This window comes from Muntiacus reevesi, chromosome 1, assembly GCF_963930625.1.
Source record: "Muntiacus reevesi chromosome 1, mMunRee1.1, whole genome shotgun sequence".
NCBI classification, from domain to species: Eukaryota; Metazoa; Chordata; class Mammalia; order Artiodactyla; family Cervidae; genus Muntiacus; species Muntiacus reevesi.
The window spans coordinates 199,621,770-199,877,224 of record NC_089249.1 but is presented as its reverse complement, the minus strand read 5'-3'; the positions used below and the strand labels follow the sequence as shown (position 1 = coordinate 199,877,224).

The window sequence follows — 255,455 nt, the reverse complement described above, 5'->3', positions numbered from 1 at the left end:
TTATACCTCAATTTAAAAAAAATGTTCAGTGAAAGAAGCAACACAAAAGGCCACACAAATGTATGATTTCACTCATATAAAATGTCCAGGGATTTCCCTGAAGGTCCAGTGGTTGAGACTCTACGCTTCCAGTGCAGGGGGAATGGGTTTGATCCCCTGTGATTTCGGGGGTGGGAGGGGGAGTAGGGAGGGGGAGGTGGCGTCCCATTCATTATAGGATGGCAGACAGCATCGCTGGGCTCCCCTCCCCCTCCCCGCCACCTTGATGCCAGGAGCACCAGCACCTATTCCAGTCAAGACAACCCAAAGTGTCCCCAGACTTTGCCACCTATCACCAAGGGGGCAATGTCACCCTCAGTTGAGAACCACTTCCCCTAATTCTGGAACTTGCCAGTTGTTATTTCTGCCTTGAAAATCCCTCTCCCCAGACATCTAACCTCAGAGGACTTGATGCAAACAACCTTCTCAGGGACCCCAGCAAATGACACATGAAAACTTGCTTTCTTTTCCAGCTCTGGTGGGGGGCTCTGCCCTTGGTGCTCACCCGTCTTGACTCTTGATGTTGTTGTTTAGTCACTAAGTCCTATTGGACTTTTTGTGATCCCATTGGCTTAGGTCACCAGGCTCCTCTGTCCATGAGATTGCTCAGGCAAGATGTAGGAACCGGTGTCTCCTGCGTTATCAGGTGGGATCTTTACCACTGAGCCACCAGGGAAGCCCCTCATAAGAGAAACATCAAATACAGAGGTAAAGACTGCCTGCAATGCAGGAGATCCAGGTTCCATCCCTGAGTGGGGAAGATCCCCTGGAGAAGGAAATGGCAACCCACTCCAGTATTCTTGCCTGGAGAATTCCATGGACAGAGGAACCTGGCGGCCTACAGTCCAAGGGGTCGCAAATAGTCTGACACAACTGAGCGACTAACACTTATCACCAATAAGTGATACAACATAACGAGGGGTGGGAGGGAAGAAAAACGATTAAGGTTTGGGTTTGGGTAGTAGGGGGTCACCTTCCTCCCTCCCACCCCTGGACATAGCTGCAACCCCCTCCCCATCAGAGGTCCCACTGACCACCGCCCCGGTCTCCTGCCATGCAAGGCCCGGGAGCCTACCCTCGGCCCACCAGGCTGGCCCCTCATGGCATATGGATGTCCCATCCGCCTCCAGGTCTTGGCCTGCGCTGTTCCCTCCTCCAGGAATTCTGTTCCCTGCGCTCATCCCCCACCCCGGGCTGCGCGGGCCTGGACTTCAGTCTGGAGTTTGGCCCCTACTCTCCACCCCAACTGTGCCCCGAGCGCCCTCCCCGCCCTCAGCCCATCAAGGAGCCCGGGATTGGGGGGCCGGGGGGGAGGGTCTGGACTCCAAGTCCCAGAAAGCCCTGCGCTTCCCGTGGGTGGGGCCGGGGCCTCCCCTCCGCGTGCTGTGTTTGGGAGGCGCTGGCAATTTTCAAATTTTGGCGCTGAGCAAGCCGGGCGGCGACTGCTGGAGCCAGACCCCTCACCCCAAACTCCACCCCGGCCCGCCGAGCCCTAGGTCTGGCCACCCGGAGAAGATGGCCTGTCCACTCCACGGGCTCACCAGGCGCGACACGTGGCTGGGGTTGGTGGTGGTAGTGGTGGGATTCTCGGCCCATTTCCAAGACGGGAAACTGAGGCACGGGGCGATCCGGAGACCTGTCCTGGGACCCCCCTCCCCCGCCAGCAGGGGCGGGGAGGGGAGGGCGTTCGAATCCAGGACCCTCTGACCCCAGGGCTTGTGAGTTTAATGGACAGTTGCTCCCTGCTTTGGGTGTGGAGGGTGCGGCCGGTGGGCGAGAAATCCCCGAGCCTGGAAGGACCGGCCAGTCTCTGCCCGCCGTCCCCATTGCGCATCCCCCGTCCCTTCCGCGGCGCCTTGCTGGAGTTTGGCGCCAAATTTTTCAAAATCTCAGCCCAACGACTCCCGCTGGCTCCCAGCCTGGATCACAAGTCTGGGTGCTGAATTCTGGCGCCTGGACTTGCAGGACCGCGGAATCTGGAATCTGGAGGGGTGGGGCGGGCTCAATGCCGAACCTGGAGCTAGGGGGTGGGGGTGGAGGACAGGGATTCCGGATGGGAGGAGAGGGGACCACTCTCATTGAAGGGCCTGAATTTGTGGGACCCTGGTTCTCGTGTCTATTGGGGAGCTGGGGTTCTAGACCCTGGATCTGGAAGCCCTGTTCCAGAGCCCAGAAGAGAAGTTTGGTCAGATTCCTGAGCCTGGAGGCTAAACCTGGAATCTAGGATCAGAAGTCAGGAACCTAGAGCTGGAACCCTGAAATCCCAACTGAAATCTGGGGGGCTGGAACTGGACATCTCCCAGTGCCAGGTACTGGGGTGGCACCAGTGACCAGAACAAAGGTCCGTCCCTGCTCTTGGGAAGCCGGCAGGAGTGGCATGTTAGAATATCATAAGTACGTGGGCCTCCCTGGTGGCTCAGTGGCGAGGAATCTGCCTGCCGATACAGGAGACAGGTTGGATTCCTGGTCCGGGAAGAGCCCACATGCTGCAGAACCACAACTACTGAGCCTGCACTCTAGAGCCCAGACTCCGCAACAAAGAGAACCCACTACAATGAGAAGACCAAGCACATTGCACCTGGAGAGTAGCCCCCGTTCGCAACTGGAGAAAACCCACGTGCAACAAAGACCCAGCACAGCCAAAAATTAATTAACTAACTTTAAAAAGGAAATAATAAGTAGGACTTTCCAGGCGGTACTAGTGGTAAAAAAACTTGCCTGCCAATGCAGGAGATGTAAGAGATTTGGATTCAATCCCTGGGTTGGGAAGATCTCATGGAGAAGGACAGGGCAACCCACTCCAGTATTCTCACCTGGAGAATCCCATGGACAGAGGACCCTGGCGGGCTACAGCCCATGGGGTCGCAAGGAGTTGGACACGACTGAAGTGACTGAGCACATATGCACACATAAACACCTTGTGGCCGGAGTGGGGGGAGGCAGGGGCAGGGGGAGGGGGGGCCTTTGATCATGGAAGCTGGGTGCCATTTAGCTGGGTGGTCTGGCTCCAGGGTTCATGATGCTGCAGTGAAGGTGTCCCCTGGAGCAGGGTCCACTCCCAAGCACATTGATACTGATGTTAAGAGGATATGCATCCTTGCTGGCTGTTGTCCCAGAACTTAGTTCCTTATCATATAGGAGAGGACTTGATTTGAGTTTCGAAACCCTCACTGTTTGTTGTTATAGGGAAACAAAAACTGAAAACGGCTCAAATATCCTTCAGTAAGAACACACCCATGGGAACTATGTTCAGTATCCTGTGCTACCATAATGAACCTGAAAAAGAATTTATATATATATACATATATATATATGTATGTATGTATGTATAACTGAATCACTTTGCTGTGCATTTGAAATGAGCACATTGTCAATTGTACTTCAGTTTGAAAAAAAATGATGTGTGTGAGGGGATTCCCTGGTGGTCCAGTAGGTTAGGACTTGACACTTTCACTAAGTGCCTAAGTGGCCTGGGTTCAATCCCTGGTCAGGGAACTAAGGTCCCACAAGCCATGCAGCCTGCCCCCTCCAAAAAATAATAATAAATTTAAAAGATTTAAAAACATGATACACTGATACCTTTGTGTAGACTCGCAGTGAAATACTCTACAGCAGTAAAAGTGAATGCCCAGAATGACCCCCCAAACAAAAGAGCACGTAAGAAAAAGTGCAGAAGACTATCTACAATATGCTACCATTTTTATAGCTATCTCAGGGTGCTATAAATATTAGAGAATTGAAAGGAAAAGTGGGGACGTGGTTAACCCAGAAGTCAACACAGTGGTTGTGTTCTGTAAGCCCCGTAGTTGTGAATGTTTCTATGCTTTAGGCTGCTTGCCTAAGACATAGATGCTCTTTGTCTGTTTGATATGTTTTGTGTTTCAAAAATGAAATAAACAACCTCCCTCAGACTGCTGTGCAGAACAACATGATTCCAACACAAACAGAATATCCTACCACAAAAAAAGAGATGATAGTTATGTGACCTGAGGTGTTAACCTTTGGTAGTAATCATACGATAACAAGCAAATGTATCAAATCAACACCTGAAACTTACACAGTGTTATATGTCTATTAGATCTCAGTTTAAAAAAGGAATATCCTCAAGGGAAAAAAAAGAAAGAAAAGAAATAGTACACCGATAGAATGCCATCTATTGGTGGCTTCCTTGGTGGCTCAGATGGTAAGAATCTGCCTGCAATGCAGGAGACCTGGGTTTGGTCGCTGGGTCGGGAAGATTTCCCTGGAGAAGGAAATGGCAACCTATTCCAATATTCTTGCCTGGAAATCCCATGGACAGGATACAGTCCATGGGGTCACAAAGAGTCCAACATGACTAAATGGCTAACACATTAATTTAAATATTTTAGTCAGTACTTTAAAGAGTGAAGTAAAGGAGAGAGATTAATTTTTAATATGTTTTGCTTAACCTGATGTACCCCAAATATTTTAACCAACATTATAATCAACATACACAATTTAAAAAATTTTATCAAAGTATTAAAAAGCTTATTGAAGTATATAGTTAATTTACAATGTTGTGTTAATTTCTACCACATAGCAAAATGACTCAGTTATAAATATATATTGGCTTCCCTTGTGGCTCAGCTGGTAAAGAATCCGCCTGCAATGTGGTAGACCTGGGTTCGATCCCTGGATTGGGAAGATCCCCTGGAGAAGGGAAAGGCTACCCACTCCAGTATTCTGGCCTGGAGAATTCCATGGACTGTATAGTCCATGGGGTTGCAAAGAGTTGGACACGACTTTATATATATTTATATATATATATTCTTTTTCATATTCTTTTCCATTAACACAAATGATTGATGAGATATTTTACATTCTTGTTTTTCCACATTAAGACTTTGAAATCCACTGTTTTTCATACTTTCAGCCTATCGAAACTTGGATGCTCAATTTGCAACAGTTGAAGGAAACAATAAAATTGCTTTTAATGGAAAAGTATTTTACACCACTTCTTTGTTTTCTAGTTTTTGGCTGCACTGCATGTGGGATCTTAGTTCCCCGGCCAGGGATTGAACCCTTGCCCCCTGTAGTAGAAACACAATGTCTTAACCTCTGGACCACCAGGGAAGTCACTCCACCATTTCTATTTGTAGGTTTGTTTGGTTTTTTTTTAAGTAATTATTAATTTATTTGGCTGCATAGGTCTTATTATGGTATGCAGGATCTAGTTCCCTGACCAGGGATCGAACCCAGGTTCCCTACAGTGGGAGCGAAGAGTTTCAGCCCTTGGACCACCAGAGAAGTCCCTGTTTGTGGGTTTTAATTCATTAAAATGAAATTCAATTGAAATTCAGTTCCTCAGTAACTCCAGCTAAGTATCAAGGGCGTGGTAGCCTCAGGTGGCTGCTTACTACCTGGCCAGCACAGGTGGAGAGGATGCTGGATAGTCCCCAGGTGAGGGACTGTAGTGACCTGGGCTGGGGTCAGTGCTGCACTTAGAGCCTGCCTGTCCCCCTTCGGGACCTCTCTCCACACCTTTTCCAGCCCTCACTCTGGTACCCAGGACTCGGGAATTCCTTGTCTCCAGTGCAGGGTACATCCTCCTAAGGCAGGGAGTGTCCCCAGTCTGCACACCCACAGGACCCAGAGGTGGCAGAGGGCAGCTGTTTGGGGGGAGAGTTATGGATCTGTGAGCTGAGGTGCCCTTTGTGTGCAGGTGAGGACCTTCATGATCCAGGGCAAACCCTCAAATCAGAGGCAGCAGGCCACCAGCGTGGGGCCAGCCCTGCCCACACTGCCACATTCCTGTGCAGAATCACCAGGAGTCTGGGAATCCTAAATGTGAACCAGACACGCCAGGAGGCTTTGCAGGTTTCGATTCCAATCTATTGCTGTGTAACAAACTACCCCCAGACTTTATAATGTCTCATGATTTTGTGGGTTGGGAATGCAGGTGAGGCTCAGCAGAGTGGTTCTTCTATCCCATGTGTTGTTGGTGTCCAGCTTGCAGCTGGGCTGGGGGATCTGAGCTCCTTCTCTGGTCAACCTGCAGTGTCGCCAGCCTCTTTTTCTTCTATGATGCCTCAGGGTTTCCCTAGGGCCCACTGGTACAGCACAGACTTCCTATGAGACATCTCAGGAATCTCAGACATCTCCTCTGAGAGCAAGAGAGTAGCTGCTCCTGAAGTTAAGGATCGTGGTTAGCAATGTTGCCTCCCTCACGACCCTGAGGTCAAGGCCATTGTAGACCAGCCCAGGTAAAGGGGAGGGAAATGGGTCTTCCAAGAAATCCTAGAATTGCAGCCATGTTGTTTTATTCTAATAGCGTTATTGAGATGTAATTCACACGTCATATGACTCACCCTTTAAAGTATGTGATTCAGTGGTTTTAGTATATTCACAGATGTGTGCAGCCATGGCCACGATCATTTCTAGAACATTTTCTTACCCTAAAAAGAAACTCTGGGGGAACTCCCCTGATGGTCCAGTGGTTAGGACTCTGCGCTTCCACTGCAGGGGGCACAGGTTCAATCTCTGGTCAAGGAACTAAGATCACACAACCTGAGTGGTAAGGTTAAAAAAAAAAAAAGTAATATTATAATGTAATTTTTTAAAAACTGAAACATATGTGAAAAAATCTCCACCCATGATGAACTTACAGCTGGTATCTGAAATCAGGATTGTCTTATGGGAACCATGTTCACCTAAAAAACAATGGGCTGAACTCCATGCATCTATACAAATGTAAATCATGTAAATGTAAATCATCCATATAAATCATGGAAAAAGGACGATTGTACTGTATCATTTTGCATCAACTAAACAAATTCAATTCAGTCTCTGGATGACCTAGAAGACATCTTACCTGTCCTTTCATTAGTTAACGAGTTCCTTGCAAACTCTGACAAATATTAGTTGGATATTCAAGTGAGAATCATGCTTTTACCTTTTTTAAAAAATGCATCTCTGTTTTGGGTTGGGGGGAAGGACCGGTAGGGGCAAAGGCACAATCAAGAGAACAGCGGGAAGGGTGAGCAGAAGAGGGGCATGGTGAGACTGTGGGTTTGGAGGAAGCCCTCTGGGTGCCCCAGGGAGAACTTGTTTGGGGGGGGAGGGGCACGAGGATCTGGGGACAGGGGGTTGGCTTCGAGTGGCTTTCAAGGTAATTGCCATAGGGAAGGTGTACAGTGCTCGTTCCACAGGCCAAGCCCAGTCTAGGTCATGGGTTTTTATCATCCTTTTCACAACTTGATTTCCCCAGGAAAAAGGGGAGTTCCAGAGAGGTTAGGTCACCAACCCGAGAACACACAGCTTGTGAGGGGTGGGATGGGATTTGAACTAGGCGAACTTGACAGAGCAGAGTGGCCCCTACCAAGCACCTCGCCCGGATGTCACAGACACAGACATTCTGACTTCCTCCTGCTCACTGCCATCCTCCCCAGCACCCCCAGACGTGACCAGGCCTCCTCACCTTTGCCCTTGATGTCTCTGCCACCTGGTGTGGTCCTGTTCACCTCCTCCCAGTCCATCCTGTCTTCCCAGTGTCTCCAAGTTCAGATGATGACTCACCTCCACCCGGAAGCTGCTCCTTGGGGACCAGAATCAGGTCTTGTTCCTTTTCGAGGGAAAAAAAAAAAAAATGATGTCAGAGGCCAGTCCCTCCCCTGCTTCAAGCTTGACAATGGTTTCCTTTGCTATATTGACCCCAAGTCAAATTCAGACCCTCCCAATATTTATTTATTTGACGGTGCTGGGTCTTAGTTACCTTAGTTACTTAGTTACCCTGATTGAGACCTTCTTTTAGCTGTGGCATGTGGGATCTCATTCCCTGACCAGGGATCGAACCTGGGCGATTTGCATTGGGAACTTGGATTCTTAGCCACTGGACCACCATAGAAGTTCCTAGCTTATTTTCCTCACATCACTCAGATTTCAGCTCAAATGTTACCTCCTCAGAGAAGCCCACCCTGACCTCGCCACCCAAAGCAGTTGCGTAATCACCACTCGCAGCGATGAATCAGCACCCAGTAGGCCTTCAATCAATGCCTAAATCCCCCATTTCAAGGGCAGTCACCATGCACAGAGCCCTCTCCTAAGTGTGGACCAGAATAAATACATTCCATGCTCAGAAGGATCCTAGGTAATACATTGTTTCCATTTCACAGAGGGGGAAACTGAGGCACAGGTGGCGGGGGGTGGTCAGGGGGAGATTCAAAGCCAGGCAGTCTCCTTGGTCACCCCCACTGCCCCTGCCCCATGCTCCTCACCCCAGCCCCTCACACCCCTCCAGGCTTACTGGGCTTGAGTTACCATAACAGAAACACCACGGGCTGGAGGGGCCTAAGTCACAGACATGACTCTTCCATGTCCTGGAGGTCTGGTGTGGCTGGTTCCTGCTGAGGACCTGGTTCCTGGTCTCACTGTGTCCCCACCTGGCAGACAGCGCTCTGGGCTCTCTCTTCCTCTCCTTATAAGGACACTAATCCTAGGGGCCCCACCCTCAGGGCCTCATCTCATCCTACCCCCCAAAGGCCCCCCTCCAAACATCCTTTAATATTTTAAAAAATTAAAAGAAATACAAAAAAAAAAAAAGAAAAAAGAAACCCCACACCATGCTGGCTACATTATCAAAACTGTAAATCAAGACAGGATCAGGGGGCTTCCCTGATGGTCTAGTGGTTAAGAATCCACTTGCCAATGCAGGGAACCTGGGTTCAGATCACTGGTCAGGAAACTAAGGTCCCACAGGTCGTGTGGTGCAGCGAAGAAAAGGGAAAATAGTTTGTCTAATTCTGGACTAATGGTGATGGTTGCATAAGCTTGTGATTCTACAGAAACCCACTGAACTAGACACTCTAGATGGGCGGGTTTTATGGTATGTGATTTCCATCTTGATAAAAAATGAGAGAGAGAAAAAGAGGTTATCTTGATGACCAAGTTTTTGGTGCCTCTTTAAATTTTGCACCCCCCCCCCCAATTTTCCTTCCTTCCTCATCCTGGTCCACCAGGGCAATCCAAGTCCTTCTGAATCAGCCTCATCAGTGTCTCCCCAGGGGGCCAGGCCCTGGCCAGGCTGTGTTCTCCGCTGGGCAGACCACTTCCTATCTCCACCAGGAAATACCTTCTCATCCTTCAAAACTCACTTTGCTTGTCTGGTCCCAGTCTGACCTCCATGACCCGCATCCCCCTAGCCCATTCCCTCTGGACCACACATCCTGTCCTAACCCCTGCCTCTGGAAATAGCTGGAGTATCTAGGAATTGTTGTTCAGTCACTCAGTCGTGTCCGACTCTTTGCGACCCCATGGACTGAAGCACTCCAGGCTTCACCCTATCCTTCAGTTTGAGTTTGCTCAAACTCATGTCCATTGAGTCAGTGATGCCATCCAGCCAACTCATCCTCTGTTGTCCCCTTCTCCTCCTGTCTTCAATCTTTCCCAGCATCAGGGTCTTTTCCAACAAGTCAGTTCTTCAAAGCAGGTGACCAAAGTATTGGAGCTTCGGCTTCAGCATCATTCCTTCCAATGAATATTCAGGGTTGATTTCCTTTAGGATTGACTGGTTTGATCTCCTTGCCTCCAAGGGACTCTCAGGAGTCTTCTCCAACACCACAGTTCAAAAGCATCTTGGAATAACCTCAGACAGCTCTGAGCTCTGTGCCTCTGGATAAACAGCACGGTCTTCCTGGGTCTCTATTCCACCCCCTGCAAATGTGCACCCACCACACAGGGCTGCTTCCTGGGCATTGAAGGAGAAAGTGCTTATGAAAGGCTTAGCATGCAATAAGTCCCCAAGAAAAGTTTGCTCTTATGCATATCCATGTGGTTTTTTTTTGTTTGTTTTCTTTGGCCACTGCATGTGGGATCTTAGTTCCCTGACCAGGGATCAAACCCATGCCCCAGCAGTGGAAGCACAGAGTCCTAACTACTGGACCACCAGGTCTTATGTGTACCTTGAACGCAATGTAAAATTAAATTTTAAAGCACTTACATTTATCAGTTCTAGAGACAAGGGAATCTCATTTGCAAGGTGAGTGTGGATATGCTCAGTTTCCTGACTGGGGAAGTCCCCAACTCAGGTTTTCCAGGGGGAGGGTATGGGTTTCCCCCCTGGAAGACAGGGTCACCTCTTCTAGAGCAGACAGGGACATTCTCATGGCTGCACCTACCTTAGGAGCAAAATTTAAGAGGGTGCCCGAAGCTCAGTCATCAAGATAAATGTTTCATTTATTTATTTTTCCTCTTTTGGCCATGCTCCATGGCATGTGGGATCTTCATTCCCTGGCCAGGGATCAAACTCATGCCCTCTGCATTGGAAACACAGAGTCTTAACCACTGGACTGCCAGGGATGCCCCAAGATAAATACTTTAATGTAACATTTTCAAAAATAAAAATCAATGCAAAAAATATCATGATGAAGAAAATATCAAAATTGGAAATAAAGTCAGGATTTAACCTTGCAAGTGAACAACTCACCTCCCTGCCCTCTACCCCCCACCCTGTCAGATCATGCCTGTTTTAAAACCTTGATTTTTGCTCATCATGGATGGGGATTTGGGGGCATAGATTTTGGTTAAGAATATTATATTAAGATATTGTTTACCTTTTTTTTTTTCTTTTGGCCTCACCATGTGGCTTGCAGGATCTTAGTTCCCAGACCAGGGATCAAACCTGCCTCTTCCCGGCAGTGGACGCACAGAGTCCTAACCATTGGACTGCCACGCAAGTCTCTATAATATTATATGGATGACTGAGTTTTGTGGCATTCCTTTAAAATTTGTGCCTGAGGTGAGTACCTCGATTCCCTTACTCTATACCCTGCCCTTGGTCCCAATAAAACTTTGTTGACAAAAAATGGGGTGCACAATAGCCAAATGGTAGAAACAACCCATGTGCCCATCAACAGATGAACTAAATGCGGTCCATCTATACAGTCTAATATTATTCAGCCTCAAAAAGAAGGCAATTGTGACACACACATGAATGAACAATTGTGGATGAGTCTTGAGGATATTACGTTCAGTTAAATAAGCCAGACTCAAAGGACAAATGCAGTATGACTCGATTTATACGAGGTCCCTAAAGGATCAAATTCATAGAGACAAAAAGTCAATGGTGGGTGTCAGGAGATGGGGTAGTTCGTGTTCTATTCCCGAGTTTACTCTGGGTATGTTAGAAAAGATTTGGGTCTAGATCACGGTGATTGTTACCCAGCGTTGTGCATGTATTTCATGCCACCGACTGGTATACTTACAAATATCGAAATGATACATATCGTGCATATTTTACCATTTAAAAAAACCCCACAGTAGCCTAGGAAGTAGTTTGATTAAAAAATTAAATCTATAAAGTTATTAATAGATGTTGCATATATATGTGTGTGTGTGTGTATGAAGTATTGCATTTGTCACCCGTTCCGGGTTTTTCACCTCTACACTCCGCCCCCGCGGGTTGGTCCCTTCCGGAACTGCGGGCGCAGGGACCTCGTGTGGCCACCAGGTGGCGCCACCGCACCTCGCAGCGCCCGGGACATTTCGCGCCACCAAGGTGGGCGCGGCGGAGGCGGTGCGATGCGTCAGCGGGACCGCGGGCGGGGGAGCTGAGGGAATCTAGCCGTGAGGCCGAGGCCAGACCCCAGGCTGGCGGGGGTGGGGGTGCAGCTGAGTCATACGGGAGCCCCCGATCGACCGTGGGAGCCAACCCCACGCGGGCCCGCCTGCCTGGCTCGTGAATTGCTTTCCCAGGGAGATGGCGTGGCTGGCGGCTGTCCGAGCGCGCGGCCGCGCCTGGCGCACACGTGTAACTCCAGCACGAACTAACTGGGGCCTTGGATTAGGGAGGCCTCACCAAACCTCAGTTTACCCTTTTGCATCCTGCAGATAAGCATAGCCCATGCTTCCCGGGTTCTTGGGGATTCAATGAACCGTGATACGGAGAGCCTGGGACCCAGTGCGCGCTCCATACATTCAGCGCCCACTCCGGAGGGGATAAAAGCGGCCACCATCACAACAAGCGCGCCGAGGTGGCAGCGCGCAAAGGTGGCAGCGCGTGGCGCACAGATGAACCGGCTCCCCTCGCCCTCTCTCGGGCCTGGATTTCCCCCTACAGAGGCGCGGTGAGGAGGGGCAGTCAAACCTTGCAATGCGAGGCGCCTGCAGGGGGCGTGGAGCCTGCGAGGCCGAGCCACCTGCGCTCCCACGCGCGCCCCACCCTGAAACTCGCGGGGTTGGAGAGGGGGCACCGGGTCTCGGCCCCGGGCTCAGCAGCCCCTGGTTCTGGGGAAGTCGAGGCGACCTCCCAGATTACCAGGCGATTTTTGTCATCAAGTGCCGCTTGTGTACTCCACTTATTAGTTAATGCTTCCTGCAACCCAGTGAGGCCGCGGTGTGCAATGTCATAGGACAGGTGGGGACTCTGAGGCCGCCTTCGCAGCCTGCAGTTTTGGGGATCTAGAGGCGACCTCCTGCGACCACCACCGCGTGCTAAGCGCTTACGGTGCATCCCTCACTTTATTTAGGACTCTCTGCAATCTAATGAGGCCAACTTTGCATTCCCATTAGACAGATAAGGGCAGAAACGCCCAGAAAGTAGTCACCCAGGGGCTGGGGTCCCTGCAACCTGGGGCGACCCCCACCACCACCACCACCTAGAAAGGATCGGGCTGCAGACTGGGCTCCCTCTCCGGGTAAAACTCCTGCAGAACCTGGAAAGACTCGGGCCGGGGACTCTCCGGGGACCGGGAGGGGATTCCAGCCCCCCCCTCCCCGAAAGTCTGGGCCGCCTCGCGCGCTGGAAATCCCGCGCGCGCCCCGAAACGCGGCGCGGCTGCCGGGAAATCAGGAGAAAACTTCTGCTTTTTTTTTTCTTTTCTGGCACTCAAGCTCCCCCCCCCCGCTCCACCCCCCCGGCGCCCTCCTCCTGGCTCTCTCCCCCACGTGGGGCACCCCCTCGCGGCGCCCCGCCCCCTCCCCGCCGCTGGCCAACCGCAGCGCGAATTTCTCTCGCCTTTGTGTTTTGCCCAATCAGAGGGGCGAACGGGTCACTGGGGCCACGCCCCACCAACTTCTTTGTCTATAAAATACGGCGCCTGTCGCCGCAAACTCAGATCGCTGACGCCGAGGACTCGGATCTTTTGCAGTTGCTACTTGGATTATTCTTGCTGAGACACTTGCAATTTTTTTCCGCCTTTTTTGGAGTGGGTTTCGCTGCTTTCCGAAGGTCTTGACGAACGCTTGGTCTCCGTGGGAAGGCTTTGGCTCTGCAGCCTTGGATATTGCATTTTCTTCCTTGAACCTGTCGTGAGGCTGTTTTCCACTGTGGATTATAACTGCAACATGACACTGGAAGAGCTCGTGGCGTGCGACAACGCGGCGCAGAAGTAAGTAGCGGCGCCCCCGCCGCCTGAGGTCGGCCGGGCAGGGCCGGGCGGGGACGGGGCGCCCCGTGCCTGGCCTGGTGCTGACCTCCGCTCTCCTTGGCCCCAGGATGCAGACGGTGAGCGCCGCGGTGGAGGAGTTGCTGGTGGCCGCGCAGCGCCAGGACCGCCTCACCGTGGGGGTGTACGAGTCGGCCAAGCTGATGAATGTGTGAGTCAGACTCTGTCTCCCGGCTGGGCGCGGGTGGGGACCCCCTCCGCTCTGCAATCTCCCTGCTGCACCCCTCTCTTGCATGGGTCTGGGACACCCCCAAGTGTCCCCATTGTGGGTTGGGGACCTTTCTGCTTGTTTTCTTTTTTTGAGGCGTGGAGGCTGCAGTATGCTGGGGCTACATCACTTGCAAACAGTCGCCTGTTTGTGTCCCTGACCTACCCCCCACCCCCGCCGGCCTTTGAACCGAGCATCTTCTCCCCCACCCCACCATCTGCTTGCAGACGCCATCCCCTGCACACCTGCAGTTGCTCTCTGCTTTTGCAAACTCCCCGCCGCAAGGGAAGGGGGGCCCTTCCGAGTCCCCAGCTGATCCACCCATCCCCCTCTGTCCCCTCAGGGATCCCGATAGCGTGGTCCTGTGCCTCCTGGCCATCGACGAAGAGGAGGAGGACGATATCGCCCTGCAGATCCACTTCACGCTCATTCAGTCCTTCTGCTGCGACAACGACATCGACATCGTGCGGGTGTCGGGGATGCAGCGCCTGGCACAGCTGCTGGGCGAGCCGGCCGAGACCCAGGGCACCACCGAGGCCCGGGACCTGCACTGTCTCCTGGTCACGGTGAGCAAACTGGGCCCCCGCCCCGCCCCACCCCCACCCGGCACCTGGGCCTGTGTTTGTCAACAAAGTGGAGCTGGCCGGTGTGCACCAGCTCAGCGCTCAGCCACGCTTGGCATGTCCCGTGGGCAACCCGCTGGCCTCCAGGCCTCGTCACCCAGGGTGTTATTTTGAGCCAGCCTGTTTTCCCCATGGGAGCCCTGGGAGCGGGAAACTCCCCACCCACTCCTGAGGGCTCCTGCTGAACCCCCTCTTCTCGCCCTCCCACAGAACCCTCACACAGACACCTGGAAAAGCCACGGCCTGGTGGAGGTGGCCAGTTACTGCGAAGAAAGTAGAGGGAACAACCAGTGGGTCCCCTACATCTCCCTCCAGGAGCGCTGAGACCCCGCCGGGCATCGGAAACTGTTGCTGCCGAAAACACAAAACCACATAAATATTTGACCCCCCTCCCTCCCAGAACAAACCCCCCCAACAACCCAACCCATGAGACCATCGGGGGCAGGATCGCTGGAGACTGAAGACAGGAGAGGGAGCGCGCGGCAGCCCCAGGGCGGGGAGCCTGGAGCTGGGGGGCCAGCGGCGGCCACTGTGTGAGGAGAAGACAGGACCCGGGCCAGCAGGAGAGGGGACCCGGGAGCTCAGGCCTGGTGACAGAGCAGATGCAGGAGCCGGGGAGCTGCTTGCAGCCCCCACCGAGGAGGGCCTGGGCTCCACACTTCGGGGGTGGGGTGGGACTGACTGCAGCCCCCACCCTTCTTGAGATCAGAGCTGACATCTGCAAAAAACGGGCCTTGGTTGGCCGAGGGTCGGCAGCCCGGCCAGGACAATACTTTGGAACTTGGGAGCAGGGGTTCATGTTGCTCTGTACCCATGAACTCCCAGCTTGCAAACTCAATATATTGACAATCTATTTTGTTACTTGCACTTGTTACTTGAACCACTGAAAGACAGAGGGGAAGATTACAGATACATATATTTTTACTTCTACTATGATGGCCTTGTAATAAATTTTTAAAGCTTCTGGGTTCTTGTGTATTTGCAGTCCAGCCTCTGTGAGGGACCAGCTCCCCCCACCCCCGCCCCGCACTCCAGCAGTGTGCCCCTACACCCCCTCCTGCAGGCTCACCAGGAAGTGTTACTTAAGTCCGAGTTAGCCGCTCCAGGCTCCTTGCAAAAACAGTGCCTCTTCTCTCTGCAGCCGGCGCCACCCAAGTCCAACAAATCTTTGCCTCTTTTTTTTCTTCTCCCCTCCTCCTGCCCCGTAGCAATTAAAAGACCGGTTTATTACGAAACCTGGCCGCCGTGCGGCTGCTGTTACTGGCGGTGCTGGAGCCAACCCCAGGTTCTGGGCACATGAAGACGCACCCCTGGGGGGCTGGCTGCAGCCCCTGCCTGTTCAGCTGCCACCGCAGCCCAGCTCCAGAGAGGTCAAGGGGCCACCTGTGACCACACAACGAGGTGGGGTTGGAGCTCAGAGCTGCCTCTGGGCTCAGGCCTAGCAAGGAGAACTTTGGGGATCTCCCAGAGGGCACCCCCCACTCAAGCCTGCTCCTTCCTAGGATGGACCTTTCACGCCACTGAAGAAAAAATTTTTTTTGCATTCCTCAAACTAAAAACAACAAGCAGAAAAATACCCCAGGAAGTCGTGCTCCCGGTCCAGCTGGGCTTGGCACCCGGCTACGTTTTGCCTCTAAATCGAAACTGTGAGGCCTGGCCGGCCACCTCCTTGTTCTCCCCGAGTCTCAAGCGGGTGACCCCCTGCGGCGGGCGGGGAGGGGGGCGGTTAGGAGCGCAGCCTGGCTCAAACTCCAGCTTCAGTCTGTCCGCCCGGAGCCTGCGGAGTGGGCTCGAGACACCTGTGCAACACGCCCTCTCCTCAGCCCGGCACCTCGGGCCTGGGAACCAGGTGGGGGGGGGGGGGGCGGCGACCCGACCCGGGGACCAGCCCAGGCCGCGACCTTTCCACGGAGCCCCACGTGGGCGCGTGAGGAAAACCCCGACGGCCCCGGGGGAGTCACGGGGCTGGGGAGAGCCCCGCCGGGGGAGGATGGGGGCGTGAAAGAGCAAGGGGGAAGTCCCGGAGGGGAGTGGGTGGGAGCGGGGCGGGGATCCCTCCTGGAGGGGAGATCTGGGGGGTGGAGGAGTCGCAGAAGCAGCCCTGAGAGAGTAAGGACCCTCACCCAGCACAGGGGAGGGGGCGGAATCCCAGTAGGAGGTGGGGGAGGAGGTGCTTAGAGGAGATACCCGGCTCGCCAGGAGGGAGAGCAAGAGGGGTGTGGTGGGTAGCCCACGGGAGAGGAGGGGGGTCCAGAGGGTCTAAGGGGGGGTTGAAAAGAATCCCAGTAGGGGGTTGGGGGAGGGGAGGTTCTATAAGTGGAGAGACCGGAGCCCTGGGGGGTGGAGATGGGAGTTTGAAGAGAAAGGGGTGTGGGGCGAGGGGGAGCCCTGAGCGGGAGGGGGAGAAGGGCCGAGGAATCCCTGCAGTGGGTGGGCATGCGAAGTGAGAGAGAAGATTTGAGCGGGTGGAGGAAGAGCCAACAGTCCGAGGGGAGAAGGGAGGGGGTTCCTAGTGGAGTTGGGAGGTGAGGGGACGGAAGGCCCGCGTGATGGAGGTAGCCTGTGAGGGGGTGGGGGGATGGGGAGAAGGAGCCCTGAGATAGGGCCCAGAGAGGGGAGAGGGAGCAGAGGCCGAGGCCTCAGTGTGGGGCGCGGGGCGCGGCGCGATGCGGAAGGACTAAGGTGTGTGTGGGGGTGTCATTGTCCCAGAGCTGAGCTGGAGATCCCCCAGTCGGGTCAGCTTGTGGGAAAGCTCCCGCTGGCTCCGCCCGTGGGTGTGGACCGCCCTGTCGCCATCCTGACCTTGGCCACATATAAGGGTCGTATGACCTCTGACCCTCTCCTCCCTAAGTCTCCTGTGCAGTTGGGGCACGATCCCAGGCCCCTGGGCTCCAAGGAGACGCAGGGCATGGGTGGGACCTCAGCTGTGTGACCCTGCGCTGGTACCTTAACTTCTCTGTGCCTTTAAAGTTTCCCTTTCTGAAAAGCCTCCTCATAAATTGCTGAGGTTAAGCGAAATATATATTCCTCAGATTAGCTTCCCTGACACAGAATGTATTAAGAGGATTACCCATTATTACGACGAGGGCTGTTATCAGCAATGTTATTATGTCCCCTGCATTTCCAGAATCATCTCCTTTAATCCTCGCACTGCCATCCCGTGAATTAGCAGAGCCGAGACTAGGGTGAGGCGACCGGCACACATTTTCCGTGCAAAATTTAAGGCAGCAAGCGCCCAAAAGCTCAGTCGGCAAGATGAAGAATATTTTCAAGCAATGTATTTTAACTCGGATGCAAACATAAAAGACACACACACACACACACACACACACACACACACACACACACACACACAGAGGAAATCCCCTGGGGACCAAAACCTGTAAATCATGAGAGGATTAGCTGATTTGTCCCTCTGCTTCTCCGCGGGCAGTGTTCCTGACCCGGTTTGATTTAAACTTCGGATATTTGGCTCTTTGCAGGCGAAGAACCGAAGGCTCGTAGGGGGCGTGGCTTTTCACATGCGCGTGACTTATTGGGGGCGTGGTTTCCTAGGAGAGGCGAACCGAGGCTTTGAACTCTGCTGCCACTGCGCGAACATGGGAACGTTCAAGGTCATGGCTCTTACGTTCTCACACTAGTTCTCCCATTATTGTTATTACTACTATCGCTGCTGCTGTCGTTAAAAAAAGCATTGAGTCTTCCTGACGGAACCCGGAACCCAACGGCTGTTCCGAGGAGTTAACAGCAGCTCGTTGATTCAGTCTTCTCTGCATGCAAACACCCTTAAACTTGACCACTGTCCACTGAGGACGATGCTGTTGTTCCATCTGCCAGAAGAGAAGCCTGAGGCCCAGCATGCAGGAGCCCGGGCTTGGCCAGGAGTCTTAAAAACCCAGGGTTACAGGGATCAGGCGTGTGGCACCCCTATATACTCCTGCCCCCACCAGATTTCAGGGTGGAGGGGCCACAGGTCACCAAGGCTTGGCCACTGCTGCAGGTACCCCCTCGCCGAGGCTGCCACTGCTGAGGGCTGGGTACCAGGAGCCGTAGGGTACAGGCCAGCACTCTTTCCCAGCTGGGCACATGCCTGACTGGGGTGCACAGTCCTCTCTGGGTACCTACACTCGCACGCACATTAGCTGTCACCCCCATCCTCCTCTAGACCTGACAATCACAAATCCATTCTTTTATCTCTGTGGATTTCCTTGTCCTGGACGTTTCGTGGAACTGGAATCACACGTTCTATGGCCTTCTGTGTCTTACTTTTCTCACCTACATGGTATCTGGGGGCTCATCCGTTTTGCAGGGTGTGTCTCTGCCAAAGTTTGAACTTGTATTGCCCGCCCTGTGTCCCTGGGACCCCAGCAGCACTAGCACCTCCCTGAAGCCCAGAATCTGTGGAGGCGTCCCACCCCACCCCTGGCATGCATCATTGCACACCCACCCTGGGTCCAGTGGCTGCTTGCACACCTGGCCCTCTAACCTCTGCCCAGAACCCTTTGTCCTTCCCTTTTCGCAAGCTAACACCCACACACCCTCACCTCACCTGTCTCCTCCTCAGGGAAGCCCTCCAGGCAGGCAGGACCCTTGAAAGCCTGTCTCCTGGTTCCATCTGCTTCCCCTACCTCACCGCTGTCTTGGAGGGTTTGGAATGACACTTCATCCTGCCACCCCCTATGCCTTAACTGTCTCCTGGGTTAGGCTGCAGATTCAGTTGGGCTGGGTGTGTGTGTTAGTCACTTAGTCATGTCCGACACTGTGATCCCACGGACTGTAGACTGCCAGGCTCCTCTGTCCATGAAATTCTCCAGGCAAGAATACTGGAGTAGGTTGCCATTTCCTCCTCCAAGGGATCTTCCCCACCCAGGGATGAAACCTGGGTCTCCTGCATTGTGGGCAGATTCTTTACCGTCTGTGTTATTCTCACCTCTCTCCTCCCTCCACCCCGACTAGGCCCCTCATGGCCAAGCCCCTCGTGGGACCCTCAGTGCTCCTGGCGTGAAGATTCCAGGCCAGATCAGGACTCATGAATAACCAGAGATTGACCCATTGGTCATCTGGGTGACCTGGGACAGAGTGTTTTGTCCCTAAAGAACACACATACTGACCTGCCAAGGGCTGGGGCCCGGCCAGACACAGAGACACCACCTTGTCAGGGAAGCTGGAACGCTGTGGAGGCCACGCCCTTGGGAAAATTGCTTCTCCTCTTTGGGCTCAGTTTCCTTATCTGTACAATGGGCACATGAATAGGAGTGCCCAGCGTTGTGAGCATTAAATGAGTGAAAATATGCAAGGCATTTAGAGCAGCCCGGAGAGACTTCCAGGAGAGCTGGTTGGCATGTGACTATATATCTGATTCTTTCTACCTGAGCTGGGCCTCTGCCTCTCAGTGTCCCTGTGAGTTGAGAACCCTCTCTGAAACTTCGTTGGATCTGTGTCACTACATGGGGTCCCTGAAGTTCACTTGTGCACGTGGCCAGGCCTTGCTGTCTTGCAGTCCCAAAAATGTGTTCAAATGTTGCTCCCAGGGTCGAGCTCTGTCCCCTGGCCTCTGCAAACCCCCACCAAGTCTTTCCTAGGTCCTCCCCTTGGCCCATGGTCCCTGGCTGGCGTGTTCCGCCTCCAACCTCACAGTGCTTCACATGCTCTTTTTTCTCTCTCCTGACCCCAGGACCCAGGCAGAGGGCGTGGCCTCCTTATTAGATAATCTGGGTGGCAGTAGTTCCCTGGGCACAGGGAGTGGGGAGTGCTGGAGGAGCCTGGCCTTGTCTGCTGGAAAAGGAAGGTCTGGGAATGATGCCCCCTCCCCCACAGTTGCACACCAAGGAGCCTGGGAGACCTGCGGGCTGCAGGCCCCAGACCCACCCTCCAGTGTAGAGAGGGGGCTCCAGGCAGACAAGTTCCCCATCACCCACAGCCTTGCAGATGGGTACCCAGGGACCCACGGTGATCGCCTGCTGAGACCCAGAGTGACATACAGTCTGAGTGATACCCCCACCCCTAGGATGCCCGGGGATTAGCACGTGCATGCAAACACATACACACATAGAGCAACTCCATCTGAAGAGGGCGGGGGTCAGTCTGCAGTCCCTCCCTATTCTTTCCTGCTTCCTTGTTCTTCCTCGTTCCCACCCATCCCCTGCTCCCGGGTGCCAGGTTCCCAAGCTCCGCGGCTGCTCTGGGATGGAGTGGGGTGAGGGGCGTCGCGGAGGAGCCTATGACTTTCTTGCACACGTGTGCGCGCCTGCCCTAGGCGTGAGCGCGCAATTGCCTGCGTGCAGGCGCCGCATGGCGTTTGTATCAACGCGTACACAGCAGGCGCACCATAAGTGCCTTTGGGTCCGCTGCCAGGGCAGAGGATGGGCAGAGTTCAGGCCCAAGGGGGAAGGGCAATCGCAGAGCTCGGGATTCGAATCTCGTTTTGGCGGTTAACCAGCTACCGGTGTGCGCAAGCTCGACTCAGTTTCCCCCTCCGCAAAAGGGAAAGTCTAACCACCCTCCCACGTGGCGAGGCGAAGCTGATAATACACCAGAGCGCTGGGCCCGGAGAACGCTTATTACCCCTTCCCTCCACCCCGCCCTCCCGCCAGACACTGGGCGGGGGGCGCTGACCCAGGCCCCAGACGCCCCTCCCTTCCCAGCAGGCAGGAGTCCCGGCTTCCTCGATCCTTAAATTGGATAATTGGAGACAGAGGCGGGTGTGTGTGAGACAGAAATCCCCGAGTGGGCGAAATGAAGAAACCTGTCCCCCGAGTTTCCCCACGTCCCGACCCTCACCCGCGCCCCGCGGGTGCGTCCTGGGCGCGCAGCCTCAGCGCCCGCCACCGACCCCCTCCTGTGCCCCGCGGTGCCAGCCTCCCTGTGGTGCCCGCCAGGCGCGGTGTCTGCGGCTGCCCCGGCGTAGAGGGGAGGGGGGTGTCCAGGCCGGCGGCGGCCCCAGCGGCGTCTCCCCCCTCAGGCCCTGGCGGCAGGCCGCCGGGCCGAGGGCGGGGCGTCTGCACAGACCCTCCTTTTGTGAGCGGCGCCTTCCCCGGGCGGCCTGGCGCGCAGGGCCCGGGCACCGCGCCAGCCCCGGAATAGCCTCCCTGCCCCGCCGGCCGCCCCACGCCCCGCCGGAGCCGCCTGACCTGCCGGGCCAGGCGCGGGGGTGGGGAGCCGGCCGCGGAGGCGCGGGGCTGCGCGCGTGAGGCCTGCGGTGTGGAGCTCCTCTTGGCTGCGGACGCCCACGGGGATCAGCCCCGGTCCGATCTGCGTGCAGGGCCTTCTGTGGGCAGCCCCCTCTCCTCCCTGCAAATGCTACTGTGGGCGGCCCTCTTTCCGAGCGCAAGGCTTACTGCGCGCGGGCACCCACCTGCCTGCAAACACCTGCGAGAGGCCCGCCCTCCCTGCGCGCGTCGCCCACGGTGTGCAGACACTGACGTTAAACAGCACTGTACGTGGCACCTGAGTGCGTGCCTGCACCCACTGTGCACAGGCATGACAGGCTCACCAATGCCTATCAGCAGGCACTGAGACGACTGTGCCCTCCAACACCCGCGCCTGTGCAGGCCCCAGGAGCAGATGGAAACCCTCCGGTGGCGTATCTTCACAGGCAAGCACCACGTGAGGGCCCCAAGGCTGCAAACTCTTCCCCAGGTCAAACGTTCTCTGTACAGACCTCCGACCCCAGGCAGATTTGGGGCGGGGGCACCCCCTGAGAGCTGGGACCCTCTGCAAGGGGCCCCCGTGCGTGCTTCAGTTTCCCCTCCTGAGTCTCTGCTGGTTCTGGCTGTGAGGGGCTCTGAAGGAGGGAGAGGAAGCCGGCTGCACACTCCCAGCTCCACCTGTGGGTCTGGGCAGTGGACACAGGCCGGCAAGGCTGGGGGCAGGGCCTCTCCCCATCAGCTTCCTGGAAGCCCAGGGGGCAGGTGCAAAGGCAGGCAGGCTCCGCAGGCAGCTCGCCAGCGGGTGGCTTCCCTGAAACTGGGCACAGCAGCTGGGAGAGGTTTCCGGGCCCGCCCGGCCCCACCTGGCCCCGGGCACTCTCGGCAGATGGGTGGGGCCAGCGGGCAGTGCCAAGGAGAAGCCTGGCTTGGCCTGCACATGCCTGCACGGGAGCCACTGGGGACGCTCAGGTACGCGTGCGCGCATACACAAACACACCCCTGCTGGGCCTGTATGTGTGAACCCTGCAGTCCATGGCCAACATGCGTGCTGTGCACACACACAGGCTTGCATTCACTTGTGGGTTGTATGCTAACCACACGACACAGGCGATGGCCCCCGAGGCTGTGTTCGGCCTTAGCTCCTGTGTGTCTTCAGCAGCACAGCTTCAGTTGTGTGGCTCTGGCTAAGTATTTGTGGAGTGAACCATAATAAGTGGAAACATCATTATGCAATGATGTACCAAGTGTTCATCAAGTGCTGGGCACTTGTACCTCCGGGAACAACAGAAAGATCCCTGGACTGACAGTCTAGACATGTATGCAGGGTGTGAACAAGCTCACACCTGTGCACACTTGGGGGTACTGTGCACATGGATCAGGAAAGACCTGAGGCCACCTTAATTCATTCACCTGCAGAAACCAGAGTCAGGTATGCACCCACTGGCCTTGCGGAGAAATACTTTCCTGGGCACACAATTTCCCCTCTTCTCCGCCTGAAATCTGCCTGTGTTCTCCATCCACCAGCCTGCTCCGGATCTGCCCTCCCTAGGCCCCTGGGAGTCCACATCTGGGTTTGGAAGGGTTCTTCTGGGCATGATGAACCCTGCCCCTGACCTTATGAACATCTATTACCAGGTGGCACTGCGGCCTGGATTTCCACCCTTTGAAATTCTTCTCAGTCTTAGGTTATGTCTGCAGAAGCCTCCAGAAAAACACACTGTCAGAGTTGGCAGGGTCAGAGCTGTGCAGAGTTGGAGGGGCTTGGAGAGGTGGCTCCTGGATGCCCCCAGAAACCGTCCTTCCATTTTTCAGCTTGGCAAACTGAGGCCCAGAGGGGAAGGGGAACTGTGAGAAGCGGATGCCGCCGGGCCCCGCTTGCCCCTCTTTCAGCCCAAACAGTAGGTTCCCACGGCCAGCAGCTAGGGTGGGGACAGGAAGGTGGGGACCACGCTGGGGAGGCAGGGAGGAAGCCTGGGGGGAGATGACCTGTCTGCGTCCTGGAGACAGAGAGTGAGGCTAGCAGCCCAGAAACGCCCACCTCGGCAGACAGACACACACGGTGACAGAGACCCAATCTGGGACACACAGACATGCGTCCCCTTCCTGTCTTGGTTCAGAGGCTTCCTCCCGAGCCTCCAGATGGGGCTCCTGGGGTTCCTGCCCTGCCAGGGTGTGTGTGTGTGTGTGTGTGTGTGTGTGTAAGTGACATGCATGTGTATGTTTTTGCGTGTGTGAGTGTACATGTGGTTTTTTGTGTGTAATTGTGTGTGTGGGCACTTGTGTAGCTGTGTGTGCATGTTTTTGTGGGCATCCATGTGTGCATTTGTATGAACACATGTGTGCTTCTGTGTGTATTTACAAGTGTGCACGCACGTGTTTGTGTGGATGTGTTTTGTGCGTGTTTCTATGCCCATGTATATTTTGGGGGGGCCACATCTTGCGGCTTAGGAAACCTTTGTTCCCCAACACCAGAGATCGAACCCGTGCCCCCTGCAGTGCTCAGCATCCTAACCACTGGACCACCAGGGAAGTCCCTAGCATATGTATTTTTGTACGTATGTCCACACACGTGCGTTCATGCTCATGTGTTTGTGTGTTGTGTATGTGCTCACAGATGTGTGTGTGTGTTGGAGAGGGACGCTCCAGTGCTCCAGGTGTCTTCAAGACCCAAGTTTCATATTTGGGGACCTAGGGTTTGAGGCTACTTGCACAGGCACAGACACAGGCACAGACACAAGCAGCAGCAACAAGGGCACTGATAGTAACAGCTGGCGTCTACTGTTGATTTACCAAGTAATGGACACTTTTCTAAACACCTTTCTTTCAGGTCTTCCTTGGTGGTCCAGTGGTTAGGACTCTGACTTCCAATGCAGGATGCTACAAGGGCCGAAACACATAAAACAGAAACAATATTGTAACAAGTTCAATAAAGACTTTTAAAATGGTCCATTTCAAAAAAATACCTTTAAAAAAATCTAACTTTTTTTTTGAAGGCAAGTGTATAGAAGTCTAATTTGTAAACAGTAAGTTTATACTTTTTAGATGTGTGATTTGGTGAGTGTGGACAAAGGATACAGTTGTATAACCCTTACATAATCAAGGCTGAGACTTCCTTTCCTGAGCTTTGGTTGTCCAACCCCTCCCCTACAACCAGCCCCTGCCACCACCCATCTCTCCTGTCCCTGGGCTTCAGCCTTTTTCAGGAAGTCACATACACAGGATGACACAGTATCCAGCCTTCTGAGTCTGGCCCTTGAACTTAGCACAGGGCAGCTGAGATCCATCACGTTGCTGCCTGTGTAAGCAGTTTGTCCCCTTAAAAAAAAAAGATTACATTCAGATGCCATGAAATTCACCCCTTTGAAGGGTATAATTCAGTGGCTTTTAGTGGATTCAAACTTGTGCAACCATCATCTCTAATTCCAAAATATTTTTATCACACTCAAGAACCAGCCGGGTCCCACAAGCAGGCACTCCCCAAGCCTCCCTGCCACCCCTGACAACCAGGAACCCACTCTTTGTGTCTGTGGATCAGCCTGTTCTGGACATTTCCTATCAATAGGATCGCATCCTGTGTGGCCTTCTGTGTCTGCTTCTCTTACCGAGGGTCAATATTTCAAAGTCAGTTTGTTTTATTGCTGGCTAGTATTTTATGTATGGCCTGACCTGTTTACCTGTTCACTTGGGACAGATAACTGCGGTTGTTTACAGTTTCTGGTGATAAAGAATAAAGCTGCTAGTGGGGTCTGGGTGTGGACCCAAGTAATCATTTCTCTTGAGTATACCCAGGAGTGGAGTCACTGGGCCCCCTCCCGTGGGTAAACACCTCACATTTATTAATTTATTCTGCATAATATAGGAGGTGAGAACTATTATTGATCCATCTCATACATAAGGGGAGTGAACGCTTCCACAGATCTCTCACACATGCACTCGCGCGCACACACACAGACACACCCCTGCAGGCTGGGATCTTGCCTCCAACACCCACTGGAGACCCGCCAGGTCCCACGCACATGTCCAGGGCTCCCCATGGCGCATACTGCACGCAGTGCGGTTGTCACGCCCTACACCCCCAGAACAGACGCCGGTGGGGCCTGCAGACCCAGACGTGCTGCAGACACACTGCGATTTGTTCATCTTTCCAGCCAACCCGTCTAGTCCTGACAGTAATTAGCTCCCAGACTGGCGCGGAGACGGTGAACAGGCTCAGAGTCATCGCGGCGGCCCCACGCCCACAGGCCACCGGCACTCAGCAGAGTGTGTGCGTCCAGGCTGGGCCCCTACCTCCCCACCCAGGGAACACAGGCCCTGGTGGGTATGAGGTGGATTATATTATGTATGAGATGGATCCCAGGCAAGGGATTCCCACCCACTCCCTAGAGCTAGCCGGGTTCCCGCATGCAGGCCTACGGTGCCTTCCACACGAGATCATGCCCGTGAACTTGTGCACGCCCGCACCCCTCAAGAGCGTGTCCCTGCGGGCGCCCGGGGCACTCCGCGCTTCGGGAGCGTGCACGCGCACTCCCCGGACCCGCGTTGGCAGTGGGTGGGGGTGGTGGAATGGGAGGGGCCCAGCAGGATCACGCCGCGCCCCGCCCCGCCGCCCGGGCCGGAAGACCTGCGGCGGCAGCGGGCGCTGGCGTCACGGGTTTCCATTGGGGCCTCCGCGCGGGGGCCGGGATTCCCTGGCGCAGAAACGCCTGTGACGGCGGCGCCGGCCTGCGTCGGCCGCGCGGGGAGGCTGGACCCGGCTGGGATGACATCAGCCCCAGCGTTTGTGGAGCCGGCCTGGGCGGGGAGGGGGAACCGGAGAAATGAAAGTGACACGTGCGCCGCGCCTGGTACCTGCCCGGCCGCGGGCTGAGCGCTGGGCTCCGACCGGCCCTGAGCGCGACCAAGGTCCCCACTTCACAGATGCGGAAACTGAGGCGCGGGCCCTCATCTGTGAGACTTGCCTGCCTGAGGGTAGGCCGTGGCTCAGTCCGGAGTGAGGGGCCGGGGCTGGAAGACCCCTTTGCCCAGCGCCTTCTGGGGTCCGGACCCCTCAACTGCTTGTCTCCCTCTCTTTTCCGCAGCAAGCGGGCTCAGAGAGGCCTGGGTTATCCTGGCGCCACCCAACAAGTCTGGCAGTCAAGCCAGATCTGTCCACGCTGTTGGTCTCTCCCCAGTCCTGGCCCCTGCGGTGGCCAGAGGCGGTGCCCGCGTCTGAGCCCGGGCGCCCCGGCTGGCCGGCGGGGTGTGCCCACCGGCTGGCTGCCTCTGTGTTGAGGACAGTACCAATGGACTCTAAAAATAGCCTGGGAGGAGGCGAGGGCTATTTTTAGCCTACGTGGCTCGGGCCCTCCCAGTTCCCGGGTCAGCAGTCTTCGGGTCAGCAGTCCTCGGGCCAGGGCAGTGAGGAGGGGGAGGGGACTCCAGTTTCCAGGGTCCCTACGGCTCCTGGGCATTCCGACCCCGCTAAGTCCCTGGATCGCCCACCAGGGAAGCCCCTTCTGCGTACAACCAGTCCTATCTGTACCCGCTGGGAAGAAACTGGACCTGCAGCGGGGGGCGGCGGGGAGGGGCTGCCCGAGGCCACCTTTCTCGAAGTCCCACCCCCTTCTCGAGCAGCCCTGGCCTTTTGTAAGGCGAGGAGGCTGCTTTCTATTTTGGGAAGGTGTTGGAATAAATTCCCTGGCTAAAAATAGCCGGTTTGGGGATTCCTCCACCCAGGCTAGCCGCCCCACCTCTCCTCCTCCTCTTCCTCCTGCTGGCTGACCTAAGGCTCGCCTGGATTTTAAAGGGCAGACGGGGACACACAGCCCGCAGGAGTGTGTGTGTGTGTGTGTGTGTGTGTGTAGGGGGTCCTCCCTTGGGGCAAACCTGGATTGGAGAGGACCCTCCTTCCACCCCACCCCACCCCCGTTTCCTGGTTGTGGGGGAGGGGCCTCTCTAGGGCGTTCCCACGTTCCAGGTGAGCCAGACGTTCCGGGCTCTCGGAATCTCTGACATCCCACATCTGAATTCCATCTCCAGGACAGGGTGGGGTTCCCCACACTCACCTTTCACCTCCTCTCAGGGTTGTGACTCGTCTGCTTTGCTGAGAATAGGTCTTGATCTCCACACTCTGGCAGGGGGACTTTCATGTCCCCAGAGGAATATCTGCTTGGGGAGTGTCCACCGAGGTACAGAGGACCCAGGGCAGGAGTGGGACCCATCTAAGGCTTCTTCCCTGATGGTTTTACTCTCTCCAGCTTAACCGCTGGGCAACCTTGGAGTACTGACTCCATCTCTCTGTGCCTCAGTTGCCTCCTTCAGGAAAACAGGGTAATAAACACAATAGAGTTATTGTAAAAATGTGAGTGAAGAGATGAAAGAACGTAGAACAGTCCTGGCAGGTGATGGAACGGGTGGTCTCAGAAAGGATGCGGTGATGGGATGGCTGGAGCCAACAGGAACATTTTGGCTTTTGGCTGGCTCACAGTCTTTGAGGGTCTCAGGAGTGACCCTGTGCTACAGATCAGGAAACTGAGGCCCTGGGATCATTTCACAGGCCAAGGGTCTCATGACTGGTGACACATGGGAGGCCAGCACGGTGTCCTGACGCTTTGGGTTCTGACCTAGGTCTTATTCCAAAGCTGCCTTTTGCATTCCTTCCTCCGTTCTTTCTCTCAGCAAATCCTTTCTGGGCATTGTAGGAGTTTCCTATTGCTACTGTAATGTCAATACAAACAACACAGATTTATTCTCTTAAAGTACTGGAGGTCAGGAGTTGGAAGTCCCTCTTACTGGACTAAAGTCAAGGTTTCCGCAAGGCCAGCCACGTGTCTTCTGGAGGCTCTCAGGCAGAATCCATTTTCTTGCCTTTTCCAGCTTCTAGAGAGTGTCCCATCCCTCCATTCATGGCCCTGGATCACATGCTCTTTCTATTTCTTTGGGCATCATATCACCTTCTCTGAGTTGCCTGCCTCTCTCTCACTTTCTCTCATAGGGCCTCGTGATGACTTGGGCTCCTCCAGGGAACCCAGGATCATTCCCATCTCAGATAATCTTTAATCCCATCAGCAAAATCTGGAAAATAGTCTGGCAATAGAATGGGACATCTTTGCAGAGAGGGGGCTTATTCAGCCTATTACAGTTACCTGTCTTTGGCCAGACCCTGCTGGGTGCTGGACAATGAGACACAAAAGCTGGCAGGTGCTTGCGCTTGTGGATCACCAGGATCCATGGCAACATCCATCAGGTGGTCACAATGATGAACACATGATTATAAATAGGCTTGCCAGATAAAATACAAGACACCTGGTTAAATTTGGCATTATGGATAAACAACATTTTTTTTCATATGCTACTAGTATATTTAATATAGTACTTGGAACATACAGGTAAAATAATTTTTAAAAAAGTATATATGTAATTCTCATTTAATATCTGAGTCATAAAAACATAACTGTATAGTCCTCTCATGGGTGATTAAACCACAAGTTATAACTTGGCAGGGAAGGGTCTTAAGGGTAACAAATAATCCAATACGTGTGTTAGAATAACAGTGACCTGGGTGTGGAGAAAGAGACTAGGTACACACGCAAGTTTCGCACCCAGGAGCTCACTTACTGGTTTTCCAGAGGTTTCTTACAGCACTGCCCAGCCTCGGGGTGGGCGGGCCCTGTGCTGAAGCTCCGCCCCTTGAGCCTGTACAGGCGCGTCCTCTCTGAGAGACTTGGCCAATCAGAAGGCGAGTCTTAACAAGGGTCTGAGGGTGCGCGTGCCCCCTCCCTAACTCTAGTGCCTTCTGCGCAGCCTCGAAGGGGTGGAGCCTGGAGGTAGGCGGGGTTTCGCTCTGGCTTCCAGCGAAATTGGCTCTGGCAGGCACCGCGGGGACAATTTTGGAGGGGAGCAAGGGCTGGTCGAGCTTGGGGCGATGGACGTCCGCAACGGCCCCTCCCAGGCCTCAGGCCAGAGGGCTCGGCCCTTCAGGCCCAGGAAACAAAGCACCCCTTCTGAGAAGAGGCCGGGTCCTCTTATGCGGCTGCCCATCTTCGGAGAAATGGGCAGGAAATGGAGAGGAAGTGGCGGCGGGCCAAGGGGGCCTAGGTGCTGGGATGGAAGGAGGAGCTGCCTAAACTCACCCTCCCTGACCTTCGCCCTCGATCACAGCGGCCATGACAGCGGGCGATGTCCTGTGTTTATTTTTTACTTTTCCTGTAGTGCTGGGTGATACTTGCAGGTCTCTTGCGTCTGTCTGAAAGAGGGGAGTCTGGCAGGGAAGATAAGGCCCAGGAACAGAGAAGTGCCCCCGGGACTTAAAAGAGACAGTGATCACTTAGTTGATACCGACCTGGGTCCTGGGACTCTTTGGTCAATAGAAATTGATAAGAGGCCAGAGGAGGAATTCAGGCAAGGCTTTATTGAGACTTGTGTGGCAGCCCCAGGCAGGGAGAATAAGTAACAGTTCCTTTGTAGGATCCCTGAGGGGTGAACTGGTCCCTCAGATGGGGTGAAGGTAGGGGTGGATGCAGGAGGTGTGACTTAGGTGGCCTGCACACTCCCTTGGTGGTGCTGTGTGTGGGGATCCTGCCCCCTTTTCTCTAGCACCTCAGAAGTGGCAGTTGGGTTTTGGCCTTTTTGTACCTTTTTGTTCCTAATTTGCCCAGCTGCACATGTGTGCAGTTAATTTTTAGTCCGTTGTAGTTTCTCTGTCTTCTGTTGCTATAAGAGACAGGTTTCCAGGATCAAATCACAGATCCCTGACTATCTTGTTTGACCCACAAGCCAGTGGGATTTCAAGGGCATTACAGCATCTTAAACTGTCAGCCAGATGTTCTACAAGTTGGATGCTTACTATGTACTTTACACCTATTAAATATTTTCATAACAACCTCCATGCTACTAATTATCCTTGTTTTTCAGGCAGGGAAATGGAGACTCAGAGAATTGAGCTGCAGAAGTCCCGCAGCTAACCTGGTGGTGGAACCTGTCCCGCTTGTTTGTTTTTCATCTCAGGGCACTGCCTCTGGTTGGGCTGCTCTCCGAGGCCATGCAGACCCATTGCCCCGCTGTGCCCTTGTCCCCACCCTCCCGAACAGTCACAACTGTTACAGGAAGATACTGGGTTCCAGGCTCTTGGGCCCTCCAGATCTGAGGTTCCTTCTGAAATCAGAGAACCTCCAGGAGCCCACAGAGGGAATGTCTCAAAGTGTGCTGGCCAGGAATGAGACCAGACATGAAGGGCACTTCCTCTCTGCTCCAAAGGTGGCCAGGATGAGGCTGGCAGAGGATCAAGGGAAACAGGAGTGTTGGGTGAAGGGGGGCTTCCACTGCTTCCTCCCAGTGGAAGAATGATTCTGGGAGAGCAGTTGCTTGACCCAAGGCTCAAGCTTTGTCTTTATTTAATCCCTAAGCCTTGCACCAGATGGGGGGGACTGCAATTCTGACCCCAGACAGTGTGCCCAGACTATCCTGTGAAACTTTGAGCCCCTGGTCTGAGAATTCCTCTTCTCTGGGGCAGCTGCACGTGACTTTGAGCTTCCTTTGAGCACAGGGACCTGACTGTTTGCCAGACTCATCTAGATTCTCCTGATAACATGGGGAGTGGGTTGGGGACTGTGAATGCAGAGTTTTTCCCTAATGTTCTGTCGAGTGGAAACTCCCCCTTCTGCTTATAGCTGACCTCCTACTTAGGACTGGAGGCTCTTGAAGAGGGTGTGTCACACGCACTTGTGCTCAACCTGTGGTTATACGTTTTCTCTGTAATAGGAGGTGAGTTAACAGGCATCACTGAGACTGGCTATGGAAACCGAATGTATAAGAAAGATGGGACCCTAAACACCTTCTGGTTGGCCCAGCCTCCACACCACCACTTCGCTTAGGTGTGAGACGCAGACTGTGTTCTGACCACAGGGAAGATGCCTTTGTCCACCGTGGGTTTGGAATTCTTCCCAGAGTGATTAGTGAGAAAGAGTCCTACGTTCCTAGAGCTGGCTCTCCAGTGAGGCCTTGCATCATTCTTTCCACTGTAAACTGTGCGACTGGCTTCTCCTGATCAGCCACACGTGTACCGCAGAAAGGGCTGGGCCTGACGTGGCCACCCAGAGGCATCACCCTCGTCCTGGAGGTTTTGCTGCCGCCTCCAAAGGCCCGGTCAAGTGGGATGCTGGTCCCTCATCTCTTGGGCGCTCTCGGGGGAGACTGCATCCTGAGCCACCTCATTGGCTGCCTGGGCTCTAGCACAGACCACTCAGCAGGGCTGGGAACCGGCGAGGGGCCGGGCTTCGGAGGCGGGACCACCCCAGGGGGAGGGGCTTGAGGCTGGCCGCGAGTCAAAGGCGGAAGTGCAGATAAACAGGATTCGAGTCATCGCTTAGATAAGCACTTTTGCTTCTGCACCACAACCTCCTGGAAAGCTTGCTTACCCTTTCCTGAGCACAAAAACAAACTTTCTAATCATAAGTAACATGCGTGCGACGTGAAGTCTGGTTGGTAGGACTTGTTATCTTTCTCTCTTTGATGTCATCCAGTTTCCGAAAGTCTCTCTTAAGTAGAGGCTACTGGTTCATGTGTAGAAGAATGTTGGATATGAAAACTCAAGAGGGATGGGGCTGTGGGGCAGGTGGGCATGGAGATGTGCTGCCCGCAGCCCCTCAAGGAGGGAGGGACGAGTTACCCTGGCTTCTGGAATGTTATCAGCGGACGCCCTTCAGCTGTCAGCTCCTTTAGGAGATGCAGAGAGCTGCCCGGCCCCAGGTCCCTATCTCCTGGATGGAGCTAGAGAGGCCTGCCTTTGGGTTCAACAGGGGAGTTTCTGCAAGACTGTCCCAGCTCCAGGGCTCCTCTGGGGTAGCCTGAAGCCCCCTCCTTTCTCCTCCACATGTAGTGACCCCAGAAGTCCTTTCTGATAAGCACTGTGAATGCAAGGCAGACTGTTCCCATGAGAACCCACCCTGCCCCTGTAACACAGGGACAACTGTGCATGTGTGTGTGTGTGTGTGTGAACTTGACATTATGGAAATGGTGAGAACAGACACAGAAAACAGACCTGTGGTTGCCAAGGGGGAGGCGGTGGAGGGAGGGAGAGATGGGAGTTTGGGGTTGGCAGAGGCAAACTATTATATGTAGGATGGATAAGCAGCAAGGTCTTACTGGATAGTGCAGAGAACTATATTGAATAGCCTGTGATAAACCGTAATGGAAAAGAATATTAAAAAAGAACATACATGCGTGTGTGTCTGTGTGTGTGTATAGGTGGAGCTAGTGATGAAGAATCCACCTGCCAATGCAGGAGACAGAAGATCCCCTAGAGAAGGGCATGGCAACCCACTCGAGTAGTCTTGACCTGGAGAACCCCATGAACAGAGGAGTCTGGTGGGCTACAGTCCATGGGGTCACACAGAGTCAGACACAACTGAAGCAACTTAGCATGCACATAACTGAATCACTTTGCTGCATGGCAGAATTAACACATTGTAAGTCAGCTACAACAGAAGTTTTTAAAAGCTTGTACAGCTCAGGGAACCTTACTTAGGTCACCCGAATGGGAGGGAAATCCAAAAATGGGGATATGTATTTGTATAGCTGATTCACTTTGCCGTATAGTAGAAACTAACACAGCATTGCAAAGCAACTATACTCCAACACAAATCAATTTTAAAAATAATTTAAAATTAATTAAAAATAATTTTAAAAATGATTTAAAAATTAATTAGAAATAATTTAAAAATTAATTTTAAAAAATTTACTTATTTTCTTACTTGACACAAAAAAAGAAATGTTGAAAGAATAATAGCACTTGTCTTCCAGAACTATCACAGGATCTTGACAGTCCCTAAGGTTCTTTTTAATATATCGAGCTACTGTTATCAGTGTAAGTTTCGTCTCGGTTGTGGCTTGTTCCTCTTATCATCGTGAAGAAACCCTGAAGGTCTCACTTGATGTTTTTGGTCTTGCGCTCAGCTCTGAAAAACCAAGCGCCCGTGGTTAGAGTGACTTGCCCAAGCTCCCCAGGAGGCCAAGCAGGTTCCACTTGCTGAGGTTTTTCAATGTATTGAAAGGACAAAGAGGAAGAAATGTAAAAACAGGATGAAGAAATTGTATAAGAGAAAAATGTAGAGAAAATGGAATACACGATTCAAGAAGTGATGAGAGGATTTATAGATACAGCAGACAGAAATTCATTGAGCTATGGTCGGGTGACTGGCTGCAGATTTAAAATTGAGTGATAGATCTGATCTTTAAATATTTATTTATTTGGCTGCACCGGGTCTTAGTTGTAGAACATGGGATCTTTTAGCTGCAGCTTGTGAACTCTTAGTTGCGGCATTTGGGATCTAGTTCCCTGACCAGGGATGGAGCCCGGGCCCCCTGAACTGGGAGCTCAGAGCCTTAACCATTGGACCAGCAGGGAAGTCCCAGATCTGGTCTTTCAGTCCTGTCAGTTGATGCCTCTCATGTCCAGTTTCTTTTGGCTAGAGCATCAGGGTCTCAAGAGGCTCTCAGGCTAGTTACAGAGGTGGATATAGGGTCTGGCACCTTAATTCTGTGCTCTCGCCTCCATGTTCATGTCCCATTCTGCACTGCTCAGCGTTTTGTGTTGATAAATCAAAAGAACAAATAAGTATGATGTGTTTGAATGAACCTTGTGTTACGGTTTTGGCCATGGAGACTGCCATGACGATGTGATGGTTCTATCCCTGAACATCCGAGTTAAAGATGAGCCCTGGTGGTCCAGAGGTTAAGACTCTGAACTTTGGGGCTTCCCTGGTTAAGCATCCAACTTGCGGTGTAAGGGACACCAGTTCGATCCTTGGTCTGGGAAGATCCTACATGCCGAAGAACAGCTAAGCCCGTGTGGTACAACTGCTGAGCCTGTGCTCCAGAGCCCACGAGCTGAAACTAGTGAGCCCACATGCTGCGACTACTGAAGCCGGCACGTCTAGAGCCTGTGCTCTGCAATAAGAGTAGCCACTGCAGTGAGAAGCCCACACACTGCAACGATGAGCAGCCCCCACTTGCCACAACTAGGGAAAGCCCACATGCAGCAACAGAGACCCACCACAGTAAAAAAAAAAAAGAAAATCTTAAGCAAAGGCTCTGCACTTCCACTGCAGGGGACACTGGTTCCATCCCTGGTCAGGGAACTAAGGTCCTGCATGTCGTGCAGCCAAAAAATAAGTAAAGTAAATTTAGGTAAGCATCTTTAGGGGAAAAAACAAGATTTAACTCTTTGTGATGTGCTGTGAGGTGGGACCAAGAGCCCCCCCTCTTCTTCTGGGAGTCTGGGTGATGGAGAGCAGGAAGGGGTGAGATTAAGATTTTCCCAGGCTCCAAGTTCTCAGAGGAGCATGGTGCTTTCCCACGACCCTCAAACCTTGGGACCCACGGCTCACACGTGCCAGAATCTCAGATAGCTTCCCTCTGAATTCTCTAACTGGCTTCCCTGGTGGCTCAGTGGTAAGCAATCCACCTGCCAATGCAGGAGGTACAGGTTCGATTCCTGAGTTGGGAAGATCCCCTGGAGAAGGGACTGTCTACCCACTCCAGTGAAATTCCATGGACAGAGGAGCCTGGTGGGTTACAGCCCATGGGGTCACAAAAGAGTCGGACACGATTTAGTGACTAAACCGCACAGTACATTCTCTAACCAGAAACTGAAGGTGACTTGTCTGCCTCTTGGTGTGGGGGGAGTTGGGGTGGCAGGGCAGCCATCACCACTGTCACCACTGTGGAAGCCGAGCCCACACACCCCTCCCGGTCCCCACGAGCAGTAGCCAGGGAGCCAAGGAAGGGCTGGAGGCGGGAGGAAAGGAGCAGTGAGCCTTTTTATTGTGGATTAATACACTCGGTAGTAACAATTCCACACGATATTAAAACACTGCAGGAAAGTGGGTGTGGCACACCTGGAATTTTTTTTTTAAATCAGAAATAAAAACCACTGGACATCCACGTACAGATGGGGTAGAACCTGCTAGAACCACAGATTGCTTCTGAGAACTTGGTGACCAGTCTTTACAACATATGGCAATGGTCTCCGGGGACAGGGATGGGGGCGGGTGGGGGGGGAGTGGGCAGGGTATCGAAGTATGGCTTCTTTTCAGGGGACCCAGCCGCAGGCTCTTGAAGGACAAGCGACCTGTGGTGGCCTCCCCATGGCCCCGAAACTGCCCCTGATGACCCAGGCTCGGGGCAGAGGTCTAATGACTGTTTCCTGCCAGCCTGGAGGCTGGAGCTGCATGAGCTGCCTGGAGGCCCAGTGAGTGCCAGACAGGGTGACCAGGACATCAGAGGGAGAAAAAGCACCTTCTGCATTCCCATGGGGTGGAGGTCACAACTGAGTCACTTCGTTCTGGGCCTGGGGGTCGCCTTTGGGGAGGATGGGACAGGGGCACGGAATGGGGGCTGGGCCAGGCCCAGGGAAGCACTGCAGGCCGCAGAGGGGAAATTCAGCCATTGCCCAGCACTGCCTTTTGTGGGTGCATGTGTCCCTAATTCCCTTGGGATGTGGCTGAGAGGCACTGGCCTTATGGGGCACTTACAGTCTTCAAGACACCCTGAAAACTGTGTTTTCCTGCCGACAGGCATGCCAGAAAAGCACAAGCAGAACAGTGTCCTGTGTACCCAGATGCTCCAGGCCTACCCTAGGGACTGTGATGTTGAAGAGGAAAAATAAAAAAGGAAAAAAGCGTTTTTTCCTCTGCTGGAAGGAAGCCCACAGCAGGGTTCCTACTGCCTTGCCACCTCCCTAGGCTCTGAGGCTGTGGGTGGGTACCTGGGAGGCAGCTGGGTGGGTGTGGCCATGGGGCGGGGGCACAGTGGTCCCCATGCTCTCTGGGTCTCAGTTTACCCAGACCACTGAATCCCTGGGGTCTCAACTACGGGGCAGGGTGGGAACTCTAGCCCAGATCTGATTTTGCCTCAGGGTTTGAGGGGGTGGGTGGCCATCAGCTGGCTGAGCCTGGAGCCAGCAATGGGGCTGCTGAACTCAGGTTTCCCCCCACCCCTCTGCCAGGGGTCCTGAGCTTTGCTTTCTGCTGGCTTCTCCAGGGTCACTCGGCGGGGACACATGGTGGTGCTGGGCTTGGCACAACTGGCAGGGCAGGGGCCGGCTTCTCCCAATGAGGTCAGGACCACTTGTCCTCTTTGGGGCCCGGCGGTGGGAGCCTGGGTCAGTGGGGGCTCGGGAAGAAGGCTGGGCGTGTGCAGACCGAGCTCTGGCTCAAGGGATTAAGGCTTCTGTCCCAGAGCGAAGGGTGACGGGTCAGCAGATGGCTTGTGGGCTGCCCTTGCTGCCCCTCTGCCCCTCAGGCTGAGCCCCACTGTGCCCTGGCTGCCCCCACCCCCACCCCTGGGGTGTGCCCAGGGTTTCTGGAATAGGCTTTGTTCCATCCTGCTGTTCTGCCAAGAGTGGGCAGGTGGGGCCTCCCCACCCAGGGCTACAGTGTAGGGGTCAGGGGCTCGGAGGCTTTTCCCAGTCCAATTGCAGGTGCGGGGAAGCCAGGCTCCCTGAGGCCCCAGGTGCTCCCGGACCAGCCGGAGAGAGCTGGGTGCTGGGGGAGGGGAGCGCGGCCCTGGGTCTGCACTCATGGGGTGCTGGGCATCCCACTAGCCTGTGCAGCCAGGCGAGGTCTGAGCCCAGGGGCAACAGAGGAGCAGAGGCTCTGGGTCCTGCCAGCCCACGTGCCTTGGGCTGGCTGCCCAGGACCCTCGCGCTCAGCCTGGGAGCCTGACACCCCTGGCCGTAGGAGCGGGCAGCCTCTGGAGCTCAGGCTGTGGGGTCCTGGTGACTGCAGGTGGCCCTGGCAGGTGAGGAGGGCAGGTGTGCATTCGGCCAGTCCTCCAGCCTCCTGCTCCTTGAACTGTCCATATCACAGCATAGGAAACAGCCATTGTAAAAAGCCCCCGCCCCGTCCATCACTGGCCATGCCAGGACACCTTACAAACACTCCGGGTGGTCGGGTGTGAGGGGGAGTGGAGCGCGGCGAGCGCCTCTCCATGTCTGGGCAGAGGCTCCCATCTCCGTGGCTTCTGCAGCGACTTTCAGTCAATCTCACACCATTTCAAACCCAGAAGCACCAGGCGCCCCGGGCAGGTCTCCCCAGGTGGCATTTCTGTTGGAAAAATGGCCATGGAGATGCAGAAAGCAGAACAAAACAAAACATGGAGAAGCTAAACAGGGCTGTGGCCTCTTAGCTGCCCACACCAAAGTCTCCTGCTTAAAACTAAAGAAAACACAGCTGGACATCTCAGTGGCCCGGGCCACAAGCTGAAAGTCCCTTTCTGGGGTGAGCGGGAGCCACAGCGTGGCTGGAGAGTGACGCTGGTCAGAGGAAAGCCACGCAGCGGGGTGGCCCTGGGGGACAGTGTTTGACGGGCAGAGCTGCCCTCCGGGCCCCTACAATCCACATATGCATTGTTACATGACCCAGCTTCGCCTCAGATTCAGCCGATGACGCCTGATCTTAGTGGTATGGAATTACAAGGTTTTAAATGAAAAGGAGAAAAATTTCCGCAAAAGGGTGCATAATGTCCCTCCCCCCAACTCCCACCCAATGTTACTCCACTAAACAGCCTCCCACCTCCCCAGAAAAGCAGCGCATCATCCACTTGGCAGAAGTCTTCCCAAATGGCCAAGGGTGTGAGACTTGCCACCTGCCTGGGCCGCCCACGCCAGCGGCGGATTCACCCACCTCCTTCCCTTCCCCCCTCCAGCCCAGTTCCGCCCCAACCATGATTCAAATGGCAGTTCAGTTTTCAGAAATTGTCACCACATCGTTGGGGCATGTCAGCTATTCCCCGTCGGAAGTGGTGGTGAAGCCCGACCCCTGACGGGGCTGTGATACTGGGTCTGGTAATCCATTTGAACCCAGACACTAAATTTTACTCCATCTGGGCAGTGGTGACTGTTTGAATTTCTTTCAGAATTAAGAGTTTTCCTTGATTTGACGCCCTGGCCGGGGGAAGGGGAGCGGGGTGGAGGAGTTGAGCGAGCGAGACAACCAAGCTATAGGATAATACAAGGCTTCTTGTCCTTAAAGGGGTTCTCGGAGGCGGGGACTCCCACCAGCAGGGGGTCGTTCCGGGCGTGCTGCTCGCAGTAGCTCATGAGTTCGGAGGAGGCTTTGGAGACCTGGGTGTGGGCACAGGAGGAGAGAGGCAAGATGAGAAAGGGCCGAGGCTCCGTGTCCCCAGAAGCCAAAAGACGGAGACAACCCTAGTGCCTGTCACCTGAAGACACACACCGTGTCCCACACACAGGGGAGCACCACTCAGCCACAGAAAGGAGAGAAGCCCCGACACTTGGTACCACGTGGACGGACCCTGAGGACACGATGCTCAGTGAGAGAAGCAGACACAGAAGGACACACAGGGTGTGACTCCACTGATGGGAAACGTGCAGAACAGGCCGATCCACAGACACAGAGAGTGGGTTCCTGGTTGTCAGGGGCTGGGGTGCTAGTGGGGACAGTGACTGTTAATGGAGAGGGGGGCTTCTTTTTGGGGGTGATGGAATGCTCTGGAATTAGGTGGCGCTGATGGTTACACAGCACTGTCAACACACAAAATATCATTAGTGGTCAATTTTATGTGTGTTCTACTGGAACTTTAAGATTAAAGAAGCAGCCGCAGGACTGAGCCCCCTCCAGCAGAGCTTGTGTGGAGTCTGAAGGGAAGGTCAGGGAAGGGTTGGGTCTAAGTCTCCATGTCCGTCCAAGAAAGGACCTGATGGGGGAGAGCCTGGCTGGCAGGTGGACCAGCATGGGGGACAGGCCCTTCAGTGGTTGATTCCTATGCTGTCTGACCAATGGGGTTGCTGTGATCATGGTGAGGAAGCTGACACTTAGGACCCTCTGCATCAGGGTCCCCAGAAGAAGAGGGAGAAGAGGAAGGGACTGCCTAACCGGCGCTGGGGAAGCTGACCTGGGCAGAGCAGTGTCTGGTGTCCAGTGCAGGGAGGGCAGGGGTGGGGGCAGGCTGCACTGTCCAGGCTGCCCGCTCCAGCCCCGTATTGAGTCTTGGGTGCGGCACATCTCTGCGGCCCCAGCCCTTGACTCTTTGGCCGTCCCCTCCCCACCTGGAGAAGCGGCGGGCAGGGGTTCTCTGGAAAGTCTGCAGAGGAGCCTCTGCGTGGGCCCCCGGCACGGATTCTGTTGCTCCGCCTGGATCCCTGGAGACAGGATGCCATGTGCCTTCAGCCTCGGCTCCCTGCCTCTCCCTCAGGCTGGCCCTGCGGTCCCTGGTCGCCGTCTTGGGACCACAAAACCTCAGGAGCGACTGGGAGGGAGATGGGTCATGCTCGACTCTGCTCCTCCCCACGTTCAAAGGCTGCCGGGGAGCCCTCCCAACATCAAACGGGTGGGTGAGTCAGCGATCTCTGCCAGGGCTGGGACTGGCGGAGGAAACCACTTCAACCAGGCTGCTCTGTCTTCAGCCTTGAGGAATGCTTTGAGTGCTCCGAGTCCTGGAACATTCAGACGCCTTGTGGGGGGGGGCTCCCAACCCCACCCGGGGGTTGCAGCGACCTCCTTCCACCTGGCTGGGCTGGAGGTGCAAGGCTCTCAAAGATCCTCCCCCTCCCACCACAGGGCCACGGGGCGAGTGTTTGCACTGAGCAATGACAGAAGATGACGGTGCTGGGGGAGGCAAACCCTGAACAAACACGTGGGTGATGGCTGATTTCATGTGTTCACTTGGTGAGGCCATGGGTACCTGGCTGTCTGGTCAAAGGCCAACCTAGATGTCTCTTATTGCTGTTGTTTGGTCGCTCAGTCGTGTCCAACTCTTTGAGACCCCATGGACTGTAGCCCATCAGGCTCCTCTGTCCATAGGATTTCCCAGGCAAGAATACTGGAGGGGCTGGGATGCCATTTCCTTCTCCAGGGGATCTTCCCAACCCAGGAATCGAACTGGGGTCTCCTGCATTGCAGGTGGATTCTTTACCAGCTGAGCTACCAGGGATGAGATTAACGTTTAAATTTAGATGAGATTAACATTTAAATTGATGGACTTTGAATAAAGCAGATGACATGCCCTAATGTGGGTAGGCCACATCTGATCAGTTGAAGACATTCAGAAAAAAGACTGCTTGATGGCCTTGGGACTCGAGCTCTTGGGAAGAGCAGCAGCTCTTCTCTGGGTCTCCAGCCCATCGTCCAGCCCTGCAGACTTCAGAACTGCCAGTTCCATGATTGCGTGACCCAGTGCTTTAAACTGCCTCTCATGCTCCCTCTCTCTCTGTAATGTATCGTCGTATATCTCTGACTAATGCAGTGGGCAGTTGGAGCCTGGCTAATGAGGGAGCGTAAACCACCAGTGTCTTCCAGACAGAGACTCCCTGGCCCTCGCCTGGCCACCTGCAAGCTGGGGTCTGTGGCAGGAGTCAGCTGCTTGGAGGCGGCTCGGTATCCTTGTCAAAGTGGACACAGGTTTGGTGAGAAGATGATTTTGAAAAGTGGCACACACCTTTCTTGTGTAAGAGGCCATGATTGGCCCATTGGTCCTTAATCTTTGAAAGCCCTGGATGTCATCCTGATGTCCACTTGTAGACTTAAGATGCAGCTATATAAATACATGTGTCCCTCCACACACGGGAGCATCACTCAGCCATGAAAAGGAGAGAAGTCCTGACACTCACTACCACGTGGACAGACCCTGAGAACACAATGTTCAGTGAGAGAAGCAGACACAGAAGAACACATGGGGTGTGATTCCACTGATGGGAAACGTGTAGAGCAGGCAGACCCATGGACACAGAGAGTGGGTTCCTGGTTGTCAGCCTTGTCTGGGCTGGGGAGGGGATGGGGGTGACTGCTAATGGGGACAAGGTTTCTTTTGGGGGTGATGGAATGTTCTGCAATTAGTCATGATGGTTGCACAACATTTTCAGTTCACCAAATGCCATTGAATTGTGCACTTTAAAAATGGTTAACTTTATACAAATAATTAAAAGCCTGCCAAGCTGACTGCCCAATTATGCAGTATCTTGTTTTGCATGTTCCTGGTCCCTGATGGGTTAAGCATTTGTGAGGAGGAACTGATTGTCCTTTTTCTTAGCATAAAAATCAAACATGCTTATTTCCAAAAATGCAATTCATGCAGAAATGGCAAAAGTAAACATCGAAAGGCCCCGTGTCCTCCCTTGCCCAGGGCTGGGTCTCTGACTTCTCTTTGCATCTATCACAAGGAAGTGGCACAGAGCTCTGAGAATGAGGGGCCAGAAGAGAAAGCACCTGCCTCACGCTCACCCTCTTGGAGGGACCCCATCCGGCCTTCTCTGGGGCCATCCAGGGATGGACCCCAAGGGCTGAAGTGGGCTCACAACAGACCTTGAGGCCTGCCTCTGGTCTCACCGTGTTTATGAAGCACACTGGCACATCTACCCTCACAACAACCCACAACCTAGCTTAATAGGAGGTGTGTCTTTCTGCTGAGACAATGGAGGCTCAGAGAGGCAAGTCGAGTGGCCCAAGGTCACACAGCAAGAGGCACAGCCAAGTGCAAAACCCTCTGTCCTGTTAGCCTCCGCGCCCACCCTTTGCTGTGGGTGTTTCCAGCGGCCCTCCCCTACTCACCTTAATGCGCTCGATCCCAGCTTCAATGCGGAGCTGCTCCACCAGCTTCCGAGCCTGGGCTATGTTGTTAGTGGCTGACATTGTCTGCCATCAGCTCTGGGCCCCCGTCGTCCAGAGAGCTGGGTGGGGAACAGATGGACATGAGCTGACTCGTAAAGTTCGGGAATGCAGGTAGGGGATGGCGAGGAGGGGTGTGTCCCCGTTCCCCAGGCTGGGCCCCAGGCTGGGGCCCCTAGCCTGGCCACCCTGCAGTCATGATGCCTCTGTCCCCTGGGTCATGGTGGGTGCATGCATGTCCTTCAGCCATGTCGTGTCTGACTCTTTGCAACCCCATAGGCTGTAGCCCGCCAGGCTCCTCTGTCCCTGGGGATTCTCCAGGCAAGAATACTGGAGTGGGTTGCCATGCTCTCCTCCGGGTGACCTTCCCAACCCAGGGATTGAACCCAGCCCTGGTGAGAGGTCTGGCCAAGAGCACCTTTTCCCAGTCCCCTCCATGGTTGGTCGGGAGTGAGTGCTCCCAGGACGTGACCACCCAAGGGCCCCAGGAGAGCTCACAGCCCCACTCCTGGCTGACTCAGAATGGGGGGGCTTTCTCTGATTCCTGCACCTGCTCCTCCCCCAACATGGCTGGCACTGAGGCCGGTCATTCTCTCTAGGGGGCTGTCCTAGGCCTTGTGGGGTGTAGATCAGCCCTCTGGATGCCAAGAGCACCTCCAGTGTGACAACCAGTAATGTCCCCAGACATGGCCCAATGTCTGCTGGAGGCAGAGTTGCCCAGGGCTCGACCCCTGGCCCTGGATGCAGGCAGATTACATGAGCAGCCTATACCCATGGGTCCTGGGTACCCTATTCTTCCTCTGGAGGGCCTGGGCCAGTTTCCTGCCTTCATTTGGTCATTTGTCCAGTGAATTGAAATATAATTAAATATAAAATGTCTTGGGACTTCCCTGGTGGTCCAGTGGTTAGGACTCCTAGCTCCCAATGCAGGGGGCCTGGGTTAGGTCCCTGGTCAGGGAACTAGATCCCACATGCCACAGCTGAGAGTCCTCATGCTGCAACTAAATAAAAAAGATCCTGCATGCCACAGCAAGATCGAAGATCCCCTGTGCTGCAGCTAAAACCTAGTGTAGCCAAATAAATATTTTTCAAAAAACCCATTTTCACTTGACTTACATCCATGTTCAATTAGTTATGAGAGTGCTCTTTAGATGGGACCATATGGTATGGAGGGCTTCCCTGGTGGCTCAGACGGTAAAGAATCCACCAGCAATGTGGGAGCCCTGGGTTCGATCCCTGGGTTGGGAACATCTCCTGGAGGAGGGCACAGCAACCTACTTCAGTATTCTTGCCTGGAGAATCCCCATGGACAGAGGAGCCTGCCAGGCTACAGTCCATGGGGTTGCAAAGAGTCAGACACAACTGAGCAACTAAGCAAACATATATAGTCATGCAAAGTTTTTTTCTTTTCCTTAAGGTGGTTAAAAATCCTACCAATTTCATCCAATCCACGTTTAGTGAGCCCTAGGATAGAGGTTCTCAATTGAGATCATCCTGCCCCCTGGGGATACTGGGTGATGTCTGGAGACATCTGTGGTTGTCAGAACCTGGGATGTTGCTCAGCCCTGACAGTGCCCAGGGCGGCCCCCCACAGTGGATGACCCAGCCCCAAATTTTGACAGCTCCAAGGCTGTGAAATGGAATCTGATCCCAACTCACACTAGACAGTAGGATAAACCCTCGATGATCAGATGGTGTGAACCAGGGTGACTCCAGCGTCTGTGAGTCACCACCCCTCTTCCCACTCAGACATGTATTTATTTATTTGGCTCCTCTGTACCCTCATAGGATATTAGTTCCTGGGCCACAGCTTGAATCTGGGCCCACGGCAGTGAAAGTGTGGAGTCCTAGCCACTGGACTCTGCCTGGGAATCCCCAAGGTGTGTATTTAGGTGTGAGCAGCATCTGAGGACCTCAGGGGTCACATGGTCAAGAAACCCAGTGTCCTGTGGGGTCCATTGGATCCCTAACCCGGGGCTCTCACCCAGGGAGATCCTGTCCCCAGGAACACTGGGTGAGGTCTGGGGATGTCTGTGGTTGTCATGACAGGGGAGGGGCTTCTGGCATTGAGATCATAGCAGAGAATGACCTAACCCCAGTGAGCGCATTGTCTGGGTTGAGGAAGCTCCCAGTGGGTCTGCATGGTATTAGTTCGATATGGAGTATGCAAAGCCCAGGTTCAGGAGCCCAAATTCATGGGTCCCAGGGAGCCGCCTGGCCAGGCTGGCATTGAGCCAGGTCATTCAGCGGCAGTATGTGCTTCTGTCATGATACACGGCGCCTCTGTTTTCCAGTCAGTAGACAGGGGCAGTTGCCGAAAAGGAAAGGCAGATTCCAGGTTTTCAAAAAATTTCCCACTGGGCAATAAAAAGGAATAGACCAGGGACTTCCCTTCTGGGCCCCTGGTGGGCCAGGGGCTAAGACTGCAGTCCCAATGCAGGGGGCCTGTGTTCGATCCCTGGTCAGGGAACTAGAGTCCACATGCCTCAACTAAAGATCCCCTGTGCTGCAATGAAGACTGGAGACTCAGCGTGTCACAATTAAGACCTGGCACAGCCAAATAAATATTAAAAACAACAACAACAAAAGGAATGCACTGTGGAAGTGTACGTCCTGGATGGCCCTCCAAGAAATCGCTCAAAGTGAAAAGGGCAGCCCCCAGAGTCACATGCTGTGTGGTTCTGCATACAGAACATCTCTGAGATGTCAAGGTAGTAGAGATAAGGAGGGATTCCTGGTTTCCGGGGGGCGGCGGCCTGGGGAGGGGTCTGGGTAGACAGGTGCACACCAGGGGTCCTCACTCAAGAGCCAAGTATCCTGACTGTGTGTGTGTGGGGGGGGGGGGGGGGCGTGTCACAGGTCTGCCAGGGTGGGGGGATGAACTGGCAAAGATCTTAGTACATGCACACAAGTCAAACCGCAAGAATCTGTGTCAACAGGTGATACAGGGCCTTTCTGTCAGTGATCTGATATAACTGTGTGTGAATCTACAGTGATCTCAATCCAAGTTTCCATTAAAAAAAAAAAAATCCCTTCTGTGCTGCTGCTTGCCCGCCTGCCTCTCTGCCAGACATCCCGGCCCCTCTCTGGGCCAGAAAAGGCTTGAATGTGTCTGCTCCGGGCGCGCGGGGCCCACGTGTGGGCTCCCGGAGTGCTCTGATTCAGCACAGTGCTTCAAAGCGGCCACAAAACATCCAGCTCAGGGAAAACCACCCTTGGTTCAACTTAAAAATACCGAAATTACTCAGTGCTAAATATAGACGCTGACAGAGAACAAACGGGGTGGCCCCATGGCGTGTTTTCCTTGGAAGGCTGGGGAGTCCTGCTCAGCACCCACACTTGGAATGTCCACCAGGACCCTGGGAGCCCCGAACACCCTGTGGGGCCACCCCAACCATGGCCTCCCTCGTGGGCACTAAGCCCCTCAGCGCTGCTGGCTTCCTCTCCTGGACATGACACCCTTGAGATGCCCTCCGGGCTAGGTTATAACCCCGGACACCTGGGGATGGCCCCAGGGGGCTTCCTTGGGCTTTGTGTGCTGTGTGCAGGTATGTGTGCACACATGTGTGCGCGAGTGCATCTGTGTCTGTGCATGCATGCCTATGTGTCTATGAGTTTGTGTGTGCATGCATGTGCATCAGCGTGTATCCATGTGTGGGCATGAGTGGCTGAGACCAGACACGGCCATGGCACGGCTACATACACAGCAGACTGAAGCCTGGTCCTGGCAGAGGCAGGCCCAGCCCAGCCTCACCGCATGTCCCTGGGGTTAGGTCAACTCCCTCGGGCAGGCACAGGCGCTGAGTCAGCCCAGGAACATTCCTCACCACACATGACGCCCCAGGCACCTGACCTGGCCAGGCCTGCCTGGGCCCAGCGGAGTCTTGGAAGTCCCTGGACGCCAGGCAGGGCCTCGGGAAGCTGCGGGGGGAGAAGGTGGGAGCGGGCCCTCCAGGAGGGAGTGAGGAGGCGGTTGGAGCTGCAAGCCGTAGTCAGGTTCCCGCCTGGGGAGAGGCCAGTTCAGGCCTGGCGAGGCCAGGGGCATGACTTGGGGGTGAGGTTTGCCTAAAAATAGAAGCTTAACAGACGCCACTGGGCCCTGGCTGGCCTCCCAGTAAAGGGCCGGGAAGTCACTGGGGTCAGGCGGGCTCCCACAGAAGCGTTGAGGGCGTGTGGCAGAGAGGCAAAGGCTGTGCGGGCCGGAGCGCCCAGGATGCTTTGTGAGCTGGGCTGATGACAGACAGAGGACCCACCCTGAGCACTGCAGACCCCAACCTGGGTGCAGGCCCCAGTGCACATGAGGATCAGCCATAACCGGGGGAGGACAATGATTCTCCACAGTGGGCTGCAGGATGGCTGGATGGGGGGACACCTAGCTTGAACAGGGTCACCTCAGGCCCTGCTCACACTAAGGCCAGATCACTCTCTGTGGGGATCTGTCCTGGGAGCTGTGGGGTGTGGAGCAGCCTCCCTGGCCCCTACACCCTTGATGCCAGGAGCCCCCCATCCCCCTGAGTTGTGATGAACCACAGATGTCCCCAGACACCACCCAATGTCCTCTGGGAGCAGGATTTAAAGCTTTAGTGGAACTCTCTTATCAGAAGACTCTCTGCAGCTAAAAGAGATTCTTTTAGGAAAATACAGTTTTTTGGGAACTGAGATGGTTCAGCTTGAAGTGAAGTGGTACTGAGCAGAACAGAAGTTTGTTTCCAAACAGGTTTTAAATTTCTTAGCATCTGGGAATTTCCTGGCATTCCAGTACTTGGGACTCCATGCTTCACTGTGGAGTGGGTGGGTTCAATCCTTCATCGGGGAACTAAGATCCCACAAGTGGTTTGGCCTGGCAACAACAGCAAAATATGAAACAAAATTTCTTAGTATCCAACAACCTGGCTGGGAGAAGTCACACAGGGTCAGTGGCTCCCTTGAACTCAACCAACAACACCTCTGAAGCGGGAGCGAGTGCAGCCTTCCCGGTGAGGGTGGGGGCAGGGTGGGAGGCAGAGGTCTTGCAGAAAGAGCAGACCTGAATTCTGCCCCAGATTCCCAAGCTGTGCGGCTCTAAGGCACAGTTAGCTCTGCTCAGTGCTCAGAGCGACCCCCCCTCTCAAGCACAGGGCCTGGCCAACCTCCAGGTCCCCAAGTTCCTATGCTGGGGGTCAGGGACCCTTGAGGTCGGCAGCCATGGCAGGCCGGCCCTACAAACACAGCTGCCGGGGAGACGGGATGAGAGACAAAGTGACCTAGACCTCCTGTGCCCAACCAACGTGGACCGGCAGGTTTGCTGGAAGCTGTTGAGAAATCTTGCTCCTTGCGCAGTTTGCTGGCAGCTTGGTGGCCACTCCCCTCACCTACCCAGGGGCCAGGCAGGGCAGGTTGTCACAAAGGATGGGGGGGAGAGAGGGGCAGAGTTTGAAGTGAATCAAGTTAAAACTAGGAGTGGATGGAATCAGTAGCAGAGTCAGAGATGGAGGGATGTAGATGGCCTATTTCCTCCGCCAGCCTGAATGCCTGCAGGGCCCTCCCCTTGAGCTCAGAAGCAGAGGTGAGACTGAGTGAGACTTCCAGCTGGGCTCGGAGTCCATGACACCGGTCACATCCAGCCACTTTCCTGCCATCTTTGGACATGGTTACTGGCCTTTTACTGGTAGGTGATCCTCGGTTGTGAAACTCTCCTGCTAAGTCCACAGAGCCTCTGGTCTCAGTCCAGGGGTTGAGGCTGTCTCCCCATTCCTAAAGATAAAGTCTGGAAATGGGAGACCCTGGACTCACAGCCTGGCTCTGCCCTGGTCTGGGGCTGGGCTTCCTCAACTGGAGAAGAGGGCGGATGTTCTAAGAGCTGAGAATAGGACTTCCCAGGCGGTCTAGTGGTTAACACTGCACCTTTCAACGCAGGGGATGTAAGTTCGATCCCTGGTCGGGGAACTAAGATCTCACATGCCCTGCGGCAACTAAGCCCATGAGCCACAACTACTGAAGTCTGTACTCCCTAGAGCCTGTGCTCTGCTACTCCAGAGTAGCCCCTGCTTGCCACAACTAGAGAAAGCCTACGTGCAGCCACAAAGACCCAGTGGAGCCAGAAATAAATAAAATAAAAAGTAAAAGTCAAGGGCTTCCCTAGTGAAGAATCGCCTTGTAATGCAAGAGACACTGGTTCCATCCCTCATCTGGGGAGATCCCACATGCTTTGGGGCAACCGAGCCCATGCACCACAGCTACTGAAGCCCCTGCATCCTAGAGCCCATGCTCCGCAACAAGAGAAGCCATTTCAGTGAGAAGCCTGTGCATCGCAACAAAGAGTAGACCCCACTTACTGTAACAGAGACCCACCAAGCCAAATAAATAAATAAATCTTAAAAAAATAATAAAAGCTGAGACTGGATCCCCATTGGTCATTCTGTGGCTCTAAGATCACAATGATCTATGTCCCTGGCCTCCTCCATAACCATCTGGACCTTGGATAAACCTTTCTCTCTGCAGATTCCACTCACACAATGGTGCCCAGCCCGTGTGGACACCCTTCTGATGAGGGCTGTGGGCAGAGCTGCACAGGGTAGAGATGCTCAAAGGCACTGAAGGACAATTGAGAAAGTGAAGGATTTCCATTCCGAATCTGGGGAGGGGGATGGAAGCCCAGGAGTCTGGCTTTGGGGCTGCCTTTTCCTGGGGTGGAGGGTTTGCCAAGAGGCTGAAGGGGTCTCACAAGGCGAGGAGCACAGAGGTTGAGATCCAAGCCTTCCTGAGGGGAGACAGATTGGGGAACCCCCACCTCCTTGATATGATCTGGGATGAGTGCTTCCTTCTAAGGAAAGGGTCCACAGGCAGCAGACAGGCCCTCACGGCAACTGCAGCTGAGTTCTGAGTAACCTCAGTCCCCAACACCAGATTGATGTGACCCTAAATGCTGAGCAGAAGTAAATGGAAGTCTGTCCTTTCTGGGAGAAAATAGCATCACCTTAGGCTCCATGTTATTTCTACAAATGAGTCATCAGGCACAGTATCTAGCACACAATCAGGAAAGACCAGGCAGGACTTCCCTGGTAGCCCAGTGGTTAAGACTACACACTCCCAGTGCAGAGGGCGGGTTTGATCCCTGGTCAGGGAACTAGATCCCACATGACGCAACTATAATAAGAGTGTGTGTGCTGCAGTGAAGACTGAAGATCCCATGTGCCACAACTAAGACCAAATAAATAAATAAATATTTTTTTAAAAAGAAGAAATCACCAGGCACACAAGAAGACAGGACCATATAAACAAAAATCGGCAGAAATAACAGGCTATACCAACAGGACCCAGGGGTTCCATACACTAAAACTGACAGAGTTTAAAATAACTATATTAACAGTGCTAAATAAGTGAGGCTGGTATTTTAGCAGCAAATTGGAAACTAAAGAAAAAGACTGAATGGGTGTATAGAAACTGACGATATATGAAATGAACACAACAGAAGAAGCAATATCATTAAAGACAACTAAGGAGAAAATTAGTGAACCAGACGATAGCAAATATCCAGATCGAAGCATGGACCACATGAAATGAGGTAAGAGACACAGGATGCAGTAAGGTATGCATGTGTGCTAAATCACTTCAGTCGTGTCTGACTCTTTGAGACCCCATGGGCATGAGACATGGATTGAACCTGTGTCTCTTATGTCTCTTGCATTGGCAGGTAGGTTTTTTTTTTTACCACTAGTGCTCCCTGGAAGCTCTGGTAAGGTCTGACACATGTCAGAGCTCCAGAAGTGGGAGAGAGAGAGAATGGAACAGAAGCAATCTTTGAAGAGATACTGACTGATAAGTTCCCCAAACTGACAAAAAACAAAAACAAAAAACTCTTAAGCCACAGATTCAAGAAGCTCTAGAACCTCAGGCAGGAGAAACATTTTAGAAATGGACAGAGAAATGGCCAATGGGCATATGAAATAGTGCTCAATGATTAGTCATCAGGGCAAGAATAACTGAAAACCGTCATGGAGTCTGCTTCGAAGCTGCTAGAGTGGCAAAAATCTAAAAGACCGACAACACCAAGTCCTAGGGAGGATGAAGAAACAGGAAGTTTCACACGTTACTGGCAGAACCGTGCAACAGCTCTGGAAAGCGAGTTAGCAGATTCTTATAAGGTTAATCCACCTGTCAATGCAGGAGCCTCAGGAGACACAGGTTCAATCCCTGGGTTGAGAAGATCCCCTGAAGGAGGAAATGCCAATCTACTCCAGTATTCTTGCCTGGGAAATCCCATGGAAAGAGGAGCCTGGTGGGCTATAGTCCATGGGGTCACAAAGAGTCAGACATGACTGAGCACAGCAAAGACAGATTTTATAAGGTTAAACACATACTTAACTTATGACCCAGCAATTCCACTCCTAGAGATTTACCTGAGATAAATAAAAACATATTTCCACAAAAGGACTTGTAAAAGATGTTCATATGTCTGTATTCGTAAAAGCAAAAGTTGGAAGTAACCCAAATGCTTGTCAACAGGAGAATGGGTAAACAGACTGCGGTAATTCATACCACAGATACTCACACAATGGAAAGAACCTACTGGCAAATGAAGCTGAGTGTGTGACTCTCAAAATACTTGGTCAGGTGAAAGAAGACAGACATTAGAAATATTCTCTATCTTGACTGAGGTATTAGTGTACACAGGTGTACAGATTTGTCAAAATTCATCAAACTACCTATGTAAGATCTGTTCATTTTACTGAAGAGGAATTATACCTCAATAAAATCAGTTAGGGACTTCCTGGTGTTCTGGTGGCTAAGACTCCATGCTGTCAATGCAGGGGACCCAGGTTCAATACCTGCTAAGGGAACTAGGATCCCATAGGCAGCAACTAAGACCCAGGGCAACCAAATAAATAAATATTTTAAAAATTAAATAAAATCAGTTAATTACAAAACAAATGAACAAACAGAAGGTGCTAGAGGAAAAAGGACTAACAATTTTATGAATCCAGTGAAAATTCTAGACCTAGTGAAAACAAACTTTAAGAATTAGGGTAAAACAAAGACATTTTCGGACTTCACAGGTTCAGTGGTAAAGAATCTGCCTGCCAATGCAGAAGACACAGGAGATGCAGGTTCAATCCCTGGATTGAGAAGATCCCCTGGAGTAGGAAATGGCAACCCACTCGGGTATTCTTGCCTGGAAAATCCCATGGACAGAGGAGCCTAGTGGGCTACAGTCCATGGGTCCCAAAGAGTCGGACAAGACTGAGCTCACAGGCAACGATGCCAAAAGACATTTTCAGACAAATAGACTGTCACCAGCAGACCTTCCTTATTAGAAATAAAACAAAAAGATATTAGAGATAAATGACCCCAGGTGGAAGGCGAGAGGTGTAAGAGGATGCGATAAACAAAACCAAACCAAAGTATTGAAGAAGGGGAAGAACTTGATAAAATAATTTCAAAATCTTCATGGGAAAATAAACAGGAAGTGAAAACCCTAAAAGCCCTTGGACCACACGAGAATCACAAGAGCCATCAACTCGATATTTACCTCCACCCAGTCCAAAAAAAAACATCATCTGAAAAAACATGTATACTTCTCTGTCTCCTGCAACTGGCCCAAGGCCAGAGTGATGGGGACCAGGCCAGCTGTGCCTGCTGACTTCTCCTCAGTCCAGCCCTCAGCAGCCCCAGGAAGAAACAAGACATTTCCCATCAATGGAATCACACTCTGTGCATCCTTCTGTGTCTGCTTCTTTCACTGAGCATTGTGTTCCCAGGGTCTGTCCACGTGGTAGAGAGTGTCAGGGCTTCTCTCTTTTTTGTGAGTAATATTTCCTTGTGTGCATGGAATAACATTTTTAAGCACACACTTTCAAAGAAAAAGAAAAGCCCTCCTCACTGTTGTTGAAGTGCTCAGCTGCTCAGTCATGTCTGACTCCTTGGGACCCTATGGACTGTAGCCCGCCAGGCTCCTCTGTCCATGAGATGTTCCAGGCAAGAATACTGGAGTGGGTTGCCATTTCCTTCTGCATGGGACCTTCCCAACCCAGGGATTGAACCCGTGTTTCTTGTGTCTCCTGGATTGGCAGCTGGATTCTTCACCACTGAGCCACCAGGGAAACCCCTATACTATACTTGATCTCAGCCAAAAGGCCAAGAAATGGTAGCCATATATTTTCCTAACTAGGAAGCAAGTGGAAGATGGTAAAAATCAATGGTTTGTTTGACTTGGACTCAGGAATACAGGCTGTGTGTTTTGGGTTGTGGACAAGCGCACTGGAGTGCTGAACACTGTGTTTGCTGGGCAGGTGACAGAGTGCAAGGGGTGGACCTCATGTCAGGCTTCATGAAGGTATTACTGTGCCCACTTTTTACAGATGAGGAGAGAGACGGAGCCTCGAAGACGTGAGTATGTTAATAACTTTCCCAAGACCACACATCGGGTGGAGGTTGGGCCAGGGTTTGCATCTAATCCCCAAACCAGAGCTCCCTGTCAGGGGCAGGTCCCAGCATAAATCTCCATGCCCCCTGAACCCAGAGGCAAGCTTCGGAGGCCGCGGGACACAGTCTCTGCATCTTCCATGGCCCAGTGCATTTGGCAAAGGGTTTAGACATACAGTGATCCTGGATCTGAGGGATTGGATCCACACATGAAGGGAGGCATCAGGACCCTCACGCGGCTTCTGTCTTTGGGGAAGGACTGTGCAGAATGCTGGGGATGCTGACGACAACTGTGTGGCCATCAGGGTCAGAGAAAACCCCAAGTGAGATGGAACGGCAGAGAGCCACAGCATGGCGCCTCCTGTCTGTAAGTGACCCTGGGGCTCCTGGAATCTGGGACGCTTTTCCCAAGACCTTGAGCAGACTGTCATGTCAGCTTCCAAAGGGGCCGCACGTGTGTGCCGGGGAGACCTTTGCATCATCACCTTGCACCCCCACCAGGTGTCTCAAGATCACGTCTCTGTCCCCTGGTTCCTGGTGATGCGGGCTTGGCGTTTCCTGGCGGTCGAGTCAGCTTCCTTCTGCCTCGGAGAGTCAGATGGAGTAATGGGTGCAGACGCAGGAGCTCTAAGATGCTATTTGCCTGCTGGGTCTTGCCAAGATGCTCAGCACGACTGTTGTGTGCCTATCCCTCATGGGGTGGGGGTGGGGGGGACGTGTGGCAAATAGGTACCTGAGACCTCAACAGGGATGGGCGGGCTGAGCCTCGGCGACCTCGTGAATAAAACCAAGAAGGAGACAGCCAGCTGGGGCGGCCCAGGCCCTGCGGGGACCCTGAGCAGCCAGGCTGATGGGAAAGAGGACTGGGCACACACCCAGGCACCGAGGGAAGCCCTGACCCGCCGGGCATGTTTCTGGTGGGCAGAAGCAGAGGCTGGCGAGAGCAGACGTGCTCCCCAGCTCAGCCTGTGATGCCATCTCCACCCTCGGCGGTGTTTTCCGGCTGCAGAGGAAGCAGTGACAGGGAGACACAAAAATGCAGGAGATCCCTCTGAATTCCGCGCATAGCTCTCATAGCTGGGAAGAGCTCCACTCCCAGCCTGCTCGCGATAAACCGAAACCCCAGCCGCTGGGGTTGCTCTCTTACCAGAAGAGAAAGAACGGGACGCCAGGGGACGCTTCTGAAAGTCAGCCGGCTGAGCTGCGTAAAAGGAAAAGAATGTGAAAAATTCTTTTCGCTGGCGGGGCAGAGGCGAGGAGCAAGGCCTCAGAAGAGTGGCGGTTCCTGGTCCTGGTGGTCCAAGAGGAAGGGTGGCTGGGGGGCCACTGGGGACCCCTCCCTGAGTGCAGGGTCTGCCTGTAGTGGGTGGACACTCAGGCACAACCCCAGTTGTTCAGTTGCTCAGTCGTGTCCGATTCTTTTCGACCTTGTGGACTGCAGCACACCAGGCTTCCCTGTGCTTCACTGTCTCCTAGAGTTTGCTCAGACTCATGTCTATTGAGTCAGTGATGCCATCTAACCATCTCATCCTCTGTCGCCCCCTTCTCCTCCAGCTCTCAATCTTTTCCAGCATCAGGGTCTTTTCCAATGAGTCGGCCTGGCTCTGAATTCTGTGCACTGAACGTGGACCTGCAGCCTGGGGGCCTCAGTGTGAGACGAGCTGCTCCCTGGAAAACCTCGGCCGCAGCTTCCATAAGCGCAAGATGCCAGGCCAGAGAGAAGGTGGGCTGGGACCCCCTGACTCTCAGACAGAGTGCCCCCGCAAAAGGCTGCCTACTGTCCCGAGGAGGACAGACAAGTCAGCTGACATTGGTGCTGTCCTGGGAGCTGTTGGGGGGTGGAGCAGTATTCCTGCCCCCCACCTTGATGCCAGGAGCCCCCAGTTGTGACAACCACAGTCATCTCCAGACATGGCCCAATGTCCCCAGGGGAGGACCACCCCTCATTTGAGACTTGGGTTAGAATCCCTCAGTAGGGCCCTCACAACAATGTTTCTGCCCTGGATTTTACTATTAAAGACAATAAGGGCGGGACTTGCCTGGTGGTCCAGTGTTTAAGGATCTGCCTTCCAATGCAGGGGACATGGCCTTTGATCCTTGTTCAGGGAACTAAGATCCCACATACTGTGGGGCAACTAAACCCATGGGCCACAACTAAGCCCATGTGCTGCAACTAGAGAGTTCACAAGCTGCAGTTAAGACCCGACACACCCAAATAAATAAATAAATGTTTAAAAGAATGTATGGGGACTGTCACTTTAAAAAAAAAAGAGATAAAGGGCATCATAGGAAATGTAAGGAGGGTTTTTTTTGTGTGTGTGGCAGGGCTTCCCAGGTGGCATGGTGGTAAAGAATCCGCCTGCCAATGCAGGACACACAAGAGACTCAGGTTTGATCCCTGGGATGGGACAATTCCCTGGAGGAAGAAATGGCAACCCACTCCAGTATTCTTGCCTGGGAAATCCCATGGACAGAGGAGACTGGGGGGTTATAGTCTACGGAGTTGCAGAGTCGGGCACAACTGAACACACACACACACGTTGGTTTCAGGGCCCATCTAGAGTCAGAGCTAATGTACCTGATCTCACTTGTGGCCTGGAGTGACCCCCTGGACCCTACTTCCTTGGGGGGGCTGACTGATGATGAGAAGGCATCTGTCATACCCAACCTTCACCAGCAACCTAGCCAGGGGTCCTCGGGGCTGTGCATACCTCTTCAATGACCCCCAGTGACCTGGAGAATCCCCTTTCCTGGGGTGCGGGCAGGATCCGAGGAGAGGACGGGGGTTCGGCTCTAGGTGGGGTGGTGTCGTGTGGCATAGATGTGGGAGGGAGAGAACCTTGGTGGGCCTGCTCTTATCAGGGGAGAGAGTGTGACGGGGACTCCACACAAGGGAGACCCTCTGTCACTGGTTTTTAAGCTGGAGACAGATGTGTGGCAAGACACAGGGGCAGCTCCAAGGGAAGGGGAACCCCCTGCTACAGCTGCATGGAACCGAGTTCTAGAACAATCCGAATCAGCCCCAGGTGAGGCATTCAGCCGGGAGAGACCCTGAGCAGAGGGGGCAGCCACACCACGACCTGACAGCCGACCTTCAGGGCCTCGAGCTGGAAGCCACGAGGTCGGTGTTGGCTCGTTATGTGGCATGGACAGCTGATACACTGGCCGGGCGAGGCCCAAGTGGGATCTCCTGACCATTGGCCTGGCCTCTTTCTAGCACTCTCTGTTCCAGATGCTGGACAATTCCAGCTGGCAGCCACTCCTCCTGCTGAGCAGGCACAGGACACGAGTTCTCTTTTGTAATGGCCCTGAGATGCTGGCGAAGCATTAAAGCCAGAGGAGTTGCTGGCAGTCTCTCTATCAGCAGCCAGCCTGTTCCCTGGGACATGAGTGCCACATGCATTTCATCTCCGAAGGCACAGGAAGTTGATCTCAGTGAATCCGAGCCCAGACAAAGCTGGCTGCCTCCAGGTGGTTCTGAGAGCCCCCTCCCCACCTCCTCATCCAGGCGGACGAGGCCATGTTGGGTGAGTCAGAGCCCAGGAAGGTGGCCTTGTAGAGGGAGGGGAGTTGCAGGCAGCAGGAGCCTGTGTCCCAGGCCTCATCCCTGGCCTGCAGGGAGGGAAGGGGAGGCAGGAGGGAGCAGTCCGCGTCTTCAGAGAGAACAGAAACAGCCTTCATTCTGCTTTAACACTTCCAGAACTGGTAGCTTTACAGCTCACCGAGCTTCTGAATTTCATCCCCGCTCCCCGCCTGCCGTGAAACAGGAAGGAAACAAAACAACCTCCCCCCCCCCCAAACACAAACCTCCAGCCAGACTCGACAGGAGGACAAACAAGGCCTGGGTGAGAAAGCAGGCTCCCCCATCCCGGGGGTAACCGCCCCCCCAGAACACGATGTTCAGAAGAGGAGGCGGGCTGCTGTGTGGAAAGAGGGAAAAAAATCCCAAAGCCAAACAGAACGAGATGAGGTATGAGAGAACAGTATCTGGGCTTCTTTTAAGAACAAGCTGCCCTCCTGCAGGGCGTGGGGGCTGGCTGGCCACTACTGTGCCCACAGGCGAGCTGACTACCCTGTGCTCCTTACGCACCCACTGTGTGCATGAGGCCTCGGCTCTGCTCGCCTTTGCGGGGGCCCCTGCACCACAATCCACAGCATGAAGCCCCTAAGTAGGGTGTTTCCACAGGGATGATGTCTGGGGCATCTGCTCTTGTCACGACTGGGGGGCTCCAGGCATCAAGGGGCTGGGGCCAGGGAGGCTGCTCCAAACCCCACAGTGCTGGGGATGGGCCCTCATAGAGGATGGTCTGGCCCTCTCTCCTTCACTCTGCCTGGGGGTGGGGAGAGACCTGCTCTAGACTCCACAGAAATGGCACATGCTGGACCTTAGGGTGATAAGGTCAGAGGGAGGGGAGGGTGCCTTGCAGTGTCCCCAGCAGCTGGACGTGGGGGCCTCCTAGCTCGCTCCCAGTCCCAAGCAGGGTCACATGCAGAGGGCCAAGGGCACCACACCGGCACTTGGACTTTGGTACGAGGGGGACCAAACCTCTTTGACTCCCCAGCATCCTCAGCCTCCCCCCACTTATCCCCCCACCCCACCCCTTCACCCACCTCTTGCCCATCCCCACCCCTCCCCCACTTCTCCCCCATCCCCATCTCCAGCCAGGGTAGCTCTGGGCTCCCCACTCCCGGCCTCGCATCTGGGCCTGAGCTTCCCCAGGATCGAGGTCACCCTGGCCTGGCCTGGGGCAGGCCAGCCATGTGACGGCCTCTGTGACCTTGAGCATGGTGACCTTTGGTGGGCCGCAGGGGCCATGAAAGACCAGCTGGGTCTCCGCCAGGCAGATGCTTCCCCACAGGAGGCCTGCACCCCTTGGAGACCAGGGTCTTGTGACTCCCTGTCAGCTGGTCCTTTCATGCACGGGCTAAATCGGGTCCCTTGGCAGCTATTTTTAGAAAGGGCTAGAAAAAAAAGGGAATGAATGAGGTGCCCACAGGCGAGGGAAAAACAGAGCTGCAGGGCGAGTTGCCGGAGCCCGGAGGCGGGCGGACAATGCGCCGCGGTGACAGGGGGCTGACAGTGCGGCTGGTGCGGGAGCAGAAGAAAGGGCCTTTTCTGTCCGCCCGGAGGATGACTGCAGTCATGTGAGTGTGTGCAAGCGGGTAACCCGGCTGGCCCAGCGTGCTGAGCGCCTGTGGCTAATGTCAGCCCTGTTCTTGGCTTCCTGGCACCCAGGAAATGCCGTCACCCTGGCCCTGGGAGGCTGCGGCTCGGATCCAAAGGGCAGGAGGCTGGGAGAGGGCAGGGCAGTGTTCCCACCTGAGCCTGGACAACCTCCTACACATCCTGCAAAGCCCCTTGAAGTGTCATCGCCCTCTGAGAAGCCCCTGGTCTAACATCTATGCACAAGGCTGCACTGGAACCCTTCCCTGGGGTAGCCACAGCTTTGTGGATGCTCCTTGGCATTGCATTTCCCATGGCTGCTGTCACAAATCACCACAAATTTGCTGGCTTAAAACCACACACAGTGATTATCTCGTGGTTCTGAAGGTCAGGAGTTTGACTTGGGCCTCACGGAGCTAAATCTAGGCATGGGCAGGGCTGGTTCCTCTGGAGGCTCCAGGGGAGCACTGGCTCCCCGCTTTTCCAGCTTCTGGAGGCACCTCATCCCTGGCTCGCAGTCCCTCCGTCCACCCTCAGAGCCAGCAGCGCAGCATCTCCCGTCTCTGCCTCTGATCTTCCCCCTCTCTCTTGTGATGACATTGGGCCTCCTGGGAGAATCCAGGATTGTCCCCATCTCAGGGGCCTTAAATAATCCCTCCTGCAAAGTCGCCTCTGCCCAATGAGGTGATGTGTCCACAGGTCCTGGGACCAGGACAGGGGCATCTTTGGGGGCTGTGGCTGGGAAGCTGGGCACCAGAGTGACGTCTGGACAAAAGGGACGGGTGGCTGCAGGGCAGGGCGTTCACCACGGGGGCTCCGTCCTGGAACTCACTCTGTCCTCAGGGCCAATCTCTCTGCTAGGACAGGCGTCCTCAGGATCAGGCCGCCAGAGCAGTGCACCTGGCCACACCTGACATCTGCAGCGGGCGCCACGCGAGGGCAGGTGCCCAGGAGGGCAGAGTGCAGATGGCCTTTCCTGGGCAGAGGCACTGCTGTGGATGGACCTGGAGCTTGGGTGCTGGGCTCTAGCTCTTTGCTCTGGGCCCTGGGTCGCTGGTCAACACCTGTGGGACCAAAGGCGAAACAGTCCAGCATCAGAATGACTAATGGTGACTAAGCACCTGTTACTCCACCTCTGATGTGGTTACAAAGTCCTGGAGCCAGACACACCAAGAGAGACTCTCCCTAAGGGTTAGCTGTAGTCAGGGGCATTTTTCTTTCTTTTTAAAAATTTTTTGTCTGCGCTGGGTCTTTGTCGCTATGTGGGCTTTCTCTAGTTGCGGTGAATGGGGGCTACTCTCTAGTTGCAGCGTGCAGGCATCTCATTGAGGTGGCTTCTCTTGTTGCGGAGCACGGGCTTTAGAGCATGTGGGTGTCAGTAGCTGTGACGCTAGGCCTCGGCAGCGGTGCATGGGCCCAGCTGGCCCTTGGCAGGTGGAATCTTCCTGGACCAGGGATCAAACTTGTGTCCCCTGCACTGGCAGTCAGACTCCCAACCACTGGACCACCAGGGAAGTCCAGGGACATTTTTTATATTAAAAAGGCAGGGGGGAAACAGTGCAATTAGGTGTGCAATTTTAGAGGCACGCCTGTGTGGGGAGCCAGACCCTAGAATAGGGGCTGCAGGCCATGTCTGGGAGGTCTGTGGTCTTCCCTCTGGGGGCTCCTGGCATCGAGGGGATTGGGGCCAGGGAGGCTGCTTCACACTCCACTGCACCCAGGACGGCCCCTCGGAGAACGGCTGGTCTGTGTCAATAATGCCCAGTTGGGGTCTGGGGGAGACCCCTATACGAGTGGTCGAGGGGTGTGTCAGCTCAGGAGCCCCTTTCCTGTGAAATGAACACATGATTCTGGTCCATCGAGGAGCCCGGGTGGGCTGACATGGCTCCCGGGCACCTGCTCCAGGCAACACCACACGTCCTCTGTGTCCAGCTCCAAGGGGCCCCAGGTGCCTAGCAGACACGGGGTCTGAGGTCAAAGCTCAGGCTGCCCTGCAGTAAGGCACAGCATCAGGATGTCTGGACGGAACCTCTGCTTGGGTGTTGACTCCTGTGTGTCTCATCTGGAAGCCTGACCTTCAAACACAGGACAGGGTGGCGGGGGATGAAGGGTGGCAGAAGGGCAGAGAAGCAGCAGTCTCAATCCAGACTGCAAGTCTCGGCCTTGACCAGGGTATAGTCTGGCTGTGTCCTCATCTAGGGGCACTGTGGAACCTTCCAGAGAGGGCTACCCCCGCGGCTACCCCTGCTGACCATCTGCGGAGTGCTGAGCCCCAGTGACTGGGTGGGGTTGCAGGAGCCGGGTGACCACAGGTGGGGTGGGAAGCAGGGGTGCGGAGACCAGCGCTGGGTCTGCAGAAACCCCCAGCGAGAGTGAGCTAATCTCAGCTTCCCAGTGGCCTCTGCTCCAAGACGAGGTTTTTGTGACCCGTGAGGAATTTCTAACAATGAGATTGAGTGTCTGGATCTGTTCACACTGACATCCTCTTTCTCAGGCGTCCAAATTCCATTACGCCTTTTCTCGTTAATGTAGAAACTTGGCCAAGCGCCGGGCTGCCTGGGAAGCGCCCAGGTCTCCCGTGGCCCTCGCTGGAAAGGGGAACTGTGCTACAGGCTGGGCGCCCGGTTCTAGGAGTCTCTGCAGGCTTAGGAGAGGCAGTGGGGGGCCCACTGGACTGGGAGTAGAAAGGGTGCATGGAATGCTTGGGCTTGACCTTGTGGGACCCTCAGGGACTGGTGCGGGGGTGCTGGTGGCTGCTCAGACTTCTGCCCCTGCCCCTAGGGACATTCCTCGGTGGCCTGCTGAAGCAGGTGGCTGTGTTTAAGAAGCGCACTAGGCTGGGAGCAGTGGGGGTGAACTTTAGAAGCTGCTGGCAGCCCCTAGCGGACAGGCAGAAGGCACCCAGGACACAGCCCTGCAGCCACAGCAAATTCTGCCAACACCCCTAGGGACCCTGGAGCAGACTCTCCCCCAGCCGAGCCTCTGTGTGAGAATGCAGCCTGGCTGACACCTGGATGGTGGCCTGCTCTGACCCCAGGTAGAGGACCCAGTGAGGCTGTACCTAGAGCCCTGACTCAAGTGAGATGAGTGGGTAGAACTTGGGGGTATTTGTTATGCAGCATCACTGACTAACACATCAGAGGACCTGCAGAGAGGACCCAGGCCAAAGGAGACAGAACAGGATATGGCTTAAGGTCATCTGTTGAGGTTTTCCCTCAACATTTTCCCTCATTTTCCCCTACATTATCATGTCAGTTGGACCTGCCACTCCTGAATTCATATATGACTGTAAAAATAATATAAATAGAAAATATAACACTGGGAATTCCCTGGTGGTCCAGTGGTTGGGACTTGGTGCTTCCAATGCAGGGGGCATGAGTTATATACCTGGTCGGGGAACTAAGATCCTGCAAGCTGCATGGCTTGTCCCTCACTCCCCCAAAATAAAGTACCATTAAAAAAAAAAGAAACTATAAAACGAGTGTCAAAGAAATAAGGACTCCCTCCTGGTCCCAAGGTCTTTGACTAAAATGACCACTCTAGGAAAGTCCAGCTGTGTGTCCTGCTTTGAAAAGCCAGCCCCCAGGCTCCCCTGACAGCTGGGGAGTGACAGAGTGATGGTGGGGAGGGGAGAGCCCGGCACGGCCGGGAAAAGATGATCGAGGTTTGCGCTGCTCCTTGGCAGGCGGGAATCTTAGTTCCCAGACCAGGGATTGAACCCGTGCCCCCTGCACTGAGAGCAGAGTCTCAGCCACTGGACCACCAGGGAAGTCCTCTTCTTGCACTTTTTAAAACAAATCACCTGGAACCCCACCCCTAGCCCTCCAGCATCTCCTCCCTCCAGCACTCACTGCACGTGCCCAGCAGGTCTCGCTTGCACCCGGGTGGGTCCCACAAAGGGCACTGTGGGGACGGCGACCCCACCCCACCATTCACTTGCTGGGGCAGAGGCTGGCGGGACTAGGATTCTGTCCCTGTGTTTCAGCACTCACACCTCCCCAGCGTCTGTCCCCACTACCCCAGCCACGAGATGCTGGGAACACGGGGAAGAAAACCAACCTCTGTGATTCAACTGCTCTGACAGCCCTGCAGCACACACACTGCAGTGCTTCCTCCTCTTTTCCCTTTCGGCAGCTTTGCTGAGACAGAGAGTCAGAAAACAAACAGTTCACCACTGAAAGTGTTCACTCATTCAATAGTTTTTTGATATATTATGTTACTAGATTTAAAAAATTATAAAAATATATCTATATGATATAACATTTGTCATTTTAAGCATAACCTTCACTGGCATTTACTGCATTGATATTATTGTGCCGCTATCACCACTATCTAATTCCAGAACATTCCACCATCTCTCCCAAAAAAAGTCCTGTCCCCATCAGCAGTCACCCCCATCCCCACCCCTGGCCCCTGACAACCAGGAACCCACTCTCTGTGTCTGTGGATCTGCCTGTTCCGGACGTTTCCCATCAGTGGAGTCACACCCTGTGTGTCCTTCTGTGTCTGCTTCTTTCACTGATCATCGTATTGTTAGGGTCCGTCCTCGTGGTAGCGAGTGTCAGTGTATCTCTCTTTCGTGTGGCTAAGCCATGCTCCCATCTGTGAAGGGATACGGTGTGTGTGTCCATTATTAACTCCTGGACAGTGGGGCTGGGTCCACCATTGGCTGAGGGGAATTTTGCTGCAGTGGACATTTCTGAACAAGCATCTGTTTGAGTATGTGGCTTTTCAGAACTGGCCTCCTCAGCTCACCTCACTGAACTCCCACTGCTGGCCCTGCCCTGATGCTCAGAGAAAGTGGTGATGGCCCCACAGGAATCAGGGGGGTCCCACCCAAGTGGGCAATGGGCCTGGAAGACTGTGTGATGGTTCATTTTATGTGTCAGTTTGGCTGGGCCATAGACGTGGGTTTGATCCCTGGGTTGGGATGGTCCCCTGGAGAAGGAAATGGCAACCTACTCCAGTATTCTTGCCTGAAGAATCTCAAGGACAGACGAGACTGCAGGCTACAGTCCTTGGGGTCTCAAAAAGTAGGACACAACTGAAGTGACTTAGCACACACTCATGCATGGGCTGCCCAGATATTTTTGGAGACTTTTTAAAAACCATTTTCATTGCATTACCCAACCAAGAAAAATCTGATAATTCTAGTCTTTGTGCAGCAGGAACCTGGTCAAATGTCATCTTGCTGTTTTTTAGAGAAAAGTTGGCATAGCCCTAATTCTCCCAAACCCGACACTTAGAAGAACTGTGCTCACTTTGTCTTTGAATTAAAGAATTCAATACAGGGGTTCCCTGGTGGTGCAGTGGTTAAGAATCTGCCTGCTAAGGGAAACTAAGCTGGTGGGCCACAATTACTGGAGTCCATGTGCCTAGAGTCAGTGCTCTGCAACAACAGAAGCCACTGCAATGAGAATCTCACGTAGCGCAACTAGAGAGTAGTCCCCGTTCACCACAACTAGAGAAAGCCCACACGATGCAGCAAGGAAATCCTAGCACAGACAGATAAAAAAGAATTCAATACAATCCAACCAAGCAGAACTCCATCTCCTCAGAATGCATTACCAATTCAAACCTGTTGGGTGGGTGGGTGGGAGGGACCCTGGGCTGGTGGTCAATAGACCTGGTGCCAAGTTGTGACTTTGTCATTAAAAAACTAAAAGAAAAAAGGGGAAGGACTTTCCTGGTGGTCCAGTGGCTAAGACTCCCCAGCTCCCAATGCAGAGGGGCTGGGTTTGATCCCTGGTCAGGGAACTAGATCCCACATGCTGCAACTATGACCCAGTGCAGTCAAATAAATATGTATTAAAAAAGAGAGAGAGAGCGCGATTTTTTATGGCTAATTTTAAGTCAGTATGGCTGGGCCATGGGATGTCCAGGTATATATGTGGTCAGACATTCTTCTGGATGCTTCTGTGAGGGTGTTTCTGGGTGAGACTGCCACCTAAACTGGTCGAAAGTAAAAGTGTTAGTTGCTCAGTCGTGTCCGACTCGTTGCAACAACTATAGCCCACCAGGCTCCTCTGTCCATGGGATTCTTCAGGCAAGAATACTGAAGTGGGTTGCCATTTCCTCCTCCAGGGGATCTTCTCAACCCAGTGATTGAACACACCTCTCCTGCATTGACAAGTGGATTCTTTACCATCTGAGCCACCAGGGGAGCTCTTAAACTGGTGGATGCTGAATCAAATGGATTACTCCCTAGGATGTGGGAGGTGGCAGGGGAGCTTTTCTACTGACAGGAAGGCCTGAACAGAACAAATACCGAGCCTCCCCTGAGCAGGAGGGAACCCTACAGGGATGGCCTTTGGCATTGGCTCTCTTGGGTCTCCACCCTGCGGCCTCCAAAATCAATTCCTGAAAATAATTCTGTATTCACACACTGTTGGTTCTGTTTCTTGGAGAACCCTGAGTAATATGGGCCGCCAAGTGCCTTGTGGGTGGAGAGGAAGGAGCTTGAACCCTGGCCTCGTAGTTTACCAGCCCTGGGTCTCACTGAGTCTCTCTGATGCCTCAGTTTCCCTACCTAGAAATGGGGACAAGGAAACCTGCTTCCCCAGGCTCCTAACAGAATGAAATGGGACCAAGCAGCCAGGCCTGGACCAGAGGAGGCACTTGATAAACACTGGCCGGATTGTGAGCGGGGTCTGCAGTAGGAGGGGAGGAGGTGGGTAGGGGCTGTCAGCAGAGGCTGGCCAGGTGCCTGCGAGCAGGGCCAGGGCCTGGATGGAGCCGGCTGACGTCACAGCTGTAGCTTGGTGTCCTGCCGGCTGACAGGTGCGGCAGGGCAGGCACCTAATCCCCCAGCACGAGGCCACGTGGCTGCAGCCCCCGCTGTCCTGACACCTGAGCCTGGCAGCCACGGCTCTGCTGTGATTCCAGACACGTGTGTGTCCTGGGGGACCAGGTACACCTGAGGTCTGGCCTCCCTGTCAGGAAAAGGGGCCACAGACCCGTGCTCTGCTGATGGACAATGTGAAAAGATCAAGACGAGGGGGCTGGTGACCACTGGGAAGCACCCTCGTTTCAGAGAACTGTCTTCATCATCACAGTTCCCATCGGCCAGACTGTGCTGACGACAGCAGGGTGCCTGCCTTGGGCACGGAATCTGAGGGACAGAGGAAACTCAGTCATCTCGATCAGTATCTTCATGTGATAATTTTTAAGAAGTCAAAATGAATGCAAAATATCCACAAGGAATCAAATGTCAAGATTTTCTTTAGAACTTCCCTGGTGGCCCAGTGGTAAAGAATCCACCTGGCAATGCAGGGGACACAGGTTTGATTCCCAGTCTGGGGAGATCCCACAGGCCGTGGAGCAGCTAAGCCTGTACTACTGAGCCCATGATCTGGAACCCAAGAGCCACAACTACTGAAGCCTGTGCACCTAAGAGCCCATGCTCCACAACAAGAGAAGCCGTGGCAATGAGAAGTCTGCACATCGCACGAAGAGTGCAACTATAGAGAAAGGCCCCATGCAGCAATGAAGACCCAGCGTGACCAAAAATAAACAAATAAATAGATAAATAAATCTTAAAAATTAAAAAAAATTCATTCATTAGAGATAGGATCTGATAGGGCTGGAGTTAGCTTGCAACAATTCCCTCTTTAATTGAAATTTTAATCTCAGGACTTCCCTGGTGGTCCAGAGGTTAGGGTCCCTGCATTTCCAGTGGTCAGGGAACTAAGATCCCACATGCTGCATGGCTTGGCAAAAAAAAAAAAAAAAGGGCTCAGAGAGGAAGCAGAGAAGCCGGGTCCTGAGTGAAGCCCCTCCACCTCAATCCAGCCCTCCCACTGCGTCTTCAGCAAGACCTGCAAAAGGTCCCAAGAGAACCCCGTTTGAGCCACACCACCATCAAAATCCTTCACCAAGAGAGGTGCTGCGATGCCCTTTCCTTCCTAAGCAGCCACGGAACCTGTGGAAATTAACTCACACGCTCTTAGACAACCAACGGGGCCATGGAGAAACCACGGGGGCAGGCGGAAAACGCTCAGTGTGAAAATGAGACCTGCTGAAACCTGTGGGATGAGGGTGTGGGAGGAAAAGTGCCAGATGCAGACGGCACGTCAGGGAAGTTCCCAGATCCATGACCCGATTGGACACCTGGAGGAACAGGGACCAGAAGGGCCAGCGAAACCCCAGGCCCGCAGGGGGAAGGAAGTGACACAGCCTGAGATAAACGACATAGCCGAGAGAAACGAGAAGGGAGCCAGAGAAACCGAAACTGGTGCTTTGACTAGGGGGGCCACCCTGACAGGCGTTCAGCCAGACTGATGAGGAGAAAGTCGGCGGAAGATGCCAGGGACCAGAGGGTGGTGTGCCTGCCGGACTCCTGGACCTGGGAAGGGCTATAGGAGGGGAGGGTTGTAGGAGGATGCTGCGGATGGAGGGAGAGAGGTAAGCTGTAGATTAGGTAATCTACACAAAAGGGACCGAGTTCCTGGAAAGACCCATGTTTCCAGCCTGCTGGTTGGAGGCCCTTCGACACCCGGTTTCCTATTGACAGCTGCCCTCCCTTCATCTCGACACGAGCACGCCTGGGAAGTCATAGCATGTTATTTCCGCTGCAGGGAGATGAAAGGGACCTGCCCAGACACGGCAGAGGCGGACCTGGGATTTGAACTCAGGTTTCCTGGCGGGCAGCCCAGGGCTCTGCTCCCGGTGACACAATCCCCAGTGTGTCATGTGCGCACCAAATACTCCCACTTGTTTGTTCCTTTTTTTTGAAAAACAAGGGATTCCAAGCCTGTGAAGTAAGAGAAAACGCGACATACCTTTTTCAGTTTTTCCAAGAAGCAGCACTGCTTTATCCTGTTTAGAAAGACAGAGAGAGGAAAAAAAAAATCCTGGTTAAATATTTTTAACATAATTATCTCCAACTCTTCTCAGAGAAATACTTGGCTGTCACTGAAAATGTGGCATTTGATGCGGAAACAGGCCGTGTCCTCCAGAGAAAGGGGGGTTATTTCTAGAGAATCCACTTCATTCTCTCTTTTTTAAAAATATTCTTATTTATTTGGCTGTGCCAGGTCTTAGTTGTTGCATGTGGTATCTAGTTCCCTGACCAGTGATTGAACCCAGGTTCCCTGCACTGGGAGCGTGGTGTCCTACCCACTGGACCACCAGGGAAGTCCCCTCCACTTTATTCTTTATAACCAATCCATGCAGGACACACAATGGTGTTTCTCTGGGGGTGGGGGAGGGGCGTCGAGTTTTCTTCTGGATATTGTACTATTCCATTTTGGGACACAGGGACCCCAAGCCTTGATATGGAACCCAGCCTTGACACGTGTCAGGCTTGGGGTTTTTCCATGTCTGGTTTTCAGCTTTGATGGGAGCCACGTGCCAGGGTGAAAAAAAAGGGAGAGGTGGAAAATGCGATCTGGGGGCAAAGCAATTAACCTCGGGGTGGAAGAGGTGACAGGTATATGGGGGCAGGAAGCCGAGGGATCTGAAGCTGGCCGCCCCAGGCCGAGAGGTCACCCTGAAAGAAAGGAAGTCTCTGTGAGTGGACCCCGGGGGTGGGGTGGGTGCCGGTGCTTTAGAGCCATCATTCTCCAGGGGCCGGGACCCCCTGCTCCGACTGGAACCCTGGACGGAGCCAAGCCTCTGTCTGATGACTGGTGTGCATGGCACGAGGGGCTCCAGGGCAGCCACACCCAGCTGTCAGGGTGACCCAGAGGCTGAATGCCAGCCTCCACCCTGCTCCCCACGCTGCACCCGCTGCCCTGAGAACAGACCACCCAGGGAGGCACCCACCAAAGCCAGGGGGAGAGGCAAGCAGTCACCTGTCCCCTCCACACACAGCTGGTACCAACCTCCCATGGAGGAGGAGGAGGTTGTGGGCTATGGAGACCCGTCCCCTTCGGCCACACAGGTACCTCAGCTTGGGCTCCCCGGGGACTCCTGCAGCTGCCAGATCACTGACTACACATCACAAGCCAGCAGCTAGGGACCTCTCTGGTGGTCCAGTGGCTAAGGCTCTGCACTCCCAATGCAGGGGGCCCGGGTTTGATCCCTGGTAGGGAAACTAGATCTCACATGCTGCAAACTAAGAGTTCACCAGCTGCAATGAAGACTGACGATCCTGTGAGCTGTAACTAAGACCTGGTGCAGTCGAATAAATAAATTTAAAAAAAGAAGAGGAAAGAAACAGAAAAGCCAGCAGCTAGCCCACTCTTGAGTTCTAGGGAGGCTCGCCCTGGGGAAGCCAACAGAAGCCCCTGCCCCCTGCTCAGCATAGGCCAGGCATCCCGAGCTGCAGGCTGGCCTCGGGCGAGGCTGTTTCCCCCTGGCTCCGAAGGTCCCCTGTGGTTTCCAAGAGCCGGCCCCTCTTTTCTGCAAACATTAGCTCTTTCCACAAACTAACGGTGTTTTTTTCCACCTACACAAAGAGACGCGCCGCTGCTGCCATTCCTGGGCCAGGGTGAGTCTTTCTCAGTGGCCCAGGCCCAGGAGGCTGGCATAAGAGGCCACCGGGGAGACCCAGCTGGGTCCCAGCCTCAGGAAGGAGGGGGCTGGAGCAGCTTTCTATAAAGCAGGGGTTCCGCCCTTGGCGCTGCTGATATTGGAGTCTATCCCTGGCGTTGTGGGCCGTGGAGCAACATCCCTGGCCCCCACCCACTCAACACCAGAAGCCAACCACAGTCATCCCCGGACATGGCCCCGTGTCCTTTGGGTGCAGAATCACCCCCAGCTGAGACCTCTGCCTTGAGGAAGTGCTGGGTGAGACACAGACATAGAGGGAGACACCTGGCAGGAAGAATGCTTGCCTGGATCCAGGGAGGTGGGGGGAGGTGTCCCCAACTCCTGCTAAAGGTCAACACTGGGCTCTCCTGTGGCCTGTGGGGTGGGGAGACACACCACTGCTGGGCCGAGTATGTTGAGGCACTGGGGTTCCAGGGTGCAGAGGTGGCCCCTTACCACCAACCCATGCTCCCCTCGAGGGCTGGGACCCTGACAGCCTGCGCTGGGAACAGGGCAAGGTCTTGATACCTGCACTCTGTGCTTGGGAATCCACCTACGGGCTAGAAGGTATCTGTAACCCCCATATTGATACTCGGGGGTGGGGTGTGCAGTCATTCGAGGACAGAGGCAGAGCAGTGAAACAATTTGAGTCAACAAGAAGCATTTTCCCATCTGAGGTGGAACCAGGCGGTAACCAGGGTCCTTTTCCACCATTCAGGGCCACGTTTTTGGCTTGTGGGGGTTTTTGGGGTGATTTTGTATCTAATGGCCCCAAGCATAAAGCTGAAGAGCTGGCTAGGATCCAAGTGCAGCAGGGCAGTGAGGTGTTCACGGAGACAATAAGTGTATCAAACGAGCTTCGTTCAGGCAAGGGTCACAGCCCCCGCAGTGACTTAATCAAAGAACTGGTATCAGATCGGGTGTCTCTAAACAGAAGCGCACGTCACACGAGGCTGAGTGGGGATTGGTTGTGACAACAAGGCAACAGAGGCTCTTGGGAGCCTGGCCCCGAGTGTCCCCAGGAGCGGCGTGCAGGGTTCACTAATCAGTGTTTGTGGCAACTGTTTGGCCCAGAACTGCTGCCAATGATGATAATCTACTGTTTCCATGTTTTCTCTTCTTTATGACCATAGAGGGAACACAATTTCATGTTCCCAAATCTAGAGATTAGGTAAAGTCACAAAGATCATCCATAATCCTATCACCTTGATTTTTTAAAAAACATATACACATATCTATCCATTTTTACAAATTCAGGTCCTTTATACTATTTGATTACCTGTCTTTAAAGCTTTTCTTAATTTGCTTAATATCACATTGTGAGGGAACCATTACAGTTAGTGCCCCCCCCCCCCATCTCTTCAGACTTTTAAAGATGCAAATGTTAGGCTTCCCTGACAGTCGGTGGGTGAGAATCTGCCCGCCAGTGCAGGAGACACGGGTTCAATCCCTGGTCCGGGAAGGTCCTACATGCTGAGAAGCAACTAAGCCTGTGCACCACAACTACGGAAGCCTTCATGCACGAGAGCCCGTGCACCACAAGAGAAGCCCCTGCAATGAGAAACCCTCTCACCCTAACTAGGGAGTAGCCACTGCTTGCCACAACTAGAGGAAAGCCCAAGTGCAGCAACAAAGACCCAGCTCAGCCAGAAATAAATAAGTAAAAAACAAACAAACAAAAAAGATTCAAACTTGTGTTCATACGTCCAATCATATAAGCTAATTCACCTGTCTGGCATTATCTGTAAAAGTTGCACACTAGGCTAACTTTGTTGGACTTAACAAAAAAATGGGACTTATGAATGTGCTTTTGGAAGGGAACTCATTCATGCGTGGGGACTTATTATATTTTCCCATGCCATCACAAATTCTTCTAACACTTGATTTGGGGATGATTTTAGATGGAAAGAAAAGTGACAAAAACAGCTCAGAGAATTTGCACCTGCCCTCAGCCAGTTCTTCCTAAGATTGCCATCTCGCCAAAATGAAGAAATGAACACAGGCGCCTTACTCTAAATTCAACTCCAGGCTTTATCTGGATTTCGCTGTTCCCCTCTGCCCTCCAAACAATGTCTGTTCTGTTTCAGGGTCCCATCTATAAAACTAATGCTATGTTTAGAAACAGGATCTTTTTAGATGTACCATAATTTATACGATTAGTAGTAGTCCCTTGAACAGCAAGGACATCAAATCTATCAATCCTAAAAGGAAATCAACCCTGAATATTCACTGGGATGAATTCACTGATGCTGAAGCTGAAACTCTGATACTTGGCCACCTGACTCAAAGAACCGACTCATTGGAAAAGATCCTGATGCTGCGAAAGGTTGAGGGCAGGAAAGAAGGGGGCAACAGAGGATGAGATGGTTGGATGGCATCACTGACTCAATGAACATGAGTTTGAGCAAACTCAGGGAGATAGTGGAGGACAAGGAAGCCTGGTGTGCTGCAGTCCATGAGAGTTGAACACAACTTAATGACTGAACAAGTATGATGTATACATATTGTTGCCCATTATTGGATGTTAAGGTTGCTTATTGTTCTTTTCTAAAATATTAATTAATTAATTTTATTTGGCTATGCCAGGCCTTAATTGTGAAACTTGGGATCATCTATCTTCATTGTTGTATATGGGATCTTTAGTCGTGGCATTCAAACTCTTAGTTCTGGCATGTAGGATATAGTTCCCTGGCCAGGGATCAAACCCGGGCCCCCTGCATTGGGAGCACAGGGTCTTAGCCACTGGACCACCAGGGAAGTCCCATGGATATTTAGGTTGTTTCTGATTCTTTCCTTTACTTAAATCATTATACCACAAAAATCAAATGCACATGAAACAAATATCCAAGAATACAAAATTCTGTGTACACCTCTCTTTCCCTCCCCCTTGAGGATGAATTCTTAAGAGTTAACTTCGAGTTTAAGGGCTTCCCTCATAGTGCAGTTGGTAAAGAATCCTCCTGCAACGCAGGAGACCCTGCTTTGATGCCTGGGTGGGGAAGATTCCCTGGAGAAGGGATAGGCTACCCACTCCAGTATTCTTGGGCTTCCTTGTGGCTCAACTGGTAAAGAATCTGCCTGCAATGTGAGAGATCTGGGTTCAATCCCTGGGTTGGGACGATCCCCTGGAGAAAGGAAAGGCTACCCACTCCAGTATTCTGGCCTGGGGAATTCGCAGAGTTGGACATGACTGAGCGACTTTCACTGAGTTTAAAGGTATAGAGGACTTGATCAACTCCCGCTTGGCCTTCAAAAAGATGGCAAAACGGTGCCAACAGGGCCACCAGGCTGCTCACTCACCCGCTGCCTCAGCAGGCCTGGGCACCAAGCTATTTTCTCGGATTCAGACACCTGTTATTTTCCCAAACTTTTTTTTTTTTTTTGGCTGTGAGACATGTGTAAGATGTTAGTTCCCCAATCAGGGATTGAACCCTGGCCCTCAGCAATGAAAGCTCGGAGTCCTAACCACTGGACCACCAGGGAAGTCCCGCTACACTCTTTTATTAACATAGGACATGCCAACAGGAGAGTGTACAGATGGCTCATGTATAGACCATGTATTTAAAAAACGTATGCACCTGGATCACCATCACCTGCATCAAGACAGAACATTTCTGGGACCCCCAAAGGCATCCCAGGGCCTCCTCCCCAAGGGAATCACTATTCTGATGGAATTACTTTTTATTCTTCTTATCATCATCCTGACTTTTACTTCTGAAGGTGGGAAAGAGGGTACAGATTCTGACCACAGGATGAGCCCATTTAGGTGAGAGGAACCTAGAAGGTTTTAGAAGACAGAGAGCCAGCATCTGCTCACAGAGGAAGAGGAGTCAGTCTTTCTGGCCCAACTGAGGTGCAGGGAGGGGATTTTGAGCAAGTTCTGGCCCTGGCTCTGGGCACTTGTCTGGACATCAGTTCTCTGCTTCTCTGAACCCTAAAGCCCCATCTGTAACACGATGACCCACGACATTACTCTCAGGGTCAAGGTGAGGATGAAACAAGACAAACACGGTGCCCATTGAGGCGGGAAGTACGGATCTAATGATAAAATTAACACAGTGGATGTGACACACAACACACAGGCACGCCTCATTTTATTTCACTTCATGAATATCGAGTTTTTGTTTTGTTTTTTACAAATTGCATGTCTGTGGCAACATGTTCCCGCAAGGAATAGAGTGTGTTGCTTTGCACTGAGTCCAAGGAAGTGGGTGTGGCGACAGAATCTCCTCCTGGTAAGGAAGCTGTGGAAACTGCTGCAATGACAACAAAGGACAGAAGGCAGGACACAAACTTAGTAGATAAGGAGTTTGAGAGGATCAACTCCAACTGTGAAGAAAGTTCTCCTGTGGGTAAAATGCCATCAAAGGGCATTGGACATGACGGAGAAACCATTCATAAGAGGAAGAGGCCATCAATTCTGCAGACTTCATTGTTGTCTTATTTTAAGAAACTGCCATGCCCCCCCGCCCCCGCCGCCGCCACAACATGGAGGCAGGACCCTCCACCAGCAAAAATATTACAACTGACTGAAGGCTCAAGAGGATGGCTAGAGGCTTTTTTTTTTTTTTAAGCAACAAAGTATTTTTTATCTAAACCCGAATAGTGAGAAGTAGGAGCTGTGGCTCTGGGATCAAGGGCAGAGTGGCCTGGGTCAGTGGGAAGGCCTTGGGTCCTAGGCTGGCGTGGGTACAGCTGGGGAGGCCCGGCTTCTGGATCCCTACTGATATGATCCTCGCTTCCTGGATGGTGGAGCCTCGATGGGGGAGGGGCTGGGCTGGGGTCATAGGGTGTTGGGATGGGACGGTCATGCTCATTGAGTGTTTACTCTGGGTCAGAAACTAAATTTCCCTTCTTTCTCCTGAGAAAGGTGCTGTGGCTGCTTTGCAGACCCAACCTACAGGGTCCCTGATGTTTCGGGAGACACAGGCTGCTCCCTGGCTCAGTTGTGAGACAGGGAGGAAAATTCCAGAAAGCTTGGCTCCTTGACTGTGCATTTTCATTAGCATGGCCTTACTAGTCGGATACGACTGAGGCGACTTAGCAGCAGCATCCCCTGTATATGCAGGAGTGGAGGGAGATGGTCACACACGTGTGTGTGTGTGTGTGTGTGTGTGTGTGTGTGCAGTTGGAGGAGTGGGTCACTAGCGCAGGGGGTCTTCCCCACGTGTGTGTGTGTGTGTGTGTGTGTGCAGTTGGAGGAGTGGGTCACTAGCGCAGGGGGTCTTCCCCAGGGCAGCTCTGCCCCCTATGGGACATCTGTGGTCATCAGGACTGGAGGGCTCCTGGAGTCGAGTGGGTGGGGGCCAGGGATGCTGCTCCACACCCTACAGTCCCCAGGACGGCTCCCACAGAGGATGACTGGCTGAGATCAGCATGCCCAGGTACAGGAGATGGATGGGGGGGTGGTGGACCCAGTTCCAGTCTCCACACAACCTCCTCCTGGCCTGGGATTCTGGGCTCCACTTCTGGGACCCTTTGCCTAAAGCTCTCATACTGGCTGTTCTCAGCTTAGCTGCTCAGCCTCCAAGGGCCTCTCCTGCTGCTGCTAAGTCACTTCAGTCGTGTCCGACTCTGTGTGACCCCATAGATAGCAGCCCACCAGGCTCCCCCATCCCTGGGATTCTCCAGGCAAGAACACTGGAGTGGGTTGCCACTTCCTTCTCCAATGCATGAAAGTGAAAAGTGAAAAGTGAAAGCGAAGTTGGCCAGTCATGTCCGACCCTTAGCGACCCCATGGACTGCAGCCTACCAGGCTCCTCCATCCATGGGATTTTCCAGGCAAGAGTATTGGAGTGGGTTGCCATTGCCTTCTCCGAAGGGCCTCTCCTAGAGGCTTAAAAAATAGATCACCTGCTTTTTTTTTTTTTAAGTCTCAGAGATGCCCAAGAGCACAGCGTCTAGCGGAGGAAGCTGCCCTGGCAGAGAAAGAAACCGGAAGTGCTTCTCACAGATTTTCACCAGCTCTTCTGGGGAGAGAGGAGGGTAATCCCCTTCCTCGGGCACTTCTCTTAGAAGTTGCTCTGCATTCTACTTCTTAGAATGAAACTAGGCTCCAGGGTGAGCACTCATGCCCTCCACCCGCTCGGGGCTTTGCAGCAAAACTCCAGCGATTCAGAAGGTTCACAGTAGACTCTGACTCCCCGGAGCTGCTGCGCCCTCAGCCTGTCTTCTGCCCAACAGGGGGCCAACTCCTTACGGCTGCAGGGACACACCTATAGCTGGTGCTGAAAATAACAAATAAACTATATATATATATATTTTTTTTTCTTTTCTTTTCAGTTGAAAGCTATCCTTACCTCAGTATTTATGACAGGGTCTCTTCCTGTCATGGGAGAGTTGGCTCTGCTGACATGGGAGTTGGCTCATCCTCTGTTGGGGGTGCTGTCCTGGGCACTGTGAGGGGATTTGCAGCATCCCTGGCCCCTCCCCCTTGATGCCAGGAGCAGCTCCCTCTGGAGTCATGACAACCCTAGATGTCCCCTGACATGGGCCAGTGTCCCCTGGGGGGCAGAGTTGCCTCCAACTCTGTTCCACTGAGAATACCTTGTTGTTGTTTAGTCGCTAAATCACGTCTGACTCTTTTCGACCACCAGGCTCCTCTGTCCGTGGGGTTTTCCAGGCAAGAATACTGGAGTGGGCTGCCATGTCCTTCTCCAGGGGATCTTCCCCACCCAGGGATCAAACCCGAGTCTCATGTGTCTCCTGCATTGGCAGGCAGATTTTAGACCCCTGAGCCATCTGGGTGGATAAATTGGAGCTGTTTGAATGGGAGAAAGGGCCTGTTGGTTCCTAGCCTCCAGGACTAAATCCCCAAGAACTGCAGACAATCTGGGGTGAGGAACCAGTTATCAGGGGTTCCCAAAGTTTGGAATCCCCCGGGGTGATGCCCCACTCACCTGGGGGAACTGAGGCAGCTGGCTGGGGTGTGGCCCATTGGAGGGGCCCCAAGCAACTTCCATGGGCAGCCAGGGTGGGACTCCCGAGTGAGACTGGCTCGAATCCACAGGAAAAGAGAGGCCCAGGCGATCCACGGGCTCTGTGCTCCCGGATGGGAGGGTGGGGTAGTGCATCCACGTGTTTAATGATGGTAGGAAACAGGAATGAGAGATCCCGTTCCCGCCCTTGGGGAACTTTCTGTTTGGTGGGAGGATAGGAGAAGGGAGGGATTCTCAAGATGCAGAAATAGATGCTCATAGCATATCATATAAGTGCTACCTACTAACACACATTTTTCTATAAAAGGCCAAATAGGAAATATTTCAGAGTGTCTGTGGCAAAAACTCAACTCAGCAGCTGCCACAGACAACATGTTGTGGACGTGCTGTGTGCCAATAAAATTTTATTTCCAACAATAGGCAGAGGGCCAGATTCCATTCCCTTGGCTGCAGTTTGCAGAACCCTGAGCTGGAGAGATGAACAGCCTTTGAGATAAAAGAATGACAGAAAGTTCCTCCAAAGGTTAAAATAGAATCACCCTCTGACCCTGCCATTCCACTTCCAGGCATGTACCCAGGAGATATGCAAACACATGTCTACACAGAAAAGTGTGCACAGTGTCCAGAGCTACATCATCCATAATAGCCAAAAGTGGTCAGGACTCAAATGTGCATCAACAGATGATGGATAAACAACTATGGTCTCTCCACACATGGGAGCATCACTCAGTCATGAAATGGGGTGAAGCCCTGACATTTGCTACCACATGGATGGACCCTGAGAACACGATGCTCATTGAGAGAAGCAGACACAGAAGGACACACAGGGTGTGATTCCACTGATGGGAAACATCCAGAACAGGCAGATCCACAGACACAGGGAGTAGGTTCCTGGTTGTCAGGGGCTGGAGGAGAGAGAACAGGGTCTAGGGTTATTTTTGGGGTGATGAAGATATTTTGGAATTAGGTAGTGGTCACAGTTGTACAACCTTGCGAAGGTACCAGAAACACTGAATTACACACTTTAAATGTGTAAATTTTACGGTGTGTGCATCGTGTCCGGCTTCAGTTGTGTCTGATTGTGCTCCTATGGACTGTAGCTCACAGGCTCCTCTGTTCATGGGATTCTCCAGGCAAGAATACTGAAGTGACTTGCCACTTCCTCCTCCAGGGAATCTTCTCGACCTAGGGATCGAACCTGCGTCTGTTGTGTCTCCTGCATTGGCAGGTGAATTCTTTACCACTGGGCCACCTGGGAAGCCCAAATTTTATGGTATGTGAATTAGATCTCATTTTCTAAAAAAGGAGTTAAGTATGAGAAGCTTCCTGCAGTGTACAGTGTCCAGGCCCAGAGCTTGAGGGTGGGCAACCCCAGGACTGGGGGTTCCATGGGAGGCCCTGACTGGATGGGCCCCAGAGTTCAAGCCAGGATGTGGGTGATCAGAGCAGAGAGGACAGGGGGCCAATGACTGGAGCCACACAAATGTGGCCCAAAATGGACATGCCTGCCATGTAGGGAGTTTGGGCCTCTTCCTAGGGGTGGAGGGAAGTTTCCATGCTGGTAGTGATGGGTTCAGGGTGGGAGGATATGAAGCAGGGCCTCATCATGACTTTTGAGGTCTCTCTCCAGAAAAAAAAACTAAACACACTTTATGATCACATTGGTGTAAAGATGAATGCATCCAGGCTGGGTTACCATATTCATGGTTATCGTCTGAAGTTACGTTAAAGCATTTTCGTGGGCTTCCTAGATAAGCAGATCTGGAGCCCAGGTAGGAACAGCCTGGATGAGAACCATGAAGGGGGCCTGGATGGAGGCCATGGTGGGGAAGGAGAGGAACTTAAGTGGTTGAGAAGGTTGGGGAGGGATCAACAAGGATCTGAGGTTCTGGAAGGCCCTCCTCACCCAAATGGAAGTGTAGGTTGTAGGTGAGAGAAGGAGGTGGTCCTGAGACTGGGGAGATGGGGGTATCTACCCTGAAAACCAAGGCCACCCCCAGACACATCCTTTTTTCTGAGAAGTCACTGCAGCCAGAGGAGCAGAGCCCAGCCTTTGAGCAGGGCGAATTCTGGGCTGGGGGTGGGGGCAGGGGGACCCATGGAGACACCGGCTTTCAGTGAAGAAGAGTTTGGAGCCAGCCTCTGAGGAATGTGCTTGGTTTGGGAGTGGGAGTCTTCCTGTGATCCTCTGTGGCCTTCCACCATCCCCCTGCCCAGGCCCATCACCCGTAGCGTCTCTTCCGTAACACTTACTGACTGAGCTGGAGGACTCCTCTCCAGATTCAGGGAAGACACTCGGGGGAACCCCACACCCTGGTGTGGGGAACATAGTGTCTCTCCCACATCAGATGTTGCAGCCCTAACCCCAGACCTCAGAATGCACCCTGATTTGGAGGCAGGGCCATTGCAGGAGTAACACGTGGGTTCGATTCCTGGTTCAAGAAGATCCCTGGCGGAGTGCACAACAACCCATTCCAGTATTCTTGCCTGAAGAATCCCCATTGGCAGAGGAGCCTGGCAGGCTACAGTCCATGGGATGGCACAGAGTTGGACACAACTGAAGCGACTCAGCACGCACACATGCAGGAGTAATTAGTGAAGGTGGGGTCACACTAGAGCAAGGAGGGGACTCCTAATTCAACATAACTGGTATCCTTATAAAACAGGAACGATTAGACACAAACATGCACATGAGGAGGAGGCCACGTGAAGACAGAGGCAGAGATAGGGCGAGGTGTACACAGATGCCTCAAGAAACCCTGGGACAGACCCTCTCTCATGGCCTCAGATGGAGCCAGCCCTGCCGACACCCTGGTCTTGGACTTCCGGTCCCTGGAGCCGCCAGAGGACACGTTTCTGTTGTGTGTAACTCTGTTACAACAGCCCTAGGGAACTCACACACACCGCTGGGTGCTGGCTTAGTCTGATGCCGTGGGGAGGGGCTGGTGACAAGAAACCACAATCAGGGTCCGCTGTGGACATGCGTCAGTGCCTGCCAAGCTGGAGTCTGAGCTTCCTTTTCAGGAAAGCCTGATTTTTGTTCAAAATTTAATTTAAAAAATTAACTCTGGGAGGCTAATGACTATAGCGAAGGTTCAGAGCTGGGAGTGACAGAGAGAGGTGGGTGTCAGGGAGGAAGGGGGACTTCCTGCGGGGTTGGGTGGGGCCAGAGGGGCAGAGGCACTGGGAGAGCGTTTATTTTTTTTTTTAACTGTCCTAGGTGGCACAACTGGAGGAGGAGCTGGCAGCCCACTCCAGTGCTCTCGCCTGGAGAATCCCAGGGACAGAGGAGCCTGGCGGGCTGCCGTCTATGGGGTCACACAGTCGGACACGACTGAAGCGACTTAGCAGCAGCAGCATCAGGGGGCACAACTGGTAAAGAATCTGCCTGCCAATGCACGAGACGCAAGAGACGTGGGTTTGATCCCTTGGTTGGCAACCCACTCCAGCATTCTTGCCTGGGAAATCCCTTGGACAGAGGTGCCTGGTGGGCTACAGTCCATGGGGGTCACAGAGTCGGACACAACTGAGCGCAGGCACACACACGCAGATATACTTCACAAACAATTCACCCTCTTGACCATTTTTAAGCTCAGCGGTACTAAGCACATTCACATTGTGGAATAACCATCCCCACCATCATCTCCAGAACTTTCTCATCTTCCCAAACAGAAACTCTGTCCCCCTGAAACACTGACTCCCCAGCCCCTCCCCCTGCCCCTGCCCCCATATCTTCTTGTCTCTGTGGATCTGACTCCTCCAGGGACTTGCTGTGAGTGGAATCAGACAGTGTCTGTCCTTCTGTGCCTGCTTCTCTCACTGAGCATCATGTCCTCAAGGTCCATCCATGTTGTAACAAGTGTCAGAATCTCCTTCCTTTATGAGACTGAGTAATATTCCACAGTGTGTATACATCACATTTAGTTTATCCACCATCCACTGATGGACACTTGGGGTATTTCCACCTTTCAGCTATTGTGAATATGCTGCTGTGTACACGGGTGTACAAGTGTTTCTTCCAGCCCCTGGTTTCAATTCTGAATCCAGCAGTAATTCTAAGCCAAGTTCTTTAAGGAACCACCAGACTGTTCTCCACGGTGGCTGCCCCAGGCGCATTCCCATCGACAATGGCAAGAGGGTTTCAGTGTCTTCACACGAAAACCTGTTCTAAGTTACATTCTTATCTGAGCCTCAGTGTCTTCAGTCACGTCCTTGATGACTGCAATCATGAAACTAAAAGACACTTGCTTCTTGGAAGAAAAGCTATGACAAACCTAGATAGCATATTAAAAAGCAAAGACATCACTTTGCCGACAAAAGATCTGTATATCAAAGCTATGGTTTTTCCAGCAGTCATGTATGGATGTGAGAGTTGGACCATAAATAAGGCTGAGTGCCGAAGAACTGATGCTTTCGAATTGTGTTGGAGAAGACTCTTGAGAGTCCCTTGAACTGTAAGGAGATCAAACCAGTCAATACTAAAGGAAATAAATCAGTACTGAATATTCATTGGAAGGACTGATGCTGAAGCTGAAGCTTCAATACTTTCTTTGGCCACCTGATGTGAAGAACTGACTCATTGGAAAAGATTCTGATGCTGGGAAAGATTGAAGGCAGGAGGAGAAGAAGCGACAGAGGATAAGACGGTTGTATGCCATCATTTACTTAGTGGACGTGAGTTTGAGCAAGCTCCAGGAGATGGTGAAGGACAGGGAAGCCTGTCATGCTGCAGTTCATGGGGTCGGAAAGAGTAGGACACGACTGAACACACTCACATACCTATTTAGTGGGTTCGTGACTCCTCCCACAGGCTTGCGGGGTGGCCCCATGAAAGACGATGCTTGGATGTTAGGCTTTGCTTTGCTTTGGCGGGGACAACATTTGTCCCCGGGCTGCTGGGGAATGAGGGGAGAAATGCTGGTTGGGTTGTCTTGTGTGTGCATGTGTGAGTGTGTGTGTGTGTGAGTGTGTGTGTATGTGAGAGTGTGTGTGTGTGTGTGTGTGAGAGTGTGTGTGTGAGAGAGTGTGTGTGCCTTCCCTGGGGACCCATCTGGAAAGCTGCTGGGAGATGAACAGCCCAGGAGAAGGGATGCCACCCTCACGCACGCACACACGCACGCGCGCACACGCAGACACACGGATACACGGTGCAGGCATGCGTGTTCCTAGAGCAGGGGTCACAGGGCTGCTGGCCTCCGAGACTGAGTTTCCCAACCCACATGACGTGCAGACATACAGCTGGGAGGGCCGGGGAGACCGGCAAGAAAAACAAACACGCTGGGGTCGCTTCCAGCAGCTAGCTCCGTCCGGGCCTGCACGTGGGGCGCTGGGACTCGGCACGGGGTGGGGTCCAGCCCTTCCTGCAGGGCCAGCATGGCTCCTGGACACGTGCAGAGGCCCCTGGAGGACGGGGTCAGTGGCACAGGAGGGGCAGGGCCTGGAAGCAGCCTCAGGCTGAGACTCTGTCGTCTGGGGAATGGGGAGCCAGGGCACTCCCTTTGTCCTGGGCTCACTGGCTCTGCACACGGTCACCCGGGCCACCGGCATGTGTGCAAAGCCTGGCATCTCTGTTTTCTCTGCAGGGCACAGCCTGGGCACCAGGGCAGTGGGTTCATTTTCTATGCTGAGTGACGAATCTCCACCGTCTAGTGTCTCAGGGCTGGGGGCTCAGGAGTCAAGGCACAGCTAAGCCAGGGCTCAGCCCCAGGGCCCCCACGACTGCAATCCAGGTGGGGCTGGGGCTGTCGGCTCATCAGCGCCTCGACTGGGGAAGGGTCCGCCTCTGAGTTCCCTCAGGCTTTCGCTACAGGTGCCTCCTCAGGGCTCAGGTCTGGGGTCCCTGCTTTCAGCTCTCAGATCCCATAGGCTGCCCCCAGGTCCTGGCTATGTGGGCCCCTTCACGCACCCTCTCATCACGTGGCAACTGACCTCATCGAAGCTGGCAAGAGGGGGTGTCGAGGGGCCTGCTGTAGGGAGACTAGAGGAGGTAACCCATACACGGGCCTGACAGCCTGTCACCTCTGGAACCCCTTCTTGGGGAGAAGCAGGTGGTGGTCTCACTCAGGCTCAGGGAGAGGGGACTACACAGGGCAGGGAGCGGAAGGGCAGGTGGGCATCTCGATACAAAGTCAGCACATGCCCGAGACCACCTTCCCAGGCCCGAGAGCTGAGAACAAACTCGGAGAAGGCTCACAGTTCTCAAGGCAGCTGAACTGGGACTCCGAGGGGAGGAACCCAAAGTGGGGAGGGGCCTCCAGCAGTGGATCTGCTGTTACATGTATTGTAGACACATATAACGTGTATGTAACACACATATACATATACACGTGTACATATACCCCATGTATATAGTATGCTGTATGCGTGTGTTATATACTTATATGCATGTATTAAACAGTTATGGGCTTCCCAGGTGGTGCTAGCGGTAAAGAACCTGCCTGCCAATGCAGGAGACATGAGACGAGGGATCGATTACTGGGTTGGGAAGATCCCCTGGAGGAGGGTATGGTCAACCCACTCCAGTATTCTTGCCTGGAGAATCCCATGAACAGAGAAACCTGGTGGGTTACAGTCTATGGGGTCACAAAGAGTTGGACACGACTGAAGCGACCTTGCACACACGCATTACACATTTATGGGCTTCCCAGGTGACCTAGTGGTAAAGAACATGCCAGGTAATACAGGAGATGAAAGAGGCGCGGGTTTGATTTCTGGGTTGGGAAGATCCCCTGGAGGAGGAAATGGCAACCCACTCCAGTATTCTTGCCTGGAGAATCCCGTGGACAGAGGAGCCTGGCGGGCTACCATCCATGGAGTTGCATAGAGTCGGATACGACTGAGAACACAAGCACATTACACATTTATGCAAACATATTATACATACTACATATTTATACTCATGAGCAAATCTAAAAACAAAGTAGGGCTTTCCCACATAAAGCAAATGGAATTCGAGTGCAGCGTCACATCACAGAGGGTGGTGGTTTTGAGGTGAGGTTCTGAAACTCCCTGAGGGTCGACTGGCGGCAAAGTTGGGAGAAGCTGGTGCCAGAATCAGAGCTCCGAGAGGGCCCCATAGCATCACCCCCTACTTGATTTTAAAAAAAATATCTATTCATTTATTTATTTGGCTGCACCGGCTCTTAGTTGTGGCGTGGGATCTAGTTCCCAGACTAGAGATTAAAGCTGGGCCCTCTGCACTGGGAGCACAGAGTCTTAGCCCCCAACTTGATTTTATAAAGCTATTTGTGTTTTTCTATGTGATTGAACGTCACCTCAGTTCTTTGTGGAATGAGGCAGAATGTAAATAACTCCACAGAAACAGCGCTCAGAGCACAGGTGACAGACTCGACTCTTGCAGGCGAGAGCTTTGGTGAGGACCGCTCGGTCCAATGTAGAGGACCCTTGGTTCTAGTATTCCAGGATCTGGGGACCTGGACACAGAAGCCCCTGTGTGCTGCGCCTACAGACCCCTGGGTGCTGCTGAGCCAGGCAAGTCCTTCTCTGTAGGGTGGTGGCGGTCCTGGGTTAGGGTGCTGGGATTGTTGCAGCATCCCTGCTCCTCCCCCTGGAAATCACACAGCCCCAGTGTCCACAGTGGGAAGGGGTGCATTGGGGTGGGGGGCCTGGAACCTGTGTGTCCTGCCTCCTGGGTTGGGGCTGTGGACCCAGACTGATCCCCTGCATGGAAAACCACCAGCCCTGGCTGGGTGCCAGTGCCGCTTGTCTGCGAAGGGTCAGGAAATGGCTGGGAGGGACGGTGGACTGGACAAACATCCCGAGAATGCAAGCCGCTCCTCTCCCCTGGTCCTTGCCTGCCCGCCCTCCCTGCCTGCTCTGGAGGGACCTTCACTCTGGGGTCCTGCTCCTGCCTGGACAGGGCCAGACACAGAGGCCTGGGAGATGGCTGCTTGGACACACCTGACACGTGTCAAGTTAACCACAGCAAAGGGGGCCACCCTCCTGGGTCTCAGGCCCCCATCCCGCAGAGGGACGATGAGTTTGACACTCATACCCTTGGCTGGTGACTCACAGGGGGCCCAGGGAGGGCCCTGACCCTCACCCTGGCTGTGGGGCTAGTTTTGGGAGCCGGGCATCCAGGGAGAACAGAGAACAGGCAAGTCACAGGCTGGACGTGGGGCAGGAGCCAGATAGCAGGCTCGGGGCTGGGATGCGAGTACACGATCGGTTCCTCTGGGGGCAGAGGTGGGCAGTGCTTCTCCAGGCCAAGGGACGCCAGACTGCCAGCACCCCCAGAAGCAGGGGAGCACAGAAGGTACTCCACCTCAGCAGGAGCTGCCCTGCCCACACCCTGACCTCAGACACTCAGCCTCCAGCCCTGCAGGGGATAAGTCCCTGGGTTCCTGGTGCTGTTCTGGGCCACCCCAGACAGCTCAGCAGGTACCATTTTCAGAGCTGGTGAGGACCATGCAGCAGGAGAGAATGAGATTCCAATGCTATAAATGGAGAATCTCAAACAGAGAAGCAGGACTTCCCTGGCAGTCCAGTGGTTACAACTCAGTCTTCCAATGCATGGGGCAAAGGTTTGATCCCTGGCCGGGGAGCTAAGATCCCACATGACTTGGGGTCAAAAAGCCGAAACAAAACAAGAAAACACAAGCAATACTGTAACAAGTTCAATAAAGACTTAAAAAATAGTCTGCATCAAAAAAAAAAAAAAAAAAAAAAAAAAAAAACTTAAAAAATAAAATAAAACAGAAAAGTTCCTAACATTTTTATCACCTTGGAGCTGGGAGAAGTTCTCTTGGATTCCCCCACCTGACTCCCAGTCCACCCACCAGTCTGCTGGTGGCCTTTATTCTGCCTTTCTTTCAAGCTCAGTTTGGCTACTGCCTCCTCCAGGAAGCCTTCCTGGCTTGGCTTTGCCCTGGTCATACCGCCTGAGTGCCCCTGCCTCTCCAGCCACTCTGCTAGGCGACATCAGGACTTTAAGCCATCTCTGGACCCCTGATATCCTGAGCAGACATTCAATGAGTATTTGACAAACTAAGAAGTGAGAAGTGGGAGGGATGTGTGTGGGGAGATGGGTGACACATGCCACAGATGATGTCACCCCCTCCCCCCATCCCACCTTCAGCTTCGTCCCTCAGCCCGTGACCTCTGCCCCTGTCTGCACAGGAGGCTCTCATTGGCCCAGATGCCCCTCCCCAGTTCTTGAGGGTCCATTTCTCATACCATCTTCAGCCCCAAATCAGGCCATGAGGAAGATTCAACCTGTAACCTGTAGACCAGTCTCCACAGTCCCCCGCGTCAGAAGTGTTATCTTGAACAATCCCAGCCTCACAAGTCGTGAATCTATGGTGCGGCCTCTACCTGCTCCCAACAGGGTTTGTCTTAAGGACAGAGAATCCCCCCATAATGAGACTAGAGACAAAACAACCAAAAAAAAGGACAATCTAGGTGACAGAAAGGTAGGGAGGGGGCGGCCTGGATGCCAGGTGCCAATCTTCTCACTTGCAAATTGCTCAGGAGGGCTCCCTGGAGAGGTCAGCTGAGTTCCCAGACCGCAGGAGGGTGAGAACTGGCCTCTGCGCCTCCCTGGAGATCCTTGAGACACACCCCGCATCCCCGCGTGCCTGGTGAGGTCCCCTCACTGACTCCTCATTCACCAGATGTTAGCTCAGAGGGATGAAGCTCTGCTCATGGCCAGCACAGCTCTGCGGGGTGAAATCCTGAGGGTTTTCACATGCTCATGTGTTGCTGTTCAACACGTGCTAGGGCAACAGTGGATGTTTAGGGGGTTGGAAGGTGTGGGAACAGTTTGTGGAGGGCCCGGCATGCGGCTAGTACCCTGCTGGGCGCCTGATGTTGTTCCCATAACTCTCCTTAACGTGGGACATGGCATCTTCCTAGGAGACTCCCCCACCCGCTCTGGTTGGAGTTAGGACTGTGGTCTACGGAATTACCAGTTCCCCACAACAAAACGAAATGGCAAAATGGGAAATACTTCGTCACAGGTACGAGGGACGAAACCATGAAGTCCTTCATATATAAAGATTTTCAATTAATCAGTAAGAGATGAACCGACCAACTTAATGAATGTTGGATCCCAGATAGGATGGAAAAAGGAAAAAGTTCAATAGTGGAAAAACCAGTGAAATTTGAACTGGTTCTAAGCTTTAGTCAGTAGCACTGCAGCAAGACTGGTTTCTCAGCTTTGATCAATGTTCTATGGTTAAGGAAGAGATGGAGCCCAGGGAAGCTGGGTAAGGGTGTAAGCGTACTCTCTGTACTGTTGTTTCTGCACCTCTTCTCTAAGTTGCCAACTATCTCGAGAAGAGATTAAGATGGCGCAGTAGAAGGACATATGCTCATCTTCTCCTGCCAGAGCACCAAAATCACAACTAGCTGTTGAACAACAGGAAGATACTGGAACTCACCAAAAAAAGATATCCCACATCCAAGGACAAAGGAGAAATTACAGTGAAATGGTAGGCAGTGTAGTGAAGTCGCTCAGTTGTGTCTGACTCTTTGCAACCCCATGGACTATAGTCTACCAGGCTCCTCTGTCCATGGAATTTTCCAGACAAGAGTACTGGAGTGGGTTGCTATTTCCTTCTCTGGGATATCTTCCCAACCCAGGGATCTAACCCGGGTCTCCTGCATTGCAGGCAGATGCTTTACCATCTGAGCCACCAGGGGTAGGAGGGGAACAATTTTGATAAAATCAAACTCTATACTCACTGGGTGGGCGACTCACAAAATGGAGAACAATAATACCAAAGAAGTTTTTCCGCTGTTGTGAAGGTTGTAGGCCTCACACTAGGCTTCCCAGCCTGGGGATCCAGCCAGGGGGCTGGGAATCCCCAGGGAATCTGACTTTGAAGGCCAGAGGGATTTGATTACAGAGCTTCCAAAGGACTGGGGCAAACAGACACTCTTCGAGGGCACAAGCAAACGATCTCAAAATCTTAAAAATGAACTGTTAACAACGAACATAGGGACCTCCCTGATGGTCTAGTGGCTAAGACTCCATGCTCCCAGTGCAGAGGGCTCGGGTTCGATCCCCAGTCAGGGAACTAGATCCCACATGCTGCAACTAAGACCTGGCACAACCACATAAATACAATTATTTTAAAAATAGATGATATACAGATAGATGACAAACAGATGACAGAGAGACACAGAGATGATAGATAAGGCCTGGTGTTCTGCCAGCCCCCCGCTGGGCGCTGTCCTGTCACATCTGTAGGTCCTCCAGAGCCACTCACCACTCCGGCCTGGCCTCTCTGCACCCTCCCACATGCTGCCTTCCTTCTGGGCCCAGAGCCAGACTCCACAAATTCAGGTGTGCTCCTGGCTGTCTCCCCCTGGCACTTTGGACATTCAGGGGCGGGTCCTTTTCTGGGGGATGTCCTGGGCTGTAGGGTGTTGAGCATCCATTCCCCCCACTGGATGCCAGGAGCCCCACCCCCCACCCTGGTGTTGTGATGAGCACAGGCATCCCAGCCACCACCTCAGGATCACCGGGTAAGGCCCACACAGAGCTGGGGGCTTAACCATGGCTGACTCACAGACCCAGGAGGAGACTGGGACTGGACCCTTTCTGGGCTTCCATCTGGACCAAACCCTTTCCTGATGGGCTTGGGTCTCTCTTGCCCCCTGGACCTCACCTGTAACCCCGTGCTCCTTCCTCTACCTGGGGAGGGCTCTGGTGCTGACATGCTGCCCCGGTCCTCAGCAGACAGACGGATGGTCACTCCTCGCTGGGATTTCTGTGATAAGAACTCCAGCTGCCTTGGAGCTGCAGCTGAAGTCTGGGAGTGTCAGGGGACCAAGAGGAGCTATCGCTTGGGACTGGGAATGCCAGGGGCCTGGGTTCTGGGTTGTTATGATGACAGGGAGCTGGGCCTCGGGAATGGGATGTGCAGCCGCCACCCACTGACCACTGACTGACTGGGGGCTGCAGGTGAGAATCTGCCCTGGAGGGAGGGCAGCACAGTGGGGCTGCTGAGTCACTCTGGGGCTCGTGGCATCTCACAAAGGTTATTAACTCCAGGCAGCGTCATGACGATCACTGTGGTGTAAAAGGACCAAGAGGCCGTCTCAGCTTCCAGGGGCTTGCAGGAGAAGCATCTGACTGCTGCTCATGAAACAGGACTCAGAGATGCCAGGAAGGCTCCATGCGGTCTCCTGGGCGTAGGGGAGTTAATCTTAGCCAGGGTGTCCCAGCCAGGCCCTGCTGACCAGAGGGTCCTTCTCTGTGGGGGGCCATCCTGGGTTCTGTGGGGTTTAGCTCAGCCTCCCTGGCCCCACCCCCTCAATGCCAGAAGTTCCCCCAGTGTGATGACCACAGATGTCCCAGACACTGCCCAGTGTCCTGGTGTACAGAGTCGCCTGGGGCGAGCCTCCTGCGAGGTGACAGCCAGCCTCCCCTCCCCTTGCCCTGCCTCCCCTACCACACGCACTGTGAATTCAGTCAGCATCTGGATCAAACACATCAGGGTTGGAGGGAGGGGGAGGGGCCTGATGCTGGGCTCTGGGCTCAGAAGGAAACAAGGTCAGAAAGACACGATGACTCAGAAAAAGTGCAGGGAGGGGGAGGCGGGGTGTGCTCTGCCAACAGGCTCCGCTGGCTCCTCTCTGGGGAGCTGGGTGCTGCCTTCTCCTTCCCGGAAAACTCAGAAGTGCAGATCAACTCCAGATAAAGAGACAAGGACGGTCCCTCGCTGCAGGATTTCGTGGAAGGGGAGCTTGGTTAGATCAGCATCTCCTCCTTCTTGATGCCCCTCCCCCACACACACTGTTCTCAGCGTTAAGCCTCGGGGTGGCACCCCACTTGGTCAGCAGACACTTATCAATGACCCCCCCCAACTCTCCTCTGCAATTTTGATCTGTTTCTTGAGTAAACGTTCAGGAAGGAAGAACCACGGAGGCCAGGCCCCCCATCTTCACTTCCTGGCTCAGGGCAGGCAGCGGGGTCCCCCACCTGGCAGAGAAAGGGGTGGGGATCCCAGAGCACTGAGCTGGCGGAATGCTTCCTAGGACCAGGGGGCAGGGCAGGGGTGCTGGATAGAGGGAGGCAGTGGGGGAGGGATGGGCAAGATCCAGATGGTGAGACACACTGGGGATGCTAAGATGCTTATTTCTTGTGGTTGAAGGAGATGTCTGCAAGCAGGAGAAGGTGGGGTGACAAAAAATGAGGAGGGGTGGGTTTGGAACTGGGATCTCAGTGTGAACGCACAGCTCCTCTAGCAGATAGGCAGGCAGATAGATAGACAGATGGTAGATGACAGGTAGATGACAGACAGATAGATGGTTTTTCCAGCAGTCGCGTATGTATGTGAGAGCTGGACCATAAAGAAGGCGGAGTGCCAAAGAACTGATGCTTTTGAACTGTAGTACTGGAGAAGATTCTTGAGAGTCCCTTGGACTGCAAGGAGATCAAACCAGTAAATCCTAAAGGAAATCAACCCTGAATAGTCATTGGAAGTTCTGACGCTGAAGGTAAAGCTCCAATACTTTGGCCACCTGGTGTGAAGAGCCGATTTATTGGAAAGGACCCTGATCTTGGGAAAGACTGAGTGGAGGAGGAGAAGGGGGTGACAGAGAATGAGATGGTCCAATGGCATCACTGACTCAATGGACACAAATCTGAGCAAACTCCAGGAGACTGTGAAGAACAGGGTGTGCTGCAGTCCATGGGGGTCACAAAGAGTTGGACAGGACAGGTGATAAAGATAGACGGATAGAAGACAGATATTAATAGAAAAGCATACATACACAGATTCTTAGACAGACGACTGATAGATAGGTAGGTCCACAGGTAGGTAGACACAATCAGCCACCTAGAAGCCACGACACCGCAAAGGCACACGACGAGGCTGGTCCATCCCCCCCACACAGGTTGATGGTCTCTGTGAGACTCTTCCACTTGACACAACAGGCCTCTAAGAAGATCTCTGTGCCCGTGGAGCAGCAGACCTCTGTCTTTCTCTGCTTCCAGTTATAGGTTCCTGACCACATGCCAGAAGGTCTCACTGCTTGTTCACCAACACCCAGCAAAAGGGGAGACTCAGGTGATTCTTGACAAGTTACTCATGCCCACATTCAACTGAGAGGGGAATGGCAGGGGAAAGCCCAGCCTGGACCCCATCCAGCCCACTGCTTGCTTTTATAAATAAAGTTTTATTGGAACATACCCGTCTACATTCCTTTACAAGAAGTTTCTGTAGGCTACATGGCAGAATTGCATAGTGGCGACAGAGGCCTCCTCATCTCCAAAACCAGAATCAGTTGCTACCTGGCCTTTTATGGGAAAATTCTGTGGACCTCAGGGTGGCTGGCAGCTCTCAAGGGTGCTGAGAGCATGACTGTTCCTCTTATGCTGGAGGCTTCCGGCACTTCTCCATGTTCACAAGGGGACTACCGAGCCGGTGCTGCCACGCTGAGCTCAGAGAGAGGACATGCCAGAGGCCCCGCCCTGCACTGTCCTGGGTGGAAGCCACACACATAGTCCCTTTCTAGGCCCAGGGCCACCCATGGAGGCTGCCCATTCTGTATGGGTTTAGCTACACTCTTCCACTCAGCTCCTCACTGTCTTTTCTGTTTTTAATTTCTGCTTTAAAAAACGGAATTTCAAAAAACTTCTATAATCATTACAGATTCACAGGAAGTTGCAAAAACCATGCACAGGAAATCCTGTGGACCCTTCTCCCCACCTCCCCCAGTAGCAGCAGATTACATAATTATAGTTAGTATCATGATTAGCGTGTTCATCCTCTTGGATTGCAGGAATAGTAGCACAGACTGGGGCTTAAAGCACAGTCATTTCTCTGGTTTCACAGGCTGGAGCCTGAGAGTAGGGTGCCAGTGAGGCTGGTTCCTGGTGAGGGCCCGTGTCCTGGCCTACAGATGGCCACCTTCCGGCTGGGAACTCGCACAGCAGAGAGCTCTGGTCTTTCTTCCTCTACTTGTTGTTCAGTCTCCAAGACATGTCTGACTCTTTGTGACCCCAGGGACACCAGGCTTCCCTGTCCTTCACCATCTCCCAGAGTTTGCTCAAACTCCTATCCACTGAGTCAGTGATGCTCTCTAATCATCTCATCCTCTGCCACCCCTTCTCCTCCAGCCCTCAATCTTTCCCAGCATCAGGGTCTTTTCCAAGGAGTCAGCTCTTCACATCAGGTGGCCAAAGTATTGGAGCTTCAGCTTCAGCATCAGTCCTTCCAATGAATATTCAGGGTTGATTTCCTTTATGATTGGTTGGTTTGATCTCCTTGCAGTCCAAGGGACTCTCAAGAGTCTTCTCCAACACCACAGTTCAAAATATCAATTCTTCAGCATTCAGCCTTCTTTATGGTCCAACTCGCACATCCCTATGTGATTACTAGAAAAAACCACTGCTTTGATTATATGGGCTATGGCGGCAAAGTGATACCTCTGCTTTTTAGCACACTGTCTAGGTTTGTCATAGCTTTCCTTCCAAGGAGCAAACATCTTCTAATTTCATGACTGCAGTCACCATCTGCAGTAATTTCTTCCACAAAATATTAGCAAGCCGAATGCATGAAACATGTGTAAATGATTCTACATGTTGGGGAATGCAAGGTCGGTTTAACATCTGACAGTCAGGCCACACACTACAGGTCAACGGAATAAAGGGTGAAACCCAAGAGATCATCTCAGCAGGATGCAGAGGATGACGGGACAGGTGTCTGCACTTCTCTGTCATAAAAACACTCCCCAGATCAGGACCAGGACTGAGAGGGGACTTGCTCAGCCTGACCAGGGAACCTGTGCAGACCCTGAAGCCACCAGGGTGCTCACAGTTCAAGACTGCACACTTTTCTCCAAGACCAGGGGCAAAGGGAGGATTCCTACTCTCATCACTTCTATTTGACGTCTACTAGGAGTTCCCACCACGGTAGATGGGTGGGAAAATGAAATAAAAACCATCCAGATGGGAGAGGAAGAAGGGAAAGCGTGTTTGCGTGCAGATGAGATGATCAGGTACAAACTGCAGAGCAGCGGACAGCGCACAGCCGGCCTCTGAGAGAAACCCAGCTGCCCTCGGAGCCACGAGTCTCTCCCGAGCTCGGTGGGGGCAGGGCCTGGGCTGGTGGGGGCGATGGGGTCCTGCAGAACTGTGACTGGGCTTGACAGCCTCTTCGACTCCCTCGGGACGACCAGAAGGGCATCAGATGAAAAAGTCCCACCGAGATCAGCCCACAACAGGCTCTCTGCAGATGGACAGGTAGTAAATAGATCACAGAAAACACGTCATGAGGTTTTCGGGTTTTGTTTTGAAAGTCAACAGCTGCCCAGAGCCCGGCAGGGTGGGTCAAAGGGCCAATTCCTTGGCTGGGAATGGGGTGGGGACAGAGGGCAGCTGGAGCCAGATGCTGGCCCTGTGGGAACATTGTCCTGTCGGGACTGTATTTCTTCTCCGTAATCCTCTGACTTTTGCTCACAGCTGTGTGCTGACGTATCTGACCTTGGCTGCTCCGTAGGAACCCCAAACTCCGGGGAACCAGATCGTCTGGTTGAGTGTTCTAAGTCCTGCATCTTGGGAACACCTCAGCCCTGGCCAATCAGGGTGGATGGTCACCCCACCATCTCCCCCAATGGATCCCCTTTCCGTCCAGGCTCCCAGCACCAGACTGGGGGCACCATCATTCTCCTTGGGTCTTAGGTGGGACCCTGACATGCCAGTGTTGTCCCCCTGTCAGGCCTCCTCTCATGCAGCTTCTCCTACCTGTCTCAGCCTTCCTGTATCATCCCTGTCTCTGCTGCCTGAATCCTGTCCTCTCTTCCCGTGTCCAGACCATGGGAGCAGGAAGGGGAATAAAACATTGATCTGGCCCCCCGGGCCCTGAGCACAGACAGTTGTATGATGTTTATGATCATTTAGCACAGGGAGCTATAGGCAATATCCTGTACCATAAGGAAAAATAATATGAAAAGGAAAGCACGTGTATATATATTGATATATATGTATAACTGAATCACTTTGTGGTAGAGTGAAAATTAACACAACATTGTAAAGCAACTTCTACTTCAATAAAAACCAATCTTAAAAATTAAAATTTAAAAAGTAACAGCACTCACAATGCAGCATGGATGAACAACAAAATCAGGGGAGTTTGAGAAGCCAAACACAAAGGACCACATGGCATGTGATTTCATTTACGTGAAGCATCCAGAATACGCAAATCCACAAAGAGTGGGTTACTGAGTCCCAGGGCCTGGGGGGTGGGTGTGAATGACTGCTAATGAGGACGGGGTCTCCTTTAGACCCTGGGGGGTGATGAGGATATGCTGGAAGTAGATGGTGGCAATGGTTGTAAATTTTGTAAATATACTAAAAACTGTTGAATTGTACATTTAAAATGGTAAAGTTTATAGTATGGAAAAAAATTTTTTAATGTCTGTTTTATTTTTTTTCAAGAAAATTTTTTTTTTTGGCTGCTCCATGTGGCTTGTGGGATCTTAGCTCCCAGATCAGGGATTGTACCTGGGTCCCCTATAGTGGAAGCTCAGAGACCCAAACACTGGACCACCAGGGAAATCCTATAGTATATAAATCTAAACTACATAATGTTGTTAGAAAATAAATGATAAGGAACTACATTATCAAGAAGTCAGGCCCTTTATCCAAATGAATTTTCTGGACGTGTTGATCTTTTAAAGTATCATTAAAAAAAAAAAAGATTAGAGGTGCTATGGGGGAATCAGAACAGGTAAGGGAAACAGGAGGGCAGTTTTCAACTCTATTGAGCACAGAATCATTTTCACATATTTTATAGATGAGAAAACCAAGGCTTAGAAATGACAGAATTATATGAACTGTATGTGAACTGTATGTCAATAAAGCTGTCATTCTTCATCATTCCATCCACCTATTCATCCATCTATCCACACACACTTGAAATGGCATTTCTACCTGAAATGGTAGAATTGCAACTCAGGACTTGCAAATCACGTTCCAATACTATTCTTACCCTTTAAAAATATCAATATCTATTTTATTTTTCAAAGTTGAACATGATTCTTATTGGTAGGTTGTTCCCTGGAAGACTGGTACACTTGGTAACCTAGCAACGCAACATCTCTCAGAGGACAAGGCAGAAAATTCTCCCGCAGCATGCTCCGCTCAGAAACAAGAGCCCAGTGCTCAGAAGGCTATGGGAATCAATGATGTGGAGGGCAAAAATAATCAGTCCTCCTCACCATCTCTTACAAGATTTGTAAAGAATACTCCTAGGTGCTCACATGATTTGCCAAAACTCTGCTCCAACTCCACTCTGCTCTGCTCTTCCTGCTCTCATAAGATGCTAGTGATGCAAGCAGGATCTAACCTCAGTGTTCCACAAAACCCATGAGCTGCCCCTCACCCATGGCTCCCAAGGATGGATCAGGGTTGCAGAGCGTCAGGGTAAATTTTGCTTTGCTGAAGCTAGGCTGAAAAGCAGTGGTGGTATTTAAGAGGAAAAACATGCTTCTTTATGCTTTCTTGGTATATCCTAGATTTTTCAATATACTGTCATTTTAAAAAAAGTTAATTGATTTTTTTTAAGGGGGAGATTATAAGGGACCAAGCATGTGACCTGGAGTTCCTCTCTCTCCCAACTCCCTGACAGGGCTATTCAGCTACAGAACCAATGTAGAGGAAAAGTTTTCCCCAGGGCTAATGACTAAAAACTCTCTTTTATACCTGGGAGCTTCAGGACAAGTGAGAGTCATAAATAAAGTCAACAAAAAGCACATAACAAACTGGAAAAATTACTCACAGTATATGTAATGGACAAAGTGTTAGTGACCATCATATGTAAAGAGCACCTACAAATAAATAAGATGAAAATCTCAGGAAAAATAAAATACTTAATGAAGAGATACAAATAACTGAGAGAGAGGAAGAAAGAAAGAAAAAGAAGGAAGAAAAAGGTGATCAATATCTTTAATGACCAAATAAATGAAGATTAATACATCAAATTAATCATTTGATGATTGAGACATCATTTTTCACACCACTGACTGGCAAAACTTTTACATTTAATTATTAGCCATCACGGCAAGGCTGTGGGGGCAATGGTGCTGTTGAAGGATGTTTAAATTGATAGAAGCTTTGTAGAAGGTTATTTTTCAATGACTAACTCGGTTTTAAATGTGTCTGGTGAGGTGGGGGGGGGCACATGGGAAACCTCTGCACCTTCCCCTATGAACCAACAAGTGTCTTAGAAATAAAATCTATTGAAATAAAATAGGGCATACTTATAGTAATTGACAAAAAGTGATAGGCAAACTATACTGTTAAATTTTTGTTAAAGGCAGAAAAGTAGAGTTGTTGTATTTTTGTTTTGCTTTGAGAAAGATCACCCTCTGTCATGGGACATGTTTCTAGCAACAGCGCAGACTTCATTGCTTGTGTCTCCCCTCCTGTAAAGCCCAAGCAATACTCAGTGAAAGAAAACTAACACCCTGGGCTCACAGAAAGGAAGAAAACTAGCAGAAACTCAAGATGTGAGAGGCCTGGGCACCTAGGTGGTGGGAGGTGGTGTCCCCACTGCTAGGCGAGAGCCCAGGAGCTGGGCTCAGCCACCTTTGTGTTGCTACTGTGTTTATCATCTCTTTCTCTTTCTAATTTGTAGCCTTAGCTTTTCAGATAAATTGTGAAGAGAGTATAGAGTCTTCATATACTCGACACCCAGTTTCCCTTACTGTTAATTTATGGCATCAGCATGGTAGATTTGTCTTAATGCATGAACCAATACTGATACATTATCATTAAAAATAATCCATACTTATTCAGGTTTCCTTAGCATTTCCCCAACGTTCTTTTTCAGTCACAGGATCCCACCCAGGACCAGATGCTAGACTTAGGTGCTGCAATGGTTAATTTGTATATATATATATATATATATATATATTTAAAAGGCCAGGACCCCCATGGGGCCGTATCCTCAGGAGAAGAGATTAGACAGAAAGTCCACCTGGGTGTGCAGAGATGCAGTAAGACACTGCCTCCATCTGAGTCTTTGGGCTTCCCTGAGGATTGGATGCCAGAGTCCTATTCTCACCCACAGGTGACTTAGAAACTGGAACTAAGAAATCCACCTATAATGTGGTCCCAAACATCTGAGGAACCTATCAGAACCCAACCACTGCAGAGGGACATACTCTTAAACCCAGGACACCCAGGATTCTCCCAGCCAAAGCTTGGGACCACAAATGTGCAACACACTTGGCATCTTCATACACCCCCGCCTCTGTGGGTACCCGAGCACAGGGAAGTCTAGAAAGAAGGGTCAGAGGTGAAACGGGAACAGTGATGGATGGCATTTAGTCAATACATTATTCTCATCTGGCCTTCCACTTAACTTTTCCCATAAATTATCCAATTTCACACTCACAGCATCTCTTTGATGGTTATTATTCCATCGAACAAACAAGGAAGCTGAAACACAGCAAAACAAAGAAACTTGCTCAAGACTCATAATTAAAATTTGTGGGCAAAATCTAGACTGGACACTCAGCCCGCCCTCTGTCCCCCGTCAGTAACCGTCAGTTCCTATCCATCCCACGCTCTCAACCGGGGTTAATTCCGGGTAGCGGGGCTTGCCATTAGAGATTTCCACTTTCTCATGCCTGCGTTGTTTATAAAGACATTTTCTGAATACTGTCAGGATGATTCACTTTTTCAACTACTGCTCTTTGTCATAGGTGTCTTTTATTTGGCATTTCATTCAGCTTTCTGAATGCCTATGACAGTATTAAATTACTAATACCATCATTGTTGTTTAGTCGCTGAGTCGTGTCTGAGTCTTTTAAGACCCTATGGACTGTAGCCCGCCAGGCTCCTCTGTCTACGGGATTTCCCAGGCAAGTACACTGGAGTGTGTTGCCATTTCCTTCTCCAGGGGAACTTCCTGACTCAGGGATTTGTGACCACTGAGCCACCCCTGAAGCCCTATAAATACATTCTTGATGGTGGGAGGGTGGTGGAACTCGATTCCTGGGGAGGCGAGAAAAATCTTACTCTTTTTATGCATGAAGCGCAGGTGAGCAGGCAGCACATAAGCAGTTACACAGTGTACCCGTGCTATTAGCATTTTACAGATCTTCCATGAGGAGAGTTTTCTCTCATCAGCTCTTTGATTACCAGAACTTCAATTTTTCCCAATAATGATCAACCTCCAAAGGAGAGCAAATAAGATTTTGTGTTTTTGTTTTTTTTTTTTAAAACTGAACTATAATTAATTTACAATGTTGTGTTAGTTTCAGGAATACAGCAAAGTGATTCAGCTATATATGTGTGAGTGTGTTCATATATATATATATATATATTCTTTTACAGATTCTTTTCCATCATAGGTTATTACAAGATATTGAATATAGTTCCCTGTGCTCTATAGTAAACTCTTGTTGTTTACGTATTTTATATTTATTGCTGTGTGTCTCTTAATCCCATACTCCTAATTTATCCCTCCTCTCACTTTCCCTTTGGTAATCATAAGTTTGTTCTCTATGTCTGTGAGTCTTTTTCTGTTTTATAAATAAATTTATTTGTATCATATTTTAGATTCCACATATTACTGACATCATCTGATATTTGTCTTTCTCTGGCTTAATTCACTTACTATGAGAAGCTCTAGGTCCATCCATGTTACTGCAAATGGCATTATTTCATCCCCTTTATGGCTGAGTACATTCACTGTGTGTATATACTGGTCTTCTTTATCCACTCATCTATCAATGGACACTGCTTCCATGTCTTGGCTATTGTGAACAGTGCTGCTATGAACAGTGGGGTGCCATGTATTTTTGAATTAGTGTTTTATCTGGAAACATATCCAGGAGTGGGATTGCTGGCTCATGTGGTAGCTCTATCTTTGCTTTCTTAAGAAACCTTCATACTGTTCTCCGTAGTGGCTGCACCAATTTTCATTCCTGCCAACAGTGTAGGAGGGCTGGACAATTAAGGTTTTAAAAAAAGTATCATGTGGGGTGGGAGGAAGGTTCCAGAGGGAGGGGCCATACATATACCTATGGCTGACTCATACTGATACATGGCAGAAACCAGCACAATACCCTAAAGCAATTACCCTCCAATTAAAAATAAATAATTTAAAAAAATCTATTTTGCTATACTCATGGCAAAAAAAAAAAATGCACCACATGAACTCATGGCATTTCGATATACAGTGTGTTCTCAACCACTACTCGCATTATTCTTTTTGATGAGCAGTTAGGACAAGCAAGTCTAACAAGGCTCTGGGGGTGGGGAGTGACAGTGAAAAACAGAAAAGAAAACAGAAGGTTGAGAGGACACTGATTTATAGGGAGCCAGTATCACTTCTGTATTAACTTACGTTCATGTGAAGGAAAAAAAAGATAGAAGCTGAGCTAAAAGGTCATCTCACTACAAGCTGGAAGATGTCTCGTTTCTAAGAAGCTTCTCCAAAAATGGGAAGTTGAGTTTCCAAGGAACATTTCCACTGAGTTTTGGTGAGGAAGGGGGATCACGGGGAGGGGAAGGGAGGGGAGGGGAGGCGGGGCGCGGGGCTGGAAAAACCAAACGCGGCTGGCTCCCGTGAGCATAAACACCACATGGCGCTCTGCTGGCTGGCCGGCTGGCCCGCTGGCCCGGGCTGACCCGCTGCAGTGCTGCGCTTGTCCTTGTTGACTCCGGGAACGTCAGTCTTCTCGGGAATCTACGCTGGGATCTGAGGCTTCAGTTTCACCAAAATAAATCCTGCGCTGGCCCAGCCCTTCCTCGCTTCATCCAAATAAACCAGGCCGGTTTTCTGAGAGCATTTCAAGGGGAGATGGGCGCAGCCCTGCCGGCCTCCGGAATGCAGGATGCGGGAGCTGGCAGACAGGCCCTCAGCCCTCAGCAGCCCTGCATGCCCCGGGAGTACCAAAGTTCCAAAATTTGGGGAAGTCTGGGCATTTCTCTAAGGCTGTGGAGTAGGTTGTCCAGCAGGGTTTAGTCTGGGACATCAAAGTTCAGAAGCAACATAGAAGCACTTGAAGGAAGGGAGGTGGTGGTCTCCCCACTCCCACCGCCCCCCTCTGCCCCCACCTCCCTGGGATCCTTGCCTCTTGTATTTTCTAAGGCAGGCTTCTTCATTTGTTAACAGACCTTGTGGGATAGAAACAGTGTTCTCAAGTGGACACTCAGAGCGAGTCATCCTCTGAGGGGCATTCTGGGCGCTGGAAGGTGTGGACCAACCTTGATGGCCCCCCCACCTTGATGCCAGTAGCCCACCCTGGTCATGACAACCATAGACATCCCGGACATCGCCCAGGGTCCCCTGGGGGCCAGTCCACCCAGGTGAGAGCCCTGGTCTAGAAGAACTCATACTTGCACAAGTAACTGGCCTCTGTGGATTCAGCTTAAGGAACACCCACGGTGAAACTGCTGAAGGGCTGGTCTGGGAACTCCTCCTCCCCAGCGATCCAGCCCTGGTAGGTCAGTCAATCCCTCCTGCATCTCCTGGGGCTATGCGGTCAGTGCCCCAGTGGGTGCGTGCCACTTGGAGCCATGGATGGGTGGAGGCACAAAGGTACAGGGGAGAAAAAAGGCACGGCAATGTGGGGAAGTCTGGCTGACACCCGTGGAAGCCAAAAATGACCCCCTGTTACTAAGTCCATGTCCTCCTCGATACAGTTCCAGCTGCAGCCTTCAAATGACTTGGGAAAATGTCAGCCAGGAGTTTAGAAAAACGACTGACAAAGGAACTGAACTGTGGCCTCCAAGACCGTGATAAGGTTGGAAATAGCATTCCCTCCTTGGAACTCCAGGCCTCCGAAGGTCTAGTCCGGCCTTTTCGTGGCCTTCAGGTTGGGCTGACCGCTTAATGAAAGTCCCTAATGCATTTACAACAGGATGCAATCTAGAGGTTTCCCTGGTGGTCCAGTGGTTAAGACTCTGTGATCCCACTGTAGAGGTCACAGGTTTGATCCCTGGTCAGAGAACCAAATTCCCACACACCATGATGTGCCATGCAGAGTGGCCAAAATAAAATCAATCAATAAATAAATCTTAAAAAAAATAAGATGCAATTTGCAAAAATTCAGATTACTACAACTGGGAGAACCTTGTGTTTAGGGGTGGGGGTGTTAAGGTGTGTCTCAATATTTGAGTGTTCAGCATCATGAATTCAATTCAGTGACTGTGAGCGGGACTGAAAACACAACATGAGGGAAGTTTTGTAAACGGAGCAGAGAGGAAGTCCACCCATCATTCTGTGAAGGCACTCGCAGTGGACACGCCCAGAGCGAGATGGTAATGCCCAATTAAGCTGCCCCCATTCAGTCCCTGTTCCAGACACTCTCAGGGTGAAAAGCTTTGCACTGTGTGATGACCACTTCTATTCTTACTATTTTTAACAGCACAGCCCCTGAATGCAAGCCATCTGCTTCTGGATGTAGATGAGGTTACAGCTGACTGTTCTGACAGTGGAGGGAAATCAAACGGGCCAAATCAAACTCACTGAGTGACAGGTCCCCTGGGACATTTTGCCTTATCTCCATTATCTTTTAAAAGATAACAAGTAGAGGAACACTTCTGGCAGCTGAGAACACCGACTCTAGAAGAGTTGGTTCTCCAGTCCAATCACTGCTGTCCAGTGGCTGTGGGAGATGGGGAAACGGAATTGGAATGAATCTCCTGGCGTCTTGCCTATAAAATGAAGCCAGTAGCAGCATTTGCCTTAAAAGGCAAATGAAGGAAATATCTCCTGGAACTGTTACTCCAGGGATCCTTGCACTTTCTGGTTGTGGGACCCATTTACAGTCTTAAAAATGATTGAGGCAGGACTTCCCTGGTGGCCCAATGGCTAAGACTCCACGTTTCCAACGCAGGGGGCCTTGCTTCAACCCCTTGTCAGCGTACTAGATCTCACATGCTGCAACTAAGACCCAGGTGCAGCCAAATAAATAATAAATAAATATAAAAAATGATTAGGGTCGCATGTGTGATAAAATTACAAGACTCTCAAGCATGACTGAGTGTGTGTAAAACCACTGAAGTCTGAATGAGTTTTGCGGGCTGTACCCATGTCGGTTTCCCAGATTTGATATTGTACTTCAGTTATTCAGCATGTTAATGCTGAAGGAGGGGACTTGCCTGGTGTTTCAGTGGTTAGTGCTCTGAGCTTCCACTGCTGGGGGCACCGATTCGACCCCTGGTTGGAAAAGTAAAGATCCCGCAGGCTGAGTGACATGGCCAGAAAAAAAGAAAAAAAAGGTTGGAGGAGGAAGGAGTCCACAGAACCTCCTGCCCACTTCTTTGCAACTCCCTATAAATCTGTATTTAAAAATCAAAAGTATGGACTTCCCTAGTGGTCCAGGGGCTAAGCTCCATGCTTCCAATGCAGAGGGCCCAGGTTCCATCCCTGGTCAGGAACCTAGATCCCACATGTTGCAACTAAGACTTGGGACAGCTAAATCAATATTTAAAAATAAATAAATAAATAAAATTTTTAAAGTGCATACAGGTGAAACCTTCTTAGACCCAACACCAAAAGTAAACACAAGGAAAATAATAGATAAATGGGGGGACTTCACCAAAGTTAAAAGTACTTGTGTTTCAAAGGACACCGCAAGAAAGTAAATAGACAACCCAGAGAATGGGACAACATATTTGCAAGTCCTATCTCTGGATGAGGAACTTGCCTAGAAAAACCACACACATGTACATTGTCATGATGATAAAAAGGTATTGGGGAGGGCGGCATGAGTGGGGGCACAGGGGGTATTTGGGAACCCTGTATTTCCTCTCAATTTTGCTGTGAACCTAAAAATGCTCTAAAACATGTCTATTTAAAAAATATATGTATTGAGGACCCCAGACAGCTCGTGTTTTAAAAAAAGCTACCTCTAAAATTTTAGCAGGACATTTTAAAAAATGACAAGTCTTTCAAAAACAGAAATGTGTTTTTTAGGGAGAAGAGTGGTATTTGCTGCATTTTGCAAATTTCTTCCGTGTGTGGCTTAACAGATGACAGCTGGATTCTCATGCCAGCTCCTGTGTTCAATCTGCTGTGACATCAGAGTCACGTAACCACTGGAAAACGGCACACACATGTGAGAAAACACGAGTAACACAGGCCAGGGGTGCTGAGCCCTGGGACACTACCAGCAAGAACCAGCTGTAGGATCTCGGCTCCAGGTCACCGCTGGGAAAACGAGCTCGGAATTGGCACCAGACCTGCCCGAGTCCACGACGTGCAGCTCAAGCCTTTGGTAGACCTGGGACCCTGTGTCTCCAAAGACCTTGGCTGTGGGTAGGCAACCCCAGACCAACCATGCCTCAGTTCAGTCCGGCCGACCACTGACACCTGGTGTTTCCAAGGGGACACGATGGAGGTACCTGCGTGCTAAGTTGCTTCAGTCACGTCTGACTCTTTGGGACCCCATGGACTGTAGCCCGCTAGGCTCCGCTGACCATGCGATTCTTCTCCAAGCAAGAATACTGCAGTGGGTTGCCATGGCTTCCTCCAGGGGATCATCCTGAGGTTTTGTAGGTTCAGGCACCCCTATACAGGATACGCCTTTGTCGCCCCAGCCCTGCCCCAGTGTCCCCCCTGCTGGGCAGCAGGGAAAGAGGCACCTGCAGAAAAGGGAGTGAGGTCACCTGCCCCAGCCAAATGCCATTGAGGAAAAGAAAACACAGTGGGAATCCCAAAAGATCCTTCACACTCCCAGAAACTGTGAGGAGCATCTTGGGAGGCGTCCCCAGGAAGGAAGCCGCCGGGCCCAGACATGACTCTGATGGAGGCTGAACCACCCACCAGCTCCGGCTTCACTCTGCTCCCTCTGGGCCATGGGGAGAAACAGTTGGCAGGAAAGAACAGTCTGTGCGAGGGGCCTGGGTCACCCCAACCCTGAATCCTCAGGCAGATGGACACAGATCACACGGGTGGCTGCCGGGACATCTTGGGCTGGGGCCCTGGAGCCGCTAAGCGCAAACCACGAACAGCCACCTCCGATGGTATTCTGGGAATCTAAATGAGTCCCAGATGCCAGAATGCAAGCAGAAGCTGGTCTTGACTCGGGCAGCTGGCCACCCCTTTCCTCTTTTCCACTTTTCCTTAGGCCAGAATTGCCTTTTATAGCCAGATTGATATTCAACAACCCAAATAAGTTAGAAGGTGAGAGGGGCAACAGCTGAAGGGTAGGCGCCGGGAGGACAGGCCAGATCAAGGCTGGAACCTGGACCCTGGGTTCTGGGACAGGTGCTGGGCACAGAAGCACTGAGAGGTCGGAGGTCAGGGGTTGGTGAAGGTGAAAGGGCAGGGCGGGCATCCTGCTACCAAGAGCAGGCCCGCTGTGTTCTTTCCACCCCACCAGGCTGCAGAGGGAACCGTGGGGGCTCCCGGGAGAAGTCCGAGGAATCCAGCCATCCTGGACCAGGAAACGCACTTGCCGGACCATGTTCTCAGAGCCTGGATCCGAGACGGACCAAATCACACATGGGCTCATGCTGGTGGGGTGGCGGCTAAAAATAAGGAAACTATCTGGAGAATACAGCACTGCTTTTGGGAGGATAACGTACATTTGTTTTTACTCACTGTTCACAGATCTTTTGTTTGGTTGTTTTTTTTGCAGGGCATTATTAGAGTTGGGAGGAATTTCAGAGTTTGCCTCACCTAGATTCATTTCATGGCTTCCCAGGTGGCACTATTGGTTAAGAACCCACCAATGCAGGAGATGTAAGAGATCAGGGTTGGATCCCTGGATCGGGAAGATCCCCTGGAGAAGGAAATGGCAACCCACTTCAGTATTCTTGCCTGGAGAATCCCATGGACAGAGGAGCCTGGTGGGCCCAAGTCCATACGGTGGCCCAGAGTCAGACACAACAGAACGACTTAGCACACACACAGATTCATTTCACAGGTGGGGACCTGAACTTGAGAGGGAGAGATGTTTCTTTTTCTCTTTTTTTTTTTTTTTTTTTTGGTGGTGGGGGGTGGAGAGCGTGGAGCACAGCTTGCAGGATCTTAGTTCCCCAACCAGGGACTGAACCCACACTATCGGCAGTGAGAGTGCAGAGTCCTAACCACTGGACCACCAGGAACCACTGAGATCCCGGGAGGGATATTTCTTTTTTGAGGAAATGAATGCTTTCTATTCTGAGCCTCTGAACCACGGCGAGACCTCTTCCGCCACCCTCCACTTCTCACCTCAAGGGGCTGCGTCTCGCTCCCACCATGTTAAGGAATGGAGTATGATCTGTTGTTTAGTCACTCAAAGTATTGGAGCTTCAGCCTCCTTATACTTAGGACTGCTTTAAGGGCCGCCAGGATAATCGCTCCATCTCAGAAGGCTTAATTGAATCACACCTGCAAAATCTTTGCCTGCTCAGGTAGCAGACTCAAGGATTCCTGGGATTTATTTATTTTTAAAAAATATTTATTGAATATTTTTGGCTATATATTATCTCCAACGTAATGGAGATCAGATGGCATCTGAGAAATACGCCAATGTGATTTGGCTGTGTTGGGTCTGAGCTGCGGCACATAAGCTCTTCCCTTGTGGCGAATGGATTGTCTGGTTGCAGTGCACAGGCTTAGTTGCCCCGTGGCATGTGGGGCCTTAGTTCCCCGACCAGCGATCGAACGCGCATCTCCTGCACTGTGAGCCATGTTCTTAACCACTGGGCCACTGGGGAAGCCCAGATTCCTGGGACTCAGTACCTGATATACTTGGGGGGCCATTCTTCAGCCCAGCCCAAAGTCTGTTTTCAGGGCAAACGTGTGTGCTGACAGGAATGCCACGTGCCCAGAGCCAGGTGGGCTCCACAGGCACGAAGGCAGCTGATGATGGTCGCACGACACTCTGCATGTGCTGAATGCCAATGGATTGTCCACTTCAAAAAGATCAAAATGGGGGCCTTTCCTGGTGGCGAAGTGATTCCAGGCTCCCAAAGGCAGCCTCTTCAGGCTCCCCTGGTCAGGGAATTAGATTCCACATGCTGCATCTAAGACTGGTGCAGCCAGGTAAATAAATACATTTAAAAAAAAAACAAACAGATTAAAATGGTAGAACTTTTTTTTTTTTTTTTTTCAAATGAGAGGGGACTTCCCTCAGGGTCCAGCAGTTAAGACTCAGCACTTCCACTGCAGGTGGCATGGGTTCGATCCCTGGCAGGGAACTAAGATCCTACATGCCCCGTGGTGCAGCCAGAGAAAAAAAGAAAAGAAAAATGAAGATGGTAAATAAAATATGTCCCAGCTCAGCTTCCCATCCGGGGCTCAGCTTGGCACAGGGGACCCACTCCAGGAGCACCCCATTCACCTCCCTTAAGCTATAGGCTTAACTGCAACTGCAGTGGGAGACTGTGGGGTGTCAGGATTAACCTGTGGTCACCACTAAAAACAAGTTAGAGGTTTTCTAGGGAGCAGCCTGAGACAGTCTAGCCTGCAGCTGCAGCAGATGGTAGCAAGCAGGTTCCTCCCTGGCTGGCCGCCAGGCAGCATGCTCACACATGGCACGTGGGACACGGCAGAGGAAGGGCTGGGAAGGTCGTGGGGGGCTCAGATGCATCACCGGCAGCCCCTCGAGGGGCTCCTGAGATCAGATGGCATTTGGAAAAAAGGTGACACTGAGCCTCCTGGCTGCCTGGCCACCATGCAACAAAACCACCTCAGTTTCGACACCTAAAAGTCAGAACAGTTTGCAGGTGGTGAGTAGGTGGAAAGGAGGAGGTGAGGGGGAGGGAGGAGGAGAAAAACTGAAAGGCGAGAGCAAGATCTGATTCAGCAAAGGTTCTCTGCCCACAGAGGATCTGCCCCGTGACAAATAGAAACCCAACACCAGGCAAGGGCAAACTTGCAAGCTGAGATGACAAACGGGACCTGAGAGGCTTTCTGTGCATGTGTGCGTGCATGTGTGTGCACACACAGTCACATACACGGCAGGGGTGGGGGGAGCGTGGATATTCCTACGGGGGTGGCCTGTCTATCCAGCACCGAGGGAGCTGAGGGTGCAGGGCATCAGCTCCCGAGTGACGCAGGTTTGCGATGGGACGCGAGGAGCTGGCTCACGCGGCCCCAGTGTCGGCACACCTGTGCGGTCCTAGACTCAGCCCAGAGTCACGAGGCGAGGATCCTGGTGGAGCTTCCCTTCCACCGGACGTCCGGGTCAAGGCACTCAGGGCCTCCTCCTCTCCTGTGAGGAGCTCAGAGGGAGGGTCCCCAAGTACCCCCTGGGGTGTACAGAAGCGGGGGCCACGGCAGCGCGGGGGTCTCCCAGGTCTGCAGTCTGCTGGCACTCTCTGGGCCAGCACCATGGCCTCCGTCAGATGCCTGCAAGCCCGTGAGAGCAGTCCAGACCCGTGTGCCTCTTCTAAAGCCACACCTCCTTCTGCAAACTTTTTCGAAGATTTGAGGTGAGGCTGTATAAAATCAGATTTTGCCTTCGAAAGTGAACATTCCAGGGGCTTCCCTGGTGGCTCCGTGGTAAAGAATCTGCCTGCCAATGTAGGAGACACAGGTTCAATCCCTGGTCTGGGAGGATCCACCTTTTCACTGCTGTGAACACGATGTACATGTGTATGCTTGAGTATCTCTTTGAACCCCTTGCATACACACCTAGGAGTGGACTCTCTTGGTCACCTGACTCCTTTATCACTTTTCCTTCCCTGAGATGCTTCAGACCAGGCCTCCTCACCCTGCAGCCTGCAGCTGGCTTTTGGGAAGGTAACTCCTCACAGTGGCAGGTGCACTTCTATCTGATAGGCATCTGCATGACCTGGGGTGATGGCTGTGAGGATCTTAGGAAGGGCATCCCCCCAAAAGAACCCAGTGATCAAGATAAATAATATCTTAGTTAGGGACTTTGGGAAGGTCATGTACATACTGCCATATTTTAAATAAATAACCACAAAGACCTACTGTATAGCACATGAACTCTGCTCAGCATTATGTGGCAGCCTCGATGGGAGGGGAATTTGGGGGAGAAGGGATACAAGTATATATTTGGCTGAGTCTCCTTGCTGTTCACCTGAAACTATCACAACAATGTTAACTGGCTATCCTCCAATACAAAAAAACGTTTAACATTTGAAAAAAAAGATAAATAATATCTTCATATGCTGTTGTAAAAAATTGAAATGGGACTTGCCTGGTGGTGCAGTGGTTACGAATCCACCTGCCAATGCAGGAGACACGGGTTTGATCCTTGGTCTGGAAAGATCCCACACACCCTGGAGCAACTAAGCCTGAGCACCACAACTACTTAAGCACGCACCCTGGAGCCTGTGCTCTGCAACAAGAGAGGCCACTGCAATAAGAAGTCTGCCACCACAACTAGAGAAGGCCTGTGCAGCAATCAAGACCCAGCACAACCAATAGTAATTAATTTAATATATATATAAATGTAAACATTTTTAAAGGCTAATGCCAGGAGAAATATCAATAACCTCAAATATGCAGATGACACCACCCTGATGGCAGAAAGTGAAGAGGAACTAAAAAGCCTCTTGATGAAGGGGAAAGAGGAGAGTGAAAAAGCTGGCTTAAAACTCAACATTCAAAAAACTGAGATCATGGCATCAAGTCCCAAGACTTTATGGCAAATAGATGGGAAAACAATGGAAACAGTGACAAAGTTTATTTTCTTTGGTTCCAAAATCACTGCAGACAGTGACTGTTGCCATGAAATTAAAATATGCTTGCTACTTAGAGGAAAAGCTATGACAAACCTAGACAGCGTACTAAAAAGCAGAGACATCACTTTGCTGAAAAAAGTCCATCTAGTCACAGCTATGGTTTTTCCAGTAGTCATGTATGGATGCAAGAGTTGGACCATAAAGAAAGCTAAGCACCCAAGAATGTGAATGTGAATCTTTGAAGCATCAGCTTTGGAACTGTGGTGTTGGAGAAGAAGACTCTTGAGAGTTCCTTGGACTGCAAGGAGATCAAACCAGTCAATCCTAAAGGAAATCAACCCTGAATATTCACTGGAAGGACTGATGTGAAGCTAAAGCTCCAATACTTTGGCCACCTAATACGAAGAGATGACTCATTGGAAAAGACCCTGATGCTAGGAAAGATTAAGGGCAGGAGGAGAAGGGGGCAACAGAGGATGAGATGGTCAGATAGCATCACTGACTCAATGAATGTGAGTTTGAGCAAACTCCGGGAGATAGTGAAGGACAGGGAAGCCTGGCATGCTGTAGTCCATGGGGTCAAAGTCAGACATGACTGAGCAACTGAACAAAACAAAGCTCCTGTTGCTGGTGCACTGCGCTGGTGAGGCTCTTTTGAAAATCGTCCTGGCATGTGTGTATTGAAGGAGGAGGCCGCTGGCATCACCTCAAGTCAGCACAAGTTCCCTCGGGGAACTTTCCACCACTCACCAGCTTACAGGGCTTCAAGGAAGCTCATCAGCACTTTCTTAGACAATTATCTGTTCTGTAGGTGGCACCAGTAGGCGCCTCCCTCAGCCCTGCCTGGCTCCGAATGGGTGCTCCATTGATGTGGCCAGGCCAGGCCCACGTCCCAGGATCCAGAATCCCAGGAAGCAAGGTAGGAGATGTCCCCGGGGCACTGGTTCCCAGTCCAGGACCCACAGGCTGGAGTTCAGGACTCTGAGAGGATAAACTTGTGTTATTTCAGGCGCTCGGCTCATGGTACATTTATCACAATGACTACGCTGGAAAACCAATGCGCTGGTTCATACGCTGGAATGGCTTTCAGAGCCCAGAGCCACAGACTGTCTGTCCACCCTAGAACATTCTGGGGTGGACCCCGGCAACTCCTGGTCTCCACCCTCAAGATCCCCAGAGAAGACAATGACCCTTCAAAGGTCTCAGCCACAAGGGGGCGGGCTCGAGTAGCCTCGGGAGAGGTTAAGACTGGCTGTAAGCTCTGCAAGACCCCGCCGTGTTTCAGGAGGGGACAGCAGCGAGGCTGGTGGGGGAACGCTTCTTCCCGGTTGGTTTGGCCTCAGGGCACAGGGCAGAGGAGCCTGACGGGCTACAGTCCCTAGGGTCGCAAAGAGTCGGACACGATTGAAGAGACAGCACACATGCACGCACGCACGAGGGTGCGCACGTCTGTCTTCTGAGCACCGAGTTTGGGACTCTCGGTTCTCAAAAGGTAGCAAACGGAAGAAACTCAAACAGACACGGGGCAGGCGCTGGGCCCGAGCTTGCGGGCTGGGCTGAGGGCCAGTTGGGAGCAAGGCCACAGCTGTCCTCAGAAACCGCCACCTTCCAGCTCAGCTGGTTGCGCTGGCCCTGGTGGCGGTCTGAAACTGCTGTCGGGCCAGTTCCCTTCCCCTCGTGCCTTCCAAGAAGTGGGGTGTGTCAGGGGGAGCTGGGTGCCCGGCTGGGGCTGCCCCCGCCCAGACCATCAAGAAGCCGCTCAGCCCGGTGATCTGGCCCCTGGCGAGACAGCCTGGAAATGCACCGTGGGAGACGATGACCGAGCCTGAGGAGCGCAAAGGTCTCCGCAGACTGACTTCAGGGGAGAGGCATCCGGCCGGCGGGCGTCTAGACTGTGGTGTTTCTGGGATGCTAGGGTGGGGGTGGATGGGGTGCAGAAACGCCAGCCAGCGGGAAGGGCTGTGCTGCCACCTGGTGGCCGCAACTGCACATGGCAGGTGGATCCCAGGTGATGCGGCATCAGCTGAGAACAAGGGGTGGTGATGGGGGGTGTCCCAGCCGGCGAGGAGCCTGAGAATGAAGAGGGAGGGTGTGAAAAACTTGCATGGATTTAGGGTAGGTGAGACCCCCCTGGGATAGGAGATCCCACGGACCGCCCCCTCTCCCAGGAGATTATGTTCCATGACCATGTGACCTCGGAGGTCCTGGGAGGCTGCACACCTTTCAATACACACCTGAGGGGGGAGGGGGGGGGAACTCACACACGCTGGGGGCCACCCTGGTTTACACCGTCTGACCATCAAATGTTTATTCTGGAGTCTAATCTGAGCTGTGGATCAAATTTAACATCTTTCCAAGTAATGAACTCAGGGTCTCTTCCTGGGCATTGCTGACCTTGGGGCCCGGTCATTCTCTGTGGGGGACTGTCCCCTGAACTGTGGAGGTGCCCATGGCTGGGAGAGAGGAGCAGGGGGCCAATTTGCCTTGTGGGCCCCTGCCATCAACGAGTAACCTGGGAAGCCATAATTTATAACTGCAGGCGTGTGGAGATGAATGCAGGCTGGGTTGTTACTATACAGTCATGAAGACTTTATTCACTTTTTAGAATGGAAGTCCAACAAGGTGCCCTGAGGGCGGCCCTCAAGAAGTGGGCACTTGATGTCCCCTCGCATCCTGATGGAATCACATCCTGTCCCCGTAGCCTGCCAGGCTCTTCTGTCCACGGGGGTTCTCCAAGCAAGAATACTGGAGTGGGGTGCCATTTCCTCCTCCAGAGGATCTTCCCAACCCAGGGATCAAACTCACATCTGCGTTGCAGACTGAGCCACCAGGAAGTCCTTCGGGGGAGCAGGTGGTGAGGTCCAAAGCTGACAGGTCTTGTGGACCCCCGAGAGGACAGCATTAGCCCTCAGGAGATTGGGGCAGGGGCATGCGGTGGCGGTGGGGGTGTGGGTGCTGAGCCGGGAGGTCATGTGATCTGACCGGGCTTCTGAGGCTGCCTGAGCTGGCACTGAGCTGGGGCTCCTTCTCTCTGAGTGACAAAGCCCTGACTCAGCCTGGCTGTGGGACCTACAGCTCCGTCTCACCTTGGAGGGGATTCGCAGGCACTGTCCGGGCCAGGCCCTGACTCCCTGTCCTTCTCACCAGGGTCCCTACACATTGTAGCTTGCTGAAAACAGGCGGCCGCCACCCTCCCAGCTCCCTCCCAGTAGCGGGCATGAGATTCCTGGAAGCTGCAGGCCAGTGACCACAGAGCAGTCCACTGACATCACCATGCAAGGCCGCGGCCATCAAGAACGTGGGCTGCCATGAAAAGGCTCTGAGGAATGGGGACAAGGCGTGAGGATGATAATGCACCTCCCTGAACCCCACGACCCCCAGAGGACAGTGCCTTGTTGTGCAGGGGGTGCAAGAGCTCCGGAGAGGGCGAGTTTCCTGCATACCCGTGATCGCCCCATCACAAGAGGGGGCTGTCCCAGCATCCTGGCATCATTCCATGGACCCAAGACCAGAATCTTAAACTGTCAGGACTGGAAGGAGCCAGAAGACAGCACTGGGGTGGGTCATCCTCTAGGGAGCTGTCCTGGACACTGTGGGGTGTGGGGCAGCATCCTCCACCCCACCCCTCAATGCCCAGAGCCCCCCAGTGATGACAACCACAGAGGAAACCCTGACAACACCCAGTGTCCTCTGGGGCAGGATGAACCCCAATGAGACCGCCCGTCTTGGTTCAAGAACAGAAATTACTCTGGAAGCAGCTGCTCAGCCCCTTGCCCAGGGCCCTGGATATGAGGAGCAGAGTGAGGAGCCGTAGAGGCACAGGGTCCTGGGCTGCTGTGTATCTGACAGGAGAAGACAGATGTGGAGACTCCTCGTTGCCCAATCCCTGGAAAGCACAGCTCCCAGCCTTTCTACTTGGCCAAGAAACCCGGCCATGGCCGGGCTGCATTCCTGGCACTGTGGCCACAGCAGCTCCGATTAACCCCGGCCTGTTCCCGGCAGGTGCTGAGAAAGTGACCCAGCTGCCCCAGGAGGCGGGACTCCGCAGTGCTGCCTCCCCCTCCAAGGTCCTGGACTGGGGCTGGCTCTCACCTGGGGGGGCAGTCTAGGAACATCTGTGGTTGTCAGGACCGGGGGTGTCCCTGGCATCCAGTGCATGGGGATCAGGGAGCTGCTCTGCTCCCCGCAGTGCCCTGGACGCCCCGCCCCTTGCCACCAAGGAGGATGACTCGGCCCCAGTATCCACAGCCCCGAGGGGGAGACCCTGGGTTAATTATTTGGCAAAAAATTGAGTCTGACCCCTGCTCCTGCTGGACCCAGAATAAGCTCCTGTCAGTCAGACGGTACAAACCGGGGTGACCCCAGGATCTGGAACTGGCCTCTTGTTGCTCCCATTTATAAAGTGTGTCCCATCTACACATCAGGAACACACTGGGGGGAAGTGGCAGGGGGAGAAGCCACAGCCCTCATGACCAGGAAGGACAGGGCTTGGAGGACATAGACTCGGGGCTCTGGCCAGGCTAAGGAAGAGCCTGGGCCCCCATGCTCCCCCTGGGTCTGCAGCCACGGCCCTGGAGGCCTCCCTGCAGAACCATCTTTCCCAGCCCCTTCCTGGTCAACCCGGCCCAGCGCATGGCCTCGGGTGAAGTAAACACAGGCTGGGCTCCAAGGACAGCGGCTTGGCCTAGAGCAGGCGGGGCACCCGTTGGAGGGATGAGCCCAGGGACACGGCCCTGCCCGGGGAGGGAGTGGGGCGTGGGGCCCAGAGCACCCCCTCCTTCTGGCCTCGACCTTGGGGCTGAGCCAGCGCCAGCCCAAGGCCCCCCCACCCAACCCCCCGGCTTGCTGTACCGCTCTGGGTGACTTTGGGACAAGGGGCCCCGGTATTCCTCTCAAACCCAGCCCTGAAGATTCTGTCCCAATGCTGCAGTTGAAAGACAGGGAGTTCCTGGGGCCTCCTCGCTTCGAGCACCCTGTGGGCCACCAACACCCTGGTGGACGCTCAGGATGGGGGAGGGGATGGGTGGAGAAGCCCAGGGCCATAGGCATTTGAATTTGCAAGCAGAGAGCAATTTGGAGTCCACCCGACTCTAAACTCAGGTGTCCAGTGTGAGCAGGGATCAGGCTCAATGCTCTTTCCAAATAATTAGCGCAGGGTCTTCCCTGGCACTGCTGACCTCAGAGCTGGGACATTCTCTGTGGGGGGCCATCCTGGGCACTGTGGGGTGTGGGGCAGCCTCCCTGAGTCCCACCCACTGGATGCCAGATGCCTCCATCATGATGACCACAGATGCCCTGGACATGGGGATGCGGGGTCAGAACCGCCCCAGTTGAGAACTGTCATCCTAGTCAGGGGACTGGGCTCTTGCGGGAAGGCTGCGCTGACCCACATTGGAGCTGAGCCCGACTGGCCACTGGAGCTCTGACCCTGCCTCAGGGACTGCAAGCTGTGGTCCTCCGTTGGTCTGATAGAAAGCATGAGATCAAGGATGCTCATGGTGGTCCAGTGGATAAGAATTCACCTTGCAAGGCAGGGGACTCAGGTTCCATCCCTGGTCAGGGAACAAAGATCCCACCCGCTGTTGGCCACCTAAGCCTGCACACCGCTAGAGAGTAGCCCACACCACACTGGAGATCCCGAGTGTGGGAACTAAGACTGAATGCAGCCAAATAAATAAATATTTTTAAAAAAGCAGGAGGCCAGCCTAGACAGAAGGCCGTTCTCTAGGACATCTGGCTGTCATGCCTCAGGACTGTCCACAGTCTGCCCATCACTTCCCAGCTCTCTCCTCCTCGGCGCCTGCCTTCTCCCCACCTCTAGGGGTAGGCGTGGACGTGGCCTCCTAGCGAGACCTCCCTGGACCCTGGGCTCTCCTCTCTCTGCTCAGCCCTTCCCGGCACCTCTCCTCTTGTCCTTGTTCGCTTGGGTGTCTGGGCCAGCGCTGTCCTCAGAGGGCAGGGCTTCATTCTTGGACTCACCACCGGGTCCAGCACCTACAATCGCCCTCGGCCTGTGCTGGGCCCCAGGGCGCTATTCTGACCCCCCCGCCCGACTCACCACTCACTCCCCAGCCGCCCAGCTTCTCCAGCCACTTTCCCCGATGTTGGCTCGCCCTCCTCTAAATGTGGCCAGAGCCCTCACTGGACCACACAGTTGTTTTGTTCTGTCCTGTTTTTCTTTCAACAAACACGTACTTTGAAATAAGCTGGGGTTTACAGAGAAGTTGCAAAGACAGGAGAGAGGGTGCCGTCTGTCCTTCCCAGACCACTCTTCCCTGGGGCGTGTCTGTCACAGCTGGGACAGTGACACTGCACCCAGATTTCACTAGCTCCCCCACCCACCGTGTCCTTTTCCTGCCCCAGGATCCCACACTTCGTTCAGTCATCACATGTCCTTAGTCAACTCTGGGTCATGACAGCCTCTTGGTTTTCCTCACCGTCTTCTCAATAATTCTCTGTTTGTTTTGAAGAAAAAAAAAAGTTACTTTCCATTTAAAAATGCCATTTAGGGTTTATTATTGTTATTTTAAAATGAATTAGTAAATATTTAAAAATTTTCTCAGTTTTAATTTTGAATCTGGCAACTTTTGATAAATATAACCCAAAATTTAAAAAAAAAAAAATCTCTTTGGGGAATTCCCTTGTGGTCCAGTGGTTAGGACTTGGTGCTTTCAATGCTGAGGGCCAGGGTTCAATCACTGGTCAGGGAACTAAAATCCCCAAAGCCATGCAGTGCAGCCAAAAATAAAATAATATTTCTTAATTAAAATAAAAAACACAGAAATGCTTGGAACCTGCAGGATCAAAACGTTGGAGAACTTCCATCCTAAAGCAGGGTTGGCAAGCTCTGGCCTGAGGGCCACGTGTGTGGCCCTCTGCTTGCTTTTTGTAAATAAAGCTTTACTGGCACATGGCAACACCCATTCCTGCAGGTATTGTCTCTGGTGGTTTCAAGATACAAGGGCAGAGCTGAGTAGCTACAGCAGAGACACCTTGACTTGCAAACAAGAGAATATTTAGGGTCTGGCCCTTTACAGAAGGTTTGCTACCGTTGATCTACATTATAGCAAGTTTGGTGCAAGTGCTTGTTTAAAATCAGGCCAAAACCTTATCAGGGTGTGGGGCCCCCAGAAACATCAAAACCCATCAAAATGTCTACCACATAATCGAAAGCAAACCCCACCATGAACTGTCCCTCAGCCATGAGAAGGAGGGAAGCCCTGACACTCACTGCCATGTGGGGGGACGCTGAGAAAAGTGAGAGGAGCAGACCCAGAAGGACACGCAGGGTGTGACTCCACTGATGGGAAACGTCCGGAACAGCCCGACCCACAGACACAGAGAGTGGGTTCCTGGTTGTCAAGGGCTGGGGGGGAGGGGTGACTGCTGATGGGGATATGGCTCCTTTTGGGGGGATGGAATGTTCTGGAATTAGCTAATGGTGGTTGTTGCACAACTAGGCATGAAAACACTGAATTGTACACTTTAAAGGATGAATTTTCTGGCGTGTGAACCACATCTCAATAAAAGAAAAAGAGTCCTGTGCTCCGGCTGCAGGACACTGTCCTGTTCCATCTCCTACACACCTGGTCTCCCCACCACTGCCTCCTTGCAATTCCCCCTCAGACACAGTAACAGCCTCACCCTTCCCCCCGCTACACCCCAGGGCAGGGCCTGTGGCACCCCAAGGGGTGGCTCACACTGCAAGATCAACACAGTATAAAGAAGGGGGGAAAGTCAAAGCTGTTTCCCCTCGAAGCAAACTGCAAAGGTCTCAGGCAAGAATACAACATTTCTAAGCAACTACAGGCAGAAGAGATTTCAAGGCAATGTCCCAGCAGTGGGTGGGATCCTGGGACCACAGTGCCAGCCTCACAGGGGGACCCCAGGGTGTCCTCATGCCACCATCACCCCTGGCTGCAGCCAGTGGCATGCAAGGAATGACCTTGCGGGGTGGAGGTGCTGGCTCCAGTCGAGGCTGTCCCGTGACCTTGGGTAACCTCCTCCAGCCCTGGTTTACAGAGGCGCGAAGGCTCCCTCGCTGGCAGCACACTCCAAGGGCGGAGATTGTATCTTGACTAAGTGACTTGCTCAGGGCTGCTGCCAACAGGGGCCCCATCCACAGTGTTTTTATTTGCTGCAGGCTCCCCATACCCGTGACCACGCCCCCTGAGTCTCTTAGTGAGTTCAACCCAGCTCCCCCGGAGTAGGTTGAGCAGTTCCCCCAAAATTCCTGTCCGCCCAGAACCTCAGATGGTGACTGCTTTGAACTGAATTGTGTTTCCCAAATTCCTGTGTGGAAGCCCTGACCCCCAGGACCCTGGACTGTGACTGTATTTGGAGCTGTTGTTTTAGTTGCTAAGTCATCTTTGACTCTTTGCGACCCCATGGACTGTAGCCTGCCAGGCTCCTCTGCCCATGGGATTCTCCAGGCAAGAATACTGGAGCGGGTTGCCATTTCCTTCTCCAAGCGATATTCCTGACCCATGAATCGAACCTGCATCTCCTGCATTGGCAGGCAGATTCTTTACCACCAAGCCACCTGGAAAGCCCCTGTATTTGGAGATGGATCTTTAAAGAGGAGATTAAGGTAAAATGAGGTCCTAATGGCGGCCCCTGAGCCAGTGGGACAATGGTCCTTATCAGAAAGATTAGGGACTTCCCTGGTGGTCCAGTGGTTAAGACGTTACCCTCCAATGCAGAGGGTGAGGGTTTGATCCCTGGTTGGGGAACTAAGATCCCACATGCCTCTGGGCCAAAAAAACACAACATAAAACAGAAGATATTCATATTTTATGTTACATAAAATATTTTAACGGATTCAATAAAGCCTTTTAAAATGGTCCGCACCAAAAAAAAAAAGCCTTAAAAAAAAAAAAGATTAGAACACAGGTACACACAGATGGGAAACTACACGAGGACTTAGGGAGAAGGTGGCCATCCTCACACCAAAAAGAGAGGCCTCAGAGGGAGCCAGCCTGTAGACACCTTGATCCAGGATGTCCAGCCCCCAGCCCTGGGAGGGGATAACTACTCATCGTCCAAGGCCCCGACCTGTAGGATCAGGTTGTGGCAGTTTGAGCAGACTAGTCCAGAGACCTCACTTGGAAATAAGATCTTCACAGATGTCACTAGCTAAAGAGAGATGAGGTCACTCTGGGCTAAGGTGGGCCCTGACCCAGTCCCTACTAAGGGAGGACAGACAGGGACTTCCCTGGTGGTCCAGTGGTTAAGAATATGCCTTCCAATGCAGGGGGACACGGATTCGATCCCTGGTATGGGACTAAAAGCCCACATGTCACAGAGTAACTAGCCCTCGCGCCACAACCAGAATCCAAGAGCCTCAATGAAAAACCCCACATGACTCAATGAAGATCTCCCGTGCCACAGCTAAGACCTGAAACAGCCAAATAAACACAATTTTTTTTTAAAAAAAGGTGGGGTCTCAAACAGATAATTATACACCTGTGTTTATAGCAGCACAATTCACAACAGCCAAAAGATAGAAACAACCTAAGTGTCCATCAGCAAAGGCTGGATGAATAAATGTGGTCCGTCCACATTGTGGAAAATGATGCAGCCTTAAAGAGGAAGGAGATTCTGACACCTGCTACAACGCAGGTGGACCTTGAGAGCATGATGCTCAGAGAGAGAAGCCAGACACAGAAGGACACACACTGTCTGACCCCACTCATAGGAGGTCCCTGGAGGAGTCAGATCCACAGAGACAGGAAGTAGATGGTGGGGCCAGGGGCTGAGGGAGGGGACGGGGAATGAGTGTTTCATGGGGACAGAGTTTCAGTTTGGGAAGATGAGAAAGTTCTGGACATGATGGTGGGGATGGTTGCACGACAGTGTGAATGTGCTTAATGCCATGAGCTGTGCACTTCGAAATGGTTAAGAGGGTGAATTTCATGTTATGGGTATTTCAACACACACACACACACACACACACACACACACACACACACACACACACGAAGATGCTCCAAATGGGTATTTCAACACACACACACACACACACACACACACACACACACACACACACACACACACACACACGAAGATGCTCCAAATGGGTATTTCAACACACACACACACACACACACACACACACACACGAAGATGCTCCAAATGGGTATTTCAACACACACACACACACACACACACGAAGATGCTCCAAATGCTCACAACAGCCCATGTGCATCCCAGTTGTGCATGTGGAGCCAAGCAGCCTGTGAGTAAACACAGCAGTCCTGGTGGTCTCACAACACAGGTGGCCGCCCCCAGGCGGCACTTCTGCCATTCCCCCCAGCCCCCAGGAGGTGACTGACATCTCAGTCCTAAGGGAAGGGAGCAGGGGCTGGTTCCCCGAGAATTCTTGAGGATTGCCAAGGATGGAGTGGAGGGCAGGCGGGTGGGAGGGGGCCCGGCACTTCAGCTCTCACTTCGAGTTCCCAGGCTGTTTACTGAGCTTGTACGTGTCCACTTCACAGGCCAGGCAGTTCCTGCCCCGAGATCAGGAAAACAAGGTCAGCTCAGGACAGGGAAGCACCGCCCTGGCGGCTGTCCTTCCTGGTGGACATGGGGCTGGGACCTGTGGAGGGTAGACCCCTGCTGGTCACCTCCCGGAGGCGCGGGCTCTGGACCAGGGGCATATCCTTTCCCCACTGCTCCCTGGCTTCCTTCTCGCCCTCGGTCAGGGCTCACCACCAATCTGCTGAAGGGCCTGGGGTCCTTCACTCAGGCCCAACTTTCCATGGATACCAGAGAGGGCTGACGACCCCTGATGTCTTCAGGAAGAACGAAGTCAGAGCCCAGAGAGTGGAGGCATGTGGGGCTCGGGTGGGAGACCCCAGGACAGCAGGGTGGCAGGACACACTTCCCATCCTCCCAGGGCCCTCGCTGCACTGCCTGAGGACATGGGCTACAGAGCTGATGCCCTCACCCCTCCAGCAGCAGCCCTGGGTGAATTTTACCGAAGGGAAACTGAGGGTGGGAGCAGAGGTCTGCCTGACCAGGGGTCTTGGAGCTGGGAAGTGCTGCATCCCAGGTCTGGCTCCAGCACTCACCCCACCCCCAAGCGTTGTAGAAGTGGGCCTGAAGCTCCCTAGGCCTCTGCCCACAGCTGCTGGTGGTGACCAGGGCCCGTCACCTTCTCGGTGCCTCGGCGTCCTAATCTGGAAAACAAGGAGGTCAATTGATTGTTGCCATGGGTAGGGCTGAAACCCTCCTTGGCTCCCTACTGCCCTCAGAATAAAGTGGTCTCACCTGAGGCCTCCTTGCTCCCCTTCACCGTGCATCCCTGCCCACCATCCTGGAACCAGGATGGTTCTTGGCACACACCACTCCCACCACCTGGAGAGTCTTTCCCACCCTGATCCACTCCAGAGCATTGTCAATTTCAACTTAGATGTCACTTCCTCCAGGAAGGCCTCCCTGCTTCAAGCCCCAGAGGGAGCCCTTGCTGTTGTCCTCAGGCAGTGCTGTCGCCATCAGCTCACTTGACCAGGGTCCCTTTTATTATTATTATTCTCAGGTAATACATATGTGCATGTATGCTAAGTTGCTTCAGTCATGTCCTACTCTTTGCGACCCTCTGGACTACAGTCCACCAGGCTCCTCTGTCTGTGGGATTTTCTAGGTAAGAATACTGGAGTGGGTTGCTATTTCCTCCTCCAGGGGATCTTTCTGACCCAGGGATTGAACCAGTGTCTCCTGCATCTCCTGCACTACGGGCAGATTCTTTACCCACTGAGCTACCAGGGAAGCCTCTCAACCAGGGTTTCAACTAGGGTGAGTCTGTCACCCAGAGGACACTAGGCTGTGTCTGGGGACATCGATGGTTGTCAGGACTGGGGGTTTCTGGCATTGGTGGAGTGAGGGCTTAAAGTGGGGGAACCCCTCACAGCTCCCAGGATGGTCCCCGCACTGCCAAGGGGAACTGCCAGCCTTGCCCCTCAGCCCCGGGACAAGGGAGATCTGGTTGCTGGTTTGCCAGGGCTGTGTGCGGGTGTAGCTGCCTCTCTTACCACCTTACCCTACAAGCCCATCGTCAGCCTGCAGCCCTGGCTTGCACCAAGGAACCCAGACCTTGCAGCCCGGTTCTCTGGGCCTCCGGGGTGCCTGGCTTTGCGACTCCCGTGGGCAGAGGGCTCTGGCTCGCCTCTTGCCTCTCATCCGGCCAGAACTGTGACTCAGCGGGATGTTAGTCAGATAGCTGGGGACAGCACGTCCCATTCCAGGAGGCTCAGGAGCTCAGACCTCGGTGCAGCCGCTGACTCAGCTGGGACCCCGCAGGGATCACTGCGCGGGGTCGCTCCGGGTAGGCTGAGTACGCTCTCTGCCGGCTCTGCCATGTCACCCACCCTGCTCACAGGCTCACCTCTCCGCGCAGGAGCTCATGTGAGGATTCCTCCCCCAGCCTCCTTCTTCCCTTCTTCCACTCACTCCCTAAACATCTGGCTGGGCGGTTGGGCAAGACCCCTGACCTGGAGGAGCCTACGGTCCAGCCTGGGTGCCACACGCAGCTGATCTGAACATCACAGAGCAGTTACTGAGGGACCCTGGGCAGATTACTCAGCTTCTCTGTGCTCCCAGTTTCTCCTCTGTGATGTGAAGATAGCCGTCTCTAAGTGGCAGGACTGCGGCGAGTTCCAGAACAAGCGTGTGGGAAGGCAGCAGGGTAGGTGCATCAGTCAGCTGCTGCCGCGTGACAAGTCGCCACCAACATAGGCTCCAAAATAACACCCTTTGTTGTCTCCCGGTCACTCTGTCAGAAAACGGGGATGTGGTTTCACTGGGCCCTCAGTTTGGAGTCTCAAAAGCCCGACACCCAGGGACGGGCTGGGCTGAGTCCTTATCTGGGATGCAGGGCCCCCCTCCAAGCTCGACAGGGGGTTAGTGGAATCCCCCGCCCTGCAGTGTAGGGATTGAGGCGCTGTTTTCCTGCTGGCTGTCGGGTGGGGGTTGCTCTCAGCTCTCAGCTGTGTGACCTTCTCCCCGGGCAGCACACACACAACGTGGCTGTTTGCCTTTTTCAAAGTCAGCAGGAGTGTCTGCTGCTGCTCTGATCTCTCTCTCCCTCTCTGTTTATTGTGGCAAAAAGCAATTTACCATTTTAACCATTTCTAAGTGCACAGCTCTGTGGCCTTAAGCACATTCACATTGTTGTGTGACTGTCTGGACCACCATCCAGAACTTTCTCACCTTCCCAAACAGAAACTTTGTCCCCATGAAACACTAACTCCCCACCCCCTCCTCCAGCCCCTGGTCCCACCATCTACTTCCTGTCTGTGGATCTGACTCCTCTAAATATGTGTCTGGTCTCTTGTAAGGGCTCATCTGATTAGGTCAGGCCACCCACCACTGATCAGGGGTCTCTGTTATACCCGCAAACTCTCTTTGGCCACATCATGTGAGCCTAACTGTGGAGTGGGAACCCACCCAGAGTGTGGACACCAGGGGGTGGGGATCTAGAGCACCATCTTGGAATTCCCCCTCCCTCAGACGTGAGGGGTGCTGCTACGGAACGGGCTCCTGGGAGTAAGACACACACAACGCCCCCCCGCCCCACCCCCAGAACACCGACCGACCATGCGGGGCACAGAGAAGACAGCAGAGACCTCTGGGGAAGTTGAGGAGGCTTTGACTCCAACATGGGGATGTCTCAGCAGCCTCGTCTCCTGGGGTGCCCTGCAGGTGGGGGTGTGTCTGGATTTGAACCTGAGTCTTTGGTGCTGGGAGCCCCCACAAACTGGCAGAATCCCCCCAAGAGAATAAACCCACTGGCAGGGCTGGCTGCCTGACGAGGTAGCAGACAAGACGCATGGAGCCAGGCCTGCACCGCGAGCGTGGGGCACAGTGCCATCCACGGTTAGATGTTCGTGTCCGTTTTTCCCCACGCCCCACCCCCTGAAGGATGGAAGAACTCTCCATTCTGCAGATGGGTGACGGTCCTGCATGCCCACAGAATAAACAGAGGGCAGGGGCCTGCACACACACCAACTTCCTATTGCACTTTAGTTACAAGATGAGGCCACCGGGGGGAGATGGGGAAAGGGTGCATGGGATCACTCTGCATGGTTTTTGCAACTTCCTATGAACCTGGAATTGGGCTTCCCAGCTGGTTCAGTGGTAAAGAATTCACCTGCCAATGCAGGAGACACAGGAGATGCCAGTTCAATCCCTGGGTTGGGAAGATCCCCTGGAGAAGGAATTGGCAACCCACTCCAGTATTCTTGCCTGGAGAACCCCATGGACAGAGGAGCCTGGCAGGCTACAGTCCTTTGGGTGGCAAATAGTTAGACATGACTGAGCATGCATGCATGAGTCTGGAATTATTTCAAATTATAGCCTTTCTTAAAAAAAAAAAAAAAAAACAGTGAGGGGACTTTCCTGGTGGTTCAGTGGTTAGGATGACAAGCTTCTACTGCAAGGGGTTCAGATTTGATTGCTGGTTGGGGAACCAAGACCCGACAAGCCAAGCGGTGCAGCAGAGAAAAACAAAAACAAAATGAAACCTTAGGTATGTCTAGGTGTGACTGAGACAAACAAGGCATGCCTTCTCCAACCACTGCCATTCCACCCAACACTGACCTGCCTGTGGTGCCGCCAGCAAGGAGCAGGAGGGTACAAAGGCCCCCTGCGAGCCCTGGTGCCAGCTGCAGGTGCCTGCATCTGCAGTGACCAGGCCCCCTGCTGCCCCTTGGTGGCCAGAAGGAGTCTAAGTCTCCAAACCCTTGGCTCCCGGTGGACCAAGCCCCAGGGGTTGGTAGGACTATGAAGGTGATAAGATGCCATCCCCCTGATTAGGTGATTTCCTGCAGAGGAAGGAATTCGAGGGTGTAATTAAAGTCCCAAGTTAGAGACCACCCTTGTGGTCCAGTGATTAGAATCTGCATGGGGTGTGGGTTCAATCTCTGGTCAGGGGACTAAGATCCCACCTGCAGTGCTGTGCAACCAATAAATAAATATAAGTATCTTTGATACTAACTTCTCATTTTGATATTAGTTTCTCATTTAAATGCTTTCTTCTCTGTAATCATCCTCTGTGGTTTTTCAATCTTCTAACTTTAAGGAGGCTTTCAATGGCTAAGTCAAAGATCACTCTGGGTAACATTACATTACACTTGAAAATATGGGGGTTATTTTCAAATATCTTTTGATACTGATCTCTAATATAATTCCACAGTGATAAGAGAATAGGCTCTGTATCATTTCAATACCTTTAGATCATGAAATTTTTGCACCTTGTTTTATGTCCCCAGATATGTTCCAGTGTCTCTTAGTTTATAATCTATGGGAACTTGAATAGAATTTGTATCCTACCGTTGTGAAAATTGTATGAATCTTAATTATGTTGAATTGGTTCATAGTGCTTTCCAGGTCTACTGTATCCTTCTACTTCTCTGTATATTCATTCTATTCCTTTTTGAGAGTTTGATATTGAAACTCCAACTAAAAATTTATCTACTTAAAAAATAATTATCATATACAGTGGAACTTATAGGTAACCTTGTTCTGTATTCTCAAAGTCTCCTATAAGTGTGTTATCATAACTTCATAATTTAAAAAACAAAAAAAGAAAGAGACAAAATCAAATTAAATAAATTCCCAAGTTAGTTGACTTTTGAGTTAATCAAAAGGATGCATGGGTGGGCCTGACCCAATCAGGTGAGTCCTCCCTCCCTAGGGCAGGGCCCTTCGTGCAGTGACTGGAGGGATGAGGGGCCCCCTGGAGGAAGGAGATCATGCAGCCAGGCCAGGACCTGGTGGCAGCCTCCAAGAGCTGAGAGCCGTCCCTAGTGGGCTGCTAGCAAGACAACAGGCACCTGGGCCTGACAACTGAAAGGACCCTACCAATGGCCTGAGCAAACTGGGAAATGGATTCTTCCCCAGCTGAGCCTTGGGAGAGAACTGTGTGTAAGACTGTGAGCAGAGGCCTCAGACACACTTCTGCCTGGAGATACAGGGGAGGTATAAGGTGCCGAGTCTGTGGTCGCTTATGACATAGCACTAGCTAGCCAGCACACTCCTCGTGTGATGGCTGAGCAGAGAGCCTGGGGTTTCACAATCACTGTCACATTTAGTCACATGCAGGGGATGCTCCACTGGCTCAAGAAATTCCAAGAGCTTTGGGAGCTGGGAGATAGGAACCACGGCTAACGTTCAAAATATGTATTTAATATTAATATGTCTCAAGACCATATTCCCCAAAGGCTCCACCTTCAATTCCCACCACACTGGGGAGTAAGTAGGTTTTAACACTTGAATTTGGGGGAATACCAGTGGCAATTAGAAACAAGCTCCTGATACCCCAGGTCCCTGTGACCCTGTATTTGGGGTGCCTTGAAGCCCCCACCCCACCCTCAGCCCCCCAGAGCCCTCCCCCTCAACTTCTGAGCTCATCCCAGCCTGGCCCTCTCCAGGTCATGCCTCAGTCCTCCGTTACACATGCCCACCGTGTACACTGTACTGGGAGCTTCTGCACCCAGACACATATGCTTTAGCCAGCTGGGCCTGGCACACAGACACTGCTGACTCAACATACAAAGTTAGAGAGGAGGGAACAAAAGAAAGAACCACATCCTCAGTGTGCACCGGCTCAGACGGATTCAGGTCTGTGCACTGTGGCAGGGGGTGGGAATGGGCCCTGAGGTGTAGGGGCTCCTTCTACCCACCACAAATGAGCCCCTCTTCAGCTTCCCTGTGGCTCCTTATACCCCTGCCCCCACCCTACCTTACGTGACTGTCACCCCATGTGTGTTCTGAGTCAAAGGAGGCCTTGAATCTGACTATTGATGACCGTGTGTGCATCATCCCTGCTCTGAGGGAGGCTGACCAGTCAAGCCGTTGCCTAGCAACATGCCCTCCTGGGGATGCATGGGTCTCCAGGCCTTGGCTGCTGCCTGGGCTGGGACAGTTCTCACTGCCTCACAGGTGGAAGCCTGGCTCTGCGGTATCAGATGGGAGCCTTTCTGGGCCTTGGTGTTCAAGTTGGTCCAATTAGGTGGCAGCACTAACCAGTGTGTGAGGGGATTCACCCGCAGCATGCGGAAGAGTGGGGCCGGGGTGGGAGCCAGTGTGATAAAATACATGGAGCACAAAAAGAGTGATGCTGGTTCATCCTGGGAGCAAGAATCTTGGGGAGCGGGATCCCCACTCCCCACTCCAGCTGGGCGCTGCTGACACGGGCTGGGACATTGTGGGGCCATCCTGAGCACTATGAGGGGTGGAGCACACCCCTAGGCCCCCCACCCACTGTATGCCAGGACCCCCTCAAGTCGTGACAACCACAGACATCCCCAGACATTGCCCAGTGTTCCTTGGGGGCAGGATCACAAGGGTGAGACCCTTCTGGAGGGGGTCGATGTCACGTCTGAGCAGCCCCTTGCTGCCATGGGAAGCACCCTGGGGCCTGCTCTCCCCAAGATTCCAGAATCAGAGCCATGGGCTACCGGGGTGGGGGTGGCTCTGGTTCCTGTGTGCTGTCGGGGGGGGGGGGGCGCCCTTGGTGGGTTTCTGGGCGGGGACCCAGTAATTACTTATGTATCGTGAGGCTGCGGCAGCAGCCATGACCTTCTGCAAGAACGTTTTAAGGTTTCAACTGTCTATCTTGGCAGCTCTTTCAGGAGAACAGCTTGTCCGCGGAGAGAACTGATAATTGTGGGCATTTCAACACACATCTGAAGCAGGGGACCAACCAGGAGAAAGAAACAGTCTCTGACGCGGCGCGCCGGGTTGGAGTTTGTCCCTCACACGAGGGCCACCTCTCGAGATAAAAGATCCGGGAGGCGCTTTCAGCTGAAATGTTCACAAACTCCCAGAGAACAGGGGCTATCAGGAAAACACCGGCTGCTGGGAGGTCACTGAGCTCTGCCTCAGGAGGGAGGGCTGGTGAAAAGCTGGAAAAATCGTTCTCAGCTAAGAATCATCACCCCGGCCTGTGCAAAATACACCTATTTCCATCTGAGCTACCTTTCAGGAGCTCAGTGGCCGCCAGGGACTCGTGGCTACCCTATTGGAAAGCCCAACTCTGGCTAAAAGGGCAGTGGCATCTCCATAAGGAAAGCCAGTGCCATGAAGGCCCATGCGCTCAGCCCTTCCCCGGGCGGGAGCCAACTGGCTATGGTCCCAGCCCCCCACCCTTTCCCCCCCACCCCCCACCTCCCCTCTGCCAGAACTTCCAAACTTATGGGAAGATCCATCTGGTTTCGGGAGGGGGCACCCACATCCAGAGACACTATGAGAGGAACCGGTGAGGCAGGGGGCCTGCCTCCATGGGACACTGGGTGATGTCTGGGAACATCTGTGTGGGCTCAGTTGTCAAAACTGAGGGTTCCTGGCGACATGGGGATGGGGGCCTGGAGGCTGCTCCACCCTCCCCCACAGTGCCCAGGATGCCCACCACACCCCACAGGGTGACCCGGACCGATGTCAGCAGTGTTGGATGGGGAGGACTCCAAACGGGTCCACAATTCTCACTGGAACACCCACCCTGCACACTGGCGTCCCCTGGAGCCTGGCCTGGCAGACACTTGGAAACCCTTGCTGAGGGGATGGAGAACATTTGAGAGGGTCACCGCATCTGGCCAGGCCGAGCAGTCACTGCCCAGGTGACACACACCTGAGGGTGCCTCGGGAGACACTGGGCAGATTCCACAGCCAGGAGACCCGAGGGGTCTTTGAGGGTCTCTGGCACTTAGGTGAGTCCCAAAGGAGGTGCTTTGAGAGACCGACCTGGGGAGAAACCCCCCCCACCTTGCTTCTGCCTGGGGATCAGAGCCACCGGCTGCTTTCAGGCGACAGAGGCGGCAGTCCCAGAAGCAAGATCCAGTTGTCCCAGCAGGGATGCGCACCCCCACCCTCTGGCCTTCGTTCTCTGGTCCCAACTCTGCTCCAGCCACTGAGGTGCGCCAGGGCCAGGAGAGCTGGGGGGTGCGGGGATCCTGAGCGCTCCAAGGTCAGAGTCTGTGCTTTCTACCTTCCTCTTACACCCAATGAACTCAGAGGCTCCAGGTCTGTGAAGCCCCTAGGAAAGAGTGACGGTGGACTCTGGGTGCTGAACCAGAATGTCCTGGAACATGTAGACAGGGGGTCACAGGGCTCCACGAGGGCCGAGGGGTTGACTGAAGAAGCTGGGTACTCACTTGGACCCCTGCACCCTCTTCACATCTATCCCTGCTAGTTGCGCTGGAGACCTCATGGACCTTCACTGCCCCCTAGTGGCCACCACTGGGACTCCCAGCACTCTGGGGATTGCCCCAGCCCCAGACCCCTCCTCTGGAGCCCCACCCAGACTCCAGGTCCCACTTTTAGCCCTGGCTGTCTGCAGACATTCAACACAGTGGATCAAGGTGCTGTCACCAGGATGGACAGTGTGGCCCTTGCTCGGCGATACTCCATCTCCCCTGGACAGGCAGTGGCTCAGAAATGGGAGTCCACTGTCTGTACCCCCTGTACTGTAGGGACCTCAGATGTGAGGGGACTGGCAAACAGGAAGTGCTCCTAGTGACTATGAAACTAACAATCAGGAAAAGCCTTGATCCCCCCCACTTGTAGGAGAGCAGGATCCCTTGGAACAGAGAACTGCTGCAAGGCTAGCCACGTGTACCAGCTCAGGAGTGTTTTCTGTATCTCCCAGCAGTGTCCACTGGGCACTGATGACCTGGCAGCTGGTCACCCTTGGCCATTGTGGGCACTGTGGTGTGTGGAGCAACCTTCCTGGCCCCACCTCCTCGTTGCCAGGAGCATCCCCCCAGTGTGACAACCTCAGATGTCCCCCAACAGGGATCTGTGTCCCCTGAGAGGGGAGCCGGCAGTCAGAATCACCTCCCCTCACCAGGTGAGACCTCCTAGCACAGCTGAATTTTAAAAGGCTCAAGGACTGAAGTGCAGAATATGCCATCCAAAACAAAATGCAGGTGGATTGTGTTTTTATAATCTTGATGTGTTAGACGACCACAAAAAATAAAGAAGACAGGTCTTTCAAAGTTTCAGATCCCTGATGACAAAATGCACTGTGAGCAAAGTGTGGAAACATGCTCCAAAAAACACTTGTAGTGGACTGTGTCCAGGCAGAGAAATAGGTAGAATTTAAACATCACCAGGGTTTCCCTGGTGGCTCAGTTGGTAAAAAATCCTGCAATGAGGCCCAGTTTGCCCTCTGCAATGGCCCACACCGTCTGTGGAGTGTGCTGCTTTCTATATGTGAATAAATTCACTTCTTACCTGGGGAAAAAAAAAAAAAAGAATCCTGCAATGAGAGAGACCTGGGTTCGATTCCTGGGCTGAGAAGATCCCCTGGAGGAGGGCATAGCAAGTCACTCCAGTATTCTTGCCTGGAGAATCCCCATAGACAGAGAAGCCTGGTGGGCTGCAGTCCATGGGGTCGCAAAGAGCTGGACACAACTGAGTGACTAAACACAGCACAGGACAGAAACTCTCACAGAAAGGATGCATCCGGGCCATTCGCCTTAGAGAAGCAGCCGAGCTCATGCAAAAGAGGCCTGGACACTGCAACTAAAACGGTCCTGGCTTGTTGGCTTGGCCGGGACATAAGACTGCACTTGAGAGGGTGGTGAGACACATCCTGGGGTGGAAAGTGGTGTGTTTTTTTGTGGCTGAAGGTTAAAACAAAAATGAGAACACCCCGACTTAAAGTCACAGGCAAGGCAATCTTATTTCCAGGAATTTACCCCAAACAACAACCAACCAAGGACGAAGAAAGTTTGCACAAGCGCATCCATCCCAGAACATAGCAAAATTTAGAAAGAGAGAGAAAAGGAAAGCAATAAAAGAAAATGAACACCCTCCAGAAAAAGCCCACCAACAGACCAGTTAAACCAACTATAAAATTATTCTTAAAGAAATAAATTCTAATTCAAATAACAAGGTCTTGTGGCTTCCCTGGTGGCTCAGGAGTAAAGAATCTGCCTTCCAATGCAGGGGACATGGGTTTGATCCCTGGTTTGGAAAGATCCCACATGCCTCAGAGCAACTAAGCCCATGCGCCACAACTGCTGAGCATGTGCTCTACAGCCCGGGATCTGCAACTACTGAAGCCCAAGTGCCCTAGAGCCCGTGCTCGGCAACAGGAGAAGCCACCGCAATGAGAAACCTGTACACCGCAGCTAGAGAAGAGCCCCCACTCTCCACAACTAGAGAAAAACCCTCACAGTCACGAAGACCCAGCACAGCCAAAAACAAATAAATAAAATCTTTAAAAAAGCAATCATGCCTACAACTGCTAGTTATTAGAAAAAAAATTTTTTTTAATATCAAGGCCCTACTGTATAGCACAGGGAACTATATTCAATATCCTGTGATAAATCACAATGGAGAACATGAAAAAAGAATGTGTGTATATATATATATATATATAACTGAATCACTTTGCTGGACAGTAGAATGAACACATTGTAAATCAACTACACTTCAGTAAATTTTAAAAAAGAAAGAAGTTATAATTTGTCTACAACATGGACTGTTAAGCCATTGTCAGGAAAGAAGATGGAAATCTAGGTTTATGGATGAATGAAGATGCCCATCAAGGGCGACGAGTACATCAAAGAGAAAACCCTTCTTATCCGAAATCCCTTGAGTGAGTGGAATTCAGAGAGGTTTGGGAGGATGCTCACTGAGGTGTGAGCAGCGGTCCCCGATGGGTGTGGGGTTTGGGGTGTCTTGTCTCTCCTTTGTCCATTCAGCTTCTTTTTACAGTTAGCTGGTCGGACATTAACACGTTGGAGAAGGGCTGAGTGGGGCTTACTCATCAAGCACACTGTGATGACACATACACTCTACGTGGCCTCGCCTGGCTCCAGGTGGTTTTCCAAACTCCCCTCCTGCTTGGTGACTTTGTGACACAGAGTTAACACTGAACCTGCACAGGACCTTCGAGGAGCATAAACAAGCCACATGGACCACAGGGCTCCAATCTCAGTCTTGGTCTCTGTCTGTGGGGACAGCTTCCCTCCTGGGCTGAGATAAAATATATATCTTAGCTTCACTGAGGTTTGCTTTACACGTCATACAATCGGTTGGTTGGCAGTACACAACTCGAAGATTCTTAGTTCACCAAGCTGCTTGATGCCCCAGCCCCACAGTTCTGGACCCTCCCCTCAGCACTGTAAGATGTGTCTGGCGCCCAAACACAGTTCACCCCCATTCCCACCCCAGCCCCTGGCAAGCCCGAGCCACCTTTCTGTTCCAACAGACTCACATTTTGTGCTGACTTCATCTAAATGGAATTACACCATGTGCTGCCTTCTTGTCTAACATTTTTTATTTTACACACACACACACTAGATAAAAATAAATGTTATAAAGGCATCAGATCTCCCTCAAATTTATTGCTAAATGGAACACAACCTGAATCAAAGATCCACTAGAACTTTTGCTAGAAACCGGAAGTTGATTCTAAAGACAGATTCTAAAGCCAGACACTTAGAGTAAATGCACTGGGCGGGGCACTCCCAGATGCCAGGGAGCCATCTCATTCATCCCCCTGCTGTTTCCTCTTCCTACATCACAAAAGTCACTCAGAGTCCTCTTGGGAATAAAACCGGAGACAAGCAAATGCGTAACAGTTGAGAGATCAGGACTGAGCTGTATTTTGCTCCTGACTTAATTCTTCCTGAGGCCTCTGGCACATTTCCCAACCTGCTGTCCTCACCAGGGGAACAATATGGTTCAGGTATTTGTTCAGTCCCATGACCAAGCTCTGCTCTGAGTGAATGGCATTGATGGGTCACCCTCCATGCACATGGGAAACGGGATGAAGTGCCACAGACTCTAATTAAGCCTCTTGAGGAGGAAGCTAAGAGCTGGGAAGCAGATGCTACTGTGGGCATGTGCCCATCCTGGGTGCACTAGGACCCGACCTGCCAGCCCCATGTCCACCCGCTCCGGGAGCCTAGATGGAAGACATTCTCTGTGGCTCCCACGTGCTCTTGGCAGGTGAGACAAACCCCCAAAAGTGAGAAAAGCTGGGAAGATGCAGGCGTGCATGGCCAGGACGCCTCTGAACTCATCCTGGCTCCAAACAGCAAACCAAACACCTGAGTGAACTCTAAACATAGAGAAAAGAAAAACCTCATGACACCAACCTGTGCTTGCTCAAGTCCTGGTTGTCTTCAGCAACGAGGTTCAGAAACCCAGTGTCTGCTCCCTGGAAGAAAAACGAACCATGTTAGCTGGGTCTGATTTGGCCTGAACCTCCACATGGGGGTCAGCGGTACTATGATGAGAGAAAAATCCTTCGGCTGGGGGTGCGGAGCATGGAAGGGCTGCCTTCTGGTCACTCTGCCCGACATCGGGGATGGTACAGACAGGATGCTTCAGAATGCAGAGAGAAGAGAATAACATCAAGGGCGACTTGCCAGGAAGGTTTGCTAGCGATCTGCAGTGGTATCCGTGATGAAGTTTCCACGTGTCCCGAAACTGAACTGGATGAAAGGACTGGATGTTCATATGACCATTTATAGTTTATAGAAGATGTTCACCTGCATCATTGGACCCCCATGGTCTCCTGGGAGGAAGGCAAGAGGACTGAGTCAACCCCCTGTCTTGGGGTACTCAGCTCACCCACGTTTGCCTGAGGCATGTGACCAACTAAATGCAAGGTGGGGTCCTGAGGCAGAAAAAGGACATTAGGGAAAACAAGTGAAATCTGAATAAAAAGAGTGGATCGAGGTGGCAGAAATGTATCCATGTCCAGCTCTTGGTTATCACAAACAAACCATTCTTATGAATGACCCAGTCATTGGGAGAAATTAGGTGATGGGTAATTTTAAATGCCTCTGAAAATCTAAGTTATTCTAAAAAAAATTTTTTTTAAACTTCAGTTTAAAAATTTAGGGAGGGACTTCCCTGATGGTCCAGTGGTTAGGACTTCAAGCTTCCACCGCAGGGGGCGTGGGCTCCATCCCTGGTTGAGGAAATAAGATCCCACAAGCTGTGTAGTGTGCCCCCAAAATAAATAAAGTTTTAAATACATAAAAATTTAGGGAACCCTCCTACACTGTTAGTGGAAATGTAAACTGGTACAACCACTATGGAGAACAGTGTGGAGATTTCTCAAACAACTAAAATAGAGCTGCCACAGGATCCAGCACTCCCACTCCTGGGCATATATCTGGAGAAACTCTAGTTCGAAAAGATTCATGCACCTCAATGTTCATAGCAGCAGCACTGTTTACAATATCTAGGACATGGAAACAACTTAAAAGTTCATCAATAGATAAACTGATATAGAAGATGGTGGAGGAGTAGGACAGGGAGACCACTTTCTCTCCTACAAATTCATCAAAAGAATAACTGAACGCAGAGGAAACTTCACAAAACAACTTCTGATCGCTAGTTGAGGTCATCAGGCACCCAGAAAAGCAGCCCATTGTCTTCGAAAGGAGGTAGGACAAAATATAATAGATAAACTGATATAGAAGATATGGTATATCTAATAAAGAACATAAGATATATATATATATATACACACACACGAAGTGTTGGGCATGCAATCATGTCCGACTCTTTGTGACCCCTTGGACTGTAGCCACACTCCTCTCTCCATGGAATTCTCCAGGCAAGAATATTGGGGTGGGTTGCCATTTCCTCCTCCAGGGGATCTTCCCCACCCAGGGGTTGAACCTGAGTCTCCCGCATTGCAAGCAGATTCTTTACCATCTGAGTCAACAGGGAAGCCCCAATATACATACACACACAACAAAATACTACTAAGCCATAAAAAAGAATGAAATAATGCTATTTGCAGCAACATGGATGGACCTAGAGATTACTATAGTAAGTGAAGAATCATAAAGACAGAAAAAGACAAATACCATGATATCACTTATATGTGGAATCTAAAATAATTATACAAATGAACTTATTTATAGAACACAAACAGACTCATAGACTTCAAAAACAAATTTTCGATTTGGTGAGGAGGGATAAATTCGGCTTGCAATTAACATATACAGACTACTATATATAAAATAAATAATCAACAAGGACCTACAGTATATAGTACAGGGAACTCTACTCGGTACTCTGTAACAACCTATATGGGAAAAAAAAAACTGAGATAGAATGGATACATGTATATGTATAACTGAACAACCTTGCTATACACTTGAAACTAACACAACATTGTACACCAACTATACCTCAATATAAAATAAAAATGAAATTTAAAAATGTAAATGCTATATTTTTTGTTGTTGTTGTTTAGTCGCTGTTGTGTCTGACTCTTTGCAATGCCATGGACTGCAGCATGCCAGGCTTCCCTGTCTTTCACTATCTTCCAGAGCTTGCTTAAACTCATGTCCATTGAGTCAGTGATGCCAACCAACTATCTCATCTGTTGCCCCCTTCTCCTCCTGCCCTGTATCTAACTGGTTGTCAATTAAAGGCCAGGATGGAGAACCGACGTCCCCACCATCGCCTGCAGGTGGTGCTGCAGCCCCAGGAACACCCTCTGGGCTCCAGCAGCAGCTCTGATAGAAACTCCTCCAGCAGCAGTGTCTGCTCTACCTTTCCCAACAGCTTAGGATTGGAGCTTCTCTGGCCACTGAGGCCAGAGGGGCGCCCTGGGCAGTGTAGAGCACAGTGGCCCACAGGGATGAGAGATGAGAGGGTTGGAGCAACGCGACCACAGACCTGAGGCCAAGACTTGCCTCAACCTTGAAGGGACCATCTATGCGTCTGATTCTTCATTTTTGAATCAATTAAAGGCTCACGAGAAGTTGCAAAACTAGTACAGAAGGGTGCTAGGGAACACTCTTCACCAAGCCCCCTGACGGCCGCTCCTTACACAATTCAGGAACATTATCCAAACTGGAGAGAGTGACTGATAAACTAGGCACCTTTTTTTTTTTTTTTTTTTTTTGAAGTCCTACTGAGATACAATTCTCATGCCATACATTTTGCTTATTCAAAATGCACAATTTTTTTTTAAAAAATGCACAATTCAGTGGTCTTTTTGTACATTCACAAAGTTGTGTAACCATTATCACAACCAATTTTTGAACTTTACCCCAAAAGAAGCCCTGTCCCCATCAGCAGTCACTCTCCTGCTCCCCCAGCCCCTGACAACCAGGAACCCACTCTCTGTGTCTGTGGACCTGCCTGTTCTGGACGTTTCCCATCAGAGGTCACACCCTGTGTGTCCTTCTGTGTCTGCTTCTCTCATCGAGCATCATGTTCTCAGGGTCTGTCCACACGGTAGCCAGTGGCGGGGCTTCTCTCTTTTGTGTGGCTGAGTGGTGCTCCAGTATGTGGAGGGACCCTGTGTTTATCCATAGTCCACTGATGGATGTTCAGGTTGTTTCCACTTCTGGCTCCTATGAATCACACTGCTGTGAACACGGGTAGCTTATGAATCACTGCAGAGATGGCATCTTTCTCTGCCCTCACGTCTACCATCTGCCAATCTCCCCATCCCCAGCCCTTTAACGCCAGCTGCAGGCTGTCCTCTAGCCCTTGAAGCTGGACTTGGGCAGGGAGATGAGCCCCACAGAGCCCCCCACCCTGGCTATGCTCAGCCCAGACCGGCTTTGACTAGAGTAGAGAGCAGTGAGGACAAAACTCGTCCCCGGGGCTCAGAGAGAGCAGGCTGCGAGGTGCAGCAGCTGGTGCCAGGCTGTGCCTGTGACCTTCACTGACAAAAATGCTGGGCTTTCACCTTCCTGCTGCGGTGAACTCCAAGCTCCCATGACAGGCCCCCATGAATTGTGGAGGTGGGACCATGAGGAGGATCTCCTATAGAATCTGCAGTTGTTGGTCAGTCGCTAAGTTGTATCTGACTCTTTGTGACCCCATGAACTGCAGTCTGCCAGGCTTCCCCGTCCTTCACTATCTCCCTGAGTTTGCTCAAACTCATATCCATTGAGACAGTGATACCATCCAACCATCTCATTTCCTGTCATCCCCTTTTCCTCTTGCCCTCAATCTTTCCCAGAATCAGGGTCTTTTCTAATGAGTCAGCTGTTTGCATCAAGTGGCCCAAGTATTGGAGCTTCAGCTTCAGCATCAGTCCTTCCAATGAATATTCAGGGTTGATTTCCTTTAGGATTGTCTGGTCTGATCTTCTCCAAGGGACTCTCAAGAGTCTTCTCCAGCACCACAATTTGAAAGCATTAATTCTTTGGCACTCAGCCTTCTTTATGGTCCAACTCTCACATCCGTACATGACTACTGGATAAACTATAGCTTTGACTGTATGGACTTTTGTTGTCAAAGTAATGTCTCTGCTTTTTAATATGATGTTTAGGTTTGTCATAGCTTTCCTTCCAAGGAGCAAGTATCTTTCAGTTTTCATCTTTTAATCTGCAGAGCTGGTGGAAAATGTGACTGTGGGACCTCTTGTTCAAAAATTATGACAAATTTCAAAACAGTGACAGCAGAGACCTAGGGTGCAGGGGCTGTAAGAAGCCAGGCCTGCCGACCCCACTCACACCCTACCCTTGGAACTGCCGACAAGTGACTTCACTGCAAGGAAAGAGGCCAAGCTCACAACGGTGGCAATCAGGGACCCAAGAGGATAGGACAATTGCACACTCTTGTCATGGGTGGCACTTTTTTTTTTTTTTCTGACCACACCACATGGTTTTCGGGTCTCAGTTCCCCACCAGGAATTGAACTTGTGCCTCTTGCCTTGGAAGCGTGGAGTCCTAACCACTGGACCACCAGAGAAGTCCCCCGAGTAAAACTTTTTACAACCTGTGAGCCCCACCTCATCCACATGCTTTCCTTTTTTTATTCTTTTTAAAAAATTAAGATAGAATTCACCTACTATAAAATGTCCAATTTGATGGCTTTCAGGAGAATCACAGGTTCTGCAACCATCACACTAACCCCGAGACACCTTTGTCACGCTCATCAGCATCACATGGCTCAAAGCTGAGGCTCCCAGGGAGATGCGAGATCTTAGGGACTGCAGGAGCTGCGAGTGCTCTGCTCACCACGCAGTCCATGCCACCATCACCGAGCCGGCCCATGGTGGGATCTCACTAGTTCTGGGGATTCTACACAATCCAGCTGGTGCCAAGGGCAGAGCCTGAGGAGCCCAGTGGATCTGGGAAGAGAGTACTGGCCCCAAATAGAGCTGTGCGGTGCTGGAAGAGGCCCACCCTGGGTACCATGTTCCCTGACCATCATGTGGAGGCAGGTTGGAATGGCTCGGAGTCCAGGGGCAGGAGGCCTGACACTCAACGCCAAGCAGGAGTGAGACGGTCAGAGCCAGGACATAGCACCCTCAGCCTGGCTGAGAACTCATCTCACAGCCCTACGGCCAGGACTCCAACACGGGCTGGGCTTCATGGGGCTAAATCCAGGCCTGGGTAGGGCTAGTCTTTTCGGAGGCTCCAGGGAAGCACAAGTGTAAGTAAGTGTTAGTCACTCAGTTGTGCCCGACTCTGCGACCCCATGGACTGCAGCCCACCTGGCTCCTCTGTCCATGAGATTTTCCAGGCAAGGTACTGGAGTGGGTTGCCATTTCCTTCTCCAGGGGATCTTCTCAAGCTCTTGCCTTTTCCAGCTTCTAGAGGTGCCACATCCCTGGCTCACAGCCCCTCCCTCCATCCTCACCGTCACCAGCACAGCATCTTCTGTCTCTCTGCCTCTGGCCCTCCCCCTCCCTCTTATAAGGACCTTGTGATGACACTGGGTGCCCTCAGAGGATCCAGGGTTGTCCTCATCCTAAGGGCCTTAACTTATTCCCATCTGCAGAATCCTTTTACCATGTACAGTGAAACACAGGTTTTGGGGACTGGGGCATGGACATTTTTGGGGGGCCATTATTCTGCCAACTGCACACTGTAATAATACCTGACAACATGAGTGAATCTAGCCCTGGAACTTTGCATTTAAGAGCAGATCCCAAGAGAGTACAACGTAGCATGATATCCTATTTATAACGTTAAAAACAACTCAACTTTCTAAAATAGATTTTTAGGAGTAAAAATCTACTCAAAGTATGCTGTTAAGGAGTACATGTAAACAAGACAGAATTAAACAAAAGACAGGAAATGTGACATGAGATTCCACCTTGGTTGCCTTGGAGACCGGAGCCAGGTGGGTGAGTTGGGTGGGGAGGGTCTCAGGAACAGAAGAGAACTGGCGAGGCTCTGGTTTTTGTGCTCAGTGGTGAGTTTGTGGGTGCTCACTATTAAGAATATATACACAAAAGAGGACCTACATTCAAAGGAATATTACTCAGTGCTAAAAAGGAATGAGCTATGAAGCAGGGAAACACACTGAGGAACCTCAGATACAAGTCACCAAGTGAAAGAAGCCAGTAGAAAAGGCCATACACTGGACTCCCCTGGTGGTCCAGTGGTTAAGATTCAGTGCAGGGGGCCTCAAGTTTGATCCCTGGTCAGGAAACTTAAGATCCCACATGCCCCATCGTGCGGCCAAAAAAGTTGATTAATTCATTAAAAGGTTGAAAAGACTATACACTGTGATTTCAACTGTGGGACATTCTGGAAAAGGCAGGACTCTGTAGACTAGAAGGATCAGTGGTTTTGAGGGCTGTGGGGAGGAGGGATAAACAGGTAGGGTCCAGAGGCAGTGAAATGACTGATAATGGATACATTTGTCTGAACCCACAGAACACATAGCACCAAGACTAGACTCAGATGTCAACTATGAACTTTAGTTAATAACAACATATGGGGACTTCCTTGGTGGTCCAGTGGCTAAGACTGCTCCCAATGAAGGGGGCCCAGGATGGATCCCTGGTCAGGTAACTAGATCCCATGTGCCGCCATTAAGACTGGTGTAGCCAAATAAATAGTAAATAAACAAATACTTTTTAAAAGTAACAATATATGGATATTGGTTCATCAAGTATAACTGAGGTACACTAATGCAGGATGGTAATAATAGAGAAAAGTGTATGTGTGGGTATGTGTGCCTGTGTGTATGGAGGGGGTATGTAGGAGCTCCCTGTACTTTCTGCTCAATTTTTCTATAACCCTAAAGTACTCTAAAAAGCAGCCTATTAGAAGCTGGGTGAATTGGACTTCCCTGGTGGCCCAGTGGTTGAGAATCTACCTGCCAATGCAGGGGACACAGGTTCCATCTCTGGTCTGGGAAGATTCCACACGGCAAGGAGCAACTAAGCCCATGAACCAGAACTACTGAGTCTGCACTCTAGAGCTCACTAACCACAGCTACGGAGCCCATGTGCTGCGACTACTGAAGCTCACACACCCTAAAGCCCATGCTCTGCAACAAGAAGCCACTGCAATGAGAAGCCCGTGCACTACAACTAGAGAGTAACCCCCGCTTGCTGCACCTAGAGAAAGCCCTCGCAAAGCAATGAAGACCCAGTGCATCCAAAAGTAAGTAAATAAAATTTTTAAAAAAGAAAAAAAAAGCGGGATGAATTGGGAGAGTTATACTGAGAGCCAGGAATTGTGAAAAGGAAAAGAAAGAAGGAAGGAGGGAGGAAAGAGTGACGCCACTGTAGCCCGGGTGAAGGCTCCACACACCCATGACCAGCAGGTGGGTCAGGCTGTTGTGAACCAAGACCCAGACACAAGCCTGTCAGCCCCGCCAAGTGGATTTTCTACGTTTCTCCCAAGGTCCCTGCCAGTATCATAACAGGATCACACTGCCCAGATCAAGATCTCCTGGCCCCTCCAGCCTACTCCAAAGTAGAAGGATTAACCTACTCCCCAAGCCAGGGGACCAGGGCGGACTTATGGGCGGATCAGACAAGAGCCTAATAGAATGTGCCCTGGGATTACTCCCAAATCCCATTTGGCCAATGGAAAGCATATTCTGGCTGGTGCTGAGCCGATTTCTGCAGATTTTGAGAGCAGGAGGCAACCTCTTTCCTTCCCGCCCATTCACCATTTCCACCCTCACCATTCGCATTGCCACTCCACCTGGAGAGATTCCATCCCTTCTACCTCCTGGCGTACAGCACCAGGCCAGGCCTCTCTTCCTCTCTCTGCTCCAAGGCGCGTGCAAACGCAGAAATGAGACAGAAGAAATCTGTCCTCCACCCATTCTTTTTTAATCTCCCTCTCTCTCTCTTTTTTTAATATTTTGTGTATTTGGCTGCACTGGGTCTTAAGATTCAGCATGTAGGATCTAGTTCCCCAACCTGGGCCTCCTGCATTGGGTGTGTGGGGTCAGCCACGAGACTTCCAGGTAAGTCCCTCCACCCTGTTTCTGAGGCCAAAGCTTTGTGGGTAGGAGGGTGAAAGCAGCTGAAGTAAGTGGGCATAGGTGTCCCAAGTAGGGTTCCAGAAACTACAATTCTCCCTAGACTGCCTGGGAATGGACTGTGACCCTAATTCCTGGTGAAATCACTGAGACAGTCAGTCACTTCACAGAGCATTTCTCCTTTGGTGGCACCTTTTTTTTTTTAGGAATATTGGCAAGTAACTTAATGCCCCCCATCCTGATATCCAGGGCTCCGTTCACCTGCTGTGGCAGCGTTTCCAACACCGCCATCCTCCAGAGATTCAGTTCATGCCCTACATGCTGTCTCCTCCCACTTGCCACTCGGGGTCAGTTCTCCTCCCGCTCGGGGTCAGGGCGGCTCTGCGTGATCACCTGCAGTGATAGCAGGTCACTTCTGAGATCAGTCATAAAAGATGTGTGGCTTCTGCCTGCGCTCAGCTAGCCAGCCACCATGGAGTGAGGAAGCTCAAGCAGCACCGTGGACAGGGACCATGTGGGGCACCAATCTGAAGCGGCTGCTCTGACCCCACTGGGCCTTCAGATGAGACGGTCCTGGGCTGACACGTGCTCCATAGCCTCCCGAGGGACCTTGGGCCAGAACCACCAAGGGAAGCTGTTTCCAACCCACAGAAACTGTGAAAGAATGAACATTGGTAGTTTACACTAAGCTTTCAGGGACTTCCCTGGTGGTCCAGTGGCAAAGACTCTGTGCTCCCAATGCAGGGGGCCCGGGTTCCACCCCTGGACAGGAAACTAGGTCCCACATACTGCAACTGAGCCCACAAGCCACAACTAGAGAGCCCATGCACTGAAATGAAGACCCAGTACAGTCAAAATAATGAAACAAAATATAATAAAATAAAAAATAAGTTTTCAGGGTAATCTGTTACACAGCAAGAGATAACTGATACACCTATCATCCAGGCTGATTCACCTGACAGCTCCACATTATTTTTTCTTTTTCAACCACTACAATTCTCTAATGGCAAGCCACCAACAGCACTGGAGTTTTCATTTTCTGCTTTCCCCCTCATCTATAGATCTGATCATCTGGGAGATATAAGAGACTAAAGGGACTTGGTAAATTCAACAAGGGGGGAGCAATAGAACAATTAGGATGAGAAAATGAAGCCTTTGGGATTCACAGATTATCAAGAGATACCATCGCCTGATTCTGAGACCAAACAAGTCCACTACTTTGATCTGCTTCGCTCTAAAGCAGGGTCTTGGGCCTTCCCTGGTGGTCCAGTGGCTAAGACTCTGTGCTCCCAATGCAGGGGGCCCTGGGTTCCATTCCTGGTCAGGGAACTAGATCCTACCTGCTTCAACTAAAGATCCTGCATATTGCAACTAACACCCGGCGCAGCCAAATAAATAAACAAACAAATAAATAAATATTTTAAAAAATAAATAAAAAACAAAGCAGGGTCTTGCCCTCAGTGCTACTGATGTGGAGGCTGATCATTCCTTGCTGGGGGGGTGGGCGTCCTTCTGGGCACTGTGGGGGGTAGAACAGCCTCTCTGGCCCCACCCCTCATTCCAGGAGCCACCTGCCAGTTGTAATAAGCACAGATGTCCCCAGACATGGTCCAGAGTCCCCTGGGAGGTGAGATCACCCCCACTGAGATCCCTGCTCCAAGCACGTCTCTCATGGACAGGCACAGCAGGGACTCAGCATCTGGCAACAGGAAGCCCCCCAGCCTGGGGTACAGGTCCCACTCCTGGGAACCGAGCAGGTTGCCCTGGGATGTTTGCGCCCCCTTCTCTCCCCACACGACATCCCGCCAGCGCGTGGCAGGAACACCTTGCCTCGCTGGAGGCTTGATATAGACCCGCACTGCAGTTATCACCCCAGCCTTCACTCATCACCACAGCAACCATCTAAATGTGTCACCCCGAGGAGCTCTGATTGCAAATGAGGCAGGAGGAGAAGCCTGGGGTGGGGGACGGCAGCCTGAGCCTCGCCACCTGAGCTCCCAGCCCTGAGCCCTCAGAGTCTCTTGGAGAAGTGCCTGGGCTGGACGTGCCTCTCCAAAGTCTTGAAACTGACCCAGATCAGGGGCCAGCACAATTCAGTCCAATGGGACAAAAGGGCCTGGAGGGCTGACTCAGGGGCTAAAGGTCTCCAGGAGCCCAGCAGACTCCTATAGGGGGAGGAGGGTGCTGACCCCGGCTCTGTGTCCTAAGTCTCTCAACACTCCTCCACCTAACATTGGGTGGGGTCTCTCCACTTTCCTATTTTTGACCAAGCTGCACAGCAAGTAGGATCTTGGTTCCCCGATCAGGGATCAAACCTGAGCCTCCTGCACTGGAAGCTCAGTGTCTTAACCACAGGACCACCAGGGGAATCTCAGCATCTCCCTGCTTTATTCTCTAATCACTGGAGGTTTATTCTGCTAGTGCTTCCCTGGTGGCTCAGTGGTAAAGAACCCACCTGCCAATGCAAGAGACGTGGGTCCAGTCCCTGGGTTGGGAAGATCCCGTAGAGAAGGAAATGGGAACCCACTCCAGTATTCTTGCCTGGGAAATCCCATGGTGGATGGAGGAGCCTGGAGGGCTACAGTCCAAGGGGTCACATAAAAGAGTCAATCATGACTTAGTGACTAAACAACAACAACATGATGTAAGCAGGGACCAAACTCAATATTTTTCCAAATAATGAACACAGGGTCTCCCTCCCCAGCCCTGCTGACACGGGGCACATCATCCTCCATACAGGACCGTCCTGGGAGATGTGTGGTGTGGAACAACCTCCCTGCCCCCATCCACTCAATGTCAGGAGCCCCCCCAGTGTGGCAAACACAGATGTGCCCAGACATCACTAGTGTCCCCTTGGGGACAGGATCACCTGCTGAGCCAGGCATCGATTATCAGACCTCCCACCTCCTGGCACTGTCCTGTATGGAGGGACAGGCAACTGACCTGGGAAGAGGATCAATTTTGACAAATTAAAAAAAAAATGTGTATGCACAGATTTCTTTTTTCACTCAAAATTAAAATAGCTTCTGTCCGTCCCCCAGAAGGCGGTGGGTGGGGACAGATATTCCCAAATCTGAGAGGCAGCATGGTTTCATTCTACCTTAACTTCGAAACTGACTAACTCCTCCAGGGCCTCAGTCTCCAAATTCTTCAAGTTGGGGGTGAGGGTAACACCCCCTGAGCGGGTGGGGTTCTTGGATTAAGCAAGTGAATATCTAGCAAATGCATAAATCAGTCCTGGCATATTGTTCATAGCGGATCACTTCTTTATCACTGGAACTTTTTCACAATCCTAGAACATCTAGTAACTGCTTTGCATTTGCTTTGACAAGGCCAGGACTCAGCAGAGTGATTCTGTGAAGGACCAGGTGGCAAATGTTTTTGGTCACTGTTGCTACTACTGAACTCAGCCAGTCGTAGGCCCATGGGCGAGGCTCTGTGCCAATAAAGCAGGGGATGCAGGTTCGATCCCTGGCTGGGGAACTAAAATGCATATGCTGCATGGTTTGAGAAAAAAAAAAGTCTGATTTTGGGAGTTCTCTGGCAGTTCAGTGGTTAAGACTCTATACTTCTAATGCAGAAGGTGCAGGTTTGATCCCTGGTCAGGGAACTCAGATCCCACATGCCTCAAGGTCCAGCCAAAAAAAAAAAGAAGTTGACTAACCCAGGCAACTTGGATCCAGCCCAGAGGTTTGAGGCTGGAGTTTCCAACCCACAGACTGGAAGACAGTCTGTGAGCAGATGGCACCAGGCCTCACATGGAGGCACCAGTGCAAAGGGAAATGGGTTCCTGGGTCCTAACAGAAAGCCCCCAGCTGCCCCTCACCATCCCAGTAACATCACCCCAGGCCATCCACTACACACAACCTCACCACCACAGAGACACCACTTCCCTCAGATTCAGAGAAGGGGCTGCTGCTTTCTCAACATCTTGGGAAAAATCCATGGGCCAACCTCTGTTAGCAAGTATAGAAGCTCTTTATCAACCTTGGTTGCAAAAGGCTTCCTAAAGATCTCGACCTGGTGAGTAAACTATTTTCCGATCATTCTAGACAGGGCAGTTTACCCTCTGCAAAACTGCTACCGGTAACAGCCCCGAAGAACCCATCCCCAGAGGGAGAAATGGTTTCTGCAGACGGAGAGACTGAGAAAACCTGTAGAGGTGACAACTCAGTGTCCTATGGACCTGTGTGTGTCCTGGGGCAGAAAGGGGTGTCAGGGGAAAATTAAAGAAATCCAAATGAAGTGTGGACTTTAGTTAATAATGACACTATTTGCTAAACAGAAATAGAGACACAGACGTCAAGGGGGGAAATGGGGCAGAGGGGAATGGACTGGGATGTTGGAATTGACATATATACATTACTATGTATAAAATAGATAACTAATGAGAACCTGCTGCTCTGCTGGGCTGTGCTCAGTCGGGTCCAATTCTTTGCGACCCCATGGACCGCACGCTGCCCGGCTCCTCTGTCCATGGGATTCCCCAGGCAAGAACTCTGGAGTGGGTTGCCATTTCCTTCTCCAGCGGATCTTCCTGAACCAGGGATGGAGCCTGCGTCTCTTGTGCCTCCTGCACAGGTAGACGGGTTCTGTGCCACCTGTACAGCCAAGGGACCGCTACGCAATGCTCTGTGATGAATTAAACGGGAAGGAAATCCAAAAAAGAGGGACTATATGTATATATATGGCTGATTCACTTTATTGTACAGTAGAAACTAACAATATTGTAAAGCAACTATGGTCCAAAAAAAATAAATAAATAAAAATAATAATGACATATCAGTGTTGGTTTCTTAATTGGGATGAACATATCAGGTTTGATGTAAGATGTGAAGAACAGGGGTGACAGGGTACGTGGGATCTATCTGTACTGTCTTCCCAATTTTCCTGTGAATCTAAAACGAGTCTGAAATGAAAAGTTCATCTAAGAAGAAAAAGGAGAGAGGGGAGTGACGACAATTAGCTACTTATGCTTGAGGAGGCTTTGAAATGTGATTGAGGGAACATTAAGTTCCTGTGACAGCATCCGATAATGACAGGGTTATATAAAGCCCAGAGAAGAAAGACGCTAAAACAGGATATGCTAATCAGCAGGGGAAGTTGGCTCCTAGGAGAGGAGTGAGGAGGGGGAGAAAAGGCAGGTGGCTGAGAGGTTCCTGAGACAACCAGGGTGGACACCGGCCCAGGGGCTGCTCCACGGGAGGAAATGCCTGGAACGTCCCAGGCGGATCGGGGCAATGAGGCACAACTGCTCAGGAGCAATGCCTGCTGAGTGCACAGCCAGAGCCTGGGCTTGGGGGAGGGCAGTGGTTTTACAGATGGAGAGTTCTGGAACGTGAGGGTGAAGCTGTGGTCCAAAGACAGACAGACAGGTGATGTGACATGGCATCCTGGTCTTTGCAAGTTGACTTTCTGGATACCTTGATCTAGACCAGGGTTTCTCCCTCTCCACCCTGCAGACATCTAGGGCCAAGTCATTCCCTGATGGGGCATCCTGGACACTGGGGGGTTTGGAGCAGCCTCCCTGAATCCTGCTCCCATGATGCCAGGAGCACCCCTAGTCCTGACAACCACAGATGTCCCAGACAGTGTCCCCCAGGGCAGGACATCTTAGAGGAGAAGCACTGACCTACAATAATTTACAATAACTAACAATGTACACACAGGACCATATGAGTGTAATTATCCTCATTCTACAGATGGGGAAACTGAGGCTCAGAGAGGTGATAAAGCCAGTCTTTGGTCACCAGAAGGTTGTCTCAGAAAAGGGGTAGTCAGGAGTGGCCAATACCATGTTTAACAAGGAGGGCCTCTGCCTGGGAAGGGGGCAGCAGTGCTGACCCGTCAGCATCCAAGGGCCAAATCTGGACCACCTCTTGTGTCTGTAAATAAAGTTTTGTTGAAACACAGCCACATCCATTGATTTATATACCAGCCATGACATTCACATGAAATTAAAAGACACTTGCTCCTTGGAAGGAAAACTATGACAAACCTAGACAGCATATTAAGAAGCAGAGACATCATTTTGCCAACAAAGGTCCATATAGTCAAAGCTATGGTTGTTCCAGTAGTCATGTATGGATGTGAGAATTGTACAATAAAGAAGGCTGAGCACTGAAGAACAGATGCTTTTGAATTGTGGTGTTGGAGAAGACTCTTGAGAATCCCTTGGACTGCAAGGAGATCAAACCAGTCAATCCTAAAGGAAATCAACTCTGAATATTCACTGGAAAGACTGATGCTGAAGCTGAAGCTCCAATACTTTGGCCACCTGACGTGAAGAGCCGACTCATTGGAAAAGACCGTGATGCTGGGAAAGATTGAGGGCAGGAGGAGAAGGGGGTGACAGAGGATAAGATGGTTAGATAGCATTACTGACTAAATGTACATGAATTTGAGCAAACTCAGGGAGATGGTGAGGGACAGGGAAGCCAGGCATGCTGCAGTTCATGGAGTCGCAGAATCAGACACAACTTATCGACTGAACAACATATGACATTCATGCCTACCAAGGACCGGCTGGCCCTTCATAGAGTTTATTGGCTCCTCACAGAGGTCCTCCATCACCACCTCAAAGCCCTGCATGGTTTTTCCAGACTCTTGAGTGTTCACTGAAGACTTTGTTGGAGGAAAGAAGACAGCAGAGGCAGCCTCGCTGGCAGTGAAAGGAGTCTGGACTGGTTCTACCTGGTTCAGGATGAGGAGGCCAGTCCTTGGACTCATTAGCTCCTCGGCCAGGAGGGGGTCTGACTCCTGCCCACCTTCCAGTCCTGCCCTGGCGGGAGGAGCACATGTCATCATAGGCGTGAGGGACTGTCAGGTTGACTGGCAGCAGGCAGCATGCCAGCCCGTCTCCCGAGGTGTGTGGGCTGCACTCTTATCTTGAGATGGAGCCAGGCCTCTGCTCTGAGCTCTGGGAACCACGTCCCCCTGAGCCTGCACAGTCAGCCCTGCGGCCTCCAGAGGGTAGAGCATGCTGAGCGAGGATGCACGCAGCTGCCCCAGCTCGTCTTCCCAGAGCCCCAGTGCCTCGGTGTCGCTCTGGTCCCACTGGTGAGACCCACAGATCGTGCTGTCATCTGAAGGTCACCTCCGTCTAGGCTTTCTCCTCACCAGTACTGTGGGCGTTCAGGCCACTCTCCAGAGTAGAGCAGCCTCTCTGGCCCCCACCCATTCATGCCAGGAGCACCCCCTAGTCATGACAACCACAGATGTCCCCAGATGTCACCCAGTGTCCCCTGGGGGTGGAGTCACCCTGAGTGAGACCCCTGTGGTAGGAATTCTAGGAAGTCATGCGTCCCGTGACCATCTGACCTCTGAGGTCTGGTACGCTGCTTGCATTTCAAAACACACCTGAGTGGTGGGAGGGGAGGACACCCATAGATGCTGGGGGCCACCCTGGTTCACACCATCTGACCATCAGGGATTTATTCTGGTGGCTAATATGAGCTGAGCTTCCAGGTGGCTCAGTGGTAAAGAATCTGGAGGAGTTCTTCAGAAGACATAGGTTTGATCCCTGGGTTGGGAAGATTCCCTGGAGGAGGAAGTGGCAATCCATTCCAGTATTCTTGCCGGGAAAATCCCATGGAGAGAGGAGTCTGGCGGGCTATAGTCCATGGGTCACAAAAAGTTGGACATAACTTAGTAACTAAACCACCATTCTTTTAATGTCTTTATTGAATTTGTTACAGTATTGCTTCTGTGTTATGTTCTGCTTTTTTGGCTGCAAAAACATGTGGGATCTTAGCCTTGACCAGGGACTGAACCAATATGCCTTGCATGAAAAGTGAAGTCTCAAGCACTGGCTCACCAGAGGTCCTTGGCTCATTGTCACCAGTTACATCTGCAGAGACCCCAATTCCACATGAGGTCAGATGCCCGGGTGCTGGGGGTGAGGACTGGAACACATCTTTGGGGGGAACAGAGCTCAGCTCACAACACCCCCTCTTTGGCCTTCCCCCCTGTTCTCCCAGCCTTGCCCTGAACCCCAGGTCTCCTGACCCCCACAGACTGTACTGACCCCCCAGCCATGTCCTTCATGCCCATCAGAAAGCACTCCCAGGTTGCCGTCTCTCTGGCATCCCACCTGCTTCCCTGACTTCCCACCTGGAGGGCTGTGAGCTCACTGGGAACATTCTCCCTGGAGGAGGAGGCGCGCTGAGCTCTATGCCCGTCCCAGGGTCACAAGTTTGAGGCAGATGGGCAGGTGACGGCAATGCTGGTCCCTGGAGAGATGACACCTGGCTTGTTGGCAGGGGGTACTGCTCCGGGCTCAGCTGTCACTACATGGGAAGTGGCCCCAATGTCATCAGCCCCTCTAAGTGTTCTGAGAAGCTGGGAGGTTTGTTTTTGTTTTTTAAATGTAAAAGTTTCTGCTTTTTTTTTTTTGGCTATGTCACTTGGCTCATGGGATCTTAGTTTCCAAAACAAGATTGAACCTGGGGCTCCTGCAGTGGAAGCTCAGAGTCTTAGGTCTGCAGTGGACCTCCAGGGAAGTCCAAAAGCTCCCGGTTTTTAAATGTTGGCAGTAATTCAGGAATTCTGGGAATCCGAGACCATCTTACCTGTTTGCTGAGAAACCTGTATGTGAGTCAAGAAGCAACAGTTAGAACCCTGTATAGGACAACGGACTGGCTCCAGATGGAGAACGGAGTACAACACGGCTGTCTGCTGTCACCCTGCTTGTTTAATCTACACTCTGGGTTGGATGAGTTAGTTGCAAGCTGGAATCAAGATAGGCGGGAGAAACATCAACAACCTCAGACATGTGGATGATATCACTCTAATGGCAGAAAGCGAAAAGGAACTAAAGAGCCTCTTGATGAGAGTAAAGGAGAGTGAAAGAGCTGGTTTAAGACTAAATATTAAAAAGCAAAGATCATGGCATCTGCCCCCATTACTGCAAATAGGAGGATAAAAGGTGGAAGTAGTGACAGATTTCCTGTTCTTGGGCTCCAAAATCACTGCAGATGGTGACCGCAGCCATGAAATCAGAAGACAACTGCTTCTTGTCAGGAAAGCGATGACAAACCTAGACAATGTGTTGAAAAGCAGAAACACTGCTCTGCTCACAAAGGTTCATATAGTCAAGGCTATGGCTTCCCGGTGCTCACGTACGGTTATGATAGCTGGACTGTAAAGAAGGCAGAACGCCAAAGAACTGATGCCTTCAAACTGTGGTGCTGGAGAAGAATCCCGAAAGTCCCTTGGACAGCAAGGAGATCAAACCAGTTAATCTTAAGGGAGATCAACCCTGAATATTCACTGGAAGGACTGATGCTGAAGCTGAAGTTCCAGTATTCTGGTCATCTGATGTGAATAGACGACTCATTGGAAAAGTCCCTGATGCTGGAAAAGATTGAGGGCAGAAGGAGAACAGGGCATCAGAGGATGAGATGGCTGGATGGCATCACCAAAGCAATGAACGTGAACTTGGCCAAACTCTGGGTGAGGGACCAGGAAGCCTGGCATGCTGCAGTCCATAGGGTCTCAAAAGTCAGACATGACTGGGTGAGTGAACAACAACAATAATAATTCAATGTCTAAAACCACTGGGGTACTTCCCCTGTGACACAGTGGATAGGAATCCACCTGCCAGTGCAGGGGAAATGGGTTTGATCCCTGGTCCAGGAAGATCCCACATGCAAAGGAGCAGCCAAGCCCGTGTACCACAACTATTGAGATCACATGCCACAACTTCGGAAGCCTGTGCACCCAGAGCTGTGCTCTGCGCAAAGACAAACTAAAGCAGCGAGAAGCCCAGGCACCATCACTAGAGAGCAGCCCTGCTTGCTACAACTAGAAAAAAGCTTGCACACCAACAAAGACTCAGCACAGCCAAAAAACAAATGTGTACATGTACACTAGTCATGTCTGACTCTTTGCCACCACATAGAGTGTAGCCCACCAGACTCCTCTGTCTGTGAAATTTTCCAGGCCAGGATTCTGAAGTGGACTGCCATTTCCTCCTCCAGGGATTCTTCCCGACCCAGGGATTGAACTGTCTCCTTCATTGGCAGGCGGATTCGTTACCACTGCACTACCCAGGAAGCTCAGAATAAATAAATTAATTAAAATTAAAAAAAAACAAAACTGGGTTCTGCCTCAGGCAGTCAAAAGTGATAAGAAGCCCCACAGTGGGGTGTGACAAGAGGGCCGCTTCACCTCCGGGGTTCTTCACCCACATCCATAACCCCAGTCTGATCACAAGAAAGCACCGAACACGCCCACGTCAGGGGAGGTGCTGCCAAACTTCTGACCTGTCCTCACAACGGTCTGAGAAAGTCAGGGACAAGGACAGTCGGAAAAGCTGTTACAGCCAGGAGGGGCCTAAGGAGACACGATGACTCTATTTGGGTCCTGGAAAGTGCCCTGAGACAGCAAAGGGGACATCTAGGGAAAAATAAGGCTCAGATGGTAAAGAATCTGCGTGCAATGCAGGAGACCCAGGTTCGATCCCTGGGTCGGGAAGATCCCCTGAAGGAGGAAATGGCTCCCCACTCCAGTATCCGTGCCTGAAGAATTCCATGGACAGAGGATCCTGGTGGACTACAGCCCATAGGGTCAAAAAGAGTCTGACACGACAGAGCAACTAACATTTTCAGGGAAATCTAAATAAAGTATGGACTATGAAGATAAAATTTATCAATATCAGTTCAACCACTGTGACAAATGTACAGCCCTGGACCTAAGCGCTACTAGCAGGGGAAACTGAGTGTGGGGTAGGTGGGAATGAACTCCCTGCACTGTCTGTACTTTTCTGTAAATCCAACGCAGGTTCAAGAGAAGTTTACTTTAAAGAAACCCTTGACCGCCAGAAACAAGGTATACAGCATAAGACACTGCAGGACGCTCAGGACTACCTTATGAATATGTCTTCCAAACTTGACGGGCTTGTTCTCCAAAGGGACCACCATATAAATGTAAGTATATAGTTATGACCATTTTTTTTGGAATTAGGAAACCACTGCGGGAGTACTTCCCTGGCAGTCCAGTGGTTAAGACTCTGCACGTCCCACATGCTGCCTGGTGCAGCAAATGATTAATAATTATAATAATAAAGAAAAGCTAGGTTAGTTAAGCTCCCAGGCGTTTGAAATGATGGTGCAAAAAGTTAGGAGGTGGGGAGCCCCTGAGAGGAGACACGGGGTATAGCCATTCACAGTACCAAGGGGCACGGAGGTCCCTGGCCCCCAGCAACCTCCGAGTCAAAAAGGGACTTAAAACTATGTCTGTGGACACCACTCTGGAGCAGAAATAGTGACCAGGGCTGCCCATCTTGGAGCTGGCACCCTGGGGAACCTTGAGGTCAGTACACCTGCAAGGTCAGGAACGATTTCCTGTCTATTTCAGGTGAGGAAAAAAGCTGCTTAAAAAAAAAAAAAAGCTAGACAAAACATTTATTGGAAGGACTAATGCTGACTAATACTTTGGCCAGCTGATGTGAAGAGCTGCCTCACTGGGAAAGACCCTGATGCTGGGAAAGATTGAGGGCAGAAGGAGAAAGGGATGACTGAGGAAGAGATGGTTGGATGGCATCACTGACTCAATGGACATGAATTTGAGAAAACTCCAGGAGATAGTGGAGGACAGGGAAGCCTGGCGTGCTGCAGTCCATGGGGTCGCAAAGAGTCGGACATGACTTAGCGACTGAACAATAACAACAATACAAAACATAAGACATTGCCCAAAGTCAGCAAGTGGAAAAGAAAGACTTTAAACTTGAGTTTAAGTCCAAAGCTCATGAAGGGGGAAACTCAACAGTTCCCACCTGGCGACACTCAGTGCTGTTTGGAGCCATCAGGTAGGGCAGGGGAGCGCTCCAGCACTGATCACGTGCATGGGGGTCGGAAATGCTCCACACCCACGGAGCCCAGGATGGCCCCACACAGAGCCTGATCAGACCCAAATGCCAACAGAGCTGAGTGAGAGACCCTGCTCAGCAGGTGGGGACTAATATCCTGTCACATGCCCAGAACCATGTGTAGAACACTGTAAGTCACCCCTGGTACTTCTGCCTACCAAGAACTGCAAGACTGGGACTTCCCTGGTGGTCCAGCGGTTAGGAATTTGCCTCCTAGTGCAGGTGGTGTGGGTTCAAGCCCTGGTCAGCAAGTTAAGTTCCCAGGGGCCTCAGGGCCCCAAAAAACAAAACATAAAACAGAAGCAATATTGTAACAAATTCAGTAAAGACTTAAAAAAAAGTCCACATCAAGAACTGCAGACCAGTACATTGGCTAGTACAATCCATCTAAATTAAAATCTTTTTTCTTAAAAAGACATATTTGCACATGTGGATGTATACACACACACAAAAATTCCTAAGTGACTCTGTGTAAACAATCTGCCCGCCAATGCAGGAGATGCAGGAGACAAAGGTTCCTGCATTGAAAGCTCGGAGTCTTAGCCACTTCACCACCAAGGAGGTCCCGTGATGTATCTCTTAATATATATTTTTAGAGATGGCACTGTGGGATCAGAAACCATTACACATTTTTAAGGTTCTTGAAAACACACTACTAAATTAGTGCTGAGAAAGATTATGCCATCTTATATTATCCTGCTATCCATATCCTCATTATCGTGGGTATTACTTTTATTAATATTCACCAGTTTAAAGGTAAAAAATGGAGTCTTCTTGGGGTTTTGTAAAATAATTTTTTAACTTTGGAATGATTTTAGATTTGAAGAAGACTACTTGCAAAGATAATACATAAATCTATTTATCCTTCACCCGGCTTCTTCTGTAAGGTGCATTTGTCACAACTAAGACATCAATGTAGCTACGTTACTATTAACCAAGCTCCAGATTTCACTAGTTTTTCCACTAAAGGTTCTCTTCTGTTTCAGATCCCATCTATGATACCACATTGCATTTATTGGGAAAGATCCTAATTCTGGGAAAGATTGAGGGCAGGAGGAGAAGGGAGCGACAGAGGATGAGATGGTTGGATGGCATCACTGACTCAATGGGAATGAACTGGAGCAAACTCTGGCAGACAGTGAAGGACAGGGAAGCCTGGCGCACTGCAGACCATGGGGCTGCAAAGAGTCGGACACAACTTAGGGGCTGAACAACAACGTGTCATACCTAATCCTTAAGACACCCCGACACCTCCATTTTGTTGATGAGAAGATAGAGGTTCAGAGAGGTTAAGTGACTTGCCAATGTCACAGAGCTGCTGAATGGCACAGTCTGGATGCAACCCACACCTAAAGAACTCTAGATCCAGAAGTACTCCAAGCATGCCTCCCTCCCCCCATCTCATTTTAAGTCCCTTCAAACACACAAAAGTTAGTCTCCAACTCTCCATTAACAAACACATGAAGTGATCCACAGCAAGTATTAATAGCTGGGTGATGATCCGCCATGACAGAACTAAGCGGACATCCTTCCCTTCAAACAGCCGTCTTGAGAAACTATTTCTGAACAATATGTCATCTCAGGGATGTGTCCTTGGAAACCATCAGAGACAAAGGAAAAATCTCAGAAGAAATGCTGTCCTGTGACTTAGCAATAATAACACCTGACATTCAACCAAAAGCAACCCTGTTTCTGTTGGACCATCCACCTTATTCAGCACTGAGTGATCTCTGGCTGGGTGGAGGGCACTCGGAGACAGTCCCCCAGTGATCCCAACTCCTGGTCCCTGTGCCTGTATCCCTGCCTCCCACTGAGTGTGGGCAGGACACGTGACTTGTACTAGCATACAGCATTGAGATGGGATGTCACTTCCATGACCATCTCATGTGAGAAGGCAGCTTTCACCTTGCCAGCAGACTCTCTCCTTTGCTGCTGTGATGAAGCAAGTTTCCAGGCTGGGGAGGCCCAGTGGCCCACAGCCAAACAACTGAGAATAGCCTCCAGCCAGCAGTCATGTGAGTGAGCTTGGAAGCAATCCTTTCTCAGCTGAGGTAAGATGGCAACCCAGGAGGTCTTCCCTGGTGGTGGTTAAGAATCTGTCCTCCAATGCAGAGGACATGGGTTCAAGCCCTGGTCAGGAAACTAAGATCCCACGTGCTGCGAGGCAACTAAAGGCACACAACTAAGATGTCCACGTGCCGCAATGGAGAGCCAATGCAGCCATAAATAAATAAATAATTTTTTTTTTTTTTTAAGGCAGCAGCCCAGGCCAAGAATTCAACTGCAGCCTGAGCAGAAGCCCCAGCTAAGCTGCACCTGGGTTCCTGACTCACAGAAACAGAAACCCTAAGGCAATAAATATGCGTTGTTTCAAGTCACTAAGTTTGTGGTGATTTGTTACAGCAGCATTAGCACACTAATACAGACTGTTTCCAAATTCAAACCCACCCTGGAAATTAGAAAAACCGAAATGTATTTGAAACATACAAGTTTCTAGATTTGAAATATACAAAAGCAATCCAGCCTGGTCTTGAAGGCAATCACATTGGAGAAATGTTTCAAGGACAAGGACTCACAAGGTGATTGTTTGAAAATGGAGATGTGAAATATGGGATAATGAACAAAACAGATTCTACTTAGCTGACAATTATAACCAGATTTTTCACACTCAATTGCATATACTACGTCAGGCAGTTTTTCTGCATTATTGGGTTTGAAAGCTGTGCTATTGTGCCTCACCAAAAAGAAAAACTGATTCAGAAAACAATGCTATATGTTAGATATATATATATATATATATATATATATCGTACTACTTTTCTTAAAACAGAACTGCCATGACGCCTCCCTCTCTGGCTGAGACTAGAATAGATGAAAGTCCAGATTTTTACACACTTGGGACCTGCAATGTTTTAACACATGGAACATTCTATGAGGTTGCAAACTATTTTATATTCTTCAAACATATCCTGACTGTGCCAACTGCCCTGACAGTTGGTCATATTCTCAAGTGAATCTAAACAGATCACACTCTTGGAGACAGATGCATGGAGGGACTAGAGGGTCTCTCCACCACAGAGCAGGCCTGGTTACACCCCCTGGACCATCACAGGAAACAGGATCCTGGCTTTTATGAAACATCCAGGCTCAGGCAATGCTGGAGGGGAGAATGTCATGGCCAAGTTCAGTGCTATCCGTTGAAAACTCGTGACTGCAAAGACTGGGAAATGCTGGCCAGCAAGAAGAGAGAGAGGTCGCTTGAAGGTAAAGAGGCAGGGAACACTATTTACCAAATCAGACTAGTGACAGACTGCAAATCTCAGTTTGTGTGACCCCTCTCCTAGGACCACTATGAAGGACAGCCATGACCTAAACTGGGTCATGTGTGGGCCTCGCCTCCCCCCACCCAGAGAAATGGGGAACATTTCTCCAGGGTCCTATAGGTCAGGGGTCCCCAACCTCTGGGATCTACTGCCTGATGATCTGAGGTGGAGTTGATGTAATAATAACAGAAATAAAGTGCACAATACATGTAGTGTGCTTGAATCATCCCGAAACCATCTCCCACCTAGGTCCATGGAAAAACTGCGTTCCACGATACCCATCCCTGGTGCCAAAAAGTTGGGGACCATTCCTCTAGAATGCCAAGAAAAACACAGGAAAAGCTTACATTCACATATATTGCATGGTAGTTTTCAATGAGGAAGAGAAACTTCGCCCCTGGGGGGCACCAGGTGATGTCTCGGGACGTCTGCTGTCATCATGACTGGGGGTGGGGTGCTCCTGGGAATGAGGGGGTGGGGTCAGGGAGGCTGCACCACCCCCACAGCGCTCAGGACACCCCACAGAGGACAACCTGGCCTCCCGGCGGCTGTGATGTCAGCAGGGTCCAGGCTGAGAGCGCCCGCCCGGCTTGGCCCTCAGGGCTAGAGGGACTCATTCGTCTTTATTACAGACCCAAAACTGTGTCATGCCCGCAGAGGAGAAATAGTCACGTAATTACATTTCCATACGTGCTACCAGGAACTTTTTTAGGGAAGACAGTTTGGGAACATCGTCTGGAGACAGAACGTTCCAGGAGATGCTGAGTCAGAGTGGAGCTGATGTCAACAGGCATCACAGTGTGTGTTGAGTCACTTCAGTCGTGTCTGACTCTCTGCGACCCCACAGACTGTAGCCCACCAGGCTCCTCTGCCCATGGGATTTCCCCAGCAAGAATACTGGAGTGGTTAGCCACTCCCTTCTCCAGGGGATCTTCCTGACCCAGGAATCGAACCCTCGACTCTTTGGTCTCCTGCATTGGTAAGTGGGTTCTTAACCAGTAGCGCCACCTGCCACCAACAATTCAAACATATTAGCTTTGGCTTTGAGCCCATTACACATGTAATGGGCTGCATGCCCACCCCCTAGGGCTTAGGACTCTGAGGGACATCTGTGGTCATCACGACCGAGGGCAGGGCGGCGGGATCCCGGCATCAAAGGATTGGGGTCAGAGATGCTGTTCCACCCCCCACAGCACCCAGGACAGCCCACAGAGGGTGACTCGGCCCATGTCAGCAGGGCAGAGGAGGGGACAGATACTCCCCAGCCCGCCAGCCACTATAGGGTAACTGGCCATTGCCCAAGCAGTGACCATGCGTGGCCTGCACTGACACCCTTCCACAGACATGGTCCTTGGGCTTGAAGGACAAGTCCAGCCCTGCCTGTGACACCCTAAAGCCCTCTCGCCCTGTCCAAAACTCTCTTATCCTCCGGCCGCCTGCCTCTGAACACCAGGGCCTGGGAACAAGGTCAGCAGAGGGTCAGCAGCCCATGAGAGACAGCTGATGGGGTCCCGTCCCCTGCGTGTGGCCCTGAGCAGAAGGGCAGCGGATGTCCCCAGCTCCCAGCAACACACGGGGAGGTGTATGTGTGGCACACAGTTCCTGTGGCTGGGCTGGGGTGGGGAACCCAGGAAGGGATGGAGGAGGAACCACAGCAAGTGACCACACAGGGTGACACTTGGCAGGCTGTCTTCCTAGGTCCTCCTCCGCTTGGCCTCACTCCGCTCACGGATGATCACCTGCCTTGGCGGTGGCACTGCAGTAAACGAGACCAAGTCCTCACTTTGCCCTGACTGAGGGCCTTACCTGGGATGGCGCCTCAGATTCCCCCTCTGCAGCACAGATGGGATGGTCCAGCCTAGGGCGGGACCTGAACAGTGAGTGGGCAGCTCCTTTCCAACCTCACCTCCAGCCCATTCAGCCTCATCCCTGGTCCTCAGTTCCTGGGCCAAGGAATGGCCATCAGTGTCCAGTCACATCCACCACGACTGAGTCTCCTCCACACCTGATCCCATCTCTGCAGGGACAGACCTGGTCTCTTCCTCACTTTGGTCTGTGGCAGCCGTTGGGAAGACAATAGTATTAATATTAACATACACTGTAGGGTTTCCCCGGCGGCTCAGGAATTAAGACTCTGCCTGCCAATGCAGGGGACACGGGTTGACCCCTGGTCTGGGAAGACCCCATATGCAGTGGAGCAGCTGAGCCCATGTGCCACAGCTATTGGGCCCCTGGGCCCGCGTCCGTGCTTCTCAACAGAAGAAACCATCGCAGTCAGAGGCCTGCATCATAAGTGAGCAGCCCCCACTCACTGCAGCTAGAGAAAAGCCCCCACAGCCATAAAGACCCAGCACAACATACACCGACTGTAACACAAATATTATCTCTAATGTAACATAAATAATAATATTAAGGGTCTTCCCTGGTGGTCCAGTGGTTAAGACTCCTTGTTTCCACTGCAGGGGGCGTGGGTGCAATACCTGGTAGGAGAACTAAGATCCCACATGCCATGTGGTGTCACCAAAAAATTTTTTAAATAATAATAATAATAAAATAGTAACATTAACAATGATAATAACATTACAGCAAAGGCAGTAATAGCCTGTCCACCCCTTACTCGGGTCACTGCCTTGGCCACCATCTCAGCCCTTAGGAGGATCCTGGGCAGTGATTTATATTTCATTTTGCCTACAAGGAAACAGAAACAAAGAGGTTTTGCCCAAAATTGCCCAAGGAGAAAGTCATCCAGTGTCTAAGTAGTCACCCCAATCCCAAAGTCTCACTATGCCACAAGGTCCCCTACATTCCACCAGGTTCCAAAAGGTTCCAGAAGTTTACATCATTTTTGACTTTACACCTCCTCCACATCTCACCCCTCCCCGGGGAGTCCCCATCCCACAAAGGAGGGAAGGACTCTCAAAACTCCCTGAGCCAAGCCTCACTTACTGCCTTCTCCCAGGGACCCCAGAGCACTCCCCCTTCCCTCCTAGTTCCACCCATGGCCGGTTAGGGCCCAGGGCTGGCAAGAGCTAAGGTCAAGGTATGACTGCTTGACAGCCTGGGACACAGGAGAGTTCACGTCCTTGTGCCAGACTCTGAAGGACAGGGCTTAGAAGGAGAAAGTGTCAGATCACGGCTTGACCTCAACCAGAGATGGGCATCCTTCACGACCCATCAAGGACTGCATGCGGGCTCACTCCATGAAATGGCACCCCCCTCAGACCAACAGGTTGGAGAGGTTGTAGTAAAATAAACATAATAGAAAATTTATAATTTTAATCATTTTAAAGTATACAATTCAATAGCATTTAATAGAGTCACAGAGTTGTGTAACTATCATCACTAACTAGTTCCAGAACATTCCATCATCTCAAAAGAAGCCTGGTTCCCATCAGTAGTCATGCCCAGCCCCTGACAACCAGGAACCCACTCTCTCTGTCTGTGGATCTGCCTGTTCTGGACGTTTCCCATCAGTGGAATCACACCGTGTGTGTCCCTCTGTGTCTGCTTCTCTCACTGAGCATCGTGTCCTCAGGGTCTGTCCACATGGTAGCGAGTGTCAGGGCTTCTCCTTTCCGTGGCTGAGGGATGCTCCCATGTGTGGCGGGAACCCAGTTTTGTTTATCTGCTTGTTTGCTGATGAGATGACATTTGGGTGGTTTCCACCTTTTGGCTGCTGTGCATGCTGCTGTGAACATTAATGTTCAGGGTTTTGTGTGGATGAATATTCCCATTTCTCCTGAGCGGACATCCAGGAGTAGAATCGCTGAGTCGTATAGAAACCCCATAGAAACCCCATGTTTTCTAATCAGCTGCCTGATTTCCATTCTTGCCAGCAGGGCCCAGGGTTCTCTCCTCTCCACACCCTGGCCTATGCTTGTTACTGTCTGTCTTTCAATTCTAGCCATCCTGATAGTTGTGAAGGGGTGTCCTACTGTGCTTTTGATTTGCATTTCTCTGAAAGCTAATAGTGTGGAGAATCTTTTCATGAGACCATAGTCTGAGGGGGATGGGTTTGGCCACACTGTGCAGCGTGTGGGATCCTAGTTCTCTGACCAGGGATCGAGCCCAGGCCCTCAACAGTGAAAGCGCTGAGTTGTACTCACTGAACTGCCAGGGAATTCCCGACACTACAGTTTTTAATCCTAGGAGACAGGTGCACCAAAGCCAGCCTCACATACCCAATTACGCCGCCCGAAGGAAGTATGGCTGGTTCTGTCACTGAGACAAAAAAGCCTGCGCAAAATTCAGACAACATGATCAGCTTTGTCTCAGGCAAGAGCTACAGAGTGGTGGGCCTGGGGCTGGGTCCCTCCTGGCTTGGCTCCCTGGTTCTTTTCTTTTTAACTGAAGTATACAATACAATTGATCTGCAATACTGTGTTAGATTCAGGTATACAGCAAAGTAATTCAGTTATACATGTATATGTATATATCTAGTTTTTTTTTTAACATTTTTCTCCATTATAGTTTATTAAAAGATCATGATATTGATGTTGAATTTAGTTCCCTGTGGTATACAGTAGGTCCTTGTTGTTTATGTTTTATATACAGTAGTGTGTATATGTTAATCTCACGCTCCTAATTTATGCCTCTCCATCCCCTTTGGTAACCAGAGGTTTGTTTTCTAAGTCTGTGAGTCTGTTTCTATTTTATAAATAAGTTTCATTTTTAGTACTTTTTAGATTCCACATATAAGTGATATCATATGGTATTTGTCTTTCTCTGACTTACTTCACTTAGTATGACACACTCTAAATCCATTCATGTTGCTGCAAATGGCATAACTGCATTCTTTTTGATGACTGAGTAGTACTCCACTGTATATATACACCACATCTTCTTTATCCATTCATCTGTCAATGGACACCTGGGATGCTTCCACATCTTATTTACTGTAAGTAGTGTTGTTATGAACATCGGGGTGTCACTTCCCCAGTCCTGAGCCTCAGTTTCCTTATCTGAAGACAGACCCTCAGAGGGGCACCCCAGGTGGGTGTTCTTGGGGCCAATACAGCCCTGGGTGGGAACCACTATGCACAAAGTTAAATGCAAGTCAACAGTGACCAGCACATCACCGGAACCTTGACCTGGGGCAGGAGGAGGGGGAGGAGGAGAGAGGCGCAGCTGCAGCCCTGGGGACAGGAGGGCATCACATTAGCCCCAGAACTCTAAAGCATTCTGGAGGATTCAACCTGGGCTCAGTGAATAAGAATCCCTCTAAAGACATGCAGGTGATGTAACTAAAATGGAAAGTTCATCTCCAAGAGGGTCCGGGATAGAATCCTGCATCATGGGCTCAGCCACAGACACGGTAGAAAGTGTGTGGTTGGGAATTCCACCCGCCCTTTAGGGTCCAGTGCAGCCCATGACAGGAGGCTCTTGATCCGCATCACGTATCAGAAACGAGATGAGGAGCTGTGAGGACACAGAGCTTTATCTGCACTGTAGCTCCCTAAACCACACCAGTTTCCTGCAGTTACTCTAACAAACTGCCACCAGTTCAGGGCTTAAAACCACACCCAGTGACTCTCTCATAGTTCTGGGGCTCAGGAGTCCGGCTCAGGCCTCACAGGGGTAAATCCAAGCATGGGCAGGGCTAGTCTTTTCGGAGGCTCCAGGGGAGTACAAGTTCTTGCCTTTTCCAGCTTCTAGAGGCGCCACATCTCTGGCTCATGGCCCCTCCCTCCATCCTCACAGCCAGCAGAGCAGCATCTCCTGTCTCTCTGCCTCTGACCCTCCCAGCTCCCTCTTATAAGGACCCTGTGATGACACTGGGCCTCCTGGGGAATCCAGGGTCATCCCCATCTCCGGGGCCTTACTTAAGTTAATCCCTCCTGCAAAGTCCCCTCTGTCCCATGAGGTGACAGCGTCCACAGTGTTCAAGAAACAGGACGGGGGCGTCCTTGGGGGCCCCATCGCTCTATCACAGCTTGCTTCTGATTTTTTCCTCCATGTTTTTGTCTGAATTTTTTTTTAAATCCATTTTTTTTCCCACATATTTCATACCCGCTGGCTACTAGACATACATTCTGTGTGGTCTGCTCCACCGCCCTTGACAGAGTCTCTCTTTTTTTTTTTAATATTTATTTATTTATTTGGCTGGGGCAGGTCTTAGTTTTGGCATGCGGGTTCCTCACTGGTAAGCCGGTTTCTTTCTATGTGCCTCAAAGTCTCAGAAGTTGTAGCGCATGGGCTTAGTTCCCAACCAGGGATTGAACCCACGTTCACTGCATTGGAAGGCAGATTCTTAACCATTGGACCACCAGAGAAGTCCCCAGGAGCCTCTTTTATAGATAAAACCAACCAACCAAAAACTGAAGGTCTGGCTAAAGAAAGCTGGGTGAGGCCCCCTGGCAACTGCATAGCAGAGGTGGCTGGGAGTCCGACGGGAGTCCAGTGGGTTCGGGGCGTCGTCACTGGGCAAGAGGGCAGGTGGAGGCCGGGTGCGGTGGAGAGGTGGGCGGGTCAACAGCAAGCAGGTGGTGTTTGTCAGAGCAGAGAGCATCCCAGGACAGGGGAGGCAGGAGTGTGACCCCAGACGCAGGAGGGAGACAAATGGACAGTACAGAGAAAGCTGCCTCGGACTGGCTGCACAGTTAACAAGGATGGGGCCGAGAGTGGGCATGGGGGATGAATGCCATCAGCCAGAAGAACTTAAGTCCTTCCAAAGTCCCCAGGGCTGAGCTGAGAGAAAAGCAGCAAATGGACGAAAACCCCACCAGGCAGAGAAGCACAAACAATTGAGAGGTTTAAAAATAGACGATGGCCCCACGATGCCACTCCTGGGGACCCACCCGAGGGAACTAAAAACAACACATAAAAACCTGAAGATGGATGTTCACTGCAGCGCAAGTCACGGCAGCCTAACAGTGGAATCACCCCAAGTGCCCACTGATAGATGAAGGCATCAAGACACAACAGACGCATATGATGGAACACGATTCTGCTCTAAACTATGAAAGTGGACAGACTCTGAGAACATGATGCTCAGTGAGAGAAGCAGACACAGAAGGACACACAAGGTGTGATTCCACTGATGGGAAACGTCCAGAACAGGCCGATCCACAGACACAGGGAGTGGGTTCACGACTGTCAGGGGCTCAGGAGGGGATGGTGCAGTGAGTGTTTAACAGGGACAGTTTCAAATTTAGAAGATGAAGAGGTGCCGGGTAGATGGAGGACAGGGGGAGAATGGTTGCATAATGGCGTGAATGTACTTAAAAACAGTTAAAGCAATGAATTTAATGTGACACATAATTCACCACAATGAAAAAACAAAGCAAATCAGAGTGGGTTGAAGTGGATGTAAGGAGGTGAGTTGGGAAACTCATGCAGCGCTGAGCAGAGAGATGGCTGGGGGTAGGGGGATTGGGGAGAAAGGTGGACTGTGTCTGGTATGTGATAAACTAATTTTTGATTTCCGGAAACTACTGTGACCGGCAGAGCCCTCCCTTAGGACGACAGGAGACGGGCAGCACGGATGGTCACTACCCCCACCCCTGGCACCATCCCGCCGTTGTGGGCTGAGTAAAGAGGCCACTGAGAAAAAGGCTTTGACTCAACAAAGGGCTCCATTCAAACCCCAGAGCAGGAGCAACTCCTGCCTGCCTTCTCTCAGGACATCTCCCTGGGGCTCCCCCACTTTCAAAGGACACGCCAAACACCTCCCCAGAAAGCAGCCTGATTTCCAGCAGCCTTCTGCTTTGGCCAGACACTCTGCCCACATGTGAACCAGCACTCGGGGTGTGGCTCTGGGAGAGGGGGCGAGAGGGTAGGAACAGCAGCAGCTTCACAGGGCTTCCAAGTCTTGGGCTGCCTGTGCTAAAACTCTCCCCTGGGGTTTCAAAGCTCCCCCTCCTTTGATGGAGAGGGAAATGGCAACCCACTCTGGTACTCTTGCCTGGAAAATCCCATGGATGGAGAAGCCTGGTAGGCTACTATCCATGGGGTCGCAAAGAGTCGGACACGACTGAGTGACTTCACTCACCTCCTTTGATCAGGACATGGTACCTTCCCAAAACTGGGCCAGAACCCTTAGGCAGGCTTCCACTGGGATTTCAGTCACCAGCAATGAGCCCAAGTCCCCCAACCCTCATGCATGGATTTGGGATATGTGGGGCCCATGTGTCTCACAATAATATGAAGACATGTCTCCCCAGCATCCCACAGTGTCTGCAGCCACACATGCAAGATGATGAGCTGTCAACTCCTCAGTTTCATCTCCAGGAACACAGCCTTCATTGAGTACGACTGAACCAAGAGAAAGCGGACAACACGCTGCAAAGACTGTATGCAAAGTTCACAGCGCAAGGACTTTCCCAGTGGTCCAGTGGCTAAGACCCTATGCTCCCAATGCAAGCAGCCTGGTCAGGGAACTAGATCTCACATGCTACAATTAAAGATCTCGCTTGCTGCAATGAAGATGGAGGATCCCACATACGGCAACTAAGACCTGAGGCAGCCCAATAAATAAATAAATTTTTTTTTTTTTTTAAGTTCTCAGCACAGAGGGTGAAGGGTCTGGCATCGGACTGGGAACACACTGAGGTGTTCTGGGGGTCTGAGGAGACTAACCCAGGCCTCTATGTACCCTGGGGTGGGGGGACAGGTAATCAAGGTTAACATCTGGGTGAAGCCATGTGGGTGTCAGGGACACTGGAACGTGTTGAGAAGGCACTCAGCTCGGTGTGTTCTTTCCCAAACCCACGACTTTGATCTAATCATGAGAAAAGCATCACACAAACCCAGATGGAGAGATCTTGCAAAACTCCTGACCCGGCCTCCTCATGGCTGTCCAGGCATGAAAAGGAAAGTCAGAGAACTGTCACCACTCAGAGCGGCTAAGGAAATGTGACGACTGAATGTCACGTGGGATCCTGGAGCGGGGCTGGGGCAGAAAAGGACATCAGGGGAAGCCAGTGAAATCCAAACCTAGTGCGGGCCTGAGTCAGTGGTGATGCACCCGCACTGAGTTCTCGGGGGTGGCCAAGGCGCTCTAGGGAGGAAGGGTGCTGGGGTGGGAGGGACTGGGCGGAGGGCAACCGGGACCGTCTCTACTACCTCTGTGACCCTTCTGGACATGTGCAATTAGTCCAAGATAAAAAGTTAATTTAAAGAAAAAGGAAACAAGGAGTTTGGGATTAGCAGATAGATACAAACTAGCATATGTAGGATGAATACACAAGGTCCTACTGTAGAGCACAGGGAACTATATTCAATATCCTGAAATAAACTATAATGGGAAGGAATGTGAGCGAGAATGGATACGTTACAGGTGAGTCACTTTGCCTTGCAGCAGAGATGAACGCAACACTGTAAATTAGCTATCCTTCAATAAAATTTAAAAAAAAGAAAAGAAATAGATCTCAAAACTCAGTCCACTATCTTTCCTAGAGACGACATGTGGGATGCTAGTGGTGGTACCAGAGCGGCGGTATGGGTACCAGCTCATCCTGCACCCATTTCACAGCGAGGGAAGTGGAGGCCCAGAGGAGTGGGGGGACTTTGACAATTTGGAAATCAGAGATGGAGCCGAGACTGGGACCCAAGTTTCCAGAACACTGGCCCCCTGTCTTTCATCACCCCAAACCTGAACACACACCTGAGGTTTGTGAACAGCACTGGATGTGTTTCAGTTTTTCTTCACACAGTCCCAGAGAGGCTCCTGGACATGTCTGATAAGAGAGAAAGAGAGACAGAGAGATACAGAGAGACAAAGAGAGAAATACACAGAGAGACAGAGAGACAGCGAGAGTGAGAGACAGAAAAAGGGAGACAGAAAGACAGAGACAGGAAGAAAGTGACAGAAAAAGAGAGACAGAGAGACAAAGACAAAGAGAGATAGAAGCCAATCTATTTTTTTAAACAATAAATGCCCAGCTCATCCCCAAAGCCCCACCAATCCCATTGCTATTGATAATTCAAGTCAAAAACAACTCTGCATTTCATTAAGCAGCAATTTGAGGGGAAAAAAAATTCCATTTCTCATGCTTGCCTCAAATATTTAAAAGTCAGCCTGGAAGAATTAATCTGTCAGTTTCTCAACCTAAAGAGAAAGGCGTTGCTAAGTTCAGCAGTTGCTGAGCGAGGAACCCTGTTGTGGGCGCCCAGCCAAGGGCAGGAAGCTTTAGTTTTCATGTCAACCTGGCCTCTTCCAAGCTCGCTCTGGGACGCTTTGCCTGGCAAACTGTGACTCCTGGAACATCATTCTACAAAACACCCAGCGCCTGACATTCTAAGAGTTTGACTGAGTATATGTTCATTACATCTGTTTTAATTTACTTTACATACTTTGGGGGATTTATAATGTAAAAGTTATGAGCACAGACGTTTATAAACAAAGTTTCACATTTGTACATTTTTAAAGAATGTTGTAATAAATATAATTGATGTTTTAAAATATGACCTCTTTTTGAGCTATCAGAAGCCACAGTTCATCAAATCTAAGAGCCTGTCATTTCTAAGATGCATGTCTCTCACATTTAGAGACACTAGAGAAAATCAGTGATCCATCTCAGTAGGGCATGATGCTATGGGAAATATAATCATTCCATACATTTGTTCCCAAATCATTAACCCCTGCCCACCCAGAAGGCTATGGGAATCCAAGCTCCTAACTAGGTAGCATCAGAGGCAACCCTGCTTGCTCCTTGGAAGAAAAGCTATGACAAACCTAGACAGTGTATTAAAAAGCAGAGACATCACTTTGTTGACAAAGGTCCACATAGTCAAATCTATGGTTTTTTCCAGTAGTCAATGTACAGATGCAAGAATGGAACCATAAAGAAGGCTGAGCACCAGAGAGTTGATGCTTTTGAACTATGGTGCTAGAAAAGACTCTTGAGAGTCCTTTGGACATCAAGGAGATCAATCCTAAAGGAAACCAGTCAGTCCTAAAGGAAATCAACCCTGAATATTCATTGGAAAGACTGATGCTGAAGCTGAAACTTTAATGCTTTGGCTACCTGATGTGAAGAGTTGACTCACTGGAAAAGACCCTGATGCTGGGAAAGATTTGAGGGCAAGAGGAGAAGAGGGCAACAGAGGATGAGATGTCAATAAAAGTATTAAAAAATAAAATTATGACTGACATAGAGAACAGACATGTGGTTGCCAAGGAGGAGAGGGATGGGGGAAGGAAGGATTGGGAGTTTGGGGTGAGCAGATGCCAACTATTATATATAGGATGGACAAACAACAAGGTCCTATTGCACAGACCAGGGAACTCTATTCAATATCCTGTGGTAAACCATAATGGAAAAGAATATGAAAAATAATATATATATATGTATAACTGCATCACTTAGCTATACAGCAGGAATTGACACAACATTGTAAATCAACTATACTTCAACAAAATAAACTTTTTAAAAATAAAATGACATTTGAGGCTCAGCCCTGTTTCTGTTGGACAGCACGGCTTTGGGGAGTGGAGAATGTAGAGGAATGATTCATGTAAAACTCCACACGGTATAGAGTTAGACCTTTCCCAACAGGCACTCGAAGTTACTAAGTTGTTCTTAGCTCCTTTCCCATAAAAACAAAATACTGGGGAGAGAGCGATGAATTGGCAGAGCATAGAAGATTTTCAGGGCAGTGAAACTATTATCTCTTGGTGGATTCATGTCAGTGTACATCTGTCTCAATGCATACAACATACAAGACCAAGAATGAACCCTCTGATCAACTACTGACATTGGGTGATAATGACAGGCCCATGCAGGTCTATTGATTATAATGAATGTTCCACTGGTGGGGAATTGTGATGATGGGGAGGCTGTGTACAGGTGGGGGGTAGAGGCATACGGGGAAACCTCTGTTCCTTCTGCTCAGTTTTGCTGTGAACTTAAAACTGCTCTAAAAAATAAAGTTTATTAAAAAAAAAATCGAACTTCCCTGGTAGCACAGTGGATAAGAATTCACATGCCAATGCAGGGGACATGGGCTCAATCCCTGATCCGGGGACATCCCACATACTTCGGAGCAACTAACTCCATGAGCCACAGCTACTGAAGTCCCCACGCCTTCGCAAACAAGAGAAGCCACCACAAAGAGAAGCCTGCACATGGCAACTAGAGAGTGGTCCCCACTCTCCGCAACTAGGTAAAGCCTGCTCGCAGCAAGGAGACCCAATACAGCCAAAAATAAATAAATAAAATTATTTACGGAAAAATATCTTCTTACTTTAGTGCAATCACAGAATCATAGAATCTTATTAGAAATAGTTTAGCCAATGGTTTCCATCAGAAGATGATTCTGCCTCCTCCCAGGGGATGCTGGGCCATGACTGGGGCATCTGTGATCCTCAGGACTAGGTGGTCCTGTCATTAAATGGGTGGAGGCCTTGGAGGCCGCCCCTCACCCCACAGCACCCAGGACAACCCCACATTGGATGACTTGGTCTCGCAGTCCTCAGTGCCAAGGAGGAGTGACCTTGCCTTAATCAAAACCACCATGTCAATAACAACAACAGCTCATATTGACAGAGAACTCCTCCCGCCTCCTTCTGGAGATGCTTCATTGGATCTGCACAACCTGGAAGGGGACTTTCCTGGTGGCTCAGATGGTAAAGGATCTGCCTGCAATGCAGGAGACCCGGGTTTGATCCTTGAGTCAGGATGATCCCCTGGAGGAAGAAACGGCAACCCACTCTGGTATACTTGCCTGAGAATTCCACGGACAGAGGAGCCTGGTGGGTTATAGTCCATGGGGTCACAAAGAGCCGGACAAGACCGAGCAACTAACACTTTTTGGACACAACTGAGCGACTAACACTTATACTTTCATTTCAACCAGGAAGATAGCCAAGACAGGTGTCTTGCAGATGACAAATAACCAAGAACTTCCCTGGGGCTGCAAGGTCACCTGTGACCTCCTCTACCCCCCTGTCCCATTGAACTTGAAAACTCCCACTTCCTCCCAGGGGCCCAGTTGGCCTCAAGTTCTCCATTTTCTGTGCAATGGTGCAAATGTTGACTTTTCCGGTGTTGAGAAAGAGGGAACGGGGTGAGGCAGGGCCGGGGGCATTTAGCAACTAGGATCAGAGGGCCCCCAAAAAAGCTGACTCTCACCTTGCAAGGGTGGCCCCTTTCTAGGTGGTATGGGGTACACTGTGTACCCCTTCCACCAAAGATAAGCATGCTTCCTAAGCTTGGTGGCTGGAAATGGGACCTGATCTGGAAATAGTGTCTCTGGGGGTGCCATTGAGCTAAAGAGAGGTCACACGGAGTAGGATGGCCCTGACCCAACAGCTGGCGTTCTCAGAAGAGGGATATGTGAACACACGTGAGGCTTAATACAGATTCTCTCCTTAACCAGTTCTCAGGCTATCTTGAACTTTTCAATGGGGCCTTGACATTTGGGTCCCATGTTCATCTCTACAATGTACAATTTCAGCAAGAATCCTGCTAAGTTGATGGACTGAGATTCCCCCCAGTTTCTACATCTCATCACCCCCATACTTCACTGGGCTCCTCAGCCCCTCCCCCAGCTCATGTCTGCACCCGGAATCTGAGAGACCCCTTATCCAGAATTCCCCCAGTGCTTCCTCTTAGCAATCTTCCATTCCCTGACCCTCACCTGCTCCTTGGCTGCTCTTTGCCACTGGTCTGCACTGTATTCAGAGTGGAGCCCAGTTCTAAAATGAGGTTTCTTTTCCCCACTGCAATCATTTCTGGGTAAACTCTTGTTTTTACTGTTGTAACTACTGCCCAGCTCTGGGTTTTCTCTGACAGACACATAGGGTGAAGGCCATGGGACAACAGGGGCAGAGACCAGAGTAATATGTCTGTGAGCCACCGGGCACTAGGGGTTGCTGGCAACCACCATCTTTCAAAAGGGTTTCCCTTCTCAAAGGAAAAGAGAATTGACTTTATCAGTTGGCTCAGTGGTAAAGACTCCGATTGCAATGCAGGAGACAAAGAGAGATGCAGGTTTGATCCCTGGCTCGGGAAGATCCCCTGGAGAAGGAAATGGCAACGCACTCTAGTATCCTTGCCTGGAAAATCCCATGGACAGAGGAGCCTGGCAGGCTACAGTCCAAAGGGTCTCAAAGAGTCAGACACGACTGAGGGACTGAGCACACACGTACACACACACACCACCTTCCAGAAGCCGGAAGAGGCAAGAGAGCCCCTGCTCTGGGGGCCCCAGGGGGAGCATGGCTCTGTCCACAAGGATTGCAGACTTCTGACCTCTAGGACTGGGAAAAGACAGATTTCTGTTGCTTTAGGCCACGTGGTCTGTGGTGCTTTGTAACGGGGGCCCCAGGAAAGTCACACAATTAGCCAAAGACAAGGTTGCTAGGGTTGGCGCATTATTTCTCAACCTCCCCCCACCCCGCCCCATCCCCCAGCGACCACCTGTCTGTCCAGCCTGGGAGCTACATGGACTTGGCCTGATTCACCTCCTGTCTTTGATTTCTCTTGACTTTTTAGTCCACTAAATTAAGGGGTTTCTTAAGAAGGCAGGGGCCGAGGTCATGGCCTTGACAACAAAGGACAAGATGTGACCAGTGGTCACCATCACGAAGCTACCAGGCAGGTTGCAGATTCATCTGCATCCCAGATTCACCTGGCCCCTCGCCCTGGCACCTCCTCATGTCAGCACAGAGGCGCAGAAAACACATGTACACACCCACCCACACCCATGGTTATGAAAAGCAGACTCTCAACTAATTGTCATGCAGCAAAGATGGGTCACTTTTTTGTATTTTATCATCTCCAAACAGTTAACTTTCAGAAATTCCAAAAAAGGAGAAATTTCTACAAATCAGTCTTTCTCCCTTGGCACTGCATCTGGCATGCAGGGGGCAGGGGCTGGGAGGCTGCTCCACAGGCACAGTGCCCAGGAGGGCCCCCCCAGACAGGATGACCAGGTCTGCTGTCCAGAGTGCTGGGGAGGAGGGAGACTTTGCCCATGATGACTGCATCCTCACCCCAACCTGTCTCCTAGCAAACTTCTCAGCACAGAACTCTCTGGTCTCTTCCCTCGATGTCCTGGGCACAGGTGTCACCCCCACGTCTCTGTGCCCTGAAAGACTGCTTCCTCTCACTGCACACCTGGGAAGCTAATGAAATACACAGCCCTGGGCCCCCAGCCCGGTCACCCTCCAGGGACCCTGACTCAGAGAGCCGGGCCAGGGACAGGATGGCCCCAGGGGCCCGTCTCCACACCGCCCCCCGCACACACACAAGCGTTTCATTCACGTGGTGCTCCCGGCGCCTGGCACCCGGTCTGAAGCTTAAAATAGGCACACAACCAGCCTTTGTTGGGGAGAGGAAGGAAGGAAGAAAGGTTTCAGACAAAGGAGACAGCAAACTGCACCATCCAGGAAAGCTGAGGGCATGCTCTGGGTGGGCAGAGTGGGAGGGGCCGTTCCTGGAGTCAAAGTAAAGGTCAGCCCAAAGGTGGGGTGGGGCCGACTCCCCACAGGGGGAGCAATTTGATTTTGTTGAGTGGGTGATGAGTTGGTGAAGATGGCAAGGAAAATGATGAGCCAATCTCAGTTTTAGACAGAAGATTCTGGTTATGGTGGGGGTGAGGGTCAACCCACCAGAGCAGGAGAGACTAGAGGCTCATCTGCCGGCTGGGATATTCTGAGCAAGAAACAGGGATGCATTTAACTCAAGGAGGGAAGAAATGCAGACAAGAGAAAGAGAAACAGAACCAGAGGGCTCATGCCTGAATGACCCCCCACCATGGAGCTTTAGTTTGGAGGGCTGTCAAATGCTCAGGAAAGAAGCCATTGACACAGCAGACCGATTCTTCACCGCCAAAACGCAGGAGCAGCCCAGATGTCCACCAACAAGTGAACAGATAAACACATGTGTCCTTTCACACGGGAACGTCACTCAGCCATGAAAAGGAGAAGCCCTGACACTCACTATCACGTGGACAGACCCTGAGAACATGACACGCAGTGAGAGAAGCAGACACAGAAGGACACACAGGGTGTGATTCCACTGATGAGAAATGCCCAGGCTGATCCACAGACACAGAGAGTGGGTTCTTGGTAGTTAGGGACTAGGGAGGGGGTGGGGGTGACTGCTCATGGGGATGGAGGTCTTACTGGAGTACTAGAAGGTTCTAAGTCAGGTTTATGGAGATGGTTGCAAAACTTATAAACTTACAAAAAAACTGAAGTGTGTGCTAAACTGGCTGAGTTTTATGATGTGGCAATTGTACCTCCATTTAAGAAATAAGCAGTAAGACTTTTTCCCTTTGCAAGGTTCTCTAGGAGAACTTGCTTCCCAGGTGGCACAGCGGTAAAGAATCTTCCTGCCAATGCAAGAAACGCAGGACAAAAATGAAGAAGAGAAAAGAAAAGAAAAACAAGAAACTCAGGAGACTCAGATTTGATCCCTGGGTCGGGGAAGATCCCCTGGAGAAGGAAGTGGCAACCCATTCCAGTATTCTTGCCTGGAAAATCCCATGGACAGAGGAACCTGGTGGGCTACTGTCCAAGGGGTTGCAAAGAGTCAGACACGTCCGCACCCACCAGGAGAACTAGTACTTTTCCTAGAAGAGTCTCAGAGTGGCCCACCAGCCCCCCTGGCTGCCAGCTAGTGGGACAAGAAGCAACGTCACAGGATGGAAGAGGAGATGGCGGGAACTTAGCAGCTGGGACAAGTCACCCACCTTTCTTCTAGACCCTGAAGAGAGAAAGAGGGGCCATGCCCAAGGACAGCATGAGAGAGAAGTGGTGAAAAGTGAGGTCCAGAACTATTGAAGTGAGCATTGAACATGGTGAACCTTGACATCATCAAGGACAGAAGACTGAAGAAGACAAACCTTCCCAGAACAAAGACACAGCTCGGCTGATCATCCTTGGGCTGTGAAGACACAGCCACCTGTAGGGGAGCAATGGAAAGAGAAGTTCGTGTCCACAACCTGCAGTCACACAACTGTCCTGGGAACCATCCCCTCTAGAAAGCTCCAGAAAGTTCCAAAGTCATGGAGGCCAGGCCCAACCACACTTCTCTAAGAAACTACAAAGGAGTTTCAAGAATTTAATTGCCCAGGACTTCCCTGGAGGTCCAGTGGTTAAGACTCTGAGCTTCCACTGCAGGGGATATGGGTTCAACCCCTGGTCGGGGAACTAAGATCCCACACGACCCATGGCACAGCCCCCCGACAAAAAATAACACACACACAAATGCCCCAGAAAATACTATTTTAAAGATAATTAATTATTACCAAATGCAAATGAGAAAACTTGTAATGACACCTTGAAGGGAAGAAGGTGCTTTTTACACTACTACAGGGTATACAAAAAAAAAATGCCTCCATTCAGTAAGCAAAAAGCTTACTGTGTCAGGGTAATTCATATTCAGTTGTCTTTCCCTTCAAACTATAGGGCCCTGGCCTTTATGAAACATGGAGCAGAAAGCAAAGGCACTGATTACAATCATTTTCAATAAAAGACCAAGAACCATCTGAAGAACTCAAGCTTCTGAGGAAGACGCCTGTACTCAATTACAGCCAAGGAAAACAATCACAAATGTTGGCTTCTTTCAGTGCTGGCAGCTGACCAGTTAATCCCATACTCAAAACCAGGAGAAGTGTTCGAAAGCCACATGAGAGACCCACCTGGAAAGAATTCAGCATTTCTAAATTTTTCTGAAAGCGGTGTGATTTTTGTTTTTCTCCTCTCAAAAGAACACAAGATGACATAAAAACCAACCCAAATCTGAATGACCATACTTCCCAAGGGTGAAAGGCAAGATGAGATATTTAAAGGAGAAAATAACTTAGTTTTGTTTCCAACAGGGAATTTCCACCAGGGGTGATTCTGCCCCCTGGAGACAGAGGGCAATATCTGGGGATATCTGTCATTGTCACACTAGTGGGAGGTGCTCCTAGCATTGAGTGGATGGGGTCAAGGATGCTGCTCCTCACTCCACAGGGCCCAGGATGGTCCCCCACAAAGGATGACCTGGCATTAAGGTCAGCAGTGCATTGTTTATGAGCACTGCCAAGCGGAAAGACCTTGGCCCATCACAGGAAGTCAACTTATAAATCTTGTATATTTATTTTTATTAGTTTATTTTTTGACCACAGTGTGCAGCATGTGGGATCTTAAGTCCTCAACCAGGAGTTGAACTCACACCCCCTGCATTGGAAGGCAGTGTGGGAAGTCCCATGTAAAGCTCATGTATTTAAAGAGCATATAATTGTGGCCCAGTGACCCCCTTCAGGGCACACATTCGAATGGTTCCTGTGGGGTGCACTTCATCAGAATGACCCAAGAAGCTTTCTCTTAAGTAGATGTGCTTGTTCCTTGATAAAGCTTCAGAATCCAGGCAGATCCAGGTAGACTTGTCCTTTGTCATTGTTGTTTTCTCCTCATTTTTAATAACGTGAAGAAAAAAATTTTTTTGCAGATTCTTTTTTTAAAACTCCAGAAGGGATTCTAATGTGCACCCCAAGATTGAGGGACTGAAATCAAGCTCCAAGTGATTTCTTCTCTCTCCTCCCTGACAACCCAGTAATTCTACCCACCCACCTTCCTCCCCCCCAATAAACCTTAATTTAGAACATTATTATCAACACGCACGTATCCTCTCCATGTGCCAGGAGTGTGCGAGGTACACGCATCTCCTCGTTTCACCCTCGCAGCGATCCTGTGAGGTACCTGCTCCAGTTTTATTACTCCCATTTTACAGAGGAATAAACTAAACCCCCAGAGGTGACACAGCCAAGAGAGCAGTCAGAGGGGAGAGGAGAAGGCAGGCCCACCTATCAGAGCCCACTCCACTCTCAACCTGTGCAAGACCATAGCCTGCAACTGAGCAAGTCTGAGACCTTGGCATTTGCCTCGCTGACATCCAGCAATGGTGAAGGCTCTTTGCTGCTCATCACACCTGTCTTCTCCCACCCATATTCCAGCCCTGAACAACCCCCGCTTCACAGGGAAAATCAAGTGCCACCCACTTCCCTCAATATCATTGTCCCCAAAACTTCTACTTTGATTCCTGACTCTGACTCCCCAAATTCCTGAAAAATTCAGCTACCAACACAAGCCTTTCCACTTCCCCTCTGTGCCCTGCACGCCAGAAACAAACCTCAAACAGTGTGTCCAGCATCCATCGTCTGCAGCTCAGTGAGTTACCAAGGGGTCTCTGCCTACACCAGATGATTAGTCAAAGTGGGGGGCAACTCCCTTCTACTATCCTCATTACTGACTTCAAACCTAGACCCCTCCATTTCCTCCTGAATAGTCAACCTCTTGCAAAACACCTGGTGGGGGCGGGGGTGGGAGGGTGGTCTCCCAGCCTCTAGCCCACCTCTCTCCACTCTCCTCTCTCTCATCCTTCATAGACACTCTGTTTCTCCCGACAGCCATCGATGCCTTCTGAAAGAAGCCTGAGCCCCCCCACTTCTCTCAGTTCCCCCGAAGTCTGCTCTCTGATCCTGTGCCAGCTCACCCTGACCCCAAGTTCCTCCACCATCACCAATTCCATCGCGGTCCACTCCCCTGCTACCCTGGAGCCTCAGCTCTAGCCCAATCCCCAACTCCAATGACAGAGCCCCAGCCCAGCTCAGATCCCCAGCCTCCTTTCAGTGGACCCCGGCCCCCAACTCCAATCCAAATTCCCAGCCTCAGCCTCTTCTTCCTCAAGGGACTCCAACCCTCAACTCCATCAGCAGCCCCCTCCCCAGCTAACCTTCAACCCCCAGCTCCAGACCCCAACTCTAACTCAATCCAGGGCCCAGCCCATCTTCAGGAAACCCGGCCCCCAACTCCAGCTCGGATTCCTAGACCCTCCTCACAAACCCCGACTTTCACCTACAGCCCGGATTCCCAGACCCTGACCCCCAACTCTAACCCGGATCCCCAGTGCCTCCTCACAGACCCGGACCGCCAACTCCAGCCCGGGTCCCCGGTGTCTCCTCACAGACCCCGATCCCCAACTCCAGCCCATATCCCTGGTCCTTCCTCACAGACCCCGACCCCCAACTCCAGTCCGGATTACCGGTGTCTCCTCACAGACCCCGACCCTCAGCTCCCGCCCAGAATCCTGGGCGCCTCCTCACAGACCCAGATCCCCAACTCCGTCCCGAGCCAAATCGGAGCCGTTCCAGGAGGACTCCCCCACCCGCAGCCGCCCAGGCCTCCCCTCCGCCCCAGCCGCGCCCTGCCCAGGGGGCTTGAGGCGGGGGTGGCAGACCCAGGCCCGAATAGCGGCGGCAAGCGCCCTTACCTGTGCTAGGGCCACCGCGGCCGCCTCAGCCCCGCCGCACAGCCGAACCCACCGCCGGCAGGCTAGCACTCGCTCCCCTCTGCGGGGGCAGGGCCAGCGGGCGGGGGGCGGGCACTGGAGGCTGACCCGGCCAATCGAGAGCCCCGGCGAAAGGAGCTAGGGCTGGGGGCGGGGCGCAGAGCAGGCAGCGGGGTAGGGTGCGCCGGGGAGAGAAGGCGGGGTGTGGGGTGCGGGCGGGGCCAGGAAGCGGAGCGCTGAGTGGCACCGCGGCTGGCCACCCGCAAGGGAAGAATGTGCGGGGGGCGGGGCTATGCTAATATGCAAATAGGTACGTGGTGGTGGACCGCTCCGCGAGGGTCCAGCTGAATTTCAGAGGTGACTTGGTGACTGACGTAAAGGAGGCGCGAGGCGATTTGCCAGTTCAAATCCCGGGTAAGATAGAGGGTTCAAATCCGTATCCTAGCTCACTTGGGGGTAGTAACGTCCCCTTCCGATCTGTCGCTTGACCTCTGTACAATGATAATAGCTGCTTCCTCTCCTTGAATGGTCCGCATAAGGCTAGGAGGAGAAACGATATTATCCCCGTTTTACAGAGGTGGAAAATGAGTCTCAGAGAGGTCAAACTCAAGGTCATTCGCCCAACCCTGTCCAGGGTTTCATAATATCCTGAGTCTTGATTGTAAAATGCAGATTTACGGGCCCTCACCCAGATGGAATGAACCAGAACCCTGAAGGCAACTGGACCTCTGGAGTGTGCATTGTTGACATGCTCCCCCGGTGATGTTGGGAAGCATTTGGTGTGTCTCTAAAAGTATACAGCAGTCATGGAGAGGAGAGTTTCTCATACAGGAGGATGAAGCCATTGTACTGTGGGACATCAGGAACTTTGTGCAACACTGTTACTCTCTGATCTGAACTGCTGGCCTACCAGCTGGGCCCCCCAGGGCTGCTGTCATCCCCGCAGGAATCTCCCTGCTCACTCCCCGCAGTGCACAGACAGAACCAGAGATCTGAGGACTGCATCCTCCTCCCCAGCTCCATCCTTCAGGAGGAATTACTGTCTGAACAAAGGAGGTCAACTGGTGGCCCCGAGGCAAGATGTGGCCCCCAAATCCTGTAAAAATTCTAAATTTGTTGCCAAAATTGAAAAACTAGGATGTTTCATGAAAAGAAATTCAGATTTCCAGGAGCTCTTGAAAAATTAGGTCTGGCAGTTCCTTCAGATGTCAGGTAAAGGGACTGATTGCCAGTGGCCCCAAAGACAGATTCAGGCAGGGCTGGGGCAAGGGAAGTGAGACACTTTTCTCAAATCCAGAACCTAAAGGGGTGTCCCCAAACATTCACCATCAAGATAAATACTATTTATAGTATTTATAATGTCTTTTTTAAAATTTTTGGCCACAGGGTGTGCGGCTTGTGGGATCTTAGTTCCCCTATCAGGGATCAAACCTGCACCCCTTGCATTGGAAGCTCAGAGTCTTAACCACTGGACTGGCAGGGAATTCCCCATAAATGTCATATTTTAAAAATTAAAAATAGATGTAGAAATAATCCATGGTGAACAAAATAACTACAGTTTTAAAGAAAGACAAGATTTGATTCTGTGTTTGTGCACACCAGCTCCCTTGCTACCCTCTAGCCCCAGCCCTGTCAGATCCTATCTTTATCTCAAATAGTTATGTTTTGCTCATCATGGATTCCTTTGCATTAAATATTGCATTAAAATATATATATCTAGATGACTTGAGTATTTTTTTTCCCCTCACCCATGGAGAGAGCTTCATTCTCCTCACCCTGGGGCACCGTGGGGGCATTTCATTGCTTTTCCTTCTAGCCCCAGCCCCACTTGTCAATTGGCAAACTTGGGAACTTGCCTGGTAGTTCAGTGGCTAAGACTCTGAGCTGCCAGTGCCAGGGGCCTGGGTTTGAGCTAGACCCCACATGCCTCAACTAAAGATCCCATATGCCGCAACAAAGACCCAGTGTAGTCAAATAAATAAAGTTTTAAAAAAATAAATTTGCAAATTCTGTCCTGAGCCATCTAGCAGACGGGAAAGCTGAGGCCCTGCAGGTTTTCCCCCCACATAATATGGGGATCATCATGCCTGCCAGAGCCCCTTCACTGACTGCAGTAAGTACTTGGTCCAGCAGGGCCTGTGAGATCTCCAGAGGGGACCACAGAGGAGAAGCACTGAAATGTCCCCACGGTGCCCCAGAGTCCTTGTTCACAGCAGTCCAGGCTCTTCCCACAGCCCCCTCCCTCAGCTCTGCCCCACACCTCCCCATCCTTCCGGTCCCTCATCCTTTCCAGGTGGCGAGCTGACTTCCCCACCCCCAAAGAAGGCGCACTGGTGGGGAATGTGGAATCCACGACTTTATTGCAGGAAGACTATTTCTAGAGTGAATGCTACACAGACCCCCACAACGGGGGGGCAGGGGGACACCCACATGCGAGGGGGCAAAGGGGCAGGGGCGGGGTCACAGCAAGCATGGCCTGGCACGGTCCCCAGAACCCCTCTGTCCCCCAGGGTCGGGGCAGGGCCTGGAGCAGGAGAGGCCTGGAGGCGGGCAGGGCCCCAGGGAGATTGTGCTATCAGGGTGTGTCCCTGAGAAAGGGCCGCAGGCCCCCGCCCAGCCCTACTTTCTCTGGCACCTTCAAGTGGGAGGGGTCAACACCAGTTGCTGTGGGCCCTGGACCCACCACAGGCCAGGGGGGCTCAGCTATACCCAGATAGGATGTTACCTGTTCTTCCATGGGCCTGTCCACACGCCGGGCAGTGACACACGTGTGCATATGCACACACATACAGTGTACCCAGTAAATATTTGTGGAATGAACAGCCACACAGACGCAAGGGCAAAAAACACACTGCTACCAAGATGGACACAAACAGTCCACGTGGTCACATGACAACAGCTACAGGGCCTCTCTTTCACATGTGCGCATGCACACACACACACACACAGCTTCCTCACACTTCATGACACCAGCGCTGCTAAATGGCTCCAGGGAGAGGCCCAGGAAACAGGCAGCTGAGATCCTCCGTCCCAAGACCGCAGGCAACTGAATGCTGCCACGAGCACATGAGCTGGGATGTGGGTCCATCCCTGATCATGCCTTCAGATGAGGCCACAAATGCATGCTGTTGCAAGTTGCTGAGTCTGTGGTCATGCGTTCCCTAGCAACAACTGACGGATACAGATGTTAGGCTGAGAGACACCTTACTACAGAGTGAAACAGGTGTGGCATTCCTCCTCAGCCAGGACAAAGAGGTTTACCAATGCTTTCTGCTATTAATAAACCACATCACCCACACCCAACAATGCAGCCACGTGCAGCCACACTCTTGCAGGTGCCAAGGTCACCCGTCACAAGTGTCCAGTCCTGTTGGTAACCACATGACCCACATCTCCATACACCCTATACTGTGATCACACTGCATACTGTCACACACACAGGAGCCCCACCTTACATGCTTAGACATAAGCCATCCGCCCAGCATACCGAGGTGCCCAGTTTATCATCCCATGGGATCCCCCCACCCCACTCTAGGCCTACAGGTCACCTTCACACTGGCCAACACAGCCTCACCAGGTCCCATGAGTGTGGTGTCATCTAGACACTTACAAAAACATAATCTCAGGGTGGCAGGCACACCTGAACTCCGGGACACACGCCTTCCTGGGCAGCCCCCATGGCCTAGTAGGTGGAGGCAACAGGTTGGGCAGAGCTCTGTCTCTAGCCCCACGGACCCTGCTAGCGCTGGGTCCAGATGCCTGCCTCTGACAGGGTCCAGCTCCCCCTCCCCAACTCCCTGCCCAAGGCTCAGTGGTGACAAGCTGTGTCGCTCTCTGTCCATGGGCTGTGTCCAGGATGGCCCTCCATATTCATCCCAGACAGTCTCCTGGAGTTGTGCTGTGGCCATTGGCCAGTTCTGGGCCTCCTCTGCCTGCACCCCAGGCCTAGGCCAGGTGTGGAGCGGGATTCCGGGCTGGTGGGGCACTGCTGAGGGCCCTGTTTGGTTATTGCCTGGCAGCCTGAGACCCAGCCCGCAAAGCCCCCCACCAAGTTGTGGGGATGGGGGCGAGAGGAGTAGTCTGGGACCTGGGTTGGGGGGGCCCAGGTCAGAGGTCATGAGAGATGGAAGGGGGAGGGGAGTGTATATTAAACACCAAATAGGAGAAAACAAAATCTGAGGTCCATGTGCATTTCAACTCCCTCCTCCCCAGCAAGGTCACAGTGATCTAATGGGGGGACCCAAGGGGAAGGGGCAGAAGTGGCAGACATGGAGATGGGGAAAAAACCAGTGTCCTCAGTCCAGATGGGGACAAACAGCTTCCCCCCCCCCCCCCCCGCCGCCTGTTTTCCCACGTGCAGATCATGGGGGCCACCTCCAGCACTCGCCTTCTGGGGATACAGACAGGATGGGGGGTCGGGGCAAAGAGGGAGGGAACCACAGAGTGATGCAACAGAGCTGGGTTGCCACAAGCCCAGATCTGCCACAGTTTCGGCAAGGCCTCAGTTTCCCTGCCGGAGATGGTGGATGAAGGGAGAGAAGTGGAAGAAATGGGAGAGAGGCCAGGAGAGGAGGAGAAAGGGAGGAGGAAGAGGGCACGGGACTTGGGGAGAGGCCTGTGCCCGGGACAAAGGGGTGCCAGCGGCGGTGGCGGGCTCTCTGGGCTCACATGAGGACGCATTTGCCCTTGATGCGGTCTGTCCTCTTCTGTTTGCTGGAGCGCTTGCCGTCGATGTTCAGGCTCATGTTCCGACGCGTCTCCAGTGTGAGTAGCTCCTGGAATAGTTCCTTGACGTTGTAGTTCATCTTGGCTGAAGTTTCCATGAAGGCGCACTTCCACTCCTGGGCCACAGCCTGGGCCTCGCGGGTGTCTACCTCCCGCTGGGTCTCGTCGCACTTGTTGCCCACCAGCATGACGGGGATGTCCTCCACGCTGCCCTTGATCTGCACGATGAGCTTGTAGATAGGGCCCAACTCCTCCAGCGACTGCTTGCTGGTGACCGAGAAGACCAAGATGAAGGCATGGCCCTTGGAGATGGACAGCCGCTGCATGGCCGGAAACTGGTGACTGCCCGTGGTGTCAGTGATCTGCAGCGTGCACACACTCTTGTCGCAGCTGATGACCTGCCGGTAGGTGTCCTCAATAGTGGGGATGTAGGTGTCCCGGAACGTGCCTTTGACGAAGCGCAGCACCAGCGAGCTCTTGCCCACGCCGCCCGCCCCGAACACCACCACTCGGTAGTCGTTGCTCTGTTCAGGCATCTTCCACTCGGGGGTGGGGGGCGGGGCCGGGAGAGCTCGCAGCTGTGGCTGCTAGAACCCCAGACCGACCCTGCACAGAGAGGAGTGTCAGATGCAAAAGGCCCACCCAGGTTGGGAGGGAGTGGGAAGGGTGGGCTTCTCGGAGGAGGCAGCATTTCTTCTGCCTCCCCGTTGATCTGGTTGACTTTGCCATTCAGAGCCGCACCCTCTGCCTGTCTGCTTTCCCTCAATGAAATCTGGGGCTTGAGCTTCTTTCAGGGTGTGGAAAGACTTGACTGGAAGGAGCGTGGAGATGCTGGCATGGGGTGCACACCCACAGCTTCCTCCACCTGTGCGCTCCCCCAGCCCCCAGGAGGCACTGGCTTTTCCCTGAGTCTGTGACTGGGGCAAGCTGCCTTGCCACCCTGAGTCTGTTTTCTCCTCTGCAAAAACAGGTGAAGTGATGCCTGTCTCCAACCATCACAGGCTCTCTGCTCTCCCTCAAGCCCATGGGAGCTGCATGGTGGGGTATCTTTAAAATGCAGATGGCAGGGCCTCAGCCTTGGAAGCAGTGAATCCTTTGGTCCAGGGCCACAGTCCTGGGAACTTGCATTTTAAAGCTGCTCTCCTTCCCACATCCCCTAAGTGTGATCCTGGTGCGAGAGGTCCAAAAATTTGCAAATCATAAAGCCGGTTTTCCAGGTTGTAGATGAGAAAACTAAGCTTAGAGAAAGCCCCACTTCCTAAACTCCAAACCCAGACTACAGTCTGGCCTGCCACTCAGGTCTGATATGTCCGTAGGAACAGAACTCTCTGCGAGGGAGTCCTCTCATCCTCTGTCCCCTCCTCTGTGCTCAGAGAGGTCCAGTGACCTTGGAAGGTCACACAGCACAGCAATTCCTAAAATGATGACGGTGGGGGAAGAACTGTGGCCTGGGGGTGAAAAGACAGGAATCCTGTCTCCAGCATCTGCATCCTTATCTATAGAAACAGCAGAGACCCCTTCCCTGCCTCCTCTCAGCCATCTCTGAGGGTCCATCAGCATGGAGGGGTGTTTCTACAATGAGATAGAGAAGACATGGCAAGATTGCCCCCCTGGCCATGCTACTGATCTCAGGTATTGGGGGTGGGGGGGCATGTAGTATGCAAGACCCAACGACATGGACCTGGCAATGAAAACCCTAGTAAGTAAATTGATGTCCCTGAGCCTCAGTGTTCCCATCTGTGAAATGTGAGCAGTTGCAGTGCCCATTTCATGAAGGTGATGGGACAAAGAGTGCCAGATGCTGGAGAAAGCCCTTGGCCGGGTTCCTGGCACACAAGAGCCCTCAGTAAAGATGGACAGACATGATTCTCCTTCTCAAGGACCCAGGGTATAAAGCACCTGGCTGGTGGCAGGTTGGGAAGGCACGTTCTCAGTGATCAAAAGTACCAGGTTTGTCAGAAAAAGACAGACAGTGAAGTTAACGGCTGACACGGACCTCACAAATGACGTGCCCGGCAAACTTGTAGGAGCTTTAGCAGCTCTAACTCATGGGGGACTGTTAGGCATCTTGGGGAAATGCATAGCATTGGGGGGCAGTGACTGGTGGGGCTGGCAGCCTGCTCTGCAGTTACTGCCCTCGCCTGGGTGAGCACCCCAAGAAGTGGGCTCAGCACTTGGCAGCCAGGCACCGCCCAGACTGGCCGAGGGACCTGGGGTGGCTGGAAACCATTGGTTAGGCTGACCCGACCCAGCCCTTGCCTTGAGCTGAGTGCAGACCCCCCAGCAGGCTTCCAGGCATGTCCACGGGGGTGTCCTCCAGGAGGGATCCATGGGGGCCTGGGATCTCTGACTGGGAGCCCTGTTCCATAACCCCAAACCCATGCCAGGAGCCTCCCTGGGTGCCATTTGAATCCCACCCTCACCTCCCCTGGGCTGGGGTGGGGGGAGGAGGGGGCCGTGGGCACCGAGGCTCCAGAGGGGGTGGCACAGGCTCAAGGTCACAGCAAAGAAGTGGCCGAGCAGAGCAGGGTTTGAACTGGCCCTGGTTGGCTGCAAGGCCTGGGGTCCTTCCCCTGTGCAAGACAGCCCACCTTGAGACTCCTAGGCCAGACGAATCTGCCCAGTCCTGGGCCCCGGAGTCCAGCGAGGAAGGTTGGAGCGACCTTAGGTGCAAGAAAACAGGCCCAGCTCAGGGGAGGGCCTGGGGGCAGAGGATGGCTGCCCCAAGGGGGTCTGACTTAAGGACTACCTGACCAATGAGGGGTTTGATGACAGAGGGCCTGCTCTAGAGGGGCCTGTCGGGGGAGGTCAGCCCAGGGGCTCCCCTTGGCCCAAGGAGGATCTAAGTGATGGGGGAGGGGGTTTCCACCGGAGGAGGGACTCCTGGATGAGGGGCTTGGCTTGAAGAGGGAGCGGAAGGGCTGAATGGGTGTGTGGTCGGGAGAGACCAGCTCGGGGCCCACCTGACTCCTCCTGGAGAGGCCCTGACGGCGGGGCCGAGGAGGGGCTGCGGTGGGCCAGAGGGGCTGACTTGGTCGAAGGGCTCCCGGTCAGTACCGTGGGGGAGGGGTGATGCCAAAAGGGAGCTGTCCAAGGTGGGAGCGCGGAAGGAGGCCCAGCCAGGGCCCGGCCGGACTGGGGAGGGGGTTCCGGTGGAGGGCTCGGCGGGGAGGAGGGCCCAGCCCCGCGGCCGCGGAGGGTGGGGCTCAGACAAAGGAGGGGCGCGCGGGGAGAGGACCTGCGGGCCTCGGGGGGTGATGCAGAGGGCCCTGGCGCCCCCCGCCCCCCGCCCAGGCCACCTACCTGGGCGCTCGTCCCTGCAGCGCCGCCGCGGCTGCTGCTGACCGGCTCCGTGTCCGCTTGGGCGCCGCCGCCCCCCGCACGCCTGCCTGCCGCCGCCCGCCCGAGCTGCCTTCGCCGCCGCCGCGCCCGCGCCCGCGCCCGTCCCCGCCCGTCCCCGCCCGCCGCCGGGCGCCGCGCTCCGCCCCTCCCCCGGGACCCGCGCCCCGGGCCAAGGTCACCGCCGCCCCGCGCCCGGCCGCGCGCGCACAGTCCCTCCCGGGCCCGCTCAGACCCCCGCCCCTACATCGCCGCCTGGCAAACACACAGTGCTGCCAGGGACGCAATGGGGGTGGGGGCGGCTTCTCCGGGATGAAGCTGTAGCACCCCAGGGTCACCCTGCAGCCAGCAGCTGGGCAAGATGAGGGGCACCCAGGAGCAAAGAGAAGGGGCCCGCTGGCAGAACTGTAGATAAGGGTACTGAGGGACAGAATGGCAACCCCTTGGGCTGTCCAGGGGGTGGGAGGTGTCCAGCTCAGGGGCAAGGAAAGGAATGTGCATTGGTGGAATGAATAAATAATCAATCAATAAACAGATGTGTGAGAAGGCAGAGGTGGCCCAAGAAGGCTCGGAACAATGCGGGTGTTCAGGAGACTAGTCGTGGTAGGAGGCTTTTCCCTGGCAGGCGTGGGACTTGGTCTGGGTTGATGGCGGTAAGGGCAGGTCACTGAGACAGAGATGGCAATTGGGCCTTTGAGGTGGGGGGATGCTTCTAAACGTAGAGGGGTAAACAAAGGGAGCCAAGGAGGCTGGATTTGCAGTTTTCTGGTAGGAAAATGTCCTCTGTCTCAAAGCAGAGCTGTCTCTGAGAGTAGATGTTTGCCTTTGGGAAGCATCTGTGTGTCTGACGTCCATGTGTCCACGTTTAAGCTAGCAGGATGCCATCACCCCTTCCTCCTGTGGACTCTGGGGGTGGACTTTCAGAGCAGGCCAGGCTTTGGGGCACAGGCAGGGGTGTCTTTGAGCTCACCCCAGGGCCCACGCCTCTTAGAGGCAGGTACCCCCAGATTGGATGAGGAGGCTGACACTAGGGTCCCACAAGGAGGTGCCTTCTGGGGTCAGAGTGGTCACAGGGTGAAAGAGGCTCTTCATAAGGTGGTGAGTGCCCCATCATGAGATGTGTAAGCAGATGGTCAGCTGGAACCCAAGGGCCCCTCTGGCTCCAGATTCTTGCTGACCCATCATGTCTGTGGCTCCAGCTGAGCCAGACCCTTCCTGCTCCCTTGGAGATGTGGGCACGATCCCCAAGACCACCTGGTTCCCCCAGAGTCTGGACCCCTGAGGTCTGCCCTGTTTTGGGGTGTAAACAGCCCCATTTCTCCCTGATTCTACCCCTCCGCTGCATTTCCCGACCTCTCACGCCTGGACCATCCACCTCCCTCCTGGCCTCCTTGGACCGCCCCCTTCAGCCCTCCTCAAGCTCCCCTCCGGTTCCCCTTCCAACCATGGCTGCCTGAAGCTGTTCCTTGGGCACACCTCCCTCCTGTCCTGTCCTAGGCCCTGTGGGGTACCACAGAGTGTGGCCTGGTTCCAGGCTGGCATCTCCAAGTGCTCTCAGCCAGCAATGGAGACAGCCCTGTGTGCAGACAGGTCCTACACTCTGGTCTGGATCTCTGTGTCCCAGCCCAGCATGCCTCTGAGCCTCAGTCTCCCCCATCTGTGAATGAAGGTCACCATTGTGTTCCTTGTCAGGGTTGCTGGGAGCGATTGGGCCTGACGTCCACCTCGGTGGGGCTGCTAGGCACCTGTGCACTCAGAGATGACAGCCGCAGCTCTCTCCCCTTCTGACTGCCTGCCTGCCTCCGTCTTCTGAGTGACCAACGGCGCTGGTCTGGGCTTCGGGCCTTGGGCCAGCCCTCTGGCTGCTCAGGGTGCCAGCCCAGGCAGGGGCAGGCTGACTCATGCGGAGCAGCGTGGGCACCAAGAGCAGTTCCACTCTGTGGCTTCTATTTATAGCTCCCAGGCCAGCCTCTCGGCCTCGTGAGCCAGGGCAGGACTGGCCCAGAGTCTCTGCTTGGCTCTCCCTGGGCATGGGGCCCAACCCCCACCTGAGCACCCCAAACCAAGGCAGCAGTCCCCCTTCACAGCCAGTTGGGAGAGCCCTGGCCTTCGTGAGCCAGCACAGGAGTGTGCTGGGTTTCTTCAGGTCAGCAAAGGGAATCAGCTCTCCCAAGGCAGCCCAGCTGGGAAGAGGCGGGGGTGGGGGTGGGGGGGCTAGAGCTGGGGCCCATTGGTTTCTGAGCCAGCCTCCCTCTGTCCCTGGCTGTCTGGGGGCCTGGGCCAGGGACCCCCACCTGGCCTTTGCTGTCCTTGATCTGCACAAGTCCTCCTATATGCAACGGGACATCTCCTCATCTAGGAGGAGGTCCCAGCTCCTTGCCTAGCCTCACAGCCTAGGGACCTCCTGCTGGCTGCTCCAGGTGAGGGACAGCCTCCAGGCCCATTGTGCAGGGAGCAAAGCAGCTGGGTCTCACGCCCTGCGCTCTCTGTGCTCCTGGGATTAATGCAATTATGTGGGCGAAGCTGAGGTTGGGCGCCACAGCCTCTCACCGATGCTCTCACCGCTCCACAGAGGTTTTTTTGTTTAAGTTTGGTGTCAACATTTAAAAATAAGAATATCATTTGTCAAAACACATGTTGCCTTGACGAATGAACAGGCTGGTGTCTCAATTCTGTCAGCCGGCACCTGTGGAAACTGGACCCCAGGCCCCGGTGGAAGAGGCTGGTCCCTGGCTGAGGTCACCTTCCTGGCCCCTGGAAGTGGCCAGAGGGACTCCTCCAGATCCTGGGCTGTATGGTTATCACCGCCTCCATCACCACAGACTTTGCCACTGGCAGGATGAACCCGTTTAACCGAAAGATAAGACAGGGAAGCTTTGATCAGTCAGAGGAAAGGACCATGATGTGCAGGAGACCTCAGGGACTTTGCTGGCCACTCCCTCCACCAGAAATGCCCACCCCCCCCATCTTCTGACTCAAGTGAACCTTCAAAGATTCCCCCCGACCACGATGTTAAAATAGTCTCTGAACCATCACAATATTATAATTATCATCCAATTAAAATCAATAAATAAATTTTAAAGATAAATAAAATAGCCTCTGCCTCCCTTCCTGGCTCTCCTTCTATCTTGCTTTTTTTTTTTAAATATCTATTTATTTATTTAGGCTGTGCCAGGTCATAGTTATGGCACACAGGATCTTTAATTGCAGCCTGTGGGATCTGGTTCCCTGACGTGTCCCCTTGCATTGGGAGCACAGTCTTAACTACTGGGCCACCAGGGAAGCCCTGCTTTTTTTTTTTTTAAATCTTCAAGGCACTTAATGCATTTCGTGTCCATGTATCATGAGTTTCACTTGCTGGAAAGTGAGCTGCTTAGGCTCTATGAATGTGGGTCTCACCTGTGGATGATCCAGCCCCCAGGGGACACTGAGAGATATCTTGGGACATTTGTGGCTGTCATGACCAGGGGGAGCTCCTGGTGCCAAGTGGGTGGGGGCGGGGAGTCTGCTCCATACCTCACAGTACCCACAATGACCTCCTCGGGGGATGAACTGGCCCGAGGTCAGAAGTTCTGAGGGAACCCTGGGGTAGGTCAAAATGGATCTCAAACGTGACCCTTAACCAGCATCACCTGGGAGCTTGGAGGAAATGCAAAATCTCCAACCCCACCCCCAGCCAGGACTGCTGCTCACATCCTATAAGGCTCAGGACGGGTGAATGTCCCCAGTGCCAAGCAGGAGGTTGGCGGAAAGAGTCGGGGGTGGGAGTTGAGGGGGGGTGCAGGGATCACTTTCTGGCGGCAGTTTGTCCACCCGAGTGGCAGGACCAGAACTAGCTCAGAGGGGGGGCCCAGTCAGTCCCTTGAGGGAGACAGTGTGTGAATCATCATGGCCATTTCCTTTGCATTAAACACAGCACTTCAGCTGTTCCTGTAGGCACTGGGTCAGGGGCTCTGAAAGGCCCGACTGCCCATCCTGTTCTCTCCAGCCAGGCAGGGCACACAGCAAGCACTTGGGTCCTTGGCCAGAACACTGCTGTTTGGCCAGTCAGCTGTTCTGCCCTGGGAGCTGTAGAGGTCTCGGGGGTGACAGAAGCGGGTGGGGGAAGGGTCTGCAGAAGCAGCCCAATCTGGCCTCAGCAATGTGACAGAGTTCTAGGGCCTTCTCAGAACCACCCCCACGCCCTGCAACAGTCCTCCTTGGCCTCTTCCTGGCCTGCGGGAGGCTCTTGGAAGGTCAGGTGGGTAGGTCACTGACTCTGTCACAAAGCTGACGGACAGCTAGCTGCTCATGGTGAACAGGGGCAAGGACAGGAGGGCTGCAACAGCCCTCTCCTCTCAGCAGGGCTGAGAGTCCAGGGCTGGTGGTCGGGGCAGGCCTGGAGGCATAGCGTGCAGGGACATACCAACCGTCTGATGCCTGCTTTTCAGGCCCAAAAGACACAGAAGGGCTGGGAACCAGGCTCCTTCCCCCAACCCCATGCTAATGAATTCCCCACCAGAAATGTAAACAGCAGACAACAGAGGCTGAGACACGCTGTTATTATGGTTGATTCAATCTGCGAAGCCTGGGTGCCGCCTCCCAATTTTCTCCTCTTTTGTCTCAGGATCAGGAAGGGGAACCCAATTGACTCCATCCAGCTACTGCCTGCATTGGGAGCCCCGACTCCCCTCCTCTCCCGGCAGACTGTGGAGGGCAGCGGGGCCGAGGGAGGGTGATCCTCCGCCGAGGACTGAAGCCAGGTTCTGGGTCAACTCTATTGCCTGCAGAACTCCAAGCAGTGCCTCTGCCCTTCCCCTCGTGTCTCCATAATTGTACCACCAGGAGCCTGCCTGGTCAGGGCCAAGTGACTGGGGTGGCCTTGACCCAGCTGGGCACATCCGGATAAAGGTGGCACCTGGTATTTTGTGCTGAAAGCTTTGTGTTTTATTTATTTTTCAAACAGAAAGGCATTTGTGCTGTCTGGGATTGCTTGCGTCCAAGCGAAGGTGGTTGTGCCTGGTCGCCGTGCAACACATTAAACAGATCATCAGCAGGAGTCCACCCCCTTCTCCTCCATGAGACACACACAGAGAGCTCAGAGTGACACTTCCTCGAAGGTGCAAAGTTAGAGATGGATGAAGGCTTTTGTGGCCAATGTGCAGTTCTGTATCAGGGCTGGTCTGGGGTCCCAGGAGGTGGGTTTCCAGCCCACAAGCTTCTTCAGCCAAAGTTGAAGTGCCCATCACCATGTGGCACTCTCATATCAGAGCCCGTGGGAAGGTGAAGCCACTGAGCTGTCCTCAAAAGACCCTGGTCTAGATCGGACACGACCACCTTGGGCCAGGGACCCTCAGGAGTGAGGTCGGCCCCTCTTGGATGAGATGACCACTTCTCTTCTCACCTCAACTTTCAGCTTTGACCCTCACCCCAAGTTGGGAGAGCTGACCACAACTGACTGACACCATCATCTCAGTGAGCAGCAGACCCTGGGACTGACCCTGGCTCCTCTGACAGCAGACAGGAGGGGTACCCTTGGGGGAGGCTGGTGGATGAGACAGCTTGTGTCCTCTCCTACACCACAGCACTCCCCCCAATTTTGGGGATTCCAGCATCCCCAGGGGCCTGGAAGCAGTTCTCCTGGGGCTGGTAGGACCCTGGAAGGAGGCCAGAGCCTGACAGACAGAGGCTGGGCAGGTTGGAGATCCAAGGACGCCAGGGACTGGGGTGGCAGTGTCTAAGACATGAGTGGGGTCCACTGGGGTTCCCCCTCTTTGCTGGTGTTGCAGTGCCCTTCCTGGTCCAAAAGCTGGCTCAGAGTGAGGGGAAATGGCGGGGACTTGAGGGCTCCAGTGTGGGGGATGGAAGGGGAAATGTGGGGACTGTGGGGTGGACAGGCCTGCGGTATCCCCAGGACATCCCAGGAAGCTGATGGCAGGCAGGGCAGGGACCCTGCTGTGTGTGTGCTTTAGGTGACAGGGCGTATGGAGTGGGGACTCCTAGAGCAGACCCCATGGGAGGTTCCTACTGGATTTGGGGAGAGAAGCCCCTGAGGGACCCTACCCCATTGTATGGGTCGCACCCGTCCATCTGAAGACAGGCCCTGGAATCTAGCAGATCATAGGATACTGCCCATTGAGGGCAGAGTGAAGCGGGGGCAGGCAGTCACCAGCGTCAACTGACAGCGTCAGGCCAGGTGAGCTTCAGATGTGGGTGCTGGTAAAAGCCAGATAGATGTTCCTAGAAACAGGCCCAGTACTTCCATCAGCACTGGTGGGGGTGCTTGAACATACACCCTTGTTCCCTGAGATTGGCAGGGAAACTGATGGAGCTTGTGCATTCTCATGCTTCTGGAGCCTGGCTGGCAGCAGCAGGCCATGACCTGGGGTGACTGCTCAAACAGCAATTAGATGCTCCAGGTACACTCGGGCCAGAGTACCTGCTGAGCCCAGGCCCACAGGGCATGGGGGCCTGTCGTCAGGGAGCTCAAACAACCCCAACTGCCACAGCAGGTCTTGCTGGCATGGGTTTGGGCAGTGACCCTGACTGAGACAGGAGTAGACTAGAGATTCTAGGAAGGGGCCTGGGCCCCCGGCTGAATGGAAGAAGGAGATGGCAGGAAGGGTATGCGTAATGGGGTCAGGCCTAGAGGAGCCAAGGCCGTGCCAGAGAAACACAGCGAAGTCCCCAGAAAGGGCCCTCAGCCCTGGCTCATCCCTGGGGGCGTCTGCTGGTTGCCCTGACAACACTAATACAGCTCATTCCTATGGAGGGGAGGGTGTACGCCAGCCCCACAGGGCTGTTAGTTCCCTGCACTCCTGAACCTGAGCTTCATTTGTGCCTGGTGGGGGGAGTTGAGTCACGTGGCCCCTGACCCTGGCCTGCCGGGAGCCCCTGGGCACCTGGAACCTCCCCATATGTGTCTCTGGACCAGAACCAAAGAGCTCAGCCCCAGGTCCTGGGTGGCAACCTCCCCATGTAGGCAGGCCGCACCGAAAACAGGGAACAGGGTGTCTCCGGGGTTCCTGAAACCATACGTCCACCCACCAAGCACAGCCTCAGGCAGCAGGAACCACTAACCCTGAACAGGGCCTCCAACTAACCCTGAACAGAGGCTCCCTGCAGGGCCCTCCTAATGGAAACCACTCAGGGTGTCACTCAGGGTGACAGCGCCTGGCCCCTCTGCTAACCCTGGGGACACTCCGCCAGCTGCGTGCTGCAGGGCTCCAGGGGAGACTGAGGGTGGCCACAGGTGCTAAGTTACTCAGTCCTGTCTGACTCTTTGCGACCCCGTCAACTGTAGCCTTCCAGGCACCTCTGTCCATGGGGATTCTCCAGGCAAGAATACTGGAATGGGTAAGCCATACCCTCCTGCAGGGGATCTTCCAGACCCAGGGATCGAACCCAGTCTCCCAAACTGTGGGCAGATTCTTTAACATCTGAGCCACTAGAGAAGCCCAAGAATACTGGAATGGGTAGTTTATCCCTTCTCCAGGGAATCTTCCCAATCCAGGAATCGAACCAGAGTCTCCTGTATTGCAGGTGGGTTCTCTACCAGTTGAGCCACCACCGGCAAGGAGGACAGAGGCTGACCACTTCCATATCGTCCAAGCTGGGGTGTGTGGGGAGGAGGGCCTGGGTCCCGCCCCGCCTCCCCTATGAGTCACCAGATCCCCACGCCTGAGGATGACATGGCCACACGGCTTTGGGAAAAACTTTTAAGAGAAGAATTTGTAAAAGTAAGAGTGGGGCCCCAAGGCTCGGGGTGCAGGATGGGGGGTGTAGTGTGGTCCCAGGCAGCCCCTCTATGTGCAGGCATGGCCTGAGGGCTGAGCTCTAACCCTCAGGGGAGGCGGGGCGGAGCCCTGTGCGTCTTGTGGGGCTCCAGCTGGGTGGGGGCAGAGCTGTCACCACTTGATGAAGACCATGCCAGCCAGGACAGTGTAGCCCAGCACCAGGAAGAGGACCTTGAGCAGCCGGTCACTCTTCTCCTCCAGCTCCTTGGCCAGGATCTCGAAGAAGGTGACGAAGAGGAAGGTGCCACCTGCCAGGCCCTGCAGTAGCACAGAGGCCACGCTGCTGGGCACACCCTGGGCGCTCTCAATGCCCAGGCCAAGGCTGATGCCCAGTGGGATCATGGCGCTCACAGTGACAGCCAGCTTGGCTGCGTCCCTCAGGGCCATGGCACTCCTGGCCATGCTGATGCCCAGGGCCACAGCCACCAGCGTCTCGTGGATGGCCACTCCCACGAACAGGCTCACCACCTTCTCCCCTTCCTCCTGCAGGCCCAGAGCCAGGCCCTCAAAGACCGAGTGGGCCGACAAGGCGAAGACCAGGGTGAGGAGCCGCAGCGGGCTGGAGCGTGACAGCTCCTGAACACTCAGGCCGTGGCTGTGCCCGTGTGGCTCTTCGTAGAGCGTGTGGCCCCGCTGGCCACCCATGAAGGGGCTCTCGTACTCCGAGTCGCTGCCAGCGTCTGAGCTGGCGTTGAATGTCTCCAGGTCGATGAAGGCTGGCCTCTCTTTGCGGAAGGTCAGCACCAGCTGTTCCAAGAAGACAGTCATGAAGAAGCCCAACAGCATGATGGTCTCGGCCAGTGGGTAGTCGGTGCTGATGTGCGCGAGAGTCAGGACTTCCTGGAGCTGGAGTGGAGGGTGCCAGGGGGAAAGGATGGGAGAGGTTCAGAGGCCAGAGACCGTAACCCCACTGCCCACACAACAGGTCACCAGATATGACCATTCAATTGACAGAAATACCCAGTTCATACAGGTTTTAAAAAGGGGAGGGGACAGTGACTCATCCTCAATGGATTGAAAAAAAAATCTATTAGAAAGGGAATAGAACTCACGCCACTTCCACTCTGTTGACCAACTTATAAATGGTTTGGAGAATTCCCTGATGGTCTGGTGGTTAAGAATCTGCCTGCCAATGCAGGGGGACACAGGTTTGATCCCTGGTCCAGGAAGATCCCACATGCCTTGAGGCAACTAAGCCCCTGGGTCACAACTACTGAAACTGTGCTCTGCAACAAGAGAAACCACCGCAGTAAGAAGCCCAGAAGACCCAGCACGGCCAATAATAAGTAAATAAATAAATAATAGTTTAAAAAAAAAAGAATCCATGCTTCCACAGCAGGGGGCACAAATTCGATTCCTGCTGGAGAAACGAAGATTCCGCATGCTGCTCGGTGTGGCCAAAAAAATAAAAAATAAAAGCAACCATTTGATACCCTCTAAGATACCCTTCCTTTCTGTACTCCTCCAGCCATCTACAGGTAGCTTCTAAAACAAGCAAACAGACAAATATTAACAAAAATAAAACAGTGTAGTGTGCTAAAGATACGTCCACCAGGAACTTCAGAAAGTGACCTCATTTGGAAGAAGGCTCTTTGCAGACATAACTGAGGTGCAACAGGCTGAGCTGTGTCCCTGACAAACAGAAACTTTTATATGAAAGTCTCCCAATCCCTAGTGCCTCAAATGTGTGTGTGTGAGCCCTAAATTGTGTCCAACTCTTTCTAATCCCACGGACTGTAGCCCACCAGGCTCCTCTGTCGATGGGATTTCCCAGGCAAGAATACTGGAGTGGGTTGCCATTCTCTTCTCCAGGGGATCTTCCTGACCCAGGGATTGAACTCAGATCCCCCTGCCTGCATTGCAGGCAGACTCTTTACCATCTGAGACACCAGGGAAGCCTGGTGCCTCAAAACCAACCCTATTTGGAGAAAAGGTCTTTAAATAGGAGATTCAGTTAAAAGACTGTCAGGGCAGCCCTAAGCCACTAGGTGGTGTCCTAACAGGAAGAAGAAGAGCCATCCTGTGAAGAGGCTGCAAGAGATGGCTGTCTGCAAGGCAGGGAGAGAGGCCACAGGAGGCCCCGCCCTGCCAGCACCTTGATCTCAGACTTGTGGCCTCCAGCCCAAGGAGAGAGTAAGTGTCTGCTGTTCAAGCCCCCCATCTCTGATCTTCTGTCATGGTCACCCCAAGAAACTCATTCATAAGATAAGGATCTTGAGATGACAACTTCCTGGGTAAGGATGGGGCCTGAATCCAATGACAGGTGTCCTTCTGAGAAAGAAAAGGAGAGACACACAGAGAGACACAGGGAGAGGCCATGTGATGACGGAGGCAGAGATGGGGTGATGCTCATACAGGGCCAGGGACACCAGGGACTGCAGACGATCCCCACAAGTCGGGAGGGACACGGGATAGATTCACTCTCATGGCCTCAGAAGGACCCAGACCACTGACCCCTTGGTCCTGCCTCCAGATGGTGACGTCAGTCAGGACTTCTGGCCCTGAGGCCTCCACTGGTTTGCTTCCACATGACTCAAGAGGCTGTTTCTGGGGCCCCCTGTCACTCCATCCTCCTGGGTGAAGGTGCTGATAACCAATAGGAGGCTCGCCAGCACATCTGGCTGTCTTCACCAGACCCCTTGAGCCAGTACCGTCCAACAGAACCTTCCAGATGACGGAAACGTTCTCTGTCTATGCTGTCTAACATGGAACCCACCAGCCACGCGTGGCCCTTGAGGACTTGAAATGTGGCTGGTGCAGCTGAGGACTGGCCTGTTGAATTGTGTTTGATTTCAATTCACTGAAACCTGACCAGCTGGAATGGTCAGTGACAGCCACACTGGACCATGAAGCAGGAGCTCCGGTGGGGGCTGGCGGGTGGCCAGGAGGAGGGGCCTGGCCCACTGAGGTATTGGGGAGTTTGGGGCAGGGGCGTGGCATAGGAGTGGTTCTGGGAGGACTGTGAGAGGGCCCTGAGCGCTGAAGGGGAACAGGGAGGGGCAAGGCCATTACAGTAGTCCAGGCTGGTGGTGACACTGTCGGAATTCAGGAAGCGGGTATAGAGTACATTAGAGAGGACTCAGATCTCATTCTCACTGATGCCAAGTGCACAAGTTTCCCCTGCTCTGTAATGGAGGAACACAAGCTTAGAAGTGTAAAATACTGCCCAGCCCTCAATGTCAGCAGTCCAGGCACAGGATAGGGCTTGTAAATAAAGCAGACAGCACAGTGAGGAAGCCCATGTGGCCAGGGACTGAGGGTGACTCCCAGCCAAGAGCTCGGGAGAAACTGTGCCCCAGTTCAACAATCAAGAAGGAACTGAACTATGTCTTACAACCACGTGAGCTCAGATGCCAACCTGTCACCAGCTGAACCTTGGGATGAGACCACAGCCCAGCAGATACCTCTGCTGCTGCCTCATGAAAGCCAGCAGCCAAGTGTTACCCAGACTCCTAACCCACAAACTGTGGTCTTAAAATATGTGCTGTTTTAAGATGGCAAGTTTGTAATAATTCGTTATGCAGCAAACATCTGACTGATACAGGAGTTGAAGAGAGGCCACAATTGTCAGCTTCAGGACAAAGAGCACATGCCTGGTGCGAGTGGTCTGGTCAAGTAACAACTCATGAGCATACCATCCGGGAACCCCAGGTCTTGCTCAAACCCCTTGTTTACCAGGTAAGACCCAGAAAGGAAAAGCTACCAGCTCATGGTCACATAGCAAGTTCATTTTCTACTTCCATTCACTCTTATAGTGTCAAGGTCCCTAAGCTTGGTATCAGGGTTGAAAAGTACCAGAGGTGGGGGAGGGGCAAGATAAAGGTAGGGGATTAAGAGGTATAAATTATTATGTGTAAAATAGGGACTTCCCTAATGGTCTAATGGTTGAAACTCTGAGCTCCCAATGCAGGTGGCCTGGGTTTGATCTCTCTTAAGGGAACTAGATCCCACATGTCTCAACCAAGAGTCCAAATTGCCACAAATAAGAGTTTGCAACTAAAGATTCCACACACCACAAAGAAGATTGTGCATCTAACAGTGAAGATCCCATGTACCACAACTAAGACCTGGTGCAGCCAAAGAAATAAATAAAGACGAAAAAGATTAAATAAATAGGCTACAAGGATGTATTACACAGCATGGGGAATATAGCCAATAGCTTCTAATAACTATGAAGAAAGTGAAAGTGAAAGTCGCTTAGTCGTATCTAACTCTTTGCGACCCTATGGACTATACAGTTCATGGAATTCTCCCCAGGCCAGAATACTGGATGTGCAGCTGTTCCTTTCTCCAGGGGATCTTCCCAACCCAGGGAGGTCTTTCACATTGCAGGCGGATTATTTACCAGCTGAGCCACCAGGGAAGCCCAAGAATACTGGAGTGGGTAGCCTATCCTTTCTCCAGCAGATCTTCCTGACCCAGGAATTAAACCAGGGTCTCCTGCATTATAGGCAGATTCTTTACCAGCTGAGCTACCAGGGAAGCCCTTTAATAACTATAAATGGAGTAACCTTTATAAAATTGTGAATCCCTATGTTGCATACCTGAAACTGACAAAATATTGTACATCAACTATATCTCATTTTAAAAAAATGGAAAAAATAAAAGCAGCAGAGATGCTTGGCCATAAGGTGCCATGGGCCACTACTGACAGCCCAGGGAGCCTTACCTTTTCCCTCACAGCAGGCAGTAAAGCATTGAAGCACGTGGCCAGAAAGACCCCACCGCCAAAGGTGTTGCAGAGCGAAAGGATCTTTTTCGAGCGGTGGGCCTTCTCAAAGTCCATCTCGATGATCTTCACGGGGAGCAGGGAGCCGAGCAGCATGAAGAAGAACATGCCCACCATGCAGATGATTTTGGCCACCAACAGCTTCACCATGGTGGTGTCCCCCGGCTGCTCTGGTCGCCGCCTGGCCAAACCATGTGTGGGCGCACACTCCCGTCCCACAGTGCGCTAGGGGGTCCAACCACACAGCTGGGGGCTCATGCCTCAGTCCGGCCTCTGTGAATGTCAGGGGCAACCAAGTCAGCTGTTGGACTGGTCCTCTGACCAGCTCAAGAAACCAAGCCCATCACCCCCAGTATTTCTACCCACTCCAGACCTAGCACGCGTCGTTGTCTCCTGCAGAAAATTCTCCACGGCTGCACTGTCCAGTATGGCAGTCACTAGACACATGTGTTTGTGTAAGTTAATTAGATAAAATGCAGAAATAGGGACTTCCCTGCTGGCCCAGTAGCTAAGACTCCACTGCAGGGGCTAAGACTCCCCAGTGCAGGGGGCCCGGGTTCAATCCCCGGTCAGGGAACTAGATCCCACATGCCACAACTAAGACCCAGTGCAGGCAAAAAAAATAATAAACATTTAAATAAAATTCAGTAGAATTCAGCTCCTCAGTCACGCTAACCATATTTCAAGTGTCCAGCAGGCACCTGAGTCTAGCAGCCACCATACTGGACAGCAAAGAGAACACTTCCATCAATGCACAATGTTCTAGGTCCCCCTGCCCTTATGTAAAATCCACCAGCTTTACCCTGAAACAAAGGTTCTGCGCTGCCTCCCCTCACTGGCCTTTGTGGTCCCTGACTGTGGCAAGCCTGCTCTTCCCCAAGCCACTTTTCCCTAACCTTCCAGTGATGCTTGCCTTTCAGATCGCTGCCTCCAGGACCCCTTGAGGGGGCCTCCCCCTGCCCTAAATGGTACCGCCTGTACCCACCTCAAGGCCCAGAGCAGAACCGATGTTTCAGTAACAGTTGGCTGAACAAACCGAGGAACTGAAGCATGTGGACCTCTTTATGGGACACGATGAGCCAAACTGAAGTCGATCTCGCCCTAGACAGACCGAAAATGTCACCATTAATACAAGGGACTGCGGCTGCTCCCCAACCTCTCAGTTCTCACTGCCCACGTCCCTGAGTCAGTTCAGATGCCCCCGGGGGGAGATGTCTCACACCCCGGCCCTAGACTTCATTGGTACTACAGGAAACTACATAAAATCCCCTAATGTCCTTACTTGCCTTGGGCTGCGACTTCCACAGGATCAAGGAGTCTGTCTTCCCCAGTCCGAAGTACACAGTAAGCGCCCAATAAATACCTGCCAAGGATCAGGATGCCCCAGGCTGTAGCGTAGAGGTGAGGGTGGCCTGGACGCCCTCAAACCGGGGGCTAATAGGGCTAGGCAGAGGGGACGGTCTCATTCATTCATCCTTTCACTCAGCATTTATTGAGCACCTTCTGGGTACCCAGCGCTGCACCCGGCGCCCCGCTCGACAGGGGACAAGTCACGCTGCGCTGGGGGAACCCGACGCAAATCAAAGGCGGGGCCTCGACTAATGGGCAGCAGAGCCCGCCTGGTCCCGAGCCGCCCAGGCCCGGCCCCCACGTACCTCCGCCGGGTCCTCGCCCGCCAGCCAGAGCCGTCTGCCGCTCAACTGCCGGATGGTGTCGACCCTCCTGCCAGGATCCCGGCCGAGCCCTAGCTCGGCGCGCCGCTGCCCACGCCCCGCCCACGCCTCTGACCACTGGCCGCCCCAAGCGCCGCGGGCCACGTTCTCCACGCCATTGGCTGTTACAGTTGCCACTCAAACTGCGACTCCACCTCTCCTACCGGCAAGGGAAAGTAGTTTCCTCCCACTGAGCGGCGGGTACGGCCACAGGACGGCTCCGGCGGGAAACTAAGACCTTAGAGGAAGGATTCCGGAAGTATTTGGCTTCCAGAGCTGTCCAGGGGCTCCTGGTGCTGAATCCCGTTCGGATCGAGGCTTGGTCGTTGTCAGGAAAGGATTTACTACGAATGACTGTCCCTCTCGGAGCGTCCTGGCTGCTGATGCCCTTCCTGTCGGTTTAAGAAGCAGATTTATCGCTTCAACATCTCTGCTTCCTATGTGCCAGGATATTTTCTTGGAGAACTTCTGTCAACAAAGCAAAGCTCTCTCCCCTTTTGGAGCTTACGTTCTAAGAGACAGAAAATAATCAATAAACATAATAAGTAATAAAATTATATCAGAAGGTGACAAGTGCTCTGGAGTAATAGAGCCCAGCGAGGGTTATCAAGAGTGTTGGGAGGTGGTTTGGGATATACACACACACACTACTATATATGATAGATAACCAACAGCACCTACTGTATAGCACAGGGAACTCTACTCAACATTCTGTGATAACCTATATGAGAAAGGAATCTAAAAAAAGAATGACCATCTTATGTACACCTGTGGTTAATTCATGTAGATGTATGACAGAAAAACTGATATTGTAAACTTATCATCAATTAAAAAAAAACAAACATTTTTTTTAAAGAATGAATATATGTATATGTATAACTGAGGCATTTTTCTGTAGACCTGAAACCAACACAACATTGTAAATCAACTTTGCTCCAATAAAATTAAAATATATTTAAAAATAGAGTGCTGGGTGGTGAATTGCTATTTTGAGGCTTTTTTGTTTGTTTGATTGTTTTAGGATATATACCCAGGAGTGAATTTGCTGGGAGAAATGGATGCTTTTTAGACAGGGAGAAGGAGACTTTTTAAAAAAATAGCTTGATATTTGCCCCCAAAAAGCAACCAGACTTAAGAAAGAAGAGACTGTATTCATCTGTTAACTAAAATCTTATTGTCAGCCTACCATGAGCCAGGCATGGGAGAGTTACCAAGAAAAAAATGGAGAAGGCTACAATATAGATGAATCTTAATGCATTAGGCTAATTGAAATAAGACAGTCACAAAAAGATAAATACTGTATAATCCCACTCACACGAGGTCCTAGAGGAGTCAAATCCATAGAGACAGGAAGTAGATGGTGGGACCAGAGGCTGGGGGAGGTTGGGGAGTCAGTGTTTCATGGAGACAGAGTTTCAGTTTGGGAAAATGAGAAAATCTTTGAGACGATGGTGGCTATACAACAGTGTGAATGTGCTTAATGCCACTGGGCTGTGTACTTAAAAATGGTGAAAATGGTAATTTTAATGTTACACATATCTCACCACAGGGGCTTCCCAGGTGGCTCCGTGGTAAAGAATCTGCCTACCAGTGTAGGAGACACAGGAGATGCTGGTTCCATCCCTATGTCAGGAAGATCCCCTGGAGGAGGAAATGGCAACCCACTCCAGTATTCTTGCCTAGAAAATTCCATGGACAGAAGAACCTGGCGGGCTACAGCCCTTGGGATCGCAAAGAGTCGGACGCAATTGAGTGAGTGAGCACAGAGGCAGATTTAACAGGCAGACCTCTAAGATGATTCCAAATGACTCCTACATCCTAGGAGTCACATCCTTCTCCCCTTCTCCAGCTTAGGGTTCACCCAGTGAGTTGATTCCAATGAAGAGAATATTGTCAAGTGATGGGATGTCATTTTCATGATTAGGTTTCATAAGACTGACTTCTGTCTTCCTAGCACAACTCTCTCTATTGCATTTTCAGCTTGTTTTTGTTTTGAGGGAGGGGTGCTACACCATGCAGCTGTAGAACCTTAGTCCCTCCACCAGGGATTGAACCCTGGCCTTCAGCAGTGAGAACATGGAGTTCTAATCATGGGACCACCAGGAAACCCCTTCAGCTTGTATGTTTTGGTAAAGCAAGTTGAGATGCTGAAGAGGCCCACGCTGCAAGAAACTGAGGGCGACCTCTAGCCCAACAGCTGAGATCTTTGGCACAAGAGCCTTCAGGGAACAGAATGCTGCCAACAGCCACGTGTGATCTCAGAGCAGGGTCCTGCTCCTGTTGGGCATTCAGACAACTCATGCCCAGTGGACGTTTTGGTTACAACCTTTGAGAGATCCTGAACTGAGGGCTCAGCTAGGTGAATCTGGATTCCTCACCCACAGAAACTTGAGTTAATAAACATTGTTGTGGTAAGCCATTAAGTTTTGGGGTGATTTTTTAATGCAGCAAAAGATAACAATACATATATAAAGGGAAAACTGTAGATTGTACTAAGAATTATTCAGGAAAAAAAAAGAGTTCTGCATTAGCCAAACAAAGAGTGGTGAGGAGTAGGGGAGGAGACAGAATGTTTGATGTGAAAGTAAAAAAGAGAGGACTTCTGTGGCAGTCCAGTGGCTAAGACTCCATCAGGAGGCATGGGTTTGATCCTTGGCTGGGGAACTAAGGCCCCACATGCCACATGGCAAAAAATAATAGCTGGTCACATTGGGGGAACTGAAAAGCCAGGCTGGCTGGATGCTGGTGAGTGATGAGGAGAGCTGAAGGTCAGCCCCAGAAGCCACGTTAAGGCATTTGGATTTCCCCATCAATGCACTGTGATTCACTGATGAAAACGCATTGAGAAGTTCTAAGCTGGTGAGGACTTTCCAGATGACACTAGTGATAAAGAATGTAGGAGACACAAGAGCCACGGTTTTACCCCTGGGTGGGAAAGATCCCCTAGCATAGGAAATGGCACCCCATTCCAGTATTCTTGCCTGGAAAATCCCATGGGTATAGGAGCCTTGTGGTCTACAGCCCATGGGGCTGCAAAGAGTTGGACACAACTGAGCAAGTAAACACAAGCAGGAGAAGCTGGTGATCCAACTGAAGCTTTATAGTGATTTTGAGACCTATGTCCACACTTCAGTTGAAGTCTTTGAGAGATTCTGAACTTTGAGGACTCAGCTAAGTGAACCTGGATTCCCGATCCACAGAAAGACAGAATTGTAAAGGGAACAAGTGAAGGCAGGGAGACCAGTGGAGTAATTTGAGGAAGAACTGATGCTGGTTTATTTTTATTTCTTTATTTTTGGCTGCACTGTGTGGCATGTGGGATCTTAGCCCCCTGACCAGGGATCAAGCCCGTGCCTCCTGCAGTGGAAGCTCGGAGTCTTAACCACTGGACCATCAGGGAAGTCCCAAGAACTGATGCTAGTTTACACAAGGGCATTGACAAGGGAGATGCAGGGAAGTGGATGAATCTGAAAACCATCTTGGAGAGTGAACTGACAGGACTTGGCATTGGTGCTGGTTTGTCTGTGGGTTGTAGTAGTAGGAGGTGTTGAGGATGACTTGTAGTTTTCTAGTTTGAGCAGTTAGATAGATCCCAGTGGTGTTCACTAAAATAGGAAAGACTGGAGGAGGCACAGACATTGAAGGTGTCAGAATACTAAGTTTGGCTTTGCAGAGGTTAAGTATGACAAGTCTATAAGTTCTTAACGTTTAATGCCACTTTCTGCCTGTATGGAACTTGCTTCATGACAAGCATGCAATATATTGTAGCTATTTTTTTTAATGATGCATAGTTTATTTACAATGTTCTGTCAATTTCTGCTATACAGCAAATGACTCAGATATATATATTCTATATATATATATATATATATATATATATATATATATATATATATACATTCTTCTTCATATTCTTTTCCATTATGGTTTATCACATGATATTGAATATAGTTCCCTGTGCTATACAGTAGGACCTTGTTGTTTATCCATTCTGTGTGTAATAGTTTGCATCTGCTAATCCCCAGCTCCCAGTCAGCCTCTCCTTGCCGCCCTCCCCCATGGCAACCACAAGTCTGTTCTCTATGTCTGTGAGTCTGTTTTTGTTTTATAGGTAAGTTCATTTCTGTCACATTTTAGATTCTAGGTCTAGATGATATTACACAGTATTTGTCTTTCTCTTTCTGACTTACTTCGTATGTTGATCTCCATCCAAGTTGCTGCAAATGGCATTATTTTTTTTTTATGGCTGAATAGTATTCATTGTATATATGTGGGGTGTGTGTGCTCAGTCGCTCAGCTGTGTCTGACTCTTTGTGACCCTATGGACTGTAGCCCACTAGGCTCTTCTGTCCATGGTGGGTTGTCATGTCCTACTCTTGAGGATCTTTCCCACCCAGGGATCAAACATGAGTCTCTTGCATCTCCTGCATTGGCAGGAGGATTTTTACCACTGTTCCACCTGGGAAGTCCATATATGTGTGGTAGCTATTTTCACTATTGGACACATAGTGACTTGACTCTTTTTCTGTTTTCCATAATTCACAACAACAACAAAAATGATCATTCATAATAGCAGCACACCAGGTAACTGCCCACAGGATCCCCTCCTGTAGGAGAATTCATAAAGTGCAATGTGTGTGTTATTCACCCAGTTGCGTCTGACTCTTTGTGACCCCATGGACTGTAGCCCACCAGGCTCCTCCATGGGATTCTCCAGACAAGAATACTGGAGTGGGTTGCCATTTCCTCCTCCAATAATGTGAAATATTTATTCATAAATCTTTAGAGGAGGAGGCTGCTCAGAGAAGAAACTGCATAGCTTCAAGCTTTTATTAGTTCCAGACATATTTTTGAAAGCTTCCTAGACTCCAGGACCTATACAAGAGCAGGTACCTTCAGAGTACAATAGAAAAAAAATTGGCAAATTTGACGGCATTGAGTACTTGAAAAATCTCCCATCGTGAAAGATTCTGAATGAGCTCAAAAGATAAGTGACAGGCCAGGAGGAAACGTTGAAAATAGATGAAATCAAGCTCTTGATAGCAAGCAAACATCCTAAAATAAAACAGGAAGGGAGATGAACAGACAATTCTTAGGAGAACAAACACAAGAGGTGAATAAGTACAGGAAAAAATACTCAAACTGTGCAGATAATCATGGAAGTAGGATATAAAACCATCTGAACAGGGAATTCCCTGGAGGTCCAGAGGTTAGGGCTCCTTGTTTCCACTGTAGGGGGCAGTCCCCCTGGTTGGGGAACTAAGATCCCACATGTTACGTGGCATGGCCCCTCCAAAAATACCCACCAGAAATACCCATCTGAAAAGCTTTATTGAGGTGTAAATGATGTACAATATATTACACATATTCTAAGTATACAGTTCGATAAGTGTTGACATATGTACACACCTGAGAAACCATCCTCACAATCAAGATAGTGAACATAAACTCACCCACTGAAAAAAATGACCTCCTGCCCCTCCCACCGCCGGTCCCCAAACAGCTGCAATTCTGTCATGGTTGTTCAACTGGGTAGTTTCCAGTGTTGGCTTTGCTAAGGGCACTGCTCCCATCATTCCTCTGCGTGCCACTGGGTGGCCATTCATGAAGCTTGCTGTTGGGCATACATTCCCAGGGCGGTGGGGGTGGGGGGGGGGAGGAAGCGGTGGTGAGGGCGGGTGAGCAGACGGAGCTTGGGTGAAATTGAATATTCAGAGGTTTTAGGGTATCCAGATGCTCAGCTCTAGAATTTCATGTCGCGACTTCCTTGGTGGTCTAGTGGCTAAGACTCCACCTTCCAATGCAGTGGACGATGTGGGTTCAACCCCTGGGCAAGGAACTGGATCCCACATGCAGCAACTAAGAGTTCGAATGTTGCAGCTAAAAGATACTGCATGCAACAAATAAGACCTGGAGCAGTCAAAAAATAATAAATAAATTAAAAAAAATTCATCCAGCTGTTTGCTTATAGTGTGTGCACTTTTGGGCACGTATGCTACACGCAGATAAAAAGTTTAAGAAGCACAGTGAAGAGAGGGAGAAAGATTTCCAACCTCCTCCCCAAGACCGCGAGAGCTTAAGAAGACCGTGGGAACAGCCCTGAGCTGAGATGAATTCGTGGTCAGCAGCCTCCAACTTCACCGCGGAAGGTGCCCACATTCTGTGACCGAGTATCACATCAGGCAACCAGAGTGGTGATCCCACCACAGCACAGAGCCTCACAGAACGTCCCTGTTGAGGATGACTTAAAATTCTGAAACGAGAATTGGCTCTAAACGTGCAACCCAGTCTCTAGGACGCGGGCCGTTTCTAGAGGCTCAAGTCCGGATGGTTTCAAGGTCGGACGCGACGGTGTTCTTTGTGGTTCTGATGCTCACGGATGCAGGCGGCGCCTGCGCGCCCTCTGGTGGCCTCAGCTTCTAACATATGGGGGCCAAGTCCGGAAGGTTCAGTGTGTGTTCTAATCATTGATTCAAATAATTCATTTTGAAAAGCTGGGGTCGATTTGGGGGAGAGGTCAGATCGGGTGTGGAAGCCAACTCAGTTTGGGGTTTTCAAGTTACCTAGGTTGGGATGAAATCTTTGCTGCAAAGATAACAGGGACATCCTAGAGCCAGTGAACAAGTTAATTAAAAAAAAAAAAAAAATTATCTTTTGGCCCTGCTAAGCTGCTTGGGGGATCTTGGATCCCCCACCAGGGACTGAACCTGGGCCCTTGGCAGTGAAAGCATGGAGTCTCAACCACCGGATCGCCAGGGAATTCTCCTGAAAAAAATTATGTTTTGCTGCTGGCAAAATAGTTTGGTATATTTGTTTCTTTGACACGTTTATCAAGGGTCTACTGTGTGCTGTAGGGCAGGACTTCTCAGCCTTGGCCCTGCTGATATTCAAGGCAGGATCATTCTCAGATTTGGGCCGTCCTGAGCACGTGGGGTGTGGAGCAGCATCCCTGGTCCCCAAGGTGATAATAAGCACAGATGTCTGTCTCCCAGACATCCCCTGGTGTCTCTAGGGGCCAGAATTGCTTTCAGGTGAGTCCCCTTGCTTCTGCTAAAGAGAGACACACCTTGTTTCCACCTCATTACTCCACTGGACTTAATCTGGGTGGGATTTGCCATCTAGCTCCTAGGATTTATGCACCAAGGGTGTGGGGATGCAGAGAACAGTCTTCCTGACCCTGTGGACTGTAGCAGCAGCTACCTTAAATCTCAAGGCTCAACCCACTCCTGGAAGCTTTCTTCAAGGTGCGACTTATGCTAAATCTATGTTTAATCGCCTTTTTTTTTTTTCCTTTACTCAATGCACTTCTGACAGTAATACTCAGAAATATCCTATGGGTGACAGAGGATGCGATGATTGGTTGGCATCACTGACTCAATGGACATGAATGTGAGCAAACTCTGGGAGATAGTGAAGGACAAGGAAGTCTGGTGTGCTGCAGTCCATGGAGTCACAGAGAGTTGGACACAACTTAGGGACTGAACAAAAACAGCACTCGTGTGGGATCAAGCAGTGATTCTGCAGGACACACATCTCATCAGGTTACCTAGAGAAGCCACTGGCTTCTGGGATGAGATGCTGACAGTGACTCCTTTTTTTTTTTTAATCCTTCATTTCCCTCTTCCCCACACTTCCAGTGGTTCCAAAACAGAATGTTTCTGGACCTTTCCTGTACACTTAGACTGGGTGTGGGGTCAGTTTGGAAGAGGCTGTGCAGGGCCTCCCTGAGATGGGCACACGGGACGGGAGGGAAGGAACCCAGACCATCTAAGAAGACCTGCGGGACATGTTAGATGCTCCTGGAAAACACGACTCCTATTACTGTGCCAACAGTGATGCTCAGCATGGGCTCCTCCAGACAGGTCTGTCCCAATCCCCTGAGATGCTTGCTTAACACACAGAACCTGGTGGACTTTCCTGGTGGCCCCATAGCTGACACTCTGTGTTTCTAAGGCAGGGGGCCTGGGTTCAATCCCTGGGCAGGGAACTAGATTCTGCATGCTGAAACTTAGAGTCTGTATGCTGCAACAATAACAAGAACAAAAAACACTGCATTTGCCACAGCTGAGACCCAGCACAGCCAAATAAATAAGTAAAAATAAAATGCAGAACTAGTAGCACATGCGTGCTCAGTTGCTCGGTTGTGTCCTACTCTTTGGGACCCCACATACTGTAGCCCACCAGACTCCTCTGTCCGTGGGATTCTCCAGACAAGAATACTGGAGTGGGTTACCCTTTCCTGCTCCAGAAGATCTCCCCAACCCAGGGATCAAACCCACATCTGTTGTGTCTCCTGCATTGGCAGGTGGGTTATTACCACTGAGCCACCTGAGAAGCCCGCAGAACCAGTAGGGGGCTCACTAAATAAATTCAGGAGAATGCCTGGACTTGACCAATATTTCTCAAACCCTTTGGGGGTATGGAGCAGCAACCCTGGTCCCTACCCACTTGATGCCAGGAGCATCCCTCAGTCTCAACATCCAAAAATATCCCTAGGTATCACCTAGCGTCTCCTGATAGGGGCAAGATTTCCTCTGTTGACAACTACCAACCTAGGTGAATTTTCAGAGTTTATGGTGGGTGGGAGAAAGGTATCAGGGATAAAGACCCTCAGATGATTTCAACAGCAGCCCAGATGGGGACTTCATCCTCCTCGCTGAGCTGGGGGGCCACCAGCCCATCCTTGCTCATTGCAGACAAGGAGGGAACAGGTTTAACTGGCACAGTGGGGCATTAAGACTTTGCTGAGGGACTTCCCTGGTGGTCCGGTGGTTAACACTCTGTGCTTTCACTGCAGGGGGTGCGGGTTCCGTCCCTGGTTAGGGGACTAAGATCCTGTATGCTATGCAGCAAAAATAATAATTTTGCCAAAAGCACATTCCAGAAGGTTGGTAAAGTCTTAGATTTTTCTCTCTGAAGAATTCTTGCTCAAATGGATTGGCATAAACTGAGACCAACACAGAGGTAAGCTGGGGAAGGAGTGAAGGTGGCAGAGGTAAAGACCTGTGATGCCAAGCCTCCTGCCAGACCTGGAACCTGATGATTCACTTTTGAACATGCATGCACTTCACAGAGGCTGCGCAATCAGACCCCTCTGGTTGGCTGGGAGACTCGACTGAACTCAAGCCTGCGGTAGACAGATCCGAAGGCACCCCAAATCCCACATCCTAGAGGTCATGCCCTGCATAATCCCCTCCTGTCAGTGTGTGACTTAGACCAACAGAATAGATGGATGACCATCGTTCCTGAGACAGCCCTGTTATCTGTTTCCAACCTGGGAGCTGAAGCCAGCCAGGCTCCCTCTCTCCTGCTGCTAGGGTGAAGCCAGTGTTGACAGCAATACCTGGGGAGTTGTGGAACGCTACCTATTGACCCCCAGAGGTGTCCACGTCCAAATCCCCGGGACCCGTGAGTACGGTTCCTTACATGGCAAAAGGGACTTTGCAGGTGGGACTAAGAAGGACCTTGAGACAGAGATGATCCTGGATCACCCGAGGAGGGGATGTCCTGTGTCATCATGAAAAGGCAGAGAACGTTTTGACACAGACAGCAAGGGAGAGGCTTCTGTGTGAAGACAGGCAGGGACTGCGGTAATGTGTTCACAAGCCAAGGACACCGAGGCTTGGAAGCTGGAAGAGGAAAGAAGGACCCTCCCCTGGAGTCCCTGGAAGCGGCAAGGCCCTGGCAGACACCTTGCTTTTGGACTGGACCAACTGATTCCATGCTCCTGCTTCTATAACTAAGAGGGTCAATGTGTGGTGGTTTAAACCGAGTCTGTAGTATTACGGCAGCTCCAGGAAATGAATACAGGAAGCTGAGGGGACAGAGCTAAAGGTTAGGCCTTGACTTACCACACTGTAAACTAAACTCTGCAGATGGTCTGTGGGCAGGTGAGAATGAGGCCCCAGCTGAGCCTCGCTGGTCTCTGACCCACAGACACTGGGCACCGCTCAGTTTGTTGCAACTTTTGCTTTTGGCAGCACCCCATGGCTTGCTGGATATTAGTTCCCAGAGCAGGGATTGAACCCAGGCCCTTGGCAGAGTGAGTGTGTAGTCTTAAGCACTGGACCGCTGCGGAAGTCTATTGCCTCAGTTGTTAAAGAGGGACCACTTCCTCAGGCAGGTAGCTGGAGCAACGTAAATGCCAGCCCACCCTCCTGTGGGACTTAGCCAGGACCTGCCTTCCCTTTGCTCTGTTAAGACCTCTCATGCCCACAGTAGCATGAGGGACAGACTCCTCCTCCCCTCTGAACTTACTTTGTGACCTATTGGCCACCATCCAAGTGGCAAGGAACAGAGGGAAGTCACCTCAGCAGGACAAAGCAGCTCAAGGTCACCAGAGGCTATGAGTACGCCCAACCGAAGCCAGAGGTCACAGCCAAAGAAAGTGGTATGGCCCAAAAGCATTTCCACAGCCCAGCAACCCAGGGGAGTCGAATGCAGGCCTGACACCCCCTGCACCTACACCACACGTCAGCATCTGAACAGGGAGTGAGCCAGACCCATCCACACCTGGATTTAGCCCAAGGGGATCCCCAGTCTGACTTCTGGCCTCCAGGATGGAGACACTGTGTGTGGTTAAAGGTCACTGAATTTGTGAGACTGTCTCCATGGTGATAGGGAAGGCACATACAACCTCGGTCAATGGTTCAGGGAGACCCATGCAGGGTTCACACTGGAGGTTCCTAGAAGCTTTGGGAGGTGAGGGGGTGGAGGCAGAGCGGCACCGAGAGGTCCACACGGAGGCCAGCAGAGGTCACAATGTCTATTTATTACCCACACGTTATCTCGTCACCATGGTAGCACTCATATGAGTTAGAATGCCTCGTGGGATGTGTGTGGGGCTGTCTCTCTACGAGTTACCTACACACACGGTACTGGTATGCGGTCGCTTCCCACACGACCCAACACCACCAGGGAGCCTCCAGCAATCCCATCGCCAACACTGCAGCCCGAGAGCGGTGCCAGGGACCCTCTCCACCCTGTCCTGGGCTGCAGGGACATCCACGGTGGCTGCCTGGCAATCTCAGGCCCAGGCAGGTGGCCATCAGGGACCCCTGTAGCCCCGACCCCCAAGCGGGAGGAGAGCCCGCTGAGGATGCAGGGGAGCCAGGACAGCAGGACCACCTGTGAACAGAGGGCAGTGGCTGGGATACACAGCCAGGCTGGGACAGGCTCAGGAGCCAGCTCAAAGGTCATGAGAGGGCCCCTCGCAGTCTGTCAGTTTTAAGTACTGGGAAAAGCATGGCGATCAGACCCGAGTTCATCCGAGCACTGGACTGGAATTCAAGTCCCAGAAATGGGTCGTGTGCACCCAAAACGTCTGCTTCGGCCCCTGCTGGGCGCAGAAACTGCCTCCGGGGCACTTGCAACTGGAGTTCCTCGTGTGAGAACCCAGGTCTGCTGGGCCGGGCTGGCTGGCAGTGAGCTCGTTCGAGCAGGGGTGGCCAGAGAGGCCAAGGTCAACTCAGAAAGCGGCTTCTCGGGGGCTGGGAGGCCCTGCAGACAGACTGGGGGGGCAGGCGGGGGCTGAAGGGGCTTCGGGGCCGTGGCACCCCACGGGCCACTTCTTGGAGAGCGGTGAGAAGACCACCCCCACCTCAGAATGTTCTAGAAAATACTTTAGTGACCAGGTCTTCAGGGCAGGGGGCCAGGAGGGAGACGGGTGCTGGTCTGCACTCACAGCTTGCTGGCTCTGTTTCAAGAAGGATCTGGGGGCCGTGAGAGAGTACAAAAAGGGAGGGAGGGGAGGAAGTAAAAGTAAACATCATAAAAATCCAGCTTAACATGCAGGTCCAAGTTCTTTTTCTCTCGTGGGCGATCCAATGGGAGGAGACGGAAAAGGTCAAGAAGGCTTCCTGTCGGCTGGGAAGGACCCGATGGCGCTGGACAGGCTGGAGGGAGAAACACCTGAGTGGGCCCACCCGGCAAGAGACCTGAGGGCCCAAGGTGCCACCCAGCCCCGGGACTCACAGGGCGGTCACTCCTGCTGGTCGTCGTTGCTGGCACTGGGAGTCCGACTCCTGATCTGACTGCGGAGCTGCTCTATCAACTCTGGGTTCTGTTGCTGCATCTGCTGAGCGAACTGCTGGCCCCTGCAGGTGGGGGCAGGGGAGGCGTGCCTGGGCTCAGCCAGGTCCAAGGCACCCACCCAGCCACCTCTCCCCACCTGACATGCCCCTGGAGGGAAGGGGGACCACTCCCTGGAGGACGAGGCCCCAGAGAGCACCCAGGAACCCCGCCTGGCAGGTCCACTCACGCCTGGATGAGACTGGCCAGGTCATTCTGCGAGGGGCTGGTGCCGGGAGTCCCCAGGGGGTTGTGGCCGCCCGAAATCATGCCGGACATGCTGCAAAGAGAGTCCTGGACTTGAAGACAGTTCAGCCCCCTTTTCCTCCTGCGGCCCTGCTCGACCCTTTCCCTCTGCTGGCAAGAGACGTCCCCTGGGACCCAACTCCCCCTGAGCCCACCCTTCTGACTGTAACCTGTCAATTTCACCAACTTTCCCAGGAACATCTATTTTTGACTTAAAAACAGTGATTCTCAGTGGGGTGGTGCTGCCCCCCAGGGACACTGGGCCATGCCAGTGACACCAAAGTCCACAGAATGTCTGAGTCCACTGATATGAAACACCGTCAGGGCCATCCACAGACGGGTGACTGGTAGTTAGGAGCTGCAAGACAATGCTCATAAGGGTGGGGCTTCACTTTGGGGTGACGGACGTTCTGGAATTAGATTGTAGTGACCAGCTACGGGACGTTGTAAGTGTACTTAATACCATGGAACTATATACCTTAAAATGGCTAAAACGGAACTGTATGCATCTTTTACCACAATAATTTTTGACCACAAGGTCCCAAGAAGAGAGGACTTCCCTAGTGGTCCAGTAGTTAAGAATTTGCCTCACAATCCAGGAGACGCAGGTTCAATCCCTGCTGGGGAACTAAGATCCCACATGCCATGGGGCAACTAAGCTCACGCGCTGCAACTACTGAGCGCGCATGTAACAACTAAGAGTCCACAAACTGATGAAGATCCTGAGCGCCACGACTAAGACCACACAAAAAGACCCAAAGGATAACAGTGGTCACTTACAGCTGCTGAACCTGGGGATTGTTCATCAGGTTTGATGCCTGAAGAAGAGAACAGACTTGTCAGATGGGGCAGGCTCCCCAACGCATCCTGCCACTGACAAGGTTACCCTGTGAGCACCATGGGCCCCCAGTCCAGCACCCAGGGCGCCCGCCTGCCTCTTCCCCAGGCCTTATCACCCCTAATGTGCTGCAACCCTCCCCTGCTTCCCTACTTTCATCCTGTCTGGACTCTCATCTTAGGAGATTCCTGGTACCTCGTCACCACCCGGAACGGGGGAAGCCCCAGAAGAGTTGGTCCCAGTTCTCCTCTGTGGATAAACGATGACACCTGGGAATCTCCCCTGCACTGATCCCCTCCCCCACCAAGTTGGGACTATCTCCTCTGGGCCAATTTTAAGACAAACATGAACAGAGGTCAGGAGGGTGACTTCCAGGTTGTGGCTCTTGCCAAAAAGGGCAAGACAGTGCTACCACCTGGCCATGGCCTGTCCACCACCCTTTGTGGCTGTCTCAGGTCACAGTCATGCGAGCACCAGGCATGGCTGGATACTAATAGCACTGCACAAAGCCTCAGGGGGCTGTGATCATTGACCCCAATGGGCGAGGCCAAAGGAGTGGCCGCTGCCAGCTGTCTTCCCTGGCTGGGTGTCCTCTTGCCTTGTGGTCACCTGTCCCTGGATGAGAGCAGAGGCCTAGCTACAACATGGGAGGCCGGACACTTCTCACCGGGCCAGAGACATTTCTCTGGCAGCTAGAGCTCCTCTTCCTGATGGTCTGAGACCCTAGGGCCCCTGGAGCCAGAAGTGAGCCCTGAGGACCAGCAAGACCACCTGGACCTGCACAGGCGCGTGGACATGCCAGGTGCCTGCTCCCGGGGGACACCCTGTGTGGAACACGCGCCCCTGCATGGAAGGTGGCCTTTCTCTGGGGCCCCCACGCCCTGCCAAGTCTCACTGGCACCTCAGGGAGCAGGTGTAGCCACTCTGCAGTCGCCGTGTCCACACCAAGCAAGGGCTCAGCAGGGGGTGCAGGGCTGGGAGAGGTGGGCTCGGTCTGCCACCTGTGCTTGACACTGAGGAGTCTGACAGGGGGTGCTGCAGGTACCCCCACCCTGGGATGTCTGTGGCTGTTCTGACCGTAGGCAGGGGCAGCGGCGGCAGGTGGGGCCATTACCATGCTCATGAAGCTCGGGTTGTTCAGCAGGCCCGCGATGTCAAAGCTGCCAACACCTCCCGTCTGTGGATGAGAAAATCCTGGTCAGTGGTGCCGGGACACAGGACCTCGACGGCTAGTCCCCAGGAAGTGAGGGCTAAGGTTTCCCACAGGGGGCCTGCTGGAATCCTGGGCATCCCTGCAGCTTAGGCAGTCCAGGCCTGCAGCCAGAGGGAGCTTTGTAGAAGGAAACACCATGTGTGGGTCACCCTGGAGGAGCTCAGCATGTTAACCTCAGCTTTTACTTTGTGATGCTGACTGGGAAGGGACAGTGCCCCCCAAGGGTAGCAAGTCCTTAGAGACAGTAACCAACTCGTCCACGACTGCACCTTTCACTTGCACACCTCCCAGCGCAGGCCTACATGACCCCTCCTTCACGGGGCCCCCACAGGTGGAGCCACAGTCCCCACCCTGGTCACCTCAGATCATTCACACTAGTTACCCTGAGCCTGCTGGCCCTGAGGGCTGACGTCTCCCCAGGGAACCATTGACAGGTTCTGGTCCCCACCCCGAGGGGTGGCTTCCCTGGGTGACACGCCCCCTTCTGTTTCTGGGATCAGCCTCTTCTCTCAGGACAGGACCCAGCTGAACGGAGGACCAGCCCCCAGCACCAGAGCGTCTCCACACCCAGGTCAGGCCTCGCCCTCCACCCCAGCTGCCCCGCCCCCAACCGCTGTCCCAAGGGACTCACGGGACTGGGTGCCTCTCTCAGCCGTAACTCAGCCACCTTGAGGTTGGACTTGTAGGTCTCATTGTCGGGATCCAGCTCCAGGGCCTTTCTGTAGTAGGCCACGGCCTCCGTGTGCTTGTTCAGGCTGGAGAGCGCCAGGCTGCAGATGGAGGGACAGAGGGCATGGGGGAGGGCCTGGGAGGCAGCCCCAGTTCTCATGGTGATGGTGGGGGGTGTCAGAACCCTACCTCCCTGCTTGGCAGAGCTGTTCTCAGGTGTATCCCTGGACCCCCCAGGAGTTCATGCCAAGGAGGAGCCTCAGGATGGGCTGCAGGCCAGGACACCAGCCAGCCACCCCCAACATCCAGAGAGAAGTGCTAGAGACAGTTATAAAACCCACCTCCACTGATGATCCCCCAAGTGCCAGGTGGGGTGCACCCCGAACCCCATGGGGAGAGATGCTCTGCCTGGGACCCTTCCCAGCCTCACCCTCCATGTCTCTGCCATCTACTGTCCATCTGTGTTCTTCACAAACAGCTGATTAAACTAAATGACACAGGAATACCCTGACAGTCCAGTGGCTGAGATGCTGAGCTCTCAATGCAAGGCACCTGGGTTTGATCCCTGGTCCAGGAACTAGATCTCACATGCCCCAACTGAGAATTCACAACTAAAAGATCCCATGTGCCACAACTAAGACCCGTTACAGCCAAAGAGATATTAAAAAAAGAAAAATCACCTAAATGACATGTTCTCCTGACTTCTGTGAGCCTCCCGGGGAATCGCTGAGCCCAGGGAGGGGTCATGAGAACTGTGACTTACAGCCAGGGGGTCAGAAGCTCAGGTGTCAGCCTGGACTTGGGATGGTGTGGGGCTTCATCCCTAACACAAGCGCCCCCGGCAGACGGTATCCACGGGGTGGATGGGCGGCACACTCACCCCATCCTGCCATAGGCCTTGCTGTAGGACGGGTCTATGCAGATGGCCCGCTCGCAGTCCTGCACTGCCCCTGCGTAGTTCCCCAGTTTGCTGTAGGCTGCGGCTCTGGGGGAGGATAAGCAGAAAGGTTGGGGAGCCAGCTCCTACTCGTAGCCCCTCGCCCAGTCTCCCTGGCTACCCGGTGGGGCAGAGGCAGGGTCGCCGAGTGGAAGGCCCAGGCAAGCTGAGTGCCCATGCTTGGTACCTGCTCATGCTAACTCACGCCTGGCTACCCACACGGCCAGGTGTGTCATTTAGGATGGCGGCTGAGCCATCACCACCCCACCCTTGGGTGCAACCACTCTTCCCATTCTCTCCCACAGCCCGCCCAGGCCCCTGCCGGCAACTCCCTCCTCCCCCATGCTCCAGGTTGCACCTGTTACAGAAGTAGACGGCATTGGCAGGGTTCAGCTCGATGGCTTTCCCATAGAAGTGCACGGCGGCCTCGAAGTTCTCTACTTTCATCTGCTCATTTCCTGAAGAAAAATGAAAGAAAACATACATTCTGGGGTCGGAGGTGGTGTTCTTGGTTCTCCTGGCTTCCCTGTGAGGGGATGGGGTTTTAGGGCCCAGGACATAATACTCAGACACAGGTCAGGGTGGTGGCAACTGTCGTTGCCCTGGCTGTGCCATTCGGGAAGCTAAGCCTCGGATGCCATCAGTCTTGTTCATTCCTTCAGAAACAGCCCAGTTTTAATGAGATGAAATTCACATACCATGACTCTTATCCTTTAAAAGTATATAACTCTGCAGTTTTTAGTATGTGCAGAGTGGACCAACCATCACCACTAACTCCAGAATATTCCATCAGCTAAAATAAGCACCAATAACTGTCACCACTCCCCAGTCCCTGACAACCAGGAACCCTCTATGTCGGTGGACTGGCCTGTTCTGGACGTTTCCCATCAGTGGAATCACACGCCTGTGTGACATTCCATGTCTGCCTCTCTCACTGAGCATCGTGTTCTCAGGGTCTGTCCACATGGGAGCAAGTGTCAGTGCTGCACCGCGTTCTGGGACTAAGCGACATTCCCGAGTGTGGACAGACCACATGTGTGTATCCACTCATCAGCTGATGGGCAACTGGCTGGTTTCCACTATGAGCACAAGTGCACGAGCAGCTCTGTGGATGTGTTTGCACACCCTCTGGGCACACCCCTGGGTGGACCCACTGGGTCATACGGTCACTCTAACCACTTGGGAAGCTTCACAGTGGTCTTGCCATTTACATCCCTCCCAGTGAGGGTCTGACTTCTCTATGTCTCCACATCCATGTAGAAGCCCCTGACCCCAACTCCAAGGCTAGATCGCCATCTATTCCGACGGACTGGCTGGCTTCTACTTCCTGCAGCACCTGGAAGCCAGGTTGCGGGGCGCTCCTCACCTTCAGTTTTGAGGCGTTCTGCCTCAGCCGAGTCCTCCTCTGAAGGCGGGGTCTCCTGGGGGCTCCTCAGATCTGGCGGCAGCTCCTGTCCCAAAAGCGAAATTGAGTTGCTGGAGAGGCAGTAGGAAACCACCATCCCCCTGCCCCACCCAGCTCAGCACCCTTCACGCCCCACCCAGCTCAGCACCCTTCATGCCTCTAGGGGTGACTCAGGTCCTTGTTCTGCGACCAAACCATGGCCCCGCGGGACCTGAAGGCTCACCTTGCCCGCGGCAGCTGCTTCAAATATTTCCGGAAGAGTCTGGGGGAGCGCGAGGTCACTGTCCTCCACCGTCACCCCGAAAGCGGTCTCCAGGCACTGGATGGCAACTGCCAGGGGAATGGAGATGCGCTCTGCTGACCCCAGCCCCGAGCCTGCGATCCTGGCAAGCAGGATTCAAGCTTCCCTTCTCGGGTCAGCTCGCCAAGTCCTCGGAATGCATCGGTTGTGGTTCTGACTCCTCGGGAAGTGGAGGACGGACCTACCCCTTGAGCCCTGAGGCCGGGAGGAGAGGGGACGGTGCTATCCCTGCCTAGCAGGGAGCAGATGGTGACCTGAGGGGTCTCTGTGGGGTCACAATGCTGGGGCTGCTCAGGTGGTCTGACTGCTGGGTCTGGCCTGGGGTCCCCAGCCTCATTTCCATCTTTGGTAGGTAGGGACACACACTCAACTGGGGGATTCAGAACTCTAGGGGGCTGTATCTCACTGTAAGAGAAAGTGACAGAAAACCAGTACGAGGCCCAGTGTCCCTCCCTGTGAAAGAGGACAGGGACCAGCCCATCACACTCGCCCCACAAAGCTCCTGGGCACTGATGGGGGAAGGGAGGAAAAGGATGGGGGAAAGTAGCTGGCAGCAGGGGGCAGAGGACCCCAGCTCCAAGGAGGGAGGGAGAGCAGTGACTCCCCACATACCTTCCAGGCTTTCCTGGGCATCAGATGAGAGCTCCCCATGCCGGAGCTGGTCATGCAGGAAGCGGATGATGGCGTAGGCCAGACGCTTCTTGTTGTCCATTGTTAGGTGGGAGGACACACGCCTGGGAGCTTCAGGACCTGCAGACATAGAAGGAGACAGGCCTGGGGGCTTCATGATCTGCAGACACGGTCCAGGGCAGGAGGACAGGGTGGCAGGGATAGCCAGGCCTTTCCTCCTCTGCCCCCACCACATCCACCATCATGCACTTCCTGCTCCAGACCATCCAGGCCCGCCTCACACACACCCTACCCTGCAGGAGTCACTTTAACTCACTGGCTAGTTGTATCTGCTCAACAAGAGAGGCTGGAAAGTTAATTCTCCCCATTTCACATAGGGGACACTGAGGTCACCCAGAGCCCCTTGTAGTCCCGCCTGATTCCTGCAGGGTAACAAGGCCCTGGGCCCAGTGGTCATCACTCCTCACCAGCTGGATGGGGTACACAGGGCTCCCCAGGGACACAGAGGGTGGGCCACAGCCCCACCTGCTGCTTCTCTACGCTCAGGACAAGAAAACATTCTGACAGTTTCCGAGTCCCAAACACTGGGGGGACAAGCACTGTCCATGAGGGTCAGACAGGACCAGCGGGTGGGCCTGAGCAAACCAAAGGCCCAGAGGGCACTGACTCCCTCCCTTCCAGGCCGCCCGAGGGCCTCCTCTGGGTTCCACCACACCCTGCTGTATTCCTAGGCCTTGTGTGACCCTTCCCAGGGCACCCTGGTGACACCTATGGTTGTCATGGCTGGGGAGGCAGGCCCCCACAGTGCCATGATGTGCCAGGTACTTCACATTCCTGCAGCTTCGCCCCTAGCAGGGGATCACCTCCTAGTCACAGAATACACAGGCTCAGAGAGGGCAGCCCATGCTTGCCAGGGCTGCGCAGGGCTGACCTGGCAGCTGGGATGTGCAGTGTGAAATATCTTGGTTCCCCTAACATGCTCCCATGGGGTGAACAGCCTGTGTGGCCTGGAAATTGAGGGGTGGCCTCCTGGCCACCTTATCACTAACCTATCACTGGCCAGTGGCAGGTAAATCAAACTAGAGCAAGTCCTAAGCCTCAGGCTTTGCACGCTGGCTGAGAGCAGGCGGGTGCTGTCCACCCTCGGCCCTCAGGTTCAAGACATGTGACCCTGGAGGCACTTAGGCCCCTGTTTCCAGTTTGCAGAAAACTACATCACTGACAGCTTATAGAAAGGAGAGAAGCCTGACAAAAGGGCACACGATGTGCGATTCCACTGATGGGAAATGTCCAGAACAGGCAAACCCGCAGACACAGAGAGTGGGTCCCTGGTTGTCACAGACTGGGGCTTCTTTCGGAATGTTCTGGAAGTAGAAGTGACAGTTGTACAGCACTGTGAATGTACTGAAGTCTACTCGATTTTATAGGATGTGAATATCTCAATTTCTAGAAAGTGAACTTGAAAAATCAGTATTTTATGTAGCTGGACAGGGCAGCTTGGCCACTGTCCCACTCCCCAAAGATCTTCGGGATGGGGGAAGCGGAATGACTTTCCTCCCCCATTTCTGGACACAATGAGCCTTTACCAAGCAAGTGCCTTTGGCTCAAGCGTATCCCTGGAACTGGGAGGTCTAAGGTCAAGACGGGCCAGGACACAGAGGGCAGACGGCCAGCACTGCAGCCACAGGATCTTAGGAACAACAGAGGGGCCATGGAGACCAACCCACACAATTCACTTGCTCAGAGGACAGGGAAGCCTCCAGTGCTGAGTCACATTCCCCAGCTGAACCAGCAAGCTGCCACCCAAAATGTCAACTATGCTCTGGTTTTTCAGTTCAGTTGCTCAGTAGTGTCCTACTCTTTGCGACTCCATGGACTGCAGCACGCCAGGCTTCCCTGTCTTCACCATATTCACCACCTGGTTTTTACAGGTATTGGTTTTGCAAACAGCAGCTTCATTCACCACAGCCAAAAGGCGGACACACCCCAATGTCAGTGGATGGATGATGGATCAATAAATGTGGTTCATCCACATAGTGGAATATTACTCAGCCTTAAAAAGAAAGGAGGTTCTGACACCTGCTACGACCTGGACAGACCTTAAAGACACGATGCTCAGTAACAGAAGCAGACGCAGAAGAACAAAGACTGTTTTGCTCTATTCATAGGTCTCTGGAGGAGTCAGATCCATAGAGAGAGGAAGTAGATGGTGGGGCTAGGGAAGTGGAATCAGTGTTTAATGAGGTTGGAGGTTCAGTTCAGGAAGATGAGAAAGTTCTGGAGATAAGGGTGGGGATGCATGCATGCATGACAATGTGAATGTGCTTAATGTCACTGAGCTGTGCACTTTGAAATAGTTAGGATGGTGAATTTTACATTATGTGTATTCTACTGTAATTAGAAAAAACTTGTTTTCAAAGCTCAAAGTGGTACTTTTAGGATGCAGAACTCTGAGACCCGAGGACCCTAGTCCTTTCGTATATTCTGCTCTAAATCAAGGGTCAAGGGCCACACCTGGCAGACACCCATTTAGCTGAAAATGTCTTTTGCATTCGTACGCTATAGAAGTGCCTCCGTAATATGCTTGGTTTCCCTCACTGCCCCCAAACCCCAGAGAATTTACCACCTGGCCTTCATGGTTACCAGCTCAACCCCCACCCCCCTGCTGACTTCTCACTGAACTGGATGGAAGGGTGTCAGGGTCTCCCAGAGGGGGGTCACATGTCAATAGGTGACATGGTAAGGTCACAGGACTGGGTAGCTGGGGCTCCCCGGTGTGTTTCAGGTAGCACTCTGGGGCATGGCCGCCCGTCAGACCCATGGGAGGCAGCACTAGGTCACTGAGATTCATGCCGGGCTGGGAGGGTATTGGGGGGCGGGGGGGCGGTCCTGCTTTCCCTCCCAGGGAATAAATGTGGCCTCTGTGACAACAGGCATTTACTTAAGAAAATAAAGAGGCAACCTGACGTCTATGTGACCAAGCTGTAAGGACGGAGGGAGTGACTCTGAGGGGTTGCTGGGGGTCCAGGGAATTGAGAGACAAAGTCACATGTGTTCCCTGCACACTCTGTTCTTCCAGCCCCACCCCCACCTTACCCCAGGACCTTCACATGTGCTGCTAACAACCCTCTCACCCAACAAAGGCCTCCCTTGAGGCCACTGCTGCCTGGCTTACCGCTTCCAGGGCTGCTTCTGGTCTATGAGAGGACCTCCTCCCAAGGTTTGGTCCCCAATCTGACACGCTGAGTGCCAAGACCAGGGCCCTGGAGCCCACCCAGGGATGATGCTAGGCCCTACAGTCTAAAAGCCTCAGGCCCAGCAGTCTCCATCTGAGGCCAGCTCCACGTCACCCCCTGTGCCAGAGCTGGGATGCTCCGCGTCCCATCTGAAGGGGGCCCAGTGGATGTCCTCACTCTCTCCTATAAAACAGGGTAATGGAGGCTGCTAGGAGATACCAGCACCTCATGCAGGTGTCTCCCCCAGGTTCTATCGACACAGGGGGCTGGGGAGAATGTGTACTGAAGGGTGTTTAACAGTACCCTCTGCATCCATCTTCTGGGAGAGGGGGTGGGGTGGGGTGGGATGGGACAAGACTGGGTTTCATCAGCATGTGACCTCTGAGGTCTGGGACGCTGATCATATGTAAATACACACCTGAGTGGAAGGGCGGGGAGGTGACCCACTGTGGGGAGGTGACACTGGGGCCCTCCTGTTCACACTGTCTGACCATCGGGAATTTATCCTGGTGTCCAGTGTTAACAGGGATCAGACTCAATATTTTTCTCAAATGTGAATGCAGGGGCCCTCCCCCTCGGCACAGCTGACAAGGGGTCAGGTCACTGTGCAGGGGGTGTCCTGGGAGCTGTGAGGGAAGGGGCAGCATCCCTCTCCCTCACACCCTCGATCCCGGGAAACCCCCCCGCCCAGGGTGTTGCCAATCACAAAAGTCTCTAGATGTCACCAAACCCCCAGCTGAAAATCACTGATACACAGCAAGTGGGAAAAATAAAGGGCAGATTTTCTGGCCAAATGACTCAGCTGAGAACTTTCAGTAAATCCTGCATTCGCTGAGTATTCTGGGTTACACAGGGTTTCCCAGGTGGCTCAAATGGTAAAGAACACACCTGCCAATGCAGGAGACTGAAGAGATGCAGGTTTGATCCCTGGGTCAGGAAGATCCCCTGGAGGAGGGCACAGCAACCCATGCCGGTATTCTTGCCTGGAGAATCCCATGGACAGAGAAGCCTAGAGGGCTACAGTCCGCAGGGTTGCAAAGAATCAGACATGACTGAAGCAATTCAGCACACATGCATGCTGGGTTTCAGGACTGCAGACAAGAGACTGCGAGTCTGCAGTGGGACTGGCACCGGTTGGACACAGGCGGTCCATGCGAGTGGCCATTCTCCTCCCTCTGGGTGGCCCGCATCACCTTCCTGCTCCCAGCAAAGTGAGTCCAGAAACGCTGGCACATGCTCTTCCTCAGCTGCTACTGGGCACCAGGGGCTCGGGAACAATCCCGACTTGTCAGGCTTTGGCTGGGGAACAGAATCCTCAGCAGGACCGTTCCCTCTCACAAGAACAGCAAGGGCTTTGTGAGGCCCCGAAGGCTCCAGGGGCACTGGCTGCAGGCATGGGGTGCGGGCAGGAGGCTGGCTGGGAATGGACAATGGCCCTGGGGTGTGGCTGAGGCCAGGGACCCAGCGCCAGCCTCCCAGTGCCTTCAGAAGCTCTGCTGGCTTCCCACTCACCTTTCCATTTTATCACTAAAAACACCGCAGCCTCAGGTATTCCCTGGGTGTCCAGTGGTTAAGAATCTACCAGCCAATGCAGGGAACATGGGTTCGACCCCTGATCTGGGAAGATTCCCACATGTGGCTGGGCAGCTAAGCCCAAGCACCATAACAACGGCACCCTTGAACTGCAACTACTGAAGCCCAGGTGCCCTAGAGCCCTTGCTCTGCAACAAGGGAAGCCACCGCAATGAGAAGCCCACATACCACAGCTAGAGAGAATCCTCGCTATCTGCAACTAGAGAAAGCCCATGCACAGTAACAAAGACTCAGTGCAACCAAAAATTAACAAACAATAACAAAAATTTATAAAAAAGACTATAGCTCTCAATACAGGGCAGCATTTAACCCAATTTAGGGCCACTCACCCTTCCAGGAAGACTTAATTATAAAGCCCTGAATGAAATCCTTGGAGTGTCCAGCACTTAACAGGCCTGAGCTGTATGCTGTACCCACACTGGCTTATTTCAGAGGTCAGCAAACATCTTCCGAAAAGAAGGGCCAGAGTGAGGACTTTCAGCTTCTCAGGCCCCAGGTAACATGTGTGTGATCCAGTGGGCTCTATCCCACAAAACCTCATTCACAAAAACAGGCTGAAGGGACTTCCCTGTGGTCCAGCGGCTAAGCCTTCATGTTCCCAACGCAGGGGGGTCCTGGTTCAATCCCTGGTCAGGGAACTAGATCCCTTCTCCCCCCTCCCCCCCAAAAAAGAGGCTGCAGTGGCACTTGGCCCCCTGGTCACCATTTGTTTAATCGAACTCCCACTGTACAGCATGAAAAACTGAGGCCCAGAGGGATGAGAGCAACCTCCAAGGTCATCCAGGGAAGATGCACATCAGTGGTTTTGAACCTGCGCAACCTGATTCCTGGAGCTCCAAACTCCAAAATACCCTTTCCTCACCCCACAAAAGCGGACACCCACAACCAAACCTTGCAAGTGATTTCTTGGGGGTTCACACCCTTCACCTCCTCTGGAGACCACGGGTGAAGAACCACTAGTCTGAGGTAGGACATACTTTAGCACTGTGGACATTGAGGGCCAGACTGTTCTCCGCGGGGCCATCCTGGGCACTGTCGGATGTGGAGCAGCATCCCTGGTCACCACCCCTTGATACCAGGAGTGCCCCTGGTTGTGACAGTCTTAGATGTCCCCAGACATGGCCCCGCGTTCCCTGAGAGGACAGAATGCCTGGCCTAGAGAGAGAAAAAGCAGATCAAACAAATAACCAGAGAGAGAAACAAACAAACCAAAAAAAGGGAAACGTTGCTGGGTGGAATTTGCAGAGTGCTCACGCATTTCCTGGCATCTGATAACAAAACCAGCTGTCCTCTAGGAACCTCTAGACAAGTAACAAGAACCTAATGAAAGAGGGTTCCACGTGTACTTAACCTCACAATGACCGTAAGAGACATATACTTCTACAGCCCCTATTCGTGACAGCAAAGGGTCGTGGAGGGGGCAAGCGACTTGCCCAAGCTCCCAGAGCCAGCAGAGGTGGACGAGCCGGTCCTCAGCGCCAGATTTCGCCCCAGTCTCCGGCACAACAGGCAGAGGTCGTCCTCGTGAAATCGTACTAACCGCTGCCGATCCTTTGGAGCTGTCACTTCGCGCTGGTGGCCCTGCGGCTTTAGTCTTCTCGGGAAGTCCTCCTACTCCATGCAGGGGCTGTGACAACGCCCGTTATACGGAGGGGGAAACAGGCTCCGAGAAGCCAAGAGGCTGGTTAAGGTCACCCAGGTGGATAGTGGAGACGCCGGGACAGGGAGCCCCGACTTGAACACCAAGGACCGGGGCCCCGATTCAAAAAGACCGTGTTTCCGGGACACAGTGGACACCCAGCGAGTGCTCACTGCGTGCGGGGCGCTATGCCTCCCGCTATCCACCCCCGGGCCTCCTAATCCGCATTTCATTGGCCTGGAGTCCGGGGGAAGGAAACCTGGGCAGCCGAGGGCTTCCCCGACGCGGCCTGGCCTCAGTTTCTCCTCCGCGCCGCCCACTCACAGCACTCCGCAAATCATGGCGACCCCGGCCTCGGACCAACGTCCTCCTACGGGCACAGGAGCCCCAGGAGCCTCAGACGCCCCGAACTGCGGACCTCAGGCCCATTCGGACCAGCGCCGAGACCCCCGACTCACCTCTCAAGCAGCCGAACCCGGGACCCACCGACGGCCGCGCCTGCGCACCACGGCGCCGCCCGGGCCCGCCCCCCAACTGCGACGCCTGCGCAGAAGGAGCCAGCGCCTTCAGGCTTTCATTCTGCGCAGGCGCACCAATTATCGAGGCTGGCGTAGGGGGAAGTGACGCACTTTAGAGGCTGGGACAAGCTGGTCGTTAGGGCAACTAACCACTGCGAGCGAATGGAGGCCGGAAATCAGGACTGACCTGTCCTCTACAACGGGAATGGAGTGGTGCATCATGGGACGGTGGAGGACTTTGGTAGGTTGGCGGAGTCGTCACGTGGTGTCGAGTCGGCCACGTGGTGCAGCTGCGTTTAAGTATCTGGCGCCCGGAGCATCACAGGCGCTCTTTGAGTGCGGGAAACTGTTGTTTATTTTTTCACCCATCCATCCTCCTACAAGTGCATTATTTTATTCATTCAGTCCATCAGAGTAAAGTATAATAATTCACAGATTTTTGTTCATAGCAGGTGCCTAGTAGTGAACGAATATGCACGCCAACTATAAAGGGAAATGTTTGCTCTCATTAGTTTGTATTGCGGTACACTATAAACTAGTAAACTAGTATATAAATGAACAGATTTTACTGAACGGCAAGCACTATGAAGAAAACGCGGTGTGCTGTGATTGGGGGGTAAATTGGCTGGGGTGGTTAGGGAGGGTCTCTCTTCCACAAGTAAATTTGAAGAACAGGAGTAAAGCACTCCAGCTATAAGAAACAGCGAAAATGAAGACTAACATAGAATTAAACTTGACGTTCTCAAGAGAGAGAAAAATCGAGGGTGGGTAATGGGAAATTCCCTACTAAATGACCGTCATTAGGGTTAAAGTTGCCAGAAATCTTATCCCAATTCATTTTTATCCGACTTAAAACTCATGCACACTTAACACCTCAGGGTATTTTCATTTCTTTTGCAGAAATGAACGATAAATAAAGGAGGTGGGTTTGGGGGCATATTTAATTCTCATGAGTTCCTTTCTGGGTGACTCAGGTGGTTCAAGGTTGGTTGCGCACTGCGCTTCGTTTCCTATGCATACGTGCATGCTCAGTCGTGTCCGGCTCTTTGAGGGCCCTACGGAGAAGGAATCAGGCCTGTGCCCCTTTCAGTGAAAGTTCAGTTCAGTTCAGTTCAGTTCAGTCGCTCGGTCGTGTCCGACTCTTTGCGACCCCATGAACCGCAGCACGCTAGGCCTCCCTGTCCATCGCCAACGTGAACGAGTAGAGTCCTAACCTCTGGACCGCCTCAAGATTCTGTTTTAACCAATGACCCCTAGGTCAGGCAACTGCACTGTTTCAAAACACCTGTTGTTTAAAGTCCTGGATCCGTTTTCTGAAGCTTTCTCAACAACACTTACTTGCTTACAGACATTTTAGTTTTTTAAGTAAACGTGTGTTTAATTTTATTGACCAACTGGTTTCAGCTAATGTATGTGGCGCACCTTCTTTATTCATTAGATACTTGAAACTGGGCAGGATACCGGGAATGGGATAAGCGCCTGAGACATGGTAAGCGATCACGGATGACCTTACTTAAGGGAGAAAGGTTGTAGAGCTAGACAAATACACAACAAATATACAAAAGAGGCTAATATAAATTAATACAGGCGCTGGAAGCCCAAGCCAACTACTGCCTGAAAGAGCCCAGCGAAAAAGCTAGGAGGCGCCAGCTGTGGGGGTTTCCACGGAAACGCCTCTCCCTCGCCTCCCCGAAAGCTCCACCCTCTCACCACCGAGAGCAAATGACGGACGGGGGTGGCTCCGACGCAGGCGCAGAGTGAGTCAGTCGTCCACCGCCACGGGTTTTGGGCGGAGCTAGGGTGCGCAAGCGCCCTGCCCTCCAGCGCACGAGTCTCCCAGCATTCAGTGAGCGCGCGGGCGGCGGGCGCCTCGGTCTGGAGATTTGCGATCTCTGAGTGGACGGAGTCTGCCGGCCGCTGCGCCGACACGGACCAGGTGGAGGCAGGGGCCGCCGGTGCACACCCGCCAGCTATGAAGCCTCCTGCAGGTACAGGCCGTCTCTTGGTATGGCTCCTCTTGTCGGACCCGGGAGCCCCGTGCCTCTCCCCCGGGGTCGCCCCTGGGGCCTTAGAACGGAGCCAGTGACCCTCGAGTGACCTGGGCCCAGGCTGGGGATGGGGGTCGGCGAGTCTGGAACCCCGCCCCCTCGGTTGCCGAATGAATGATCCAGGTTTTTCAGCGCTTCACTCATTCGGCCAACTCCATTACTTCTCCTGAGGATTGGTCTGCCCTGAGGTGGACTCCAAGGGAGTTCTAGACTTAGTTCCACAGCCGGACGTTCGACAGGCAAAAGGCACGCAGGGGCTTTAGACAGTGATCGGTGCCAGGGCTGGTGGTGCTTCTTTAGGGAGGGCGGTCCTGGAGGGCTTCTCGGAGGAGGTGGCGTTTCATTCAGCCTGGACTTGGCGGGCAGAAGCAGCTGTCCCAGGTGGTGGGAACCGCGAGGGAGGCAAGCACACCAGTAAGACGTTTGGGGAACAACAAGTCATTTTGGCTAGGGCACAGCTGCAGGTCCCTTTTATGTGAAGCGCAACGGGGCACCACAGAAGGGTTTTCCTTTGGGGGAGCAATGTCACCTGCATCGGAGAAGGCAATGGCACCCCACTCCAGTACTCTTGCCTGGAAAATCCCATGGATGGAGGAGCCTGGTAGGCTGCAATCCATGGGGTCACTAAGAGTCGGATACGATTAAGCAACTTCACCTTCACTTTTTACTTTCACTCATTGGAGAAGGAAATGGCAACCCACTCCAGTGTTCTTGCCTGGAGAATCCCAGAGACGGGGGAGCCTGGTGGGCTGACGTCTATGGGGTCACACAGAGTCGGACACGACTGAAGTGACTTAGCAGCAGCAGCAGTCACCTGCATACCAACCATGTTTTAGGAAGTCGCCCAGGATGTTGAGTAGGGCCTCCTCAAATTTTGTCTTGCCCAACCTATCCTCCCCCAGTTCTCTCTGCAGCCTAATACAATGATGATGATAATTGTATTAATGATGATAGTCATAATTACGGTTATTCAGGCCTCAGGAAGGCAGGAATGTAGTCTGCTTTCTTTGGTTCAGGATTGTTAGACCTGGCACGTAGGTGACAGTGAATGTTTACAAACATGCCTGCTCAAAGTTTTCAAACCCTAGCTCCACCAAAATATTTTCCTGACAATTGCAGTTCACTCAGGTCTCCCACCTTTCCTGAGCTCCTGGAGCCCTCCTTTACTGCCAACTCGAATGCAGACTCACAGTCCCTCTTCTACAGTTCTTGAAATCCAAATTATCCTGGAAAGATTTTCCCTAAGCATGAAGCAGCCATTTGGCCGGAAAAATCTAACCTCTATTGATTTAAGGGACTTTTTCTTTTCTCAGCTGGGGTGATTGTGTCTTCCTGTGGGGCTCATGTCTGGGGATATCTATGGTCATCATGACTGGGGATACTCCTTTGAGTGGATGGGGACGAGGGGTGTTGCTCAGCATTCCACAGTGCCCAGGATGGCCCCACACAGAGAATGATCCAGCCACAAGTGTTGATAATACTGTAAAAAAAAAAAATGCTACCCAGAGACACCAAACACAGGCCTGAGCCAGCAGCTTCCTGCAAAGACACCCCCACCCTAATGTTTTGAAAATCAGGGAGTTCAGGACCACGTGGCCTTGCACCACTCCTGCCTGCTAGAAGTAGGGAATGAAGCACTGGTAGACGTTTCCTAGAGCAGCCCCTTCTGCTTGCTTGTTAGGTGCCCTACGCCCAGCTGGAGGGAAAGCGCAGGCTTTATTCGTTAACTCAAGTAACTTGAGACAGGTATAGGCCAACCTACAGATGCTATAGGAACGCCATCACGGGCCTCTCTGAGAAAGGGATGTGAAAAGGAAGATTGATATGGTAGGGCTCTGGGCAGAGGGGACAACTGTAGGAAGGCTCAGGAAACCTCGAAGAAAGCCTGTGTGGCCGGGAACAGAGAAATTGACCAAACCAGCTGGTCAGACCTGCTGTGCCGGACCCAGTAGAGTGGACCAAGTAGAGCAGAAGTCAGTGAACCTGTCTGTGTAGGGCCAAGTGTTTTAGACTTGGCAGGCAGGCCACACAACTTCTTGGTCACGGCAGAATCACCTTTATCTCAGGGGCTAGACAGAAACAGTTGGGACAGTGTTTGGCAACCGTGGGTGTAGACTCTGATAAAGGGTTTGAACTTTAGTCCTGAGTGGAGCCCTGAAAAGGGGACAGGACCCAACCACAGGGTGTGCAGATTTCCAAAGATGGGGTGAACGCCATCTGCTAGTTCACGGCGTGGGAGCAGAAGTAGGTTGCTCGACTTTGAACCATCCCTGTCGCTTGCTGGCTATGGAATCAGGTGATCAAAGGGTTCCCATCTGTGACATGGGGCAACCTAGGGTGCGGGGGACAGAACTATCTTGGAACCCAGTGAGGGCAAGTACACCGCAGAACACCACCCAAAGATTTTTAACTGACAGCTGTCGGTAGAGACCAGACTCTCATCCAGAAAACTCTTGGTGGACGGGGAGGGCTGGGGGCTGGGGAAGTCTTAATTGTCAGGGCTTCCCCCTCTTTTAGAAAAGTAACACAGTATACACGTCATGTGTCACATTCAGGGAACTCGGGGTTCCATCCTGCAGGCAGGTGTTCTTTCAGTGAAATGCAGGTGTATGCTCAGCACTCATGACTTTGGGGGCTGAGTCTTCCTGCGGGGACTGTCCTGGGCGCTTTGGGGTGTTGAGCAGCATGCCTGACCCCAGTGATGCAGTGGTATCACTCCCTGATTGTGGCAACCACAGTGTTCCCTGGGGGCAGGATCCCCTTATGCTTGAGGACCGATCATGCCACGCATCCACACACAGCCCTAGGGTCTCCCCCTACCCTGTTACTCTGACCCTGATTGCGGGCTTGACACAGACCTGCTGGGTATGGTGTCTGTTTCCTGGGTCCAGCCTGCACAGGGGATGCCCTGGACGTGGCGGCACCATGCTCGGCCGTGAACCACCTCCGGTGGGACCTGAGTGCCCAGCAGATCGCCGAGCTCACCACCGAACTCATCGAGCAGACCAAGCGTGTGTATGACCGCGTGGGCGCCCAGGAGCCCCAGGATGTGTCCTATGAGAACACGCTCAAGGCGCTGGCTGACGTGGAGGTGTCCTACACAGGTGAGCCATGCCCCGACCTGGCAACGCCACCTCCTTCCCAGGGATGCAGTGGAGAGAGGTGCTGGCTGGGAAGCGCCCCTGGTGGGCCCTGGTCAGCAGGAGGCAGCCAGGCCTGGCTGGCTTGCACTATCCCCCGGGGCTGCATCATCTGAGGGCCCAGAATGGGTGTCATCAGACCAGCTCGCCTGCCAGCCTTGAAACTGGAGCCCCAGGGGTTGTTTGTTTCCTCTGAGTGGCTGGACTTGGTCCTCTTTGGTTTTCTGCTCCCTGCTACCTCCTTGTTCTCTGGGTAACCTGACGCCCTGGGGCGCCCTTCTCATCACTCTGGAGTTCCTTCCCTCCTCTCATCCATGGGGGTCTGTCCTACAAGTTTGTGTGGTCAGACAGATCCTCAGTCCACCTCCCAAGCCCTGTCTGCAGAGGCTGACGAGGCAGAGAACGCTGAGCCAGGGAAACCCCTCTCTCTGCATCTCTGGGAAAGCTGTTTCTCTGAGAACCGTCTAGAATCCCTGAACTCCGGCTGCAGGATCCTCACGTGTCCCTGATGCTGCATGGTGCTGGGTGTGCTGGGCCCGGCTGCCTGCTCAGACTTCAGAGGGGCCACTCCATGGGGGCCAGTGTGCCATGGGCTCAGAGGTGGGGGCCGTGGTGCAGGCAGTGGATCAAGAGGCCATAGGCCAGTTTTGCCCCCCAGTCACCTGCTGGGGTGGGGCAGACCTCAGTCTCCCCTCTCATCTCCAGCAGGAGGTTCTGGAGGCTGGTTGGTGCAAATTTCCACCTGGGGCATGACCGTGCCAGACAAGTCTCTCCACCTCCACTCCTGTGGCCTTTCCATTTCCCCTCAGTAGACCAAATTATATTATTTTTTTACTTTTTTTTGTTTTTTTGGGTGTGCCATGTGGAACATGGGATCTAGTTCCCAGACCAGGGATTGAACCTGTGCCCCCTGCACTGGGAGTTTGGAGTCAGCCACTGGACCACCTGGGAAGCCCCTTACCCTGCCTTGCTGGGTGTTGGGCTCTCTGAGTGCAGGCTGAGCCCAGCCTGGTGCCCCTTCCCGCGCCCCCTCGGCCCAACCCGCCGCCTGGACTAATCCCACACTCTGCTGTTCTGTTGTCGTGCTCAGAGCCGTCACATGCACAGAGGCCGCCTCTGTCCTTTTCATGGCTTGCTATCGGGCAGCTGGTGTCAGGGCCCCCTCAGACCCTGCCGTGTTTGGTCCAGTCAGCTGAGCAGGTCACCGCCTCTGGAGGGTCCACTGTGCAGCTGACCCACCAGCCCTGGGACGTTCTCAGTGGGCTGGGGCCATAGAAGCCATCAAACCATGATGGTACTTCAGGTCCCTCGCCCTCCCCCCACCCCCCCTCAAAGTACACACTTTTGAAAAAACTGCTCTGTTGAAGGGGGCTTCCCTGATGGTCTGATGGTTAGGACTCCACACTTCCACTGCTGGGCGTGCAGGTTCAATCCCTAGTTGGGCAACGGAGTTCCTGTATACCACTCGGTGATATAAAAGAACTGCTGAGATACATTTCATACACCATGTAATCTGCCCACATTAAGCCTAGATTTCATTGGTTTTTAGTGTATTTAGCATATACAACCATCACCAGTATCTAAATTCTAGAACCTTCCATTACCCCAAAGAGGTCCCCCATCTCCATTAGCAGTCACTTCCTGACAGTGTGAACCCACTTTCTGTGTCTGTGGTCCTGCCTGTTCTGCACGTTTCCCATCAGTGGAATCACACCGTGTGTGTCCTTCCATGTCTGCCTCTCTTACTGAGCATAGTGTCCTCACGGTCGGTCCATGTGGTAGCAAGCTTCAGGGCTTCTCTTCTTTCATGGCTGAGTGATGCTCCCGTGTGCAGAGGCACATGTGTGTCCAGTCGTCTGCTGACCGATATCTGAGTTGTGTCCACTGTTGGTCACTGCGGATCACACTGCTCTGATGACGTGTGACCATTTTTTGGGTGGACAGTGTTCTGCTCCTCTCGGGTGTCCACCTGAGAGTGGGGCTGTGGGTCACATGGTGACACAGCGGAAGTGTGTGTTCTCACAGTCGCCACGTGCCCACTGTCTCATGCACATGGTGCGCCATGAAGCATAAAATTGTCGGTGCCCTGCAGCCTGGCCATGGCCGCCAGGGCACCTTTTTGGCGCTGAGTCCCTTCAGCCTCTCCTGGTCTCATCCTGCTCCCTGTTCCCGTCCTTCTCGGCTTGAGGTGTCCAGAGCTGAGTCCCGTCCCATCTGGACCACGAGTCCTTGAGGACGAGGTTAATCATGCTCGTCTCTCACCCAGGGCTGCACCTGCCCGTTGCCCTGCGGGGCCATTCTCTCACCTGTACTGTCTCCCCATTTCAGTTCAGAGGAACATCCTTGACTTCCCCCAGCATGTCTCTCCCTCCAAGGACATCCGCACAGCCAGCACGGAAGCGGACAAGAAGCTGTCAGAGTTCGATGTGGAAATGAGCATGAGGCAGGATGTGTACCAGAGGATCGTTTGGCTGCAGGTGAGTGAGGGCCGGGCCAGAGTGTGGACCTCCCAGGTGGAGAGGTCCCGCTCCCAGGCTTCATGAGGTGGACAGAGCCCTGCAAGGGGCAATGGGACCGTTTTTCCACAACAGACAATGTTAGAGACGTGACAGAGACAAGCAGGAGGGAGGAGAGGTGTGCAATGCCTTCCCATGTGCACATGTCATCTCACATCCCTGACCTTGCTGGGGTCACCTCAGGGGGACATCCCATCTCCCACGTGAGGCGAAGGGACCAGTGACAGGGGTGTGCACATCCTTCCTCCCTGGTGGTGCCCCTGAGCACTGCTCCCACCGTTAGGGGACTGCAGATGCTCCTTGCATGGCTGGTGGGTGGTTCTTAGAACCTGCCAGACATGTCCGCATCGGAACCAGGAAGACCCTGGTGTACTTTGTGCAGACTCAGGGACTGGGGCCTCAGAAAGCATAGGCAGTGTTTAACTGAAGTGTTTATTGGGACCATTATAGGTTCACATCTTGTTGTTAGAAACGATTCAGAGAGGTCCCAGTTGAGCTTTGTCCGGTTGTCCCCGAAGTCACGTTTTGTGACAGGTCATTGTCACAGCAGGGTCCTAACATTGACACAGCTGCCCCATCCATTGCCCTGGGGAGGCCCCTGGCAGCTTTGGTTTGGGGCTGTCCCCAGTCACGCAAGGTCCTATGTGGACTTGAATCTGGTTCCCTGGGTCAGTGCTCGGGCCTGCAGTGCTGAGTCCTGCGATAGCTGCTTTGTTAGGAAGTTTTGCCTTTCAGGAAACCTGCAAACTCCCTTTCAGCGTGACTGCACCATTCTACATTCCTTTCAGTGATGACATCCTGCTTCCCCATGGCCTCGTAGGCATTTGGCACCGTCTCTGTGGTTTTCTTGTTCAGGAGAAGGTCCAGAAGGACTCGCTGAGACCAGAGGCATCAAGGTACCTGGAGCGACTAATCAAACTGGGCCGGAGGAACGGGCTGCACCTGCCAGAGGAGACACAGGAAGTGAGAGCCTAGCCTGTGATGACCCTCACCCCCGTGCCCAAGCCCCAACCCCAGGCCCAGGCCCAGGGCCCAGGGGAGCCGGCTCTTTCCTCAGCACCCCTCCTCCTTGTTTCTGAACCCAGGCTGATCAGTTTCTGTTTCTGAAAACCAGATGGACTCTGAATGAACAGTTTAGATCCCTTAAGATGGCCAAAGCTTAGATTCCCCAGGGCTCTGAGAGTGGTGGTCTCTATGGGGCACCCCTGCTTCCAGGTCCTTCACTGATCACTGGGAAGCAAGAACAGGGGGCCGGGATCTAGGGTTTAGATATCTGAGCTCAGCACAACTCCTGGGGAGCCCTGAATCTAGAACCCCCCACTCTTTCCATTCCCCTGGACTCTCACAACAGTCTTTATCCATCAGAAAATCAAGAGCATCAAGAAGAAGCTGAGTCTCCTGTGCATCGACTTCAACAAGAACCTCAACGAAGATACGACCTTCCTGCCGTTCACACGCGAGGAGCTGGGTGCGTGGGTGCACAGGGTGACAGGCGGGGGAGGGGAGCATTCCCTGGGAGGGCCTCCTTCCCCAGGGGCGCTCCGGGAGTCTGGAGCCCAAGGTCCTGGATCCTTCCTTGGGGAGGGCTGGGATCTGTCTGCCGAGGTTCTGCCTGGCCCTGCTCTGTGAGGTGTGATCCTTTAACTCATGGTGTCCTCCCAGTCTGGCTCTGCATGGGGGCTTGAAGGCCTGGGGCCTGGGAGGCTTTCTCAGCTTCTACCTTCTTCCCCAAATGCCTTATTTTGAAAACTTGGTGCCTGTGGGAAAGTGGCGAGAATAGTGGGAGACCCCATGTGCACCCCAGACCTGGCCTCATTGTGTATGTGCAACTCCTGCACTGGGGCCTCCAGACCTGTCACCAGGGACGGTGCCTCCTGCGCCCCCAGGTACAGGCCCTCGGGATGGGGTCCCCACCCATCCTGATGACTATCTTTACGTTTCTGGCCCTGATCAGCTCAAGTTAAGCCTCACGTTCCTTTCTGATCTCTCCAGACGCCTTCCCCATTGACAGACTTGCTTCCATTTTACCCATACTGACAATTATGCAGAATCCAGGCAGGTGGGTAGTGGCCTGTGAGCCCTGCCCGGGGGTCTGACGGTGCTGTCCCATATGCTGTGATACTGCCTGGGCCTCTGGTCAGCAGAGACTCGGGGACACAAATGTGCTCTGTCCTGAGCAGGAGCGTCAGGTCCATCACGCTGACCTCTGCCACTCTGACTTTTTGTCCCCACTGCTCTGTCCCAGGCAGCAAGGCCCATGTGACTCCCAAGGCTTTCAGGCCAAAGGGCCATCCCAGGCCTCTGGAATCCACCGTCCTGTGGGGCTGGCTGCTTTTCTGCCCACTGTCCAGCCCAGGGCCCGGCTAGTTCAGCCTGGCCTCCTGGGCAGGAATGTGAACCCCCAGCGCATGGAACAGCCACTGAAAGCCCCGGTGACCTGTCTCACGGGGCTGGGATGGCAGCTGGACTTGTGTGGCCGCCTGACAGGGTTTCAGTCCCAGCTGAGCAGTAGCCATGCCGGGTCATTTCTCCGGGTTGCGAAAGGCTCTGGAGTGTCATTTTACAGGAACGTAGGTAGTGTGTTGTGTCTCTGTTTTCTCCCCCACCCCAGCCTCTAGAGAGAGTCGTGTATACACGTATAAAACCCTGTTTTCTTTTCCTAAGTCCTCATCCATAGGCTAAACTGACTTCCACCCGGCATCGCCTCTGTAGTGTTGGCTGTTTTCCCCTCATGATCAGTCATTTCTCCCAGGAATCCTGAAGGCTGCAGCTCCTCCCACTGTCACCGGCTCGTGTCCTGGCCCTGTCTTAGTGGGTGTCCTCTCGTGTGTCAGAACTAGCCCCCCACAGCCCTGGCCATGTCCTTGCATCCACGGGCTTCTAGGCTCTGGTCTTTCCCCTGGGGGTGTCCTTGCTGTCCTCACTTTCTCAGATGCTCATTGTCCCAGTTTGGCCCCTTCAAATGGACGCATCCCCGTAGTTCTTGAAGCACCTCCTGTTGGACATGGACTGAGCTGGGCTCGCTGTGTCCTCTCCCTGGCGTGGCCCCAGCGGGGTGGTTGGAACTGAGATCTGGCTGCCAGGGAGCTATTGCTTCTGGATCCCTCAGTCGCCGGGAGCTGGGAAACCCACCTGGCAGGTTCCACCTCCTGCTGCGGCCTCTCACCCAGGAAGGACATGGGAGGAGGCGGCAGTCCACACTGTCCCAGGGTGGCGCCTGTTCTGGGATGCAGGCTGACCTGGGATGACCGGACAAGCTCCACCTCCCCCTCCCTGAGAGCGTCCTGAGGGAGCAGAGCTCTGAGGTGGGAGAGCCCTCAACATTGCTCCTCTGAGTGCAGACACATGCAAAGGGCATGGGGAAGCCCAGCCTGCCATCTCATTCCTCACTTCCCATGCAGCAGGGGCTTCCACTCCTCCTACCTCAGCTGGGCGGCTTGCCAGTCCCCTCAGAACCCCCAATTTGGCCCCCACAGGAGGGCTCCCTGAAGACTTTATAAATTCACTGGAGAAGACCGAGGATGAGAAACTGAAGGTCACGCTCAAGTACCCACACTACTTTCCCCTCCTGAAGAAATGCCATGTGCCCGAGACCCGGAGGAAAGTGGAGGAGGCCTTCAACTGCCGGTGCAAGGAGGTAAGGAAGCACCGCCACTGCTCATTGCCCAGCAGGGCCTGATCTTGGTCTGCCCTCTCAGAGTCCCCGGGTCTGGCTCAGCCCCCAAGGGCTGCTGAGCCTGCCAATCCCAGGGCTGGTCTGGATGGGAGGGGTTGGCACTTCCCTCTCCTGGCCATGGACTTGACTGGGGCAGAGTCCTGGGTTAGGGCCCTGGTGCTGTGGAGACGGCACTGCTGGCCACCAGCTCCCGGCCCCTCATCCTTCTGGATGTTCTCTGTCAGCTTCCGGGTGTAGTTAGGGTTCCTGTTGTGAACAGGCGTATTTCTCCTCGTAAATGAACCTGGTCAATGTCACTCTGTGTCTGTCCCACAAGCTGGGGAGGCTGAGTGAAGCCCTCAGGTGCCGGCAGAGCCCTGAGCCCAAGGAGACCCCAATGGGTTATAAAGACCATGTGTTATGACAGGACCAAGTGCAGAGAAATCCGGGCAGTGGTGGTTGAGGGGGTCGTGGGGGCCATGGCTGCCAGGAACCTGAGAGCCCTCCCGTGGACACCTGGCCTGTGGCTCCAGTGCTACCGTCTATCTGTCCGTCTGTGGGCTCTAGGAGAACTGCGCCATTCTCAGGGAACTGGTGAGGCTGCGGGCTCAGAAGTCCCGTCTGCTGGGGTTCAGCACACATGCCGACTACGTGCTAGAGATGAACATGGCCAAGACCAGCCAGGTGGTGGCCACTTTCCTAGGTAACCCCACCCCCTTGCCCCAGGTGCCTGGGGGGAGGTGTGAGGGCTAGGGGCCACCTCAACTGGACGAGGTGCTGCCTGCGAGCCCCGCTTTGTCCACCCTTGGGGGTCATGTGGGGTGAGTGGTGGGGGCTGGAGACGGCCAAGGGAGGTAGCTGAGCCTCACACACCCCACATCGCCCACAGATGAGCTGGCGCAGAAGCTGAAGCCACTCGGGGAGCAGGAGCGGGCGGTGATCCTGGAGCTGAAGAGGGTGGAGTGCGAGCAGCGCGGCCTGGCCTTCGACGGGTGCATCAACGCCTGGGACATGCGCTACTACATGAACCAGGTGGAGGAGACGCGCTACCGTGTGGACCAGAATCTACTCAAGGAGTACTTCCCCATGCAGGTGGTGACTCGCGGGCTGCTGGGCATCTACCAGGAGCTCCTGGGCCTCAGCTTCCAGCTGGAGGAGGGTGCCGCCGTGTGGCATGAGGACGTGGCGCTATATGCCGTGCGAGATGCGGCCTCGGGCAAGCTCATCGGCAAGTTCTACCTGGACCTCTACCCCCGGTGTGTGCATGGAGGACCCATCAGCCAGGCTGGGCTGGGCTGGGCACTCACTCCGCCCACCCCCAGCGGCCAAGACTGACCCCACGTCCCCCGTCCCCACCCAGGGAAGGCAAGTATGGGCATGCAGCCTGCTTTGGCCTGCAGCCAGGCTGCCTGCGGAAGGATGGGAGCCGGCAGATCGCCATCGCTGCCATGGTGGCCAACTTTACCAAACCCACACCCGATGCGCCCTCCCTGCTGCAGCACGATGAGGTGGAGACCTACTTCCATGAGTTCGGCCACGTGATGCACCAGCTCTGCTCCCAGGTGGGTGTGGGGCATAGGAGGGTGGGGCGTGGTGGTCTACAGGCAGGTTGGTACCAGCTTCCGTCCCTGAACCCCACACCCTGGATGTGTGAACAGCAGCAAGGGATGTCCTTGTGGCTCCGGAAGCTGGGAGCCCCGGGTAAAGGCATAAGCAGGGCCAGTTCCCTATGTGTTAAGTCCCAGGGACTTTCCTCATTGGGCCCGCCAGATGAGCATCCATCCCTGGGACCTGGTTGCACATGTGCTTGTGCTTGGCCCTCTTGCGGTCAGCCCTCAGCCTGAGAGCCATGCTCACACAAGCTGCCCCGGAGTGTGAGTGGACAGTTCAGAACAGCTCACCAAGCTGTGTGACCATCCCGGTGCCATGTTCTGGAAATTTTCCATCACCCCAAAAATGTCCCTCACGCACCTTAGCTATCATTACTCCCAACCCCTAGCCCCCAGCCCCTGACAACCAAGAATCCACTGTCTGTGTCTGTGGTTTGGCCTATTCCGGACGTTTCCCATCAGTGGAATCACACCCTGTGTGTCCTTCTGTGTCTGCTCCTCTCACTGAGCGTCGTGTTCTCGTCCACATGGTAGTGAATGTCAGGGCTTCTCTCCTTTTCATGGCTGAGGGATGCTTCCGTTTGTGGAGGGACCTCTTCTGCTGTATTTCTGAGCAGAATGTTTTGACTTTGAAATTGTTAAATGTTTCCTCACACATTTTGCAAATTCTTCTCTAACTCAAGGCATAAAGAGTTTCTTCTGAATTTTTTTCCTGTGAGTTTAGTAGTTGAGCTCTTCATTTTGGTGTTACTGTCTGTGGTGTGAGGGCGGGGGCATCCCAGCCCTCGCCCCCACCACCTTTAGCCCCCTTCACACCCCTGCCCTTGAGCAGCTTCCTCGCGATCCACTCAGGGATGACTTGCTGTCCCTGGACCGCTCCTCTGCCGGTGACCCTCATGGCTCCCTCGCAGCCATTGTGTCTTTCTTAGTATGGATGATTCTCAGTGTTCAAGGCAGTTCTGTGCTATAAAGTCACTGTGAATGTGGAGGGAGCGGTTACTGAGCCACCGCCCCTGCAGACAGTGCAGAGCCAAGCTCCCGTGAGTCTTTGTCACCCGGTTTTCAGGACTGATCCTCACTCGGCTTCATGTGCTCTGTGTTTCTATTTATCGACACCTGGTCTGATACCAGCTGTTGGGTCAGTCATGCTGAGCCCCTGGCTGGCAGGGCTGTGACCCTCACCTGGACAAAGCTCATCTGACACACGCACTATCTCCGTGAGCACCTCACTGCCTTCTTGCGCCCCAGTCACTGGATAGCACTTCAGCCCTACACTGGGGGGTCCATCTAGAACAGAGAAATCACCCCCCAAAACATGAGAATGCACACATGGGGCAGTCAATAGACTGAGAAGGATGCTTGTTTGCAGTTGGTATTGGAACCCAAAGGCAGGGGTCCAGGTACCAGTGACATCTGACTGCCTCCCTGGGTCCCAGGAAGAACATGCCAGGTCACTCAGCCCACTGGCCCTGGCTCTGCCAGGCCTGGGTTCCAGCCACACTGCCATCAGGTACTGTCTTCAGGAAGAGTATCAAGATGCAGGAAAGAGGAGAAAGGAGCTCCTGCCGTCGCCGGCCACCTAGATCCACTGCATCTAGGACTCTGTGGATGGGGAGGGGCGCTGTGACCTGCTGGACGGCAGGCTCTCTGACTCCCTGTGTCCCGGGTTGGTCAGGGTCTGGGGCCTCCTACAGTTCCCCCCTCCCCCGCCCCCACAGGCCGAGTTTGCCATGTTCAGCGGGACGCATGTGGAGCGGGACTTTGTGGAGGCCCCGTCGCAGATGCTGGAGAATTGGGTGTGGGAGGCGGAACCGCTGCTCCGGATGTCCCAGCACTACCGCACGGGCAGCTCCATCCCCCAGGAGCTCCTGGACAAGCTCATCAAGTCCCGCCAGGCCAATACAGGTGCGACTGGGGAAGGATGGAGCTGCCCAGACGCCAAACACCCAGCGCCCCACCTCCTTCCTCCCCTCCCCCTGGGGAAAGTGGCCCGGACACACACCCAGCCCCATCTCCCCACCCCCACCTCCCCCCAGGTCTCTTCAACCTGCGCCAGATCGTCCTGGCCAAGGTGGACCAGGCCTTGCACACGCAGACAGCCGCAGACCCGGCCAAGGAGTATGCCCGCCTGTGCCAGGAGATCCTCGGGGTCCCCGCCACGCCAGGTAGCCGTGCTCCCACGGGGTGCCTTAGGGGCCGGGGTGGTGGCCACTGCCCAGGTGGTGAAAGTCATTTAGTGATGTGTGAAGTGGGGACTGTTTGACAGGCTTCAGTCAAGGCCCAGGAGGAGCCACTGACCTCTGGGCTCATCCTACCACAGTCCTTGGGCCTGTCCCTCCAGCTGTGGCACGTGGGGGCCATGGTAGGCTGGCGGCTCTGCACAGGCTTTGTGAGAAGCCCAGGGGGTCAGGAAAGGGTTTGTACCTGGATGTATGAGTAGTGGAGGTTTGAACATGTATGTGTTGGTGTGTATACACGCCGTTCACCCCTCCATGGGCCTCTAAGACGTCCTTCAGGGAGTGTGGTAACCAACGCGTTTCCCACTGTCCACGGTGAGCCCTGACTCATCAGAGTCTGAGCAACCAACCTTGTAAGGTGCTCCGGGTGAACTGTTGTGAGCTTGAGCAGAAAGTGGGCAAAGACTTATTTTCCTCTGTGAGTTGCCCACGAGACCCCCATTTTCTAGAAGTGTTAGACCAGTTGCCCTCCTGTGACATGGGCCTCAGACGGGGCTGCTTCGAGGTCCTTCTCTCTGGAAAAATCCTGAGGGGGCCCAGGGGCCATGACCAGAGCCTCTCCGTGTCCATCCTAGGAACCAACATGCCTGCGACCTTCGGCCACCTGGCGGGTGGCTATGACGCCCAGTACTATGGCTACCTATGGAGTGAGGTGTACTCTGCTGACATGTTCCACACGCGCTTCAAGCAGGAGGGCGTCCTGAGTGGCAAGGTGAGAGGTTGGCCTGGGCCCCTTTGCCCTGAGGGCTCCTGCCCCCTACACCCCCAGATGCTGGGTATCCTTCCTCCCTGGTGATGCCGAGGGCCCCTTGGAGCCAGGGAGGGGTGCACAACCCTCCTCCAGCCCCGCACCCTCTTGGCAGGTCGGCATGGACTACAGAAGCTGCATCCTGAGGCCGGGCGGCTCCGAGGACGCCAGTGTCATGTTGAAGCTCTTCCTGGGTCGTGACCCCAAGCAGGACGCCTTCCTCCTGAGCAAAGGGCTGCAGGTGGAGGGCTGTGAGCCGCCAGCCTGCTGATGGCATGGGGCTCTGGCCCCCCACCCTGGCGGGCCCGGCCGCGTGCTACCTGTCCAGGTGCCTTAGTGCCCAGTTGGGGCAGGTGGGGGGCTCCAGCCCAGGGACTGGGCAGGGGAGGGGCTGTGTGTCCATCCCCCTCCCCCCCGCCCAGTCCCCGTGTCCCCATCGGCCCACATGGGCTGAAAGGTCTCCACCTGGAGGTGTCTGGAAAGTCTCCTGTCTGGTCAAGACGCCTCTTTGTTGCACTAATGCAGCCCTTTCCTGGGAGTTTTCCCTAGTTAAAAAAACAGTTCTTTGAAATGCAGCCATTAAAAAAAAAAAGATTCAGTCTTGATCTCTGCCTGCCTCCCTTCCACTGCAGGAACAGTGCTGTGGCCAATTTGTTGTTTTTCATTTGTTTGGAGTTTTTTGGCCTCGCCTTATGGCATGCGGGATCCTAGTTGCCCAACTGGGGATCAAACACATGCCCCCTGCGTTTGAAGCACAGAGTATTAACCTCTGGACTGCCAGGGAAGTCCCCGATCCAGTATAGACAAGCAACACAAGGAGTGGGTCTGGCCTGGGCTGGGCAGTGGGGCTCTGGGTTCAAGCCTCAGGGTTAGGCTGTTGGGTGAGTGGGGCCTCCTGGGAGACCCACCTCAGCCGGGCTGAGCACAGGTGGCCACTGGCCAGTGCACCGGTCTCATCCACACATCCTGAACTGCCCTTGGGCGTCCCCACTCTTGGGGACCCCTCCATGCCAGAGGGAGTCGGGGGTCCCAGGTTAAAGCAGGTCATGTGGGTCTTCTCGCCAGCCACAGGGTTCAGCCCAGACATCGAGAGGTAGTTCAGTTGAGGCTGGTGCTGTCAGGCCCATGATTTTTGTTGAAGCGGTTTGGGGAAAGAAATTCTGTTTTTCCCCCAGACTTGGAACTTGGAGAGTATGGGCAGTCAGGCAGAGCTGTCCTTAGACAGAGGCCACTCAGCGCAAAGGAGCCCATGCCACGAGGGCAGGCCTCCCTAAGACCCCATTGCCACCCCACACTGGGCACTGAGCCCTGGATCCCCTCTCCTGTCACCTGCAAGCCAGAGTGCGTCCTTGACCACATCTCAGAGACCCCACCTGAGACGTGGCACAGCCGAGGCTGGGCCTGGCAGAATGCCCCACCTTGTAGGAGCCTTCAGGGACCTACCTAGGCCCCTGCCTGCTCGGCTTAGGGCTATGGCAGAGATATGGGGAGAAGAGGTGGTTCTGGTCGAGGGGGACGCAGGGCAGGACCTACCCAAGACTGCCCGGGCTCCTGGCCTCTGTTGAGTCTCAGAACAAACACCACGTTTGGAAGGGTGTGTATGTTAAAAGTACATCACATGTTTGCTATTTCAGTGTAATGGTAGCAGGAAACAGGGTTAGCTCAAGGCCAGGGACGGGCAGGGGGTAAGGGAATGAGTATCCTTGGTTGCCACCTTCCTGGGATTCAAGTTTGAGTGTGCTCAGACGCTCAGTCACATGTGACTCTGTGACCCCATGGACTGTAGCCTGCCAGACTCCTCTATCTGTGGAAATTCTCCAGGCAAGAATACTGGAGTGGGCTGCCATGCCTTCCTCCAGGCTCCTCAGCCGTCAGTTGTGGCTACAGAGGCTGTCTGGCCCCAGCAGGAAAGTGAAGAGGGAAGGGTTTGGAGATACCCCGGGGCCTTTCCACCTGCTTCCCTTTGCACCTGTCTCCACACCCCCTCCCTCCCTCCCTCCCTTCGTGCCCCTACTCCAGTGTCTCTCTATGTTCTGTTAAGGGAGATGAAGAATTTCCTCCTTAAAAGGGTAGTTTGAGTTGGTTATTCTGTTACTCATAGCTGGAAAGTACAGCCAAGCACTTTTGAATATTTTATTCATCACCTAAAGGAATTGACCCAGGGTGATGCATCCAAAGAGGGTTAAAAGTCAGATTTGATAAAAAACTGCTCCCAACCCTGTATACCTGCTGAGTGTAAGGTAAAGAATGAGAAGACAATTGACATGGTCATTACCAAAACAATACATTTCTTAGGCAGAGGGCATTTTATCTCCTTCAGTGAATCTCTGCACATAACTTTGATTTAAAAATTCAATGTATTTGATTATATATCTATATATAATTGTATAATTCTTTTTGGCCGGACCATGTGCCATGCGGGATCTTAGTTCCCTGGCCAGGGATCAACCTGTGCACCCTGCATTGGAAGCAGAGTCTTAACCACTGAACCGCCAGGGAAGTCCTCCCTAACAGTTTTCTGATGGACTCAATATCCATTTAGAACATAGATAAATTTTGTTGTTGTTATTTAGTCCCTAAGTCATGTCCAACTCTTTGGTGACCCCACAAACTGTAGCCCGCCAGGGTCCTCTGTCCATTGGATTTCCCAGGCAAGGATAGTGGAGTGAGTTGCCATTTCCTCCTTCAGGGGATCTTCCCAACCCAGGGGTCAAACCCAAGTCTTCTGCTTGGCAGGCGGATCCTTTACCTCTGAGCCACCAGGAAAGCCCGGATGTATTTTAGGACAGGGTAGAATAATTCTTGGGCTTCCCTGGTGGCACTAGTGGTTACCCACCTGCCTATGCAGGAGATATAAAAGGTGAGTTCCATCCCTGAGTCGGGAAGATCCTCTGAAGGAGGGAATGGCAACCTATTCCAGCATTCTTGCCTGGAGAATCCCTTGGACAGAGGAGCCGTGGGCTACAGTCCATGGGGTCACAAAGAGTTGGACACGACAAGCGATTTAGAACAAGCGCCCACAAAACAGTTTTTAATTGGCACCCTGTCTCATTCTGTATCATGTTTCAGCACTTGGACAGCTCCCAGTTCATTGCTGCACTTCCTGTGGCCTGTTCCTGTCTTAGAGTTTTGGCTTCTTAAGTCAAACTGATTGCGTTCATGTTCCATGACATTTCAGAAATAGGGAATTCCTGATTAGGGGTTAGGTAGAATTACCTAGGCAGTGGTGAGAACATCCCAAACAAAAAGGAGATCCTAATAATTATAATGATGGGTTGGCAGGAAGTGTTTTTACTGAGAGAATAAAAGAACAATCAGTATAAGATTAAAATATGACACTGCAAGTCCAAGACATTTTATTGGATTGTTGGGGAAGGTTTGGGGTGGTTGGAGACAATGTATTTGCAGGTGCCTATCTGTTTGATTGGAAATCTTTCTACGTGAATAATTGGTGTAGTTGAAACAGCAGACGAGTTTCCCTAACTGAGGGGTCTTCATGAACCCAGAACCTCAGCTCTAGCTCCACACAGAGTGGGGAATCAGAAGAAGTGTTGTCAATAAACATGCTTTATTAGCAGCAGTGAAGTATCTACGGATCACAGGGATAATGATAGTGGCTATTAATCTTTGTATCTAGAATGATATATATTTTAAAATATTTGAAAAAAAATATTTATTTGGCTGCACGGGGTCTTATTGCAGCATGCAGGGTCTTTTGTTGCAGCATACGGGCTTAGTTGCCCCGTGGCAAGTGAGCTTTTAGTTCTCCAACCAGGAATTGAACCTTCATTCCCTACGTTGGAAGACGAACTCTCACCCATTGGCATACCAAGGAAGTCCCTATTATTTTGAATTAAGCAAGGCTTCCCTTGTGGGTCAACTGGCAAAGAATCCGCCTGCAATGTAGGAGACCTGGGTTCGATCCCTGGGTTGGGAAGATTCCCTGGAGAAGGGAAAGGCTACTCACTCCAGTGTTGTGGCCTGGAGTATTCCATGGACTGTATAGTCCATGGGGTCACAAAGAGTCAGACACGACTGAGCAACTTTCACTTCACATTGGTCAGTAGCATTCCAGTTGCAGGAAGAATGGGACCTTCAGTCCGGAAGAAGGAATCCAGGCAGCACACCCTCCATATCATGGGCTAAGCCTGGAAAAGTCAGTCTGAAAAAGATGGGCTGAAAAATCATCCAGCACATTGAGATCATTCAGGATGCTATAACAAATGACCATGGACTTGGTGGTATCACCAACAGTGTGCTTTTCACCATTCTGGAGGTTGCAAGTTTTGTTTTAAGAATATATTACCAACTTACATTAACCGTGGTAGTTTTATTATTTAATAGAATACTAGTGACATAAATCTAGGGAATTCCCTGGTAGCACAGTCGGTAAAAAATCTGTCAGCAGTGCAGGAAACCTGGGTTTGATCCTTGGGTCAGGAAGATCCCCTGGAGAAGGAAATGGCAATTCCAGTATTCTTGCCTGGAAAACTCCATGGACGAAAGAGCCTGGCAGGTTACAGTCCATGGGGTCACAAGAGTCAGACACAACTTAGTGACTAAATCACCACCACCACCACAACATAAATCAATATATTAATATTACTAAGAAATAAACTATCATTAAAACAATAATTTTACTATATAATGTCCTATACATTTACTAATTTGTTAATGAATAATATCTAATAATAAGTTATTATTTTTTTATTGGCAAATCTATGTCTCAGGCATAGTGCTGAATATACTGAATTTTCACCCTTATTTTTTTTTTAGGCCGTGCCACGCAGCATATGGGCTCCAGTCCCCCGACCAGGAATCGAATCTGTGCCCCCTGCAGTGGCATCGGGGAGCCCAGTAGACAGCCATTCGATTTTCTCCCTTAGTGAAGAAATTCGCGCGTACTCCAGGAGCGCGCGTGTGCGACTGGGATATGAGGACGTCCTCTGAGGCAGGAGGTATCTCAATCCTGCGGAGACACCGCCCGCCCAGAGAGGGCGCTGTGACTCAACTCAGCCGCCTCCAGGGGACAAAGACCCAGGATCGCACCCGGAGCCTTCTGGGACTTGTAGTTCTTGGCCTCGTGGTGCGCAAGCGCACTGCTGAGTCCGTTGTGGGCGCGCGTCCCCGGGCGACAACTGCGGTGTGAGTTAACTGGGGTCGCCGATGGGGGGCGCGGGTAGGCCGGGTGCTGACGGGTCCACGGGTCACGCAGCACTGAGCGCCTCCTCCGCGGCGGGACTTAGGTAGACTAGGCTTGCGCTGTGGGTTACCTGCGCCCATACCTGGGGCCGCAGCACCCGAGCATCTTTCATCCGGGCCGCGCAAACAGGGTGCGGCCCCGGAGCCTGGCCCCCGCGCCTGTGCGGGTAGTTAGGTTATCTGGGGTCGGGACGGGGTCTGGGGAGGGGTCCCGAGTGGGAGGGGTGGCCTGGACTGTTACCCTTGGGTTTCCTCCACCTGTCACACTGCAGGTGCGAAGGAGAGTTAGAGAAATCGGGCAGCTTGCACCTATCTTGTGAAACAGTCCAGCACCTGCCCTGTGAAAATACCCCTGCACGACAGGTCCGTGGGGCAAACTCGGCTGTGAGGTAAATGGAGCTCTCAGAGGCCTAATGTTACAGGGATATGGAGTAAACCGAACGCCCAGACCCCTGCGTGTAGACTCATTGGGCGCTTGGGCAAACCCAGGGGGGATGTCTCACCTTGGGTGGTTCTGCCCCCTTGGAGGGGTGATACTGGGCAGTATCTGAGGCCGTCTGTGGTTGTCAGGGCCTGGGGGCTTCTGGCATGGAGGGAATGGAACCAGGGATGCTGCTCCACACCCCACAATGCCCAGGACACCCCTCAGAGAACGATCCAGCCCCAGTGTAGGTGTCAAGGAGGAGAGACCCTGGCTTAGCCTTAGCATTGTGATTCCAATGAGAAGCTATCAAGGGTCTACTCCACTGATACCCAGACACCCGTGCTCAGGAATGAGGTCATAGCCAAGCATTCTTCCAATGCCTCCTGTTCCCTGGGGTGGATTGCATTTTTCCCTGGCAGGAAGCCCTCATCAGTGCTTTCTTGTCGAGAAAGGACAAAGTTTCAGTGGTTTGAACCCTCAAAGGGAAGACCCTGAGGCAGGTGCCAGAGGCCTAGGTGAATGAGGGCCAAATGGGGTCACTGACATCAACCACAAGGGAGGGGGAAATCCCTTGAACCACCCGATGGTGGGAGCAGATTGATTGAAAGAGCTCGAAAAGGGATAGGGGGTCCTGAACTCATTACCATCAGATGCAATTTAAAGTCCTGAGAGCAGATAGATCAAGATGTCACAGGGCTCTGGCCCCCCTGAAGCCTCCAGGGGAGGGTCCTTCTTGCCTCATCCAGCCTCCTGTGGTGGCCATCAGTCCTTGGTGTCTCTTGGCTTGTGGCTGCATCACTCCAGTCTCTGCCTCTTTTGTCCCATGGCCTTCTCCTTGTGTCTCTCTTTTTAAAAAATATTTTTATTTTTCTGGCTGCACTAGGTCTTAATTGAAGCATGCAAGATATTTAATTGCACATGTGGGATCTAGTTCCCTGACCTGGGATCAAACCCAGGCCCCCTGCATTGGAAGTGTGGAGTCTTAGACACTGGGTCACCGGGGAAGTCCAGATGTCTATTTTTTCCCCATTAAAATTTTTATTTATTTATTTTTGTCTGCACTGGATCTTTGTTGCTATGCATGGGCTTTCTCTAGTTGTGGTGAGTGGTGGCTACTCATTGTCGTGGTATGCAGGCTTCTCTTGTGAAGCATGGGCTCTAGGGTGAGTGGGCTTCAGCAGTTGTGGCACATAGGCTCAGTTGCTCTGAGGCTTGTGGGATCCTCCTGAACCAGGGATGGAACCTATGTTCCCTGCATTGGCAGGCAGACTTCCAACCACTGGACCACCAGGGAAGTTTCAGCATTTAAACTCTCAGTTGTGGCATGTGGAATCTAGTTCCCTGACCAGGGATCGAACCTGGGCCCCCTGCATTGGGAGCACAGAGTCTTAATCACCGAACCACTAGGGAAGTCTGTGTGTCTTTTTTAAAGACACCAGTCATATTGTATTAGGACCCTCTCTACCACAATATGACCTCAGTTCAGTTCAGTTCAGTCACTCAGTCCAACTCTTTGCGACCCCATGGACTGCAGCATGCTAGGCCTCCCTGTCCACCACCAGCTCCTGGAGCTTACTCAAACTCATTGAGTCAGTGATGCCATCCAACCATCTCACCCTCTGTTGTCCCATTCTTCTTTCACTTTCAATCATTCCCAGCATCAGGGTCTTTTCAAATGAGTCAGCTCTTCGCATCAGGTGGCCAAAGGATTGAAGTTTCAGCTTCAGCATCAGTCCTCCCAATGTATATTTAGGACTGATTTCTTTTAGGATGGACTGATTGGATCTCCTTCTTGTCCAAGGGATTCTCAAGAATCTTCTCCAACACCACAGTTCAAAAGCATCAATTCTTCGGTGCTCAGCTTTCTTTATAGTCCAAGTCTCACATCCATACATGACTATTGGAAAAACCAAAGCTTTGACTAGATGGACCTTGTTGGCAAAGTAATGTCTCTGTTTTTTAATATGCTGTCTAGATTGATCATAACTTTTCCTCAAAGAGCAAGCATCTTTTAATTTCATGGCTGTAGTCACCATCTGCAGTGATTTTGGAGCCCCCCAAAATAAAGTCTATCACTGTTTCCATTGTTTCACCATCTATTTGCCATGAAGTGATGGGATCCAATGCCATGATCTTAGTTTTCTGAATGTTGAACTTTAAGCCAGCTTTTTCACTCTCCTCTTTCACTTTCATCAAAAGGTTCTTTAGTTCTTCTTTGCTTTCAGCCATAAGGGTAGTGTCATCTGCATATCTGAGGTTATTGATATTTCTCCCAGCAATCTTGATTCCAGCTGTGCTTCATCCAGCCCAGCATTTCTCATGATGTACTCTGCATATAAGTTAAATACGTAGGGTGACAATATACAACCTTGATGTACTCCTTTCCCGATTTGGAACCAGTCTGTTGGTTTATGTCCAGTTCTAACTGTTGCTTCTTGACCTGCATACAGATTTCTCAGGAGGCAGATCAGGTGGTCTGGTATTCCCATCTCTTTCAGAATTTTCCACAGTTTATTGTAATCCACACAGTCAAAGGCTTTGGCATAGTCAATAAAGCACAAATAGATGTTTTTCTGGAACTCTCTTGCTTTTTCAATAATCCAGCAGATGTTGGCAATTTGATTTCTGGTTTCTCTGCCTTTTCTAAATCCAACTTGAACATCTGGAAGTTCATGGTTCACGTATTGCTGAAGCCTGGCTTGGAGAATTTTGAGCATTACTTTGCTAGCGAGTGAGATGAGTGCAGTTGTGTGGTAGTTTGAGCATTCTTTGGGATTGGAATGAAAACTGATCTTTTCCAGTCCTGTGGCCACTGCTGAGTTTTCCAAATTTGCTGGCATATTGAGTGCAGCACTTTCACAGCATCATCTTTTAGGATTTGAAATAGCTCAACTGGAATTCCATCACCTCCACTAGCTTTGTTCATAGTGATGCTTCCTAAGGCCCACTTGACTTTGCATTCCAGGATGTCTGGCTCTAGGTGGGTGATCACACCATCATGGTTATCTGGGTCATGAAGATCTTTTTTTATATAGTTTTTCTGTGTATTGTTGCCACCTCTTCTTAATATCTTCTGCTTCTCTTAGGTCCATACCATCTTTATTATGCCCTTTATTGTGCCCATCTTTGCATGAAATGTTCCCTTGGTATCTCTAATTTCCTTGAAGTGATCTATAGTCTTCCCTATTCTATTGTTTTCTTCTATTTCTTTGCATTGATCACTGAGGAAGGCTTTCTTATCTCTCCTTGCTATTCTTTGGAACTCTGCATTCAAATGGGTATATCTTTCCTTTTCTCCTTTGCCTTTTGCTTCCCTTTTCACAGCTACTTGTAAGGCCTCCTCAGACAACCATTTTGCCTTTTTGCATTTCTTTTTCTTGGGGGTGGTCTTGATCCCTGCCTCCTGTAGAATGTCACGAACCCCTTGAATCTATTTGTCACTTCCACCGTATAACTGTAAGGGATTTGATTTTGGTAATACCTGAATGGTCTAGTGGTTTTCCCTACTTTCTTCAATTTAAGTCTGAATTTGGCAATAAGGAGTTCATGATTGGAGCCACAGTCAGCCCCCAGTCTTGTTTTTGATGACTGTATAGAGCTTTTCCATCTTTGGCTGCAAAGAATATAATCAATCTGATTTTGGTATATGACCTCATCTTAACTAATTACCTCTGCAAAGATCCTATCTATAAATACAGTCCCATTCACAGCTACTCGGGGTCAAGACTTAGAGGACATAATTCAGCCCACGCCAGTCTTATCATCAGCAGGTGTTTCCCCAGGTTAAGTATTGTGTGTCCCAGAGGGGCAGCCATCAGCAGATGTTTCCCCAGGGTAAAGTATCATGTGTCCCATCATCTGATGCAGCCATTAGCCGTGGCTCAGCATGGTATCCTGCACCCATAACTCCCACCCCCCACATGGAGGGGGTCAGAGCCAGCTCTCAGGAAAAAAATTTGCATCACATCCCCTCAGGTCCCTCATGAATCTTGTGAAGGCTGCCACCATTTTTAGATTTTTAAACTTTTCTATTTTTAAAACTTGTATTTATTTACTTACTTATTTTTGGCTGTGGTGAGTCTGCATTGCTGTATGTGGGCTATCTAGTTGTGGTGCACAGGCTTATCATTGCGGTGGCTTCTCTTGTTGTGGAGCACAGGCTGTAGAGTGTGGGCCTCAGTAGTTGCAGTAGTTGTTTTTCATAATGGCTACACCATTTTCCATTCCCACTAGCTATGCGTGAGAGTCTCCCATCCTTGGCAACAGTCGTTATTGTCTTTTTTAATTCATTTTTTAATTGAAGTATGTGTATGCATGCTAAGTCACTTCAGTCCTGTCTGACTTTTTGCAACCCTATGGATCATAGCTCACCAGACTCCTCTGCCCATTGATTTTCCAGGCAAGAATACTGAAATGGGTTACCATGCCCTCCTCCAGGGGATTTTCCCGACCCAGGTATCGAACCCATGTCTCTTATATCTCTTGCAGGAAGGAAGGACCCTCACCCAGAGCCTTCGGAGGGGATGGGTCCTGCCACACCTGAATCTTGGACTTCTCACCTCCCTGAAAGAAAATAAATTTGTGATGTTTTAAGCCTCCCAATTGTGTAGTCATTTGTCACAGCACCCTGGGACACTAGAACAGAGTGTTTCACAATAGAACTTGTGTGCTTCCAAGACTTGGTATCTTCTGGTATCTTCATCTAGAAAATGGATCACTGGGACTTCCCTGGTGGTCCAGTGGTTAGGATTCTCCGTTTCCACTGCAGGGGGCAGGGTGTTGATCCCTGGTCAGGGAACTAGGATCCCACATGCTGCATGCCACACTGCACAGCCAAGAAAACAAATAAAACCCACAGAAAATGGAGCCATTAAGACCCCTGGCTTGTCCTGGTGAAACCGATTGGTGTCGTTTCACAGGGGCTGTGAAGAACTCCAGTACCACTGAAAGATGTTTCAGTGGAGAGAAGAATTCACCAAGAGTAAAGTGATAGATAAATGATTTATTAGAATAGGTTGCTTGTGAGGCTTACAAGCAGGCACATGAGAAATGCTATGAGAACTTAGTGGGCTACAGTTTTAAAATGGGGAGGGCAAGAAGACTTTCTTTGTCTTTCTTGAGTAGATATCATGCCTCCATCATCAGCATCTCCTCCTCCAGGTTGATCAGGGGAATTTTCTTGTCCCTGTGTGGTCAAGCTAGGTCCACAAATGATTGTTCTTCATGTGTGCAAAGAGCATGCTGTAGGGATCATTAACTTACTGAACTCACTGGGCAGAATGTGAGGCTCATGCCACCATTGTTTTATTGTTTTGGGGCATGTCTCGTGCTTCTGGTTACATGGTTTTGTTGTTAAGAAGGCCTACTTGGTTTTGTAGCTAAGCAAACCTGCTTTATTGAGTAATCATTAACCCACAGGGGTCTCCCATGTTTTTGTACTTCCAGTCCCCTAGTGGGATTAATATTTGATCACCTACTTTGTCCCTTCATTCTGTCCATATCTGTGGCTTCCATGACTCCCCTCTGTGTGTATGTGTGACCTCGAGTGGTGAAGGGGACTCTGGGGTCCGGGACAGGCCAGATCCAGTCTTCACTCTGCATTTTTCCTCTTCCAGCCCTACCTGCCCAGGAACCTGCTTTTGCCCAGGAGATAGGACAGGATGGCTGCTGAGTGCCTGCTCCCCTGGCCCCAGGTGAGTGGGACTTCCTCTCCCCAGAAAGGCACCCAGTATGTCCAGAGGGAACACACCTGTCAGACATCAAGCGCCCTTGCCTTGTGGGAAAGAAGGAGAATTTGTCATGAGTGTATGGGTGTAGGCATTCAGGTGGCTCTTACATACAAGGAGGAGGTCCCTTATCCCTTCAGGAGGACTGTGCCTCCTTTCTGGGCTCTGAGCATCTCTGAAGACCCCAAGGTTTCTCCCATAGAGCAGGGAGGGGTGCCCCAAGGCGCCATCCTCTTTAAAATGCACACATATGTATTTTTTTAAATGGTGGTGAAATAGGGCAGGGAACCCTGGCATGCTGCAGTCCAAGGAGTGCCAAAGAGTCAGACATGACTGAGCGACTAACACCTTCACTTTACTTTCTCTGGACATTGGTTGGGGGGGGGGGCATTTTTGAGCTGACCCATCATGATATTTTAGGAGGTGGTGACCTTCAAGGATGTGGCCGTGGACTTCTCCATGGAGGAGTGGGAGCTACTGGACCCTGGTCAGAGGAAGCTCTACAGCGATGTGATGCTAGAGACCTGTGGGAACCTGGCCTCTGTAGGTAAGACCAGCTGGTCCTTCTGTGTCTGTCAAGTCATGTTTGTTCAGCATCTACTGCACATCAAGAGCTATGCTGAAGTAGAGGTTTACTGGAAAATGAGACATGCATGGTTCCTGCCCTTGTGGAGTCTCCCGTACAGCAAATGGTCTGATTCCTTCAGTATATGGCAGCCCGCGCCACTGTGGAAATGCATCTTAGCTGAGGTGTCAGTAATGTCTCTTGTTCCACTAGTGCCACCTGGAAAGCCCTTAAAAAATTTATGGACATTTTAATAGGTATAAAGTGGTATCCATTGTGGTTTTGATTTGTGTTTTCCTAATGACTAGTGATATTGAGTATCTCTTCATGTGTTTACTGGGCCATTTGTATCTCTGAGGAAGTGTATGATCATTTTTTAAATTAGGAAAATAAAATCTTTAGCTTGGTCTTCGTGTTACCTCTCCCGTGTCTCTTTTAGAAGCCTTGAGGAACCAGAGACCCAATTCAGGCTTTGAGGATGGCACCATATGCCTAGCATCAGCCTCTCAAGTCACCACTCTTTCTCTGTGGACTGCATATTCACTCTTTCAGCCAGTGGTATCTTTCCACCTGGAGCAAGGAGAAGCCATGTGGATGGCAGGGAAAGGAACTCTGCGAGCTTCATGTTCAGGTGAGAAGCAGGCAGATATGGGCCACTGGGATGGGGACAGCGTCTGGGGAATCCTGGTCAGAGGTCCCTCCACAGAGGCCCTAATTGTCTAAGGAGAAGGCTGAGGTCCTTGGCTGTCCTCCCCACGTGCCTTTAGTTTATCCCCCAGTAACCTTCTGCCATGAACCAGCTTCCACTAACCCTCTTTAGGTGCAGAGGAAAACATCCCTTTTCCTTCTGGAAACCATTCTACCTGTGTTTCCTGTTTCATCTCTTCCCTCTCTGCTTTCTTGATAATTCTTTCCCTCTGCCATTCTTTTTCTCCTCACTCTGATTTTTTTAAAAAAATTTTATTGGAGTCTAGTTTATGTATAATGTTTTGTGTTAGCTTCAGGTGTACAGCAAAATGTTTCAGTTATACATATACATGTATCTATTCTTTTTCAGATTCGTTTCCCATATAGGTTATTACAGAATATTGAGTAGCATTCCCTGTGCTATATAGTAGGTCTTTGTTAGTTATCTATTTTATATATAGTATTATATATATGTCAATCCCAATCTCCCAATTTATCCCTCCTCCACCCCTTGTCCCCCATAACCATAAGTTTGTTTTTTACATCTGTGACTCTATTTCTGTTTTGTAAATAATTTCATTTCTACCATTTTTTTTAGATTGCACATAAGAGCGATATCATATATATGTCCTTCTCTGACTTACTTCACTCAGTATGACAATCTTCAGGTTCATCCACATGGCTACAAATGGCATTATTTCATCCTTTTTTAATGGCTGAGTGATATTCCAGTTTATGTATATACAACATCTTTATCTATTCATCTGTCAATGAACAATTTAGGTTGCTTGTATGTCTTGGCTATTGTGAATAGTGCTGTTATGAACATTGGGGTGCATGTATCTTTTCAAACTATGGTTTTCTCCAGGTATATGCCCAGGAGTGGGATTGCTGGGTCATATGGTAGCTCTATTTTCAGTTGTTTAAGGAACCTCCTTATTGTTCTCTATAGTGAATTGAAGTGAAGTGAAGTGACTCGGTCATGTCCGACTCTTTGTGACCCCATGGACTGTAGCTTACAAGGCTCCTCTGTCCATGGAATTTTCCAGGCAAGAGTACTGGAGTGGGTTGCTATTTCCTTCTCCAGGGGATCTTCCTGACCCAGGGATCGAACCCGGGTCTCCCACATTGCAGGCAGACACTTTACCGTCTGAGCCACCAGGGAAGCCCTGTTCTCCATAGTAGATGCACCAATTTACATTCCTACCAGCAGTGTAGGAGGGTTCCCGTTTCTTCACACCCTTTCCAGCATATATTATCTGTAGATTTTTTGATGATGGCCATTCTGACTGATGTGAGCTGGTACCTCATTATAGTTTTGATTTGCATTTCGCTAATAATTAGTGATGTTGAGCATAATTTTTTTTTGGGGGGGGAGGTGCGTGCTGCACAACTTGCAAGATCTTAGTTCCCTGACCAGAGACTGTACCCAGGCCTTTGGCAGTGAGAGCATTAAGTCCCAACCATTGAATTGCCAGAGAATTCACAATGTTGAGCATCTTTTCATGTGCTTTTTGCCATATATCTGTCTTATTCCCTCTGCAATCTTATTCCCCTTTCTTTCCACATTTACTTTTTACTCTACCAGCATATTGATCCATCTTTCCTTCACCTTGCCTTCCTCCATGTTAAAAGCTGATGTTTGAACATGAATCCACAGGTCCTTTGTATATGTTGGAAATGCTTTTTGTTGTTGTTGTTGAAAATAATTTTGTCCTATTATTCTTAAGTTAGAACTTTATTCCCCCTCCCCCCCACCCAACCTTCAATTTATTTCAGATTGGGAGACAAAACTGAGAAGCCAACTGTCAGTTTACAAGAAGGTGGTTTTGGAGGAAGAACCACTTGGGGGTATGAATATAAGGATCCCCAGAGAGGACTGGGGTTATGCTGAATCTGAGGGGAACTGTGAAGACTCTCAGAGGCTTTTGAGGCAAATGGGGTACCCCTGGAGAGAAGTATTTTCTCAAGGGAAGGCTACTGACTATTATGAATTTGGGGAAAACTATAACCTGAGTTCAGACCTTGTTTTATCACGAGATTCTATAGGAAGACATTTTTATGACTATGACTTAGCTATTGCGAGTTTGGTATCTGATCCATTTTTAAACCATCATCAGAATGGATATCCAGACCAGAGACCTTGTGAAAGTATTAAATGTGGAAAAGATCTCAGCCAAAATATTCACCTTATTCCACATGAAAGAACTCAAATGGAGGAGAGAATTTCTGCATATGCAGAAAGTGGGAAATCATTTAATCATGGTATGGCAATTACCATACAAAACAGAATCAATATAGTGGAGAAACCCTATGAATGTCACCAGTGTGGGAAAGTATTTAACCGGAGGCATTCCCTGAGTGAGCATCAGAGAATCCACACAGGAGAGAGACCATTTGAATGTCAGGAATGTGGGAGAGCCTTTACACACAGCTCAACCCTCACTCGGCATTTGAGAACTCATACTGGAGAGAAGCCTTATGCATGCCATGAATGTGGGAAAGCCTTCAACAGGATTTCATCTCTTACCCAGCATCAGAGGATCCACACAGGGGAAAAGCCCTATCAATGTGAAGACTGTGGGAAATCCTTCTGCCAGAGTTCTTATCTGATCTTGCACAAGAGAACGCACACAGGTGAGAAGCCCTATGAGTGTAATAAATGTGGAAAAGCCTTCAGTGACCGTTCATCTCTCAACCAACATGAACGGACTCACACTGGCAAGAACCCCTATGTGTGTAATCAGTGTGGAAGGGCCTTCAGCCAGAGGTCTTCCCTGGTTCGGCATGAGAGAATCCACACTGGAGAGAAGCCATATCTCTGTAATGAATGTGGGAAAGCTTTCAGCCAGAGCTCCTCCCTTATCACACACCAGAAAACTCACAATAGTCAGAAAACCTATAAAATAATTGATTGTGGGAAAGCTTTCTACCAGAGCAGCCACCTTGTTGGATTTTAGAGCTTGCTTGATGCCTTGTGATGTACTGTTTAGCACTCTACCCTGTAGGTGTGTTCAGACTTTGCCCCTCTGGTGTACTGTTTGTGAAGATGTAGGCTTAGTCTTCGTTCTTGAAGGAAAGCACTGAAGTCTAGATCTGAGTAGGGATCTTGTAAGGGGGAGCAATTGCCATTGAACTATGCCCACCAAGTGCCACCCTCTTGGAAAAGATCAGTAAATGGATTGGGAATTTGCTGAGAATTACCATATTAATTTAGTTGTTCAAACAAAGGATATTCTGTTTCAATGTTTTGTTTCAGTAATCTGTTTTAAAATTTTGCTTAATCATTTTGACTTTCTTGGTCACTTAGCTAGGTCCTGACTTGTCTCACACACTACTCTAGCAATGCAGAGGGTATGCTAAAATAAAAAATGCTGCCATAATTGAAAAGGACACATGTACCTCAATGTTCATTGCAGCAATATGTACAATAACTAACACATGGAACTCACCTAGATGTCCATTGGTAGATGAATGGATAAAGAAGTTGTGCTACATATACACAATGGAATATTACTCAGCCATGAAAAGAAATACATTTGACTCAGTTCTAATAAGGTGGATCAACCTAGAGCCTATGATACAGAGTGAAGTAAGTCAGAAAAACAAATATCATATATTAATGCATATATATGCAATCTAGAAAAATGGTACTGATGAACCTATCTGCAGGACAACAGTAGAGACACAGACATAGAAAACAGACTTTGGACATATGAGTGGAAGGAGAGGGTGGGATGAATTGAGAGAGTAGCATTGAAACATATACATTACCATATGTAAAATTAGATAGCCAGCGGGAATTTACTATATGATGTATCAAGCTCAAATCCAGTGCTCTGTGACAACCTAGAGGGGTGGTATGGGGTGGGGGGTGGGAAGAAGGTTCAAGAGGGAGGGGATATATGTACACCTATGGCTGATACATGTTGATATGAGGCAGAAGCCAACACAATAATGTAAAGCAATTATCCTCCAATTAAAAATAAAAAAATAAATATTCAAGTAAAAAAAAAAAAAGAAAGAAAACACTTTGGATGCAAAGTGAAAGGAAAGAATGCAAAGCAGTATGTGTAATTCTATCCAGTGAAGTCAAAATGTATACATACATGGGAAAAGGCCGGAGAGTGATGTGGAGAAATGAATTGAGTTTTATTTGTTAGGGTCGTCTCATTATGTGTGATTTCCTGCCTTTGCCATTTCATTTTGTATTGCTAGAATCATTTTGACAATAAGAAAAAAAAACAAACAACTCCAAGGGTTATTGAGTTTCAGCGATCAGTTGGAGGTGGACTATGGATACCAAGATGTCAAGGATACAAGAAGTAGGTCTTGGGACATGGAGGTGAAGTGACCTTTGGTGGCCTGGGGGGAAAGTCCCAACTGTGAGATCTACTTGCCAGAGTGTGGATATGCATCACCCTCATCATTAACATTTATTGGGTCCTTACTATATTCCCAGCACCACTTGAACTCCTGTATGTGTTCTCTCATTTTATCTTCTCAAAAACAGTATGAGATAGTAACTTTTCACATCCCCTTATTACAAAAGGAGAAACAGAAATAAGGTACCCTACCCAAACTCACCCACCTAGCAAGTAGTGGGATCTGGATTTGAACTTGAGCTGGCTATACCAGGTGAGTGTTGTATTTGAAAGGAGGGATGCAAGGGAGCTGTCTTCTCTCAAATTGTCCCTTAAAAAAAAAAATCATTGAAATGTCATGTAACTCTTCCCCTTTCCCTGGAACTAGCCAGGGAGGCTATAAGGGAGATCTCCAGTCAGCTCTTCTCCCACCTAAGTTGGACCTGATCATGTGAATATTATTGCCTGTCCCTAAGTAAAGATACCCTATCTGAGGTCTCTGCAAACCCGACTTGGTTGATGGATACGTTTAAGGGCTCTGTGGACGAAAGTGAAAGGACAAGTCGTTCAGTTGTGTCTGACTCTTTGCAACCCCATGAACTATACAGCCCATGGAATTCTCCTGGCCAGAATCCAGGAATGGGTAGCTGTTCCCTTCTCCGGGGGATCTTCCCAGCCCAGAGATTGAACCCAGGTTTCCTGCATTGCGGGTGGATTCTTTACCAGCTGAACCATCAGGGAAGCCCCTGTGAGCAACCTTGAGCTATTTATTATGCTGTACTCTGAGAATGTGTCTTCTCCTTTTTATTGGAGTATAATTGCCTTACGATGTTGTGTTAGTTTCTGCTGTACAATGAAGTGAACTAGCTGTTCAGTTCAGTTTGGTCACTCAGTCATGTCTGACCCTTTGCAACCCCATGGACCGCAGCACGCCAGGCCTCCCTGTCCATTACCAACTCCCGGAGTTGGTAAACTCCCAAACTCATGTCCATTGAGTCGGTGATGCCATCCAACCATCTTATTCTCTGTCGTCCCCTTCCCTTCCTGCCCTCTATCTTTCCCAGCATCAGAGTCTTTTCAAATGAGTCAGCTCTTCGCATCAGGTGGCCAAAGTGTTGGAGTTTCAGCTTCAACATCAGTCCTTCCAATGAACACTCAGGACTGATCTCCTTTAGGATGGACTGGTTGGATCTCCTTGCAGTCCAAGGGACTCTCAAGAGTCTTCTCCAACACCACAGTTCAAAAACATCAATTCTTTGGCACTCAACTTTAATAGTCCAACTCATGTGGAAATATGACTACCAGAAAAACCATAGCCTTAACCAGATGCACCTTTGTTGGCAAAGTAATGTCTTTGCTTTTTAATATGCTGTCTAGGTTGGTCATAACTTTCCTTCCAAGGAGTAAGCGTCTTTTAATTTCATGGCTGTAGTCACCATCTGCAGTGATTTTTGGAGCCCCCAAAATAAAGTCAGCAACTGTTTCCCCATCTATTTGCCATGAAGTGATGGGGCCAGATGCCATGATGTTAGTTTTCTGAAAATTGAGCTTTAGGCTAACTTTTTCACTCTCCTCTTTCACTTTCATCAAGAGGCTCTTTAGTTCTTCACTTTGTGCCATAAGGGTGGTGTCATCTGCATATCTGAGGTTATTGATATTTCTCCCAGCAATCTTGATTCTAGCTTGTACTTCATCCAGCCCAGCATTTCTCATGATGTACTCTGCATATAAGTTAAATAAGCAGGGTGACAATATACAGCCTTGATGTACTCCATTCCCGACTTGGA

General features: G+C 52.1%; 7 protein-coding genes across 17 annotated transcripts; 3 read left to right on the top strand and 4 right to left on the bottom strand.

Moving 5' to 3' along the window:
* Window positions 1-13,119: 13,119 nt before the first annotated feature.
* On the top strand, window positions 13,120-15,233 carry GADD45B (growth arrest and DNA damage inducible beta). The gene is made up of 4 exons (XM_065934067.1): window positions 13,120-13,382; window positions 13,489-13,590; window positions 13,991-14,213; window positions 14,481-15,233. Exons 1-4 carry the CDS (start codon window positions 13,339-13,341, stop codon window positions 14,592-14,594), a joined length of 483 nt encoding a protein of 160 aa, XP_065790139.1. The 5' UTR covers window positions 13,120-13,338; the 3' UTR covers window positions 14,595-15,233.
* Window positions 15,234-35,205: 19,972 nt separating this feature from the next.
* GNG7 (G protein subunit gamma 7) lies at window positions 35,206-173,257 on the bottom strand. Of its 3 annotated transcripts, XM_065918099.1 has the most exons (6): window positions 173,155-173,257; window positions 129,685-129,746; window positions 66,364-66,400; window positions 53,567-53,620; window positions 41,962-42,080; window positions 35,206-38,519 (listed from the first exon to the last, which is right to left on the bottom strand). In XM_065918099.1, the coding sequence occupies exons 5-6, from the start codon at window positions 42,040-42,042 to the stop codon at window positions 38,394-38,396; spliced, it is 207 nt and encodes a 68-aa protein (XP_065774171.1). In that variant the 5' UTR covers window positions 42,043-42,080; window positions 53,567-53,620; window positions 66,364-66,400; window positions 129,685-129,746; window positions 173,155-173,257; the 3' UTR covers window positions 35,206-38,393. The 3 variants fall into 3 exon arrangements, with proteins under 3 accessions (XP_065774171.1, XP_065774170.1, XP_065774172.1); XM_065918098.1 differs by lacking the exon at window positions 53,567-53,620; XM_065918100.1 differs by lacking the exons at window positions 53,567-53,620; window positions 66,364-66,400.
* Window positions 173,258-177,710: 4,453 nt separating this feature from the next.
* On the bottom strand, window positions 177,711-181,309 carry DIRAS1 (DIRAS family GTPase 1). Its single transcript, XM_065934053.1, has 2 exons — window positions 181,201-181,309; window positions 177,711-178,503 (listed from the first exon to the last, which is right to left on the bottom strand). Exon 2 carries the CDS (start codon window positions 178,431-178,433, stop codon window positions 177,837-177,839), a length of 597 nt encoding a protein of 198 aa, XP_065790125.1. The 5' UTR covers window positions 178,434-178,503; window positions 181,201-181,309; the 3' UTR covers window positions 177,711-177,836.
* Window positions 181,310-186,147: 4,838 nt separating this feature from the next.
* SLC39A3 (solute carrier family 39 member 3) lies at window positions 186,148-195,512 on the bottom strand. Of its 3 annotated transcripts, none has more exons than XM_065918096.1 (5): window positions 195,396-195,512; window positions 195,023-195,103; window positions 194,726-194,841; window positions 193,681-194,013; window positions 186,148-189,857 (listed from the first exon to the last, which is right to left on the bottom strand). In XM_065918096.1, the coding sequence occupies exons 4-5, from the start codon at window positions 193,888-193,890 to the stop codon at window positions 189,123-189,125; spliced, it is 945 nt and encodes a 314-aa protein (XP_065774168.1). In that variant the 5' UTR covers window positions 193,891-194,013; window positions 194,726-194,841; window positions 195,023-195,103; window positions 195,396-195,512; the 3' UTR covers window positions 186,148-189,122. The 3 variants fall into 3 exon arrangements, with proteins under 3 accessions (XP_065774168.1, XP_065774167.1, XP_065774169.1); XM_065918095.1 differs by having other exon boundaries at window positions 195,027-195,103; XM_065918097.1 differs by lacking the exon at window positions 195,023-195,103.
* Window positions 195,513-206,203: 10,691 nt separating this feature from the next.
* Window positions 206,204-220,755, bottom strand: SGTA (small glutamine rich tetratricopeptide repeat co-chaperone alpha). 3 transcript variants are annotated; one of them, XM_065918092.1, is made up of 12 exons: window positions 220,687-220,755; window positions 213,743-213,880; window positions 213,053-213,159; window positions 212,791-212,875; window positions 211,783-211,882; window positions 211,368-211,472; window positions 210,450-210,588; window positions 209,720-209,782; window positions 208,548-208,585; window positions 207,712-207,801; window positions 207,426-207,547; window positions 206,204-207,346 (listed from the first exon to the last, which is right to left on the bottom strand). In XM_065918092.1, the coding sequence occupies exons 2-11, from the start codon at window positions 213,840-213,842 to the stop codon at window positions 207,433-207,435; spliced, it is 942 nt and encodes a 313-aa protein (XP_065774164.1). In that variant the 5' UTR covers window positions 213,843-213,880; window positions 220,687-220,755; the 3' UTR covers window positions 206,204-207,346; window positions 207,426-207,432. The 3 variants fall into 3 exon arrangements, with proteins under 3 accessions (XP_065774164.1, XP_065774166.1, XP_065774165.1); XM_065918094.1 differs by having other exon boundaries at window positions 206,204-207,163; XM_065918093.1 differs by lacking the exon at window positions 220,687-220,755 and adding an exon at window positions 220,130-220,506.
* Window positions 220,756-222,575: 1,820 nt separating this feature from the next.
* On the top strand, window positions 222,576-237,280 carry THOP1 (thimet oligopeptidase 1). The gene is made up of 13 exons (XM_065934039.1): window positions 222,576-222,734; window positions 225,686-225,898; window positions 228,263-228,411; window positions 229,306-229,413; window positions 229,816-229,918; window positions 231,927-232,087; window positions 232,673-232,808; window positions 232,995-233,361; window positions 233,466-233,667; window positions 235,434-235,620; window positions 235,752-235,880; window positions 236,528-236,664; window positions 236,816-237,280. The coding sequence occupies exons 1-13, from the start codon at window positions 222,719-222,721 to the stop codon at window positions 236,969-236,971; spliced, it is 2,064 nt and encodes a 687-aa protein (XP_065790111.1). The 5' UTR covers window positions 222,576-222,718; the 3' UTR covers window positions 236,972-237,280.
* A 4,521-nt stretch (window positions 237,281-241,801) lies between these two features.
* ZNF554 (zinc finger protein 554) lies at window positions 241,802-254,855 on the top strand. Of its 5 annotated transcripts, none has more exons than XM_065918090.1 (6): window positions 241,811-241,845; window positions 246,726-246,781; window positions 247,942-248,019; window positions 248,473-248,599; window positions 249,057-249,248; window positions 254,733-254,855. In XM_065918090.1, the coding sequence occupies exons 3-6, from the start codon at window positions 247,987-247,989 to the stop codon at window positions 254,831-254,833; spliced, it is 453 nt and encodes a 150-aa protein (XP_065774162.1). In that variant the 5' UTR covers window positions 241,811-241,845; window positions 246,726-246,781; window positions 247,942-247,986; the 3' UTR covers window positions 254,834-254,855. The 5 variants fall into 5 exon arrangements, 4 of the variants coding, with proteins under 4 accessions (XP_065774161.1, XP_065774162.1, XP_065774159.1 ...); XM_065918087.1 differs by lacking the exon at window positions 254,733-254,855 and adding an exon at window positions 251,084-253,030; XM_065918091.1 differs by lacking the exon at window positions 254,733-254,855 and adding an exon at window positions 249,903-249,952.
* Window positions 254,856-255,455: the final 600 nt, after the last annotated feature.

What these genes read in the sequence shown, in the direction of transcription:
- DIRAS1 (XM_065934053.1), bottom strand. Translation starts at nt 178,433, where the DNA reads ATGCCTGAACAGAGCAACGACTACCGAGTGGTGGTGTTCGGGGCGGGC.
- SGTA (XM_065918092.1), bottom strand. Translation starts at nt 213,842, where the DNA reads ATGGACAACAAGAAGCGTCTGGCCTACGCCATCATCCGCTTCCTGCAT. An exon ending in TGAGAGAGGCACCCAGTCCC is followed by an intron (nt 209,783 to 210,449) that starts GTGAGTCCCTTG and finishes TCTCATCCACAG; the next exon opens with ACGGGAGGTGTTGGCAGCTT. An exon ending in ACCCGAGCTTCATGAGCATG is followed by an intron (nt 208,586 to 209,719) that starts GTAATGGCCCCA and finishes TCTCTTCTTCAG; the next exon opens with GCATCAAACCTGATGAACAA.
- SLC39A3 (XM_065918096.1), bottom strand. Translation starts at nt 193,890, where the DNA reads ATGGTGAAGCTGTTGGTGGCCAAAATCATCTGCATGGTGGGCATGTTC. An exon ending in TGCCTGCTGTGAGGGAAAAG is followed by an intron (nt 189,858 to 193,680) that starts GTAAGGCTCCCT and finishes CCTCCACTCCAG; the next exon opens with CTCCAGGAAGTCCTGACTCT.
- GADD45B (XM_065934067.1), top strand. Translation starts at nt 13,339, where the DNA reads ATGACACTGGAAGAGCTCGTGGCGTGCGACAACGCGGCGCAGAA. An exon ending in TCGGCCAAGCTGATGAATGT is followed by an intron (nt 13,591 to 13,990) that starts GTGAGTCAGACT and finishes CTGTCCCCTCAG; the next exon opens with GGATCCCGATAGCGTGGTCC. An exon ending in TGCACTGTCTCCTGGTCACG is followed by an intron (nt 14,214 to 14,480) that starts GTGAGCAAACTG and finishes GCCCTCCCACAG; the next exon opens with AACCCTCACACAGACACCTG.
- THOP1 (XM_065934039.1), top strand. An exon ending in TGCACCAGCTCTGCTCCCAG is followed by an intron (nt 233,668 to 235,433) that starts GTGGGTGTGGGG and finishes CCGCCCCCACAG; the next exon opens with GCCGAGTTTGCCATGTTCAG. An exon ending in GTCCCGCCAGGCCAATACAG is followed by an intron (nt 235,621 to 235,751) that starts GTGCGACTGGGG and finishes ACCTCCCCCCAG; the next exon opens with GTCTCTTCAACCTGCGCCAG.
- GNG7 (XM_065918099.1), bottom strand. Translation starts at nt 42,042, where the DNA reads ATGTCAGCCACTAACAACATAGCCCAGGCTCGGAAGCTGGTGGAGCAG. An exon ending in CTGGGATCGAGCGCATTAAG is followed by an intron (nt 38,520 to 41,961) that starts GTGAGTAGGGGA and finishes GCCCACACCCAG; the next exon opens with GTCTCCAAAGCCTCCTCCGA.
- ZNF554 (XM_065918089.1), top strand. Translation starts at nt 247,987, where the DNA reads ATGGCTGCTGAGTGCCTGCTCCCCTGGCCCCAG. An exon ending in GCCTGCTCCCCTGGCCCCAG is followed by an intron (nt 248,020 to 248,472) that starts GTGAGTGGGACT and finishes ATGATATTTTAG; the next exon opens with GAGGTGGTGACCTTCAAGGA. An exon ending in TCTGCGAGCTTCATGTTCAG is followed by an intron (nt 249,249 to 251,083) that starts GTGAGAAGCAGG and finishes AATTTATTTCAG; the next exon opens with ATTGGGAGACAAAACTGAGA.